The following is a 224,619-nucleotide window of genomic DNA, read 5'->3' on the forward strand; positions in this document are numbered from 1 at the left end:
AACATATACTATTTTACAGATTACATAATTGATAAATGATAATATGGAAAAGAGAAAGAGTAATTATATAAGTTTTTACATATTACAAATAGGATCAGATAGATGAACTAAAATAAAATAAAATAAGTTATAAACGAATAGTAAGTAGTTCCAACTTGTAACACCACGGAACAAAATGCAAAATCACCAAAATGGAAAAACATGCCACTTGAAATCATATAACTATTACGTAAGAAAATTATATGAGTGACGAAAATTATGTAAAAATTCCCACATTTTGTAGGGTTACCAAGAAATAATTGTGGACCATAACAGCCATATATGTTTTCATTATTTGATCCATACACAAGAAACGTTTACAAGAAATTTCACTCTTCCACACAATACATCAACATATCATCATTCTTACTTCCTTACAAAATCATGTACATTGACCACGTTCTTAATTCTCGTACTCCAACCCCCTCTGAAAACTTTTCGATTTTCCAATTCATTAATTAATTAAGAGATCCGCATATCGAATCTCTTGATTAACTAACTAGGGTTTTATCTTTCTTTTTTTAATCAATTTGGGGAAAACCAGAAAAAAAATTATATATAATGGACCTCCAACTCTCCCTAAGATTTAATTTCATTTTGAAAAGATCAATTTATTTATTTTATTGCTTAAGTAGCGGAGAGCTGTCTTCCCACTGGTCCAATCGTCTCGACGCCTTCTCCACCTGAATTAAAAACCAAAAAAATATAAATATCCTCAAATAAATAAACAAATGAACCCAAAGTCAAAACATACTTACTAAAATTGTTGTATTAGTGAAGATATAAGCTTGCACAAAAAAAAAAAATGAAGATATAAATGGTAATCAGTAAATTATACCTCTTTATCCCAATCAGTTCTGAAAGTGACAATGACTAAGATAATAGTTTGCATGAGTGTTCCCCCAATCATCCCTGTCCATATTCCCTGCACCAAATCATTAACAATTTAATTTAATTTCAAAATTTACACCACTTCAACTAATAATATAAGACCATGTAAAAATGAAATTTTACCCTAGCTCCCATATCATAGGTGAAACCAAGAACATAACCAATAGGAATCCCCACAATGTAATAACATCCAATGTTAACGTAAGCCACATATGCTTGCCACCCACATCCAACAGCCACACCTGTTTTTATCCAAAAATAAACAAAATTCAATTATTGAATCATTCATTCACAAATCACAACTAATCGACTAATTGAATTATATTTTTGCCGTATTTATACCAGATAAAACAGGTTGTACTCCGTTGAGAACAATGGTGATGGCTAAGAAAGGAGAGAGCTCGGCGACGGCTTCAGCAACGGCTTCACTATCCGTGAAAATGTAACTGATGACGTGACGCCATGAGAGGATCACGACGGCTTCAAACAATGACAGTAAAAATGATACCACCGTAGTTACCGCGGTTGAAAATGCTGCTGATCTTGGATTTCCAGCTCCTAATTCGTTACTAACTCTCACACTGTAGTAACAAATAAATTTAAAATATTAGTAGTTATTATCCATTTGTAATTAACTTGTGTTATTTATTTATTACCACATGTGTGAATAATAATAGAAAACGTTTTTTTAACCAACCTGGCAGCTGCGTTGAATCCAACGGACACCATGAACGACATTGCCGAAATAGACATGCTGCAGATAAAAACAAAAATTAAGTAAGATAAGTTAGAGTAATAAGAACTTGTAGTATATTATTATTATGACCAAGTCATAAGAAAGAGTCGGTAATAAACTTTTTGTTTCTTGTTCAGAAGGAGTCAGTAATATACTACACTTTAATAATCAAATCCTTAAAATAAGTCGCTGTAATAAACTAGTACTCCAAGTTGGGTCTTGAAGTTATCGATACTTTATGAGTTTTCCAAGGCACAAGAAGTGCATGCCGTTGTTTATCAAGGAAAACAACACGAAGTTTACGCTCTCAAGAGAGCTAGTAAGAAACGTCCAAAATAAAACACTGATTTTGGCTTTAACGCAAACATACATTGAGACTAACGTGACTTTTTTTGTTTCTCAAAAAGGAGATTCCCAAAAACTAGCCAAAAGTTGAAGAGTTTGATCGGACAAATGATAAACAGCACAATACCATTATGGACACAGTGTTCTGATTATTGTTCTTAAATCTATACTAAACAAAATCATCCACGTTTTTTTAAAAAAAATTGTAACAATTACGGCTACATTTCATGGAAGGAACTAAAATTTTGGAAGTATTCTAAAATTTTAATAGTACCCAAAAATAAAGGTTTTTATCTATTTTCGGCTGTATGTACGTATTTCTATATTTTATGTTTGGCACATTATGTATTCTACTTGATATGTTAAAATACTGGAAATAAAAACTAAAATGTAAAACATGGAAAAAAACTTACCAGATTGCTAAAGAATCTAAAGCAAGTTCAGGGTCTTTAAGAAGTCCGGCTAGGAGAACAAGAATCTGAGAGTACCAAGATTCAAGGCAGAGCATGACGGCGGAAGCCGCAGATAACTGGAAAAAGTCCCAAAGACCATCAAAAGCTTTCCAGCTAAAACCAACCCAAGTCCGGCGACATCTTGGACTGATCTTAATGTAAACAATCTGAGCCAAAACAATGATCCACCACGAGAGACTGTGAACTACGGAGAGACCAAGTAAGCCCCAGCCAAACTTGAAAACTGAGAGCCAAGTAAGGACTAAGTGGAGGACGAGTGTAGCGGCTGAGATGTACGCACTTGGCGTCACGATGCTCTGCGACTGGAGGAACTTTTGGATCGGGAAGTTGACTGCGTAAGCGAAGATCATTGGAACCATACCGTATACGAAGACTGAGGCCATTGATGCAACGTCAGCTGGCTCTCCTAAAGAAATGAGGAGAGGTTTGGAGAAGATGAAGAGTACGGTCATTGGAAGTCCGGTGAGGACAAGAACAATCGTGGATCTTTGTAAGTAGACTCCAAGCATGTCGTATCTGTGAGCTCCATGCGCTTGCCCACATAGTGTCTCTACTGCACTTCCCATTCCAAGCTATGTCACCGGAAAACAAATATGGTCAGATACTTGATTTTTAAGAACAAAGAAGACCTTTTTCATTTTTTTCATTTATTTATTTATTTTTCATATCATAATATTCAACTTTAAAAGAACTGGTTTAATATGCGGTAAAATAAAATATTTGATTCAATCTTTCATCAGATCTGTTGTTTATGTATATTTTTGTATATGTGAAACTTATTTAAAGAGAAATGAAAAAGAAAATGAAAAATGTAAATAGTAGTAGTAGTAGTACCATGAGACCAATGGCGAACATATTGAAACCGCTGTTTCCGAGAGAAGCAGCTGCGAGTTGCATACTTCCTAACCGACCGGCGAAAATACGAGTGACCATAGACATGCCATTGTTGATAACGTAAACAAAGATCGCAGGAGCCGCCAAGTGGAAAAGATACTTCATCTCGATCAACGCCGCCAAGTAGATCCGCCGGAAATATGACAAATGTGTATCCGTTAATACACTCTCCATCCTGAAGTCAACTTCCGATTTCGTTGACTCCAGCAACGGTTGCTGAAGGTTGTCCACGGCGGTGGTAGCTTCCGTACCCATTTTTTTGTTCTACTCAAGAAAGAGAAAGAGAAAAAAAAGAAAAAGTTATGAATCTACGAACACTTTTCTCTCTATATCTTTGTTTGGTCTGTATCTTTCTGCGTCTTGGCTCAGAGAGGTGCTGTAATATAAAGGCGATTTTGCCGTGTCTACATTTTTTTAATTAACAGAAGAAATAAAGAAAGCTGAAAAAAGAAGAAAACAACCCTTTTTCCTTTATTTTAATAATCATATCTGTTTCATGAAAAAATATATATATAGTATTTAATGTTTACACAAAATAAGGCTATGCATTATCACATCGTGTCAACCAATCCTAATCGTATCTGACTCTTTAGGTGAAAATGTAATTATAATTAAATATTTGGATCATTTTATAGTATATTCTTTCGTGTAAGAATATGAGTCAGATATGACCTAGTACATGGAAACAAGTTAGTCTACACAAGCCTGACTGATTATAGTGGGATAAGCCTGATTAGTGTAGCAAATTGACATATATAGATTTGCAAATCCATGAAGTTCAAGAAATAAATAAACAATTAAATTTGCTGTCAAAAAGAAAAGAGAAGACAATTAAATCACATGTATTATTCATTAAGCTTAGCTAAAAACGTATGTGGTGTAGCATATACTTTAATGCAAATATAAACTAGTTAAAAATTTCATATATATAAATAAACAAAGATATTACAACTCTGCTGACATGACCATGCATGTTATTTATTTTCATATTAAAAATGACGTCATTGATCGAATTTTATCATACAAACTATATTCACAGCATTTAACTCTTCGTCGATGGTCACCGTTTACCAGTGAGGTTCTCTCAAAAAAAAATTGTCGTATCAACTACGAAGTACATTTGGTTTGAATGGTAATTGCGGTCAGGGCGGCCAAATCCATCTACGGTCTAGACCACTTTATTTTTGGGATGATCTACAGACCGCTGCGGACCAACTCTATTTGTAAGCAAAACCGGTTCGCAGTTGGTCTGCAGCAGTCTTATCTCTGTTTTATTTGGACCGCACCACCACGGACTATATTTGCTGAATGGTAAATAAAAAACGGTCCAGTCCGCAGATGGATTTGTCCGTCCTAACCACTGTAACCATTCACACTCATTATTAAAAAGTATTCATTACTGTTAATGATAACAATAATGATTAACTGATAATGATGATTGATGAAAATTAACTTGTGGTTTTTATTGTTAGTTTTTGTGAACAACAACACTAGTGGTCTTTTTCTATGGAATGAATGAAACGTCGGATGCGGAAAACAAAGCAGAACACGTGAATTGTTGTACCTCCCTCCCGGAAATAAAGTCCACACACACCAGTACTCCGCAATCAAGAAAGCAATGAAATAACCTTTCCCAAAATCAAAAAGGAACCTTTCTAGTTTTATTTAATTTTTACAGTTGCGTCGTACGTACGTATCGTATCTTACGTGACCGTGGGCCAGAAAAGCTTAAATTTTTTTAAAATTGTCAACGTGGTTAATTCTGTATTCTTAACTAAAGCAACTCCAGTCCAGTTATTACGTGACTTTTAAAATTTATTATGAGCATCCCCGATTGTTTATATCTTAATTAGTTAATTTTGACATAATCTTGCTTTTCTCGTCCACGACTTTTATGTGAATGTCTGCAATATGATAGCAAGGAAACCACCTTCGTGCCTTTAATTTCTTTATGTAAATGAAAAATCTTTGGAACTTGTTGATGTAGATTTGATCTTCATTTTCGTCCTAAACTTCAGTTTACAACTTTCATTCTTATAAGTCACGATCTCATAATCCAACTAGCTAATCGAAGACGGCGAATACTATATTCTTTATTTTTTTTTACAGATTTTAAAGACAACATCACATTAAACATAGATATAATAAAGTCTTGCAAATGCTTACAGTTAAGATACGTTGGAAAATATGGCAGTTGCATCGTGCCAATTATGAAAACCAACGAGTATTTCGTCTGATATTTCTGCGATGATCACATGGCTATCTATGTATATATTTAATATATTGACGAAAAAAAATAACGTATTCCAACTAATTCTCGTACACGATAGGCCGACTAGGTAAAAAATATTCAGCCTCTAATGCTAATTTCTGTTAATTTATAATATAAAGCTTAAAAGATATATAGTTTCAAAAGGGTATTTTATATATATGTAGAATATATAATTGTTTTTCTGAGTGTCGTTGGACACTTTATCAAATTGTCAATTTCCTTGTGAAAAAAGAACCCCATTATATTTGAAAATTTGATTAAAGGCAATATATATGGATGAGATCGAAGAGAAAATAAAATATAGGCTACCAACATAAGAGTCAGTACATTACAAAGATTAGTATGTATGGATATGGTTTCCACAACACGTAACTTGCAAATTATTATTTATATCCCATTCTTACTGAATATCTAACTAAAAGAAATAACAACTCCAACAACAAGAACGAAACTGAAACATGTCAAAAGAGGAAATTGACAATTAACTCTTTGGTAGGATTATACTTATACAAACGAACCAATAATGATGGGTGCATGCATGCATGCTCATGATTTTATATAAATTCGATCCGTCATCATCAGTTAAAGTTGTAAAGCAAAAATAATGTTAGCTAGCCAAAAAGCATTTACTTTTAGTATGAAACGAATGAATTTTGAATCAATTCGCAAATTAATGTTTTAAGAACTTGTATATAATTAAACCAAAAAATGTCCGTACATAACGAGATCTACAATGTAACAATCCGATCTGCAAAAACATAGTGTGAGTATGATTTATGGGTTGCCGACAAAGAAAATGTTCTAGCTGCAACCCGTCTGCGATCGAACTTCCAACAGAAACCATTAATCTATTCTAGATTTCTGGCTCTTCTTTTCATACCAGTACATTTCTACATGTGATTCTAAAAACTAAATCAGTATAACTAATTTAGATTATACCGGTTTACTCTTAAGCAAATTCTATAAGTAATGATAACTCAATTTACAAATTATAGTATTTCGATAACTTGTGTGACAGCCCTTCCAAAAGTAAAAAAGGGTTAAAAAAAAAAAACATTAAAAAGTATAAAATACATAAATTAGCGAGAGCCGAAAATGGATTTTTTGTTTTCTTTTCTTTTTTTTAGCAATTTAAAGTAGCTGAGAAATAGAAAAATCATGGCGTCGTTGGGCATGCCAAACTCGTGCTTTAAAAATTCACAGAGACAAACTTTGATCGACGTCAAATTACGTTGACTATTGACTACAGAGTCACAAACTTCCACAGGTAAAGCCGTAAGCACACGGAGGGTCTACATGAAGCTCGTCATACGCGTACGTAGTGTTAGGTGTGATTAATGTTTTCATAACTTTGTTTAGTGATAATTAAGTGTCATATGTTTTAGTTATATTATTATTTGGAGGATTTGACAAGTACTTCTCAGAAAAAAACAAAAAAAAATCGTCAAGGTATTCAGAATATATTAGTGGTAATTACAATTGACCAAGTTTAAATCGACCAATATATATCCTCCTCGTGATAGAATGTCATTTTAATATATATTTCCATTATACGTTAAAAGAAGTTCTAATTTCTAGCAATGTCACTTCTCTAAGAACTTTTTATTTATTTTAAATTATGTACTATAAGAGATATTCTTGCACATAGAAATTTAAATGACATAAATGATAGTATATGTTACTTTTGTATAATTATTATTTTTTTACTTAAGAACATCATTTAATATATATATGACAAAAATAATTCAAGTAATAATAAAACATAAATGTTAAAAATCATCAAATAAATTTTTATTTTTGCATAAAAAAATTTAATCATATGAAATGAAATTAACAACTTTGAAAACATTTTATAAAATGAAATGGACGAAAACTAAATAATAGTTTAAAAACAAATGAGTCGTATAGTTACAAGTAATAATAAACTCCGTTTAGAAAATAAACAGATATGAATCATATGATGCATGTAATGACACAAGTGTGTAGCCCTAAATCTTATATATGTATAAAATATATATTGAGACGACTGGTGCTATGACTCTTTAATATGAACACATATCCCTTGTCCCTTGCTTATTCGGAAAATCTTAAATGAAAGTGACATTTACATACTTATGTGTGAGTAAGCAAGAGCGCGAAGCAGAGAAGTGTTAAATAGTAGTCTTTGTTTAATTATATTTATACTATAGTAGTAATATACTAACAATGACCATATCGTTGTAGACCAATTTTTTATGAGTGTTTAGCAAATACCTTTTGTATGGAAAAAAAATTAGTTAAAATTTTCATCGGAGACGTGGAACAAAACTAATTACGTTACCTCTTTGTAGGATCAAACTAGGGAGCCTAAATGTGCATTCAAACATTTGTGTGTGGTGGGATACATTTGATGCAGCAAGATCCATTTGAGAGTTCTTGTACATAGAATCTTAGAGCATCATTAGTGGGGATTGCTTTTGCAATTGCTTTTATTAAAAATTTAATAAAAGAAAGAGAGAGTAAAAAATAAGAGAAATTATTGCTTGGTGGAGTATCTGAAGAAACGTTTCTCAGAGTAAAAAGACATGTGTCAGTTACTCAGTGATACATATATTAATAAATAAATAAAAAAGAAATATGTATAATAAAAAAGAAATATTTTTTTTTGTTCTCGACTAAAGATGGTCTTAAATCCCAAAATAACATCTTTTGACTCTGCTAAGATCGGGGTTCATAGTTGACTTTCTTTTTTTCCCCTTATAAAACATACATTTTGTTGAAAAGGTTTCAAAATAATTGAAGGTTTATTTCATAACGTCAAAATAAAGCTGAAGTTACAACTGGATTTGATTTATCACTTATTTGGCTAATTTGCACATCAGTTTCAGTAGGTCTAATTAGTTTGGTAATTAAGAATCGGTTTTGCCGAAATAAAAAACCCTAAAACTATAATTAAATATCAACACGTGTAAGTCCGTACCATATTTTGTTTGTAAACGATTTCCCATCAAATTGGCTCGTTTGAACTAATTTTTTTGTTGACAAAAAAAATATATATATATATATAATTAAATATCAACATCTCATTAATCTAATATATATAAGTGTTACACAAGGATTGTATTTTATAGTCACTGCTAGATATTTTATTGGATTGCATAGTATCTATAAATACTAATTAGATTTATGCATATTAATTACACATATTTTGAGGAATATATATATATAGCGATATCTTGAGATTTGCGATGTATTTTTAGTTATTTCATACGCTACTCTACAAAAAGAAGCAGCTTACCTTTTTTTTTAGTAGCTTAACTAGTAGTATTATTCTAGTTATACTCACAAATTTAATGTTCGAGGGCCATTTTCATACCCTTTTTTTGTTTTGTTTATTCTTCTAATCTACTGAATCTCGAAAATGCATATGAATAAAAAAGTTCGTGTTTGGAGGAACTATTACGCTAAATAGATTCATCGACGATCTCTGATACAAGATAATCTTGTTTAGTGTTTAATTAATAAGAGCTAAACCATGACAGCTATTTATTCGTCTAATTATTTTCCAGTACTTTTCTTAATTCTCTGCTATATACAATCTGAGTGTTGGGCCGTTAGGATACATTATTCGCATGTACATGATGATTGTTGTCATTAAGTTAATCATCCACTGAAATGAATCGATTTTAAAAAGATGGTCCATGTGATCTCCTCATAGAAGAATCAAACTATCTTATTAGCTTGCATATTACCATATTCCTTTTTACTTTTGGTGATCCTAAAAGTTTGTTTTGATAGGTATTAAAGATAAGCATGTATGGAGCAAGCTTAGAGTATGAGTGTATGACCTCCTTAACAACAAAGAAAGCTTAGAGTATGACGCATTGACGCTTTAGATTTACCAAACTATAATAAAAAACTATTTGGCCGTGCATACAAAAATGAAATATTTAAATTTGAAAACATACATCGTTGATAAACAAAATCTGGTATGCGCCTCACTATGAACATATATGTATAATAAAAGTTTTTCAAGAATCATGAACTAATAAGATAAACCTATCGTTATGGTACCGGTGCGATCTAAAAAACACCAATCGACTAAATAATTTAGAGTGGTTGTGTCCGGTTCTAATCAGGTAGGAGTACAATAGAATAAACCGAGCTGTCTTTTCTTCTCGTGGTTTGTTATGTTAACCGTTAAGCCATAAAAATGTAAGAAACTGGACTGATCAGTGCCGAGTGGCCCGAGTCTAAGAACCGTTGGAAATCCGACTGATTCGATGGGAAATTAGGTGGAGAAAAAGAGAGTCTCTACATTGTTGAATTTTTCTGGATATGAGAATCCAAAACGGAACCAGGCCCAACATAATAACTGGGCCTTAATATTAAACAAGCCCAAGAGACAAAATCGGGAAATATTGGCCGTGAAATGAGAGGATTGCAGAGCAGAAACAAAGCGCAAAGAGTTGTTGTAGTACTAACTACAGTGCTAAACACATTTCCATAAAGGATATATAAACAAAAACGTTTTTAAAGTTGAACTATAATTGATAGCAAATTGCTGCCACACAAAAATTGACAGCATATTTATCACATACAATATTGTTTATATAACGATATATTCCGAGATGGTTCCCATCAGGAATGATTTAGTCATCGATTGAATTTCACTATATTAGAGTACCTTAGCTTAGCCATCTTTGATAATCAATAGTTTAATACAAATACTTCGCTCTTTTCAGTGACAGCTAAGAAACTAGAAAGTATCAAAATCTAAGTTGTGTGACTTGTGAGACACTAACTGAGGAAAAAGAGATGAGAAATACCATTCATTTTTTTAATATATGAAATAACAGAAAAAGAATATCCTAATTGAATACCATTTTAAATTGATAAAATGGAACATTGAAACGTACTTCAGTAGATGATTAGAACATGTAAGTATTTAACTAGTAAGTAACTAAAGTGTTTATAATTTTAGCAAATTTGCATTACTATAGTCAATTAATTTCAAGAACGTAAAAGTATTGATTATTGTGATTTGACTGGTGGGTTTTTTAAAAAGTAGGATGATAGAACATTGTACAAACAATCGTCCATGAATTTATTGATTTTAAATTTAGTTTTTGCTTTATTAAATCCTTTCTGTTATAGTGTTATGATCTAATGAAGCCTAGAAAAAAGCTAAACCGGATTACTCATGGTATTGGGTGTAGTTAAATTTTTGTAAGAATCCCGTGTGCGTAAAACATATAGATGTTATCTAAAAGGATTGCTAGTGGTGGTTCCTCGACACACACACTTAATTGTAATTTAACCCAACTCGGCACTAGTAACCTACAAAGGAGTTATAATATAAAGTTGTGGTCAGAGATAAATCTCAGGAAATATTCCACGAGCTCACTACGACTCGGTCACTTTGTTGTTGTTCTTCTTTTATAATACTAATATAGTTAAAAAAAAATATTTTGAGTTACTTTGTTTTCTCCGTCTAAGTCATTACACAAAAATTTATCCGATGTATTATTTTTTTTATAATAGTATCGTTGTCCACATGCACAATGTTGTTGTTGTTGTTGTTGTCCACCTGCACATTAGTGTTGTTTGAAGTGGATCGAATCCGAAACTAATGAAGCCATGAGACTCCAATTGTCATCAACTACGTAACGTACCCCCCATTATCTACCAACTCACTCAGTTCTGTCAAGTGTCAACATGCATATCTTAGACATATAAGCTTTGATTGGTGACACTGACACAACAATATGCCACAATTTAATGTGTTGTGCAGTAATTAATAATCATTAATGTGAATAAGTAATACTAATAAGAGTTAAGTTTTTTTTCTTAGTTTCTAAAGTAACTATATATCAACTTTTTTTTTTTTTTTTTACCAATTTGATTTTATCGCCGTTGGTTTTACTTTTAATCGAAAATACCATCCAATCACATTATTGTAAAAAAAAAAAAAAAAGAATCGAAAATAAATAAATAGAAAAAAAAAAGAAAAAAAAAAACAGAATCAGAGAGTAAAAAGAGTGAATCAGGTAAAGAGGAAAGGTTCAGCCTTTGAGATTTTGAAAGCGACACTTTCTTCTCTCTCCACATCTGTGAGAGCAGAGCACAAATCTACACACACAGACCCGTTTTGTGTTTTTCTTCGCTCGCTCGTCGCCACGCGCCATCTCTCATCTCATCATCGTATCACATCCTCCATCAAAGTAAGCTTCTTTCTTCGCTCTCCCTCTTAAAACCAATCATACTCTGCTTTTTTTTGTTCTTACTGTGGTTTCTCTCTAAGCTTTTTTCTATGTTTTGATCTGTTTCTCGTCCTACTGTACAAACCCTTTTACCTAGATTAGATCACTCACGCTTCTATCGGAACCAATCTGGATCTGAATCCTGTGACACTCCCTCTCTCTGTGATTTTGATCTTTTTTGATTGATTGATTTTCACAGTTAAAACATGGAATCGGATCCAGAGAACAAATTGTTGAAGACGGGTTTGGTTATAGTGGCGACACTTGTCATAGCCAAACTCATCTTCTCTTTCTTCACTTCTGATTCCAAGAAGAAGCGTCTTCCTCCTACTCTTAAAGCTTGGCCTCCTTTGATCGGAAGTCTTATCAAATTCTTGAAAGGACCTATTGTTATGCTTAGAGAGGAATACCCTAAGCTTGGTAGTGTCTTCACTGTCAATCTTGTTCATAAAAAGATCACCTTTCTCATTGGTCCTGAAGTCTCTGCTCATTTTTTCAAAGCTTCTGAATCTGATCTTAGCCAGCAGGAAGTTTATCAATTCAATGTGCCTACTTTTGGTCCTGGTGTTGTCTTCGATGTTGACTATTCCGTTCGTCAGGAGCAGTTTAGGTTCTTCACTGAGGCACTTCGAGTCAACAAGTTGAAGGGTTATGTGGATATGATGGTTACTGAAGCTGAGGTATATCAAAGTTTGTCCCTTTTGTTTTTTTTTTACTTGCACTTATGAGATATGAGTGAGTTTATGAATTAGGTTCACCTTTCTTGCTTCTGCTTCCTTAATACCTTACTAAAGCCATATACTTGGGATTCATTTTGTAAAACTTGGATCTGATTCTCTGCTATAATCTTCAACTGAAGAGGTGTTGTTGTGTGCTTTTTTGTTTTTGGTAGTTTTATATATAAAATACTTGTCGTTGTTCGTGGCAGGATTACTTCTCGAAATGGGGAGAGAGTGGTGAAGTTGATCTGAAGGTTGAGCTAGAGCGTCTTATCATCTTGACTGCAAGTAGATGTTTATTGGGTAGAGAAGTTCGTGACCAGCTTTTTGATGATGTATCTGCTTTGTTCCATGATCTTGACAATGGAATGCTTCCAATCAGTGTTCTCTTCCCATACCTTCCACTTCCAGCTCACAGACGTCGTGACCGTGCACGAGAAAAGCTTGCTGATATTTTCTCAAAGATCATAGGGTCGAGAAAAAGCTCTGGCAAATCAGAGAACGACATGTTGCAGTGTTTCATCGAGTCAAAGTACAAAGACGGTAGACAGACAACGGAATCTGAAGTCACTGGTTTGCTCATTGCTGCTCTGTTTGCAGGACAACACACTAGCTCTATCACTTCCACGTGGACTGGTGCTTATCTGATGCGATACAAAGAGTACTTCTCAGCTGCTTTTGATGAGCAGAAGAACCTGATTGCCAAACATGGAGACAAGATCGATCACGATATCTTATCCGAGATGGATGTTCTCTACCGCTGCATTAAGGAAGCCTTGAGGCTTCACCCTCCATTGATCATGCTCATGAGAGCTTCACACAGTGATTTTAGCGTGACAGCTCGGGATGGGAAAACATATGATATCCCAAAGGGTCACATTGTTGCAACCTCGCCTGCATTTGCCAACCGGTTACCGCATATCTTCAAAGATCCGGACACCTATGACCCAGAAAGATACTCCCCGGGAAGAGAAGAGGACAAAGCTGCAGGAGCATTCTCATACATTTCATTCGGTGGAGGTAGGCACGGGTGTCTTGGAGAGCCGTTTGCTTACCTACAGATCAAAGCCATATGGAGTCATTTGTTGAGGAACTTTGAGCTTGAGTTGGTTTCACCGTTCCCGGAGATAGACTGGAACGCTATGGTTGTTGGTGTTAAAGGCAGTGTGATGGTGCGTTACAAGCGGCGCCAGCTTTCTTGAAGACAGGTTTAAGGTTATTACAACTTTGGTTTTTCCTCTGCCTTAAGCTTTTGCTTTTGTCTCTCTTTGGTTTTAGTTTTGTTGTTTGGATGATTCTTCTGCTTTGCCAACTGTTCCTGTTCTTTAATTGACTTTATTTTCAAGCTCTCTAAGTTTGTTGGAACTGGGGAATGTGCTAATTCAAATGGAGAATTTATGCGTAATTTATATTTTGGTTTGGGCTTAATCACTACTCGGATAGTCTCATTAGTGAACTATACAAAGGTCATCAAACTCAAATCTGTTAAAATTGCAGAACACCAAAAAGATTAGGTGAGTCAAGTCTAATTGCATGCCTTAAAAAACGTAACAGATAACTTTTTTACAAATCCTGTTAGAAAGAATCTTTCAAAAATGAAAAGTAACCAAAACATTAGTTTGTTTAATTGGTAAAATTCTATTTTAGGAAGAAAATATTTGATTGTAGTGAATATCTTGGACTAATAATTTAGTAGAGGTAATGAGACCAAATCTGGTGCCAAATCATTGTTTTAAATGGTTTCATATTCTTTCTTAATACTCTGCATTACAATGTAAACGCAGGTGTATATGAATGCATGTATAAATTTTATATCTAGATCCATAAAATGGTTAAATATCAGAATTGTCATCGTGTCCCTTATGAACGTCTTCTGACTCTCTCTTCATCGCCGGGAAAAAACACCTTTCATCCGTCGACGCATATTCAAGTCACTGGAGACAACAACGCCCACTTTTGTTCCGTGTAATCTCTTTCGACAACCTCGATTAAAAGGATCCAAGTCTCGGCGTGGAAGCTTGCGTCTAAGCTTCAAAAGCCTCCTTCTCAACGCTCATAACGCTTTATATATCTATTAGGTTTGTGTTCATTTGGTTTGGTTTCTGAAATTTTCCTAGGTTAACTCGCGTACGTAATCACGATACTGTAGATGGAGAGCATAACGAAGTGGGACTTGGGATCACTCCGAACTTATTACTCCATTGAACCTTGGGAGAAGTTTCAAGAAGAGGAGGTTCTAGACATTAGCCTTGTTCCTCAACTTCAAGGGGAGTTATGGAAGGCTCAATCGAGAATCAAAGAGCTCGAGGCCGAAAAGTATGGATCGTGTTTCATAAGAAACCAAAGATTTGAGAGAGAAAAAACTACTGATCCAGCTGTTGACTACTTGAAGGAGAAGTTAAGCAAAGAGAGGGAAGAAATGAAAAGAGCTAAAGCTGAGAATTCTAGGTTAAAGAAGAAGATTTTGAATATGGAATCATCAGTGAATCGGTTGAGAAGAGAAAGAGATACAATGGAGAAAGTGTGCGAGGAACTGGTTACAAGGATAGATGAATTGAAGGCGAATGCAAGGAGGATGTGGAACGAGACTGAGGAGGAGAGGCAAATGTTGCAGATGGCTGAGATGTGGAGGGAGGACAGGGTTAGGGTTAAGTTCACGGATGCCAAACTTGCCTTGCAAGAAAAATACGAGGAGATGGACTTGTATGTAAATGAGTTAGAGAAGTGTTTGGAGATGGCGAAAGAAGTAGGAGGAATTGATGAGATGAGGCTGAGGAGAGGTGAAGGTTTAATAAAGATTGCGAGATCTTTGGAACCTATAGATGATAAGATTAGATTCTGAGAGATTTGAGTTTGTGTCTGATGGAGATATTGTTCATCAACACTAATGCAATGTGTTGCAAGAAAAGTATGAGGTGATGAATTTGTTTAATGTCCGGTTTTTTTCTTATGAATGTTAGGTTTTATATTATTTATAATTTTTGACATAAGATTACAAAAATACATAAGTAACGGATAAAAAGACCAAAAACTACGAAAATGAAACAAAGTAAAAATAGTAATCGCAAAGCCGAAACCACGAACAGAAACTACGATAGAGCAAAATTAACACTAAGATGAAAACACCTTAATTATTTTTATGACAGAATATTAAGTTTTTAACACTAATATCTCCTCTTTTTTTTACAACAACGCGTTTTTTTATAAGTTATTTTAAAATACTATCAATAAAACAAATAATCAACATAGCTACATCAAATCCGTTAGATTCTAAACATTGTAAGTTGTAACAAAAAAGATAATTTATCAATAAAAAAAAAGGTAATAATTAATCCATTCGCAACGACTATATATAATCCGTACTCCATTCATGATAGAAGTATTAACGGGCAACATATGCAATTTGATAGTACGATTTTGGTCTAGTGTGGGGAACCTACGAAGACGACCATTTGCAACAACTTTGTCACAGTTTGGAATTTGAACCTCCAATGTAAAGTAAAAAAACAATAATATCTTTTAACCAATCATTAGATCAAAGTGTTCCCATGATTTTTGGGACATGGTTACATGTATAAATGGTTTGCCAAAAAAAAAAAAAAGGTTACATGTATAAATAAATTTACCTTACGCCTTTAATCATTGAATCGTCCAATTTTTTTTATTCAATCATTTCATCTTTAATTTTAGAAAAGGAGTATATGCACTACATACCATAAAAATGAAAAGTATTTAACAAACTATCATGGGACCCACAATCTATTCTCTCTCTTCATATACAATTACTTTTATATCCATTACATATATTACATGTTATTTGTTTAAATATCATGTTATTTTTGTTTTTTGAACGAAATTATATATCAGGTTGGGTTCACAAATGAAATAGTTAGGGTTTAAAGTTTACAATTAAAACGAAATTATATGTCGGTTTGGGTTCACAAATGAGATTGTTAAGGTTTAGATTTTACAATTAGAACGAAATTATATGTCGGTTTGGATTCACAAATAAGATGGTTAGGGTTTAGATTTTACAATTAGAACGAAATTATATGTCGGTTTGGGTTCACAAATAAGATGGTTAGAGTTTAAATTTTACAATTAGAACGAAATTATATATCGGTTTGGGTTCACAAATGAGATGGTTAGGGTTTAGATTTTACAATTAGAACGAAATTATATGTCAGTTTGGGTTCATAAATGAGATGTAAAATATAAATATTACATGCTATTTTAAAAAATTTCACGTAATCTTTCATTTCTACATTACAATAAAATAAGAAAAGGGTGATTTTGTCTTTTTACTCCCAAAAAACGTGGGTCCCATGGTATTCTCCTAGTAAAAAAAAATTGTTGTGCTATTCTCTTAAATAACTTTTAGAATTGTGGTATTTATTTAATTAACCCTTTAGAAAACTAGTGCAACATGAATCAAACATTGTGATCAAAATTTGCCATTTTGATTTAGAATAAGCATTTTGTTAGTTAGAGACCAAGGAAATTATCAATGCAACCTCTCTTGGATGTCTTTTTAGTTGTTGTCGTCATATATATACTAGTATTTATAAATTGTTGAATTCTACATGGCATATATATTTTTTTTAGAAACCCCATTTTTAGGTTTCTTTTTCGTTTGTCACTTGTTTTTGTTTGTTTCTTTATAAAATGTATGTTATAAAATATCATACAATTTATCTTTTTTTTTTTGGTTGCTAATGAATGATCCATGGAATCTAGAGATCCAATCTTTGGCCAGCGTTACGGCTCTGCACTTGGCCAATCAAAGTTATTCTCTTTATATTTTCCAACTCCAAAAATTCCATTTCACAATTGAATACTTCATTTAAAACTAGAAGAAATCTAGCTTGTCCCGCTTCTGCCGGTTTAGAAGTTTTGTTACGCAGTCTCTCTACTTGTCTAAGAATTGAACTTACAAAGTAGATATCCCACATAAGAAAATTTCCATTGCCATTTTCATAAAAGCTGAAAAATTATAACTGTAGACCTGATCAGAAGACTACGATGGATTCAATTGCTTGGTGCATTTCACACAGAAATAGATGTAAATATTTTATTGCATAGGATTGGGTCATTTGTATCATATCACAACAAAAATGATAAATAGCGTATTTAAATGATTATTGTAATTTCCCTAGCTAGAGGTGGTAGGGGTCTATGGTGGGGTAAACATAGCGACTAGTTCGTCTCTTAAAAAGACAACTACATGACTTATAAAACCAATAATCTCGTCATATTATTGGGCAAAAGAAAGTTCGTCAAATTAAAACTGTATCCCTACATTGATTTAGACGTGTAATATAGTTATATCGATATTTTCATGGTTTTTTGTTTTTAATATGTTGTTATATCATCTTTTTCAGTATTTTTTGTGATCTTTACTTATATGTTATATTTTAGGTATTTTTAACTTTTTTTTCCTCGTAATTAAGCATTATTGAGTGGAATATTTTTGTGGAACCACTCATGACTCATCTATAATTATATCATATATGTGACTGTGATGGATTCACAAACGTTGGAATATTCTTTCAGTGTGTAACATAATATTTGAATATCATGAAGACATTCAACTCTTTTCTCATATGTTGATCTTCTTACTAAACGTGGATAAACCAAACACTAGAAATATTTTCTCATCTATTATGCCTATGATCTAAATTAAGAGAAGTAGACAAAAGTTTTGTGTAACTATCAATTTGATTCATAATTGAAAGAGTGTTCGTTTACGGAAAACATGGCATAAAGAGAATTTTGATACTTTTGTCTCGTCATTATATTGAACTGACGAAAAAATACATGAAGAAAATTAGTTGAGTCTACATACGTACGTGATAGAACAAGCATTAAAACGGGATTCAATCATTCAAGTCATTTTTTCGTGATGAACTGTTTTGCTCCTTTTTCAAAAAAAAATATATATATATATATATATATTTTTTTATATTAGAAATAATTGGTTGAAAAGAGGGAAATTAAAAATGAAAAATAAAGATGTGTAAAATTTTAGAGACAACGTGAACGTACGTACGTACGTAGCTGATATGTTTACGAAGTATGTATGATACTCTTTGTGTCTCTCATTCTCAGCCGTTCAATGTGGACACAGTGGGGCTTCTTTGTACTATATAAGACCGTCACAAAGTGGGAGACCTGCTTTTAATTATAGTACTACTACAAGTTTTTAGTATTGAATTAAATTGCGACACCATTTGATCAACAATCAAAACAGATTATATATTAATTAATGGTTTTAGTGTGATATATACTTGAGTTATATTATATATGGATTCCACTTGGGATTTAAACACTGAGTTCTCAATCAAAATTTACAGATGTATGATCCTCTTCAACTTGGCCAAAGTTCATTATACTCTTTACAACAACAACAACAACAACACCAAAATTTAAAAATTGTTATCTTTCTTAATCAATCAATTTTGGTCACCTAAGAACATCTTAGTTGCACAGAGACATTTAGGCTAACTTTTTGATCTTGCTACAAATTATCGTGAACAAAGAAAAACTTCTCGTGAACAATTTTTTTTTTCTTGCCAAAAACTAGCGATCTAAAATTGCAACTTTTTCATCTCCCCCCAATTTGGCAAGTTGACAAAAATGAAAGAGAGAGAGACTATCGAGTGATTTACACGCGCCTCCGGAAAGCGCGTCACGTGGCATGTCTCGGCTTATTACAGCGTATCCAAATTGTTTATCTGTGAACTGTTACGTGTGGGAAATGTAGGGAAGGGCTTACTTATCCACATTATTTAATCAAATTAAACATTTCTCAATATTTAGATCTTACTCCTTCTTATTTTTATTTCTATAAAAAGACCCCTTTATTTCTTCAGAAGTCCCAGATATGAGATCACAAAGATTCTTTATTTGATAATTGATATGACCAAAAGACACAAAAGAGATGGTCTAAATTAAAAATTCGTTTGCACTTATTAGATGGCAGAATATTAAACACATTCACGAAATTGCATACCACCTTTCGTGCAAACTTTTTCCATCCAAAAAATAAAAGTTGGTTCATAAATTTATTAAATCCAACGGTGGAAAAGAAGAAGGACCACTAAATTATAGAAATTGTAACCAGGGTTTATCAGATGTAAATATAATTTTATGGGGTGCTTCTGTAATAAAGTTTATAATATAGTGGTATATTTGAGAATTATATACATTCTTTTGGACTCTTCTGCTTACCCTAAAATGCTATATATACTCGTTCATTTCGCTTCGTTTAAAACTTATAGCAAAATCTCTAATTACTTAATCTATACTGAATGTTTTAAGACAATACTAATAATAATAATCTAAAAGGTAATTTAAGTATAACAATTACTAGTGATTATTTTGTTGGAGATTTAAAGAAAGCTTTAACAATGGCAAGAGGTCGAAAGCTGACGATGAGCCAGAGCGAGAGGTATCTTGGAAGCGGCTACAGCTGCGGTGACGGTAACGTAAACGACGAACCAGAGCTCACGGAGGAGGACATCTGGTCACACGCCGTCGATCATAGCCCGGAGATGCTGGAGTCTCATGGAGCGTGGAACACACGCGATGCTGTTGTGAGGAATGGGCGCGTCGGTGGTGGTTTGTCGTTGGCGTTTGAGGACGCGTCGTCGTCGCCGAGGATCGTGCATCAGATACGTTGCGGAGGAGAAGGAGGAGGAGGGGGAGGAGGAGGAGAAAGAGTTCAGCGACAGTTGGCGTCTTCGGCGCCGGTGAACGTGCCTGACTGGAGTAAGATATATAGGGTCAACTCGGTTGAGTCGATACACGAGTCGGATGAAGAGGACGAGGAAGATTCAGGGATGATGATGCCGCCGCATGAGTACCTAGCGAAGAGTCAAAAGCGGCGGAGCAGGAAATCTGGCGGCGGACTAGGCGGAGGCGCGTCGGTGTTTGAAGGTGTTGGGAGGACTCTCAAAGGACGAGAATTAAGGCGCGTTCGTGACGCGATTTGGAGTCAAACAGGGTTCTACGGCTAATAAATAAGTTAGTAATAATATATAATTTGAAAAAAAAAACATTTTAAAACTTCCAACTAAAAGAACTTTGAAAAATATTTGCTTATTTTGTCAGTTTAGAGTTAATTTTTGCAGCTTTCTTGAATCCCAAGCTTGAGATGTATAAGATTTATATATATTGGCTTCCCATGCAAATGCTCTTTTTTTTTTTTTACAGATTGATAAATTAAATTGTGGGAAAAATTTCAATAACGAACCTCATCTGCTTTGTGTATAAATTTCTTTGCTTGTTTTGTATCGAGTAATTTCAAGATTGTTCAATGTTTTAATGTCTTCATTATAACATTACAAAAAGGTATAGAAAAATGGAGGTTTATAATTATATAAGTATCATAAAACGCTTTTGACAAAAAATAAAATAAAAGTAAAAAGCAGATAGCTTACGATGCTAAGCAATAATTCTTGAGAGGGAACTTGACTGAATTCTTGCTTTCGAGTTTGAATATATTATATCAAGTACTATGACAAAACATAAGTGATTAGAATTAACAAGAAATTTCCGAAACTTTGAATTAGCATACAAAAACAAAAATTAAGCTATAAATATAATTAGTTATGTGATCTTCTTCCTCGTAGTGTTCATTTTTAGTTGTACATGATGAATCATCATATGTCATGTACTACGTAACAAGGGGATATTAATGATTGAGCACCGATATTGATTTACAATAGTAAACGATTAGATTATGAATAATATATTAGGTCTAGTTATTAATTAAGTGATAATTTGATATGATATGAAAGGGAAGTTTTGTTATAATTAAATGAGAACAGATGTGTCCTTGCAACATTATTGTGTCCACAGGTAAACTGTCCAAAGAATCCACTTCAAAGTGGGGGCACTCACGAGCAAGAAAAAGACATTGTATTATCAATTCATTTTTCCCAAATAAAATCATGATTGCTCATGAAATGGCATCTTCTTATTTATATTATACACAGACGTCACTGAAAGTTATAACATCTTGAAAAGATTAATGATATAACTAATTCTCTCTGTAATCATAGAACTCTGGAATAAAACTAACTAAAAGGATGTATATCTAGTGCTAGAAACACGTATTACTTCAGTCGAAAGACTTATTATATGTCAAATATAAAAGTGTATATACATATGCTTGGGATCTCATCAGTTCAGGCCAAATCAGCTATAAGTTTTTTTTGGATATGTGTATGTATCAACACTAGAGACATATTATATGGACATGAGGTTATGGAGGGGGGTAGGGTATGGTTGGGGTCAAAAGAAAGTGACACGAGTTAGAGAGTGTTTTGTGTTAAAGCATAAGAGAGGGAAGTTTTGTCAAAAAAAATGTATGTTGATCACTTTGTGAATTATATGCCTTTGCCTTTTTCAAGAAAGGACCTTTGAAAGTGAATTTGATCGATCGAGAAGTCTATAATAATATCATGGCCTAAATTCATATATGTGGGCTCAACCACATCTCTTTCCACTCTTATCTCAAAGTCCCTCTTCCACCATTCACCACATTCTCTCTCTCAATAATTTGATTCCTTTAAATTTATTCCTATCATTTATAGACACAAATCCAAAATCATTGTTTGATGTAGAAAGACTATAAGAATGCTCTAATTTTGATTTGTTAGCCAAAAATTACATATTGGTAATTGCCTTCTTATGGAGTAAAGGACAAACGAAATTAAGCATGCAAGTCTAAAGTACCCAAATTGTGGTAGTTTAATATGGTACGTGATGAGGCTAGTGAACATTATTCATAAAATGAGGGTTAAAGTCTGGCTTAATCTAATACTGCTGATACGTAACGTAATGGCTCGTGATAGTGAATTAAGAGATACTAGGTTTGGACCCGCACGTACATGCGGGGTTAATTTCAAAAGCTAAATTAGTAATCAGATTTACAATATATAATGTATATATAGATTATTTTTGCAAACATATTTTTAGTAGGGTTGGATCTTCGGGTAACCCGTTCAGGTGGGATATTACATGATCAAGTTTGGTTAAACGGGTTTAGAAAAGTAGAACCTATTAAGTATTTTCGATATATGGGTTCGGTTTAAGTTCGAGTACTATCGGCTTCGGGTCGGTGTGAGTTACAAATTTGAGAACCGATTAGTACACCGAGTATCCAAAAATAATGACTTGATATAGCATTTATATTATAACTTTTGTTTTTTTTAAAAAAGACATAAGAGTATATGTAAAAAAATATAAAAATAATTAAAATATGTTTGATATAAATATTTCGGAGTGGATGTAATTCATGTTTCGTCTTGTACCTGAATTCTAGTTGTATAGAAAATACATTCCCAATAGTGAAGATTCTTGATATATGACATTTCCGATATTAGACAAAAAAAATTATTCCCGACTGGAAACGGGATGGACCGAATACAAAAATTACCAAAATACTATTTGGGAGAAAATTACGAAATTGGTTGATTTTTTTATTCTTATTATTTTATGTCTGGTTCATCTATATTGCATTACGTTTCTTTGTTTTAAAAATTTAATATTGTAAAACACACTTTAATGCCTTTTAAAAAACATGTTACATATAAGATTGTAAGCGTCGATATAATTGAAAAATAAAATAATATTTTCGAGGAAAATTAATAGATAAATTAGCTCAAAATAAAATAATATGGTTAGATATAATAATTATTTATAATACGTCCTAAAGTTATATCATTATATATATAGGTGAGAGTTTATGTTGCTTTTAATTATAAATAGTAAGGATCACAAAGTTTCTTTTGGTTGCTTTGTGGTTATTTTCAGTTTTGGAAATTCTTGATCACAAATATTTCGGAGTGGATGTAATTATTTACAAACACAGTAAAATAATTAATAAAAGAACACAGTAAAAGATCGGTTTATTAAAAGATAATTAATAAAATAATTTATAAACACAGTAACCACCATCAACATTACTCTTCAAAAAAGGGTAGATTGTTTTTCTTATGAGAATTCTGTGTTTTTGTAAATATTATTTGTAGACAAAAAATCTTAAATAATTTCAATAATGTTTTTAAGAAACAGTTGAGAACTTTATAATAGTATAAATATATTTAGCCAATGTGAGACTCTACATACACTTTTCTATATCTTTTAATATATAATCAAATTAATTTTTTTTACATGTATAAATTTTTGATTTTTAATTTTTTCTATCTATACTAATCATGCTTAATTACTTAAATTTCCTTTAGGAAATATTGCAAAATCGGAACTAAATAATTATTTGTTTTTATCTAATTATATTAAATTGATTTGTTATTTCCGTAAATATCTCACAATATAAAACCAAATCAAATATGTTTACATATATATATATATATATTTATAATTTCGATTTTAATTCTTGATTATTGTGGAACCAAACATTAAATAGCTTTCAAAGATATTGAGTAATTATCGGTTCTATTTATATGGATGTATAATTAAATTGTGATTTTCTTATATATCAAACAAATTGATTAAATTCATTTTTTGAAAAAATCTGTTTGTATACGCATTTATACTAAGGTTTCATATTTTAAATAGTATAGATATATAGTAAATATATACTAAGGTTTTCATATTTTTCTGTTTTTTCCATATGTATTAAGATGAATTATTTAACATAGTTTTTTGGTTAAGAAAATTTAAAAATATAAAATAAAAGTTAATATTCAAATATTAAGTTAGATTTCTATAAATATCTCAAAATCTAGAACCATTTACGTTATATATATAATTTCAAATTTAATAATTTGCTTTTATGGTAACAAATTTAAACCATTTCAAAAAATATCGGCTAATTTTAATTTTATAATTAATTTCGTAATTATTGTTTACTATATATTGTTTATTTTTTATTTTTTTTTAATTATATAATCAATTGGACCTGTTTGGCAACATGGATATATGATATATTTTTTTTTCTTTCGAAAATCTTGTTTTGTACTCCCCAATTAATAGTATAGATATAAATAAATTAAAAATACTGTGCTTAAAAGGCCTCAATATTCCAAGTTTTTGCTAAATTGGGCCTGTATGGCAATAGATTGTGTTGCCTGTAGCCCATTAGGCCCGATGCCTCTCTAGACATTTAAATCAAGATATTTTATTCTCTTTAAAAATCTATACTAGTATTTTTGCAGCAATTTTTGTTCAAAAATACTTTTTGGAAAGTTTTTACACTAAATGCTATTTAATGTTTATATTCATATCCAAACAAGTTTAGTTAACTTTCTTTACTATCATTATAACCAAACAAAATTAAAATATTTTAAATATCTATATATATAAATAAAAAAGGATGAATCCTATTTAGTTCAAGCTGAAATTAGTGCTGACTCTATTAGACTAATAGGTCGAGCAAATCACCTTGAATCTTAGCAAACTCGAATATATCCAACTGGTAAAATTCAGCGAGTGAGCATATCCACTTTGAGATTGACAAGCACCTACGGATCTGTAAGATGTATAAAGCATCTGTTAGAAATATTTTCACATAAAGCATCTGCAGCCGAGGAAGTCGAGGCTGGGGAAATGCATGTATAGAAGTCACCTCCTTGATGTATAGAAGATATTAATCAAACATTTTTTTATAGTAAAAATATTAAAAATAAACTCTAAGAAAAGTTAATGTGTATATATATGTATATATATTTAGATAATTTTTTGTATAATTATTAATTTATATTATTGATGAGACCATATATTTACAAAGGATTTTTTAAAAAATTATTATCTTATTATATTATCGAATATTGTCCAAAATTACACTAGTCCCAACTTGGGACGGAGAAATTTATTAATTTATAGAGATTATTAATTTAACGAGTATTAATTTATAGAGGTTCTACTGTACATTTAGATAATTTTTGTATAATTATTAATTTATATTATTGATGGAACTATATATTTAAAAAAGATTTTCAAAAAATTTATTATCATATTATATTATCGAATAGTATCTAAAATTACACTAGTTCCAACTTGGGACCGGAGAAATTTATTAATTTATAGAGAATATTAATTTAACGAGTATTAATTTATAGATGTTCTACTGTATTTGATTTTTTTTTTGTGAACCACCAAACCATTTCGGTTAATTATAAACCGGTCATATTGGTAATTGCCTTCTTGGCTTCTTATGGAGTAAAGGACAAATGGAAGCATGCAAGTCTAAGTACCCAAGCTGTGGTAGTTTTTAATATGGTACGTGATGAGGCTAGCGAACATTGTTCATAAAATATATTTGACGTCCGGCTTAATCTAATACTGCTGATACGTAATGGCTCATGATAGTCAATTGATAAGATAGCTTTGTAGGGGTGAGTGGGGTTTTAATATAAATTGATGTCATGGAGGCCCAAATTGAACTTAGACCCAACTTCCTAATCACATACAGTTGCGTATATTTGATTTTTTTTAATGAACCACCAAACCATTTCGGTTAATTCTAAACCGGTCATCTGGTTAAGTATTTAACCTCTTTGTCATTTTATTTGTACCGTTTCTCATCTTTCTCTCTGCCGTCGCCGGAGTTATTCATCGCGAAGTTTCAAGCGCCCTGTATCGAGGGCTCATCTATCGGAAGATCATGCCTTCGAATTCTACGTTTATAGAACTCTACCTAGAATTAGGGTTTTTGGTAACAGGGTTTAGTAGCGTGATTATCGTAATCTGATTACTTTGTTTCTGGTAACGTATGTTAGCTCACGTTTTCTCCAGACGAACGAGCTTCCTTGTACGTTTCTTCCACGTCGCTAAGAAGTTATCGAATCCTGAGCCTGAAGACATTCTCTTTAGTGCTCTCTGTTTGAATTTAAAACAGAGAAGATGGAACACTCTTCATCAGTTCTCTTCAAATCTCACAAATCCGTTGATAAGTCGAGTTCTTCGCGAGTTTCGAAGCTCACCTAAGCTAGCTCTAGAGTTCTACAACTGGGTTTTAGGTAATAATAATGTTGCTAAGTCTGAGAATCGTTTCGAAGCTTCTTGTGTGATGATTCATTTGCTGGTGGAATCGAGAAGATTTGATGAGGCTTTATCAATAATGGTGAATTTGATGTCTGTCGAAGGTGGAAAGCTGAGTCCTTTACATGTTTTGTCGGGTTTGATTCGAAGTTACAAAGCCTGTGGTTCGAGTCTTGATGTGTTTGATTCATTGGTTAGAGCTTGTACACAGAATAGTGATGCTGAAGGAGCTTATGAAGTGATTGGGAACACGAGAGCAGAGGGTTTTTGGGTTTCTGTTCATGCCTTGAATAATTTTATGGGTTGTTTATTGAATTTGAATGACATTGATTGGTTTTGGAAGGTTTACAAGGAGATGGGTTCTTTAGGGTATGTTGAGAATGTGAATACTTTTAATCTTGTCATTTATTCGTTTTGTAAGGAGAATAAGTTGCTTGAAGCGTTATCAGTGTTTTACCGGATGCTGAAATGTGGGGTTTGGCCTAATGTTGTTAGTTTTAATATGATGATTGATGGAGCTTGTAAAGCTGGGGATATGGGATTTGCTTTGCAGCTCTTAGGGAAGATGGGAGTGATGTCTGGATTCTTTGTCTCACCTAATGCTGTGACGTACAATTCTGTTATCAATGGGTTTTGCAAGGTGGGGAGATTGGATTTGGCGGAAAGAATCCGTGGTGACATGGTTGATTCAGGTGTTGGTTGCAATGAAAGAACCTATGGAGCTTTAGTTGATGCGTATGGTAGAGCTGGAAGTTCAGATGAAGCTTTAAGGTTGTGTGATGAGATGACAAGTAAGGGACTTGTGGCGAATACTGTTGTCTGTAACTCTATTGTTTATTGGCTGTTTATGGAAGGTGACACTCAAGGAGCTATGACGGTGTTGCGTGATATGATCAGTAAAAAAGTGCAAATTGATAAGTTTACTCATGCCATTGTTGTAAGAGGTTTATGCAAAAACGGATATGTTGAGGAAGCTGTTGAGTTTCAGAGACAGATTTCAGAGAAGAAACTTGTGGAAGATGTAGTTTGTCACAATACGCTTATACACCATTTCGTAAGGGGTAAAAAGCTGGCATGTGCTGATCAGATTCTGGGACATATGTTGGTTCGTGGTATGGTTCTTGATGTGATTACGTTTGGTACTTTGATTAATGGTTACCTAAAGGAAGGGAAGTTGGAAAGAGCTATCGATATATATGATGGTATGATCAAAATGAAGAAAGCGCCGAATCTTGTGATTTACAATTCAATTGTGAATGGTTTAAGCAAAAGAGGATTAGCTGGTGCAGCAGAAGCGGTTGTGAACGCTATGGCAAGCAAAAACGCTGTAACTTACAACACGCTGTTGAACGAGTCTCTCAAAACCGGGAATGTGGAAGAAGCTGTCAACATCATATCTAAAATGCAGACACAGGATGGTGAGAAGTTGGTCAGTTTGGTGACTTACAACATCTTGATCAATCACTTATGCAAGTTTGGTTGTTACGAGAAAGCGAAAGAGGTCTTGAAGATTATGGTTGAAATAGGTGTTGCTCCGGATCCTATAACATATGCAACTTTGATCACATCGTTTAGTAAGAATCTCGGGCAAGAAGAAGTCATTGAGCTTCATGATTACATGATTCTTCTAGGAGTTACACCTCATGAACATATATACCGATCTATCGTTCATCCACTACTTGATGGAGTTAATTCAAGTCCGTAGCACACTAAACTACTGAATCATTCGGAGGGTTTTCTTGTGGAGGCTGTATTCTTGTTCGTACACGTGGGGAGCCTTGGAGGATTCTTGTAATCAACGGTCAGTGTTGGAAATAGGATCGTGCCTAGTCCTGACGTGGACTTGTAAATAGAAGATTGTCTGACACGTGACGGTTACGCACCGGCCAAAGCGATTTCGTTGTCACGAGCTATTTAGAACGAAGACCACATTTACGTTACTAACCACGTTTGATTGCTTATGGAATTAACCGTCCAGATTGATGCTATGTTGCTTAGACACCGTAAGGAGTATTACCTGAGAAGCAGACGAATAATATATATATCTCCCATGAATTGCTACAAGTTAAAAAAATGAATGGCTGCGTATGAGAGACTGCGATTTGTATAAAATCTTCTGTTGTAACTTTGCTAGATGTCAAGTTGTCAACATATCAGAGCACACCTTAGCTTTTTTAATTGATTTTATAATATTATTAATCAACGCATGGATTCCCATGACTATTTAATTTAGTGAATTTTTGTAAATTAAGAATAAAATAATGAAGGAGATCAGTTTCAGAGTTGAGTGATTAAGAAGAGTGGTGAAGCAGTGGAGAGGGGGGGCTGGGGCTGCTTCAACAACAAACATTCTCTCTCTCTAGTCTAAGCAAGCATATACCTGAAGGGAAGTACACGGCCACTTTCTTTAGTCTATCTCTCTCTCTTCGTCTTCTTCTTCGGCAGCTATGGAAGTTTGCTGGCAGATACAGAGACCGGCGAGTCTCAGAACGGTTTTGAAGGAGAAGGGTCGGCTCAAGATCACTACTTCTTCTGTTGGGTTTTTTCTTCGCTCTAATTCTAGTGTAAAGCTCTTTGCTTTTTCTCCTTTTTCTTCTTCTCGACTCCATCTTTTTCGCTGATATGACTTTGGATTCTACTTTATCGGAAATTGAAGTGCACACTGTTCTCTACTACTTTTTCTCTGTGGGATCGTCTTTTAGAATAGGATATTCTTAATTGAATCAATGTGCTATGTTTTTAGAGGATTCAACTCTCTGGTAGGGTCTCTGGATTGGAATTTTCATGTTAGAAACCTCGTTTCGAATTGGTGTATTGTAGGACCAGAGCTTAATCTATTAGAAATTCTCAATTTTTCTTGGTACCATTCTCAGCTCATTGAAAGCCTTAACTTTTGAAACCAAGTTAAAGGGGATAAAGACAAGATTTTTGGGGACTAATGAGTTTTTTTATGTTAAAGAGTCCGATCTGAAGATTCACGCTTTAGAGTTAGAGGAATGCAAATGTCTCATCTTTTATATCTAGCTTGTTTACCTCTGGTGTGAGTATATGTATTCTTGGTTGTGAATTTATTTTGTGGCTTAGAGCTTGTGAGAAGGTGATTGAATTAGTTTGTCTTACTATCGACGTGTTTGGTTTTGCAGCTTGCTTCATTGGAAAGTCAATACAAATCAAATGGGTTCCTGCATCAGATCACGGCAAGTGCAGGTTAAGAATCAAGAATTGGTTCATAGAGTTTATAACTTTTCATTGTGATTACTGATTCAGTCCTTTTGATGCGTTTCTTATTTCTTGAACCAAGATTTTTCAAGGAAGAAGCAAGGAAGAATGGCAGCTTCAGGACCAAAAAGCTCTGGTCCCAGAGGTTTTGGGCGGCCAACAACAGCAGGAAGTGCTCAGAAAAGAACTCAGAAGAAGAATGGTGAAAAAGATAGTAATGCCACTTCCACAGTAACAAATGAGGTTTTAGGGGTTAGTAAGTTGCCCGGAACTAAAGCGGATGTACAGAAACAAGGCTCTGTTGTTTTTGATGAGAAGAATGTGTCAGATAGCTTGGATATTAAAGAGGGAAGTGGCAGTTTGGATAAGAAAACAACCGAGGATGATGATTTGTTAGAACAAAAGTTAAAAATTGAAAGAGAGAATCTTCGTAGGAAGGAAATAGAAGCCGTTGCAAATGAAAATTTGGCGAGGGGTAATAGAATGTTTGTGTATCCCGTTGTTGTGAAACCTGATGAAGACATAGAAGTGTTTCTCAACAGGAATCTATCGACTCTGAAGAACGAACCCGATGTTTTGATCATGGGGGCGTTCAACGATTGGAGATGGAAGTCTTTTACGAGGAGATTGGAAAAGACATGGATTCATGGTGATTGGTGGTCATGTCTCCTTCATGTCCCCAAAGAAGCTTATAAGGTGGATTTTGTGTTTTTCAATGGGCAAAGTGTATATGACAACAATGACTCAAAAGATTTCTGTGTAGAGATAAAAGGTGGGATGGATAAAGTTGACTTTGAGAATTTTCTTCTGGAAGAGAAATTGCGAGAGCAAGAGATGTTAGCCAAGGAAGAAGCTGAGAGGGAGAGACAAAAAGAAGAGAAGAGAATAATTGAAGCTCGAAAGGCTGCAATTGAAGCTGATAGGTCACAAGCAAAGGCTGAGACTCAGAAGAGACGTGAACTGCTTCAACCGGCTATTAAGAAAGCTGTAATCTCGGCTGAGGATGTTTGGTACATTGAGCCTAGTGATTTCAAGGCTGAAGATAAAGTCAAATTATACTACAATAAAAGCTCAGGTTCTCTGGCTAATTCCAAGGAACTCTGGTTACATGGAGGGTTTAATAATTGGGTTGAGGGATTATCTATTGTTGAAAAGCTTGTTGATGCTGAGTTGAAGGCTGATCCAAAGAGCAGAGATTGGTGGTTCGCTGAAGGTATATATGTAATTTTCATATCTTGTTGAAAAAACTTTGCATTTTGATATTGATTTTGTAGTCACATATCTTCTTGCTGCCATTTGCTTTATTGATCTTTTTCATTTCAATAAGCAGTCGTAGTGCCCAGTGGTGCTCTAGTCATTGATTGGGTCTTTGCTGATGGACCGCCTAAAGGAGCGTTTCTGTATGACAATAATAGTCGCCAAGATTTCCACGCACTTGTTCCTCGAAGAACTCCAGAAGAGATGTACTGGTTAGAGGAAGAAAATCTGATGTTTAGGAAACTTCAGGAGGAAAGGCGGTTAAAAGAGGAAGCTATGCGTGCCAAGGTCAGTGATAAGCACATTTTAAAGAAAGAACAGCATATCCTCTTTACGATATATTGGCATACTTGTCAAATCGTCTTGACTACATTGGAAACATTTCTTCATCCTTCTTTTCTTATTTGCAGATGGAAAAAACAGCTCGCTTGAAAGCCGAAACAAAGGAAAGAACACTTAAAAAGTTTCTTCTATCCCAGAAAGACGTGGTTTACACCGAGCCTCTAGAGATTCAAGCGGGAAACCCTGTTACTGTTTTCTACAATCCTACAAACACGGTTTTGAATGGAAAGCCTGAAATTTGGTTTAGAGGCTCTTTTAATCGTTGGACTCATCGCTTGGGTCCTTTGCCACCTCATAAAATGGAAGCAGCGGATGATGGAAGCTCACACGTGAAGACTACAGGTACGATGACAGTTGTAACATGTTTCCATTCTAGAGGCTGTTACACATAATACGCGACTAATTTTTCTCTTTCTCCAGCTAAGGTCCCATTGGATGCTAACATGATGGACTTTGTGTTCTCTGATAAAGAGAATGGCGGAATATTTGATAACAAAGATGGTCTGGATTACCATTTACCAGTCCTGGGAGGTATTTCAAAGGAACCACCATTGCACATTGTTCATATTGCTGTTGAAATGGCACCCATCGCAAAGGTAACCGTAAGATGTGGGGTTTATAGCCTTCAAAACATTGTATATGTATTCAGGTTTATGTGTATTTACCTGCAGGTTGGAGGCCTAGGTGATGTCGTCACTAGTTTATCTCGCGCTGTTCAAGAATTAAACCATAATGTGGATATCATTTTTCCGAAGTATGATTGCTTAAAGCACAACTTTGTAAGATCCATGTCTTCTCATATTCTCCGTTTTCACTTCCCTTTTTTGTCTGCATCTCTCTCTACGTCCTGAATGTTTTTGAAAATAGGTGAAGGACTTGCAATTCAATAGAAGTTATCACTGGGGAGGAACCGAGATAAAAGTTTGGCATGGAAAAGTAGAAGGCCTTTCGGTTTATTTTTTAGATCCACAAACTGGGTTAGCTTTATGCATATTTCTCTTTAAGCTCTTTTCACATTTCATTCATCATCTCTTGAGGGCATGAAGAAGTTGTTGTTGTTGTTTCTTGACTATTGCAGATTGTTTCAGCGAGGATGTGTTTACGGTTGTAAAGATGATGCAGGAAGATTTGGTTTTTTCTGTCACGCAGCTCTTGAATTTCTTCTACAAGGAGGTTTTCATCCAGTGAGTCTACACGTTCTCTTGGAGAATTCTTATTAGAAAGCATTACTACTTTGTTCTAACTAGCTGCTCTTACCCGTGGTCGCACCATCTACAGGACATTCTTCACTGCCACGACTGGTCCAGTGCTCCGGTTTCATGGTTATTTAAGGATCATTACACGCATTACGGTTTAATTAAAACCCGTGTTGTCTTCACAATTCATAATTTGGAATTTGGAGCAAATGAGATTGGTAAAGCAATGACTTTTGCAGACAAAGCTACAACGGTAAATCCTGAAAGCCTTCTCCTTTCAAGAGATCTGTTATCACAGAAATATCCTTTGTGCATTTTCTCCGAAGAAGCTGAGAACAGGCATGACTCGGTTCACTCTTAACATTATACTAGGTTTCACCAACGTATGCCAAAGAAGTTGCTGGAAACTCTGTAATCTCTCCACATTTATACAAGTTTCACGGAATAATAAACGGGATCGATCAAGAAATATGGGATCCATATAACGATAACTTCCTTCCCGTAAGCTTCATTACATCCTCTCCTTTCCCGTCTTTAAACTTTCTTGTTATATCTTGTGATGCTTGAACACTTTGTGTGGGTCTTACTTCTTAGGTACCTTATACTCCAGAGAACGTAGTAGAAGGCAAAAAAGCAGCGAAGGAAGAATTGCAAAACAAGCTTGGACTGAAGAATAGCGATCTTCCGGTAGTAGGGATTATTACACGCTTAACTCACCAGAAAGGAATACATTTGATCAAGCACGCTATTTGGCGTACCTTGGAACGGAATGGACAGGTCCTTTTCTAGCCTTATTAAATTCCTGCGTCATGAACTTATTCACAATCCTTACCGGTTTTCTTAAAAGCAGGTTGTGTTGTTAGGTTCAGCTCCAGATCCTCGGATCCAGAATGATTTCGTAAACTTGGCAAACCAATTGCATTCTTCTCATGGGGACCGAGCTCGGCTTGTTCTAACCTATGATGAACCTCTCTCCCATTTGGTAGAACAAAATAACAAACCTTTATTCGTTTTTATGTTCCTTAATTTGCTTTTGGTATTGGTCTAAGTCTGTGATGTACTCTCCAGATTTACGCAGGGGCTGACTTTATTCTTGTACCGTCGATATTTGAGCCGTGTGGCCTGACGCAGCTCATAGCCATGAGATACGGTGCTGTTCCTGTCGTTCGAAAAACTGGAGGTAACTGTTTTTGGCTATGATTAGAGATATCTTAAAGCTTTATTTACCTGTTTCACTCAAGAGCAAGCTGACTTCAGGGTAATGGTTTATCTTTCTCCGATAGGACTTTACGACACAGTTTTTGATGTTGACCATGATAAAGAAAGGGCACAAGCTCAAGTTCTTGAGCCTAATGGCTTCAGCTTCGACGGGGCTGATGCTCCTGGTGTAGATTATGCTCTCAATAGGTAAACTACCAAAGTCTAAACTAACACTCTCTTTAATTCGAGCATTATCAACAGGTGTTTCTTGTGTGTTTGTAGAGCGATATCTGCGTGGTACGATGGTAGAGAATGGTTCAACTCGTTGTGCAAGACGGTGATGGAACAAGACTGGTCATGGAACCGTCCTGCACTTGAGTATCTTGAGCTCTATCACTCCGCACGCAAGTGAGACAAAAAACAAAAAGGAAAATTTATGATCAAATACTCTTTGTATGTACATATATTAGCTAATAAGATCTGAGTTTGATCCTTTCTTCTTCTTTTACATTCCCAATGCCATTAAAAGAACGTTTAGGACTATGGATGGATTCTTGCATCCTGCTTTGTAATTTTATTATACACACACACTGATTATATTTCTCAAAATTTACATAATCCTAAACCCGAACCGGTTCAAAGTGCAATACAACCCGGTACTTGATCTGCAGCTGCAGTTGTCATTATTAGTAAGTAGTTAAAGAAATCATCAGTTTTGGTATTTTGATATATAACTCCAAAATCTATAATTAGAAACGTCATTATTGTTTTTCCAAACGTTACCCATTTCTTAAGTTATAAAATAAAGTGATACCACAAGTGTCTTTGTTCTTTCTTCATGCGGAGAGAGAGAGAGTGAGAGAGTGAGAGAGTGAGAGTGCATAAAAGAACTGTAAAAAGACCCACCAAGAAAAGAAAAGAAAACAAAAAAAGCTTGAATCCAAATTAAACAAATCTTTGATTTTGCATTGACCCTTTCTTTTTCTTTTTTTGGCTTTCACGGATTTTGAATCCACAAGAAGCCAAATCCTAATGTCTTTCAAGAACAGAGGAGATTACTATTTTACTCCAAGAAATGTAATTTATAGAAACTCTGTATTTTTCTTGTGCCTCGCAAGTTTTTGCCTTGGAATGTTCTTCACTAACAGGTAAATCTATTACATGATTGTGTTCGAGGTTTCGATATCTCACTGTTCATGTCTGATTCTAGCTTTTTTTCTTCTTCGTCTTCCTCTTCTGGAATTTTAATCATTTGGGTGTTTTCTAATTTGTTACTACTAATTTCATCTTCTTGGGACTAAAATCTGCGTTGTGTTTCTCTAAGTTTAAGTAGATTTACTTAAGCTTAGAGTTTTGTCGGTCTATTTGTTTCTTTTGTAGCTTTTGTGAAGAATTAAGAGACGCACAGAAAAAAACTATATCTTATAGTATTGATTAACGGTGGCACGTTGTAATTGTATCTGTTTGTTGCAAAACTATGTATCACTGCGAAATATGACTTAATCTGCATTTTAGTTCGGTTTTTTGTTGCAAAAAGTTTTGTGCTTGAATATGGAATAATTATTACTGATCATCATTATATCAGGATGTGGAATGTACCTGGAGCTAGAGGCATATCAAGACTATCCAAACTAAGCTTAAGTTCCAGTGATTGCTATAAAAAGAATGTAAGATTTCTGCGGTTTTGCATCACTAATTCACCTGGCAATTTCGATGATACATTGTTTGATCTTGTGTTCTTAGCAGGTTTTGGACTATGATAACAACACTATCGGGTAAAACATTTGGAAACTTTACCAGATGTATTAATGAACAGTTGTTTTAGTATATGATTAGATGTTGATGAATGTAAAAATGCAGGATCTTAGATAAATCCATATCAAATTTAGAGATGAAGTTAGTAGCTGCTAGAGCAGAACGCGAGTCATTGTATGGGAAATTTAACATTTCCAATGAAGCCAAGAAAAGAAAGTACTTCATGGTTATCGGTATTAACACGGCCTTTAGTAGTCGTAAGAGACGTGACTCGGTCCGGTCAACATGGATGCCACAAGGTAAGGAGGCTGTTTCAGAATTCTTGATTTCTTGTGTAAATTAACCAGAAACTGTAACTTTTTTTCGGTTTATAAACTATCATTCAGGAGAGAAGCTTAAGAAACTTGAAGAAGAGAAAGGCATCATTGTTCGCTTTGTTATAGGACACAGGTACAACAAAGAAGTCATGTTCTGTAGTGAAAACACTAAGCATTTATATACCGCTAGCTACTTTAACTTTGTGAATACCGACATTTTTATATGTTATTGGAAATGTTCTGATTGCAGTGTGTTGTCTCGTGGAATTCTTGATAAAGCTATTGAAGCAGAAGAGAAAACACATGGAGATTTCTTGAGACTGGTATATAACTTGTGCGAGATGATGACAAACTTTTGTGTGTTTGGTATCTTTAGGCTACTATTATTCACATCTTTAGATAACAAAACAGGAACATATTGAGGGTTACATGGAGTTATCCGCCAAGACAAAGACTTTTTTCGCTACCGCTGTTTCCTTATGGGATGCGGAATTCTACATCAAAGTTGATGATGACGTTCATGTGAATCTTGGTAAAAAAATCAAAATTGTTTCACTTATTTACCATCAATCATCCATTTTGTATTGAAGCCTTGATCTGTTTTTATTGCAGCCACTCTCAAGACGACTTTATCCACACAGAGAAACAAGCCTCGGGTTTATGTTGGTTGCATGAAGTCCGGCCCCGTCCTAGCCAGAAAGTAAGTTAAAAAAAAAACTACCTATACCTTCTAAGGTGAGCATTTGTATAGGTACTTAAGCAGCAGTAAAAACAGCAAATCTTTCCGGAATTTTTTATATTTGTGGCTAAAAAAACAGGAGTGTGAAGTACCATGAACCGGAGTATTGGAAGTTTGGAGAGGTAGGGAACAAGTATTTTCGCCACGCCACGGGACAGTTTTACGCCATATCTAAAGATCTAGCTACTTACATATTGATAAACCAGTAAGTTTTTTTTTTCCTAACATGGTATTAGCGCATTTTAATGCAAACCAAATCTAAAGATCTCATTTGTTTGGTTGGAAAAAGGGATTTACTGTACAAGTATGCGAATGAGGATGTTTCGTTGGGATCTTGGTTCATCGGACTGAATGTAGAACATGTTGATGAGAAAAAACTCTGTTGCAGTACATCTCCTCATGGTAAATTAAAAAGCTTAACTATCAGGGTTTGGTTTGGTTTGGTTTGGTTTAATCCATAGATGTTACCGGTTTAACATTAAGTTGATTTACAATTTATATTAATCAAAACTTACATGTTTTTTGAAAATGCAGATTGTGAACTAAAAGCAGTGATGGGCAGTGTTTGTGCTGCGTCGTTTGACTGGAAATGCAGCGGAATCTGTCGGTCAGCCGAGAGGATGGCAGACGTTCACGAACGTTGTGGGGAACCTCAAAATGCGTTATGGACGTTAACTTCCTGAAAACAAAATTTCTTAATGGGTAAACTTACTAATATTAATTAAGTTGGAGTTTATAATTTCAGTAAGCTAATTTTTCAAAGGAAAAAAAAGAGCGAAAATAATTCAAGACTATACTATTTTTTTATTTTTGGGTGGGGGTGGGGTTATATAGTTAGTAGGGTTTTGGTCAGAAAATAAATAAATGGTATGCAAAAAATAGTTAGTGAAGTAGTTTAATGAGAGACAAAGAAATAATGTGTTGGTCACATTTGGTTTGTCCTATGACAGACAGAGAGTCCTTATTGTTGTGCTTTTCTATTAAATTCCACATGTCCTTTTTTTTTTTTTTTTTGCATCCTCATTGAATCTTTTATTGGACTCCTTTTGTGCTTTTCTATAATACTATTTTGTGTTGATAATGGCTTCGTATATACTCCTAAGTAGGCTCAACAAAACTCCTAAGTTTCTATACGATTCGACTTTCTTTGGATTAATTTCGATCAGATTTCTGGCTTAATTTCAGTCAAGTAATAAGATTTTTCAATTCTCAATACGACTCTATAGTATGTTGGACAACGTCTTGGAAACAAGAAAGGACATATTTAGTTTTTCACTAAACTAGAAATAATATAATAAGGTGTGTGTTGTTTGCCTCACAAACATACTTCCGGAAATGTGGAACGATTTTATGGAAATTCTTGGATTTTAACATTATTGAGAGACCAAGTCCAGAAAACAGACTTCCTAGTTTTCGTGAGGTTAACAACAAGAAGCATACGCTGCATACACATTTATTTAAAAATACCAAATAAGATTAATCATTCTACAGTTAAATTATAGACAAAAGGTACGAATAATTTACAAATCAATACTTATTATATTTTGTAATATCATCATGATACTATAAAAACAAATATTTTTTTACATTCTAGCTAGTACTTTTACTCTCTTATATTAGCATATAATTCAAATATATTTTGTTATATATTTTTTTTACATATAATTCCTTAAATACTTCCTAAAAATAGAAGTGCAAATTGCAGTTGTACTTGGATTTTGGGTTGTGTGTTGCTTGTTCCTTCGAAGCCTGTAGAGTAAAAAACATAATTTTTTAAAAAAAATTATTCAAAGGAATATTATTCAGAAATGAGACCAATAAAAAAATAATGATACATACCTTTAAGGTTAGGGTTAGGGATATGATAAACCATCTTTGCCATTTTGGTTAACCGCGTGATATTGGCACGGCTCAATCGAACAACACCGATCTCCATAAGTTAAAGAGGACGACTATTTGATTGAACCGCACTAATATCTCGCTGTTACCTCTCATAAACCCACTCTCGTTCGATTGTTAGCTCCAGAAAACCAAAAAACAAAACAAAAAAAAAGTAACAATAGCTAGTTATGAGTATGGACACTAAAAAGTGTTAACTTACCGGAGAGAACCATTGGATCCTTGAGTAACTCTTACCTTATGATAATCTAACTATTAAAGAAACCAAAGTAATAGTTAGAAGAAGAATCGAAGGAAAGAAATAGAATTGCGGCTATTAGCAAAGTTCATGGGTGTGCATAGTGAAGAAGAAGATATAAATACGAAGATGGTTGAAAAGAGAGGCAAGGCAAGCGACAAGCATTAAATTAGACCAACAACCCCATACCAAAAAGGAGGTTGGTTTATTAAATTTGAATTTGTTTTCTATGAAAAAAAAAAAAAACTCTTTTTCAAAAAGATAATACTGATATTTGTTTATATATAATCGATGATATCAATGATTATCATATATAATCTCAAATCATTTTTGAAGACCAAGTTTTTGCTTTTGTTATTCTTCGGATAGTCATTTATTTGTTTCCGATATTTACACTTTCTTTGTTTTTTTTTTTAGGGTTTTGTATATTGGTAACTTGGTGTGTGTGTGTGTGTGTGTGTGTGTTATATGGTAGATAACGACGATTAATCAAAGGAACAAGCGAACAAGGTTCCCACGAGCTTTCAATTTAGTATTTATGAGGTTTGTAAGAGAGAGCAAGGCATGTTGGTGGGGTTGTGCCACTCCCAATATACATTTGAATTTCGAAATTAATATGGCTCAACTTTCCAAATATTCTCCCTCCCTATTTATTTCTTTTCTTGTTAAGTTACTATCATTTATTTAATATATCCTTAAAAAAATGTAAAGATATGTTTTATGTACCTATTGGAAAACATATCACATATGAATCGTCGTCTTTCAAAAACAAAAAAAAAATCATGAAAGTGATCTTATAACGGAGTCTGTTTCTCATGTCTCAAAACTTATTTCTAAATATTCGTTTTGCCAAATTATACATCTCCAAATTAAAGTTTTAAAAATATTACAAAGTAAAATGCATACATAGGATTGTCCTAATTTTCGATGATTTCATATCAATAATAGAGTGATCAACTTTATATTTAGGAGTTGTTATAAATTTTCATTGCAAGATCTTGCAACAACATATATTCGAAAACTATGCTTAAGAAATAATTGACTTTGCTGAAAATATATCATCTGATACAACTACTCTTTCAACCATCTGAACTACTTTCAATTTTGAAAAATGTGGCTCCCAAACAAATTTAAAGCCTGAAAGAAGCCCTAAAGAGCGTATTTTTTGCCTTTTGACAACCAGGAGAATGTGTGGAATCCCGTAAGGAATTTTAACTTTGTTATGTCCATGATACGTGTCTCATTTGTAACACTTAATAATTTACTAATAACAATAATTCGAACCAAGAAATAATAGCCAGTAGGGATTATAAAGTGACTTTGCGATCCATCAGACACATTAATTTGTGAACGTTGATTAAATGTCAAATTCTCCATTCATTCGTGGGATGCACCATTGAAGCTCCAAAATACCATCTTAAAGAATTAAAAAAAAAAAACTAGTATAGAAGATTGAGAGATAAAATGAAAAAGAAAAAAGAAGAATCAGAAGCACGTTTTATAGTTATGAAGAAATAGAGTCTTTCTTCTTCCTATGCACAAGATTCTTCATCCAGTTGACACCAATAAATACAACAATCTTGGCTTTATTAAACCCTGCTTTGGTCTTACCGGACTTTTTTCCCGCGACGTCTTTCTTGCTGTTGGCTGTCTCCTCCGTCGCCATAACCCCAATTCCTCCGGTCCCCCATTGATCAGCCCAACTCGGTGCTTCACTCGCCATTTTGTAGTTATCCCAATATCTTATGTGCCCTATATATATCAAAACATATGAATGGTGATCAAACCATATATGAATATATAACCATAAGTTAGATGCATAACCTAACATATACCTCTGACTCTGATTCTTGGAGCTCTTCTTGGTAAAGAGAGAAGAAACAATCTTGGATGAGCAAAATAAGTGGAAATATGGAGAATGACGACTATTAGTGAGTGGATGGGTTGTCAAATTTTTTTTTTTCTTTCTAATGTAAATGTAACTATACTATATATTTTGGTTGTCGTCTTATCTAAAGTTTTGATTACTTTTGATATAAAATGTTTAAATATGATTATTTGGGTTGTCCTGGAATGGACTTGCCAACTCAAGTTAGTTCGTTTCCAACTTGTAAAGCAAACGTTGTTTTGGAATCTTTCAACTTCAGTTTTTAAAGACTACATATAAACCAATGGTAATATCACAATTTTTTATAAGAAAAAAAAAATCGTTTGAATATATGGTTAGATATGTTTTTTTTTACACTCTAGTCTTAAAATGATTGAAATTATAAGAAAACAAATTGGTGTGAAGGAGCTATTATTCAACAAATCTGTCTTGTCAATATATATAGATGGAACAACTGAACGTTCATCCCAAGTAATTAATTTAGAATCATTGATCAGCGGATAATCTATTATCTATCGAACTACTTCCACCGTCTAAACCATCACGAATGAAAGACTTTGTATCCCCTAAATTGCGTAAATGTCACCAAAATCATCTTTCTTGAATGTCTAGATTGATTATTCATGAGTGATTTTTACAACAACAACAAAAATACATATGATTGTAAATGATCTAGCGCCTAAACTATATTAGCTCATTCAAAATATTTTGCCCAATACTCTTTTCTTCAAAACTTATGTATTATGCCAATACTAAACCCCAATAATAGCATAAATGATAATATTATTACAAACCACTAGGTACACACATGGTCCCAAGATATTTATTTCTTTGGGATACTTACTTTAGCAAATCCACATGATAGTGTCATTTTTTTACCTACAAAATGAAAAATTGCATGAGACATATTACTATATTAGCCCATTGTTATGAAATGGGATTAAAACAGTAATTAAAAAATGTAGTAAAGGTACATAATAGATCACTTTAAATTTAGAATTACCTGATTCATCTGAGTTGCTAGTCCACTTATATCCTGTTGGTATTGTGAATGGATCCACCATTTGCTCCTCTTCCTCCAAACGCCGCCGTGAGCTCTTGCCGATGGCATTGATGTTAAGTCTCAACCAAGAAGGCGCTGAAAACGATGGACGTGAAGCTGAGATTCTTCTGTCGTCGGATTTTTCGTCATCATCCACGTCGTGTTGGTCTTCCATTGCAGCTGAAAGATGTTTTGGACTTGAGAGCGGTGTGTAGAACTCATCCAACGGCTGAAGAGGCACGAACTTGGTGAATGTCATGACTACCTTCACTGTTGGTATCACCGGTATGGACAACTAAAAACCAAGAGATGAAAATACAAAATATTAATATCTAAACCGGTTTTGGATTTATTTTGTTGGTTTATTGATAAACCATAATCTAAACCAAACTCTGTTGATCTGATAACAAAAAAAACGATTTTAGGACTTTTAGTTGTATATTCAGAGTGTACCGAAACTCAAAACCGAACCAAACTAAACCAAATAAATTGGGTCTCTATTATTAATTAACCAAATAAAAAATCTGAAAGCATTAACCAAACCGAAACCGGTACAGTCTATTCCTCCGAATTTGTGATGTTGTCACACCACTCTAAACATCTAACCAATGACATTACGACACGTCAGATAGAAGGTTCATGATACTTTAATTTCTCATGCAAAACGCTTTAAAATAATTTTGTGTTACGACGATAGAAAAAAAAAGACGAAACTAAAATTTCATGCCCACGATTAATGCCCATATTTTTACCTTGACCGGAAAAGTTCCCGGCGGGAACTTGGTGGTAAGCAGCTCACGCATTCTCCGAACAGCCTTGACATGGTTGGCTAAAACATCAAGCAACGGAAGCAGCTCCTCTGTTTTCAAAGGAAACTGATCCGTCAACCAAACCGAAGGACTCAAACTCTTCACAAACTCTTTTTCTTTGATCCGTTCCGCAGAAGAAGAAGCCACCGGAATCTCCGCTTCCGGTAAAGAAACCGACCTCCTCCCCCGTGACGACCGAGACTCCTCAACGTTAAAACGCCGGCTCTGCTGCCGTAAAGGCTCTGTAACACTCCTCCGATGATTCTCATCCAACTCTGTTTCCACTTTCCTCGATTTGAAACTGAAACTAACGTTTTCGATATCGTAAGCTTTAGCTTTCCATTCTCCAACTGTTTCAATCTTCTCTTGCCTTCGCCAATTCGTAACCTCAACGAGCTTAGCTTTAGTAACATCCATCCCTGGACGGTACACGCTAGACTGACCGCAAATGTCAACGATATCGCTATCGCTAATCGGATCTTTAGCGTTTTCGAAAGCGTTCAAGATCGTCTTATTGTCTCTGTTCAACACAAGCAACGTACCAGGAGACACATCAAGAAACTCGTCTCCATCGCTAAGAAAGAGAAAGCTCTGGTTCGCGCGGAGGATCTTGAAACCGTCGAATCCTGCTAAAGAAGTATCGGCGCGTAAGTCTCCGCCGCGTTTCCAGATCTTGTATGTGTCGGAAGGAGCGATTTTTCCGATGAACGGTATCACGGAGCTCTCGAAGTGAAACGATATCTCCATGTAGAAGTCTCTCATGCGGCTGAGCACGGAGATCAGATGAGGAAGCCTCCGTCTCCATTTGCACCACGCCGAACGGTGGTGGATCCGGAGAACAGCCTCCGTGATCTCTGAGTTCCGACGACACAAAGCCTCGTGCACAGAATTCCAACCGGAGGCGCTCTGGAGCGTGACATCAGCTCCAGCGGAAGCGATCGTCTTCGCGGCGAAAACGTCGCCGATACGCACCGCTAGATGGAGAGGCGTCTCTCGGAAAGGAACGTCACGGCGGTCTAGGACGGCGGAGATTTGCTCCGCGACTCGCTCTTGGTTTACTGAGTCGGACTCGGTGTGGATTTGTTCCGGTTCGGTTAGTTTAGGCAATGACGAAACTAGACGAGTCAAACCGGCGTGATCCCCTAAAACGACGGCGTAGTGGACGGGACTATGAGCATAATCCTCTATCGTAGTGGCCGGAATATTTGTCGGCGATGACTTTGCCATGATTTTCCCGGCGACCGTTATAATGACACTAATGAAGAAGTAAGTTTCGAAATTATCTTGGACAAGAGTCAAAGGCATGTACAAATGCATTCATAATTTTTTTTGGGCAGGTGAGTACTTAATAGAGTTAATTACTCCATACATTCAAGGCCATATGGTTTAAATGCTTATTTAGATTGAATATCCTAAATCTTTGTTTGACAACAAATGACTAAATCTTGATTTTTTTTTTCTTTTTTTCAAAATCTGATCTTTACACAATTCAACAAGAAAGATAAGGTGCATGAATTTATATTTAAAATAATAAGATTCTTATGAGAATATAAATATACTTTTATACTAAAAATATCAGTCAATGCAAAACAGGGTAATTAATTTTGAGTGTTGTATTATAGAGGGAAATAAATGTTGTGGACTTGTGGTCAAGCTGGATCATAATCTTATTATATAAAGGGGTTTCATAGTTACGCATTAACAAGATTATGTGTCAATTGTATCGATAAGATATTGACATGTGTTAATTATAATTTTACTAAACTATTTAGTAATAAAATATAAAATTTTAAATCTATAATAAAAAGGAAATTTATACATAAATAACAGCAGATAATTATTTATATGATAAAAAATATTAAATCTAAATTCTAATTATTAATCTAATTCTACTAGATTTTTTTGTATTTATATAATAAAATATACATAAAACTTGGTTTTAAAGTTGGTCATTAACATGATCTTCGCGACATTTGTCGAGTCTATCAAAATCCTAAATCTTTGTTTGTCAACAAATAACTAAATCTTGATTTTTTTTCATTCAAAATCTGATCTTTACACAATTTCAACAGTACAAACTACAAAGGTAAGGTGCATGAATTTAATATATAAAATAATGGGATTCATATGAGAACAGAAATATACTTGTATAAGAAAAAATCAGTCAATGTAAAACAAACTAATTAATTTTGAGTGATGTATTATGTGGGGAAATAAGTGTTGTGGTCAAGCAGTTAATAACTAATGAATCATAATGGTGCCATAAAAGTTCATTTTCTCACAAAGTACTCTTTATCATATTTTTATCGAATTGGTGTTGTTTTCTGAAATTAATTAAGTTATTATATATATAATACTCCATAAGATACACATGTCAAGATTGTATCGATAAGATATTGACATGTGTTAATTTTAATTTTACTAAACCAATTAATAATTAAAATAGAAAAATTCTAAATCTATAATAAAAAGAAATTTATATATAACTAACATCAGGTAATTATTTATATATTTTAAAAATATTAAATCTAAATCCTAGTTATTAATCTAATTCTACTAGATCTTTTTTTTTGTATTTATATAATAAGATGGTTTTAAAGTTGGTCATTAACATGATCACGACATTTGTAGAGTCTATCAAAATTCTAAATCTTGGTTTGTCAACAATTGACTAAATCTTGAATTTTTCATTCAAAATCTGATTTTTACACAATTCAACATGACAAAGTTAAGGTGAAAGAATTTATATTTAAAATAATGAGATTCATATGAGAATAGAAATATATTTGTATAAGAAAAAATCAGTCAATGTAAAACAAGCTAATTAATTTTGAGTGTTGTATTATGTGGGGAAATAAAGGTTGTGGTCAAGCAGTTAATAACTAATGAATCATAATGGTGCCATAAAAGTTCATATTTTCACAAAGTACTATTTTCCATATTTTTATCGAATTGGTGTTGTTTTCAGAAATTAATTAAATTATTATTATATATAATACACATGTCAAGATTGTATCGATAAGATATTAACATGTGTTAATTTTAATTTACTAAACTAATTAATAATTAAAATAGAAAAATTCTAAATCTATAATAAAAAGAAAATTTATATATAACTAACAGCAGGTAATTATTTATATATTTAAAAAAATATTAAATCTAAATCTTAATTATTAATCTAATTTTACTAGATGTTTTTTTGTATTTATATAATAAGATGGTTTTAAAGTTGGTCATTAACATGATCACGACATTTGTAGAGTCTATCAAAATTCTAAATCTTGGTTTGTCAACAATTGACTAAATCTTGAATTTTTCATTCAAAATCTGATTTTTACACAAGTCAACATGACAAAGTTAAGGTGAATGAATTTATATTTAAAATAATGAGATTCATATGAGAATAGAAATATACTTGTATAAGAAAAAATCAGTCAATGTAAAACAAGCTAATTAATTTTGAGAGTTGTATTATGTGGGGAAATAAGTGTTGTGGTCAAGCAGTTAATAACTAATAAATCATAATGGTGCCATAAAAGTTCATTTTTTCAGAAAGTACTATTTTCCATATTTTTATCGAATTGGTGTTGTTTTCTGAAATTAATTAAATTATTATTATATATAATACACATGTCAAGATTGTATCGATAAGATATTAACATGTGTAAATTTTAATTTACTAAACTAATTAATAATTAAAATAGAAAAATTCTAAATCTATAATAAAAAGAAAATTTATATATAACTAACAGCAGGTAATTATTTAGAGAATATATTTAAAAAATATTAAATCTAAATCTTAATTATTAATCTAATTTTACTAGATGTTTTTTTTGTATTTATATAATAAGATGGTTTTAAAGTTGGTCATTAACATGATAACGACATTTGTAGAGTCTATCAAAATCCTAAATCTTGGTTTGTCAACAATTGACTAAATCTTGAATTTTTCATTCAAAATCTGATTTTTACACAATTCAACATGACAAAGCTAAGGTGAATGAATTTATATTTAAAATAATGAGATTCATATGAGAATAGAAATATACTTGTATAAGAAAAAATCAGTCAATGTAAAACAAGCTAATTAATTTTGAATGCTGTATTATATGGGGAAATAAGTGTTGTGGTCAAGCAGTTAATAACTAATAAATCATAATGGTGCCATAAAAGTTCATTTTTTCAGAAAGTACTATTTTCCATATTTTTATCGAATTGGTGTTGTTTTCTGAAATTAATTAAATTATTATTATATATAATACACATGTCAAGATTGTATCGATAAGATATTAACATGTGTAAATTTTAATTTACTAAACTAATTAATAATTAAAATAGAAAAATTCTAAATCTATAATAAAAAGAAAATTTATATATAACTAACAGCAGGTAATTATTTAGAGAATATATTTAAAAAATATTAAATCTAAATCTTAATTATTAATCTAATTTTACTAGATGTTTTTTTTGTATTTATATAATAAGATGGTTTTAAAGTTGGTCATTAACATGATAACGACATTTGTAGAGTCTATCAAAATCCTAAATCTTGGTTTGTCAACAATTGACTAAATCTTGAATTTTTCATTCAAAATCTGATTTTTACACAATTCAACATGACAAAGCTAAGGTGAATGAATTTATATTTAAAATAATGAGATTCATATGAGAATAGAAATATACTTGTATAAGAAAAAATCAGTCAATGTAAAACAAGCTAATTAATTTTGAATGCTGTATTATATGGGAAATAAGTGTTGTGGTCAAGTAGTTAATAACTAATAAATCATAATGGTGCCATAAAAGTTCATTTTTTCACAAAGTACTATTTTCCATAATTTTATCGAATTGGTGTTGTTTTCTGAAATTAATTAAATTATTATTATATATAATACACATGTCAAGATTGTATCGATAAGATATTAACATGTGTTAATTTTAATTTACTAAACTAATTAATAATTAAAATAGAAAAATTCTAAATCTATAATAAAAAGAAAATTTATATATAACTAACAGCAGGTAATTATTTATATATTAAAAAAAATATTAAATCTAAATTCTAATTATTAATCTAATTTTACTAGATCTTTTTTTTTTTGTATTTATATAATAAGATGGTTTTAAAGTTGGTCATTAACATGATCACAACATTTGTAGAGTCTATCAAAATTCTAAATCTTTGTTTGTCAACAAATGACTAAATCTTGAATTTTTCATTCAAAATCTAATTTTTACACAATTCAACAGGACAAAGTTAAGGTGAATGAATTTATATTTAAAATAATGAGATTCATATAAGAATAGAAATATACTTGTATAAGAAAAAATTAATCAATGTAAAACAAGCTAATTAATTTTGAATGTTGTATTATATGGGGAAATAAGTATTGTGGTCAAACAGTTAATAACTAATAAATCATAATGGTGCCATAAAAGTTCATTTTTTCAGAAAGTACTATTTTCCATATTTTTATCGAATTGGTGTTGTTTTCTGAAATTAATTAAGTTATTATATATATAATACTCCATAAGATACACATGTCAAGATTGTATCGATAAGATATTGACATGTGTTAATTTTAATTTACTAAACTAATTAATAATTAAAATAGAAAAATTCTAAATCTATAATAAAAAGAAAATTTATATATAACTAACAGCAGGTAATTATTTAGAGAATATATTTAAAAAATATTAAATCTAAATCTTAATTATTAATCTAATTTTACTAGATGTTTTTTTTGTATTTATATAATAAGATGGTTTTAAAGTTGGTCATTAACATGATAACGACATTTGTAGAGTCTATCAAAATCCTAAATCTTGGTTTGTCAACAATTGACTAAATCTTGAATTTTTCATTCAAAATCTGATTTTTACACAATTCAACATGACAAAGTTAAGGTGAATGAATTTATATTTAAAATAATGAGATTCATATGAGAATAGAAATATATTTGTATAAGAAAAAATCAGTCAATGTAAAACAAGCTAATTAATTTTGAGTGTTGTATTATGTGGGGAAATAAGTGTTGTGGTCAAGCAGTTAATAACTAATGAATCATAATGGTGCCATAAAAGTTCATTTTTTCACAAAGTACTATTTTCCATATTTTTATCGAATTGGTGTTGTTTTCTGAAATTAATTAAATTATTATTATATATAATACACATGTCAAGATTGTATCGATAAGATATTAACCTGTGTTAATTTTAATTTACTAAACTAATTAATAATTAAAATAGAAAAATTCTAAATCTATAATAAAAAGAAAATTTATATATAACTAACAGCAGGTAATTATTTATATATTTAAAAAAATATTAAATCTAAATCTTAATTATTAATCTAATTTTACTAGATGTTTTTTTTGTATTTATATAATAAGATAGTTTTAAAGTTGGTCATTAACATGATCACGATATTTGTAGAGTCTATCAAAATTCTAAATCTTGGTTTGTCAACAATTGACTAATTCTTGAATTTTTCATTCAAAATCTGATTTTTACACAAGTCAACATGACAAAGTTAAGGTGAATGAATTTATATTTAAAATAATGAGATTCATATGAGAATAGAAATATACTTGTATAAGAAAAAATCAGTCAATGTAAAACAAGCTAATTAATTTTGAGTGTTGTATTATGTGGGGAAATAAGTGTTGTGGTCAAGCAGTTAATAACTAATAAATCATAATGGTGCCATAAAAGTTTATTTTCTCACAAAGTACTCTTTATCATATTTTTATCGAATTGGTGTTGTTTTCTGAAATTAATTAAGTTATTATATATATAATACTCCATAAGATACACATGTCAAGATTGTATCGATAAGATATTGACATGTGTTAATTTTAATTTACTAAACTAATTAATAATTAAAATAGAAAAATTCTAAATCTATAATAAAAAGAAAATTTATATATAACTAACAGCAGGTAATTATTTAGAGAATATATTTAAAAAAATATTAAATCTAAATCTTAATTATTAATCTTATTTTACTAGATGTTTTTTTTGTATTTATATAATAAGATGGTTTTAAAGTTGGTCATTAACATGATAACGAAATTTGTAGAGTCTATCAAAATCCTAAATCTTGGTTTGTCAACAATTGACTAAATCTTGAATTTTTCATTCAAAATCTGATTTTTACACAATTCAACATGACAAAGTTAAGGTGAATGAATTTATATTTAAAATAATGAGATTCATATGAGAATAGAAATATATTTGTATAAGAAAAAATCAGTCAATGTAAAACAAGCTAATTAATTTTGAGTGTTGTATTATGTGAGGAAATAAGTGTTGTGGTCAAGCAGTTAATAACTAATGAATCATAATGGTGCCATAAAAGTTCATTTTTTCACAAAGTACTATTTTCCATATTTTTATCGAATTGGTGTTGTTTTCTGAAATTAATTAAATTATTATTATATATAATACACATGTCAAGATTGTATCGATAAGATATTAACATGTGTTAATTTTAATTTATTAAACTAATTAATAATTAAAATAGAAAAATTCTAAATCTATAATAAAAAGAAAATTTATATATAACTAACAGCAGGTAATTATTTATATATTTAAAAAAATATTAAATCTAAATCTTAATTATTAATCTAATTTTACTAGATGTTTTTTTTGTATTTATATAATAAGATGGTTTTAAAGTTGGTCATTAACATGATCACGACATTTGTAGAGTCTATCAAAATTCTAAATCTTGGTTTGTCAACAATTGACTAAATCTTGAATTTTTCATTCAAAATCTGATTTTTACACAAGTCAACATGACAAAGTTAAGGTGAATGAATTTATATTTAAAATAATGAGATTCATATGAGAATAGAAATATACTTGTATAAGAAAAAATCAGTCAATGTAAAACAAGCTAATTAATTTTGAGTGTTGTATTATGTGGGGAAATAAGTGTTGTGGTCAAGCAGTTAATAACTAATAAATCATAATGGTGCCATAAAAGTTCATTTTTTCAGAAAGTACTATTTTCCATATTTTTATCGAATTGGTGTTGTTTTCTGAAATTAATTAAATTATTATTATATATAATACACATGTCAAGATTGTATCGATAAGATATTAACATGTGTTAATTTTAATTTACTAAACTAATTAATAATTAAAATAGAAAAATTCTAAATCTATAGTAAAAAGAAAATTTATATATAACTAACAGCAGGTAATTATTTAGAGAATATATTTAAAAAAATATTAAATCTAAATCTTAATTATTAATCTAATTTTACTAGATTTTTTTTTGTATTTATATAATAAGATGGTTTTAAAGTTGGTCATTAACATGATAACGACATTTGTAGAGTCTATCAAAATCCTAAACCTTGGTTTGTCAACAATTGACTAAATCTTGAATTTTTCATTCAAAATCTGATTTTTACACAATTCAACATGACAAAGCTAAGGTGAATGAATTTATATTTAAAATAATGAGATTCATATGAGAATAGAAATATACTTGTATAAGAAAAAATCAGTCAATGTAAAACAAGCTAATTAATTTTGAATGCTGTATTATATGGGGAAATAAGTGTTGTGGTCAAGTAGTTAATAACTAATAAATCATAATGGTGCCATAAAAGTTCATTTTTTCACAAAGTACTATTTTCCATAATTTTATCGAATTGGTGTTGTTTTCTGAAATTAATTAAATTATTATTATATATAATACACATGTCAAGATTGTATCGATAAGATATTAACATGTGTTAATTTTAATTTACTAAACTAATTAATAATTAAAATAGAAAAATTCTAAATCTATAATAAAAAGAAAATTTATATATAACTAACAGCAGGTAATTATTTATATATTTTAAAAAATATTAAATCTAAATTCTAATTATTAATCTAATTTTACTAGATCTTTTTTTTTTGTATTTATATAATAAGATGGTTTTAAAGTTGGTCATTAACATGATCACAACATTTGTAGAGTCTATCAAAATTCTAAATCTTTGTTTGTCAACAAATGACTAAATCTTGAATTTTTCATTCAAAATCTAATTTTTACACAATTCAACAGGACAAAGTTAAGGTGAATGAATTTATATTTAAAATAATGAGATTCATATAAGAATAGAAATATACTTGTATAAGAAAAAATTAATCAATGTAAAACAAGCTAATTAATTTTGAATGCTGTATTATATGGGGAAATAAGTATTGTGGTCAAACAGTTAATAACTAATGAATCATGCTAAAAAAAAGTTCATTTTCTCAAAAAGTATTGTTTTCTGAAATTATTAAATGATTATATATATAATACTTATTTATTTTGGGCGTTTAAAACCTTATGACTCAGGCAGAGCCTCTTGGACCTGTTGCTCTGTTTGTACCTTGGTTGGGCTCAGTTAAAGTTTGTGTCCAAACAGTAACCTTTGAGTCTTGCCGTCCTCTGTCATCTATCCACGCCTGAAACCCGGAAAACCAAAAAAAATCGTCTTTTTGATGCTTTGAACAAAGAAAAAAACTCAAGAAAGCTGAGCTCTGGTAATGGCGGGTTTGGCAATCTCACCTCCTCTCGGTCTTTCCTTCTCTTCTCGAACTCGGAACCCTAATCTGACTTCGTATCTATCTCACAATCAAAGGTACTACCTTTATGTAAACCCAATCACACTCTTTCACATGATTATGGTTCAGCTTCAATTAAGAATTTGATTCCATGACCCAATGTTTAGGAATCCTATTAGACGGATAGTTTCAGCTCTGCCGAGTCCGTATGGAGATTCATTGAAAGCTGGTAACTTTAAAAGCATTTGGGAGTGTTTAGGTTCTTCTAAAATGTTGGCACTGAGTTGTTTGCTGCTACTAGTGATTTGTGTCTTAAGATTGGGTTGTGTTTGATTCAGGACTTTCGAGTAATGTTACTGGGTCACCAATAAAGCTTGACAACAAGGATCCAAGGTCATCTCTATCTCTTTCATCCCTCTAGTTATGAATTCACCATTCTCTCAAAGTTTATGTTTTCACCATTGAAATTACAATAGCTCACTCTGCCATTCGTGTTTCTACGGCACTCTTTAAAGTCTTTTAGCTCTTTTACTATCTAGTTCTATGTGTTTCTCTAAGGTAGATTGATTGTTAGAGTTCTTGGTTTTAGTATTGATAATACATGCCACCATAGATTATATGGTTGTATATTGGTTGATAGAGATAGCTCAACCTTTCTCTTTTTAGTGTGTTCAACTGATTTTGTTTATGTGTTGCAATCTTTAGATTTGGAGTGATTGAGGCGAAAAAAGGAAACCCGCCTGTGATGCCTTCAGTGATGACCCCTGGAGGACCTTTAGACCTTTCTTCTGTGTTATTCCGCAACCGCATCATCTTCATCGGACAACCTATTAACGCACAGGTGGCTCAGCGAGTCATATCTCAGCTTGTAACTCTCGCTTCTATTGATGATAAATCCGACATCCTGGTTAGTCGATAGCTCTTTTTCCCCAGTCACTTTTTCAATAAAGTAAAATCTTATATTTACTTAGAAGTAATCTTTTGTTACAGATTTACTTGAATTGTCCTGGTGGCAGCACCTACTCCGTCTTAGCAATTTATGACTGTATGTCTTGGGTAAGTTTTGTTCCTGTTATAACGTTTTCACCACCCAGAAACTTTGGTATATTAACCTTTTGAATATTGCTCCAAAATGATTTTTAGATAAAGCCTAAAGTTGGAACTGTGGCGTTTGGAGTAGCTGCAAGCCAAGGAGCACTTCTTCTTGCTGGAGGTGAAAAAGGAATGCGCTATGCAATGCCAAATACTCGTGTCATGATACATCAGCCGCAAACTGGATGTGGAGTATGGCTCTTCAATCTTCTTGTTAATACCATTTAAGTTGGAGTCATATATGACTATGAACTTAGTTGATTTCTTGCTAACATAATTTTGCAGGGACATGTGGAGGACGTGAGGAGACAAGTGAATGAAGCCATCGAAGCACGTCAAGTAAGTCTCTCTCTTCTATCCTCATGCTTCCTTCTGTAAGAATATATGACAGATCGAGCGAGTCTCTGGAGCTAAAATTTGAATGGTTGATCTGATTGATCTCTTTGGTTGTCTCTACTTGCAGAAAATTGACTTGATGTATGCAGCTTTCACTGGACAACCTCTTGAAAAAGTGCAGCAATACACTGAAAGAGATCGTTTCTTATCCGCATCTGAGGTAATTTGCCGCTGATCTCTCGGTTAAGTTAATATTACAAATCAAGTATAATATATTAACTCGAATTCCTTCTGTCGAGCTATGACTCATGGACTTTGTCTTTTTGTTATGTTCCTCATGATCTTTCGCATATGATTTATCTCGGTTATTTTCTTATGCAGGCTCTTGAGTTTGGGCTTATTGATGGTCTATTGGAAACAGAGTACTGAAGCAGCATGACAATTCACAGAGATAGCTCATTGCAATGTTTAAAGCTTCCAGTTTCATTTGAATATGAACACTTGTAACTGACATTTGTGTATAAACCAGTTTGTTTTATTTGGTTTTACAGTCTAGTAAACAAAAAACTATGTTCTATTTTTGTTACACGATAACCAAGCATACCGGAACTTTAAGAAAGACCAGATTGGTTTGGTCGGTCTGTTACTATTCATTCAGTTGAAAACTTAAAAATCCTATACAATGCCAAGGCATATATTGTTTGGGTACTACTGAGTGTATGTAACATAGAACTGTAAAAACACAATGTGAACAAATTGGCAACAACTGTGGCAGCACCGAATCAAATAGCTCTCCAATAATGTCTCCTTTAGAATTCACTAACGATAACTGTGGAAATCACAAACCAAAAATTGATCTCTGAAACTCTGCTCTCTCATCACCGTTAAGTTCCTGTCAAGAAAAACCGAAAACTTCCCAGTTAAACAACAGAATAAAATTGTTGGAAAAAAAAAAAAACAGAATAAAATTAGTGGGCGACTCAATCCGAGTGGAAGGTAGAAACTTTAGTGTCTAAAGAACTATGAACTGATCTTCTGTTGCTAGTCTCTCTCTCAATCTATAAGTACTTGTGTGCGCTCACACATGCAAAAATAATAGGAGATGAAAGACTTACCATAGTTTTGGTGTACACCTGTGAACTTGTGAATTGCCTTCAAAAGGGAACCATATCTCATGTAATTCAAAGATCCCATATGTCTGTCAACAAACATTTACCAAGAAAGACAACCTCTATGAGACAGCTCTAAAGATAATAAGAGAAAAGAGTAAAACGCACATACACTATCTCAGTGTATCGAAGTCTCCAAGCAGGAAAACCGAGGTGGCTCCTTATAGGTCCATAAACCAGCAACAGATCGGGTGCATGTACATTCTCACCTGCCATATTTTAAATCATTAGATTCTTTGAAAGAAACCTAAAAAAAAAAAAAAGACTTGAATCCCATTTGAGATAAACAACACAAACCAACAACTCTTAATGCTTCGTTCAAATGAGTCTCTGTAAAAAAGTTTTCCCCTTTATCGTTCTCGGGACGACTAGATTTCAAGTAGTCCTGAAGAAGTATGTTGGCTGCTTTCATAACAGCTTCTTTATTGTCAGAAGATGAAATGAATTCTAATGCCAGGGGGTTTTGTTCAGGCGAAGAATCCTTTTCACCAATCTCCTGAGAAAGAAGAACAAAAATACATTGAGAAGGTAAAGTTAAAATCTAAAGCTCATGGAACAAAATCAAAGCGACATCATTTGCAGATACTTTCATGCTATAGTAATATCAATATATACAAAGTCCTTCATATCTCGAGAAGCTAAAGATGTGATTCATGAGCAAAGAAACAGACTACGTGAAGCTATGAGATTATTATACCTCTGACAACACTGAACCTGGGACAGTTCCAAGGATCAAATCCTTGGATTTCTTCAATAAACCTAAAGAAGCAAACTTTAGCAAATCATATTTGTATTAATAAACAAAAAACAATTGAGACAAATAGCTAAAGCATCTACCTTGGGAGTCAAATAGACCAACTTGTTTAACCCCAATGGTTCTTAGCCACTGCAAAAGCTCAATAACCTTGGAAACATCTCTAGCTTCTTCAATGTCCACCACAACAGCTAGACACCGGAGTTTCTCAATATTGATGGAACTGTACTTTTTATTCAATCCTAACGATATGGCATAGCTTTCAACTGCCTCAATGATGCCAGAGACAATGTACCACAAGCTCACAACAAGGTGTATAAAACGCCATAGCAAATCAAGACCTAAACCACCAATCTGTGGGAAAAAAATTGGACACCCAAATCCTCAATCACTAATTTCATATAGATAATGATATAAAGACTAGGGCAGTAGGCATCAACTGAATTTGATAAGCGTTAAAGCACTAATGAACTAAAGCCTCGTAATTAAGGAACTAAAAAAAACTTACTTGAGCAATCCAAGAACTCAGGAGCCGCATAGATTGATTCAAATCCATAATATCTGAAAAATTCAGGAATTCGAAACGAAATTACAGAAGATCGCCGACATGAGAAAAAAAGGACACCCTTTTTTTAAGAGTCTAGAGACCCAGATGCCAGAATCCGTTTTTCTTTTAGCACCTAGTATGCTGCAAACTAAACAAAAACGATGTATCGTGAGAGTCTGAGACGTCGAGAGTTCAAACTCTCTATCAAGTTAAGTGTTTTCTAACCTTTTCTCTCGTCACGGTTTTGTTGTGATTGAGACAAATTTTTTTTCTTTTTGTTGCGTTTAATTATCATGGTTTTGCTGTGAATTATATAGGGGTTAGCTATCATAATCTCGTTGGGGGTTTCTTAAACTCTTGATAATCATGGTTTAGTACAAACCCTAAAAGCTGATTAGATTAACCCAATTAAGAAAAACAACATTAATGTATGTGTATGTACGTACAAGACAACAAAATTAGGCCTTTTTTTGTTTGTTTGAAACAACTAAAAAACATAACATATGAGGAATCAGAACAACTAAAATCAAAACCCAACTGTTGTTTCTTGCTTGGTTTAATCACATTATGTAACAGAAGATATATATGGCCACTCTTCTTCTCCAGGAGTTATGAAGCTGAGGTTGTAAGCGTTGTTTCGAAGTTATAAAGGTGTGTGTGTGTAGGCAGAGAGACACACTATTATTGAGTCGAGTCTTCAGCGAATCTAGTATCAAACCCAGTAGAGGAGGAATGCACAGAGCCAGGAGCTACACCAGAGCCACGTTGTAGTTCAAGAACAAGCCATCGAACAGCTCTACTCATCTGTTCAAGCCTTACTGCACTAATGGGTGGGAGACTAGTCGCAGCACCAGTAGCCGCTGTTTGGCCTCCTCCTGATGCAGTAGTAGTTAAACCAGTAGCTTCATCAACTAAACACTCAGATCCAATCCTCTGCTTCACTGACTCCACAAACTCCTCTGCTTGATCACAAGCCACACGGAACAGTTCCCATTTCTCCTTGAAATTCTCCAAGGCAGCATCAGTGAGAGATGCTTTTTGCCCTCCAGCACTCTCTTTAGACTCCATAACACTAGCCGAGGCAAGAACAAACTTCTCGTAAGCTTTGTTCAATGAGTCCACAATGTTATCCATGTTAAAACTGCTCACAACCAAGAATATAACATCAAATCAACATGAGATTTCAAGTTCAATAGGAATCAAGTAAAGAGCCCAGCAAAAGTACAGATCTTTAGAAAATAAGAAACCCTAAAACCTCTAAATTCTGAATTCCTCATGGCTAAAAGCTAAGCAAATCAAAATCTAAGGAACACAAAAGATGCAAACGGAAGCTAAATCATTGAAAAGATTACATCTTTGAGATAGACATATAACGAAAACTGCAAATGTACAATTTTTTTTTTTTCGCAAACCACAAGTCGGAAGTAAACAATGAATAGATCATTCAATTCACGGCATCATCCAATTGGAAAAATTTGAAATCTTTAGACATAATCCAAACGAAACCAGCCCAAAACCGCCGGAGAGGAAGATGAGAAACTTACCACCGGAGATGAACAGAGTCTCTCGATTTGTGCCACTCTTCTTCTTCTTCTTCATCTTTGTCCCTTGTATTATTTGTCTGGTTTAGGTTAAAGACTGGTTTAGAAAAATTAAAATTACGCCTGGTTTTAATACAAACCGGACCGGCCTAGACCGGATTAAATTTTTTTAAAATTCTAAAGCACAAATAATAGACCGGACCATCCATCTATTGTTTGGTGTTAATTGGAGAAACCACAAATCATAAAATAGAAAATTCTGATAATAGAGAGCACAAGACAATTATAGATATGTATATATATAGTAGTACTGTAAAATACGCAAGAAATAACAAACAAGTGTTAATCCGAAAAAAATGAAAAATATATCAATTTTTCTAGTTGTTTTGGGTTTTTGCATGATACAGAATATGGAGCATGTCAACTCCAAGCCCAACTCATTTTAAGGGAGACAGACGAAGTTGACATTCAGAAACAGCCTTTCACACAACAAATGGCTCAAGGTTCGCTGCAACTCTGCAACAAGCTTCGATGATCATGAAAAATACATGCCACCTAAAGGCCAAGATTATAGCTTTAATGTCAGCGATGATTTTGTCGGAAACAAACATGTCTGGTGCACGTTGTCCAAAGGAGCTGATTATAAGGTACATAAGAAGTTCGATGCCTACGTTCAAGACAATAGAAAGCCTCACGGATCCATCTATAATTACGTTGCTCAAGAGGATGGGATCTATCACAGTACTCTGATAACACGTATACATAAGATGTACAATTGGAACTAATTATGGATCGATGCTATATTAAAAATAGGAGATTTTTTATCCAATCTTTCAAAAAGCTTATTCTTCAAATGTTAATATTTTACGATCACTATAGCTGAGATTTTGTTGTAAATAAAACATCTAGAGAGAAAATATTAATCTTTTACGATCACTATATATAGCTAAGAATAAGATTTTGTTGTAAAGTTAAACCTAAATAAAATATGTCATGGCTAACAGAGTCGGCCATTCCTTAAAACACTCTCTGCTTGGCTTGCCACTATTGACTATATATCTACAACCTCTAGACGAAACCAAATCATCGTCTCCATCGCAACTGCTATAAGTATATGCAAACCCATGTCTCTCTCAGCTTACTTGTGGCAAACATAAGAACCCGCAGGACATAATTGTAAAGAGTTGGTTGGTCACTTGGTTGGTTCTAGTTCTAGTTAAGGGCCAACACTGGTTCATATCATTTCCTTCACTTCCAATTATAAATCTAATGTATTCTTTAAAAAAACAATTGGACTTGGCTCTGTAACTATTTTTAATTCTTAACCTTTCAATAGACAAATGAACTTATCATTTTTTTTTATAAAAAAGGGTGAAAGTAAAACATGTCTATTTTCTTCCCAAAGCTAACCTCATTCTACAATACCTCTTAAAAAACAATTTCTCTTTCTCCCAATGCCTTCTAAAAGTTGTGCTCTTTCTATGTTAACTTGATTATATTACAATCTAAACCCAAAAAAAAAAAAACAAAGAAACAAGAATATCTTTGACCAAATATAACAAATCCTAGAAATGGCCAAAGATTAGAATCACAACAGAAAATAAGAGAAGCCTCCCATGCACTATTTTATACTACAGAAAAATTCAATTAGCAAAGCAAAAAACAAAACAAAAATGAAGATCTTTTGTTTAATTCTCTTCTTATTCTCATTATCTGTCTCCACTTCTCTTCTTATTCTCATTATCTGTCTCCACTTCTCATTAGCTTGTGTTTGGTTTCTCCAATGTTTCACAAACCAAACACAAGCTCCTCCTAACTCATTATCTGATTAAAATTTTAAAAAAATTTAAACCACAAACCACAAATTAAGCCTGGTTCTCCACCATTCATCATCTATTGTTGGTCTTAATTGGAAACGATTTGATACCACAAATCATAAAATAGAAAATTCTTTTTGACCAAAAAAAAAAAGAAATTTCTGAAATAGAGCCACAAGACAATTATATATATAGTACTGTAAAACACACAAGAAAACAAACAAGTTAATCCGACAAAAATAAAATAAAATAAATAAATAAAAACATCTAGAGAGATAAAAAAAATTTTTAAGAAAATGAAAAATATTTCAATCTTTCTAGTTGTTTTGGCTTTTTGCATGATTGTGAATATGGAGCATGTCAACTCCGCCAACCCATTTAAAGGGAAAAAGACGACGTTGACATTCAGAAACAGTCTTTCACACAACAAATGGCTCAAGGTTCGCTGCAAATCTGGAGACGGCGATGTTCGTGAAAAATACATGCCACCTAACGGCCAAGATTATAGCTTTAGTTTCAACGATAGAGTTTTCGGACACACACTTTTCTGGTGTACGTTGTCAAAAGGAGCTGATTATAAGGTACATAAGAAGTTCGATGCCTATATCCAAGACAGTAGAATGCCTCACGGAACCTTCTATAATTACGTTGCTCAAGACGATGGGATCTATCACAGTACTCTGCTAACACGTATCCATAAGATGTACAATTGGAACTAATTATGGACCTATTTTATCCAATCTTTCAAAAAGCTTATTCTTCAAATCACTGATTTGATCATACTTGTATAATAATCTATATTATAATTTTGTTTCATGTAAAAAGTCACTCTTTTCTTTTCTTATGATAAAAGCAAAGAGAGATCAATTTCATAATGATTCAAAGAAAAACAAATTTATTTTTTTGTTTCTCTTTAACCTTTACTCCATCGCTATAATATTAAAAATGATGTTTTAAGGATCTTTTTCTGTTTTCGTTTTGATTTTTTTTTTTTCTTCTATTGTATGTTTTCTTGTTGGTAGAATTTATTTAACTTAGTGGTGGTGATTTCCTACAAAACAAAAATAAAAATTGAGTGTATTATATTTTAATTTGTGGGTAGAAGAAACCTTGAACATTACAAAATGATTTATGGAGAGAATTATGTTTGTGCTATTCTGGCGCTCGATTCCCTTAATTTAATAGCATCCCGAGAATACATGTCGTTTCATATTGAGAAGTTTATAACCTTAATTAATAGTCGTTTCATCACAAGAAAATGTCACTAATTAGTAAGTAACCGTCACAAATATTTGCTACATATTATTTGCGTAACAAATTTTGAAGCTATATCATCCCAATCTTGTAAATTTACGATCACTATACTAGTTGAGATTTTGTTGTAAAGTTTAACCTTAATATGTCATGGCTAACAAAGTCGGCATTCCTTAAAACACTCTTGGCATGCCACTTTTGATCTCTAGACGTCTAGACGGAACTAAAAATCATCGCAACTGATACAAGTATATGCAAACCCACGTCTCTCTCTCAGCTCATTTGTGGCAAACATATCTAAGAACCGGGACATATAATTGTAAGAGTTGGTTGGTTCTAGTTTTAGTTAAGGACCAACTCTGGTTCATATAATCTCCTTCACTTCCAATTATAAATCTAATGTATTCTTAAAAAAACCAATTGGACTTGGCTCTGTAACTATTTTCAATTCTCAACCTTTCAAAAGACAAATGAACTTTTGTTTTGTTTTAAAAAAGGGTGAAAGTAAAACATGTCTATTCTCTTCCCAAAGCTAACCTCATTCTACATTACCTCTTAAAAACAATTATCTTTCTCACGATGCCTTCTAAAAGTTGTGCTCTTTCTATAGTTGACTTGATTTCATTACAATCTAAACCCAAAAAAAAAACAAAGAAACAAGAATATCTTTGACCAAATATAACAAATCCTAAAAATGGCCAAAGATTAGGATCACAACAGAAAATTAAAGACGACTACCATGCACTATTTATACTACAGAAAAATTCAACAGGCAAATAAAAAAAAAACAAAAATATGAAGATCTTTTGTTTAATTCTCTTGTTGTTCTCATTCTTTGTCTCCACTTCTCTTGCCGTCGAACCTCCTCCCGACACAATCTACCAAAACTTTCTCCAATGTTTCACAAACCAAACGAAAGCTCCTCCTAACTCATTATCCGACGTTGTTTTACCAAAAACCGCTGCAGCTTTCACCCCTGTCCTACGTGCTTACATCCGAAACGCGCGTTTCAACACCACCACGTCTCCCAAACCCGCGATCGTTATCGCTGCGCGTTCTGAGAGCCACGTCCAAGCTGCCGTCGTCTGCACGAAATCGCTAAACATCCAGCTGAAAACTCGAAGCGGTGGCCATGACTACGAAGGCATTTCCTACGTCTCTAACAATCCTTTCTTCGTCCTCGACATGTCGAACCTCCGTAACGTCACTGTCGACCCTGCAACCGAATCTGCATGGGTCGGAGCTGGTGCTACACTAGGTGAGGTTTACTACAGGATTTGGGAAAAAACCAAAACTCACGGCTTTCCTGCCGGAGTTTGTCCCACGGTTGGAGCAGGAGGTCACATTAGCGGCGGTGGTTATGGAAACATGATCAGAAAGTACGGCCTGTCCGTTGACTACGTCACCGACGCTAAAATCGTAGACGTTAATGGACAGATTCTTGATCGCAAGGCAATGGGAGAAGATCTGTTTTGGGCTATTAACGGCGGAGGCGGTGCGAGCTTCGGTGTGATCTTAGCTTTCAGGATCAAGCTTGTCCCCGTCCCACCTACCGTTACCGTTTTTAGAGTAGAGAAAAACTTGGACGAAAACGCTCTTGACATGGTCCATAAATGGCAGTTCGTTGCTCCCAAGACTGATCCAGGTCTATTCATGAGGCTCTTGTTACAGCCTGTGACTCGAAACAAAATCCAAACGGTTCGAGCATCGGTTGTGGCTATGTTCTTGGGGAACTCAAACGATGTTTTCTCTCTGCTAACCAAAGATTTCCCAGAGCTTGGTTTGAAGAAGGAGAATTGCACAGAGATGACTTGGATACAGTCGGTGATGTGGTGGGCGAACAACGATAACGCCACAGCGATTAAACCCGAGATTCTACTGGACCGTGACCCTGATTCTGCATATTTCCTTAAAAGGAAATCCGATTTCGTCGATAAAGAGATCACCAAAGAGGGTTTAGATTTCTTGTTCAAGAAGATGATTGAAGTTGGGAAGATAGGTTTAGTGTTTAATCCATACGGAGGGATAATGACCGAGGTGCCTACGACGAAGACTCCATTCCCGCACAGAACTAAGCTTTACAAAGTCCAGCATTCGATGAACTGGAAAGATCCGGGAACAGAAGCGGAAAGCAGTTTCTTGCAGAAGGCAAGAACTTTCTATAGCTACATGGCTCCTTATGTGACCAAGAACCCTAGACACACGTATATCAATTACAGGGATTTGGATATTGGAGTTAATAGCCATGGCCCAAACAGTTTCAGAGAAGCAGAGGTTTACGGGAGGATGTATTTCGGAGAGAATTTTGATCGGTTGGTGAAAGTGAAAACTGCCGTGGATCCGCAAAACTTCTTCAGAGACGAACAGAGTATACCTACCTTGCCTAACAAACCACCTAGGCGTTAGTTTCTAGGCATCTAACTGAGTTTCTTTTGATATCCAAAACTACAATATACGAATCTGTATGTACAATATATGCCATCTGAAAAATGATGTTTGCTTTTTGTAATTATAAAAATGTTATCAATAACGGTCTAAAGCCTCAAAATTTCAGCAAAATCAAATCTGCTTTTGTATGAACTACCCCAGTTCCACTCATATCTTACACAATCAAGAGATTCTATGATCCTAAGGACATAAGAAACCAAAATAGCGCAACATAACAAAGGGATGCTTCTCAAATCTTCTGGCTCGATGCTAATACAGATGCTTTTATAGACACCAGGAGCCTTCAGACAACTCAGAAAACTTGCCTGATGTTTATGTTGATCCTCGAAGTTTTGATGTACTCTGCGAAATAACTTCCACCTTCACGGGATAATTCTGATTCAAGAGCGCCAATTTCCGCATTTTCTTCGTCCGTAAAGATACGGGGTACGCCTGCATAGTCAACAGATATTATCTCAAATCAGAGACAGAACAATATGAGCAACTCGGGCTTCTTTTTGCAATAGAGTGTCAAAGGACTGTGTAAAGTGAAGCATGTTACCGTGATAGCACTCCCTGGCATCTCCAGCCATTAGTACAATATCTCCACTTCTGAGATACATAGCATGAGGAGGATCCTCTTTTGATTTCCCGCCTAAGAGGAAAATAGCTTTACATCCAAGGCTGCGTAAGGAAAATGCAAGGGAGATAACTCACTATTGCGCTTCAAAATAGGTATGATACTACGTATTGCTAAGATAGAAGGCAAAGAGATACCTCATGCTTACAATGGGTTTACTCCAGTCAGCTTCCATGTCATCAAGGTGACCTCCAAGGGTATCACCTAAAGAGCGAGTTAAAAAGGTATTCAAACTTCTACATCTTTGAAAGATTAACCTTTTCCAAAGCAAGAAAGTACAAAATCTAAGGTAACTCTACCTAAGCCAAAATAGTTTACAATGGCACCCTCTGGACGAAATTCCTCCCCGGCAGGCATTGCAATGGCGGCGTGTGTCTTAGCTAGTTGACAGAGTGCATCAGGGATGTCATTATGAGGGAGAGAAACATCATAGTTACGCTGGAAAAAAGAAGACAAACGTTTCAGCATTCAGTTTAGGCTACACAATAGGTTGCTGAAACTCATCAAAACAAGTTCAAGATCTGAACCTTGGACCAATCAAACTGTAGACCAAGAGTGCTCCAACGAAGCTTCCTCAAAAGAACTGAAGCTGAAACTGTTTTGCAACTTCTCTCTTTTTCCTTTGCAATACCTTCTTCTTCTTCATAAAACTTCCATATGTTGTTGGTAAGATCCTCTTGGACCAACACCTTGTCTTCTTTAGCTGAATCAAACAAATCAGCAATAGGACCATAAATCGCATTGTGGTTTGTTCTATTAGGAGGCTGTGGAAAAGTCGTCAAGCTCTCTTTGATCCATTTGCATTGCTCCTCCAAACTCAATGCACCAGGGATAAAGTAAAAACCTTTATAAATCATTACAAACCCACTTCCATAAGTACAAATCTGTTCAAAAAAACTGAGTCTTTAGGATTCTAATTTGGAAAATTGGAGATTTTTTAACTTACCGGGTCGATCCTCGATGCAGAACACTGGGGAAGAATCAACAGCTTCGATAACCCTAATCCCGTCAGGCAAAACACCAGTTTTGTTGAAATCTTGAAGAATCAAATCGAAATCGAGCAATTCAGATAAATCAATTGGCTTAGGGAGCTTCTTCCTGCGAATTCAAGTGGAGGAAATATATAAGTAGTGGGGAGAAGGGATACAAAAACAAACGCAAAAGTGAGAGAAATTGGATTTTTACTTACTTTCTAGTGAATTTAGAAAGCTGTTCATAGTAAAGTTTGTATTTTTTCTCAGCTCGCCGGAAAGCCGTAGCGTCGTCAGAGACGTTCGCCGGTTCGTACATCTTCCAACTTCACCGGTCGATGTCTAATCTCTCTCTCTCTGTCTTGTGCGAATTAACGAGTTTTAAATTAGAGTTATTATTTTTTTTTTTTTAATAGGTGAACTATTCATTTTTTTTTTTTCTGTGTGTTATTTTAGGATATTTTTCTTTTTTATTTGCTGTTTCTAAAATCGTTTTATGATATTAACAATTCAAAAAGAAAAAAAAAAAGTAAATTAGTTTAGAACGTTTCAAGTATAGTTTTGTTTTATATACCCTATCACATAAATAAAAAAGGAGTAAATTAGATCGTCTTAGATGGTTTGTATAGTTTAGTTTTCGTGAAAATAATATTAGAGCGATTTACTTTTTTTGACGTTTTCTTTTTTTATAAAATTCACCATATATCAAACAACTTTCTTATATTGTAAATGCTAGCCATTTTTAAATGAATGTAATTGGATGAAAAATAGATTATCTCGAATGGTACTAAAATGTAAAATTATTAATTTATCTAATATTAGAGCTAATTACTTTTTTTTAATAAATATTTTATAAAATTCACCATATATCAAACAGTTTTCTTAGATTGTGGCCCTGTTCGTTTATGAGTCGCTACAGTAGCGACAGTGACCATGAAAAATACCTTCGCTCCTTCTTTCTCTCTCTTCATCTTGCCTTCAATTTCGATCGCTGCGACTAGAATATCAAGAATTTGGAGTCGCCGGAAAAATCAGCGATGAGACCCAAGCCATGATCTGAATCAGCGACTGTTGCTACTTTTTTTATAATCAAATCACCATTTTTGAAATCAGATAAAAGAAGCTCGAAACACAAAAGTTGCAGAACCTTTCATCTTCTTCTATGACTTAATTAATTGGGATTTTACAGTATTTATAATTATACCCTTTACAATATTCAGAATTACAAAAAGGAATATTTTTAAACCAGTCGCTACAGTAGCGACTCAAAAACGAACAGAGCCAGTAAATGCTAGTCACTTTTAAATAAAAAAATTTGGATGAAAAAAAGATTATCTCAAATGGTATTAATATGTAAAATTGATAATTCATCTAATATTATAGCTAATTACTTTTTTTAAAAATAAATATTTTATAAAATTCACCATATATCAAACAGTTTTCTTAGATTGTAAATGCTAGCCACTTTTAATAAAAAAAAATTGGATGAAAAATAGATTATCTCAAATGGTAATATGTAAAATTGATAATTCATCTAATATTATAGCTAATTACTTCTTTAAAAAGAAAAATATTTTATAAAATTCATTATATATCAAACAGTTTTTTTAGATTGTAAATGACAACCACTTTTAAATGAAAAAAAAAATTGGATGAAAAATAGATGATCTCAAATGGTACTAAAATGTAAAATTGATAATTCATCTAATATTAGAGCTAATTACTTATTTTATAAAAATATATATTATAAAATTCACCATGTATCAAACAGTTTTCTTAGATTGTAAATGCTAGCCACTTTTAAATAAAAAAATTGGATGAAAAGTAGATTATCTCAAATGGTACTAAAATGTAAAATTGATAATTCATCTAATATTAGAGCTAATTACTTTTTTTTAATAAATATTTTATAAAATTCACCATATATCAAACAGTTTTCTTAGATTATAAATGCTAGCCACTTTTAAATAAAAAGAAATTGGATGAAAAATAGATTATCTCAAAGGTACTAATATGTAAAATTGATAATTCATCTAATATTAGAGCTAATTACTTCTTTTATAAAAATATATATTATAAAATTCACCATGTATCAAACAGTTTTCTTAGATTGTAAATGCTAACCACTTTTAAATAAAAAAATTGGATGAAAAGTAGATTATCTCAAATGGTACTAAAATGTAAAATTGATAATTCATCTAATATTAGAGCTAATTACTTTTTTAATAAATATTTTATAAAATTCACCATATATCAAACAGTTTTCTTAGATTGTAAATGCTAGCCACTTTTAAATGAAAAAATTTTGATGAAAAAATAGATTATCTCAAATGGTACTAAAATGCAAAATTGATCATTCATCTAATATTAGAGCTAATTACTTCTTTTATAAAAACATATATTATAATATTCGCCATGTATCAAACAGTTTTCTTAGATTGTAAATGCTAGCCACTTTTAAATAATAAAAATTGAATGAAAAATAGATTATCTCAAATGGTATTAAAATGTAAAATTGATAATTCATCTAATATTAGAGCTAATTACTTATTTTTTAAAAAATATATATTATGAAAAAAAATTGTAAATGCTAGCCACTTAAAGATGAAAAAAAAATGGATGAAAATAGATTATCTCAAAAAAAAATTTACGCAAATAGTACTAAAATGTAAAACTGACAATCCATCTAATATTAGAGCTACTTACTTCTTTTTTTTAAAAATAGTTTATAAAATTCACCATATATCAAACAGTTTTCTAAGATTGTAAATGCTAGCCACTTTTAGACGAAAAAATTGGAACAAAAAAAGATTATCTCAAATAGTACTAAAATGTAAAATTGATAATTCATCTAATATTAGAACTAATTACTTCTTTTTAAAAAAATATATTATCAAATTCACCATATATCAAACAGTTTCCTTAGATTGTGCTAGCCACTTTTAGATGAAAAAATTGGATGAAAAATAGATTATCTCAAACGGTACTAAAATGTAAAATTAATAATTCATCTAATATTAGAGCTAATTAGTTATTTTTACAAAAAAAAATTTTTATAAAATTCACCATATTTCAAACAGTTTTCTTAAATTTTAAATGCCAGCCACTTTTAAATGAAAAAAAATATATGAAAAATAGATTATTCAAATGGTATTAAAATGTAAAATTGATAATTCATCTAATATTAGAGCTACTTACTTCTTTTTAAAAAAAATAGTTTATAAAATTCACCATATATCAAACAGTTTTCTAAGATTGTAAATGTTAGCCACTTTTAGACGAAAAAATTGGAAGAAAACAAAATTATCTCAACTGGTACTAAAATGTAAAATTGATAATTCATCTAATATTAGAACTAATTACTTCTTTTAAAAAAATATATTATCAAATTCACCATATATCAAACAGTTTACTTAGATTGTAAATGCTAGCCACTTTTAGATAAAAAAATTGGATGAAAAATAGATTATCTCAAACGGTACTAAAATGTAAAATTGATAATTCATCTAATACTAGAGCTAATTAGTTATTTTTACAAAAAAAAAAATATTTTATAAAATTCACCATATATCAAACAGTTTTCTTAAATTTTAAATGCCAGCCACTTTTAAATGAAAAAAAAAATGGATGAAAAATAGATTATTCAAATGGTATTAAAATGTAAAATTGATAATTTATCTAATATTAGAGCTAATTACTTCTTTTATCAAAAAATATATTATAAAATTCACCATGTATCAAACAGTTTTCTTAGATTGTAAATGCTAGCCACTTTTAAATAAAAAAAAGATTGGATGAAAAATAGATTATCTCAAATGGTACTAAAATGTAAAATTGATAATTCATCTAATATTAGAGCTAATTACTTATTTTTACAAAAAAATATTTTATAAAATTCACCATATATCAAACAGTTTTCTTAAATTTAAAATGCCAGCCACTTTTAAATGAAAAAAAAAATGGATAAAAATAGATTATTCAAATGGTACTAAAATGTAAAATTGATGATTCATCTAATACTAGAGCTAATTACTTATTTTTACAAAAAAAAAATATATATTATAAAGTTCACCATATATCAAACAGTTTTCTTAGATTGCAAAAGCTAGTCACTTTTAAATGAAAAAATTGGATGAAAAATAGATTATCTTAAATGGTACTAAAATGTAAAATTTATAATTCATCTAATATTAGAGCTAATTACTTATTTTTACAAAAAAATATTTTATAAATTTACAATATATCAAACAATTTTCTTAGACAAACGTGAAAAGCGAGTTGGGGAAAAATGTTTATAAAGCAATTTTTATATATTATATAAAGTGTTTTTTTGTTCGCTTATTAGATAAAAATGTCAATTTGCCAACTAACCGAATTTAAACATATAATTAAGAATGTAACATGCTGTTTTTAAAAATTAAATGAATAACATGAAAGGGAAAATGACCAATTCATCTAATATTAGAACTAATTACTTCTTTTGTTTTATATAAATATTTTATTAAATTCACTATATATCAAATAGTTTTAATCCACTCAACAGAAAATATAAATAAGATGAAAACTATTCATTTATATTTTTTTCATCTAATTAATTTATAGAATAACCATTTCTTAATAATTTTGATAAAGTTTAGGAACTCTTTTAAACCCAAATTCTTTGAAATAAAGTCAAAATTAGAGTAGTCCACTTACTTTTCAACAAAATATCCATGCATCATCAAAACTATTTATTGTTCACAGAAACAAAAAAAAAAATATATTTCCTTTTTGTCGGCTAAACTATTTTTGTAATTCAATTATTAAAAAAATGATATATATATGGTGTGTGTAGTATATAGTATAAGTAAACGTCTGTGGACCTTTCCGTCTTAAGAGAGTATTCATACATTCATAGAGTTTGCTCTTTCCTTTGAAAGACCTTCCAGAAAAACCAAAAAAAAAATCCAGACTTTTTTTTTGTTTTTGTTGTGACTTTGACGTTATCTCCATGACTCTCCATTCTTTCTTACCAAATCCATTTGCCCCATTGAGACTTCTGTTGACCTAAATTCTTTCACATTGCCCCTTCTTTATTATTACTCCTCTGAACACAACAACAAACAAATCTCTTCACTTTTGGTTTTGTGGTATGGCTCTGAGGTGTTGTGGTTTTCCCATTTGGGTTTGTCCTCAAACGACTCATCATCATCGTTCTTCTCTGGTGGGTCATTCCGAATTCGAAGCTAAACGCCGTCGTTTCTGCCTCTGGGTTTGCTCTTCTTCCTCCTCAGCTTCTCAGAGAGCTCTAGTCACTGCCATTGAAGGCGAGATTCCTTATGGCCGTGAGCTGAAAAAGTCTTCCTCTGGTGAAATGGGTCTGACTCGGGAGACTGAATCTGTTACTTTTCATAGAGACTTGAGTATGCTTCCTAGTGAGTTCTCCTTCCCCTTTCTCTCAGTTTAATCGGAACATGTTGTTTTTTATGGAAATGCTGATTGGTTTGTTGTGTGTTATGCGTTCATCGAATTCAAAAATTGTATATTTAGGGGCTTCTTTTTAGCTGAATTTGATTTTGAAGGATCCTCTTTGTTTAAGTAGATGAGAAAGCAGTTACATGCTCAGAGATGTTGTCGATCATTCATCTTTGTTTCGCATTCTTTACCAATAGCCTTGACCACGTCTGAAGAGATAACAATGACCATGTCCTTTGCATCGTTGCTTGTTTCTGTTCATATGTGAATACAACTCTATGAAAGTCCTCTGAACTTTAGTTCTCTAGATTACTGAATTTAACAGTTGTTTTGGCTGTTATAGTGTATACACTGAAATGAGTACTAAATTATGCACTGACCTGACTAATGTTTCGGCACTTTCTTGATTCCAATAATGGCAAATGTCTTTTGACGTTAGATTCCTTCTGTTTACCATCTACATTTGATGTTAAGATTCGATCTTTCTTGTAGTGTAATGGATCAATATCATTATCATTTGCATTGCAACTTTAGGCTTTGTTATATGTGAACTGATCTAAGATGCTTTAATTCCTCCCAACATTGTTTATAGAAAATGGAGCACTAGATATGTTTTGTTGATGCTAGATTCTTTATTCCTTCAAGTGTATCAATCTGCATTGAGAGTGGAGTACGCGATATGTTTGTTATTACTGGTTTCTTTTTCCAGATTAGTAGCTGCATTTGATCTTTCTTGTCGTGTAGTCTCATAGATAGATCAATCAATGTCCTTTGTACTGCAGCATAGAATTTGCTACACGTATATCGATCTGTTTGAAAAGGAAAGTACTGGATATGTTTTGGTAATACTAAAATCTGTTTTCCATATTAGTAGCTGCATTGATGTTTCAGATTCGATCTTTCTTGTCGTGTAGTCTCTTCGGTAGATCAATCATTAGTAGCTACACGTATAGTGATCTGTTTTGGAAATGGACATACTCGATATGTTTTTGTTAATACTAAGTACTTTTTAACATATTAGTAGCTGCATTTGATGTTTCAGATTTGTCCATTCTTGTCATGTTATCTCATAAAAGGATCAATCATTGTCATTTACATCACAACATAGGGCTTACTGTCTGCACTGAAAATGGAGGGTACCACATGTTTTGTTAATACTGGTTTCCCTTTTCCATATTAGTAGCTGCACTTGATGTTTGAGATTCAGTCTTGCTTTTCATGTAGTCTCTCTCATAAAGGGATGAATCATTGTCATTTGTATCGTGCCATAGGGACATATGTTCTCAATCTATTTTGAGTGAGAAACTTACTTTCCAATCCCAGAAGTATTATGAAACTCCAGTGCATTGTCTGTCATATCTTCGTTATTATCGATCATATTACTTTTTAATCTCTCCCTGTTGCAAGCCCTAACATCTAAATTTGATTACAGAACCACTAACTGCAAACAGTCTTTACTCTTCTGCCAGTGATGATTCAAAAGTGCGAATTTCATTTCAGGTGAAATATTAAATTTCCTTACCTAACTGCAAATTTGTGTTCCTCGTTCTTTAAGTTGCTTGTGTTTACACACACTCTACAATTGCAGGGCATACCAGGTGCATATAGTGAGACAGCAGCACTAAAAGCATATCCAAATTGTGAAACCGTACCATGTGAACAGTTTGAAGCTGCGTTCCAGGTTTTGATTTATCTACCACTTCTAATATATTCATTCCCACACAAAAAAGGTTTGGTGCTTTACTATGTTTTCATATGACTGATTCTTAGGCTGTTGAGCTGTGGTTGGTGGATAAAGCAGTGTTACCGATCGAGAATTCGGTAGGTGGTAGTATCCACCGTAATTATGATTTGCTTCTTCGTCATAGGCTTCACATTGTCCAAGAAGTCCAATTGCCTGTGAATCATTGTCTCTTAGGAGTGCCTGGTGTTAAAATAGAAGAGATTAAATGTGTTCTAAGCCATCCTCAGGTTCTTTTGCACCCATTACCTTCAGACTCGCTTCAACTTCACTCATTTTGAATACTGTTTATTCATTTTTCTTTCTCTCCAGGCACTTGATCAGTGTGTGAATTCACTTAACAATTTAGGCATACAGAGAATTTCTGCAGAAGACACTGCCACTGCTGCTCAGGTGACAGCGATAACGACTTTATTCTTAGTTCAGTTCACATAAAAGATTTTACGTAATTAGTTTTTACCCCGGTGAAATAATTAAACATCAAGCGTTTCTTCAGACAGTTTCTTCAAGCGGCAAGAGCGATGTAGGAGCAATTGCGAGTGTACGGGCTGCAAATATATATGGCCTAGATATTCTTGCCGAGAATATACAAGTAACTAGTCTCCATCTTCTACTTAATTGATAGATTTGTTTCCTTTGAGAATGTATCAAATGGAATGATTTATGACAGAGAAGGAATGTGACATATCGACTATCCATTATCTCTACGTTAATATTTTTCGACGGTTTTCAGGATGATGCTAACAATGTGACCCGCTTTCTAATACTTGCGAGAGAGCCTATGATTCCAAGAACAGATCGACCATATAAGGTAATCACATATTCTTATATACTAACTAAATTGGCTTAAACTTATAGTTCCCAATAGTAATGCTCTTATGTTTATCTCAGACAAGTATCGTGTTCTCGTTAGAAGAAGGTCCTGGTGTGCTGTTCAAGGCCTTGGCTGTTTTTGCTTTAAGAAGCATTAGTTTATCTAAGGTAAGCTCCAAGGAAAAGTTGGACCCTGTTATCAGTAACTTCTTCAGCAAATAGGAACATATGACGTAGCTTTTGCTCTCTTTTAGATAGAAAGTCGTCCGCAGAGAAAAAGACCGTTAAGAGTAGTTGATGGTTCTAACAATGGAAGCGCTAAGTAAGTAGTTTTCTAACACACAAACATGCACACATCTTTTTTGAGAAGTAGTTGAGTGATTTTGTTTTGTGATGATGACAGGTACTTTGATTACTTATTCTACATTGATTTTGAAGCTTCCATGGCTGAAACACGTGCTCAGCATGCTCTTGGCCATCTACAGGTCCCAGTACTCGCGAACACCAGAGCTTTTATTTTATAGCAGGTCTTAAGGCTCACCAATTCTAAAGAACTTACCTTTTTGTTTTGCAGGAATTCGCAAGTTTCATCCGCATCCTGGGGTGTTATCCAATGGATCTAGTCAGATAATCGAGCAAATCTCCTATTGATTTCATGTTACCATACCGTGCAGAACCATGTGAATATATCCAAACAGAAGAACAAGGTTTGTGGCTTTGGTATACCGAAAGACTCTTTTTTCACCATTTCCTCATCTTAGAAGTTTAGCTCCAAACTCCTTATTGCTGAGACAGAAACAGTTGATCTAGCTTTTGTTAAGAACATGCTTTGTACATTAAACAGGTTTTCTCTGTTAATATCAGTGAATAATTTGTTGTATGAAAAAAAAATCTCCGATACCTGTTTCTTAATCCTCATTACAAAAGGTGGGGCATTGTTAATCAATCAAACTTGTGATTACCATATGATCATTACAAAAGGTGAGGATCATCTTGATTTGTGATTAGTTTCTTAATCCTCATTACAAAAGGTGGGGCATCGTTAATCAGTAAGACTGATCTGATCTTTCACTTCCAATCAGGAAATAAGGACTTTCCCATACCCCAAAAAAAAAAAAAAAAAAAAAAAAAAAAAAAAAAAAACCTAAAACCAAGATGCCGTTTAACATCAGTTCGAAATGGATAAACCCTACACACCAATCTTGGTGTTTCATACAGTTTTAACCATAGTCACAAAATTTCTACTAGAGAAAACCAAACTTCGAGCTCTGAGTAGTTTGACCTCATTTTGGCGAAAGGGTTAAAAGAAGACCGAAATGATCGCTAGGCAACACTGGAAGCTCTAACATCTTCATATCACCCCTCACTTTCTTCTCTTTCACATATGATATTTCAGGAATCGCCTCTTTCCCAACCATCTCAATTCCGCCAAGCTTGTAATCATCCAGACGACACAAAATCCGGTCTAACCGTTTCCGCAATGCTCGGTTGGCAGACAACATTGGGTTTGCTTTTGTGTCGTATGTAAAACCCAAATCACCTGGTTTCAAGACCTCCCAAGCATCGACCCATTTGTCTAGCAAAGGAAATTTACCATCTAGCTTGTCGTCCCAGTTCATGTCTCCCCCGAATATCACGTTGGTATGAGCTCCAAGAATCTCGATTGCCTCTTTGGCTTGTTCAACGCGTTCTCGACTGAACATTTGGTCCCACTTTGGAGGAGCTGGAGACGGACTCTCGAGATGGCTAGTTGCAAACACAAGTGGCTTTCTCCCTGGAACTTCAACTTCTGCAATAGATAGTTCTCTTCCCATCATCGAGTTCCCAAAGCTTTTGTTGCTGAATGATTTCACGCCTAGCTTGCTCAACTGCAAATTACCCATAAGCGTCAGTTACAAAATCACAGGAAATATCTAAGCTTAAACGCTAAGAGCCTCATAGAAGCGGGGCAGAGTCTTTTACCAGCATGCAGTAGTAGACTCTCGAATCAGCCACATCAACTGAGACAGAACAAGAATACGCTTTCCACCAGTTCGACTTGCGGAAAATATTATAGATCGCAGGAGTGACTTCCTATAAGACCTCACAAAAACCCGTTTGTCAGAAAGCTGAACTACTTTTAAACTTTGCAGATAGACATCACTCAGTGGTAAAATGTAAAATAATGACCTGAAAACATATGAGATGAGGAGAATGAAGCTGAATAATCTGACCGATAGCTCTCATCCTTAGATTCAACTCAAGGTCTTCACGGAACCAAACATTGTAGCTCAAGATCTTTAAACAAGATAAAGGTGTTCCTGATTCAGAAGCTTCCCCTACAAAAACAAAAGTGACAAACAAAGTACTTATGCATCAACGAACAATAGAAAGCAACCATTAAGCTGAACGAGTAGAAACCAAAACCTTACACAATTTTAGGAGCAATCAGAAACCAACCTCAACCCAATTTTGTATGAAACACAAACCACACAGTAACAAAGAGACTAGTCTATTAAACTAATAAACAAGGTATGAGCCATACATAATCACACAGAACTCTAAAACCCTAGGGAGTACAAAAAGAACTGACCTTTCGTTTCAATTTCTTTGTTCTTCTTCTTCACAATACCCTGCGATTCAGAACGAACAACAGAACCACCATCAACCTCTACGACGTCATCATCCATATCCTTACGTTTGTTGCTACACCGCCGAAGAGGAAAGAAAACAGAGCCGACGGAAGAATCAGGGTTACTACTACTATCGAGACCCGAATCAGTCAATTCGTCAAAGCCCAGTAGAGAAGACGTTGGCGATCGCGTTCCACATACGTCGCAGATTGAGTTCTTGTACGTGTTCAAGAAAGTACAAGCCTTGCAAGCCCACTTCGCTTCATCGTTCGTGGAAATAGCGAGTGAAGGAGACGAAGAAGAAGGGAGAGATACGGGAGTCAAACAGATCATGCAATTGAGTTTCTGAGAAGGAGAATTGAGGAAAGTACATTTGTTGCAGGACCAAGAGGTCGAAGAAGACGATGACGACATTGGTAGAGTTGTGAGAATTCTGAAAAATCGAGTTTTTGACATTTATTTAACCCTAATTCCCCTTTTCCGATTTTGGCTTTTGTCGCTTAGGTTTCCTCTTAACGGCTATCCGTGTAATACGGCGCCGTTTCGATTGGTTCTCAACTTTAAAGTTTAAATGGTGAACCGTAATCAAACCGAAACTAACCGAATCAAACCGTAATTGGAAAGAGGAATACAAACAACATACAGTAAAACAATGTCGATGACGACGTTCAAGGAAGACACGATTTTATACAAAATTTTATAGCCACAAACAAGAATACAAGAGACTAAAATGGTCTACGAATAAAATAAGAAACTACAATATAATAAAATGTTTTAAGACCTAAAACTGTAACTCTGCCGACACCTTCATAGGCCAGTGGTGTTGCCTCTTATGACCTGGTTGGTAGTAGTATGGCGTTGGAGTTCGAGTCTGTTTCGCGTCATGGGATCAAAATGGGCTTCAATGGAGTTAAAATACTTGTAACTCACCGTGGAAAAATGATAAATCACCAAAATGGTAGCAACATAGAAGATGTTACAAGAATCATGATACTGACGTAGAAGCCTCTTGAGAGACTCCTTGAGGTAGCTTCACCAGCAGCGACTTGAGTTGAATTCACCACTGTCTGTGTCCTATTTCCGACCTTCTTGCTGCACAAAAGCTCATTGATTAACGAAAGCTTTTAAATGTATCACCACCTCTAAAAGTAAAGATAATGAGTTTTCACAAGGAATTAGTTTGTTATACAGAAAAACTTTCATACCTTCCCGGGAAAATGCAGCTTCCATGACCTGAAAACATACGCATCTTCCTAGTTTAGAAACTTTTATAATGAAAGACACGAAAAAGGAGAAAGACTTTTAGATCTAGTTAACACCATTTACAGATTTACACAACAAGGCTATGATCTTGACAAAACTTTTATTGTTATTGCCTGCTTATGAACCAAAGTAATAAACATGAAGAAGAAAAGAGTTGAATATGGATGAGAAGGTACAAGCAAGGCTAGTACGTTTTCCAAGACCATATGATCGCTAGTTTATTCCTTCGGATTCCCAAAAACAAACAAGCTTTACTGAAGGTGATTTACAACCATAATTCGAGATTCATAAACACCAGAACCTTCTTTGAGAACTAGCTTCTATATATTGGCTACAAAATCTGGTTAACACTGGTCTAGGACGTGTTACTTGCTTACAGCGATTAGGAACCGAATTGAGAATGGAAAAGCTTCAATGTCACCCAAGTCACACAAAATTCAGCATATAAGTAATTACTAAGACTCTACATTTTGGCACAAGACCAGATCAGACTCTTCCAACTTAGGATCTAAACTCTTAACAAATTCAGATGGTGTTTCTTGATTGTCATAAGTCTTCTACTATAGATCTTCAAACTGTAAACCGTAACACGAAATGAAGAAAAGGAAGAAGAAGAAGAAAAAAGCTTACTTGGGTCTGTAGTAGTGATCATTGCCACACCTTTGAAGTCACATGAACCAGAAGCTCTTCCTTCCTTCTGATAATAACTATTAAAAGCAAACGAAGCATGTCCCTTCACGTTATTCGGCTGATAACAACTCTCCCCAGGTTGAATCTCACTACAATTAGCTCTCCCAGGTCCACAAGACCAATCCAATGCAGCTTGAAGAGTCTTTGCATCCACACCATCCATAGCAATGCAGTAAGTCTGGTTTGTTGTATCATTTGCTAAGAATGTTCCACTTCCAGATACATGAAGCAAATAAACAGGCGTAGAGTTCCCATAGAACAATCCCCAGCTAGCTTCACTAATAGGAGGAGACCTCAAATCCTCGTTAAACAGCTCATAAATGTAGACACTTGGGGTCATCTCAGGATGCAAAGGAGTACCAGATCTATCAAATATATGCTTGATCAAATTGGAGTTATACGTATCAGCATTATCGATAGTAGCATATGGCTCTTTCGAATCACCTCTCGAAGGCCAACCACTCTCGGTCACAAGCACAACCACATCAGTCACATTCAAGTTTTTCATCGAGACATAAGCAGAATCCACCATAGCATCAAGCACATTAGTGTAATGCAACAAAGTGTTTGGATCAACCATTTCTTTACTCGGCGTCAAGGGCTCGAACAAACAGTTATCAAGCGGAACCACGCCTTTGTTCTGCATATAGACATAGTAAGGATACAGATTCATCATCAAAGGAGAACCAGTTTTGGACAAGAACTGAAGCAACGGAAGCATAATGGAATGCCAAGTCTGGTTAAAGTAAGCTTGAGAAGGCGGAAAAGTGTCAAGCATGATGGAAGCTGCGTGAGGCGTAGAGACTTTGATTTGAGTGTGGAGATTAGAAGCAACGAGAGCATTGTACAAAGACTCAATCGCAGGTAAAAGCAAAGGAGCTGAAGAAGGCACGGTAGTTAAAACCTCATCTCCAACAGAGATAGCTGTGATAAACGTCTCAGGGTAATAAGCAACCACGTTTCGACCAATCCAAGACGCAGCTGTACTGTTGGAAGATCCAATTGCGAGAAGCTGGTTGTTTGGTACACTGATTATAACCCGTATCTTGGTTTTAGCCAATGCTTTGAGCAGTTCTGGATCAGCGTCGTATAATCTGACGTGGTTTACTTTCTGAGTTTGTAGGAATTTGACCAGTTCCGTCGGTGAGAGGAGATTAGTGACATCGGTGCCGATGTTGAAACCAACAAAGGGATCTTTGTCTTGTTCCTGAACCTTAACATTGTGAGATAAAGACGACGAACTCGCTGTACCTATAAAGCAAGACGAAGCTAGTTAAAAATCGAAACTTTGGCAATGATGTTTAACTATAAACTAAGAAATCAGTTAAAACAGTTTTGTCTAGATTTGGATTCGATATATATATAAAAATGCAATCTTTAGCCAAGTGTTAACTCTAATGAAAATATAAAATATATAAAATTCGTTAATTTGGGGGAATTTAGAACTGAAAAAATGTGATTTTTAGGAAACTTACCAGAAATCAAAAGAAGAGTGGAGAAGAAGAAGAAGAGAAGAGGAAAGGTGGAAGACATGTTAGAGACAGCCATTGAAGAGGAGCTTGAGCTTGAAGTGATTGTGCAAAAACTCTTCCCCTTCAGATTCAGAGTCGGCTGCTAGAGGTTCTTGCATTATCTTCTGGTAGATTTGTTGCTGTATGGTTGAGATAACCTAAAGAGGAACGGAGAAGAAGAAGAGAGATTAGACAACATTTTGGGGGGGGGGGGGGGGGGGGGGTTTAGGCTGATGAAGGAAAAAGATTTATGACTCTGAGCTTCCACGTGAACCGACTCTGCTCGCTCCTCCCCACACAAACTGGTTTCTTTTGCATCAGACCAAATGTGAATTTACTGTAATACCCTTGAGGTCTGATAAAGCGCCAGCTAGACATCACTATATGTAATCTTTAATAGATTTTGGTACATTTTAATTTGTTTATTATTATTTATTTATTTTTTTCTCTCAAAAATTTTGTAAGAAAACAAATTAAAATAAAGATGAATTGTTTGTACACACAGATTAAAAAAAAGTACTCGAAAATAATATTTTTGATTTTAATATTGGCTATGGAATGTTGGTGTTGACCACATCCACATGTTATAAAAGTGGACAAAATGTGAAGAAGATAACAATGCCCTTTTATGGAATCACTCTATTTGTTTTAGGAGTTTTCTATGTGTATTTTTTTTTTTTGGTCATTGAGATATTTCCATCAAAAACATTGAATTACAAGTTGAGAAAAAGAGAATACAATTACACAACCTATTATTTCGTTGAATAAACTTACAAGACGGTGGCCCATTTTATTTATTTGTTGATTAACACATTTTGATTTTATCATCTCAACCAATAGTTAGATAACTAAATAGTAGAAAAGGTTACCAAAAAAGGATGAAGTCCTCGGAATTGTGAAAAGAGATGAACCAATCGAGTTAGCTTAAATCTTTTAGCATCAACTAAAATATAGTAACTGTTTTAAACTGAAAGAGAAATCATGTTGTAGACAAAATGAATACATTTTTCTCTTTCTACATATATCACTTTTATAGAGTTTCTAGCTACTCTGTAAAGTTCTTGTCGAGCAAGGGTAACGAGAAAGCAAAAAAACAAAAGAAGCACCCGACAAAATAATTTTGGTTCATACAAACATATTAACATAGAGATCCATATGCAACTCTTATGATAAAAGTAGAAACAAACAAACAAAAACTCAGAAAAAGAGGAACGTTTTATGGAGTTTAAAAAGTTAAGGCATCTTAATCAGATTCCTTCGTTGTAGCTTTTAGGTATAAATTACATATTTCAAATAGTAATAAACATTTTCTTGAATCGTGAAATCATACTAAACTATATAATATACATATGCTCATCTCCTTAATAATAATATAAACAAGCAAATTTTCATTACAACAGAAAAAAATGGTAACTAAATCTTTAGATATAGAAAAATAGAAAGTAACTAATTCAATTTCTACAGCCACAAGCTTCTTTATTCTAAATCATTTACAAGATGTTGAATATCATCGTAATCGCGGGCCTTAAAACTTAATAATACGAAGAAAACAGTTATATTCTTATCTAACTAAACTAAACCAAAACAAACCTCAACTTGGAACAAATTTGAAAGTAACAACATGCTATATGGAATAATGTATTCACAGTTATAGTTGAACGTAATAATGTTCAATGATGTGGGTGGAGACGATATGAAAGAAAAGAAAACGGCTATATTATTTAACAGATTCTGAAAACTAAAGATAAAATAAAAAATCAGATAAAAATAGTAAAAATCAATGAACCATGACACTTTTTTGTCTGTGTCTAGCAATAATTAAATCTACAGTTACATATATATTTAAAAGAAAATACACAAAGAGTTTGTTTTGTAATATTTTGTGTTACCTTTGTGTAAAGAGAAATGTCGTTTGATGATTATCAATCATAAAAATGACGAAAAGTTTATGGTGTCAATCTATGTTTCTTATTTCTAACTATTTTGTGTTACTAATTGGATTAAAAAAATACACTTGTCATTCAATGTTGACTTTGGCCTAGAGAAAGAGACCACTACCTTAAAACACAAGTGTAAAAACAAAATAATGTAGTTAGGCAATGGTTCAGAATTGAGAATTCAATTTTGAAGACAACTTTCTAATTCACTTTTTATGCATAAAGAAGCCTTCTTCTTTCTTTATGATAGTGCCGAAAAGAACAATGAACAATGACTATATTTCAAAAATCAAAACTAAAAAAATATGAAGCTTATGATATTTCATAAATAAGAAATTGATCAAAACTTCAAATATTAATTTTCTATCGTATGTAAACTTTTGTATACAAAAAAAATCACTACAAATGTGTATTATACAAAGTAAAAAAAATACTTTCTAAATGGGCTAAGACCCATTTCACCGAATGATGGGGCCTCGGTATTCGGTAACAATAACAATCATAATAATGTCATGATGATTCATGAACGTCTCAGACAAAAAAGACCAAACACATTACCAAACTAAAATAAATACACCTAACTTAGATAAATAATGTGGCTTTCTTGTTTTCATTTTAAGTTAAATTATTTTTGTGCGTATGTGTGTTGCCTAGCTCTTGTAGCTCGAGTGGTCAGCGACGGTACTAACAGTGCAACGCATGACAAGTTCGATGCTCGGGCAAGGCACAGAGAGAGACCACACACACAAAGAATCACAAAAAAAAAAAACAAAAAAAAAAGCTTATTGATAATATATGAGGTATTCTAAAATATCTCTTTTTTTTGTGTGTCTTGTCTAATGTCTTGGTAGGACTTGGCGTTGGGCAAATGTACAAAGATCACATGAAACACGACTCTCTACTTGAATCATGATTCCATCTCTATGCTGAGTCTGTGTCGACTGTCGAAAACACACAACAAGTACAGAGCATGTTTTAAAACACACCTGTTTCACGCGGCCACGCGTCGTTCCATAACAGGGCTGTTAGATTATAACCGTAACCGTCGCTCACCATCTTATCACAATAATACACTCATCCCTCGGTTGTAATGCGTCTGTGATGTTCACGCTATATCACGGGCAGTACCAGAAACATTGTCGGCAATCTGTTGTGTCATCATCATCCATCACCTTCAAACTCTATTTAAAGTTACGATTTTGCCAACACACTTGAGTGAATCGAGTGGCTTAGTTTTTTCCGTTCCGTACATCTTCTTCCCAGGTGAGTTTTGTTTTGTTTTATTGTTGTTGCAGATGATGATCTCTAAACCCGTTCTAAAGTTTTGATTTTTAAAGTCTGTATCTTTTGATTCCACCGATCAGTTTCGTTCTATCAATCCGGTGTGTTTCCGGATCTGATTTCAAATATGATTCGTGAATCTATGTTTTGTTTTTTCTTAATTAATCTTTGTGTTATACAATGATCATTGATTTCCTCTTTTTTTTTTTTTGTTTATAGCGATTGATTCGTGTTAGTCGATTCATTGGGTATGTAAAGTTGAGATCTTTTAGGGTTGTAAATGCAATATGGTGTTGTTGAGATTAGTGATATGTTTTTATAGGATTTAACTGTGTTTTATATCAGGAGAGAGCAAGTTTTTAGGGGGGGTGGGAACATGAATGAGATTCCTTGCGCTTCCATGTTGAGGCTGTGTCACTATTTTGTGTCGATTTGTAGTGTACACTTTGTTTCAATGATAGCAGCTGAATCAAGTTTTGTTTTTAGAAATATGGCTGAGGCTTCTTCTGACGTGATGGATTGGCCTAAGAAGGATAACCGTCGTTTTCTCCATGTTGTTTACCGCGTTGGTGATCTTGATCGCACCATTCAGTATGTCATTTTATCTCTTTCCGCTGTGATACCATTATGATACTTCGTTTTTGATGTGACTGGAGTATCTGATGATGTTGTTTACTTCTCACCAGGTTTTACACTGACTGCTTTGGTATGAAGCTGTTGAGGAAAAGAGATATCCCTGATGAGAAGTATTCTAATGCTTTTATGGGTTTTGGACCTGAAACATCCAGCTTTGTTGTGGAGCTGACTTATAGTATGTCCCTCTTTCACTCTCTGTTCCCTGTTAGCATTCTTTCATATTCATATCTTTCAAAATTCATTGATTCATATTCATTTCTTTGTTTTGCAGATTATGGAGTTAGCTCATATGATATTGGAACTGGATTTGGGCATTTTGCTATTTCAACTCAAGATGTAAGTCTTCCTACTTCGTATTTGGATATCACGAATCAATCAGCACCTGAGTGTGAAGGGGAGAGATGGATTAACACTCTTTTTTTAGGTTTCCAAAATTGTTGAGAGCGTCCGTGCCAAGGGTGGAAATGTCACTAGGGAGCCTGGTCCGGTCAAAGGTGGAAACAGCATCATTGCGTTTGTGAAGGACCCTGATGGTTACACTTTTGAGCTCATCCAGAGAGGTCCAACTCCTGAACCACTTTGTCAAGTTATGCTTCGTGTTGGTGATCTCGACCGCGCCATCAAATTCTATGAAAAGGTAATGCAGTGAATAGGTTTGGTTTTATGTCTATATATTCATTAGTAGTGTTAACTTGACTTCTAATTCCCTGCAGGCCCTCGGGATGAGACTCTTGAGAAAGATTGAGAGACCTGAATACAAGGTGAAGTACTGTAATCAGTCATTGTAATGTAGACATAATTTACCTTTTTGAGCTACATTGTGACTTACTTAGTCTTGTTGTTGTTGGATGAACAGTACACCATTGGTATGATGGGATATGCTGAAGAATACGAATCCATTGTTTTGGAGCTGACCTACAACTACGATGTGACTGAGTACACAAAGGGCAATGCATATGCACAGGTCTTGACTCTAAACATGCCTTTGTTGCTACTGTTTCTGATGTCATTAAAACCGGTTCGTGTTCATTTCTTTGATAATTAAATGGTTAAATGTGATAAAACAGATTGCAATAGGCACCGATGATGTGTACAAGAGCGGTGAGGTTGTGAAGATAGTCAACCAAGAGCTAGGAGGAAAGATCACTAGAGAACCTGGACCCGTTCCTGGAATTGGCACCAAGATTGTCTCATTCCTCGATCCAGATGGCTGGAAAACGGTTAGTAATCCATTAAAAAATATAGTGATTTTGTACCGAAGATTCCATTTCTAAACGGTGGAACCTTGGAACTTAGATTTAGTGTTTAAAAGGTTTGGTTGTTTAAAATGACAGGTACTAGTAGACAACAAAGATTTTCTGAAGGAACTGGAATGAGGAGAGCGATGATGTTGGTCGAGATCACGAAACCATTATAATAAAATTGTGATCGTAAAATAAAAGTAAGACTTAGTGTTTGATCTAAAATAAGAGGAGTGTGGTTTAGTTTGTGTCGTGTTTATGTGTGCTCTGGTTCCTTTTTGTCTTTGAGCTTTACTCTACATATGGTCCCTGAATAAAAATGTTTCCACCACCTTGAGAGGTTTTGGTGGTTTTTTCGGTATGGACGGTTTAGTAGAATATGATTTTCCGTACCAAATCGGTTTTCTCTTCTATCAAATCCGGCTAACTATATGCAGCATTAGATAAAAATTTCAGTGAAATTAAACTCTGTACAAGAGTGTGTTTTATGCATCGACTGAACTAAACAACCTTCTTAGCCAACTACAACCTAACAAAACTGTTAGTTTGAATGTTGATAAGTAGTAACTATATTAGGATCGAGTAAAATAACAGTTTGGATACAATATGTGTTTGTATTCAATATGTAACAACATACGTTTTCAATATATGTAGTCACATGAAAACTCAGCCACTACCGCAAAAAGATAAGGAGATCAAATTAGTTGGCTATATTAATGGAGTATGGATCCACCCACTTTGTACTACAACTATCATTCGAATTTTGAAAGCCATTTATGATACACATTCCATATAGAGCCCTACCCACTACGTAACTAAAAATTTTAACCATATATCTTTATTTTTCACTTGCTACATTTACATGCTGATGAATACTGATGCTGCAGAAGTTCGATCAGTTTATATGAATCCAGTCGGTTAAAAGAGAACCAATTAAACTTAACGTCATTCGGTTTATAGTTTAGGTTTAGAGCGGATCTGATCTTCATAGGTCGCAAAAGTAGTATAGTGGTATTTCTTTTGGCCTCGCCCAATTAAATTATCAAATAAAAGAACGGTTGGGTTGTGGGTCTTTTTATGTTCTTATTTACCTAACCATCACGGCATCTCGATTCACACATTTTTAACATCCGGTAACATGTTTGCATCTTGCAACAATTAGATAACTGATTATGACAATAGGATGAAACTACTGGACAAGAATTGTTTAAGAATGTGTATTACCAAAAACAAATGTTTAAGAATGTATGTTATGTTTATATATGAGCTAGGGATGATGATCACATCCATATATTAGGAATTAAGGATTGTTAGGAATCTCACATGGACTGTGAAATGATACTATTACTAACACTAATATATGAGAGATATAAGTCAATCCATTGATTTCCCATTGATTCCCAAAACATATGATTATCGTATAAAGAGATCAATTGTACTGAAAGTTTGATAAAATATCTATATTGCTTAAGATAACGTTTCCATGCATTACGACGATTTTACTTTACAAGATTCTATAAAGTCGATTGATGCTACGTTAAATCTCGTTGTATACAAATACATTTGTTGGACATGTTCAGCAGACTAATTTATATACGCTACATTGTACTCATACATAGGTTGTCATAGATCCAAATTTATATGCATTTATTGCACACAAACATTACATATGTGTGTGTGTGTATTCATAACTGCCTATATATAGGCTTGTAACACAACTCTGTGATTCACCATAAACAAAAAGAATCTTGACCATAAAAGCAAAACATGAAAGGCACATTTACTCACTTTCTTGTGCTTCTCTTCATTGCACTTGTTTGTGCCAATGTCGGTGCTAGGAAACTTATGTCCGGTGATACCCAATTCAAGGATGATAAATCTTTCCTCGGAGGCGGCGATAGCGGTAGTGGCCTAGGGCTTGGCCTTGGTAGTGGAGCTGGTCTTGGTGGGCTTGGGATTGGTGCCGGAGCTGGACTAGGGTTAGGTGGAGGTGGAGGGGGCGGTGGTGGGTTTGGTGGTGGTGGTGACGGACTCCTCGGTGGAGGCGGTTTCGGCGGGGGAGCCGGTGGCGGACTCGGTAGTGGTGGTGGCCTTCCTTGAACGTGTAAACTGTCAAGTGTGTGTGAGGAGCTCATTAATTTCTCAGCTTATTATACTAATTAAGTCACTTTCATTGTCTTAATAAATTTAGAGCTTACCTTCAATCTTCGGATTTCAACTTTTATTTAAGCTTCAATATTTGAATCAAAAACGTCTTAGCTACTAGCTAGCTAGCGGTAATGCTATAGTAATCGTATTTTGTGTAACGTACGCCAGTTGATAATTATGATTAAATGGTGCAACTGTGCAACGTTTCTCTTACTGGCATTACTTGTTTTTTTCCTTATTTATTGAAGAAAGAAAAAAAATCCCATAAGTTCATCAGGAAATATATCGTCACACCATAGCTACAAGAACTAAAACATATGATTGGAATATTATTGGAAATAAAGGTTTGACAATATGGCCAACGAAGGGTTGCAAGGACCAAAAACTCAAACTAAAGAAAATTGCAAAATTTTCTTATTAGCTCCCAGTTCATATATTATTTAAGATATGAGATTCTTACCAAAAATCATGAAAACCAAAGAAAATAGATTGAAATGCCAATGATCACATGATTGCTGGTTGCAGGGAACACAAGATCGCAAATAAACATAATGCTAAGTCACATACGTATAAGCAATACAAAATTATAAAAAGCAGCTTGATATTGCATCATATTTCCATAGTAGTTGATTCTAAAATTTGGTTTAAATGTTTCTTGAAATACATGATAACTTAGTCAAACCATGACAAGAAGTGTTATTTAATTTGAGTCCATATTCATATTAAAATCCTGAATTCTTTTTGGAATAATAATATGATAAAAATGCTAACATAGAAAAACGTCTAAACAACTCCAAAATTTTGATCAGAAATATAATTTTTTGATATAAAATAAAAAAAAAAATAAAAAGAAGAAGATAAAGATAGAAGAATACTTACCACTCAATGGGGATGCGGTTGCTTTGGCCTTTTCTTCGTTTGGCTGATGATCAGATCACTCCACCACCACCAACCCCATCTTTTGTCCTCCCATTTTTTTCTATTCACAAATCTCTATTTTTATTTAAGTATTAAATATTTTTTAATTCGATTTTAAATATTTTTAATCCTAGAAAAAATATATATAAAGTCCCTTTTGCAATTGATACCAATATTTATTTCATTTATTTACTTCCAACAAAACCATCAGTTAACACTTACATAGTAGTATCAGGGAATCTGGAACTGGACGAAGCTCCTCCAGTGGCAAAGTCTCAATCTTTGTAAGATTTCTACACTACCCGTTTCATTTTTTTTGTGTTTCTATTCCTAGAATCGTTAACTATATTGATCGCAGACAACATTTGTTTATGATTTGTTCTTCTTCATCTTCTTTGTGAAGATAAGAGTTCGATCTAATTGCGATTATTGATTTCCCAGATTGTTTCAGATGTTATATAATGAATCTGAATCTTATTAGTTGATGATTTCTAGATTTTAAAAATGTTCTCTTTATGCCTGTGGTCTGTGTTACATGAATCTCATTCATTCATAGTTTAAGAGTTTGTCAATGTCAATTCACTGAATTTGAAAATGTAATTTTTATGGATTTTGAGTGTTCTTGGATCAATTTTTTTTATGTAGCTTGAGGAGAAGATGAGAGGTGGTAGTCTATGGCAGCTAGGGCAATCCATAACACGTCGTCTTGCTCAAACCGACAAGAAGGTTGTGTCACGCCGCTACTTTGCATCTGAAGCCGACCTGAAAAAGACTGCTCTTTATGACTTCCATGTCGCCCACGGCGGAAAGATGGTTCCTTTTGCTGGTTGGAGTATGCCAATTCAGTACAAAGATTCCATCATTGACTCAACGGTTAACTGCAGGCAAAATGGGAGTTTGTTTGATGTTGCACATATGTGTGGTTTGAGTCTTAAGGGTAAAGATTGCGTTCCTTTTCTTGAGACGCTTGTGGTTGCTGATGTGGCTGGTTTGGCTCCTGGAACTGGGAGCTTGACCGTGTTCACGAACGAGAAAGGAGGTGCCATTGATGACTCTGTGATTACCAAAGTGACAGATGACCATATCTATTTGGTAGTGAATGCTGGTTGTAGGGATAAGGATTTGGCTCACATTGAAGAACATATGAAAGCTTTCAAATCCAAAGGAGGTGATGTCTCGTGGCATATCCATGACGAGAGATCTCTTCTCGCCCTTCAGGTTTGGCTGTTACTTTTGAACTAAAAGATTGTTCCATTTGTTGTTCTGTTGTTGCTGTGTACTCGTAGTTACAGTACATTGCGATTGTGAACCTTGTGATGTAGGGTCCTTTGGCTGCTCCGGTGCTTCAACATCTGACTAAAGAAGACTTGAGCAAGCTTTACTTTGGGCAATTCCAGATTCTGGACATTAATGGTTCCACATGTTTCCTTACCAGGACCGGGTATAATCTCATGTCTCACTATCGCTTTGAGTCAGATGCTGTAACATATACTTGTTTCTTGGTTCAAGTAGACAATAGCTCATGAGTAAGAGTTCTGAAGCTCACATAGGTAATGATTGGGTCTGTTTTGGTTTCCAGGTATACAGGGGAAGATGGGTTTGAGATTTCGGTTCCATCTGAGCACGCAGTGGATCTAGCAAAAGCAATCTTGGAGAAATCCGAGGGTAAGATAAGGCTTACGGGTCTAGGAGCAAGAGACAGTCTCAGGTTAGAAGCAGGACTTTGTCTATATGGAAATGACATGGAGCAGCACATTTCTCCTGTTGAAGCTGGGCTCACATGGGCCATAGGGAAGCGTAGAAGAGCCGAAGGTGGATTTCTTGGCGCGGATGTGATTCTCCAACAGCTTAAAGACGGACCTACAATCAGAAGGGTCGGTTTTTTCTCCTCAGGACCACCAGCAAGGTCGCATAGCGAGGTTCATGATGAGAGTGGGAACAAGATTGGAGAGATCACAAGTGGAGGGTTTAGCCCGAACCTGAAGAAGAACATAGCCATGGGGTATGTGAAGTCAGGTCAGCACAAGACCGGGACTAAAGTCAAGATCTTGGTTCGTGGGAAACCATATGAAGGCAACATCACAAAGATGCCGTTTGTGGCCACCAAATACTACAAGCCAACATGATATGTGTCTTCTTCGTCCTTTTGCTAAATGACTTCTGTTTTTCTTTTATTCTGATTTGGCCTGAAAATGTATGATATCTTGCCAAGAGGGCATTGCTTATTTCATTTCTATTGAAATAAATTTAACACATGTAAAAGACCAAATTATGAATGTGTTTACAGATTTGAACATCTCTAAAATTATCTTAGTTGCTGTTGATGTTGTTCCTCGAGAGGGGGAGCTAATTAGTAAGTCTACAGTTGCATATTTATTTAAAAGAAAATAGACAAAGAGTTTGATTTATAACCCGTATTCCGAGTAAGTCTACAGGCGGCGGACCTACGTTGTGGTTTGTGGTGGCAGTTGCCACCAGTAATATTGAAATATCAAAAAAAATTACACTATGAAAAAAGGCTAAATAGCACAATGGCATGAGAACAAGGTGAAATATGCTCGAGGTTGGGGTTCGATTCAATAATTTTTGCTGGGTCCGCCCCATCATTCTATCGTTTGAGAGTGAGTAACTTTGATATTCGTATGTGATTTTTACCAAAAATGTGTTTGGTTTTGCATTTACTTTTACTCTTTTTTTTTTTTGAGTAAGTACTTATTGAGCAATTTATGTTCAAAAGTAATTAACACTATCATTAGTTTCAGTCAATTTAAAACTTTGTCACATTATCATTCAGCATTAAAACTAATATGAATCAAAAACTTAATTGTCAACATTTTAGACAATTAACAATAAAGTTGAATAACAATGTGACAGTTAAGTGTTTTAACTAATATTTGTAAACATTATTAGTTTTGACGTGTTTTGTATTCTTAAAATGATTTATGTATAGGTGATAACATTGTAGATCATGATCATCATTTCCATTTTAAAAAATTAATGAATAGAGAAGAAAAATGAAAGTACCTGTTTGTCTCGTAGGATCTCTTCTTCTTCGTATCTTCTATTCTGAAGCTAAACAGAGACAATATCTGTTTTAGAAATCTCTCAAAAGAACCATACCAAAGGTAACCAAATGTACAACCTTTATCAAAGATTAAATAAGAATCACAAGACTGTCTTTAAGAAAGTTACAACCTTGGAAATGTAAAAAAAAACCTCTAACTAATAATAAAAAAACACACCTCTAACTAATAATAAAAAAACACTAAATTAATCTCAATCTGAAAAATAAGTCTCCATCATATATATATATATATAAAAAGTTAACTTTGCTCACTTCTCCTTCCTCCACATCATCATCCACCTAATCAATTTTTATTTTTTTACATAAAAAATACTATTTTAATATTCATTCATTATATATTTATTATTTATAATTAATAATAGTAAAAAATAAATAAAAAATGAATTAATTAAAATTAATTAAATTTTAAAATAGTATAAACAATAATATATTTTTAGTAAATAATAAAATAATAACTATCTAAAAATGAATTAAGTAAAATAAAAACAAAAAATGATTATATTCCAAAATTAGAATGGATTAATGAGTTTTAGAATGTAAGCAAGATTTTAATGCATGGTGGAGTAAAAAACAAGTTATGTAATTGTATTTACAAAAATCTAAACATGAAAATAAAATTGAAGTGAAACATTAGTATCGAAGAATCATATACCATAAAGATTTATTATTAAATTTTACTTATAAGAAAGAAAATTAATTACTTAACTTAAAAGCTTTAATTTTAAAATAAAGACATTGTAAAGGGCACACTTTTTTTTTTGGAAAAATATGAAAAAAAATATAAAAAATAATCTATCGAAAAAAACAAAATCAATGGTCAGGAAATATGGAAAAAATAATATGTAAGCCGTTACAAAAAGTGGCATGTGATTTGTGTAGCATATCTCGTAAGATATATTATCAACTGAAGATACAATTTTATAACATGATATAAAACATATATATATATTATCAAATGCTTTTAACCAAAAAAATTGGCAAAAATAACATATTTAAAGTACACTATATTTTTTTTTGAAAAGACGAAGTTGGGGTTGCATCACAAAATTAACATCTGCAAATAACATATGAGATTTTAGAAAAATATGTAACTTGGATTAGTGAATAGATATTCATTATGGGGTTTAAACATTTCATCATTTAAGCTTTCTTGACTTACTCGGAAATTTTATGATGGCAGATGTTGCATTTGGACAACCTCATTGTAGCGGCATAGCATTAAAACTGTTTATAAAATTTTGTATATTCGCATTTAATATATGATATCGATATGTTTAAATGGTCTCCATAATTTAGTCAACGATATATTGACGTTAAAACTTTTAAAATTATGTTTTCATGGGATATGAATATGGAATGAACTCTTTTATAGATAAAAGGTTAGAAGATTGTCGACAATATTATTATGACACTAGACAATATATGTTATATATAGATTAGTAAAATAAATACGGCATTTATATAGATTTATCTTTTAATCTTCAAATTATATATTTATTCAATGATTCTTATTGATAAAAAATTTGAATAAAATCCCACGTAAAATCGCAAATAGGTATAACAAAGAAATATTATCTTCAAAAATATATATGTTGTATATCACTGAGTAAAATAAGTTTAGTATTTATATAGGTTTATACTCAAAAGTAGAATGATTATATTTGAGCTCAACAATTTCTATTGATAAGAAATATTTTAAATTAAAATCACGCGCGTGCGCGGGTACAAATTCTAGTATATATATAAAAAAACATGAATTACTTTTAAAAAAATTGTAATGTTAATTAAACAACATTGTTTTGATGTATATTGAAAATATGTTCTTTATTTACAAGAATAAAGATTGACTTTTTGACAAAAAAGTAACATACGTAACCGATTTTGCCATTATAATATATGTTGAATGATTCTATTTATGCATATTTTGATGCACAAGTTTAACCTTACTCTAAGCGATTGGTGATGCACAAGTCTTTGAAACCTAGCTGCATTGCATTTTTTCAAGTTGGGGTAAATTTTTAGAGGAATTTTTTTGCAAGAAAGACCGTAACTCTATAGAAAATGGTAATTATAGAATATTACTTTTCTTTTGTTAACATGTAAATTACATATGGTATTAAAGTTTCCATTTACGAGATAGTAATAACTAATATATAACACAATGAACTTGTATCAACCATAGTAGCATTCGTGAAGGACACGGATCACCTCGGTTTATGCCGTCACCTGTTAAGCATAACTCTCTCTGACTCTTTTTTTTTGTATCACATCTCTATCATTACTCTGAAGATTCTATCACATGAGTGTACATGCTTTTCCGACCTCTTCGATGAGAAAAACTAGATCCGCTTAAGTGTATAGAGAGATACTGTTTCTGTTTCCTTGAGGAAAAGGAAATTGTTGAGTTTGCCTTTTTCCTTGGAAGGTTTTCCTGTTTGTTTATTTGAGAGTTTAACTACTGTTTTGGTTTTTTTATAAACAGGACGTCATAACCCTCCCTATATTGTATATATCAATAATCTCTTTTTCATCAAGAATGTCAAGAAAAAAAGCAACGCTGCTCGAGTATATTGGAATCGCTGCACCACGATTGCGTAGAGCTTATCCTAGAGAGACTTGATGTGGATTCTCTGATGAGATTCAAGGCTGTATCGAAACAGTGGAAATCAACGATCGACTCTCCATTCTTCCAACGAAGACAGTTAACACATGGTCAGCAATCAAGAGGTAATCCAGATGTTCTCATGGTCTCTTTATATCCTGATGATGATGAAGGTATTGATCACCCGATTGTAGAATCTCTAAGAACACTGGTGTTGGGTTCATCATCATCGGTCAGTATCCCTACTCCTTGGGATGCCGATAACACCCGATTCTTTGTTCCCTATAATAGCTGTGACGGTCTCGTTTGTCTCTACCATCGCACAAAATCCGGTTTTGTGGTCAACCCAACCATTAGATGGTATCGCCCTCTCCCTCTCTGTAAGCTACAACAACTCATGTTCGACTTAGGATTTAGTTTCTACGACCTTGATTACGTGGTCCCTAGTCTTGGTTTCGGTAAAGACAAAATCACGGGCACATACAAGCCCGTTTGGCTGTACAACTCTTCAGACAAGGCTACTGCCTGCGAGGTTTTCGACTTTAGCACCAACTCTTGGAGGTATGTTTCTCCCGCTTCTCCTTATCGGATTTTTGGTTGCCCCGACCCTGTCTATGTAGATGGCTCGCTTCATTGGTTCACCGAGTGCGAGGCCGAGGAGGAACCCAAAATTCTATCCTTTGATCTTCACACCGAAGCCTTTCAAGTCGTCTGTAAAGCTCCCTTTGCCGATGTTGATGATTTAGATATCGCTATCTGCGACCTCGACAACCGCTTGTGCGTTTCGGAGAGGAAGTGGCCCAACCAAGTGATATGGTCTTTCAATTCAGCCAATAAGACATGGCACAAAATGTGTTCCATTGATCTGGCTACAACTTCTCAATGGTTTGGTAGATTCACACACGTGCTCTTGCCACTAGCACTTTTGGATGGGAAGAAGAAGTTGTTGTTTTACTGTCGTGAGCGAAGAGAAGCACTGGTGGAACTTGATCTCCAAACCAATACATATGATGTTGTTTTTCATGATTTCTCCATCGGTGATCCTGTTTGTTATTTCCAGAGTTTAATCTCTATTTCTTAAATCTTTCTTGTTTCCACCGTTTGATATCTTTTTTCATATAACACTCTGTGATAATATTAATGGTGTAATCTTTTTGCTTCTTTCATCAACCGTTTCTCTATCCAAGTTTGCTCTGCAAGTCTTACAAAAATATATGGATTTTATGATCCACAACCGTTTAGAATTCAAAATCCCATACGTAGGAGACAATTACAAAACCTAAGAGGCTTGTGAGAAGCATATCCTTCTCTATTCTCAAGGTACTCATTTCAAAGATCACTTGCCTCAAATATAGTTCATCATCAGTCTTGGGAAATTTCTTAATCAAGCAGCGCAAACTCATCATAATTCCATTAGGCACCCTTCTTTCCCTGTCCTTTTTGGAGGAATTTGAGGTCTCGGTGATGGTCCTGAAGCAGCCCTAGGCTTCTCTCTTTTGGAGGTGAAGTTTCCAGTCCACTTTCCCAATTTTGATGAAGCAGGAGAGGAGCCTCTGCTACAGGTTTTGCCTTGTCTTCTTTCTCCTCTGGTTTACTCTTCTCTGTTCATCAACCTGAGTTGCAGCTCCACTAGGTTTGAGAAGCCAATCATCTTTTATAAGCCTTTCCGGAATCCACCTCATAGCCTTTGAGCACAAATATTGGGAACCTACAAATCAAGGAAATATCAATAAGGGTGATGGAAACAAGTAATATGACATTCTTCCTACAAAATTCATATACTACGTACCTACCTACAAATCCATTAAGAGTGAAGACCAATTGTGAACCCCTCCCCCTTGCGACAAGTGAAGTCTGTAATCAGTGTTTTAAGTTGCTTTATAAGTGCAGACAAATGCAGTAAACACAATATTGTGATTTGAGCAAAAGAAGATCTAACCAAAAAACCATTGAAATAATTCAACAACTTTTTACTGCGTTAGTTTATTATTTGACCATCTCACAAAAGACAGGTTCATATAAGCTAATAAGAACACCAAAAGACTCATATACAAAAACCAAAATTGTGTTACAAGCACCAAAAACAAAAAAAGAAGAAGCCGATTCATATAAACTGCAGGCCCATGCTTAACCCTTATCTAACCGCCCCATCGATATATATATTCTATATTTATTCAAATCAGGAATTTTCGTTAGTTAGGTTTTTGAATGATGAAGAATGCTACAAGGAAGCAGGCTAGGGCTGTAACACGGGTGTTTTGGGACATCAATCTGTGTCCGGTTCCCTCTGGCTTTAGTCCTCGTCGGGTCCGTCCCTGTATCAAACGGTTTTTGGAGAAATATGGATACTATGGTCCTCTCACCATCATCGCTGCTGGCGTACTAACAGACGTCCCTGTTAACATCCTTAGAGAAGTCTTTTCCAGTGGAATCTCTCTTACTAACGTCCCCTATGGTTTAATTAACCTCCTCCCTTATGCCTCCCTTTCGATACAATAAATATGCATTATATACATATGAGAGAGTCTTAAGAATTTTTATTCTTTTCTCAGGTTCCTCAGACACGGCGGAGCTTGTTTTTGCGTTTACATATGAGGATCCAGCTCTAGCTAATATAATGGTCATATCCGATCCCAATTTCTTCCCTGATATTTCTGGCTACCTACAATTGATGGGACACAACCTTCTTCACCCGTGTCCCTATGATTCTCTTCAAAGCCTTCTTCAGAAAGGTGTGTATGTTTGTCCTCTCTCTCACAGTGTTGTCCAACTAACCAGTAAATTAATCTGTTGCTGAACTGGCTACTTTTATTCTTCTCCCCCCACCTATAGATTCGGGTAGACGTGAGGAGAAAACAGAAACAGGTGTATCTGCCTGCTGGAATTGCTGGTTATGCTGCCGTGATCCTCCTGGCCATGACTTTGAAAATTTCGCCACGCATCTCTATGATGAAGAACATCAGCAGCTGGTAATCAAGCATCCTAACCAAATCACTTTTTTTTTTTTCATTGTCCTCTTCAACTATATTTAGTTTCTTACGTTTCCCTTTCACACTCCTACCTAGTTTTGACCCCATGCATGGTGCATTTGTGTTTTTTTCAAGCAGATGTTGGACCTACCACCTAACGATAATGATGTTACGCGTCCCGTTTATTTTCATCGAACTCTCATGGTGAGGAAGCAACCAAAGTCATGTTATAATATCTTTTGAGATTTCTTAAATTTTGATTCGTTTACCTAAACTTATCTGCTTGCAAACCTCTTTCCCTTTCTCACTTGGATGTGCATTTTGTTATCAATCAGGCGTGGGACTGGTTGCCTCTTACAAGAGCTAAAAGATCAGAGGCTCTAACATTGGTCTTTTGGGACATCAATACGTGTCCGGTTCCCCCTTCCTGTGATGCTCGTCTGGTTGGTCCGCGCATTAAACGATTTCTGGAGAAGAAAGGCTGCTTTGGTCCTCTCACCATCATTGCAGTTGGCTTATTAACCGACCTCCCTATTGACATCCTGAGGAGAGTCTATTCCAGTGGAATCTTTCTTACCAACGTCCCTCACGGTATCTTCTCATCCTTGTGGCGCCTTTCTACACTAATTGATTTTTTTTTTCTCTTGATGAATAGAGAGAGTCTTAGTTCTTTAGTTTCTGAAACAGGTTCTCAAACAGATTCCACAGACACTGAGCGTCTCATTTCTGAGTTTATCGCTATGTATCCACATCCAGCTAACATAATGGTCATATCCGATTCAAAAATTCATTCTTCTTATAAATCCTATCTAGAAAAGATGGGATACAACCTTCTTCAATATGATTCTCTTGAAAGATTTCTTCCGGCAGGTGTGTGTGTGTGTTTTGTCCTCTCATAGTGTTGTTGAAAATAACCAACAGCTCTGTTTACTGAACTGCCTACTCCTTTTTTTTTTTCCTACAGATTCAGGGGGACTTAAGGAGTATAAGTGCTGTGAAACGGGTGAATCTGCCTACTGGTTTTGCTCATTATGCCAAAGCGGTGTTGCTAACAAAGGCTTTGATAATTTCACCATGCATCTCTCTAGTGGACAACACCAACAGGAGGTAATCAAGAATCCTAACCAAACCGGACAAACTTATTGTATCAATAATACACTTTGATCACTGTCAGTCTATACATGAGTCAGACAACCTCTTACCACAAGTAGTTTAGTTTCCCCTTTCTTAGTTCTAGTTTCGTTTGCCTATATTTTGACCATTGGATGTGCATTTTGGTTTTCAAGCAGTTGTTGGACCTGTTGCCTACTCCACCAAGTAAAGGTCCTGAGAAAAACCTTGAGGCTGTAACATCGGTCTTTTGGGACATCAATAGGTGTCCGGTTCCCACTGGCTATGATCCTCGTCTGGTCGGTCCGAGTATCAAACGGTTTTTGAAGAATAGTGGCTACTCTGGTCCTCTCACCATCACTGCTGCTGGCGTACTACAAGACGTCCCTAATGACATCCTGCGAGGAGTCTATGCCGGTGGAATCTCTCTAGATAACAGTAAAGTCATCTACAGTTAATATCTTCTCATCCTTGTGCATTTCTACTGTAATGGATATTTGACCTTGAATTGAGAGTAGAGAGAGAGTCTCAAGTCTTTTCTGTTTCTGAAACAGGACCCTCAAACATTGAAGATAGTGTTTTACGTTATACCTTTAGTAATCCACCTCCAGCTAATATAATGGTCATATCCGATCCGGAAGTCTTCCCGTGTATTGCTCACTACCTAGAATTCAAGGGATACAGCTTTCTTTCTGAGTCTTCTATTCATCATCTGGCAGGTGTGTATTTGTCCCCATCTCACAGTGTTGTTGACATATATAACCAGCAAATCTGATGTTGAACTGGTCTACCTTTTAATATTTTTTTTCCACAGATTCAGCAGGGGCACTTGAGGAGGATAATAAGTGCAGTGAAACGGGTACTGAATCTGCCAGCTGGATGTGCTCTGTTTGCTGCGAAGATGTTGAAGAGAAAGGCTTTGAAGAATTCATTACGCATCTCTCTAGTAGAGCACATCAACGGAAGGTAATGAAACATCTTACTAGCCAAACCGGAAGGACTTATTGTATCAATAGATTTTTGTCATTGTCTTAACTACTAGTATATTTTTCTTGAGTCAGAACAAAGCTCTAACCCATAAGTAGTTTCCCTTACTCACTTTGTAGTTTTGTTTGCTTGTAATTTTGACCCCCTTGTGCATTTTGTTTTTTCAAACAGATGTTGGACTTCTTGCCTATAAATGCTCGGTTTTCTCGTCAGGAGGATGCTTCCTACCATGGTGGCGAATCAAGCAAAGGCAAGTTTTAATATCTGATTAACGTACGTTTGGGGATATCTCTAGAATCTTGGGAGTTTTCTTATGAATATGAAAAATTAATAACACTGTAGGGAACGTGAACAAGAGGAAGAGGAAGAATTACAAGAATTACTGAATAAGAAGTCCCCCTTGGTGTTGTTCTTCTCTCTAAGGACGGTGTCGGTGAATGGTTTGTTCTACAAGTTAGTACGTAGCTGCAAATGTTTGGTTAACTTGTGAAGACCATCGGAAGTTACCAATCTCATGTAGTCTCAGTGTTTCTTTATAAAGTGAGAAAAGAAGTAGCCAGACAAAAATGCAGTTTTCCAAAGTTTAAACACAACATTGTGATTTGAGCAAAAGAAGACCAAACCAAAAAAAAACCATTGAAATAATTCAAAGAACTTTTCACTACGTTAAATCTTTTGAAAAATAACAAACATGCATTGTGTAATGCCCCCTCCTTGGGCTCTTTCAGCTCAACGTTGTATTGTGTCAACTTCGTCTTCTTCTTCCTTGGCAAAAAATTTCGACTTAAGACCATCAAAACGTCTACGTTTCGTTTTCATAGAGGAAACATCAACACAAATCAAAGAGAAGCACGTGGAAACTAAAAGTCAAACTTGACACGTCATCTCTCTCACTACTCATATATCCAAAACGACAACGTTTTAAATTAGAAATCCGTAAACTAAAAATCTCATCGTCGTCGTGGTCTTCTTTGTCAGCAGAGAGAAAGCTCTCCGGCGATGAGTTTACACAAACTGAGACTCGCCGCGGCGGTTCCCTTAACCATCTCCACATTCTCTTCTCGCCTCTTCCTCAAGCCATTTCCCAATACCTTAACCCTAGGTTTGTTTTCCCGCCGTCTTCAACAACATAAGCCTCTCTTAGTCAGAGCCTTCTCCGCTTCCGCCACCGTACAAGATATTCCGGCCACTCAGACCACCGTCTCCTCCGGTACTACAGTTTTCGCTCTCTTACCTTTTTTCAAAATTTTTACATTGGTTTTTGAATGTGTCTGAAAGCTCCTCGTTTTTGGTAGTAGCGAGGCCTCAGTGGAAGGCGTCGATTGATTTCAAATGGATAAGGGATAATAAGGAAGCAGTCGAAATCAACATCAAGAACAGGAACTCTAATGCTAATTTGGATGTTGTGCTTGAGCTTTACGAGAACATGGTCAATCTCCAAAAGGTTATATATCTTATCTTCTACTCTGCTCTCTCATTGAACCTGTTAGCAGTTAGCTCAATTCGGATTTTGGATTCTTAGTAATAGAAACATGTAAAGTCAGCTACTTTGAGGAAGAACTTATTTGTTATTACCTAGTAAACATGTAAAGTTAGCTACTTTGAGGATTGAACCTGTTTAGCAATCAGCTCAATTTCTAATTTGGGATTCTTAGTAATAGAAACATGTAAAGGCAGCTACTTTGAGGAAGAACTTATTTGTTAGTTTCTGGATGGGATAATCATGGAGTGTTGGTGACAAAGACTAGTTTTAGTCTCTGGCTAGATTTGAGAGATTTTTGAATTGAATTGTTTTTTTTCTTTTCTTTTTTTATCGTCTCGGTTCAGCTAATGAACGATTGCAGATAGCAGGAAGTTGAGAGGCTTCGTGAGGAAAGAAACAATGTTGCAAAGAAGATGAAAGGGAAGCTGGAGCCGTCTGAACGTGAGAGACTAGTAGAAGAAGGTAAATATGAGGAATCCATTTTGTTTGTCAGTCTTGTCTTTTTTGCTAAGAGATAATAAAGCAATTTCGTCTTCAGGTAAAAGTCTCAAGGAAAGTCTTGTGTCTATGGAAGAAGACCTCGTGAAGCTTAAAGATGAGCTGCAACATGTAGCACAGTCTATACCCAATATGACTCACCCTGATGTTCCTGTTGGAGGAGAGGATTCATCGGCAATTAGAAAGGAGGTAGTTAGTTTGTTCATAACTCCCTCACCTGTTGCATTGACTACGGCCATTTTGCTGTGACAGGTCTTTCTAAACACATTCATAATTTTTTTTGTAGGTTGGTTGTCCACGTGAGTTTCATTTTCAAATCAAGGACCATCTTCAGCTTGGGAAGGATCTTGATCTTATTGATTTTGACTCTGCTGCAGAGGTATACACTTTTTCTTATTCATAGATACCAAAGCATACTTATAGGTTGTTGGATCACCGTTGACATCAGCTATTGGGAAAAGATGTTTCGATCATATGAAAAATAAAGCATGAATTACTTTTAAAAAATTAGTAGAGTTCAGTTAAGTTGGTGAATGATTATCTCCTTCTATTACGCATTAGATTGATGACCAATTTTTTTGGTTTTCTGTTTTTTTTAACCAAGGAGATGAGCTGAAGTAACTTCCTTGTTATTTACACTCTTGCAGGTTAGTGGTTCAAAGTTTTTCTATTTGAAGAATGAAGCAGTTTTATTGGAGATGGCCCTTCTTAATTGGACATTATCACAAGTCATGAAGAAGGGTTATACGCCCCTAACGACCCCTGAAATCGTGAGATCTTCTATTGTTGAGAAATGCGGTTTTCAACCTCGTGGAGATAATACTCAGGTTTCGGCACTTGTTTGTTTACTCTGTTTGATAAGTAAACCTTTTTCTTTGTTGTTTTTTTGCCAATGATGTTTCTGTTCTTCTGGATAGGTTTATTCTATAGATGGAACTGACCAATGTCTCATTGGTACCGCTGAAATCCCCTTAGGAGGAATCCACATGGACTCTATTCTTCTTGAATCAGCATTACCTTTAAAATATATAGCATTCTCTCATTGCTTCCGTACTGAAGCGGGTGCAGCTGGTGCCGCCACCAAGTAAGTTAGACTAAAGTATTTCTTCCATGAAGCATGTGCATGTTCTTGGTTTTTTTCTATATACACAGAGGTACTTAAAACACCCGTACTTTCTCAATTCTTGCAGAGGTCTTTATCGCGTTCATCAGTTCAGCAAAGCAGAGATGTTCGTCATATGCCGACCTGAAGATAGTGAATTCTTTCACCACGAACTCATTCAGATTGAAGAGGATTTGTTCACCTCTCTAGGATTGCACTTCAAGTAAGAAACTACATTTTGAACCCGATCTTTTCTCACCACAGTTTTTGTCTTCCGGAAATCTAACTTTATTTTTGCAGAACACTGGATATGGCCACAGCGGATTTAGGCGCTCCTGCTTACCGTAAGTTTGATATTGAAGCATGGATGCCTGGTTTTGGACGTTTTGGCGAGGTAATTAAACAAACTCTTATGTCGGACCACTAGCTTCAAATCTTAGTTTCGCCTCTGAGTTTGCTGTTCTAACTTATGAACTAGATATCAAGCGCATCGAACTGCACAGATTACCAAAGCCGGAGACTGGGAATACGATACCGCCCATCTGAACCACTTCAGACGGGTCCTAAGAAAGGCAAAGCAAACCTTCCAGCTACTAAGTTTGTGCACACTCTAAACGCAACGGCGTGTGCGGTCCCGAGGATGATGGTGTGTTTGTTGGAGAATAACCAGCAAGAAGATGGATCCGTGGTGATCCCTGAGCCTCTTAGGCCTTTCATGGGAGGCATCGAACTCATCAAACCGAAGCTCAAGTAGTTTTGATGATTAGCTCTTCGCAATTTCTTACTGTTATTCCTCTTGTACTTGAGGTTTGTTCATCATACAGTTCACAGGCACTGAGTTTTGTTGTGTTCTTTTTCATTACATGTAACTCATAACACACCATTTATATCATTATTTAACCGATCTTAAAACTTCAAAATTCTGTGTTTTTTTGTTGACGAATTCGGAAAACAATCAGTAGTATTTACTATTTAGCCATGTGAATAAATTAATAGGGACAAAATTATTGGATTCTAGTGACGATGATTGAGTTAAAAAGTTAATTGATTGAAAAAAGTTGAACTAGAAAATTGTAGGGCTTTACCCCGAAGGGAGCCCTTCCAGAAATTCTCGAGGGACCAAGACAAGCTTGGAACCCAGGAGGGGGTTTGGAAATAGTTTTCAACCAGCAATAGACGCGCCTCAGTTAAGACTTCAGTGGCTGCGTCATTGCCCCAAGCGCAAAGATGCTTTTCATTCAACGAAACCCTCTTTCTTTTATACTCGAACGAACCCATCAAGTTGACTCCTCTTTCCGATGTGGGACACCGTACCTAGAGCAAAATAAACATAAGCTCTCGTAACATTAATATTATGCCGACATATTAGGTTAGTTTATTATTGTTTAGAATATATGAAGATTAAGACTTATAATGGTAGGGGCTGCGCGGACGCAAACCCCCCTGCCACAAATAATGACGTAGGCTCTTCCTCATGGGAAGACCTTAAGCTAAGCACCCCTCCTTAATGTGCAATGGAGGTCACTAGCCTAGGCCACTCGTCTTCTTGATCACGAGTTGACCCCGTCCAGGTAAGTAATTTGCTCGTTCCAGGTACGCCTCTATTTATACACCTGCAATCCCAGTCATTGTTTCTAAACCAAGCGATGTGGGATATTATTACTTAGACAGCGTGCCGTTTTATGCTCCTCATCTTTAACAACGTGCTGGTCTCTCACAAGCTTAAAACGGTATGAGTTTTCTTTTGTGTTATCCACTCTAGGACAGTAGAACTCTAGGCTGTTAGGAACAAAGTTGAAGCATTTTCGTTCAGAGATAAATGAAGAATCAAAACAAAGAGAATAACACCACACTTCCATGGATCAAACTCGATTTTATAATGAAACAGTCGCCTCAATGTCAAATCTTTCACAAAACATCCAATAAGAACATATCATTCTCTTGCCAATTGAGATCACAGTGAGCACTGAGCACAACAAAAAAACTTATACTAATTGGCTAAAATCCTGTAGAAACAACAAAACCGGTTGGTTCTCTGCATTTACATGACTGGACACCCGGTAACTTATGCCCGTGTGTCGGTACTCTAATAAAACAACCAACAGATGCGCTGACAAAACCATGAATTCAAGTGAAGGGATAAAAGTTTGAGAAGAGCAAGCTGCCAAGAAGTATATAGGCTGCACAATATGACCATATCAAGTATCCCCATTTACTATGTTTTGGAGATGCAATCAGATACGATGCAAACCAGTAAAGAGGTGGGCTTGCTGACAAGAACCGTGTTGCAACCTGTAATAACCACAAAACACACGTGAGGACAGTCTCAGTAAAACCTTCGTCTCATCTAAAATTCTGTCTATTATATTTCTGTTTATGCCATTGAGGATTTGTAACCTGAACGTGCATGATGAAGAACGCCGTGGTTGCCATTAAACCCAAGTGCACGATAAATGGGAAGACATCAGCTGAAAAGTATCCCGATTTTTCTGGAGAGCTGGATTCTGCAGCCACTCTGGTCACAGTCACATCCTTCTTACTGCTAGGTTTCCGCTGCCTAATGTCACGGTTTCCTACACAGGAAAATAGAGAGGATCCATCAACGTTTTAAGTTTGGAACTATTATATAACATAACGAAGAAAATGGTACCTTCATTTGTTGAAGTTTTAACACTTGGTTCAAGAGCATCCTTCAAAGAATAAAGCCTTGCAGCAGATCTCTTTTCTTTATCTGTAGCTTGAAACCCCAATGAAATGAAGAGCTCAGGTCGAGACTTCATGTAACTCATAATTGAACACACAGCTAAAGAGAGAATTGGGGTTGCGAGAAGAAAGTTTGGGAGCTGTTTAAACTGAAAGTATTTAAGGAAACCTACGCCCCTGTCAGAAAATAAAGGTTCAAAATATAAGAAAGAAAACTTGCAAGAACGAGAAATGGTTGTTGTTCAAAGTAGTTACCAATAATGACTCTGAATGAAGTTGTACAGCAAAGGTATCCTTCCTTTACACCAAGGCCTCATTTCATCAAGCGTGTGTCCATGACAAATGTTATAGTATCCATATGCTTGAAACGCGACAAAAGGAAGACAAATGCAAACGCATCTAAGAAGTCCAGCCACCAAAACCTGCATAGTCAACTGGGTAGCGAGACATATCATTATGGCTACCAATACCTTTAAAGAGTTGACAGCAAGTTAAACAGATGGGCTTTAAATCATTCAGAGATTACATGATTAACCAAGCAGCTTCAATTTGAGAGATACTAAATCAAGAAACTCATCCATTGCAACCTTAAACTTAGGAAATAGAATGATCCAGACTAAGCATGCTACAAACAAAGTCTCAATGTTTGAATTGCAGTGATAATTTCTCAAACTTTGAAATATGCATAACTTACATAAATGCGCCTTTTATGATATAAAGCTTCATATGCTCGATGCATAGTCTGGAAACAGATATAACCAGCATTAAGAACTCCATTGGACCTTGCACAGCCAGAAAGTGCAAACCAGAGAACGGCTACATTGCTGGCACCAGATAACAAGTGATACACACCTCCAATAGAAAAAAGAGCATACAGACTTTCTGAATATCTGCAAGTCACAAAGAAACAGTTTGGTCTTCAGCTACCAGTTACACCACTCTAATAAGATTGAACACTTTCACTTTCAGTGAATGAAACTTAAGAGAGATCATTACATTGACGAATAAAATATGGAGGCCGGATTGAAACAGAAGATAATTGAAGCTCTGAATGATGCCTCAGTGTCCTTCAAGATAATAACTGAAACCCTGTTAGCAACGACTGGTGTAAGACACTTCTAAATCGAGTTGATTGCCACTTATACACAAAATGTTAAGCTTGTAGAGCTCAAAAGACTCATGACTTAGACTTAATTACAGACATAAAGTTTATGTGTATGATGAAGGTCAAAGAAGTACCTGAATAAATAGATAGAAGCAAATACGAAGGCTAAGTTGCTGACAGTGTAACCAGACAACACCATCACAGCTCGAAGACCAATCAATGGAACTAAAGGAGCAAAAACTGAATCCATAAAAAAAAAAGAATCAGAAACTACGGAAGTGATACTCAACAGAGACAAGGAATCAAGTGGGTAGATCTAAATTCAAAAACCTGTACGAGAGAGAAGCGAGATGAAGAAAGGAAGAAGAGGCAAGAAGGCGTAAGTCTGCTCATACTCATACCCACCACACTCGGTGATTCTGAGAAAATACACACTGTCCCAAACGACGCTGTTTTCAAGTGATCTCGAAACTGCATTGGCTACTTGAAACGGAGAGGAATCTTCTTTGTGATTCAAGCAAGGAGGATTGAGTGCAGCGGATGTATCGTAAGGTTGGAGTAAGCTCCTCCACAGAAGAGTTAAGAACAGAACGAGAAGTCTTGAGAAGATGGCGTACTTGATCAAGATGCTTTCTTTCCTTGACTTTGATTCCATGGCTTTTGCCATCGATTCACGAGCTCGTATTCGAGATCAAAAAGACGAATCAAACTGAATAAACAAAGTTAACATTTTCGATTTCTCTATCTGAGGGAGATAGATTGGTTTACAGATGCTTCTCGATGGCAGAACAAAGAAAGCTGACGATTTGTGATTTTGAGCAGAGAAGAGAAGGGAACTGAAGAAGAAGAGAGGGGAAGGCTCGTCGTCGCCGTCGGAGAAGAAGGTCGGATTTGATCGAGTTTCGAAACCTTCTAACTCATTTAGAGTGTTTCGATTTAATTCATGAACCGGCCGGTTCAATTAGAAGGGCCAGTTTCAAAACGCCAAACGCGCCACGTCATCAAGACATGTCAAACAAAACGCGTCACGAAGCCAATCACGTGAGGCCAGGGTAACGCAGAACGTAGATCGTCATAAATTGTATTTTGAACGACAAAAACAAAATAAATAAATTATAAATAATTGATCCCAATTGATAAACCCTTTAATTAAAAAAAAAAGAACAAATTTAGTTCTCTCTTTCCTTGGATCATCGTCTTCCTCTCTTTGGTTCTCAGATCTTTGAAACGAGAAGAACCAATTTTGAATGCTCGTATAAGGTTTGTTTAAGTGTAATCTTCCGTTATATATGTACATAGCATGTAGAATTCGTTCAATTTTGCTTATTTTTATGAGATTTGCTTCCGTTTGGGATCGGAGCTATACAACGTTCTGAATATGTGTAGCTCTTGGATCAATTTTGTTCTAAGATCTTTGATGTCTCGTTCGAATTTGATCTTTCTCTTAATTTTCGATGTATAATTTGTCAAACATAGATTCGAATGCGGAAAAGTTTTGATGAAATTTTTGGATTTGAGTTTCACTGAAGCTTTTGATGTGTTTGTTTGGAATTGAGTAGATGATATAATATCTTTGGTGGTGAATTTTGTCACAATGTGTGGAATTTGGAATGTTGTATGTTCTCTGCTAGAACCTGAGTCTTAGACATATGTGGTTCAGTTACCTTGCCTTTACATCTTCTTCAGATAGGTTTTTGTTGAATTTAGTGAGTTACATGACTCATATTCTTGTTTTGAAAATTGCAGTGAATTTGTTATTATTGGAAAAGGAATAAGGCGAAGATGGTGAAAATGACTTTGATAGCTCGTGTTACTGACGGGTTGCCTCTAGCAGAGGGGCTCGATGATGGACGCGACTTACCTGATTCTGATATGTATAAGCAACAGGTCAAGGCTTTGTTTAAGAATCTTTCCAGAGGTCAAAATGACGCTTCCAGAATGTCTGTTGAAACTGGCCCCTATATTTTCCAGTATCCTTTTCATCTGCCTTTTTTTTTTCCCTCATTACTGATTAGTTCGTTTTCTGCTTGCAAAAGTTTGTTGATGTTGATTGATAGATATAGATATAAGTCCCGCTTTAAAGAATTTTTGTAGGTAACGTACCTCATTAGAACTATGTTTATAACAATAAGGATTGCAGATAGTTTACTTAGATTCACACTTTTGACAGCCTCATAGATTTGCATCAGTTTCTGGATTATGGCACGTTTCAATCCTCTTACATTATGTTTAAAATCTTCTTTTTCATATTTGTATGCTTTTAACTTGGAACTATGATGAAAGAAAGAACCAAATGTCTATGCTTCCTTGACCAGAAAATTTTAGTTACATCATAGAAGGACGTGTTTGCTACTTGACAATGTGTGACCGCTCTTACCCAAAGAAACTCGCTTTCCAATACCTGGAAGATCTCAAGAATGAATTTGAACGTGTCAATGGACCTAACATTGAAACAGCTGCTCGGCCTTATGCCTTTATTAAATTTGGTATGTGTAGTGTCGATTTTCTTCTGTATTCATTCAGTATCTTGAAAACTTACCTTCCTGGTTTCAGTCTTTTACCCCCTTTGCTTTTTTTTTGTAGATACATTCATACAGAAAACCAAGAAACTGTACCAAGACACTCGTACGCAACGAAATATTTCTAAGTTGAATGATGAACTCTATGAGGTTCATCAAATAATGACGCGGAATGTGCAAGAAGTCTTGGGTGTTGGTGAAAAGCTGGACCGTAAGTTCCATCAATTACTTGTCCTATGATCATGAAATTAAGCTTTTAGAATACGGAGAAATGGAACCACTAATTTATGATATTCAGCTGGACAATATGCTTACCATGTACCATTTCCTCTTCTTGTTTTTCTTAATGCAGAGGTGAGCGAGATGTCGAGCAGGTTAACATTAGAATCTCGTGAATATGCTGATAAGGCTAAAGATTTGAACCGTCAGGTAAGTTTGATTGTTTATACCTTTCAGTACACAATGCAATATTGATGACACGGTTATGAGATACTCTCATTCCTTGTGATCATGATTTCTTATAGATCAGATAGTTTGCATATGGTTCTGAAACATTTAATTTGGTTAACCAGGCTTTGATCCGGAAATGGGCACCAGTTGCAATTGTACTCGGTGTAGTTTTCCTCCTATTCTGGGTCAAGACCAAGCTATGGTAAAAAGGAGGGAACCTAAAGGCTATTTCTCGAAATTAGCAGACTTTCTCCAGACATATATCGACCTCCCGACCTTGGACTCAAATCTCAGATTGCGGCACCAAAATATCTTCTTTCTTTCAAAGAGAAACTTTGACACATTTTGTACTTCTGTAGTATGCAAATTTTATGAGACTGGGTCATATAATCATCCATTATACTCTTAAAAACCTTCATTGTCATTTTCTCAGGCTTCTTTAAAATTGAATTAGAACCATAATTAAACAAAAATAGATTGTGTTTGAATTTCATAAATCTATGTTTCTAACAGAATCTACAACAGTTTAAACAGGCTACTTTATCGTCTATGTGACCGCAAGTGTCTCTTGAAATCTTGCGGACCTGCCAAATCTAATGAAGAAGTGTTCTTCAACTCATCTGAAAGCTGCAATGCTCTCTGAAAATCTCCAGACTTCTTCAGGCAATCGATTAATGCTCGGTAGACATAAACTGATGGTCGAATCTGTCTCTGTTTCATCTCATCAAAAAGCCTCAATGATTCCTTTATGTTCCCTGACCGACCCAAACTGTCTATCACCGCAGTGTAACTAAGCAAATCCGGCTCTATACCTAACTGAACCATTTCGTTGTATATCACCAAACACATATCAAATCTACAAGCTTTCCTCATCCCGTTTAGCACCGTGTTGTATGTAATGATGTTTGCAGATACATTGAAATCTTCCTTCATCGTTGACAGTACACCCATCATCTCATTCACTAAGCCAGCTCGTCCCAAGATATCCAAAACCGAGTTGTATGTGATCACATCAGGCTTACATTCCCACTCTCTCATCTTCTCAAGTATCATAAGAACCTTATCGATCTGTCTAGTTTCAGCGAATGAAAGGACAGTTCTGTTCATTACTATCAACCTACATGGAAGAGAAGACTCTGATATCTCTTTGAGAAGACTCATCAAATGCGTGCAGTCATCCGTGTCAATGAATGCTCTAGCTAGGTTGAGATAACAATCTGAACTCAATGGTTCCTTACCAGGCGAAACCAAAAGCTCCCTGAAGATTCTACAAGAAAGCTTGATATCGTTCAGCTCAACCGCTGCTTCAAGAAGGTTCTTGAAAACTGAAAATGGCAAGCTTATGTTCTTGTCTTGTAAAGACTGCAACAAGTCATATGCTGCAGTGACATTCCCATCTCTTGTATACTTCTCAACAAGATTCATGTAGTCGATTTTGCTTATGATCTTCGAACCACTTTCACTGTGGTTAACCATCTTCTTCACGAGTTCTTCTTCTTCTCCTGTGTTTATGGAGGAGTGCATACCTGAGAACGAGCAGCTCCTGCTTAAGTCAACTGGAGCTAACACCATATGCTTCTGCAAAATACACAAAGTAATCATAATTTGCAATAACAGAAGAAGAAGCTAAACAATGTGAATCGAATTCGTCAATTTATCAATCAGACTCGGAAGAACAACAATGTTTTGCAATTTCATATCTTTATCGAATCAAAACGTTTGTAGAAGCAGTAACAATCAAAAGAGTGAATCATCGAAATATCAAATCGAACAAAAACATAAATCACGAAAATGATTGGGGCATTTTTGTAGTATCCATACCATAGAAGTAAATGAACCTCCTCCATAGACAGAGATTCTCTTAACGATCGACCACTTCATCATCTTCCTCTCTCTGTAGCTTTCTCCAGAGAGCTTGTTAAACAATTTCAGGTTTTGATTTTTTTTTATTAATCGAATTGTTTTTCGGGTTAACATTGCGCATTAATAAATATTAAGCTACATTGTAAATAATCTTAAACTAAAGGGACTGATTAGAGAAATCATGAAAATATCGAAAGCGAAAATGTAATTGACAGCTTAATTAATTTCCTCGCGACTTCAACTTCGCTTCTTCGTATTTTCCGACGAGAAAAGTTTCTCAAATTGAATTGTTTTGATTTATCTCCTCCGAGAGATTTTCAAAACCCTAGACGATCACATTCCTTACGACGATGGAGCAATTACTCTTTGCGGTTGTACTCTTCGAGGTTGTTGTGATTGTGGCGCTTTCGTTCAAGACTCCGATTCGAAAGCTGTTGATCATGAGCTTGGATCGTGCGAAGCGTGGACGTGGACCTGTGGTGATTCAGACTGTTTCGGTGACGGTTATTGTGCTTTTTGTGGCGAGTGTGTACAATATGATGGCGATCCAGAAGCGTTGGATCGAGGATGGTGCTGTGAACCCTACAGATGAGGTTATAATGGCTAAGCATCTCCTTGAATCGACTCTTATGGGTAAGCTCGTCGCTTCTCTTCTTAGATCCGGTTTTCTCTAACTAGTCTGAACCAAGATTACTGTATTTGTCTAGTACTGAATTGGAGATCCATATGTTGTTTTAGAAACTCTTAATGTTTGTGATCATTGTGCTGGATCTTACTCGTGTCTAACATAGGTTGATGCTTGTCTCTGGAGTTTGCTTAAAGTGTTTGTTTAGCTCTTTAATGTTCGATTAGATTGATGATACTCGTATCTGGAGTTGCTAGAGTATCGGTTGGTTTATCAAATTGGCTTCTCTTGTTTCAGTTCAAGCCTTGGCTGCTTTGGTAAATTTTGGTTGCTAGTGTGATTGTTTAGCTCGAACTACTGCTTTGATTAAACCTTGTTCATTCAAATTTGCTCTGGAGGGATCCATATAGTCCATATATCATTAATGTTATATGAACTTAGCTTTTCCAGTTTCAGTTTGGTTTCTTATGTGCGTTGGTGTTTTCTTCCAGGTGGTTTTCTATTCCTTGGACTAATGATAGACAGGCTACATCATTACATGAGGGAACTACGCATAAGAAGGAAGACTATGGAAGTTATAAAGAAGGAAGGAGCATTACTAGAAGGTGTAAAGGCCAGAGGTTTAGATGAAATTAAGAACTTGAAAGAAGAGATAATGTCGCTTCGGAAAAGGCAAGAGCAGCTGAACTCTGAGCTTGAAGCAAGGTCTAAAGAAATCCGTACCCAGAAAACCAGTGCTGTTGCTCTGCAAAAGCAATCTGAAGGGTTCCTTATCGAGTTTAACCGGTTGCTTGAGGAAAACCAGGGTCTTCGAGACCAATTGCACACTGTGGATTCGAAACTTTCGCGTTCAAGCAGCAAAAAGAATACTTGAGAGACTCTACTCCAGGATTTTAGATCTCTGTGTGATGCTGCCATTTGAATATATTTGTTTGCATCTTGCTAACGGGGAAGATGATGGGGAAAGATCAGAGAATACAAAACAAAGATAGGTTTGCTTTATTATTTGAGTGTTAGCTAATGTAGAAATGCTCAATTCTTCTACTAGGAAAATGTAACTTGGTTTGTAACTGGTTCATTTTGCAACAAAAACTATTCGAATTGGTTCTTCTTTCCTACCATGTAGATAGATATACAGTTCGCCGCAAAGTTCATTAAGACTGAGCAATTCTCATTTCAACACTAACCCGCTGACAATTCTAGAATGTTCATGCTATAACGTTGTGTTTTTTTCGAATCATCTGATACGTATGAAAATATTACTAAGCATAAACAAAGGAGGCAGGCTTTTTATTAAAGTTTTCACCATCGAACTTACTTAGCAGAAGGTATTTACAAAGCCAATGCCTTCAAAACTACAAAGGCCTTTTTTTTCGTTAGGAAACCATTAAAGATAAAGGACCTGCGCCACCATTTCTACCACGACTCAAAGTCTTCAACTCCAGGAAACATACAAACAACACTTTAAGACACAGATTGTTCATACTAAAACCATACCCGAAACCAACCCAACCCGTGTTTACGCTGCCTCTGCAAACCCGACCTGTTCGTTACCAAAGTCAAACACGGTGTGGTATTTGCCCATGAACACATCTCCCAAGATCCTGTCACATTATTACCACCGTACTTGAGGTTAGAAAACGGAAGCAATGAATAAGAAGTTGTACAGTGTAATAAAGTCAAGGGTTTACCAGAGAGGTCCACGAGGTGGAGCAACATCGAGTGCAATAAACCCACTGATGCATTGTGCCGCAGGTCCCTCGCCAACTTTCAGAACATACTGCTCGCACAATACAAGTAACAACAGATTAGTATATGGAGATGATGTTCACTAAATAATATGAACCTTTTCCTAAACTGTTCAACACCCTACCTCCTCTGGAGCAAGATCAAAGACTTTGCCTCCTATGGTGAGTGAAACAGTGGGCAGTGTTGAGAGTTGTGTACAGTCCACTGCAGACTCTCCCATTGGGCTTGGAAGGCGTTCACAAAGCTGTTAAGATAACCCACAGAAGTCATTCACTAATCAGGACAACAACAATAACTATTGTTTGCCAGAAGTGTTAAAATGGACACTCATTGGTTACCTCGTTAATGTAGTTCAATATGCGCTCTTGAGTCATGTTCTGCCTCAACTGGCTCTGTATCCACACAACTGCCATCTCACATGCGGAACATGCAGCATCTCCAACACCATTGGACAATTTGGCGTTTTCTTTGTCCACCACCGACTCAATGCCCATACTAAAGGATTGAAATAAACATTACCAAATATCAGTAGATCAGAAGGAAAAAAAAAGTCTTCCAAGATGAAGATCTTGATTAATTGCAATGTCTAAAGATTAGAACTTCTCTATAACATTAATGAGACGAGTGGAACATTACCTGACACCACGGGTGCCATCGAAAGTACACAGACCAATCTGCGAGCAGATTTTCTTCGGTTGGGTCTGCAACGCGCAAGGGAGATGGATGGTAAGTAAAAATAATTTTCACAATATTTGATTTGTCAAACAGATTTTATTAGCTAGTCAAGCACACTAACCTCAGACAAAAGTAAATCCAAAATGGTCTGCCCATATTGATCCACAACAGTCTTGCACTGCTGGCTTACAACTCCAGCCGCACCAATAGCATGGTTTATCATGGTGATAACAGTCTACACAGAGAAAAACAAAAATAAGTATCACTACAAATACTATTTAACTAACCATAATTCTATAAAGCTAAAGCCACTTCGTTCTTGCTTACCGTTGGACCTGCAAGCAAAGATGTACCAGAATCTGCTATCGCAGAACAGCCACTTTCACAGAACCCTGTATAACAGCAACTCAAACTTTAGAACCAGCTGTCACCAGCAAACATAAATAGCTAAACCTTTTTGAATTTGTTAAGAAAAACAATATATGTTATTAAGAACGAAGAATTCAAAATTACACATACCAGTGGGAGCGCCGCCAATGAGAACATCACCCATGTCAAACTATAACAAAATACATGTATAGCTTGAGTTAGACAATCACTGGAAAACATAATGAAAAACCCACACAAGAAAGTGATGTATAACAAACCTGCCAGTAACCCTTTTGTGTCACAGGAACATATGTATGTTGCCCCTTGAAATGATTTGGATCAACACCTCCAAATACAAGTTCACCACCTTCTTCCTCCTCTGCGTTACGGTTTAGCCAAAATGAAAAAACTGGTTCCTTGATAAGGCCTTGTTTAAGCATGTTGTACCTGTATAAAAAATAGACATTTTGGCATTAGATTAACACTAAAGGAATGTAGTAAATTCAAACCAACCAAAAGAAGAAAGTGCAAGCATACCAAACAGGAGCAGCATTTCCAACAGAGATCTCTTTGAATCCAAGACCAAGGATTCCATCAAATTTAGCTACAACAAATGTAATACCAGGCTCCTTGGTTGCCTCGATAAACTCCTGATGAGATAGAAAAAATGTTAAGAAGGAAGGTCAACGATGAAGGACAAATGCAAAGTAAGAGTGCTGAGTAGGGTATAGGATAGATAGTTTACCTGATCCTTGACAACTAAATCGCCAACGGTGACAGCATCATTACTAAAGAAACCAGAAATAGCACCAGTGCCATAATGTATTGCGGCAGATTTTCCTGCATCAAAAACCAGCGAGTTAGTTATAACTTCACAGCTCATATTATTAACAATGGTGACAAAGATCCTCTGCACATTAACATGAATTCTAGAGGCTACATTGACTGAAATGTAAATTATCTACCAACTGGGAAATCCAAGTGCAGAAAGTTTCAAATGAAGAAAGAACCAACCATTTTTCTCATATGTGCTTGAGCGTGAAGACTTGTATTTGGGATGCAAGAGACATGCAATCTATACAAGGGACAGAGCACAGTTAGTTTTCTCCTAAAAAGTAACATAATCACAGGTAACAATTATAGACCAAATGTTTGCTTACTGAGAAATAACATTTTGACGATGGCACCCAGAGGTTAGAGCTTCCAGTGTCGAAAACCACAGTGAACTTCTGAGGTGGAGTACCAATAGCGATCTCACCGTAGTACTGAGCATCTAAGTAGTTTTTCAGCACGACAACATCAGCATCTCCAGAATCTCCAAGATTGTAACCTCTCAGGAGCTTTCCTTGCTTGGAACCAGCATGTGCTGCAAGACGATTCTTGGGATCCAGCTTAAGCTTCTTCAGACCAACTCTGAAGGTCCCGTCATTGCGCTCAGAAAAGGCAGTGAAAAACAGCAGGAAGGACACAACGAGTGAAAGAGCAAGCGTTGTAGAGTATATTTTCATTTTACCTATTCATTGAACAACATAAAACAAAGAAAGTTAGAATAAAAGCAGAGGACATACAATACTTACACAAGTCAACTACAACTTCCCATATTTGAATGTTGGAAATATCCTAAAAATTGTAAAAGGTCTAAAGACTAAAAATAGACTTACTCGATCCTTCTCAAACAGATAAGGAAGGAGAATATTACACGCAACAAATTGTAAAAAAAAATACTAGTATTAGATTACTTGGTCTCCCTCAATCAGCCACGAAGCACTAGCGTGGAAGATATAAATATAGCAAAATCACAAATACCCTGATTACAACAAAAACCCTAGAAACATCATCCATCCCCAAAAAAAAGCTTAAACCATTTCAACCAGCATCAACACTCACATGCAGAAGAATAGCATAAAAGAAACTGAAGTATCGTAACAACAATCGATCAGGCCACAATAATAGCATACATATCCTTAATTTAATGGAAACACAAATCAATTACACAGTCCGATTACATAATCAACACCAACCTAATACATAACCACCGATGAAATGACAAGTGAAACCAAAATTAGCCACAAACAATACAAGAATCACGGAGAAAAGGAAAAATCTAAGCGAATCTACTAATCTGATGTTACAAAAATAGAACTATTCAGGAAAAAATCGGAAACAAAACCCTTACCTAACTGCTCAAAAGAAAAAAGAAAATGATCTATGAACAACAAAATTCACATAAGAGAATCGACGATAAAGAAATTGAAGAATCGATGAGGTTTTTTTAACATAAGAAGAGAGAGAGCTCACCAAAGCTAAGCACCAGATTCTTCAGAGAGATTGAGAGGATTGTTGAAGAAAACTAGAAAGAGGAGAAATGGTTTAACATTTATGGGGGTGACTGTGACGAAGAGGAAAAGAGGGATATGCTAAATTAACAGCGCTGTCTCCCCTAAATGACAATTACAGGTGGGACCCACTGTATAATCCCGTCAAAAGAAACAAAGTGAGATATTTCGTGTTGGCTAATCTTTCGTTTCAAACCGTTGGATTTGTTACGATGAACGGTTAGATTTTGTCGTTGACGAATGGATAGGAAGGCCGAACGTATCACGATGTTTTTTTATATTTAGCGAACAAATCAATCAGGTGTTTACGAAGTTAGAGTGGATTACGTGCTCTTTTGGTATCTCAACCGTCGGATTGAGATGATTTATATTGAACGGTTTCGATTTGAAGAGTACATGGTGGACCAATGTAATGTGATGTTTATATTGGGCCTATTGGAAGCCCAATAAGGTTTTGAAAAGATATAGAATCTATTTTCATGTGGGATATTCGGAACTGAAGATCCCATAAAATACGTATTAATGCGTGGCGCACCCATTCTCTCAAAATCATTCGATTTACCTATATACTCGCCTGCTCTTTCGCTAGTGTTTTTCACTTTGTTACAACAAAGTTATATCACGTACGTATTTATATGTACATGAGTACATCATTACTCTCACGTACGTATTTCACAAAAAAAAAAAAGATTTGACTATATGGACTTGTTGTGCCTATCAAAAATACTTTAAATTCACTAATGTTCAACTTCGACTACAAGATTATACAAAAAAAACAAAAAGAGGTCTAACTATTAAGTCATTAACTAGTTGGCGTAGCTATCTCTAGTTCCTGCGCAATAAGATAACCTTTTTATATAAATCGGATTGCATCTCAAGTAAAATGTTATTCTTCTTCGTCAGTGTAAGAACTGCTTCGCTAAGCTTCTCATTCTCCGCTTGTAATTTCGCCAACTGCAAACAAAAAAAAATTCAAATAGTTTACGTCAGATCAGGAAACCTATTCATATATACAAATTTTGAACTATATAGTCTTATATAGTAAATTAGTAATAAGAAAGTATATATTGGTTAGCCTATTGATCTACTTTGGATGTAAGTACTGATTACTGTTACCTGTAATTCTGCGTTAACCTCAAGTGAAGTTTGATTCTTCCGGGTTAGTGTAAGCGTTTCTTTAATAAGTTTTTCATTCTCCAATGTTAATTTCTTTAAATCCGTCATCTGAAGACCAAAAAAAAAAACATTAAATACTATTGAAAAAAGCAATCAATATTTTATGATCAAAGAAATTTTTGTTCTTACGTACTGAAATTACCTTATTGGTACGATCTTCCATCTTGGAGTTGCCGATATCACGGCCTAATCACGAATCCCTGCAGTGTGTTTATTTAAATCGATCTTCATATTATAAAAAAAAAATAAAAAAAATCCCTGATAATATACATGTAGAAATCTAGGAAAATCTATATAAAATAAATGAATTGGATAATTCTCTTCGATTGACTTCTATATCACTATGAATCTATTATAGTTTCATTTTGCATAGAATTTGGTCTCTAGTTTTATTTTTATTTAAAAAAAAAAACAATTGAAATTACTCTATTATACATGGTGGATCAATGTAGTGGTGTTTAACTGTTTATATTGGGCGTAGCCCAATAAGGTTTTAAAAATAGTATTCCATTTAATATATAGTTTTAAAAGAAAATATTTTGGATACTCGGAACTGAAGATCCCAAAAACACGATATTAAAATTTGTATGGCGCACCCATTTTGTCAAAATCATTTGATGTACAGGGTACATCATGTACCTACCTATATACTCGCGAGTGTTTTTCACTTAGTTACAACTTACAACAACATTATACCACCTACTGACGTACGTATTTATAATGTACGTCATTACTCTCACCGATCCTCAAAGAAACAATCTTCTTTGCGATTTCACTTTCTGAAACTTTTTCGACTCTATTTCGTGGAAAAAACGTCACATAAAAATCTAAATCCGTAGTAGTATGATTTATGAATATACAACCGATGATAAGAATGTGGAAATAAACACATGACGAAAGCCAACAACTCTGACTTTTTTTATCCACTTCAATTACAAAGTTCACAACTCAGGAGACAAATGCTTTTAAATCAAGAAACAAAATCGAAAGTAAAGACAAGTGTCACAAATCCTAATCGGACTGAACCGGTTTAGGTTCTTTGGGGGCGTTATTCTCGAACCTCCATGTCCATATATCGTGACGCTCAACTTCACGTCCCATTGAACCGGCAAAACCGGTGAACATTTTATCGAAAAGAACCGTAGAGAGATCGATTTGGGTTTCAATCAACGGCTTCTTCGGTTTGCTAAGATTCGCCGGTACAATCGTCACGGATATCGATTTTGTGACGTTGTTAAACTCGATCCAAGCCTTGTATTTATCTCCACTACTCAATTTGATCTCATTAAATTCCCAACCTTTCTTACCACTCCCGGTTCTAGTCTGAACCCAATAACCGGCTTTCTCAGAAACCGTCGATTTAACCGAGTTAATGTCTATACCAACATGGTTATCGTTAATGTCTCCAAGGTCTTTGTCTTGGAAAACGTCGAACTCGACAGCGAAAACGTGGTTACTGGGACTTCCGTTGTTGGTTCGGTTTAGAAAACCGAGGAAGCCTTTTCCGGCGACGACGTCGCTGTCTACGGCGGGGACGATGACGAAGGCTAGGCCGTGACCAGGGTTAGGGTTTGTATTGCGGCGAGGAGAGATAGAGAAGGTGAAAGAGGTTTGGAAAGAGTAAAGAGAAGAAGAAGCATTAGAAGGCTTGAAAGGGATATGATCTGTGTAAAGGGCTTGTCCGTAAGAGAAAGGGATGTCGTCGCGGGTCATTGAGAGAGCTCCGGAGAGGCTCGTGCCGTCGACTGTGGGGCCGAGCTCTGCGTCTCGGAGGAAGACTAGTTTCGAGCCATCGAAGTTGTTGAAGTTGAATCTAGCGGCGGATGTGTAGTGAGAGGTGCATATAGCTACGAACAGAGAAAGAAGACAGAGATTTTGAATCTTCATATTGTGTTTTTGTTTTTGTGGTATTGGATAATTTGATGGAAGTGAGTGTCTATATTTATAGTATATAGTGTGTGACTAATGGTAATACCATGTTCATTCGGTGTAAGCTTGTTTAAAGTATTTATTATTTAGTTAGAAAGGTGTACGATGTTTATAAAGTTTAAAAAATTTTTAAGTACGTCAACTTGGTTTAGTATACATGTCAATTTGCTAATAGCCATCGCTATATTTAACTTTTAGCTATGGACTACTACATTCTGATGCCTAACACAGTGATAGATTAACATATGTGATCCTTAATTTGCTAACTTATCTACAAGTATATGCTTTTAGTTCGATTTATCGAATGTACATATTCTTAAGATGATCCAGCCTTATTTTATTTGTTTAACAACGTGCGCGGTTGATTTTAACAATTAACTAGATTTAGTTTGGGACGCCTTCGAGTAAAATGAATGAAAATTCAACATTAGATTCGGTTAACTTTTATTACTATCGTATAAAAGTCGATAACTTGAAAACTCATTCTTTGAGCAATATATATAACCCACCCACACTACCAAGATTTTGTAATTTTTACTTTACTCATGTAGTCAGTGGCCGTGCACTATATATGTTTATATAATTAAAATTTTAAAGGACTCATAATTTAATTGCCACATTATTCCGTTTTAATTGCTAAATGCAATTGTCATATATATGGTACTCTTTTGAGCTGCGTACTATTTTATATAGCCGCCCAACATAATCATACAAATTAACGTGATTCTTATATTTATTAATTTATACTCTTATTCATCCATGTGATGTTTCTTTAATGATTGTGTACTAGTTATTATAATAGAGTCGTAGTTTTTGTTCCAAGATAAAATTCGTTCTTTATGTTGTAGGCTAGTCGCAAAATCAATATCAATACTTTATACTATAAAGAAAGAAGACATAATAATCTTTTTTTAGAGAAACAGAATTCTAAAGTAACTATTACCAAGCACATGACAAGATTGATTCTTAAACTCCTTAACAAGACATTCTATACTTACTGAACACTTCACACCACCAAACTATAATCTCATAACTAAGACATGCCCAATAATCAAATCAAAACCCCTGATTTTTAGCAATGTCTCCACTTCACTCTTACTTAGTCTTCTTCTTCCTTCTCATGGCCATCATCCTTCTTCAATCATCAACAACATCATCTCAATCAAATCTCTGCAGATCTTCGTGCGGCAACATTCCAATAAATTACCCTTTTTCCATCGACGACGGTTGTGGTAGCCCTTATTACAGACACATGCTCATTTGCTCCGACAACAACACCAAGCTCGAACTTAGAACACCTTCTGGTAAATACCCTGTTAAATCCATAAGCTACTCTGATCCTCACCTTCTTGTCTCCGATCCATTCATGTGGAACTGTCAAGATCGAGACAATTTTCGACCCACTAGATCTTTCAGTATTGATTCAAGCACACACTTCACTGTCTCCCCTCAAAACGACTACTTGTTCTTCAACTGCAACCCCGAGAAAGTGATCGTCGAGCCAAAACCGCTCTTCTGCGAAAGGTTTCCAGATAGATGCGACTCGTCCTGCGATAGCTCAAGCTACCTATGCAGGCATTTGCCTGAATGCGGCTCTGCTTTGGGGTCTAGGGTTTCTTGTTGTTCGTATTACCCGAAAGCAACTCAGTCTCTTAGGCTCATGCTGCAGAACTGTGCGACGTATACAAGCGTGTATTGGAGGAGTACGGGTGTGGAGAATGCACCGTATGATCAGTTTCCAGAGTACGGTATTAGGGTAGATTACGAATTTCCAGTGACTATGAAGTGCCTTCTTTGCCAAGAAACTACTAAAGGTGGTGGAGTTTGTGGGTTTAATACGAGGACTCGAGATTTCCTGTGTCTTTGCAAACAAGGCAACGCCACTACTTATTGCAAAGGTAAAATGTTTCTTTCACTATTTTTTCGTTCTAACTACAATTAATCTTATGTTAAAAAATACGTAACTACTATTAGACATTATTTTGAGTTCTTATATAGATAATAAAACTAAAAAGTCTGTGATTCTGATTTATACAGTACTAATACCGTAATACGTACGATTCAATAATTTTTGATAAATTTGCAGATCCAAGCTTCCTAAAGCATAAACACGTTGGAGCAATCGCAGGTAACTAACCAAGTTTACAGTAATTACTATTTGAACTTTTAGGTCATCTTATTACTTTATGACTACACTTGTAAGTTGTGACCTGATTTGAACCGGAATATTTTGTCGCTAACAGGAACGGTGACGGCAGTTTCGGCGGCCGGAGCGATCGGCGTTGTGGGTGGAGTGTATTGGTACTTGAGGAAAGTGAGAGCCAAGGCTCCGGTCACTTGTGGTGTTCAAAGCAATGAGAACAGAATTTTCTAAAAGCTTCTAATGAAATCATAGTTATACTAAAGACCAAAGCATAGTTATACAAAGACAAAATTAAAGCATGGTCAGACTCTTCTTTTCTTCTGTTTCGTTCTTTTTTTGTCTTTTTTTTTTTTCCTTTTTCTTTTTCTTTTTCTTGTCTTTTTTATCTTTGATTTTGTGTATATTACAAGTTTCGGGATAAACATTTTTGTATATCATATACTAGTTAATTATTTTTGGTCGAATAGTATATCTGTGGAATACCAAGCAAGAAAACTTTTGCAAGCATATGGACATCAAATCAAAATACTATGTACTCTTTTACATAGTCAACTTCAAATATTTTTGATTATACAAATCTTGAAAGAAAACAAAAATATTTAAATCCTCCAAGATAATACGAATTCCTTCCCGGGTACTGAAGAATTCACAAAACGCACCTCAGATACAGGAACTCCGCCTCGTTGTTTCAAAGGAAAGGAAATAAAAATTAACAAAACAAAACGTTACATACATTTATGAAACATTATATATAATCACATATGTATATAGCCATATAGTTGAATATAATTAGTTAGCAAATCCTGCCGGAGTAGCAACGGAGAGGACCGGAGGAAGAAGTAAGAGAAGGGGCCAGAGATCCGTGGGACACAGGAAACCACTCTGCTCTTCTGTACAATGGTGTGACGGTTCCGTAGCCAGAAGGCACGAAGTAAGCTCCGTTCTTGAAAACGTCTTTGGACGTTCTCCATTTCCATCTCGTCCAATCATATCCACTATCTATTCTCTTTGTCACCTATATATTGATATACAAAATAATATAATCATATATATACTGTTGTAATTCAAAATCATTGGCAATAAATACATTAGCATGCCTTAAAAATGAAGATACCTGTTTTTTGCTTAAGTCATCAGAAGCAACGAAGTAGTTGCCTTCACTAAAAATGGTTGGATCAGCACTTCCTCCGATCGCATACATTTGCCATTTCTCGTACCTATTGTTTGCTACGTGCGCATACCCTCTCCTCACCCTGGCACATCATCAAGACATCAATCACATATCCATGTCAACATTTTTCTAATCTGCTTCAATTAAACTAAGTAACAAAATATTTATACTACTCACCTTGGCATCCTCTCAATGAGACCCGGTCCAAAATGGTTGAATGCAATTGTAACTCTCATGATTTTATCCTCCACATTATTGTCATTATGTCCGAGTAACATCACCTTCATAATTATAACATAGAAAATTAATTATCATCAAACATTCAAAATACATAATAAAAAAAGTTACAGTTATGTAAGATATAACTTACTTTATCATGCTGCGTGAAGTAGTTATTAGAAATAGTGACGGCCGTAGAAGCATGAAGCACATCGATCAAACCATCTTGACACCGAGAAAAGTAACAATGATCAATCCAAATATGTGAAGAATCAAAAATAGCGATTGCATCACCATCTGATCCTTTCCGGTTGCCAATATGAGTGGGGCTGCTCCGCACACGACCTGACTTGCCCGGTTTACAATCATGGATACTTATTCCATGTATAATGACGTGGCTCACATGTTGGATCGTTATGCATGGACCATATGCAATTTCTACTTTTGCACCTCTTCCGTCGATCGTCTTGTAGCTGTTCATGATGAGTTCGTTTCGCAACACTATGACCATGTCACGTGCGAATGTGATCCATAGTGGTTTAGATTGGATCACGGCGTGTCTAAGAGTTCCAGGTCTAGGGTTTTCGGGGTCGTCTGATGGGTTTGTAACCACGTAGATCGACCCGTATTTCCCCCCAACCGCAGCTTTTCCAAACCCTACCGCGCAATCCGCGAGGGCACGACGGTTATACGCCCAACTAGGATTTCTACGCCAGCAAGAATCGATCGGATTTAGTAATAGTTTGGGAACGGTAGTGTAACCATTACTGTAATAAACAGCTTCTACAAGAGAAGAAGAGAAAGTTGCAAAGAGAAGTGAAACTGTTAAGAAAAGAGAAGCCATTTGCTTGAAGATGTGAGGCTTGAATTGAACTATGTGTGTGCAAACTTATATACACGAATGTACATAGCAGTAGCTATTATAAATTTAAGTATCAAATTTGAAAGATGAGAAGGTGGGACACACGGATGGTGTTGACTAATGATTAGAAACAATATTATCATTTGAACTAAAACTTCTTTCGCAAGACTTCTTTGATCAATGCTCTTTGTTATAGATAGACGTGGTTGCACGAGCTTGAGATGACGATGGATTGGTTTGACTTTGGTTACATATCAAATTAATTATCATCTATATAATAAGTTTATTTATGAGTTAAGCATTAAGTTTATAGAAGAATTAGTTCACTAGTCCTAGTTACATATAAATATAGTCAGTAGTCTATGATTCGTCAGTTTGGTAAACAAAGACACTGCCTTTTGACATGCATGGTATCGGCCGAGGCATACAACATGGTGCCAATGATCAGATTTAATATAGTGGTAAATACTTCAACTTGTTTAATATAATGGCGCTTTATTTTTATACGACTGAAAACGAGTAATATTTTTTGAGAAAAGTATATAGAATACTATTTGAGACGGCAATTAGAATTTGGAACTTGGCATCATCATCACTTTTCGTATATGCACTAAAGTCAACTTCTGTCAAATCCGTACACTTCCTCGATCATTTTCACTTTTATATTGGTATTTACAAGTAGAGATTGAGATTAGGATAATTTGGATTTGAAGTGGAAAATAAAGTAAAAACTTTATCTTAAATAGTCCTTTTAATTAGGTAAAAATAAGATAGTTAATAAATTCAAACTTTATTAATAATAATACATTGGATTGTTAACATGCATGAGACATGTGCGTATAAATAAAATTAACAATATAATAATGATGACAAACTTTTACAAGACTTTTATACCAAAAAAAAAAAAAACTTTTACAAGACTTTCTATCTTTTATAGTAAGTACTCGACCTTTATTTAAGCTAGCTATATAATCTTTGAATTTCGATCTGTATGTATAATATGAATTTAATCCAATTTAAACCAACAAATTAAAATTCTCTTTCTTTTTTTAAATGACCTTTATACCGCATTATTTCTTTATGCATAGTTGCACATACCATAGGCACACGATCTCCCTTTCTTACACTTCTTAAAGCAACCTCCGCAGTGTCTCTTGTCAAACATTGGGTTTACACAATATCCGTTGCAACAAACCTCCGAGTATTGACAGCTTTTTCCACATCTTCCACAGTTCAATTTGTTGGTTCTTAGGTCGACGCACCTCTTACGACAACAATCACGACCTGGACTGCCTTTGAGACGACATACTTTGGAGCTTTTGTCACATGTCATTGCTGCACCTATACGTTTCCTACCTTTGTTCCTTGCAGTAGCGGCTATCTCTTGATGACCGTTCTTGTCTTGATGCTTCGCCTCGACCCTTAGCGGTTCGCTAAGTGTTATAGCAATGGCTAGGACCATTATGAGTACCATAATGAAATAGGATATCTTGAATGTATTCATTCTTCTACTTGTGGATAAAAAATCAAAGGAGAGAAATTGCAAACAAAATCTTTGGTAGTTGTATGTTTGTATGTGTATGAATGTTTTTAGGTGAAGAGTAAGCAACAACGTGAATGGGTATTTATGGACGAGAGAATGATGCATAGGTCAAAAGAAAAGTTTGTTAGACAATTAGGTCGTCTAAGAAAACTATTTGACTTTTTAAGACTCTTTTAGTGGAGTGGTCAATTTAGTTCGAAGAGTTTAGATTTCAGAAATCAGAAGTATAAACGAGTTAGGCTCGCGTAGAAGAAAAAAAGATTGAATAAATTTCTACAATTAGGCAGAACCAAAGTTGAATACATGACATTCATTTTCTCATTTGGCAGTTGTATAGTTTAGCTATAGTATCTCAGTTACATATATCTCCAAATATATGTTATCGTAATTTCAATATCAACGATATTTTGGAAATATCTAGATATTTTGCAAAGGAGCGGACAATGAGATATATATATATATATATATATATATATATATATACAAGTGTTTATTAGTATCTAGAAAAAAATAAAGAAATAATAATTCGGCAAAAAGGTTATTCCAACTATTATTGTAACGTCTCGATCCCCTCCGTAAGTGAATTTTATCACTTCCTCATCCTGACAAACCAGATCAGTTAGTTTAAAAAGCTCAAAGGACTTCCGTACTAAAAAAAATTTCTAGAAAACCGGCCAATGTATTTTGTTAATTCGATTACAAATTATAATGTTTCGATTTTCATATAGAAAAATATTTATATAAATATTAAAGATAATATTAAAGATATGCTTTCTAAAATATTTGTTCAAAAAAAAATAATATTAAAGATAATATAGGAAACTAGGAAAGTATATGTAGATATTTTAGTAAGATAAGTTTTCTAAAGTGCATATGGAACTCCACTATCCCAACCAAACCAAGTCTTTCGTCTTTTTGTTGTACACACTTTAAGCCGGTGTCCATTTTTTTCTTTTTTTGTAGTCAAAAGGTTGAACATTACTCATTTACTCCACATTATTACTATTATTTATTAACTACATCAATCATAATATAATATGAAGCAAATATATCATAAAAAGAAGTACGAAAAAAAAAATATATACGGTGAGATAAAGATACAAGTACAATACAAGATTTCCGTAATACACGCTACATGAATCTTTGTTCAAACTTGAACAAAATCGGTTATGAGAGCACTCGAGTAGGCATTGGCACTTTGACACTTAAGACACTTGGACACTTGGTAATGGTGGTGGTATATAGCATATAAATTCGATGAAATATTGGGACCCTAATATATTTTCGTATCCATTCAAGGACATTACTATTTACTGCAATGAAAAAAGTTGGGACTGTGACATTGTAGCACAACTAAGTTAATCATGCTCTCTCTCAGAGACTTGGAAATATATATATGAAAGACAATGCATGGTTGAATGACTGAATCTAGTGGTAAACAATCAGGATATTATATGAAGACAAAAATGAACATCAAACATATGTGTGTTCAGTTTCCAACAATTTACCCTTTTTCGTTCTCACGAACAACTTGTTTCATCGGTCTAAGTAATTGTAGTTTCTATAGCAAAATATCTCATGACAGTTATCTAAAATAGATATCTCCACAATAGCTGTAATACACGGAACGTGAATCCCTTTATTCAAATTAAAGCCGTTATCAGAGCACCAAGGGGTTTGACTCTTCTATAGATAAATTGATTTCGGTTTGGTTTTACTGGTTTTGAAATTACAAATTGATTTTGGTTCGGTTTACATTGGTTTTGAAAAGTAAAAGCAATTTTAGAAACAAGTGCGTTAACTTAACTAAAGGTGACGAGTTCGATCCTCGAAAGTAACATCTTTTAAGGTTTTTTCCTTTTTTTTTTTTTTTTTTTTCTCTTGTCTCTCAGTGGCGTCTCCTCCTAATCTCTTCCACAAAACTGTGACAAAGAAGAGATCAGTGATTGATTTGATTACTCGATGAACGATCTAGAAAACAAAGAGAAGCCCGAGAACGAACACGTGGTTGAATCGGCTATGTCGTCGTCGGCGGCGGCGATTGATGGAGTGGCGGCTTTGAGATCGGTGTTTCAGCGAGTAAACCAAGCGGCGGAGAAAGCGGGTCGTGCGTCGGATCGAATACGGGTCGTAGCGGTGAGCAAGACGAAACCAGTTTCTCTGATTCGACAAGTCTACGACGCTGGTCATAGGTCTTTTGGAGAGAACTATGTGCAAGAGGTCATCGAGAAGGCGCCTCAGGTTCTCATTTCTTCTTTTTTGTTGAATCCTTTGGATAATTGAAAACTGAGTAGAGAGAAAGAGTATTGAATTTGATTTTTTTTTTTGGAAATTGCAGCTTCCAGAAGATATAGAGTGGCATTTCATTGGGAATTTGCAGAGCAACAAAGTGAAACCTTTACTAGGTAAATTTGATTTTGCCCATTTGGTTATTACTTAGTTCTTCTTCATGCAATCAGTTTTTAGATGTTAAAAACTCCACACTTGAGTTCTTCAATTCGTTGGCACTAAATTTGGTTTGAATATGAGCCACTTTAAGTTCTGAATCTCTTTAGTCTTTGGTATGTTCTGTTCTGAATTCTTTGATTTGGTTTGCATGATTGATCAGCTGGAGTGCCTAACCTTGTGATGGTGGAAAGTGTTGATGATGAAAAGGTAAAAAAGTTCTCTTTTTGTATATTGTAAGAGAAAGGTTTTGTTATTTGGTTTGTAACTGTTCTATAGCTCCTTCGAGGTGTTAGATAACCAAAAACATTAGGATATTTGGGTAAGAAGAATACTGCAGATTGTGAAATCTACCAATTTTTTGTTGAAATCTCGTGGGTTTGTTTTGATGTGATGACAAGCAAAGATACATTGGGAGTTCAATTAGATCAAACCGTACTAACTTATGAATATACATGGTGCCAAATCACTGATTTTGTTTAATTAAATTTGCTTCCTAGATTGCAAATACGCTTGATCGTGTGGTTGGAAACATCGGAAGAAAACCCTTGAAGGTCTTGGTCCAAGTGAATACCAGTGGCGAAGAATGTAAGAGTCTGAGAAATTCTTCTTCAACTTCCATCTTAAATGTTTTCCAGCTTTCACCTTTCTTAATACAATCTGAGGTGATCAAGTTAACTGAAACTTTCAGCTAAATTCGGGGTGGAACCCTCAGGATGCGTAGGACTGGCGAAACACGTGAAGGAAGCTTGCTCCAATCTCGAGTTTTCTGGGTTGATGACTATAGGGATGGCTGATTACACTTCAACCCCAGAGAATTTCAAGGTTATATAATCTGTTTTGAACCTAAAATGTTTGGTAATATTTTTAGAACACTAAAGAGGAGCTCACTTTCGTTTCTTATTATATATATGTGTAGTTGCTTGCGAAATGCAGAAGTGAAGTGTGTAAGGAGCTTGGAATACCGGAGGAGCAGTGTGAGCTATCTATGGGGATGTCTGGTGACTTTGAGTTAGCCGTAAGTTGTTGTGACTTGTTGATTCAAGTAAAAAAGTTCTGAGATCTGTTCAAAATGTTAAGAGTTTTCTTTATGGTTTTGGGAGTGTTACAGATTGAACTGGGAAGCACAAATGTGAGAATAGGGTCTACAATTTTTGGGGCGAGAGAGTATCCTAAGAAGATATGAAGTAAACTGAACCAGGTGATGAGATTGATTTTTAAGTCTGAACAAGAGACTGAGGTTTTTAAGTGTCTTTTTAATTTGTACTAGGATCGGACTCGCGTGCTGGGAATTTTTACAGATACATAAGACTCGTAACATCCCGATAAACAACCTGCAAAGACTTGTAAAACCCAACACATCACAAGAATAGATCGTAAGATGATAAGTTTAGTGTTTGATGAGAGAAAGAGGAAGAGAGTACGTTTACCATCATGAGAGTTAAAATATTGACAATATATTTGCCTTTATTTATAAAGAAAGAAAATAAGTGTGTCCAACCAAATCAAAACAAAATATTTGATATCACCATCTAGTATCTTAAAAAGTTTATTATTTGTTTTGTATCTAAACAATTTCGGTATCATACAATAAAGTATATACTCATATATAGTTGTAAAAATCTATTTATTGTTTGTTTCCAACTTCAACAGTAATTATTTCCATATATACATGATAGAATTTTGCATTAATTACGCTAATATTATAAGACTTCTCCACTTTTTTAGATAATTCAAATTGATAAAGATATGAAAAAATTCTAAAAACATCTTTCTATTAGTCGATTTTTATTGATTCTTATAATTACTATTAATTCACATATTAGGAAAATAAAAAAATTGATAGTAAAAGATTTCAATACACTTATAAACATATCATCAATTATGATTAGTATTTTTTATTATTAAACTAATTTGGATTTGTATAGCTAATTAGCTATATATATTTAAAATTTATTTCTAAGATTTTAAAATTTTGGATTAATTCCAACTAATCAAAAATCTCTTATAAATTGAATTTATCATATAAAAATAGACTTAAATCATGATATTCATTTGATAGTGTACATAAATTATATTATTACTATTGATGTATTTTATTTATAATTACAAAGATAATTGTTTTAAAAAAGAAATCTTATTTTATAATTTCGTAAAATTTGTTTTAAAAAAATTCTCGAGTCACAAAATAACATATTTTTACTAAAGATTTTGTAGTTAAATTTTTGTTTTTCTAATTAATTAAAAATTTCCGACTTAATAATCATAATATTGTTGAGGAAATTTCTTCTTTGCTACCAAGCGTATTCGACACAACTGGAAGCCGTATCCCACTTCTCCATAGTGTGACTTTTTCTACATCTTCACAATTTGTTAGACATAGATGTAGATCAATGAGAAAACCAAAAGTCACAAACCAAAAAAAAAAACAGAGGAAAAAGCACCGACCTTTCTTCTGATTCAGAAAACCCTTGGAATCAGAATAAACAACATTGCCGCGTCTTGAACAGAAGAATCTCCATAATAAACCTGAACATAAAAACTCAAGATTTAGTAGAACAAAAAAAAGAAAGAAATAAAAAACTCTATTAGAGATTGGTATATTTTTTTACAAGTATTGATTATATGTGGATGTGTATGGATGACATTGATTTACAACATATTATCCCAATCAATTTTGGTACAAAACTATATCTAATTTATATAGATTGGTTGTTACTAATTACAGTAAAACCTCTATAAATTAATAACGTTGGGATCATGACATTTTATTAATTTATAGTGATATTAATTTATAAATTAATATCTATTAATTTCTACTACGAAATAATAATTATTAATTTATAAATATATATTTTAATTGTTAAAAAATTTTAAAATTATGAATTGAGACAATTTTAGCAAAATAAGATTATATTTTCGGATGTTATCAATTTAGAATTGAATTTGTAACATTTAGAAAACATTATAGACAATGAACTACAAATACTCTATAAAAATATCAAAATCAAAATGGTACATATGTAGAATTGAAAACATAAAAAAACTTAGCTATTTTTATGACATGTTATAGAGTATTTTCTATCATTATAGTTTGAAAATACAACATAACAATTATTTTATAGATATGAGTTCTATGAGAAAATTCTAAAGTTTAAAACATACACATATCAACAGATATATATATATATATATATATGTATAAATTTACATGATTATTAATTATTGATATTATTGGGACAATATTTTACATGGAAAATTTTAAAAAAGTATTATCTGATTATCTTTATCAAATTTTGTTATTTTTTACACTGGCCAGACTTGGTATTTGAGACCAACCAAATTTATTAATTTATAGTGTATTAATTCATAAAGTATTAATTTATAGAGGTTTTACTGTTTGTGCTTAGAATGTTAACCGATGAAGAAAACGTTTTCGATGATGGTTGTTAAGAATAATGGGCTCAAATTTTGGGTGTTCAAATCTCACTAACTCATATTGACAAAGCCGAAAAAAATTATCTCCGATTAATTGATCTAAAGCCAAATTTTTTTTGGGTACTAGTAATTTTTTTTTGTTCTTGGAATACGTTAGAAAAACATGAAAATTTGTATGCGAAAATCTTGTTTCTAATTCATTAGGTTCATCATTGCCAATTTGACATTTTTTGCTCTAATAATAAATAACAAACAATTTGTTCATTTGGGCTTTATACACCCAAATCTTAAATGGTGATCATGTAGACTTTCGGAAACTTCGAGTGTGGATCCATGCTTCTTCCTAGCTTGTCATAAACAGGTAGTTATTTTCTTTTATTAATTGGAGGTTGTTTTCAGGTGTCTCCAGCTTACATTTTTCCTAGATGCTTTACATATATTCTTGTGGAGATATTTACGCCTAAGAATCCCTTCATTCAGATGAATTCTATGTTGTGCCTTGAGAGTGTCTCAGGGATTGATCACCTGTCGAATCTGAAGACGTTGAGGCTACTGAATTTAAGAATATATATGGCTAACTATAAGCTTACTGGAGGAGCTAAAACGCTTGGAGAATTTAGAAGTTCTAACCATAGAGATCACGTCAAGTTCAGCATTGGAACAAATGTTATACTCTCACAGGTTACAGAGGTTGGTGAGATGTCTTCAGAAGGTATTTATTAAATTTCTCGACGAAAGATCAGTCAGAATATTGACCTTGCCGTCTATAAGCGATCTCCGGGAAGTCTTCATAGGGGAGATATCGATAGAAAAGGAACACAAGTCTGACAAGCCCAAGCTTTCCAATGGTCTTAAGGATTTGACGTGGTTGTTGTTTGCTCCAAACCTCACTCATCTCAATGTTCGGAACTCACACCAAGCAGAAGAATTAATAAGCCAAGAGAAAGCAGGCAGGGCTGATGATATTGTTCCTTTCCGGAAACTAGAATACTTGCAGTTGTGGGATCTACCTGAACTGAAGAGTATATATTGGAGTCCTTTTGCCTTTTCCATGTCTGAATAGGACCGATCAATGTACAAAACAAGTGTCGAAAGCTGAGAAAGCTTCCATTGGATTCTCAAAGTTGCATTGCATTGTAGCGGGTGAAGAACTACTTGTCATACAAGAGTGGAAAGAAAGACTCGAGTGGGAGGACGAAGCGACAAGACTCCGTTTTTTACCGTCATGCAAGTTGGTTATAGTACTAGCTCTACACCACTGTCTTTGTTTTGTTACGTTTTGGGAGTGTTCTTTGGATTTTGTATTATATATGAATTTCATCACCCTTTGTTTAGTGTAAATTAGAGAATATTATAGAGTTCTAATCTAAAATGGTGTATTCATATACTAAAATGGTGAAGGAGAAACAAAAAAAAATACTTCCTCTGTTTCAAGTTAAATGCTTAACATGCAGTTCAATACCTCCTAATGTATGTATTAAACAGAGTCCGGTTTAATGTCAAAATTCAGAAGGAAAAAAAAAAAAAAGTCCGGTTCATACCGGTTGAAATAAGAAATTGGGTCGAAGTTAATTTCATATCATCAAATAGAAGAAACACATGACGATGACGATGTCATCTCGTTCTCGGCACCGCCTCCACCTCCGGCGGGAGCATCACCGTTTCAATCAACGGAATGGAGAACGCTTGTGAATGGGGGGTAAAATCGTCTTGATTTGGTTTCAATTACTACTTGGTTTTCTAAAATAATTAGTTTGATGTTGTTTCCCTAAACTCTTCTTCTCTCTTTAAATTCCAAGGAAGGAGAGGTTGAGGTTCGTGTGCATCTGATGATAGGTTCTCCAGAAAGAAAAGGGTCAGTTTTGTTTGATGGATTATAAAGAAAATGTCGAAATGATAGGTTCTCTCGAGTTAGTTTAGTAGTGTTAGTCATGGGTCAAGTAGCTCCCACAATTTTGTTCTTTGGCTTTTCGTATGGTTGAAATCAGTTTTTTTTTTTTTTTTCTGAGCTTGTGTGATGGGAGGTTGTGTATCTGTCTCGTTGCCATGTGATCAAGTGGTGGATCAGTTCACTCAGTGGTTATGTGTCAGGGGTTGTACTTATATTGGCAGTCTCTCTGAGAATCTGGCTTCTCTGCAGAAAGCCATGGGAGTGCTCAAGGCAAAGAGAGATGATGTGCAAGGAAGGGTAGACAGAGAAGAGTTTACTGCGCGTCGTAGAAGGCTTTCCCAAATCCAGTTATGGCTTATGAGTGTCCGAGCCATCGAATACCAATTCAATGATATCCTTATTACTAGTGACGTTGAGCTTCAAAGTTTGTTTCTTTGTGGTGTTTGCTCTAAGGATTTGAAACGGAGTTATCGTTTTGGGAAAAAGGTTAGTGTAATGTTGAGGGAGGTTGAGAGTCTTACTTCTCAAGGAGTATTTGATGTAGTGACTGACTGAGGCAGCTCCAGTAGCTGAGGTTGAAGAGATACCACCTATCCAACTTACTGTCGTTGGTCAGGAAACATTGCTTGAAAAGTTTTGGAACCGTCTAATGGAAGATAGAGTTGGGATATTGGGTCTGTATGGTATGGGTGGAGTAGGCAAAACCACTCTTCTCACGCAGATCAACAATAAGTTTTCTGAAATAGCTGGGTTTGATGTTGTAATATGGGTTCTCGTGTCTAGAGTTTCAGAGATCCGTAAGGTTCAAGGAGGCATTGCAAAGAAGTTAGGCCTTGTGGACGACGAATGGGACCAGCAAAACGAATACCAGAGAGCTCTTGACATACACAATGTTCTCAAGAGACGAAAATTTGTGTTGTTGTTGGATGATATATGGGAGAAAGTGAACTTGCAAGCTGTTGGAGTCCCCTATCCAAGCAAAGAAAATGGAAGTGTAGTAGCTTTTACCACTCGTTCTCGGGATGTGTGTTGATGATCCGATCGAAAAGGCACAACGACGTCCTCCTGCCATAAGACGTTTCAAACTTCCTATTATTCCACCTCCATGGAATAGTATCCATGTCACGCTTTCTTTTGGAGAGAGTTCCAGTCTAAAGCTTACAAGCAATGAGATGAACGGAATTGAGATTTCCAGCTCTGGTGAAACTATTTTATGGAATTGTGGCAAGAACATCAGATTCGCTTGACTACTTTGCTCCAAACTTCCACCAGTGACAACTTGCTTTTGTATCCTCACAATGCTTCAAAACCAAGCACAGCCGCCGCCGTTAAGAAGACACTTCAAGAAGATAAAACAAAAGTAAGAGCTGAGATCCATCAGAACAGTAAAAAACTGTGCCTCGTCAGAGTTCTTCTACATGCTTTGCTTTCAAGGAAGGGTCTTTTGAAGAAGGCGCGGTTGTATGTGCACCATTTGTTTTGCAGACATATCATTGCTGAAATCCAGGTAACATCTTCAAGAAATCATGTTCAACAACAAGCTGTGATCAGATGAAACTATTTTCACTTTGGGATCACATTTAGAGTATATTGCATTATGTTTTGCAGCTGCAGTGAAGGAGAGGAAGGGCGTGTTACAATCCCTCAACCTTCTGCAAGTTCTTACTTCCAAGAACAACCTTCTGGAACCTGGGAACTAAAGTGTCCCTGAAGACACTCTTACAAAGCAGATGGCCAATCGGGTTTGTAACAAACAGGATTTGTCCGTGGGAGGTAATAAAAAAGAACCCCTTTCAGAAATATTGATTACAATTCAGCAGAGGATGATTCTTCTGGTTTCCGAGCTCTTAAAAACTTGTCTTAACATGCAGTAAAAAGCAGAAGGCGGAAGCTTTCTGTGATGCAGTATGGTGTTAGAAAGATGTAAAACGGAGGAAGAAGGAGATTTTATGTTTTGGTTAGAAACCTAAGATCTTGTGCTTTTTTAGAATCGCACTTGCTACCATTGTTTTGTTAGAGCAACAAGAGTCTAGTAGTGATGTCTACTGCTTTTGTGAAAACGCATTCACCAGCAAGCACTTTTATTTTTGTGAATTTGGATGTAATGTGTCAATGGTTTCAATAAAGTCAATCACATGATCCAAAAAGAGCTTTGAGATCTTTTACTCATAATTGTTCGTATAAAATTGCTAGCACCAACAAGTAATAGATGGAAAAATCCTATAATGGTTTCAGTGAATCTAGATATTAACAGCAAAGTAATGAGAAGCCGTTTCCCAACTGTTCTATTCCTTCCAAGAAACTACAAAAAGAAATCTTTCTTCATCTGTTGTGACAAAAAAAAAAAAAAAAAAAAAAAAAAAAAAGAAATCTTTCTTCATCTCAGTCCAGCACTGATTCAATGCATTTGTCACCTCTTCAAGTTCTCCTGAGATCTAAGAAGGCAAAAGAAAAAGAAAACTTCATTAGGCCAAAAAGAAACAAAAATAACAACCAAAAAAATAAGAAACTTATTAGAAAACAAACTAACCTGTAGAAATCTTCTGTCTTTGTCATAGTGAATTGTGATTTTTGCACGTGGAGGAGCCAATCTTGCGAGATAAGCATCTTGTTCAATTAAAATACTCACAACATAGATACCCGCAACCAGTCTCATGAGTTGAGTTTTTATTTTCAGGTTTATCATGGTGATTCTTGTGTCCAAGAGGCTGCAAATCAATTACCTCCAAGGCTTCAAAAAGGATTTGATCACTTGATATTCCGATGGATACCCCAACTTTGATTTTTACACCCAAAGTTGGTGGAGCCAATCTTTCTAGAAAACCATCTTTTTCAATTAAAATTATCACCACGTAGTTATCACCCACCAATCTATGGATGACAAGTATTGATTATATGTGGATACTTTTTACAAGTATTGATTATATATGGATGTGTATGGATAACATTGATTTACAACGTATTATCCCAATCAATTTTGGTACAAAATTATATTTTATTATATAAAGCGTAATATTTAAAGTTAGTAATTCATATAATCGCGACATGTATCAAATATATTAACAATATTTTGACATGTGTGAAAAGCAATTTAATTTAATAATTTAAGAAAAATAAAAAATCCTGAAAATAAAAAGATTACAACTAATATTTTTGAAAAGTATATAAAACCAAAAGTAATTTATTATATCACTAATTCTAATAGGAAATATATCTATTAAATTAGTAATTTCAATAGGAAAATATATGCAATTAATAAGGAAAATATTTGCAATTTTATTGCAATTATTATTTATTATAATCATATAATAAAAATAAATTTATACCGAAAACTGATTAAAGCATGCAAAGGTTTAATTTGTTAAAATTAGTGATTAACATAATATAGGAAAAATAAGATATTTAAAATAAGAAATTGATGTAATTTTCTTAAGTTTTTCAATCGGTGAATGATTTGATAGCGTATTCAATATTATGTTATTATATAAACTTTGGTTTTCAAAGTTAGTAACTCATGTGATCGCGACACATGTCAATTTTAACAATTAAAGATTTTGTCATTTGTTATAAAAAAACTTTTTTTAACAAAATTTTTAAATTATAAGAAATTAAATTTTTTAACAATTTAATAAAAAAAAATAATAATCCATATATGTATATAAAATAATACTAATTCTAATTTTAAATACTAATTCTATAAGAACAATAATTAAGAAAATTATTCAATTAATTACTATAATACCATAATTAAATAAATTATACTGTCAATTATTAATCCTAAAAGAAAAATTATTGTAGATATTCACCTTTACATAAACAAATAAATTTTCTCATTATAATATCTTTGAATTTTTGATTAATTTAGGATAATGTCAGTATAGTTTTATTTAAAATTAGTTGGACAAGTAGTAAAACTATTACGTATGAGATTACAAAATATGAAACAAATATATTTGAGATATTTTTATTTTCTCAAATATGAGATCAAATTAGTTTTAAAAGTTAAAACCAAGACAGCTACCGCTTTCCATGATTCGATGATTGATGAACAAAATGAATTAAAAGTTAACTTTTATCAGATGATCCAAATCGGAAAAGATCTAATATAATAAAGTAGGGTTACACCCTCTAAGAAGCTCTATCTATCTGCCACGTGGCACCTCTGAATCATTTGTTTTACTAGGTTTTGAACCCATGCTATGCGTGGGTTTATTTGATTTATTTTTGTAAAAATTATATATGATTGATGACAGTTATAAAATATTAGCTTATATAAAATTTTAAATTACAATTGATTGGTAAAAATTTTACTTTTTAAAAATATAAAAGTCACTTGTATTAAAAATTTTACCTAACATATCCTAAACCGTTTCTTTGACTATCAGACAAAAAAAATATTTTTATAATCATGAATTAATTTTTCTCATATTTAATTGACCACCACCATCTATATCATTTTCATTGTCAAATTTTCATGATAAATGTCAATGTTACTTTTACCATCCGGTTCTTCATTATACTCTTCATCTTCCTCTTCCTCATCAGCTTCCTCACATTCTTCCATTGAATAATCATTTAAAACATTTTTTTTAGACTACCACACAACTTGTTAACCCATCAAACTCTAATACCAAAATCATTGTCTCTTGTCTCATAAAATTTGTGCAATTTTACGGACCAGCTTAGTCACTATATGCACCCAATTATTGATACTTTCACCTGTATACTTTCACCTGTATACTTACTCGGTTTTAGATCCAGCTTAGTCTTATTTATAATGGTTCTCAGCTATTGTCTAAACTTTTCTAGCCGATTTGGAACGTTGTAAATACACTTATTTAGAAGTATTTTAATATAGAAATTTAACATAATTACAAAAATGTTAAATATTCAGTTGTACGATCGCGATTTGTCGTTTAAAAAATATTTAAATATAGAAAATTCTAAAAAATTTTAAAAATGTTAATTAGTGGCATGTCGAATTCCAATTGGATGTTTTAAATCATAGGTGGACAGCCTTAGGAGCTTATAGCTTCTACTTTTATTTAGTATAGATGTTATTAGAGAAATATCTAATTCTTATTGGTTTTTTAAAATCCTATATGGACACCTTTAGGAGTTTATAGCTTCAACTTTTTATTAGTATAGATATAATATTTTAAAATTTCTATGGAGGTTAAGTAATTGTAATATTTTTAAAAATTCTATGAAGTTTAAATATTTTTAATATTTGAACCTTTTAAAAGTTTCAATATTTATAATATTTTAAACTTTTAAAATTTATAAATTATAATTTTTTTAAAAACCTTTTAAATGATAAGAAATTTTTAAAATTCAAAAACTATAATATTTTGAAACCTTTTAAAAGCTAAGACTTTTAGAAGTTTCAATATTTATAATATTTTAAACTTTTAAAACTCAAAAATTATAATATTTAAAAACTTTTTAAAAGCTAAGAACTTTTAAAAGTTTCAATATTTATAATATTCAAACTTTTAAAATTTTTAAATATTATAATATTGTTTTGAAACTTTTTAAAGTTTTAATTTGATCAAACTGAATAAAACTTTTAAACTTGGATGCCTGATAAATCAAGTTTTCCTACTCATTCGTTGTTGGAAGCATATCAATCTTATTTATATTGGTTCTGAACCATTGTCTAAAAATTTTCTACCCAATGTGGGATAGTGTACATAGTTCTTTTATTTCTATAAATTTAAAATTTTCCTTTTTCTAAAAAATTCTGGAAAATTAAAAAATGTTAATGAATGACATGTCAATTATGATAGATTGTTTAAAATAATTCTTAATATAGAAAATTCTGGAAATTGTATAAAATGTTAATGAGTGACGTGTCGAATCATGATAGCTTGTTTTAAATCTTATGTGGACAGCCTTAGGAGCTTATAGCTTCTACTTTTATTTAGTATAATTTTTATAACATTTTATCTCATGTTTAATCCAATTAGTAATGGGCTGTAAATGGTTAATGAGCCACATAATTTTGTCGACTTCTCAAAGAAAAACCGACAGAATCTCTGAGTTCCGACTTCTTCTCCTCCTCGTCGTTCACTCTTCCCCACCCTTCCCCTTTATCTGTTCAATTCTGCGAAAATTCGAATCAGCAAAATATATTATTGGTTTAATATTTACCATAATATGGTTTTTTTTTCACTTGAAATAATGAAGTAAAAAACAAAGAAAATCTAGAAAAATATGTTTCTAAGGAAAATTATTACTATTTTAATATCTATAAATTATGTTAGCGCTATCTAATTTGATATTTATTTTTAACTTTAAATAGCAAAGAAATAACCAAAACTTTTGTATCTTAAAGCTTTTTTAACTTATGCAATTTCATATTTATTTTTTTTAAGTATGATTATATAAAGAAATTCAGTTTACAAAAAGTAACAATATATTTACTTTTTAGAAGACACCCGTAAAAAGAAGATATGCTACATGGAAGTTTATAAGAGCAAATTTTTGAATTAATAACTATAATAAATACATTTAATTCTAAAAATTCAAAATCTTAAATGTATGAAAGCAATTAATCTTAAAGAAATTAAAGAGTAAGCAGTTACTATTGTAACGTATGAAGTTTTTAAAAAACATTAATACTCCACAAAATATATTTGTTATAAATAATAGTTTTTCTGTTTTCTAGAACTAACCTTTAAAAAAAACTTTGCTACTCTTTCCAACTTGCATAATAAATAACAACATTTTCAGTATTTTCATCATCCTAATGACTCACTACAACCAAATTAACACAAATTTCTTTAATAAATATAATAAATATAATCATGTTATCAACAGTGGACCTCTCCATCATAGGAACACAAACATAACAGAAACATTGTTTTTTGTTTTTAACAAAATTAAGTTTTACTCTACTATATATCTCAACATTTATCATTAAGATTCCTTTATAGTTTTTTGGTATTTTTGGTAAAAAAAATTCTTACTTAACTATTGCCAATAAACAAAAGAAAAATTTGATATTCCAAAACAAAAAAAAACTTTACTTTACATAACTTAATTATACATTCAAATTTTTTGTAGTCCCATTTGTTAGATATATTATTTCCTACATTTTGGTATTGCACATATCTAATATTTTGCTACAAGTATTTTGTTAAAAAGTTATAATATAATTTTTACTCTAACGGATATGAAATACAAAATAATCAATTTGAGAAAAAATCTAAATAAATCTCAATATATTAAGCTCCATAGTATATTTTCTATATTATTCAACCCACGCAACGCGTGGGACTCATTCTAATGATATGATATGATATATGTTCTCCAGATAGATTAAACTTTAAACTTAAAATCAATCCACCAGATTCAAACAAAAACCCAAACCTCATAAAAAGTAAAGTAGAGAAATTCTTTTAAATACCATTAAAAATGTTTTTTTTCCAACAATACCACATTGAAGTCTTTTTCCTCAAAAATACCACAAAAGTTTTTTTTTCCAAAATTACCATAAACACAAAAATAGATTTCTAAGGATGTAGAATTTTTTTTTTTTAGGTTTGGGTTGACACATTTAGTTTTAGGATATAGTTGTATTTAAAATTTAGAAATTAGTTTTTAGTATTAGAACTTTAGTTCAGTTATGTGGTATTTTTGAAAAAAAAATATATTTTAGTGGTATTTTTAGGGAAAAAAAACTAAATTGTGGTATTTTTGTGGTATTTATGATAATTGGCCAAAATTTATTGTGTTATGTCGGTTACTTCTTTTCTGAACATTACTTGTACCGTATAACACTTGCTAAACGTAACGTATTATATATTAATTGAAGCCAGTTTCTTCGGGAAAAAATTAACACCCAAACAAGATTCCAAAGTAAAAGAAAATTCTTTGAGTTGGTTTCTTCTAAGCGTCATATATAAAATCAATCAAGTAAGACTCATGAGGGATTTCTATAAATCAATGCTATGCCCTACTCTATGTATACTCTCTGTTGCTTGACCTAACATGATAGGTTATTACAACTTGCTTACACTGTTAAAGAGTTATAATAAGGTTATGTTTGTTGATGTTCCTATTAGCCCTTCCCTCATAATGCGCATAGCAGCTTCATTCGTGAACTTCCTTGCAAAAAGAAAGCACGGGACTGGTCTTGAATCCGCCTTACACCATTCAGTTCGAGATTCAGACTCATAATAGACATGGTCTATTTTCTGCCCCCAAGAAAAGAACGAGAACGACAAAATTACTCAAAGATCTATTTGGTTGTGATTTTGATCACTAGTAGAGAAAGATTTATGTACCTTTATTTCTTTAATTTCCTCAGGGCCAGAGTTTTCAAATGTGAAAGTGACGGGATGCCAAGATTTGGCTTCATATTTTGTAGCCGAAACGTTCCATACAGTATATGTCACCGTTCGTCGTTCCATTTCACTCTCTAGTCCTTGCATCTGAAAATATCAGTTTGGAATACATAACCAATATGGGATTTATATAAGATTGAAACAAAAATGGGAGAGATTATTATCAGAGAGGATTACCGTAAGCAATGTTTGCACATAGTGTTCATCGGGGATGCAGTTGCGCCGTTTCTGTTTCTGAGTTCACATCAATCGTAAAGAAATCCAGACCATTAGATTATGAAAAGAAAGAGGTAAATCAATGGAGAGAAGTGTTCATATATACACTCTTGAGATTGTTACAAAAAATCAACGTAATCGATTCAGGCTGCTAATAAATGAAAAATACCAACTTCGAAGTATCACTTACAAGAAACAACAATGCCTCATTGGTACCTAATGGTGGACATCTCTGCAAATCGAAAGAGAAATCAACAAACATTCTATTGTTTCTTCAGCAAAAAAGAATATATTCTGACATTAGGATTGACATTAGGACGATAAAATATATTCTGAGGTTTCACTTAGAACTAGTTGAACATAATGAAACTAAATAGTTACCTTGCAGAATTTCTTAAAAACCGGGAATACAATACCATCATTTACAATGACCTCTGCATGACTTCTGATCAAAGCTATCCACTGCAATAGATAAAACTAGGATGAGATTATAAACTTCATGAACTGCAAAAGGAACCTCTTGTCCCTCACAACCTGATGCTTCAAAAATCTTGGTAAGCAATCAAAGTCAGTAATGTTGGTTTCATAAGCATGACAATGAAGATAGTACCTGGGATCCTTTTCGCCATTTCTCTTCAGGTATGACAGGAGACATTTTCACACTGTACCGTGTCTCTTTAGTATGAAGAAAACTGCAAATAGAAAGCAATAAACATAGTTATCACTCAGGCCATATATGTCAAGTCTGAAGTACTAAAGAAACCTCATAAAAATTCAGAGTTGCATATATACCTATCCACAAAACTCCTCGGCGAAGAGATAAGATATCTATATATATAGCCAAAGTCATATAACGGAGCACATCTGCAAAACAGTCGGAAGCAAAGTGAAATTAATGTGCAGTTCAGCAAGCAAAAGGGAACTCAATGGAGTAATGCTGAAAGAACCGTCACACCGCACCTGTCAGAGAGAAGAACAAATCTTTGATTTGACTGATCCTCTAAAGCAGAAGCAAACAACAATCTTTCAGCTGCAATCATGCTTGATTCTCCCCATACTACCTATATAATAAACACACTCATCCTAAGTTTTTCAATTCAATCCACTCTTAATCCTTAAGAACAGTTCTAAAAAATGAAGACTCACCTTAATGCTATTGTTCAATTGGCGATTATAGAAATACTTAGATCGCGTAGTGTCTTCATTAAACACGAAACCAGGTAACGAATGTACATAGATTGAGAAATTAGCATGATCCACACCCTACACAAATTCACCAGAATCAGCAATTTTGAATTTATAAGAGTTCAATTAAAAGACTTGGTCTCATACTACGAGTTGGACCTTGAAGAAACTATCCCACATAAAATCAAGAGGGAGATCACGGCGAGCTAAGAAAAGGAAAGCGAGCTTGGGACGAAGATCGCCGGAGTATTCACGGAGCGGGGTGGTGATGGTGGTGGTACGAGATCTCGCGACGGAGAGCGGCAATGTCGAGACGGAATGTATTTGGATCCTTAAGAGAGCGAAAAGGCAAAGCGCGGCGGAGAAAACGATAACGAGCTTCCATCCAAGCCAAACGACGCCGCCGCGACGTGACGACGGAGGCTGAATCTGCGGCTGTGGTTTCCTCGTCATTGTCGTAGTAGTACCTCGATCATTCGAGTCTCTCACTGTCTTCTCTCTCTCTTTAAGGGTTTTGTGAAGTCAAATTAAAAAAGTTCAGAAGAAACTGAAACTGAATCATTTGGAATTAAAACATTTTTTTCTTTTGATTTGAGAGAAGAAGAAAGAAAGGTAGACGAAGATGGTTAGTTAGAGACGGTATAAACCTTCTGTAAACGACGTCGTAAGGCGCGTACACGTTTGAGTTTAGTGGGGTCTACGTTAATATGAAAACACTACTTTATAATATGTTAGTATGTTATTTACAATTTGACTAAGAATATTAATTATTCAATACATTAAATGTATCTATTTTCTTTCTAAACAAATAGAAAATATTCAACGTTGAGGATTAATGTACATTTTAGTATAAGGTAACATTAATTTAAAATTGAAAATAACCAAAAAAAAAAGTCAAAACAGAGTGTCTACGGCTACACATTTTATGATGTTACAATATCTCAACCTTTTCATTTTCTCTTCAAAAGAAGATTACATCAAATATTCATCTGCCAAAAAAACCTAATGGCCTCCTCCAATTCAAAAAGTTACATCAAAATACCCATTTGAAAAAAGGAATCATTGGTTTCAAGAGACGCATGTTACATATATGCATCACAACAGCAAAAGCCAACTACAAATAGCCATGGCTTTACAATCATCCTACAAAAAAAATCTGCTGTCAATCCTACAACAACAACAAAGCCATAGAGAAGCTTTTTTAGTTGAGATCTGCCAATAATGTCTCCACTTCTTTCAAAGCTTGTTCCACTGCGTAGATCACCATTTTCTTTATCTGTTTTTCACATGGCAAAGATTCAAAGAAGATTAAAACAATTAAAGAAAATCCAAAGTTAGAAATCACCGCAAAAGACTCACCTCAAGCTTGTCTTCTCTAGCTTTGTGGTTCTTAGGGAGTTGTCGAAACTCATCAGTCAAACGGAGACACTCATCTATGTTCTCTGGGGAAACAAAGTCAACAGCTACCTTTGTGCACGACTGTTCCAAATCAACATTAAAATATTGTTATATAAGTTACAATGATAGTTTACAAGACAAGAATCATTCAAACAATAACCTTGAGATTCCGAACTTGATGAGGACAACCAGCGGGAATAAACACTGCTTCTCCTAACTTTTGCACAAATGTCCATGGCTCAATCCCTTATATTCAAAGAACACCAATCAAAACAAACATATGAATATAACGTTGGGAAGTCACAGTTATTACAGTTACAAGTAAACCATACCAAATTCCGCCTTGAGTTTTCTTTTGTGCTCCACGGTCAAGAAACAATATTGGTCATGTATAGGATGATACACCTAACAAAAAGAATCCTATCAGCCAAAATAACCTACTAGAGAGACTCAGAAATGAAACGTTTCGCAGATTATTTAATATATTTGCTAACCTTTTTCACACGAGAGCAAAAAGTATGTCTGAATTCTTTGCAATGCTTCCTTAGATACTCTTCAAGCTTAGGAACATCTTCTCTTCTAAATATGTCCCAAAGTGCACCTCCAGTTTCATCATGATACCCATTCTCATAACTCACAATCTCTTTTCCCTCTGAACCATTTTGCTCCTGAAGCTCTTTCTCATTCTGTTGCTTGTGTTTCTGTTTCAGAGCTTCGATTGCAGCTCGTTGCTCCTCAGTTATTGTTACTTCAGCCGTATGCATCAGAATATTAACCTACAAACCATAAAAAACCGTTATATACTTTCTAAACACCACAAGCTTCTATTAAACATTGTGTAACAATTCTGAAATCTTACTGCATCTGACATATCACAGTGAAGCTTAGTGACTGAATCGCCTCTACCAAGCTCATCTGAAGTCCCATATGCAATGTAGGTTTTTGGACCAAGATCTGGTTTAAGGATTCCTTCGGGAAGTTTTGTAGCAATGTTGAGGATTCCGGATCTAGGATCGCTATATTCTTGGAACGGTAATGCTGAAATGAACTCATCGCAGTGACGAGGTAAAAGGTTTTCAAACTTGTCTGAAGGAGGCCAATCCTTAAGCTTCAGCATCTCAGGCCAGAAGTTAGCATATGTTCTTCCTTTGCTGTATCCTTCAAAGAAACATCGAGTATCGATCTTCACCTGAAATAATACGAAACAAGATGAGCTACGGAACCTCTAAAACCACCTTTAAAAAACGTTATAAGAAATGAGTTTTTACCTCACAGTTAGCTAAACAATCGATAGCTTTGACATCAGACATGTTAGTGCTAGTTGGTGAATCAACATTCTCACATAAAGCCCGCCACATCACCATTGGCTCCCAGCTTAAACCAGCTGTGATGTCAAGAGCGTTTCGAACGATCACTGGTTCACCTTTGGACCAATGCTCTTGGAAATGTAGAAGCTCTTCTTGCATCAGGACATCAAAAGAATCAGGAGAGTAAAGGTAATTGTCATTGGATCCGTCCCTCGAAGCTGCCTTCCTCTTCATACTCTCCTCCAAATCTGAAGAACATCTACAATATGACTTTGTCGGATCCATAATATAAGAGGCTAAGAATGTTTCTGCCTTATGCTCCAAATTTGACATCCAAGTCACTGGTAGGATTCTCTTAAGCTCCAACACAGATTCACTGCAACCGCCTAGCTCTTTTGGCGCACAGGGTATGCTTCCATTTTCATCAGCATTCCACTTAATGGATGTAATATTATTAGTTTCATCCTCAGAAAAAGAAGAAGAGCTTGGTTCTGCATCTTCGCCATGCATATATCTGCTCCCTTTATTCTCGAATTGTAGCTTGACTTCCGGGCGTTGTGAAAGCCCTCCTCCACGGATCTCTTCGCAACAATTCAGACAAAGCTCATAAGAGCACTTTGTACAGCTTCTATGCAAGTCGACAATTGAAGTTGCACAGTGATTACTACAGCAAAAAATAACAAGTGAGTAATATATGAAATAGATAACAATGTCATGTAACTATTCAAACACATGCAAAAAGGATGATACTTACCAGAAGACGCGCTCTTCATTTGAGCATAGAGACTCGGATATATCAACTTGTGAAGCCACTACTCCTATATAGAACAAATCAATTACGTTATCCTGTAGCAAGAAAAAATCTTGTGTTAGTAGTAGAGGAAGATAACTATATACCTTGAACCTTTGCCTCGGTTTGGATTTCTTGATCTTGTGCTTTGCAAAACCTTTTCAGGAAAGGAAGCATTGATACAATCAAGTATTGAAGATGATAAAATCTTTCGTCGTTGTTGAGCTTTCTCTTTGATGTCTGTAAGACAAACAGATCATATGGGGATACACTCATGAAAAACCAATCATATTGAGAATTCTCAATTATGAATCCTTTGGTAAGAATACAATCATACCTCGATTAATCCACTCGAATGCAAACATGAGGAGCAATTGCAAGTTCTGCGGCAAAAGGGACATTTGTCTATGACATCATCCTTGGTCATATGGGGATACCTGTGACAAACCGCAAGATTTGTATAAACGATACTGAAGCACACAGACAGAAGAAAGAATGTAACAAAACTTTAGGACATAAAAACTAACCACTTCTTTATACATGGAAGACAGTACAACCTCTCTTCACAAAAAGTGCAAACGAAGAGATATCTTTTTTCCCCTTGAGAGCATTGATGGCAAATTGCAAGATCTCCCAAATCTGCCTGTGGAGGAGAAGGAAAAAAAGAAACATGATTTTCAGACAAAAAGTAGTTGAGTAAAGTTTCCATCACACACATCATGTGTTCTGGTTGTGTATAGAAGAACAAATATGTTTACCTTAAGATTCCTTGTCATGCTTCTGCAGTCATTCCAATACTCAATTTTCAGATGAGAATCCAAGAGTTCAGAGTCAGAACGCGAACTGGAAGCGCTAACAACATCTATCTCGTTACCAAGAAACCAAACATCTGCAATATCCGAATTCTTGCTCCTGCTACGAGATGTTGCCTTGGTGAAAGGAACAACTTGGAGTTTTTGTTCAAGATTCTTCTTTTCATCATCAACAACTTCTTCTACTACTACTTCTTCTTTAGCTTTCCTTTTGACAGAGCTCCTCTGCTTCTTCTCTTTCTCCTCACATTCATCATCACCACCACCACTGCCTACTCGTCTCTTCTTTCTTGAAGATTTCGCTTTGAACTCATCAGCTTTAGAGCGTTTCCGTGTTTTGTTAGACACTCGCTTCACACATTCCACACTACTCTCTTCTTCTAAATCTGATGAGCCACTGCTGAGACTCGTCGCCTTTGAAATCTCCTTCACACCATTGTTCACTCCATTAGCAGTTACTACACTCTTCATAATTCTCAATTTCACCTGCAAAAACCAATGTCAATAACAGAAAAAAAAATAGACTCAGATTATAGGATTAGCCTTAAAAAAAACCGGAAAAAGGATTCTACACCGAAGTCTCCAAGATTATATAGGTTTCTCCCACACATTACGAAATGGATAATATCAAATTAGTATACAGTTCTAAAACCCTAACAATCACAAAAACAAAACCAGATAGAGAGATTAAGTCGAGTGAAGGGAACAAAGGGTATTGGGGTAATATTAAAAGAAAACACAGAACTTTTTTTTTTTTTGAAGAACTCGAAACATAAATATCGGATTCAAGATAACAAGAAATGAGAATTTTAAACGACAGAAACCAAAAAAAAAAAAAGGAGGAGTCTTGGGAACAGAGTCAGAGAGTATAGAGAGAGTAGCATCACCTTTTCCGAATACTGATAAAAGCTTTTCAAACAAGAGATTTATTCATCTACTCAAATTCAGTCGACATCACATAACGAAGCGAAACGCATTCAGAATTTTCTGATTCATCAGTGAAACGTAAAGGATATGTTCGAAAACGTTCTTTAAAAAGAGTTTCTCTGAGGAATAGAAGAAAAAAAAAAGAAGTTTAATTAGTCAAAGAAGAAGAAGGAAGGAAGGAAGAAGAAGAAGAAGAAGAAGAAGAAGCGATTCTAAAAAGTAGCTAAAGCGACTGATTCGTATTACCGTACGTTCTCGGATTATGAGTGGAACCACGCGCGCGCGTGTCGATTTTTTAGAACCCCACGAAGCCACTGATTCGTTCTCCGTCACATCCACCCAAAGCTTTTTTTTACTGAAACTTAATTACTCATCGAAATACACACAATATGGATAAAATCTTATGCATAATTGCAGTTTTTTTATAAGTAAAGATTTTTTCTAAAGCTGCTTTTAATATGATATCAATCATAGGTGTAATTTTAGGCTGTCTAATCCTGTAAATAATACACAGATATATGTTAATAATGTTGAATATAAAGAAATATATTTTTCTTTGATAATTTTTTTTCAACCAAATTTTTTTTTTTCTTTATATGTGTGTGTATAAATAAGAAAAGATGGAAATAAACTACTCCACCAGTCACTTTCCTATATTTATGAGAGTAATTTACTCAATTTTGCATTTATTATTATGGTGGTCAGATTTTTTTTTTAAAATTGTTAGCATTTAAAGAGAAATAAATACTAGTATAACCATTTTTGCTAAAAAAAAAATATTATACTCTACAATACAGTGTTGACTCTTATCTTCTTCATCTTTTTTTTTTGTTAGTGTTGACTTATCAAAAGAAACTAAAATGTTGTGTTTTTTTTTTTTGTATAAAAAAACAACGCATAGATTCGGAACTTTGTGAGTAGTTTATCTACTAAAAATAGAAACTAAATTCCGAACCTGTTCGGTATTGACAGATGTGTGATACACTTCTATGGTTGAGGCGTTGGGCTAATAAGGATATAGATTCCTTTTAGCACTGATTTGTTTTTCCTCAACAAGACAACAATTGTCACAAACATATCTAGTTCCAATGGGATTTCGAGAAAAACTATATATTTTAAAAAATATTTAATTTTAAACATACTCAAAAGTCAGAACCAAAAATACTCTCATAATATACAAAATCTGACTAAATAAAACAAAAAATATTCCCAACATGTTACTTCCAATCTCTTTATATACTGTATAAAGGTATAAAACCCAAGCCCGGTTTAAGTGAATCAGTGGGGGTCTCTCTTTAACACTTTGAAGGTGGTGAACGCGAGGAACCGCGGCTAACATGGCTAGCCGCCGGAGTATTTAGCCGTGACTGACGTTTCGTTGGCACAGTAACACACTCATCATCCGAATCCTCCACGCAATAACTGGATATATCATCAAACCGACTGTCTTCATAGTGGTCGTCTCTGAAAACCGGATGAATATATGCTTTCTGAAGATACGGTTTCAGATTAAAGTTTGGTTCTCTAGCTTTTTCCAATGTATCTTTGACCATTGCGTCCTGTAAACCACACCATATGATATACAGATATAGTTAACCAAAATCAGCCACATAGAACCAAATAGAGTTTACTTAACGGATGACAAGACCTTGGTTTGAGTAAAATTGTCTACTAACCTTCAAAGGGTGACGCAGGAATGCTGGTTCGTACCGGCCTTTGCAGAACCGGTGAAAGAAAAATGTGAGGATCGGTAAGACGAGGAGGAAAGGCGTGGACTGAGCGGCTCCTTTAGTGCTCAGTAGTCCCATCAAAAGGACTTGCGAGATGATCAATGCTGCTATTATACGTCCATGAACATCTGGCCAGAACCTAGCCCCGCTTTCATATTCCTGATTGTACACATTTATGATCTGCAATAAGCCATAATCAGCAAAACAAGAAAGTTCAAGAAGTAGAGAAGAAGTATTTTGTGTGATTCTGTTATAGCTCTCTTGACAGCTAAAAAGATCAAGAAGACAAAACTTAACACTTTATCCGTTTAGTTGAAAACAATCTTGAAGATGTTAACAGAAGAAGCAGTGTTTATTAACTAACCTGATGACGAAATACGAGGTAGGCCAATGCGAAGAAGACTATAATAAACGGGAGTAGAACCGGAGTCACAGGGGCATAGACAAGACCGAGGAGGAAGTAGAGTTGAATCCGAGGCTCTGTCGCATGATAATTGATCTGTCCAGGGTTCATTGCTTCTTCTCTATCCTTTTCGGTTTTCACCAAGAAGAAGTTCTTTATATGGAAAAAGATGAGAGGTTTCAGCCTCAGAATCTCCCCTGCAACACCCGCCCAACCGTCCACCATTATATATGTGATAAAAAACGTTGCTTTAATCGGTATGGCGACTCCAACCGTCCTAGGAATCCTGACAAGTGCAACAAAAATACATAAGCTCAACAATCTATATAACATTCCCCCAAGAGGCATAGAGAAAAGGGAGAGTGCTTACTGATTTGCGGATTGTTTGAGGAAGGAATCGAGCTGTTCAAATGCAGAGCCAGCGATTATGCTTCCAAAGAAGACATTGACGAGATTAAACATGTAATATCGAGAAGCCGCTCTTCTCTCTAACGATGATAGCGATACAAACCCTTCGAACTTGGACATTACCATCAAAATGCTTGGCAGAAATATTAGAAAGAGCTTTAACACAATACCCGGTACAAAACCTTGGATAAACGATTTAACAAGGTCACTGCAAAAAACATTGCATATTTAAACATCTAAGTAGACAAGGAGTGGTGAGACAGAGACAGACAGAGACAGAGAGGGAAACATTACTTCTCGACGAGGGTTTTGAGGAATGGAGCATGTTTCTCGATGCCTTCGATGCTTGCTAAGGATTGAACAAAGGCTATAGGAATCATGAAGAAGAAAGTGAGGAAGAAGAATGCAATGTGCATTATAAGTCTTCTTACTGTCAAAGAGACATAAGGTATTGCGAGGTTCGACCAAAACACTTCTCTTGCCTCGGGAGCCCATTCAGTTAACCATTCGGTCGGATCACTCGACTGTTGAGTCTGTGCACAAACCGCAGCACCCCACCGTGTTTTAAAAGAAACAAAAGCTGCTGGCATTATGCTCGAGTCATCTTTCTTTACTTTCTTCCTTTCCTCCAATATCTAATCAAGAGAAGCTAGGTCAGGTTTGATTATTTTCAACTGAGAGAGAGGTGTTGTAGCAAGAAATGAGAAGACAAATGATACTCACTTGCTCGTTTAATTTCTCGATTTCAGCTATATAATGATCGATTGCGTCAACACTTTTGCCCCATAGCCCGAGAAAACCCGTCTGGTTCCCCAAATAAGACAGCATAAGACAGTTTAGAGACAAAGAGACAAGCTTATTTTAAGTTTGTGTCTAAGACCACTCAGTTACCTTTATCTTTGGTCTTTGTTCCTGGTTCCTTAGATACTTCAATTGGTAATAGTCAAGCCAGTTCTGCGTGCTCTTCTTCTGCTCTACTAATGCTGCCAAATCGTTTGCATTATACACAACCTGGAAAAATCAAGTTGTAAGATTTAAACACAACATGGGAAAAAAAGACTGATTCTTTATAAGTAATGAATGTGCTTATAACCTGATGTGTAAGATAATGGTCTGGATGGTTAACTAGAAAGAAATGTTCCACACACTCACTAATGGACTCGTCTGGGTCTGCTGGTACGTTCCTAACCAAAACCTGGGAAAGCAAACTGGATCGATCAGTCCAAGGTTATAACATCAGGAAACAAAACTGATTCGTGATCATATATAATAGCTTTACCGTGAACTGATCAGGTCGCCGTTGCTCGTTCTGGAGAAATGCCAAACGCATAGCGGCTACTTTCTCATACTCTTTCATTAGAACATAGCAAGTCCAGAATGTAAAGGCGTAAGCCATCACCAGGTGAGCCCAAAACCTTCAAAAAAAACACAAACTTTTAAAGACATAGAAAGAAGAATCAGAATGAGATTTTTTAGGATAATTTTGCAGACCTGTCTGAACCACGTTCGATGTTCGAGATGGATAACTTATCAATATCACTAGATGTTACATTACGAAGCTTCGCTAGTTGCAGACCTTCACTAGTCCAATTAACAGGTACAAGAATCGACCACGCAAGTAAAGCAATGGGGACAAAGATCTTAAGCCTGAAAAAAAAAACAGAGAAAACAACAATAAGTCTTAAAGCAACAACCTTTCAGAATCAAATTAACAAAAAAGATGAGTACCCAATCAAGTAAATCCTCAAGTAGACAGCAGAATCCAAACCAGCATGATCAATAAGCTCAGGCTCAGGCATCTTAAGAGCAGCGGGCATCCAGTTCAAGAACCGTAGGTAAGAGCCTAAGTTGACATTGACAAACTTGCTGACAAGAGCACCAGAATGCAAAGGGCTGCTTCTAATACCTTTGAGATACCATTTAGGGAAATAAACCCTGTCGTTGAAAGGTTGAATCCTCAAGATTGCAAATGCTAAAAGGAAGATGATGGCTGTGAGTATGTTGATCGCTGCTGCTAATCCAATATCACCTAGAGTTGCCATCTCTTATCTTTCTTTAACTCTTTAGCTCACAAATCTAATAATCACCGTTTGGAATTCAAACGCTTCTTTACCTGCAAAATCGATTCAAAATGTAAACCCTTTGAAATCACAAAAGCTTTTCACCTACAAAAAAAATCACTGAAAAGGCGTGTTTGTGTATTTATTAAAGCAGGAAAATGTAATTAATATGGAAATTTATATTTATAAAGATTTTTTAAGAAAATGGTAAACCAATGAAATCTTTTTGAGAAAGGAAGAGGATAAGGAGGAATTGGTGAAGAGAACATATGCATAGAGCATTTGTAAAAAGATAGAACTTTTATCTCTACATTCTTGGAATAACATCACTCATTAATAATTATATTAAAAAAATGAGAAAATAGAATCAAAATCTCTAAGAGAGACCCAAAACCCAGAAAAAAAAAATTGTATTTTTAATTTTTGTTGTTGGAGTAACGTCTCTTTCTGACAAGAAAATACACTTTTTCCTAAAATTTCTGTATAAGCAATCTAACTAATAGTATTAGTTTACTTAAAATACCAAATTGAAGAAGGAGAAGAAAAAAAATGTAAAAGGACAAAACTAGAAAACCAAATTAAAGAAGCAAGGGGATACCTTGGATTTGTCACTGTTTTATTCAGAAGCTTGAGAAAAGCATTCACCAAACTCTTCAGAGAACAGAGAGAGAGATCGGTTTGGTTCTTTACACATAAACCAAAAAAAAAAAAAGAGTAAAAGAACAAATAGAGACGCTGTGTAAAAAACGCTGAAAGAACACGGATCAGGAATAATAATAAAGTGAGGACGAGGAAGAAGAAGATGAAGACACTTTAAAAACAAAAATAATGTAACTCCAAAAAGCTCTCTTTTTAATTTATTTATTTTTGGTTGTTGTTGATTAGCGCATTTGGGTGAATTTAATTAAATATATAATTAGGTGATGTTGGTCCGCGTATAGTCAGAGTTTTTCTATCTGGCTCTTTTTTCAACGTTAATTCCGTCATTAGCAGTAATAGCGTTTAATTAATTTAAGTGCATTGTTATTAGATTTGATCACGAATTCAGCTATCTGCCACGTGGGGGCGGCAACGGTTGTATTTCCTGTACGTGCCACGTGTATTTTCTGTCGAATGAGCTTGTTGATAATGTCACGCGCCAAACTCTGACCGTGACTTGCACGTGCCAATAAAAATATGATCCACTAGCAACGTTCATATTTTGAGTGGAAAAGCGGGGAATCAAGAACGACAGCGTTTTAGCACTAAGTGGGGTGTTGGTTGTGTTAACTGTTAAGTAAGCTAAACAAAACTTAACCAAGAAAACCAATAAGATTCAATCAATCAAACAACATTTTTTGTAATTAAAAATAAATGATTAAAGGGAAAAAGGTATATTTCAAGTCAATCACATTATCTTAGTGAGAAAGAGATTTCCTTTTGTCCAGATTTTATCGTTTGTATGGTTTTTAGTATATATATACTTTGAATATTCCTATTCATAAAAGGATATTATTCCAAATCCTTCCTTGGCTAGAAAACTTTTAACTCCCAAAAAGGAAAATTTCCAAATCATTCGAGGGTTGTATAAAACTATATATCTGTGGATATCAGAGCGATAGATTAAAAAAAAAAACAAATTGAGAAAACATGGAGATGATGATGATCAAAGTGAGAGATCTAACAGGTACAGAAATCGATATCGAGATTAATGTAAAGGACTCGATTGCTTGGATCAAGGAACGGATCGAAGAGAAACAAGGCATTCATCCTTCTCAGCAGAAGCTCGTCTTCGCCGGGACACAACTTGCTGATGACGACCAAACCGCCAAACATTACGACCTCCAACCTGGTAGTCTAGTTCATCTCGCTCTTGCTGTTACAGGTGGTTAGGTTTTTTTGGTTGAACATGTCTCGGTTTATTATGTCTATTGTCTTTGGTTCTCTTTCTTTTTTTCTTTCTTATTTTTGGATTCCCCCATGTTAATTGGTTGTTGTGGTTCTACTAAATTCTGATTTTTGCCTACTTTTAGAGGAATTCGTTAGTTTTTTTCGTACTTTTGATTGAATTTTATGTAAGATTTTGAAATCTTTGTGAAACTCACTAAAAAAAACAGATGGCAAACCCCAATAGAAAAAAAAAAAAAAAATCCAAAATTCTTGGCATTCTTTACAATTGATATTAAATAGGTCGGTTGTGATTTTATGAAATTCTGAACTTTGCCTACTTTGATTACTACTAGAACAATAAACATGCAAATAATCCGGTCTGGTATATCTGAATGTTACACCAAAATCTTTATCATATAAGGAAAAAACTCAACTCGAACGTTTTGATTCGAAACAGGATAACACAAAAATAGGATCAATGGGTTAAACCGTTACAAAAAGAAGAACAACCCATTGTTAATCGGTTTCTTTTAACCATCTCAATAAACCGAATCAAAACCGGACGGCAAAAAAAGAGTAGAAAGTAAAAAAATCATGAAATTTTATTATTATTGATCTTAATTATCATGCATGACACATACATTCTTTACATCTTGGGTAACGGTAAACGCTGCGTCCAGTAGGTCTAGCGGATACATGTTTTGTTTGTCTATTCGCTTTCCTTACTCTTTTCTCAAACACGTTCCACTCTATCGTACTGTTCTTCATCAATATGTCCGAAAGTCTCCGTTTGTTTGGTCTTATCGTCGGCATTTTCCCGCCTCCGTAATATATCCGATACCCCGATACTAGAGACGATAACTGACTCCCTGGATCCGTCATCGCAAACGCATCTGCCGCAGCACAAGCGATGAAATCTAAAGCCGCTAGCTACACCAAAAGGAACAACACATTGCAACGTTTTGAGGTCTTAAACGGATCAAATTAAGCGACATGGAAACGTTTTGCTTTTGTCTTATTACCTGAGATGAAAAGTTCTTGAATGGTTGTAGCTCGGATTGTGTTAGTAACTTCTCTTTGGTGACTAGGTTTGGGTATAAGCTTGTTAACACGGCTAACCGTCTTGATCCTCCATATATATTTGCGCCAGCTACAAAAACTCGGGTTTCACGGTTGAAGCCGAGACCCGCGAGCATAAGCACGGCTTCTTCTGGTGTTAACGGACAAAGTCCTTCCGTCCTCAACACATCAGCAGATGGGAACCTTAAATTACAACAGAAACCGAAACAGAGTAATTTAGGTTTAGGTTTGAAAACAAGGAAGAGGAAGCTTGAGTCTGAAGTAAAATTAGGAACTAACTTTTTTGTTTTAGTTAAAGTTGAAAGAGATGGAAAGTGTTTTTGGCGATAAGAATCCAACTCGTTCTGTTCTGTTTTGCCTCCTCCAAAGTAACATAGAGAGTGAGCCACCATGTCGATTTCAAACCGTAGATGGAGAGCAAGGTACTTAGAAGAAGAAGCACCCTCCTGCTGCAAAGGAGGATCAGACGACTTATTATTGTCCAAGACTGAGGAAGCGAATTTAGGACCAAGAAGATGTTGATCAAGAGGTGCAACGTAAGATCCGCTTCCCCGTAATCTCCTCACAAGCAAAGCCGCAGTTTCTTGTATTCTCGGGATGAAGTTTAGCGCGTGAAAGTTACATCTGCACCGAAGCCTCTACTTCCAAAAAAGTTTAGCACAAAGAAGCTAATTATAACTAGAGATAGCAATGGAGAGGACTGAAAGAATTATCTACCTGTAACTCAAACGGCATTGGATCAAAGGCTAAGCGGTTTCCGAATCCGACAAAATGGACTACTCCGTTCTTGAGTAGTATAGGGAGAATATGTTGCATATAGAAGTCTGGTTTGGCTTCTTTCATCATTTCTATATCTGTCACCTTAAGAGAGATAAAAGTAACAACAACGTGAACAAAAAGAAAAAACAAAGATGAGACTTGAACGCATCAAGGTTAGGGAGAGAATATATGTAAAACTCACGACACTGCCGATTGGTTCAAGATCCAAAGACTGAAGTTTTGTTGGTAGTTCCTTTACTATCCGAATATCGGGAGACAAATACTTCATAAAATGTTCCTCTTGGTAGATATCTCCAAACTGACTATATGAAGTATCAAAGTTCAATACATTCCGTTACAAATGTTATAAAAGCCAAGGTCTTCTGTCGTAAGTATGATTTGAAATGTTTTAGATAGTTTGAGATAGAGGACGGAGAGCTTACAATAGTTACCTTGCATCTGTCCAAACGTCACTTAACATGAACTTGGGAATGACGAGAGTCGCATTGAGCAGTCGAGCTACAACAACAATGTTACATACCTGTGAAGAAATGAAATAGTTATAGTCCACTAGAGAAATTTTAAATATATATTGTAGGACGAGGAGAAGAAAACTTACAGCAACTCTTTGTTGATTAATCCCTCCGTTTGCAGTTACCATTATATATCCATTTTTGCCATCTAAATTTCACGAAACATAAAACTCCATATGAAACAAGCTTTAATCCAAGTTTAAAGAGAGAGAGGGAGAGAAAAATTAAAGAAACCATTAGGAGTCCAAGAACGTTGCTCAGCGCAAGGCTTCCATGCCGAAGCTTGTTCCCTTGGCTCCTGCCATAAGTCTTTTGGCTCAAGTTTGTTCTGCCCAAAATCAAACACCATTACAATTAATAATCGTTACCATGCGAAATAGGACTAAGAGTAACAAAACAGTGTTATGGCGAAAGGAAATATAAGATTGGTTTTTGAAGAATACATTTACCTCTCCCAAAGCATGAGAAGCCAAACTCAACATCCGACCATATGTTCCATTATATTTCCTCTTTGATTTTTCAAACCTTTTACGCTCTTCCTTCTGATTCACACAACAACAGATCGAATAAAACTTTAAGATTAGACAAAGAAAAAAAAACACAAATATTTTTGTATGTGAAAAGAGTGTAACACAAGAAACATAAGTAATTATAGAAGAAACAGGTCATTGACCTGTGAAAGAATCAGTTTTGGGTTCCGGTTAGGGTTCTTAGAGAGTCCTCTTCGAAGCCAGACACGACCTTCGTGAAGGCGAGAGAGCATGAACCAATTAACAAGGCAAAATAAACCCAAAATTGCGATAACGCCAATGGCTGCTTTAGCCGTTTGTCTCTCGGAACAAGCTCGTATTGATCTCTTCTTGTTCCCTCGCTTTATCGTTTGTTTTGGATTGATCAGGTCTCCGGCGAATGCAGAACACCGGATCGGGCCTAGACGCGGCGAATGAGAGGGTGTACCACCGTAGACGTGAAGATCAGGTGACTCGGGTCTCTCTTCGTCGTCAAGTCTCTCTTGTCCCATGATCAACAAAAGTCTCATTTTGTTTGTCTCTCTCTCTCCTCTCTGTGTCTGAATCGACAAAGGGGGAGAGAGAGACTAAACTAAAGGATCGATGTAAGAAATTGCCATAAATAAGAAAACGAAAGCTTTGCCGAATTTAACGATGACAGTGAGAGAGAGAAAGAGATTATTTGAATTTCAGTGAGTCTATATGTTATTTTCTTCGTTCGAAACTTCGAATATCATTAACGTTTAATCTTAGTTTAATTTTAGACCCATATGCATGCATGCTGAAATTTATATCCTCGTTGTCTCTCCATACAGTTTAGCTATGGACAGAAAACTACACGTTCTGTAATAAACCATAAACAGATTTGCAAATATCAAAACAAAAAATAACTAAATTCTACTAACAATGCTACTTGACAGAATATATGGACTAACTATAGGTTTTAGGATCTATCTATCTATAAACGTTTTTACTATACATATAAAGTTAAGTCATAAGGGCATCTTTAAAGGTAGATCAGTTGTGATGATCTTAGAAACACTAAAATAATTAAATAATAGTCTATATTTAAGAACACACATTCAACAGTTCTTATATAAGAACAATTTTCAATTACTTAAGAACAGTTATACCCACTATTCAACATTTTTATTACTTTAAAATCCTTAAGAACACAATATGTGTTGTAGCAATAAAGATGACCTAAGTGTTATATCGCTTTCAATTTAGCAGATCTAGTAGAATACCCATTAACAAAACCAATCTACCAGTAGATGATTTATTTTAAAATTGATGAATTAGTGCATGCATGGGACCTTGATGTATCTTTAGAGCCTAACTTTTAATTGGCTTAAAAGAAAAGTTGGCCATAAATTACATCTAAATTCTACAAAGTAGAAAGATTTTTGATTTTAAAGTTACAACTACCATTTGATGATTTTTGACTTTAGAACTTGGTATTAAATTTAGAACCCTGACCTTGATGTATCTCTAAAGCTTATCATCATTTTAGCTATTTCTTTTAAGGTGCGTAAAGAATTATTGTAACCTTCAAAGCAACCATTTGTCGATTCTAATAGCTTAAAATTTTCTAGGTTTTGGGAGTCTTAAATATTTGGGTTTGTTACTCTAAATGAAGACGTAACATGACGACTAGGGTTTTGCTAAGATGCTCTGGCGGCGATCTCATCCTCTTACAATAGCAACCTTAGATCTCTTTCAGCAATTGGTCTTTGCCTTTCTTGCTGTTCATTAGGCCTTTGTGGCTTCGTTTTCTTCGTTGTAAAATACAGATATGGTCAGTGAACTTTTCCTAGTTTCCAGATCTATTTTGTGGTTACGAGTTGAGTTGGGTCCTAAGAGCTGCAGTCATGAATCGACCAAGGAAAAAGAAGGAGCTGTCTCTTATGGAAGAACTAAGGGAACGAAACCTGCTCAACGAAGGTGAAGAGGTAGAAATCCCAGATCTACAGAATAATGATTTGATAGAGGAGAACTCGATGAGTGTGGTTGTTCGCTGTCTGAATCCTACAGCTCATAAGGTTGGGGGATTAGTTAAAGCTCTGCCTGCTATTTGGGGTCTTGATGATAGAGTTCGTGGAAGAGGAGTGGGAGATAACCGTGTCCAGTTTATCTTTGAAACGGAAGGCGACCTTTATCATGTCTTGTATAGAGGCCCGTGGTTTGTTAATGGGTGGATAGTCTCGCTGGATCAATGGAAACCCAATCCTGGACCAGATTTTCTCAATAAAATCCTTTTCTGGGTCCGAATAAGAAACATACCTATCCATCTGTTAAAGAAGCAGGCAGTGGAGAGTATTATTGAACCTCGGGGCAAAGTGGAAGCGATTGAGTTACATGCAAAAAACTCAAATTCGTTGGAGTATGTGAGGGCTAGAGCTTGGTATAAGGCGGATGAACCGCTTGAGTTTGTCAAGAATGCAAGATTCTCTACGGGAGAAGTGGTCAAAGTGGAGTTAGAATACGAAAAGCTCCTGAAAGTATGCTTCTTGTGTATGAGGCTCACGCATGATCAATCCAACTGTCCTATGTTGGTACAGAAGTCAGCTTCAAAAAGAGGAAATAGGAAGGATTTCCCCAATGACGCGAGAAATATCAAAGGTAAAGGGAAGGATGTCCAGCTGATGGATAATGTGGTCGCACCTGTGAATTCTGAACCCCCTATCCCTAGTAAGAAAGCAAAGGATAGGCTGCAATGGCCCGGAGGTAGTGAGCAAAGGAAACAGTCTAGAGCTGTCCAGGAGTGGAGACCAAAAAGGCTTGTAATTCAACAAGACATGACAGAGGAAGGTATAGCGGAAGGTTTATCAAAGGGGGATGGACCGAAGAGTTCAGGTGAATCCATTTGCTCTCCTTCAAAGAAGAGACGTCTCAGTAATAGTGGGGAAAGAAAGTCGAAGAAAGCAAAAACTGGGGACATATCTTCGGTCTTTGAAAGATTGGGAAGCAGTGGAGATTCTGGAGGAAAGAAGAAGAATTCCCCTACTGTCTTTGATAGATTGGGTTCACACGCGGCTAGTTCGAGTCCTAAGTCAGGGGCGTCTGTTTCGATATCTTCTCATTCTGCTCATGTAGCTGATTATCTGTCGAATCATTCTGCTCAAGTAGCAGCTAAGTCTTCAGTTCTCTTCAAGGAATCTGGAGCAAAATTGAAAGAAGGGTTGATGTTTAATTCTAACCCTTCAAAATCAATATGAGAATATTGAGCTGGAACTGTCAGGGGGTGGGGAATACCCCTACAGTTCGACACCTGAGGGAAGTACGCGGTCGGTACTTTCCGGAGGTCACATTCCTTTGTGAGACCAAGAATAAAAGAAATTATTTGGAGAATGTCTTAAACCATTTGGGTTATTTTGATTTACACACGGTGGAGCCAGTTGGTAAGAGTGGGGGTTTGGCCTTGATGTGGAGAGAGTCAGTTTCGATAAAGGTCCTGCAGGCAGACAAACGAATGATAGATACATCGGTCAACTGGCAGGGTAAGGAATTTTACTTAACCTGTATCTATGGTGAGCCAGTTCAAAGTGAGAGAGGCAGATTATGGGAAAGACTCTCTCGCATTGGAGTGAATAGAAGAGGCCCTTGGCTGCTAACGGGAGACTTCAATGAATTGGTCGATCCTTCAGAGAAGATTGGTGGTCCAATAAGAAGGGATGCGACTTGTGCTGAATTTAGACAGATGCTCTCTGTGTGTGGCTTATGGGAGATAAAACACACGGGCTATCAATTTTCCTGGTATGGAAACAGAAATGATGAGTTGGTACAATGTCGGTTGGATAGGACAGTGGCTAATCAGATTTGGATGGAGTTATTTCCTCAAGCTTAGGCTGAGTACCTCCAAAAAGTGAGTTCGGATCATAGTCCACTTATTACGAGTTTGATGGGTGAACATAGAAAGCAGTGGGCTGGCTTTAAGTATGATCAAAGATGGATAAGTAGGGAAGGGTTTAAAGAGGTCATTTCTGCTTTCTGGAATAAAAGAGGCTCGGCTTCTCATGAATCAATGATGCACAGAATTGCTGAATGCCGCAAGGTAATATCCAAATGGAAGAGAGAGAATACGCCTAGCTCTGCAAGAAGGATACATGATCTTCACCATCAAATAGACTTGACTACTCGACAGCATCCCTTGAACAATCAGGAGTTAATCCGACTCAAGAAAGATCTAAATGCTGAGTATCATCATGAGGAGACGTATTGGAAGGACAAAAGTCGAATCACTTGGCTCAACAATGGAGACAAGAACACTAAGTTCTTTCATGCTACAACAAAGAACAAAAGGGCTCAAAATAGGATTCAGAGGCTTGTAGATGATGATGGCAAGGCGTGGTATGCAGATATGGATTTGGGTCGGTTGGCAGAGAGATATTTTAGACTCCTATTTACCTCCGAGGACATAGGGCACAAAGTTACAGATCAACTGGGAGAGGGGAATAAGGTATCACAGGTTGAGAATGATCAGTTACTAAAGGAGGTAACCTTGGCAGAGGTCAAACGTGCTGTCTTTGGTATTAATCCGAGTAAATGTCCTGGGCCTGATGGCATGACAGGACACTTTTATCAACAGCACTGGGATGTATTGGGAGAACATTTGTTAAAGATGGTTCAAGGCTTTTTCAGCTCTGGTAGTATGGATAGAGAGATGAATAAGACTAACATATGTCTAATCCCAAAGAAGATGAAAGCAGAGAGACTGTCTGAGTTCAGGCTAATTAGTCTTGGTAATGTAGTCTACAAGATCATTGCGAAAGTCTTAGCTAATCGGCTTAAGAAGGTGTTGCCAGGAGTAGTGTCAGAAACTCAAGCTGCCTTTATTAAAGGGAGACTAATCACGGACAACATTCTTGTTGCACACGAGCTCCTCCATGCGCTGGATTCACCAAACAAATGTTCAGAGGAGTTCATAGCCATAAAAACTGACATATCCAAAGCGTTTGATAGAGTAGAATGGTCATTTCTACAGGATGTTTTAAAGCTGCTGGGCTTTTCAGAGAAATGGATTGAACTAATCATGGCTTGTGTGGGAACAGTTAATTATCAGGTTTTAATCAATGGAGCACCTCATGGAGAAATCAATCCGACCAGAGGCTTGCGCCAAGGAGACCCTTTGTCTCCTTACTTATTCGTCTTGTGCTCTGAAATACTGGTACGTATGTTGCAAGAGGCGGAGAGTGAAAGCAGGATCACAGGGCTGAAAGTTGCTAGGGGTGCCCCTCCAGTCTCTCATCTCCTATTTGCGGACGATAGTATCTTTTATTGCAAGGAGAAAGATGAAGAACTCCAACATTTGATCAGCATTTTGGATGAATATAGCCTCGCATCAGGTCAGCGCATTAACTACCAAAAGTCCAGTATTTACTTTGGGAAGAATATTCCTCAAGAGAGGCGTGACCATATAAAGACCTTAACAAGCATCATTGAGGAAGGGGGTGAAGGCTTCTATTTGGGTTTACCAGAGACTTTTGGTGGTTCCAAGATTACCAATCTAAGATTTCTTAAGGAGAGACTGCAACAAAAAGTCTCGGGTTGGCAGATAAACTTTCTTTCTTTTGGTGGTAAAGAGATTCTCCTGAAGGCGGTAGCAATGGCGTTGCCTACTCACACAATGTCATGTTTTAAGTTGCCAAAGAAAGTCTATCAGCAATTAGTATCAGTTATGGCTGACTTTTGGTGGAGGAATAATAAGGAATCAAGAGGCATGCATTGGAAAGCCTGGGAAGATCTTAGCAAGCCAAAAAAAGAAGGAGGCCTGGGATTTAAGGATGTTGAAGCTTATAATGTTGCTCTCCTGGGTAAACAACTTTGGCGAATGTTGACTTGCCCTGACACGCTTTTGGCTAAGGTATTTAAGAGTCGCTATTTCCGTCACTCAAACCCTCTTTTGGCAAAGCTTGGCTCCCGACCTTCTTTTGCATGGAGAAGTATCCACGCATCACAAGAACTGCTGCGGCAGGGTGCAAGAGCCATAATTGGTAATGGAGAATCTGTCGACCTATGGCATGATCAATGGCTTCACTCCAAACCTGCCCGGAGTATCCAGCAGGTTAACAATGTACACCCAAATTTGCACTCTACAGTCTCAAAACTGGTGAAGGTTAAAGATATAATGGAGGAAGATAGATGGACTTGGAGAAGGGATCTTTTGGACATGCTATTTGATGAGGAAGACAGGAACTTAATTGAAAATATACGGCCTGTTGGAGGTAATAAGGCGGATGGGTATACTTAGGATTATGCAAGAACAGGACAATACTCGGTAAAGTCTGGATATTGGGTTCTCACTCAGATCATTAAAATCCAGAAAAGCCCTCAGGAAGTGACCCAACCTAGTCTGAATCCTCTCATCAGTCAGGTATGGAAAACAAAAGCAAGTCCAAAGGTACAACATTTCCTCTGGAGATGTCTCTCAAATTGTCTCTCTGTGGCAAAGAATCTGTCTTACTGTCACCTTTCTCGTGATGCATACTGTGTACGGTGCCCTCATGAAGAAGAAACGACGAATCACCTTTTGTTTCAATGCACTTATGCCAGACAGTTTTGGGCGTTATCTCCTGTTCCTGCACCTCCAGGAGGGAGTTGGTCTAACTCCCTTTATGCCAATATGCCTATGTCCTGAATGTTGCCTCGCTCTATCCGCAAAGAGATGATCTGGATAAGAATGTACCTTGGATGCTCTGGAGACTCTGGAAATCTCGCAATGAGCTAATATTTAAAGGTAAAGATTTTAATACTCAGGATACAATGGTGAAGGCGTTAGAGGATGCAGATGAATGGGAGCAGCGAAATGGGAATGATTTAGTACCTAATGGCCACCCTGCACCGAGAAGGAATGAAGATGTTAAGTGGGAACCTCCCCCGAGAGAGTGGGTTAAATGTAATACAGATGGAGCCTGGAGTGGAGAAGATACAACGGGTGGAACAGGGTGGGTCCTTCGTAGTGAACGTGGAGATGTACTGTGGATGGGAGCACAGGCCATTAGATGTGCAAGATCAGCAATGGAGGTAGAGATGGAAGCAATGCGAGGGGCAATAAGCTCAATGAACCATTTGGGTTATACAAGGATCATCTTTGAATCGGATTCTCTGGGCTTGGTTAATTTGTTAAACAGTGAGGAAATTTGGCCAGCATATGCTCCCCTTCTCTACGATATAAAAGGTCTGCTCTCGTCTCTGCAAGAATTCAAAATTGTGTATGCTTCAAGAGTCTGTAATTGTGTGGCTGACCGAGTAGCAAGGGAATCTCTCTCCTTTGGGAGTTATGATCCTAAGTTATACTCGACAATGCCTTTATGGGTTAAGCAATTTGTAATGGTGGATAAACAGAGTGTAATCTGTTAGGTGAATGAAAGTTGTTGTTGAGAAAAAAAAAAAAAAAATAGCTTAAAATTTTCTAAAATAGAACCACAAAGAACTTTGTATTGGTCACTCCGACTTGAGAACTGTGTATTAAATTTAGGCTCTGTCGTCCATATTAAAAATTATCTTATATGTTGGAAGAAATCACAACCGAAAAGGTACGGGGACGTAGGATTCAAGATAGAAAGAGACTAAATGCGACATTTATAAAGAAAACAGAAAGCAAGGGAATGGTGGTTGGTCGAGAGCCTATTGAGCCCCGGTGGTTGGTCGAGAGCCTATTGAGCCCCGAGTTCGAGAAGTAGTGTGTGGCTGAGAGCTTCTGAACCAGGCCCTGTGAATTGGATCGGACCTGCAATAATATTTCCACAAATAGTACATTAAGAATCCAAGACAACAAGGTGTTTTGCTTTAAAACAAAAAAAGTTTGCAACGAACCTGGGCTGATGTATCGGTTCTTCAATGCCCATTCCTCACGCAGCGATGCAAATTTCTTAAAAGGTGCACCTGCAGATTCCAAGAAATCAATTAGCAAAGACCATTAAACCGCCATATCAACAACTATGAGAAGAGAAAGGAATCAAAGGGTCACCTTCAAGTTCCACCATTGCTTTCTTGATCACAGGCTTGAACTTACCTGCAAGTTGATATCAACTCGATTTTTTAATACCTATACATTTCAAATGTGTCTTTAGTAAACTCTATTGATTTATATTCTTACCGTGTCTCCTCTCGACATCCATCAAGGCAGTCAAAGCAGTCCCACCTACGGTCCAGTCCTCCACAGGAGCAGCCAAGTTCCCGACCTGCACCAATAAGTTACTAATCTCAATCTAAGCACAAACTAGTTTACCAAAGGCTGTTTCAATCAACATATACATGAGAAACAGAGGGAAAACTGATTTGACTGAAAATGGTGGAGTACAAACCGAAGAAATAAGTCCGGTTTTCCCACTGTTGAGGAGTGCTCCAGCGCCATAACCGAGTGCATAACAGTATGTAGCATCAAAGTTTGTAGGCAAGCCGCATCTTCCTTCATACCTGGTTCAAAACAATAAATTGAGCTTCTTTTCTTCGCAAGATGCAGCGATATATAGGGACTTGGTTCATTGAAATAACAAAATGAGAGAAAGTACCCGAAGAAATGAGACTGTCCCATGAATTGTCCCTTGTATGCACCAACTTGCTTTCTTTTCTCCAATTCAGTTTCAACCATTTGAATAAGCATCTTCTCAGTCTCAATCTTGGCCACCTATCAAGATGTAGGAACAATATATATATCAATAATCCATGAGAGATGAAACTCATTGCGTCTTAGTGGAACGACAATAAGAGGCAACAGGACAATAATCAATTACCTGGACATTTCCATGTGGGTCTCTCTCGAGCATCAGCTGCTCCTGAATTGCTTCAGGCAGAAGATCAAACAGCTTCAAGGATTGCTCGGTGAGCTTCTTCTTCCAAAGCCCATTTTCATCTACAACCTCATTTGCCAAAATCTCATTCAGTTCGGCGATCAGCTCTTGGACCTAAGAAGTCATAAATTATAGTAATCATCAGTTGAGAAAAGCAATCATATTAATTGGCTTGAAAGTGGTATATTCTATTATCTGACGCAAAAAAACGCACCTCGGGGATAAAATCGATCAGACCTTCTGGAATCAGTATGACACCATAGTTGTAACCAAGTTCAGCACGTTTGCAGATAACATCTACCATGTAGTCCGTGACATTCTTCAAAGTCTGCTTCTGGGCGGACACCTGCAATAGAGTATTTCCAGATCAAAGCTAAGTAAATATAGACTGATTTCTACTGAGACTTGTCACCAAAATGAATCTGATATGCAGTCTAATTCTAACATCAGTAAGACTCAAATAACTTTAAGGTGATTTGAAGTCAAACAAGGGCGTACCTCTTCTCCAATAATTGTTATGTTAGGGTGAGTTTGTAATGCACACTCAAGTGTAATGTGGGAAGCAGCTCGGCCCATAAGTCGTACAACTGCAATGAAAATGTGTACAACATTGCAAGCCATCAGTAATCAAATAGGGCACGACAGAAATAATGCAACTTCAAGAATTTCTGTTAACCAATTACTTACAATGATAATACTTTCCAGTTGACCTTGCATCAATCATGACATTTCCAATCATTTCAGAGTAAATCTGCATAAGCAATAAAACGTTTCAATAAGCTTCTTTCAAACTATTTTTTCTGGTGGAATAAGCAATTAGATTCTTGTCAAGGAATAAAATCAATATCATACAATTACTTATGTAACAATTAGCGTAGGGAAAGCAAGGAAAGTCCAGAATAAATTTGATCAAAACGGAATCTCACCTTGCAAGCTGTATCAAACCCAAAACTAGTAGGAACCTCTTTGCATTTCAAATCACCATCAATGGTCTTGGGGCACCCAATGACTCGGGTTTTCAAGTTCTTACTCCTAATAATACAAGTAAAAAGTAAGTCAAATGCTGAATCAATAGAGCATTAAAGATTCCGTTCACATGAATCTTCAAAAACAACAACTTTACACTAGGATAAATAAGTTACAACAACAGACATGAAACAAATTTGACTGCCAGTTTTACCTGAAGTTTTCAGCAAGGAGGCAAGCATTGGTGTTGGAGTCATCTCCACCGATAACCACCAAACCATCCAAATCGAGCTTCTTTGCTGTTTCTTCAGCTTGTTTAAACTGCACATGTAAGCCATTTATAATTACTCACTGCGTGGAATAGAGGCTTTGGCAGCAGTAACAAACTAACAATTCTTTTAAAAGCAGCAAAAAAAATACTCAACCTGGTCAGGTGTTTCAATCTTGTCTCTTCCACTGCAGATCATGTCAAAACCACCCTGTTGAAACCGAAAGAATTATAACCACATTGACATAAAAAGACAAGCACAAGGACTTATTATGCTCTACTATATGTGAATCATTATAGTGTAAATGTTAATCGCTTTCATTTAAACTGAGTTGAAAAAAAATGATGAAAATTCTAACACCCCAAATCAATCACAAAGCCCGTGAGAAGGATCCATAAACTAAAAACAGACCCAAGTACCTGGTTTCTGTAAGGCTGAATGTATTCAGCATTCAACTCAACATATTTGCACTTCATGATACCAGCTGGACCACCCTTGAACCCGTAAAATGTGCTACCTTTGGCACGCTCTTGCAGGTAATCTAATTCAAGAGTGAGCAATGTCAGCTAAAAAATTCCATGAAAATCATAATTTAACACACACATAAATAAGTCTTTGAAACCCTTACCAAACAGTCCAGATATAACATTGTGCCCACCAGGTGCTTGACCACCGGACAAAACAACCCCAATCTTCAACTTCTGTGCAGAAGTAGGTGCATTCTGATCTGGAACCACTGCTACAGATGGCTGGCCATATAGACCCGGAAACAACTTCGCTATCTCATCTGCAATCATATCAAAAACAACACTAAATCCTCCACAACACTCTTATATAATAACTCTATAAACCACAGATCTGTAACAAAGTTCTCAAAACTCCTCAAGAGCCATTACATAAATTACAGTTCAATCAATTTTTTCTCACCAAACTAAACAAGATCTAGATCAAGCAACTCGATACACAAATCCAAAATCATCAGATCAGAAGCCCTAACCTGGATTCCCGGCGGCGGTACTAGCGGGACCTTCGACGATTTTGAAAGCTCCTTTAAGAACAGAAGGCAAAGGAAGAGCGTTGTTAATACGGCTTGATTGAACTTCGCTGTAAACCGAGGCACGTCCTTTCGCCGGAGCGTTCTCCGAAGATACGGCGGCGGCGGCGAGATCTCGGGTAACGGCAAGAGCAGGGGCCATTGCTATGGGTTTCACCTAACTCGCTTGTTTCGTTTCGAACAAAGCTTTTATAACTTCCCTCTCCTTTGCTTTCACAGCGTCAATGGAGTTCACTTCGAGGTCTCCGCATTGGGGTTGGTGTAAATTTATACTCTTGACCCAAAGGGTATATTCCGCAATTAAATTGCCTCATCCTACAAGGCAAAGGGTATTTTAGGGTATCATTAGTCGCAATTTCTCTTAGGGGTATTTTTAATAAAAAATTAAAAAATAATAATAAAGAGAAACAACAGTTGAGGAACATTAATAACTCGTTTCTTATTTTTCAGATTTTTTATTAAATATATAATAATATTAAAACAAAACTAATTAAAATACATCATCATTTTTTAATAAAAGAGAAGTACACAACATAGTTTTTGTAGACTTTATAATTTTAATAAATAGTTACCAATGGTTACAAATAGGTTATCGATAGGTTATAAATTAATCTATATATTAATATTAATTAATGGTTACACCTAAATATTAGGGATATTCCAAATTGATAATTGATATATTAATAGTAACAAATAAAGTCATAGATATTCCAAACTGTATTTTTGGAAGATTTTAGTTTTATATCACGTTGTTCCCAAAGATCTTTAAAACAATATTACAAATTTATTTTCCACATATTTTATCGATAGACCACAACATTAACCAAAGATATTTTAAACACAATATTACAAATTTATTTTCCGCATATTTTATCGATAGACCACAACATTAACCAAAGATATATTAAGAAATTGATAGATTGATTGGTTACAAGTTAATTACAGTAAAACCTCTATAAATTAATAATGTTGGGACCAAGACATTTTATTAATTTATAGTGATATTAATTTATCTATAAATTAATAATTATTATTTTATAATGTAAATTAATAATTATTAATTTATAGGTATATTTTTAATTGTTTAATTTTTAAAAAATTAAATTGAGACAATTGTTGCATAATAAGATTAGAATTTTGGATGTTGTAAATTTTATGGTATTAGAATTGAATTTGAAATAATTAAAAAATATTATTGACAATGAATTACAAATATTATAGACATATTCACTTATACAAACGACATAAATATTCAAATATATGAATAAGAATATCAATAATCATATTTTAATAGTCTATCAAACTATCAAAATGTAATGATGCATATTTAGAAAGTGAAAACTTTAAAAAGTTTTAGCTGTTTTATGAAATGTTATAGAATATTTTATATCATTATAGTTTGAAGATACAACAAAACAATTATTTTATAGATATGAGGTTTAAGAGAAACATAATTTACTATATCAGCATATATATATATATTTACATGATTATTAATTTATGATATTATTGGGACCATATTTTACATGAGTATTTCAAAAAAATATTATTTTATTATCTTATCGAATTTTATTATTTTTTACACTGTCCCGACTTGGGACTAGCAAAATTTATTAATTTATAGTGTTTATTAATTTATAAAGTATTAATTTATAGAGGTTTTACTGTAGTAGGTTACAAGATAGAATACGAAATAAAATTTAACCAGTGTTATAGCACGAATACTTATCTAAAATCATTAACAATATAAAACTTACAAAATATGTGTTTTTTTCGAGCATTCATATTTAACATATGATTTCATTGCATAATTTTTATCCAAAATTTTTTTAAAAAATAATAACATAAATTATATTTTATGTAAAAAGTACAATATAAATAAAATGAATTTCAACTCATACTCTAGCACGAATTATATTTAATACGTTTCTTGTGTCCACGGCATGCTCTATGACGTTCGTCACTTAAGGCCCAATTATTCGAATATAGGCTTTTGAGCCTTATGATTTTAGCTCCTATTTGTAGCTTCCTTCTAAAAATATTTGTATCTATATCATATGTGAAAACATTAAAGTACCTATCTGGTACAATTATATTATGAAGATGTAAGATATATATACTATGTCTTATCTTGGTGAAGTTAATCTAAGTTTTAAGCTCATAATATTGTCTTTTTTTTTTTTGTCAACCTCATATTATGGTTGTGTAAGGTAAATACAAGAAAAAATAGTTTCCTTTATTCATAAATTAAAGCCATTAAACTTATTGCTTACTCCTTCTAGAAATAGATATATCTTCAAAAAACTCAATTATTCCAATGTAATAATCTCTTTAATTAGTTATTTTATTCATTCAAACATCTAATTTAACTCTTCAAATTTTCATATTTTTGTAAAAGAACAACAACCTACTGTATCTTTTTTTCTTTCGTCATTAGCACTAATTATAAGTTTGAACGCGATTTTGGTTATCAATTATTTTCTAACTACTGTTTTTCAAATGTTAAAGATTCTTTCTGTACAACTACAAATGGTTAAGCTTTAGAAATTTCTCTCACTTATTTTACTCATCCCTTCCAGAAATAGAACTATTACATACTTCGAAACGCAGCGTACGTACGCAAGTTTTTTTTTTTTTCTTTTTACAAAAGTCATACTCAACACAACTAATCATTTTTAGAGACGAAGATGAGAGAAACTAGCATTGAGTTGACGGTAGATGAAATTCTTAGTCTTCTTTACGATTAATATAAATTTTATAATGATTATATATAATAAAACAAACAGAAGAGTTTAACACAACCATGAAAGATAAACAAGCTTGCTGGGTTAAACAGATAGCGAGACACACCATATATATGAAACCCTAACAATAGACTAGACACACCGATTATTTAAGAGAAATTAATTAACCCTGACAACACGGGACGGTACCGACCACATGCATATCTGTATTATTCTAGTTTTAATACGACGTAATGAAGCAGCAAACGTTCACTCTTCTTCTTGATTAATTAACCTTGGTGGTACTTAGGAGCGGTGACCCATAATACACCATTGCGAAACTTAATCTTAGCGTTCACCACATCGTAAATCGCTGGGTCAAATTTTACAAAGCCGAAGTATTTACGTCCGGAGTGGTCGTTCTGGTCCATGGCTTCTTCTGGTATGGAAAATCTAACGTGGGTTTGTTGGTAGTCGTAGACGCTGTCTGGAGGAAATACTTTACAACCCGGAATATCTACTCTCGCAATGCACGAATCCTCCTTAAAAGTCCACCGGACTGGTCCCTTGCCGCCACCGTATTCTTCTATCTCCAGTTTGTAGTTTCCTGTTGTTATTAGATATAACGAACAAGATAATTTAATGAAACAAACAAAGATTGGTTATACTGTTTAGAAGCGAAAACAAATTATAAAGAAAAGGTACCATCACTGGCGGCGGAGTTGGATGCTCTTGAGGAACATCCACTCATTCTCGAATCAAGATATCTTTGGAATCTGTTGATGAGTTTAAGAGTGAGTTGATTGATCTGATGCTAATGGCGATGATCATCTAGTTGCTATTTATAGACTGAAGAAGATATTGTGATTGATCTGATGCTGTGGGTTTCACCTAACTCGTTTCACCTAACTCACTTGTTTCGTTTGAACCTAACTTTATAACTTCCCTTCTTTGCTTCACTTAAGTGTCAATGGAGTTCACTTCCAGGTCTCCGCATTGGGGTTAGTGTGAATTTATACTCATCAAAGGGTTAAAAAATCTCATCTATCTTATGTTATGTTTGATGGAAATTTCAAACGTATATTCAAAAAAAGAAGTGGTCCAGGAAATTTCAGTTCCATATGGATCATAGAAAGATTTAATGTTGATATACGACTAAATGACTTATACAAGGTATAATTGTAGTATGATGGTGTGAGCATGTTGTAAACATTTGTTCATAATGGCTAGTTTAATCTGGATTTGGATAGTTGGCTACTTAATTTAAATTACTAGTAGGATTAATTATAAAACAAAGAATTCGCTTGCTAAAGGGCAAAAGGGGCTAAGATCATGATAGGAAAAGTAGGTAGCAAATATCCACCGACCGAAGTTCAGAAGATATACGAGAAAGATAAAGACTGAATGACTGATCTATTCTCTTGTTACTTAGCACGATTACTATAACCTCAACTATTACAACTTGGAAATCAATGATCACATCTTGTGCTATTTTTATTACATAAAGAGAAAAGTACTATCATTTCAACCTTACTTTTATTTTATTTTCACTTCTTAGTGAGTTTGGGAATATTAATATGTACTATACTTTTCTTACCAAGCAATTGATTAGAGTTTTTTTATTACTTTATTGAAAGTATGAGCAATCTTTTCCATTTATGGACGAATCCAAAGATAAATTATTGTGATTAGCGGTGGTGGCTAGGCCAATCCGATATTATCGAAGAATTAACCTCATAGATGATAAAGTTTGACAAAAATAATGATCAAGTTAATTTGGCAGAAACATTATCACGTTTATCTACTTTCTTCCCAAAATAAACAAAGTTACTTATGATTCAAATGAACCAAAATTATAAAACGTTAGAATTGAGTATGGTTGGCAACCCATAATTTAGAATGATAAACTGATTTGACGTTTCTGCGAAAGTTCTTGCTTACTTTAGAAACTTATATTTGTTTGTACGCAACTACGCATAGTACAAATAATTGTACAAGGACAGTTTACTAGTGTGTTCAAATAAGATTATACATCAACATATTGGTATTTGTCGAGATCAATCGTATACTACACACAATCCCTAGCCTTTCTTGAGTTCTTTTACACATATAATGTATCCACAGCGCACCAGCAAATAGAAAGTCTTCGAGTCTTTCTTTTTACTTGTACTAACTTTATAAACAATTATTCACGTTAAATAGAAAAGAAATAACCAATGGATGCACAATAAGAGATACAAATGGAAAACATCAAATTCTATCCTATCTTAAAAGCAGGAGAGTAGGGACCTACCAATTATGTTGCACACAATCATATACAACTTCCACAAACTCCTTTTTTTTTCTTTTATAATAAGAAAAACAAATTTAATATTTACCAACTTTATTCTTAATGACACAATTATATGATCTTGTGACTCTATGATACTTATCTATCTTTTTATTAATTAAAATGTGATAGAGACCATCTATCATTCATTACGCCTATATAAAGAGACCCTCTATCAACCCCTCAACTCACACATTTAGCATCATCAAGGATCAAAAAAATTAAGTTGTCAGTAAAAACAGAGAGTTTACACAGAGAGAGATGGAGAAGAACATTAAGTTTCCAGTTGTAGACTTGTCTAAGCTCAATGGTGAAGAGAGAGACCAAACCATGGCTTTGATCGACGATGCTTGTCAAAATTGGGGATTCTTTGAGGTTCTTTACTCTCTTCTATTATCTTTCTTTGTTGGAAATCATTTGGTGTCATAAATATAAAACTTATCATTATGTTTTATATCGTTAGGAAACATTATATCAATTCATTTTTCCCCTTCTTTTTTTTTAAAGTGGAACGTTAGAATTTTTTAAGTCTTTGTAATTATTTTCAGCTGGTGAACCATGGACTACCATATGATCTAATGGACAACGTTGAGAGGATGACAAAGGAAAACTACAAGAAACATATGGAACAAAAGTTCAAAGAAATGCTTCGATCCAAAGGATTAGATACTCTTGAGACTGAAGTCGAAGATGTCGATTGGGAAAGCACTTTCTACCTCCGTCATCTCCCCCAATCTAATCTCTACGACATCCCTGATATGTCAAACGAATACCGGTACACTCACAAGTCACAAAATATCTATTTAGCCTTAACTCACACCTCACGCTCTTAAAAAACTAAACCATTGCTTTGTTTTTTCCATGTTTCTTTAATAGTACGGCGATGAAGGACTTTGGGAAGAGGGTGGAGAATCTAGCAGAAGATTTGTTGGATATGTTGTGTGAGAATCTTGGATTAGAGAAAGGGTACTTGAAGAAAGTGTTTCAGGGGACAAAGAGCCCAACGTTTGGGACAAAGGTTAGCAACTATCCACCATGTCCTAAACCGGAGATGATCAAAGGGCTTAGGGCTCACACGGATGCAGGAGGACTCATTTTACTATTTCAAGACGATAAGGTCAGTGGTCTTCAGCTTCTCAAAGATGGTGTTTGGCTTGATGTTCCTCCTCTCAAGCATTCCATTGTTATCAACCTTGGTGACTAACTTGAGGTACAACAATTATCATCCGGTTATTGTTTTTAATTTACGGTTTAATCCCGGTTAATTTATAACTAAACCAGTTAGTATAATATTTCCTCATAAAAATGTGTTGCGTAGGTGATAACAAACGGGAAGTACAAGAGTGTAATGCACCGAGTGATGACACAAAAAGAAGGAAACAGGATGTCTATCGCGTCGTTCTACAACCCGGGAAGCGATGTCGAGATCTCTCCGGCACCATCTATTGTTGATGAAAAAGACCCCAAGTACCCTAGCTTTGTGTTTGACGACTACATGAAACTCTACGCCGGACTCAAGTTTCAGCCCAAAGAACCACGGTTCGAGGCGATGAAGAATGCTGAAGCAGCCGCGGTGTTGATCAATCCCGTGGCAGCCGTGGAGACATTCTAAACGGGATGTGGGATTTTCTAATGAAGGCTACAAAGATCATCATGTTAAAGATTTGGGGGCTAATGTTAGTAAAATCAAGAACTAAAATGATGAATAATGGTGTGTTTAATTTAAAGAAAGCGTGAGAGTGAGTGATATGTATGCAATAATTTATAATTGTGTGGGTTTCTAAGAACAATAAAATTTTATCCAAAATCTTAATAGGCCTATTAATAAATTAGGCCCATAGGCCCAAACAAAAAATTGTCATTAAGAGTTTCTAGGGCAACATCATTACTCTGCATACTATAAATACCTCTCTGCAGACCTAAAAGCCTAACTCATCTCGATTTCGTAGGGTTGTTTTTTGAATGTTGTTAATTAGTTTTCTCTTTATTGGATCTGGTTTTGTCAATCTTATTATGGTTTGATTTTGTGAAAAGAAAAAATCCTCGGGGTTATTAAAATCGGGCAAGAGAGAGTAACGGTATCTCTGAGTCCTTAATGAACCGGCGAGGGAAACTAATCTGGCCGAGATATATCGTTTCAGTCGTTCTTTTTTTGGTTAACGATCTGATTGTTGCTTGTCCACATCTGGGTTTTTTTTTGTTGATCTAATTGGTTTTGGAAAGTTTAATGCGGATGAAGAATTTTATTATTTCTTCACTTTGATCCGACTGGGTAATTTTATTATCCCTGTGGACAAATAATTCAGTTGACTGACGCATTTATATATAGTTTTTTTTTTTTTGGATTAAAATTTTTTAATGTCAACTCGAGATTTTTTGGATATTCGCCGAATTGTATATGTGAGTTGTCTTTAAATCGATAAAATTAAAACAGTTAACATTTCAAATATAATCTATTGGACAAGGATGATGAGAAAAAAGTATTAAGAAAATCATTAATTGGTAAATTCAAAACTATATCCTAAGATGAGTTCCGAATGTAGAAATTGATGGAAACAATGTTTACTAATGGCACGCACTAATCGATCGGTTTCTAGATTTTGATCTTTCAAAAAACTAATTTGAGTTCGAAGATTGAAATAAGAGGTATTTGGACAGATTAGTTTTAACTTTAACTTGCATAAACATAAAACAATGGCTAGGGTGAATCATATCCATATATAAGTAGATCGGTATTAAGGTGAAGAAGTAAAATACGAAAGATGAAATCGTTGTGCACTGTAGAAGAATCTAATTAAAAAAGATGAAAAATATAGAGCCTATCTGCAATAGAAATGTGAATCTTGATGGGCCTATGCTGTGTATGTCATATTAAATTAGTCAATTCTAATGTCAGTTTGTTCTGTTGAAATATGGAAGGCCCAATAAAAATCAGAGGTATCCTTTTTCTTCAGAACGGCCCAAATAGAGGTCCTTGGGTTAGAAAAAGTCGTACTACGAGTAGAGAGAGTGAAACAGAATCTCATAATTCTCTAATTCCTATACTTAAATGTTTCATTCATTCAACAGTGTACTTACGTTAGTATATTTTTCACTTTTCTAGAAGTCATAATAATGTGTCAACAGTGACAAGCCTAAAAAAAAGAGGATGCTATATTGCGTTGAGATTTTAACTACCAAAGTCTTACTGATAACAGAACCTCTCGAACACGCCTCAGTTGCAATGACATCTTTCCTCTGACACTTTTTATTTTTATTAATATGACGATGACAACTCTGACATCACCACATAGTGATTTTAATGAAAAGTAAAAATTAAATAAATAAAAAAAACATCAATAATTCTTGAATAATATCGCAAATGCGAAATTGTTAAATTTTCAACTATTAAGATGTACCTTAAATTTTCAGGATATGGATTTTTTTGGTCACTGTTTTAATCATTCATACAATTGAGATACTCTTTAGTTTTTTTTCTTAAATTAGTAGACTAGAAAACGTAGTTTAGTTTTGAACCCAACCATATCAGAACAGAAGTACTTATATACTTAACTTATTTCGTTTAGTTCACTTCAAACAAATATACTTGCCATTGAGAACTCTGTTTAAAGTGTTACACCGAGACCAGAGCCATTATGTCTCCTCTTTCTATTTTCTTTTGTCAAACCCAATGCTAAAAAATCCGCATTTCTAGGATTTAGTTCCCTCGTTTTGTCTTAAAAGTTGAATTATTATTTATTTAATTTTTTTTATCGTGGTTACAAACCATTACCCAAGAGACAAGAAAGATGATCACATCACCTTTTTGCATCGAATTTTCAAACTGTATAGTGTCAATTTAAATACGTACCTTGTAAAAATGCTGCAAATGATAAAATTATCCCTCCTACGATCCAGCAGCAACAACGCCAATACACGATTTAAAGCCTCGCATTGTTCAAAAGTTTATTTTTTTTTCCTTAGAATTGGATTCGACAAATTAAAATGAGGATAGAACAAAAAATTGTACGTAGAATGATAAGGCAAAGGGGGTCCAGTATTATTCTCCAAGTTGCATGAAATCCCAAACAACCAAAAAACACCATATATATATAAAATCAGAACCATGATTACCTAAACAAATAGATGTTTAACTGAAATTTAGAATCATAATTTAAAAAATTGGATACTAAATAATATCCAGCTGAAAGAATTGATAAAAGTTTGGAGAAGTTCACAAATACTTTATACCAGCCCCTTCTGCTTTGAGAATTTATACATACGATCTGATAAGAACGGAAGTCTAACCAAACTCGATCGACACGTCTAACGAAATGTTCTAAAAGTGATTATCTTTTTTTATAATATTCGATTTCAACATAGCATCAGTATTCCGAGGAATGGTTAGTGTTTTAGACTTTAACGCTTTGGTGAAAGAGATCAGTTTGAGTGATCCGTAAAGGGCAAAATTGTACAGACAAATAATGTGACAACAACAATTCATGGGGTAGCATATAAATATGGCTGTGGTGGTGGCCAGCACAAAATATGGTCTTTGGACCGGAAATAATATTAATTTAGTATTTACACATACTGTATTATATTTTTTTTGGTAGGAAACATACTGTATTATATTGTAAAAGCCTCTATCAAAATTCAAAAGTAATCCTATTAAAGATTATTTAATTACACATGTCTAGCTAATAGCTGGTATCGAGGAAGTAACAATTCTACTTTGTAGTGTTCTCCATAAAATACGTAATTTTAAGTGATGCAAAGTTTGATTATTTTAATTTGGTGGTCACACCTCACACGACTCACACCTTAATAGTTAATGGGACTGCATAAGCGTAATAAATACGTACGATTTTACTAATCAAAATGTTATAATACAATGACACTGTTGTCGCATTATGAACACAAAATTAAATGATTCCACTGGAAAACTTTGGGGTAATCTAACAACATGTTGCCCTAGAGATATCATATCATCCAAGTGAATAAATTCACAACAACGAAAAGAAGAAAAAAATATTTTTAGCTTTTTATTTCATTAAATATTGTAAGCCATTTTATCGGCAAAAATTTTCTTATCCCCAAACACCAAAAACTTTCTCACCAATGAAACTCACAAATCTCCTTACGGTCCCCTTCTCCTCCTCCTCCTCCGCTTCTTGACGAGCATCTCCGCCACAAAACTCCTCCGTTGGTTCCATACCGCCGTTGCAACCACCACCATCACCCAACTCACTTGAACACGGACATGAATTCACAACTGACTCACCGAGTCGACTCGGAATCTCTGAATCATCCGTACCAAAGCTAGAGCTAGCAAGAAGTGGAGAAGAAGACTTCCCTGAACGTTTTCTCCGATCTTTCTTACCACTCACGTTTTTCTTTTTGTTGTTGTTCTTCTTCTTCTCCAAGCTATCTTCGAAAGCGTCGATGATTTCGTGAATAAGCTGACGACTCGGTGACATGTCCCATCTGACCCAATAACTTGTATAGCAGCTGAAACAGTCACAGTTAAAGAGAGGCGAGTGATTGTCGAAATGGGCTTTCTTGTGGACTTTGGTCTTATTCAGACGAGAGGTAGGGTTTCGGTCACCGGAGTAAGAAGCGGTTGATATGAGGTAGGACAAAACTTCACGGTCTTCCGGAGAGAGAACAGCTGCTAGTGAGAAGATAGCGACCGGAAGAAGAGAATAAAGGTGGTCATCGGATTTTATCTGCGGCGGCGGCGATGGGTGTACGGTTCCTTTTCTGTAGAGCTTCTTCATATTGTAGTTTTCTATGGAAGAGAGAGAGAAAATGAAAGAAAGAGAGAGAAACTTGTGTAAGAAAATGTTATCGAGACTTTAAATACCGAAAGGTTTTATTAGGTTTTGTCTGTTTCGGTATTGTTTTATACTCTCTTGTCTTAAAAATCCACCGCCTAAACGTTTGTTTAATTGGTAAAACTAGGTTTAAGGCTAAACCACTCGACCATTTGGATTTTTATCAAATTGGTTCAAAGAATTAGACAGTAAAATGTCATTAATATTTTATATGTATTTTCAATTATCTTTAGACCAATTAATCAACTCAGACGGCTGGCTTAAAGACATTTTATAAAAGTAAGTCATCCATCTTTAGATTCTTTTTACTCGTTTCGATTAACGCTTATCAAAATTTTGAACATTGATTATTTTATATGTGAAATGAACCTATAAACTATATACAATCGATAAACAAAACAAAAAAATCGATCTACTTCCATGTGGGAAATTCACATCAAATGTTTGAAAAGTCGAAACAAACAAACAAAATTACTTAAATAAAAATTAAATGTTTGTATGTTGTAAACTGTGTGTTTTTAATTTTACAATTTGATGTATTTCACGTCATTATACTAGTATACATTTGTTTTTGGAAACATATACAGTACATTAGTTTCACGAAATTTGTTTGTTTCAAACTTTTAAAATGCTTATTACTTTGTTGACAGGAAAATGTTTGCTCTAGTTACAACACTATATCGTCCAACACTTGTTTAGTATGTCATTTGCATATTAGCATATACCAATGATATTCAAATAAATGTAATAGTTTTTTAGGTTCCAATGTTGATGTGTAGTGGTGCATGGTGCTTGCTTGCACTCCGTCACTACAGTTAGTGGAGTGTGGTAAAAATGAAAAATATTAATATGATTGCAATTTGCAACAGGGTTATTTACGGTTTGATTGGTAAGACACTTTTAAGTGTGTACTTAACCTTTTCATCCAGCTTTGCAACAGGGTTATTTACGGTTTTATACTCTATTAGCTTTTATAAATAAAGTTCGGAGGAAAGAGTTGCAAATGCTTCTCCAGCTTTTCAGTTTTCATCATCCAATTAACTTTTATAACTAAGAAACTCACCACACTGCAATAATTTGTCAAAAGGAAACAAACATCGAAGACAGATTGAGTGAGATGTTAATGAAATAAGTTGGTCTCTTCCACTCACGATATTTGTTAAAGTTAAGAACTTAAACATACTGATTTTGTAGTTTTTATTAGTAGTTTAGTACCAAAAGGAAACAAATATTTCAGTTTTTTTTCACGCAATAAATCGCAAGTAGTCTTCTACTCTTTTAATTTCGGGAATCTGATAGAGCCGGGCCAATAACGGGCCGAAAGTGAAAAGCCCCATTAATAAAGGTTGCCTAAACAAAATAATATAGACCACTACAACTTAAAATAAGTTGGTAGCCAAACAAAAACTTTATAGATAATTGCTGCTCTAAACCCCCTCAAAACTTATCTATATTTACAAAAAATAATATAAGAACACTTAAACATTAACTCATATAGCCTATACTTTATTTTAGAATAATTACAACCCCAATCCACTGTCGTTGAAAGCCACCGTAAGCTGGCCAACCTTCAAACCACTCCTCTTACTCTCCCACTCCTTAAAACCAGTAAACGCTGTCGTCTTAACCAATTCCTCAAACCCTACGCGCAGTCCACAGTCACAGCTCTTAACCTTACTCACCACTTCGTTAGAGGTTCGTTTATAGTGACCGAACCACTTGGCTTGCATATAACCGTTCCTTCTCCATGGCGGCACGTAAATCTCTGCTCGCTTCATTGATCGTCTGATCTCAAAGCTCATGATCCTCACAAGCTGTTTTAGCTCCTCAGGTGTTCCCACAAAGACACGTGGTATTTGAGCTAAGAGGGAGAGGTATCTTGTCGTTGGCCGAGCAATCTCAAACTCTCCGGCCAGATTTGTCTCGACGATGTAACGGTTCTCATCTCCTCCCTTAACGTCGACGTATTCGTACTTCCCGGCTGTGTTCTTACCAAATTTCACCCACCGGGACTTGCAGAGACCTGTTCACATAGAGTCATCATTTCAATTCAGTATATTTGCATATCTTTAATCCAAAACATGTACATATAAAAGAAATGTGAATATTACAACATCATATAAGATTAAAGTTCACATACGATTACATATTGTTCTCAAACCAATCTTATAATGATATTTTTTTGGATAAAAATCCCATTTTCATATGCTAATTAAAGTGTTAAGATACGACATTTACATCTATATCCTAATGTATCGTGGTTTGTTCTACATGTCACCGTATGCTATGGTGTGTATATTACTAGCCTGGAAACTCGTCATAAGAATAAAATGACTAATCAACCTCAAAGCTACTCTATTGACAAAAGCAGTGAACAATCTCAAGACCAAATTTAGTTCTTAATCATGTTTTGTAATCACGCCTCTAAACCAAACGTTCCTTTCGAAAAGCTTAATTTTGTTTTCGATAGTTCAACCTTTAACAAAAATTAAAATATAATAAAATCAAGTGACCAAAACTTCAAGAGCTTAGCTAGGTCTAGAACTCTAGAAGAGTCAACAACTATATCTCAAACTGATTTGAGATATCAACAAAATTAACCAATCCCTCAGAATCATATATATACATATGTAAATTCATATAGAGATCATTGTTATTACCTGCATCAAACCCTTTGCCACGTAGATAAGCCATAAAGTGACGTTTCTCTCCGACAACGAACCGACTAGCATTCACCGCCACACCCATAATTCTCTGCCGTTCTTCGCCTCCGTGATTTTCAAGAATCTCCCGAAGCCTCTCCTTCACATCTTCGTAATCCTCATCTGACTTATCATCTTCTTCCTCAGGAACCTTCTTAGATGAAGCTTCTTCTACTTCTCTGTCGATAAAAGATTCGACCATATCCCAAAGATCCGCTGTGTCATCCGGAGAGTGATCGCTTCCGCTGCTGCTACCACACGGAGGACGTGCACGCGCCGCCGCCACGTCAAAAGCCGCCGCTGTTCTCATAAACCTTCCCCCAATCTCTACCATCTTATGCCCTTTTCCTGATTTCTCCTCTTCTTCGGCGAATTGTAGAGATATATATACACGAATATTTAATTTTTTTAGTGATGTTTTCAGAGACTTTGACTTTTTGACGGAGTAAGGCAAATAGTAAAAATATGACAACAGGATGGTGAAATGATGGTGCAACAAAAGGGATTTAACGGCGTTTTGTGTAACGGAGAAACCCCTAATAACCCCGTTAAAAAGGTAATTACAGTATTGACAGATGTGCTGGCTGATTAATTTTTAGATTCTCAATTGTTATCACCAAATCGTCCACATACATTTCACTTTAAAACGAATAATATCAAAAATATATACTTTAAGCATTAATGTTAGTCAATAATAGTAAAGTGAATTTTTCTAGTTTGGGAAAAAGAGATGCATGGTTAAGTGCTATTCTAATTAACTAAACTCCACTTTCAGAAAAATTAAAAGATTTTCTTCTTTTTTTCACTTAATTTATTTACATTTTCAGATTCAGACCTATCACTAAATTCTTTTGCTAAAATTTTATCTAATGACTATAATTATTTCTACTCTTTGTCTATTTAACTTACTAGAAAAAGGCATTAATAAAACAGACGCCAATATTTATTTACCAACGTCCGTGACAAAGCATGCGCGTGGACACACGTAAACGATGCAAGTTAAACTGAGGTCGCCACGTGGCGAGTTATGGATAGCTCTTAAGTCTTGTACTTTTTTTTTTTTTTACTTCTGTAGATTTGATGATATCTTTACATCAAACGCGGAGACCAGAAGAAGTGGAGTGAACTCAAAACCCGTCCAAGTTCAATGAATTTGACAAAGCTGTCTAGATTCAACGTATCTAAGGTTTCCCTTCGTTCATTTGTTTTTCCTGTGTTCATGCAATTAATAGTTTAATAGTTTTGAACAAAAAAAAAAAAAAAAAAAAAAGTTAAATTGTCACCGGTGATGCTTGATTCAGATAGAAACTTATCCATTACACGTGATGGCACTAGTTTTTTTTTGGGTTTTGATTTTATTCTTAGAGATATCTCAAATTATTTATCCACGTTTCATGATCGAAGAAAACGATTTTGTGGGCTTATATTGTAAGATACACAATCTGGGCCGAACTTTGATTCGCGGTTATAATCCTGATAGGTTTTGTCCCTAGGAGTATCAACGAGATCATACAGTTTATGGGATTGGGGATTAGTTCTGAATTTAGTGGCACAAGTCCACTATATTCCTTATCGAATTAGTTCTAGTGTCTTAGTCTAATTTGTGTGTGCCTTTTTTTTTTTTTTTTTCCTATCTAGTTTTAGTAACCATGTCCAGATCACCTTAATCTTATATTTTACAGTAATCTTGCATAAATTTAAAACTTTTACACACACTGTATAAGAACAAGGCCTCTGTTGACAAAAGTCCAACCTGAGGTCTGAGAATCTTTAGGCAAAGTCATTGAACCAGCAGAACAGAGAGTTGATGACGAATAAAAGGACAAAATATTGGCAAATTTTGGTGAGTGAAGCTAGTCCATGGTTCCTGCCGGTTTCTTATCAAATTCACAAATTCATGAGGGAAATAGTTTTTGATACGAGAGAGACACAGTAGGACCAGCACTAATGTACACTATTCACTAAACAAAGAAATATACATTTGCACTAAAATGGCCATTTTGGGTTTCATCTTTACCTTGATCAATCTAGCTTGAGTGTATAAAATATTGTTTGTTAGCTATTGAGATTCAAGGATGAAGGACCATAATAGTATCCGCAGATTTTGTAGTTTCCTAACTTGTTTTCAACCCTATAAATTATCTTCTCGAGAGTATTTGAGATACTCGTTCAATTCCACATGTTTTACATGTGAGCTTTGCTTATTTAATTACCCGGCACATTGCTTAAATATGAGGTATTTTATGTCTAATATAAACACATCTTTTGATTTTCTTTAAATTTTGTTTGATCAGACGAATGCACAACTTTTTTTTTTTTTTGTGATTTATCTTCTACGATCTCGTACCAGGGGGTCACTTATTTCTGAGTGCCTCTGTAAGATTTCTTAATTGTACCTATGTTCTACGTGGCTTTCAAGACACTACAAAAAATAAGATCAGAGCGTTTATGATCACGCTATATCAAACTATGCTATACACACCAAAAAGAAAGATATGGATCTTGCGGTTTTATGTTAGTACTCACCTTTAGGAAGACTTGACAGCTGATGAACTACTCTTGTTCATAGGATTGAAAGATCTAAGGAATGATGATATATACACGTTTTGTGAACAGACATGCGTCCAAGTTTTGTTCTTACTCGGTCGTGCGTGCAGGATTGTCTTCCTTTGACCGCTTCTAATTCCATAGATCGTGCAGTACTGTCATTTTGAGTTATCATCATATTTAACTTTCTATTATTTTATATGATTTAACGTTGACGCTGATTATTATATTCTACAACAGCAGGAGAATCTTTAGGAACGTGCATCCAAGTTTGAGAAAATCAGTGACGATGGTTTCATCTCCGCGCAAAGGTCAACTCTTTTGGTCTTCTCTACGTTTTCCTCAACGTGTAAACATGTCACTAATTGACAAATTCAGATTAAAAAACAAAAAAGGTAGAGTAAAATTGGAGAGAGAGAGAGATACGACTTTGGAGTTTCTAAACCGTTTTATAAAGATGAAGCACAAAGAGATATTAGATGTTCATAATTAGTAAAAGTGGGTTTCTTGACCCATAAGCAATGTTGTTCCCACCTCTTCGTTCGTTCTTCTTCCTCTTTCTTTTGTTCTCCGTCCTTTGTTTATCACAGATCAAAGCAGACCAAGACGATGAAAGCGGCTTGGGCAGTCATATCAAAGTAGACAAGCGACTCAAGTTCGAGAACCCGAGCCTACGTCAAGCCTACATTGCTCTTCAGTCATGGAAAAAAGCAATCTTCTCTGATCCTTTCAACTTCACAGCTAACTGGAATGGCTCGGACGTTTGCTCCTACAATGGAATCTACTGTGCTCCTTCTCCTTCATACCCTAAAACCAGAGTCGTTGCAGGCATTGACCTCAACCACGCAGACATGGCTGGTTACTTGGCTTCCGAGCTTGGTCTCCTTTCTGATCTCGCTCTATTCCATCTTAACTCAAACCGTTTTTGCGGTGAAGTACCTCTCACGTTTGATCGCATGAAGCTTCTCCACGAGCTTGATCTTAGCAACAACCGATTCGTCGGTAAGTTCCCTAAGGTTGTCCTCTCTTTGCCTTCCCTTAAGTTCTTGGATCTCCGCTACAACGAGTTCGAAGGCAAGATCCCGTCAAAGCTCTTCGACAGAGAGCTCGACGCTATATTCTTGAACCATAACCGGTTTCGGTTTGGAATTCCCACGAACATGGGGAATTCCCCTGTTTCCGCTTTGGTTCTTGCGGACAACAATCTCGGAGGGTGCATACCGGGAAGTATTGGTCAAATGGGGAAGACACTCAACGAGCTTATCCTCTCCAACGACAACTTAACCGGTTGTTTACCTCCTCAAATCGGAAACCTCAAGAAAGTGACAGTTTTCGACATCAGTTCAAACAGTCTACAAGGTCCGTTACCATCTAGCATCGGAAACATGAAGAGCTTAGAAGAGCTTCACGTGGCTAACAATGGCTTCGCAGGAATCATTCCTCCAAGTATCTGCCAGCTTTCTAACCTTGAGAACTTTACTTACTCTTCCAACTTCTTCACCGGTCGTCCCCCTGTATGCGCAGCTGGTTCGTTAGTAGACGCTGTTGTGAACGGCTCCATGAACTGTATCATAGGTTTGGCTAGTCAAAGATCGGCTAAGCAGTGCTCATCTCTTCTTGCTCGTCCTGTTGATTGCAGTAAGTTTGGATGCTTCAACATCTTCTCTCCACCACCACCCACGTTCAAGATGGCACCCCAGTTCCGGACACTTCCTCCACCGGTTTACGTGTACTCATCGCCCCCACCACCGTCATCCAAAATGTCGCCTACTTTCAGAGCATACTCTCCCCCACCACCACCGTCGTCCAAGATGTCGCCAACCGTCAGAGCATACTCTCCACCACCGCCTCCTTATTCCAAAATGTCCCCAACCGTTCGAGCTTACTCTCCGCCACCGCCTTACGTATACTCATCTCCTCCACCGCCTTACGTATACTCATCTCCTCCACCGCCTTACGTATACTCATCTCCGCCTCCACCGTACGTATACTCATCACCGCCACCGCCTTACGTATACTCATCTCCACCCCCGCCTCCACCAAGTCCACCCCCACCGTGTCCTGAATCGTCTCCGCCACCGCCTGTTGTATACTACGCACCCGTGACACAAAGCCCGCCACCACCATCACCGGTATACTACGCACCCGTGACACAAAGCCCGCCACCACCATCACCGGTATACTACGCACCCGTGACACAAAGCCCGCCACCACCGTCGCCTGTATACTACCCACCGGTAACACAAAGCCCGCAACCACCGTCGCCTGTATACTACCCACCAGTAACACAAAGCCCGCCACCGCCATCGCCTGTATACTACCCACCAGTAACACCAAGCCCGCCTCCACCATCGCCTGTATACTATCCGTCAGAAACACCAAGTCCTCCACCCCCATCACCAGTATACTATCCATCGGAAACACTAAGTCCTCCACCACCAACTGAGTACTACTATTCACCAAGCCAGTCTCCGCCACCAGCAAAGGGATGTAACGAAGGGCATCCACCACAAGCATCACCGAGTACTTACGAACCAACTCCTGACTATTCATACACATCATCACCACCACCGACTCCTATTTCCTACCCCGAGACGTCTCTTCCACCGATTCCAAGTGTCTCGTATGATGCGTCTCCTCCTTCTCCTCCGTCTTACTACTAGTTTTGCATTGCCTTATGATTAACGACTACTCACAATTACATTCTTTTGGCTGCGAGACTTTAATTTGTGTGTTTTGTTGATTTTAAAGAGAAAAAAAAAGACATTTCAGTTATTTTTCTTTCCATATATATTTTTTTCTCTTCTTTTGGATATTTTGTTATCTTTTTTCCCCCTAACACAGCTGCATTAGCAGCATTGGAGAGTATATAGGTTTCACTTCACAGTTCATCTGTCAATTATTATCTTTGTATCTGTTATTAAAATGTTCTGTATAAACAATAATGATAAATATTAAAATTCTCTCCTCAAAATTAAAAATTGAATTATTTAGGTGAAAACTGTCATCTTTGTATTTTTATATATGACGTCAACGTCACAGTCATCATCTTCAGAACGGCAGCTTCAGAAAAAAAAAATCTAAACGCTACCTACCAATTCGAAATAACTGTCCTCTCTTTTATCTCTTCGCTACTGAGAGATTTGGGAATTAGCTTGGGAAACTTCGCCGGAGAATATCATATCGTCGTTTTTAGTGTTTTTTTTTTTTATCGTCCGTCCATGGCGTTGTTGAAGTCCTTTATCGATGTTAGTCCAGACTCACACTTCCCTATCCAGAATCTCCCTTATGGTGTATTCAAGCCGGAATCGAACTCCACTCCTCGTCCTGCCGTCGCTATCGGCGATTTGGTTCTCGACCTCTCCGCGATTGCTGAAGCTGGGCTTTTCGATGGTCCGATCCTTAAAGACGCTGATTGCTTCCTTCAGGTTCGTTTTCTCGATTCCTGTTAACTCGGATTACTAATTTACTATGACTCCTGGGATCTGATAGTTATAGATTATTGCTCATACTAAGCTACATGAGTGATGTAGGGTTATGTTATTTATAAGGATCAGGTTGGTCTAGTCTATTTCTGTTGTTGTTAATGTTTTAAGTTTGTGTGCTCTGTTTACAGCCTAATTTGAATAAGTTCTTGGCCATGGGACGGCCTGCGTGGAAGGAAGCGCGCTCTACGCTTCAAAAAATCTTGTCATGTAAGCTCTGTTTGATCTTATTGGTTTATGTAAAAAATTATGCAGAGTTTGTTATGTGGCTTTTAAGGTTTTGGTATGTTTTGGTGTAGCTAATGAACCCATCTTACGAGATAATGATGTTTTGAGGTCAAAGTCATTCTATGAGATGGTTAGTACTGAAACAAAATTGTTCCTGAAACAGGCGGAGATGAGATTGTTTGAAGCTATTTTACTAATGTTGTCTTTGTTTGGTGCGGATTTTGTAGAGTAAAGTAGAAATGATTGTTCCTATGGTGATTGGGGACTATACAGACTTCTTTGCATCTATGCATCACGCAAAGAACTGTGGACTTATGTTTCGTGGACCTGAAAATGCGATAAACCCAAATTGGTGCGTTTATATTACTTTTGAGCTGAGAGTTTCTTCGTGTAATGGTCGAGTCACTCTGCAAATTTTACATGACATTACTATGTTTTTTTCAGGTTTCGTCTTCCCATTGCATATCATGGAAGGGCATCATCTATTGTCATCTCTGGGACCGACATTATTCGACCAAGGTTAGGAAATTTTGTGTTTATTAGATGTTTTTTGGTTTTCTTATACTGAGAATGGTTGTTAAGGATTCACACGTCATATTAAAAGTCATGCATCATGCAAGACTTGATGCTTTGACAAGAAAAATAGTTGTTCTTAATTTGTTAAAGGCTTTATAAGATATTCTTACACTGAAACTGATATGAAAAAATTGATGATGAAGTGCTAATTCCAGTTGTTTTACCCCTTCTCTTTTTTGTATTCTTCCAGAGGTCAGGGCCATCCACAAGGAAACTCTGTCCCATATTTTGGACCATCTAAGAAACTTGATTTTGAGCTTGAAATGGTAAGCATCCGATGCATCAGTTATGTGGATTTGCTTTAGAATGATTCAGTTGATGCTATTTGGTGTTAGTTAAGCATTACACCATTGACAAATCTCTTTTATCACATGATATTCAGGCTGCTGTGGTTGGTCCAGGAAATGAATTGGGAAAGCCCATTGACGTGAATAATGCAGCGGATCATATATTTGGTCTAGTACTGATGAATGACTGGAGTGGTACTTACTTCATTGTAGTATTCTTTGAGTTATCTTTAACTTGACCGTGCATGACCTGTTTTATGAAATGTTTGTTGTTATAGCTAGGGATATTCAGGCGTGGGAGTATGTGCCTCTTGGGCCTTTCCTAGGGAAGAGTTTTGGTAAACAATTAGTAATCAAGATTGATAATTGGCTTCAAAACGTCGGTTTCATTTATACCAGTTGGAGTATTTGAGCAAGGAACTTCAGCCAATGTTGATTTGTTCTGTTGTAGGGACTACTGTATCCCCTTGGATTGTTACCTTAGATGCGCTTGAGCCTTTCGGTGTTCAAGCTCCCAAGCAGGTTGGTACTCGGTATCACATTCTTTTTGTGTCATGCAATCATTGATTCTCTAATATAAGATAATTGTTGCAGGATCCACCTCCATTGCCATATTTGGATGAGAAAGATTCTATAAATTATGACATCTCTTTGGAGGTAGCATCGTGGATTTTAATATTTTTCATTTTCACTATCAACTACTAATTATGGTCATATGGTGGATTAAATAAAAAGTAAATATCATGCTTCTCCGCTTGTAGGTTCAACTGAAACCTTCTGGCAAAGATGATTCTTGTGTAGTAACAAAGAGCAACTTCCAAAACTTGTGAGTTCCTCTATAGTCTCTTACCTAGTTCTCCATATAATTAACGCAGTAAAATTCAAACTCTTTTAAACTTTTTCTTGACAGATACTGGACCATAACGCAGCAGCTAGCACACCATACCGTTAATGGTTGCAATTTAAGGCCTGGTGATCTCCTTGGAACCGGAACTATAAGCGGACCGGTAAACTCTTTCAAACTGGTTATCTCCTCTACGTTATCATGTGACGACTAAAAACATAACAAGGACATTTGTTTCTTGATTCTTAACGCAGGAGCCAGATTCATATGGGTGCCTACTTGAGTTAACCTGGAACGGACAGAAACCTTTATCACTCAACGGAACAACTCAGACATTTCTCCAAGACGGTGACGAGGTGACTTTCTCAGGTTTATGCAAGGTAAAAGACTATAAAGCTAATTAACACAAGTTTCGTTTTGTTTATGTCCCAAAAATTCCAAATAACTGTGAACTTGTTGTATGACATTTTGGTTGACACTTGTTAATCAAACTACGGCGATGATTAAACTGGTGCAGGGAGATGGCTATAATGTCGGATTTGGAACCTGCACTGGGAAAATTGTACCTTCACTCCCTTGATCTACTCTCGCCGGTAACTATTTTCCTTATAACCCTTGAACTATTATTATTTGGACCACAATAATAATTAATTAGTTCATTTTTTTTTTCACTTTATTTGCAGGAAATATGGTGAAAAGAAAGATTTTCATACTCACGAATACGCACTTGGGTTATGAATATGATGATTAAGTAGATAACCCCATCCGATTAATAATAAAATCATCTCGATATTGGTGTAATATGTTATTGAATGTTTTCTTTTATAAAGAAAGACAACGGAATATCAATAACTTTCTATATAAAAGCGATTATCATCGAGTGGTAAGTAATGTGTCCTTTACTAACGGTCGGTCACAAAAACTTTGAATAATTTGGTCTTCTTACTCTTACAACTTAATAGTGTGTGAGTTATATAGTATGAGTCAATAACGACCACCGTCAGAAAAATTCTCATCCATATCAAAAACAGGAAAAAAAAAAAAATGAAAAGTTCAAAAAAATTCTCATCGTCGGCAACAACCACCACCGTTATCCACACTTTTTATAATGACCATAATACCCCTCCAGCTCCATCAACCAAACAAATCCCGATAGAAACCCCATCACCGGCGGCGAAATCCACCGTCCGGACTAACTCCTCCTCCGCCGCAGCAGCAGCGAGGATCCAGTCTGGCTACCGTTCTCACAGGATCCGAAACCTATACAATAAAATCTCATCCGTCAATCGAGAAGCGAATCGTGTACAGAGCATGATCCAACGGCAAGACACGGTAGACGCCATTAGAACCGATGAGAAGGAACGTCTTCGGATGAACGAGATTCTGATGTCTCTGCTTCTGAGACTCGACTCCGTACCTGGTTTAGATCCGTCGATCAGAGAAGCTCGGAGGAAAGTGAGCCGCAAGATCGTAGGGATGCAGGAAATACTCGATTCGATCTCGGAGACCAAAGACGAAATTCAGTGGTGGAATTACAACGATATCGGAGGAGTTGACGGCAGACAAGGCGGCGGCGGCGCGTGGCCTTTGTATTGGGAAGAAGCGGTGGAGGAGGAGATGTGTAGAGAGAAAGGCGGTGAGGAAATGGAGAGGTTCTGTGCTCAGTATTTGGGTTTCAGATGTTTCCAGAGATTTCTCAGAGAATGACCACCGCGGTAAAAAAAAAAACTAATCCGGTGTGTCGCGGTGTACGATTAGAGGACCTTTCTCTTTTTGTTTTTACTACGTTTATGTTAAAACCACGAACGAATTATATCTTTTTGTATGTATCTAAACTGGAATACGCGCCGTCTTGCATCCATGAAAACGTCGCGTAGTTTCTAAATATAGTCATGGATCATAGGAGAATTTGGGCCCATAATCCATATTCAATAGACTCACGTAAGTATGTTGATTAGTGAATACTGAATACTGATTATATATGAATTTGTACGGAGAAATTAATCAACATGTATATAAACATATATAAAGGTTAAACTACAAAAGATCCAGCAGTTGATACATTATTATTACTTCTAAACATCAAAGAGGGGATTAATTAAAGTCGATTGTTACGTTTTCCTTAAGCCGCGCAACTACACTTACACCTGGAAACGCAGCGTTTACACTCGAACAGCGACGGCTTGGCCGTGGTGTCGCAACCACACGTGGTGGTGCATTTCCTCTGATTCACACCTCCCCAAAGGCAACGAGCCATGCATCGGAGAACCGGCACGCACTTAGGACAAACGTAATTCATTTGCTCCGCCATGCATGTCTTGCAGCTGTTTCGTGACGGCGGATACCGGCAGACACTACCGGAGCCGGTGGCGGCGGTGTCTCTCGAAATCGATAGAAGGATTATGAGTAAGATGAGAGAAGAGAAGAGGCTTTGAAACTTGTAGGTCTTCTTCATGTTGGAATTTGGTTTCGGTTTGTGAGAGAGTTGAAATTATAGTATCTTCTTCGAGAATAATATTGGCTTTATTTATATAGAGGTTTTATACGAAAATAGTTATATAATCAGTCTATTACTTGGTTAGGTTAGGTTATCTAGTGACTTCCACAAGAGTTAAATACGAGATTGATAGTGCTGTGCACCAAGGATGCATTCAAGTAAGGCATTCATTAATTGTTCTTGAAGTGTACAATTTCCTTAAATGCGTTCTCGATCAATCTTTTTTTTTGTTTTTAGTTTTTCAACCATTTTTTGATTTTAATTATTTTCTGTAACACACAAATATAGTAGAAAATGTGTTTGATATAAATCTATAATCCATAACGATGACGTAGTCAATTTATTTTACAGCAAATAAAATCATGTTAATTATATTCTTGCTTCTCGAAACAAAGTTACAATTATATTCATTGACTATATATTCATTGTACAATTATATTCATTGTAATCAATCAACTGTTGTAATTAAACCACTAATATTTAGGTCTTAATCAGACGTATCTTTAGACTAGATTCTTGTATAGTCAAATACAGAATTAGGGTTTTAATAGTATAAGCAATGGTTTACAGATTTTGTATAGTCAAATAAAAAAATTACATATTTTTTGCGATCGTACAAACCTGGATTAAAGAACGTGATCTCTTGAATGTTAGTCATGGTCTACCGGAAACGTGGAAAAATAGAGGATGGTCTCCAGAAACGTGGAAAGATAGAGGATGAGGGTAATATTTTTTTTACGGATTATTATTTGGGATCTCTTATTATTTTCTTTAGTTGTATATTCATGTAACTACAATGAATATGTACAATGAACTGTATATGTACAATTTTGTGTTACTCTATCAAAACATATACATGTATCTACAATTTCTTTAGTTGTATATTCATGTAACTACAATGAACTATATATTCATTAATTGTTCTTGAAGTGTACAATTTCCTTAAATGCGTTCTCGATCAATCTTTTTTTTTTTTTTTTTTAGTTTTTCAACCATTTTTTTGATTTTAAATATTTTCTGTAACACAGAAATATAGTAGAAAAATGTGTTTGATATAAATCTATAATCCATAACGATGACGTAGTCAATTTATTTTACAGCAAATAAAATCATGTTAATTACATTCTTGCTTCTCGAAACAAAGTATAATTCAATCGATCTATAACTAGTTTGCAAAATAAAATATAACCCGAAAAAAGTAATTTACAGAAAACCAAACAAACAAATTGTCTATATCAAGTGAGATGACGAATCATCAAAAAAAAAAAAAAGTGAAGAACTCTATGAACAAATATTAAATTATGAAAAAATTTGAATAAAGAGGAAATAATATGTTAAAAATGATATATATATTATTTTTCTCTCTTCTTCCAGTAATTAAATTATGTGATGGATCACACCCAATTCTTCCGAATGTCGAAGTTGTAGTTATTCTCCAAGTAGCACTTATTATCGTCATCGACGAACTGAAATTTGTTAGAAAGACAATAATAAATCCCTTTATAAACCAGCAATTTAACAAATTACGGTAAACTAATGTTTTTCTTAAACTCTTTTTTTTTTTTTTTTTTCATTACTATCTCTTATAAGTTGTAACTATTAAAAGCACGAAAATGCAATAAATCCTCAGCCTAGTATATTCAAAACTGTCAGTTATTAGAGAGTTTCGGTACCTTGGATTTAACGGAATAGGAGCCTCTAACAAGCAAACCAGAGGGGGCAGTTTCCTCAAACATGACATGATTGTAAGGTTCCGCCTGTGGACTAAACGTCCCTAGCATCTCCTTTCTACTATACACTGTTCTCCACAAAGAGTTAAAAAGAGAAATTATTAGACAAAGGCTTCTAAATAATGGTTTGTGTAATTGTGGAAAAAGAATGTGTAAAAGATAAAATACCCTTAATTCCGGTCTTCCAGATTGTGTTGCTGTACCGTAGGCCGGACACAATGTTATTGGTGACACGGAAACTAAATACAAGACTGTACTTAGCGCCTTCTTTGAGAGTGAACCATGGTCCTTTCGAAGTCGGTTTTCCGTTTTCCGGGATCGTTAGTACCATGTCCTCTCTTTCCGGTGACCTAAGTGTTAAGGTCAATATCTTTACCACCGGATCCGGAGTTTCTGCATTTACATTTTGTGTTACTCTATCAAAACATATACATGTATCTACAAATTCTTTGAAAAACAACATTCATTGTGGGCTATAGTGAACTCTAGAAAAACAATAACTCTTATCTATATATCTAAGTATAAAAAAGTGACACATTATTTTCTTGTAATTTTTCGCGACGATAATATTCTTATATGGTTATTTGACGTCAAAAAAATATGGTTACTTGGTCTAGTCTTATCTTACGTTAATTCACTTGATGACAATTAAAAGAGGCAAGACTATATGACATTTGCCATTTGGGATGGATTAAAGTTTGTACTCATTGGAAATTCTTTAACCGGATTCATCTGCTATGATATAAACCGGGTATTTACCTCCGACCTCCTCAAGATCCACGCTACCTAGGAGTTGCTCCTTCCATCTCCTCAAGCTTTCATCATCCTAAACATTTTTTTTTTAATTGTAGAAAAGTGATTAGATTGTCGTAGAGATATGAAAACCAAAATCACCCATTATTACATAGCCAAAATGCAATCGAGGTTTATGAAACCATGATAACATGGCACTATGAGAGATCAAAACCTTGTCTTTCTCGAGCTGTTCTTTGAGAGCGATCATGGGACCAATATCAAGTTTCTTGTCTTCCTCTTCCTCTTCGTCATCATCATCAGTCGGACATATAGAGCTATGGCTGTTTTTCCTGCTTAGCCCTTGTCCCTTTGGTTCTTCTGAAGACCCTTCAGCTTGATTCTCTTCATCTTTCAAACCCATGTTTGCTTTCCTGATCTCTATTCGGTCTCTGATATAATTTGGACCCTATAAAGTCTCTATACGGTTGGATATGATTTCCTGGAGATGGTTATGCAACGTAAATGACGAGGATGCAACAAAAAACAATTCAAGAAAGGGATACAACTAAAAGACTTCAAAAAAGAGGATAAAGAGTCTAATTATAGGATTTGTTTTTCGTCAAAAAGAATGAGAAGAAGGTAACAAGAAGAGAAATATAGAGAAATTATAAGACAACGAGAGAGGGAGAAAGATTTGGTGCATTTGTTTGAGGAATGTTTAAATATGGATTTGGAAGAAAAAGTCATGTGGTGATCCTTATAACTAAGACTTGTAGTCTTCCCGTTCACAGGATTTCATTTTTCCTAAATAGTATAATTTGTACAATATAATTAACTAAATGTACATGCATGCATGCACGTAGCTCGATATACGTATTCACGTCTCATATACATGTATTTTCATCGAGACTAAATACAATAAAATTATAACTCAAATCGTTTAGAAAAAGTATTTTAACACTATTTTGTCAATAAGAAAAAGTTTTGTGTAATTCTGTTATAATTTTTTTAATACATGTACGAGACAAAAGATCTTTATAATATATAACTGCACCATATTATTGAAATATGTTGTGTTTTGAGTCTAAGACACAGCGGCAGGAAACATTGGTCTAAACCATCATGAGACAACCAGCGAACCTCGTAAGTCGTAGACGACTAGTAGCGATGGAGAGGTATTAGTCTAAAAATCAGGGGTATTAAAGAGAGAGGGAGAATTTATCGGGCCATTTAGTTAGGCCTCAAGCCCCAAGTCTAATGGTATGTGAACTTTACATCCATGATCCACCACTTCGTTTTTACGATATTGTATATAGCATAGAAATGACATCAGGTATAAACTTGTAGTCTAAAAATATACTATAAGTTTTGTTTTTTTTGGCTATATATTGGTCGAGCAAAATCGGACCTTTTCAGATTGACACTTGTAAATACCCTATTATTAAAAAAAAAATGGAATTTCGTAAAGGTTCATCACTGTCAAGTCGCAAGTGCCAACTAATTTGGCGACGAAGAGATTCCTTTTCTCTAAGATAAACCTTACAATATGAATCTTCTACCATCAGATTAAATCTTCTTTTTAAAATAAACGGTGTAAAACCAAACGTTAGAGAAAATATATTCTACAGACACATATCCTTCACTTTGTCCAGCTTTAACGTTACACATGTTCAAGATATGGGACGTTTATCATAATTGGGACACCAAAAGTGAATTATTTGCAACTTTCGTTTCAGATCTACATCATAGCTATTTATCAATTGCGTCAATAAAAGTACTGTATCTATTAATTAAACTTTATACCCGAGAAGGAATGGGATATATATGTGTATTTCCTTATTTTTTCATACCTCTGAATTTTGGTGATGTCAGTGCAATAGAGGTGATAGATGCATTATTTATGTTAAGATTGTACTGTAGATTTCTATAACTGATCGATATGTCCCTCGGTGTTGACTTATACCTAAGATATCTAACTCTTTTTCTCCCTATTTCTACCTAAAATTTCCAAATTTGCAACATCATCCTTTATGCATTATTGGTGTTTAGTTAATTTTCGGAGTAATATACACAATCAATGGGACCAATGGCATGGGGGTCATCTTAGCCGTCCAACCCTTTTTACCAGCTTTTCTGCTGGCCATTCTTTACAGATTGTGATGACTGATGAGTACGTGGCCTGTGGCCTTTTGCCTGTATCTTAGCTTTTTCTTCGAAAAAACAAAAAAAAAAATCATAATCACAATTTGCTCTTCTTATATATTTCCACAACTAAAAGTAAAACCCAAATTAATATTGACGACAAAAAAAGAAAGAAAAGTAAACCTTAAATATAGATTGTTTTAAGGTTTGTAAGACCTAAACATTATCTATTGGCTTAGAACTAATTAATTTACTGCTTGTTGATGCCAGCAACAACGAACATATATAAAACCTAATTAGAGAAAAAAAATAATGGTAGGAATGTGAATATCATATATAATGAACTTCGGGGTTCTACAAAAAGAGTTTTTAACCTAGGACTTGTAGTCTTGCCAATAAAAGAAAAAAGTATAAAATTATTAGAGAATACATCAATCATACAATTTGTTTTTACCAGCATCAATATGCTTTACATAACTAATCAATCTTTCCAACCGAATGAAGAAAAATTGTTTGTAACGTTATATTTCAAACAATATCTAAAATCATTATATTAATCAATCTTTATTTAGTTAAAGTAAACTGATGTACAAGGGTCCACATTCATGACGAATCCTTCCTGGCTCACACTCACACGGGCCCGCTTTAACTTGTAGCCACGTCATCCTAGTCAAATATAGTACCAAGTTTAAAATAGAACACTAGTACTAAGTAATAACTATGTGAAAATTTAAATACGCAAATTTCGGATTCAATTTATTCATAAAAAAACAAAATTACTTTTGATTTATCAAATTTTGTTTGACTCTAATAGTAGAGATTGCATTCACTTTGGCAGACAATATAATCAATCTAAATTCGTTAAACCTGATCAAAATGTTGAAATTTGAAAAGATAATCATTTATATACACACAGTTTTTAGCAAGTTCTTTAAACCTGTTTCTTTCGTGGCATGTGATGTAATGTGAAAAATCAAACAAATTAATGGTAGGGAAAATCAAAAATTTTAAAATAAGTCGAAATCCCAAAATGAGTAGAGCTTGGTTGAATACGCAGAGAGGTGAATGTGACCTCTAAATCTTATGCTGTAGAATTCAAACGTTCCAGTACCTAGTCTAAAGAACATTTAATGGTAGAATTAAGCTTTAACTGATGGGATTTCTAAAAGTGGTCAACGTTCACATGAGATGTTGTAACGTTCAGTTTAATTGAGAGATCAAACGTTAATAGCATGAAAGGTTTGTTGTAACGTTCACTGAGATCGCGCAGAAGAAGAAAACAATAAACTTCTCAAGAAAATCTATTGCTCTTTTTTTTTTTTTTTTGTAAATTAAAGTTGAATTTCTTAATTGAAAACTGATTAAAGAATATTTTTTTTCTAATTACAACTTGATAAGTAATGGTTAAGTGATGATGTTCTATACCTATGTGGCATGAGGTGTATAATGGTACAATTTTTTTTTTATATAAGCAAAAAATGATTCTTTCATGTGCAATACTCATTATCACGATTCTTTATTGACATTAATTGTAGACAATCAAACAAAAAAAAACTAATAATTAATATTTATTTTGCTAACAAACATTATTGTAAATGATTTGCTTCTACTATAAATACCTCTCCTCTTCATCAAATCTCTTCACTCACCAAAGCATCACAAACACTTTCTTCTCCCCCTTCTTATAATTGTCTATATATTTGTCCTCTTTAGCTTCTTCATTTCGAGATGGCCACCGTTGAGGTATTGTCTTTATATATTGTTTCTTAAGTCAGATTATAAATCTCTATCTGTACGTCATTATCTTTGTTACTCTAATTATGTCCAGATTTGAATGATCAATTTGTTTTAAGCTAATGAAAAACGGCATACAGTTTTTTCGTTTAATAAGGTGTGTTTTGCGCTTACAGGTTGAACAAGTGACTCCAGCAGCAGTAGAGAACGTTGAGGTACCAACAAAGACAGTGGAGGAGCCAGTGGTGACCCAACAGCCTGAAGAATCCGTCACCGCCGTGACTGAAGAAGAAACCGAAGCACCAGTCGTAGAAACGAGCAAAGAAGTCGTTGTGGAAGAGGCAGAGAAGAAAGATGATGAAACAGAGAAGAAAACAGAGGAGGAAGAAGTGAAGACAGAGGTGATCACGGAAGCCCCGGCAGTTGTAGAGGAGGAGAAGAAAGCAGAGGAGGTGACGGAGACTCCGGCGGTTGTGGAGGAGGTGACGGAGACTCCAGCGGTTGTGGAGGAGGAGAAATCTACTGAAGTTGCGGCTGCTGAGGAAGTCGTCGTCGTCGAGAAGGCCGAGGAGTGAAGATGAAGGAAAAAGCTATATGACCTATTTTGGGTATCATCTCGTTTTCTATTTTAATTTATTTAATCAAAATCTCATAACTATGTATTTTCTTTTGTTTGTTATTATAATGAAATCAGATGTTTGGGTCTCTTACATATATTACAACCTTAAACCTTAAAACATGGAAGATAGAAAACCGTTTGCGGTTGCGTTTACATGCAAAAAATACATTTACATAATACAAGTGCCTTTAGCGTTTACGTTTGCAATTAGCAGTGGAAATTTCTTAAGATGTACTATTAGTATGAGTTTGTGATCTTATTTGGAATTTTTCACATTAATTATAAACGTTACCAACTAGGAATCTAATAAATAAAATTTATTGTTTCTATTTAATTTCATCAAGATGAGTAAGATATATAATTTCAAAAAGGTCAATGATGGAATCTTCAATCTTGAATGCAAACGACCTGACGTTTTTGGTTTTAGTAGGAATCTTCTATCTTTTGATATAGTAGTAGTATAATCTTTTGGTTACCCCAATAATAATTTTGTGGATTTACCAAAAGATTCTTGGTTTTTAATCTATATATAATCTCCGTGGTGCGAGCATGTAAATAAATTGATATTTTTTCTAACATGGAAATTCGAATTCGTGAAAATTTAATACACATTACTCCCTTTCGAAAGTTACAGAGTACATCAACGAAACTCGAGAAGTGCATGACGATTTGTTCTTATTATGCTTTTGAGAGTATTCGAATATATATATGTATCTGACAATTCTGGAAAAGAACACAAAAGTTTGTAACCGTAGCGAGTATTTTCACGCAACCATTCGCCACTACAAACGTCGACAAAGCTACTCTTTTACTTGAAGCTTTTCAAAGCGGAGGCATACATACAAAATGTAGCAGTAGAATCAGTGAAAGTCTATACATAATACGTAATTGTAGATGCCAGATAGACAAAAGATGAAAGCGTTTATATAGTTCACATGGTAGTGTTGGTTTTATATATTTGGGCCTATTTTAGTCGGTCTGCGAGATCTGTAGGAAAACAATGTTATATGAGCCAAGCCCACCTTGCATTTTCATGGATTTTTTTCTATCAAAAAGAAAACGAAATTTGTCATAGATTTAAGTAAAAATAATAATTTAATTATAAATCATATGCAGTCTAGTTATTTTATAATTATAAATAAAATCTATTGTAAATTAGTACAAACCGGTTGCAATTAGGCTATGAAAATCTTAATATATGTTGCAATATATGATGTACAAATCTTACATTAATTTTAGTATGATCTTATTCATTTGAGTAATACTTAAAACACAAATCGTTTATTACAGATCTTAGACCATTACGTTTGTACTGTGAGAAAATTATCTGTAGACACAAAATACACACATTTTAGTAGTTCATCAAATCCAATACATGTCAACAAAGTTTCTCATTTCACAACTCAATACTTAAAGATTCAAATCTGTAAACAATAATGAAATCATTGCAAAATTTTGATAAAAATGTACGTTTCAAACACTTTACTCCAATACATCGCCGATAGGAAACTGCAATTCATCTTTGGAATTCTGAGATCTGCTTTGGTGCTTGGAGTCATCTTTGGATTGAACAAATTTACCATCCATCTCGAAAAGAGTGATGACTGGAGTCGAGCCGCCGTTGCATTTTATCTGTTTGTATCCGTCTACTTTTTCGCTCTGAAGCTTGTGAGACGCCGAGATCTGCTAGATATCGGTTCCGGACTCATTGTGATAAGTTGTCTCCTCTTTATCAAGATCAAAGACCTCAATAAAGGTGATAAAGTTAGTTTTGCCTTTGGTACTTTTTTCGTTTTTTTATACCGTCATTTAAAATCTGGGGTGTTGCCTCATTAAAATCTTACCAGAAAAATCCAGTTGGACAAAATCATGGTGAAGGAAAAAGAGTACAGCACGCATTGCTCCCCCTGTTCCAAACATCACTAGAAGTCCTTAAGTCTATGCATTCCAGTCTGGTGTATGAGGTTCTTGAATGTTGATGTCGGTAATGATTTGGTGAAGAGATCGGCTGAGTTTTGGATTTTAGCCCATGCATGATACAAAATGATGTTCATGATTTAAAATCAAAAGATGGAGATTGCTTCTACTGTTTCATGCATATAATTAATCGATATCCTCATTATAAATAATTTTGGCGATATTCGTTGAACTAAGATATTCGTTGAACTAAGAGTAAGAAGAAAACAAAGAGAGTTCACGGGCTCATTGTGCATCCACCGAATTTACAATCGCTCCTTAGGGACCATCCAACTCTGAAATGACACGCAATACACCGTGACAGCAAACTGTGATGACACAAACTCACAAAGTGTTATTAAGTTCCTCTGTTTTATATAAATTTCTATATGTTTAATTTATTTATTAGTTATTGGAGTGATCGTGAAAAGGAATCTCTGTTCCTTAGCATTTTTGGACTCTACGAACTAGCATCGTATGTTGCTTACCTCAGATAACGTAGAGATTATTAGTACGTATGCATATAGTATTTATTTGTATCAACGATAACAAATGATAACTGACTAACTGTTCCATTTTTTCCTTTGAGTTTTTTAATGTTAAGATGATAACTGTTCGTTCTTACAAAGAATGGACTAATATGCATAAATGTCCCAATCATATATATACACAATGGTTTTCTCTTTCGAAATGCATGTGGTTTGAGACCATACGTGATCTGGTATCTTTCAACTTTTCAATTGAAGTGGTTTCTACTTTCTACTTGCTACTTGCTACTATCCCGAAAAGACGAAACAAAACAAAAACACACCTTTATGTTCGTTCCTTCCTTCCATGTGACGACCAAAAGAGATCTTATAACTTACTCTTCAATATATCCCTTACTAGATTCTTTATTCACGGAAAAGAATTTTTTGGTAATAGTTAGATCTTATATATGATCAAGATTTGGGAAATCTCTTGAATATGTTTTTTTTTTTTTTTTTTAATAAAAATCTTGAATATGTTATAACTTATAACTGAAGTCATCCCCTTTTAACTTCAAAATACTATACACGATTAAACACGATATATACTCCTTTAGTGTATCATTACGTCTGATTTTGCCATTTTGTTCACATTTGTAGCCCTATTTCATCCGATAAACGATCACTATCCTAAAGTCAAGATTTATCGAAATAATCCCAAAAATGTTATCATGTTTTTTTTTATCATCATTAATTGCATGTATGCTGAAAACTATCTTATATTATATATATGCACAATAAACTCAAGAATTATACTAAATTAGGTTTTGGAATAAAAAGAGAGAAGGTGAAATTTTTTGTACATTGATAATATATACACGTATTTTAAACATTTCATCTTGATTTTTCGAACGCTAGATAAAAAGTGGGACTTGCTGAAATGCCTAGCTAATAAATAATGATCTAAATATATTATGATCGATCCTATGACTTTTCTTATTATCCCCTTTGTTTACACTACATTTTTGTTTTCGTACCAAAGACAAAGAAAATATTTGAAAAAGAAGAAAATACTCATTAATCCTAATTCCTAGGTGTTTGAACTTAAACCATCTACGTCTTTCCTAGAAATATTATTGATTAAGCAACCTATCTATGGACACCAGATAACTTATGTTTTTTCTTTTTCTTTTGTTCAGCTAAAGATAAGAACCAGTGAATTACTCCCTTTCCCCGCTGTCAAAACACATTAATTTGTTTTATACACACTAAATTTTCTCTCCTCCTCACATGTCAATACACATTTGGTTATATATAGGAGTATATATTGGCGGTATTTGTTTGTATATGTTTGGGCATCTATATTATTATTGGTAGCCAAAAAATGTGTAATGCGGTTAATGCCTCCACATGAAGACAATAGTAATAAGGACGCAATGTTTTTTTTTTTTTTGGCTAAGAGACGCAACATTTTAAAGACTGATCAAGACGTCAGGCCCGAGAGCACAGTGTGAGACAAAGATCTTTCCTTGTACCTGTGGCTCAAAATAAGTCGCCGTTTTCTATTCAGAAATTATTAAATTTTCAAGTGAATTGCATTGCAATTTTTTGTAGGGAATAGATACTATACATACCAGCAAACTGATAACTATAATTTTTTTTGCTACCATTGATACTTAAAAAATAGTTATAATTTTGATTGTAGAGTTGACACATATGTACTGTACGTAACGTAGGTCTGTGTACGTAGCGTGATATTCTAATTGAAAAAACATATTTTAGACAAGTTTTGATAGTTTTCTTGTAATTATCTTTCTGTATGGTGTTTTGTGAAGGATTCATTCGCTATACCTATCAGTAAAACTTATTCTATTGCATGCTTATATAAAAGGATCCGACATGATATATCTATACCAAAAAAGATAAAATTTAATGTATAAATTCTTATTAATCTTATCTTTGATGTGTATATTTTAGATTTCAAATTAAAAAATTTTCGTGACTCACCCTTTCTTACAGTAGCTAGATAACTACCCAACTTTTGGAATTCTAATGCTTAGCCTTTTATTTTTTATTGACTTGATACATAACAATGTTTAATTTTTTTATATTTCTAGAAGTCTTATATATGTAGTTGCCACAGTTTTCAGAAATTTATTCTACCAGAAATAAACTGGTTAGAAATATACTCTCATATACTGAGATTAACTTTATTTTAAACGATTTTCAGAAAAAATTAATGTTTTATTAATTCATAGAATCGCAATAGGAACCAATACATCAATATCCCCAATAAGAGTAATAGGAAACAATGAAATTGTAAATCTTAAGTCTTACGGATCACACAGACAGAGACATAAAAGACTCCAGTGAACACCATAACAAGAAGAATAGAAGAAACCACATAATTAAGATATATAAAGACACAATAATAAGAGTACATTGATTCACCTTGTCTCTTTAAAAACAAGAAGATAAAATATACACATAAGTGCGTTTAAATTATATATCCATATGGTTATTCGCATTGGAAGCCAGGAGGAAGCTCTTTGCTGCAAACATTAAGGAGCAGACTGAGAGTGATTGGGAGGTCCAAGTTGATTCCAAGAACGTTAGCCTTAAGGGCGGTGCAGAGGCAAACGGCTGCTTCAAGATTGGCGAGTCCTTGGATGAGGCTGCAGCATGGCTCGACTGGTGGCTTGCCAAGGGTGTAGTGGAAGACGGTTTTGAGCACATTATCGCAGACAGCGAACTTGAGGGTGTCTTTAGGGCACTTCTTCGAGCCAGAGCTAGGGCTTGGGGTTGGTTTAGGTTCAGGGGTTGGCTTTGGCTTGGGAGAGGGGCAGCCTCCACCGCACGGAGAGCAGCTACCGCAGGCGGAGATTGTTGTAAAAAGGAGGAGATTGAGAGCCAAGAAAAGGGATATGGAACTTGTGGTTCTTGAAGCCATTCTTTGTTTAGGAGATACTGTTCACTAACTATGTTGTGAGTGAATTGGGTGTGGAGAAAATGAAGGGAATTGAGATAGGTCTTATAGTGGTTTCATAAGATATTGTTGGATTTTTTTTTTTATAATAAAAATATGAATGATTGATTGTCCATAAGTTAATTGTGATGTCAATGTTTTTGTTTTTTTATATCCACAATCTAAAAATTTTGTAGGATGTATTAACCGATGTAGTCTTGGGATAAATACGTTGTCTTGTAATTGATACGAAACATGATCGATTCCAACTAAATATTATGTACGTACGTTTTGTTCCGAATTATGACTGCTGTATTATTAGTCTGACTTCATGTCATATCACATTTCTAAGTTCTATATATAATTTCTGATTTATACGTTTCTAGGCTTTTAAATTTGAAAAGAAAGTCTGTATGTGAATGTTCTTCAATGTACATTAAACTACACCAAAGTATGTAGATCGACTTTCTAATTTTTTTTTTCTTTTTCAATATGTCTTTCGTATGATGATAATTTATAAATGCATGGTAGCCATAGAAACCATGTGATAGTGACTGACAATATATGCTGGTTCCCTTGTGCCCTTCACAAACAAATGCAAAACAAGATAAGATGGATCATGATAGTAAAACGAAGCGCCACACTGCACACACATATACCGAAGACATCTTCATATCTACAAACATTCGTCTAGCTGTCGTTAATTGCATAAATATTCAAAATTTGTATATAGTAAGATTATTGTATATATCGATTACTTGATATCAAATTCGATCAGAATTACATATTCATTAAATTTAATATATTGGCTACGGGTTAAATGTATACAATTATGAACAAAAATATATGGGTAGCAGATATACTATATATAGACCATAAAACACAATATTCAAACAATAATGAATGCATAAAATAAAATTTAATGCTTTATTAATTCATAGAATCGTAATACAAACCAATACAGCAATATCCCCAATAAGAGTAATAGGAAATAATAAAACTGTAAAATTTCAAGAATCATACGGACCACACCGAAAGAGAAAAAAAGACTCCGTGAACACCATAACAAGAAGAATAGAAGAAATCACCCAAGTAAAATATATAAAGACACAATAATAAGAGTATAAAGATTCACCTTGTCTCTTTAAAACAAGAAGATAAATATACACATAAGTGTGTTTAAATTATATATCAATATGCATGGTTATTCGCATTGGAAGCCAGAAGGAAGTTGTTTGCTGCAAACATTGAGGAGCAGACTTAGAGAGATTGGGAGGTTCAGGTTAATTCCAAGAACGTTAGCCTTAAGGGCGGTGCAGAGGCAAACGGCTGCTTCAACATCGGCGAGTCCTTGGATGAGGCTGCAGCATGGCTCGACTGGTGGCTTGCCAAGGGTTAAGTCGAGGAGGCCGTTGAGCACATTAGCGCAGACACCGAGCTTGAGGGTGTCTTTAGGGCACTTCTTCGAGCCAGAGCTAGGGCTTGGGGTTGGTTTAGGTTTAGGGGTTGGCTTTGGCTTGGGAGAGGGGCAACCTCCACCGCACGGAGTGCAGCTACCGCAGGCGGAGATTGTTGTGAAAAGGAGGAGATTGAGAGCCAAGAAAAGGGCTATGGAGCTTGTGGTTCTTGAAGCCATTCTTTGTTTAGGAGATACTGTTCACTAGCTATGTTGTGAGTGAATTGGGTGTGGAGAAAAACGAAGGGAGTTGAGATAGGTTTTATAGTAGTTTTAAGGAAAGCCCAAGAGCGTCCATAAGATATTATTGGAAGTTTTTTTATGATAAAATTATGAATGATTGACTACCATTGTCATTATTTTATTGATTACAATTAATAAAAAGATTATATGATTGAAATGTACACGAAAGTTTAAATATTGTCCATAAGTATATGAATATACGAAATTATACTTGTGATGTCAGTTTTTGTTGGTCTACAATCTGAAAATTTTGTATGGGTGTATTAATTGATTAGTACTGATTAGTACAGATTAGTACAGTTTCTTTTAGTTTTGGGATTTAATACGTTGTCGTTGTAAACTTGTAATCGATGTGAAATATGATCGATCCTCAACTGGATGTTTTTATACGTTCTGTTACGAATTGTGACTGATATATTATTTGTCTGATTTTCATGTATCACATTTTAAGTTTTACATAAAATTTGCGATTTATACGTTTTTAGGCTTTCTAATTTTAATATTCTTCAATATACATTAAACTACACAAAACTTTTTTAGATAGACTTTCTAAGCTTTTTACTTTTTCAAATATATGTCTTTCAATTCGTATATATAATGATATTTTATAATGCATAGTAGCCATAGAAACCATGTGACAGTGAGTGACACTGCTGGTTCGCTTGTGCCTTCACAAAAAAATGTAAAACAAGATAAGATGAATCATGATAGTACAACGAAGCGCCTCACTGCACACACATATACCAAAGACATCTTGATATCTACTTACATTGATCTAGCTGTCGTCGGTGCATAATTCAAAATTTGTATATGGTATTTACATTCCATGACTTATACACGCATGATCTACCACATACCCAAGATGAGTGACTATTTACACATCAAAAGAATCAGAATAAAAACAACAAGAAATAAGTTAAGATGCTTGATGTGATATGAAGGATCAAAATTAGTGTTTTAAATGACTAACGATGAGTTTAAATGCAAAAGCTTATGACTAATATGGCAAACGTATTATTGATTTTTTAAATTTTTTTATTTTAATTCATAAAATTTTCGTCTAGTTTTGAGATCGCTTATCTATTAGTCATAGTGACTCGTCTTCGCCAAAATATATGAATTTTTTACTTTGATAGCATGATCGGCTTTAAACCATACGGTCCATACCAAATGAAAGCTAACTCAATTTCATATTCTTTTGACCAAATTTTAGCTTGATTCAAGGGTGTAAAATGACTTTGACTACATATATAGTTTCATATTCTTCTACGTGACCGAAATGTAACTAAAATAGCTGTTTTTCAAAAACAATTACGTAAATTAACTTCAATTATGATACTTTATATTTTTGAAACATTTAATATTATTATAAAAAAAAATCCCGCAAAAGATATATTGGAACATAACTCGATCTAGGTAAAGTAAACGTCCTTTGGTAGCATCCAATATAAGGTTCAAGTTTTTTTAAATAAACGTCCTTTTTATAGCATCCAATTTAAGCGTAATTTTATTTCCAGTTCAAAGTACCCACTTGCTCGTGAGTGCGGATGTAGCTATCTATCAAAATCTAATCCCATAGCAAAGAAAAATGTGAAACATTTTCACTATTATAAACATAATTAGTAGACTAGTTCTGTTATGTGGAAGCGAAATTAACTATATATAGTTCTTCTATCATTTCAAAATTAGAGGTAGTTTAGCCCTTAGTAGCATATATTTTTCTTTTGTGTGTGATAAATACAGTACTTTTTCTTTGGCTCATCAACTAAACAATTGCAACTTGGCCTTCTGCCCCCACACATGATTTTAATTATTGCACATAAGAAAACAAAGTGTTTTTAAAAAGGTAAATTTCTTATTATTGTTCTCTTCACGGGATTGCATAAGATTTCTCAATCGCCCATTGGTCTAAATCGCCCATTGGTTCGTCTGGTAATCCATTGGACAACAAAATGATATATATATATATATATATATATATTTGTAAACCAACAACAAAATGATATTTATTAAGTTTATGTTTATTCTGGTAATGAATCTATATATAAAACTATCGATTACTTTTCGTCCGCGGGTTATGAGTAAATACATGTTAAATAACTTAATAAGATTGTACTTGTATAATCATGTTCTAATTAATTCAGCAAAAAGTGCATAAAAATAGTCTTTATAAGAAGTATCAAGTTGGTAAATATAATAATAGCACTCATAACCCGCGGTGCGAGTCTGCCTGGTTCACTTCAGAGCCTTCACGCTTGCTCCTATATAAGCCCTAACTGTCGCTCACACTTAGTCCCAAAGCTAATCACATCATTTCCTCTAGTCACATTGTTGGTCAACATTGATTAGGGCTTAGCTTAGAGATCAATGGAATCCCACAGATCTTTTTCCGCAGCTCTCTTCTTATCTTTTAATCTCATGCTTTTCGCATATGTTAGTGGCTGTAACACTTGCTTGCCAACTAAGCCAATCCCAAACCCTAACCCAATCAGCAATCCAACAAAGCATAGCTGCCCAAAAGATGCCCTAAAACTTGGTGTTTGCGCTAAAATACTAGATGGTGCAGTCGGAACTGTAATCGGAAACCCACCTGACGCCCCTTGCTGCTCAGTACTTCAAGGGCTTGTCGATCTTGAAGCTGCCGTTTGTCTTTGTACCGCCATTAAAGCTAACATTCTCGGGATTAACATCGACATTCCCATCTCCTTGAGTTTGCTCATCAACACTTGCGGCAAAAAGCTTCCCTCTGATTTTATTTGCGCCTGATAAAGTTGTAAAAGGATGGATCGATCGAGTAATTTTATCTTTGTCATTTGTGTGTTGTTTGGCTTCTGTTTGTTTGGTTGGTTCGCGCCTAACCGAATCCGCATGTATTTTTCTGAAAATTTCTTAGTTCCTAGCTAGTTTGGTTGGTGTAATATTTTATCTGTTTGGGTTTACGACTAAAGACCGGTTCTATTTTGACAATTTAATGATCGGATAAATTAACAAAATATATGATATAATTAGAAATGCCCGTGCATATGTTAAACGCGTGCAACTATAGCTTTCTATCACAATCCAAGATAATTTGGATTTCTATTTATAAAATGAGATGAAAAATACTTCTTAATACATTTAGAAAATGTGCACATATTGGAAGATCTCATGTTGATATTTATCTGGCGTAAAGTATATACAAGAATTAAAAGATTTAATCATGTTGGTTTTGTCCCCAAAAAAGAAAAAAAAAAATCATGCTGGTCAAGAATCAAGATCCTGAACCGTTCTGATGAGCTTACATTTTTGGGCTGGTTATTACTGGTATTTGTAAAATTTAGAATTAGTTTGAATTTTAGGGTATGTATCTAATTATTATAGCACGAGAACCTTTTGGACAAGTGATTTAGGGCACTTATGCTGGTTTGTGTAGCCTGTAGGCCGGGGAGTTCCACTCCAAGTTCTTTTGATTTTGAGTGAGGTTAATGAATCAGTAGAGACCCTAACGATACGAAAAGAGAAAATTAACGTTAAACCAAATAAGGACCAGACAAACTTTTTCTTTAAACATTCTTAAAACTTCTATGGAGCTATAAAATTGTAATAACATACTAACATAGTAACATGGCAAGAAAATAGGAAAATGGAACCCGTGACACGGACCCATCTGCGCATGCCACCACCTAAAGAAGTAAAAAATAATTAAAGTGAACTGTACGTACGTGCATGGATATATAATAAGTCTAATTTTAAAAAGCTAAAATGATGACGACGATGATGCAAGTTGTAAAATCAGTTCAATTTTTTTCAATTATTAATTAAACAAAAAAAAAAGTTGTTGATTCAATTAATTTATATTTTGTATGTTCATATAAATCCAAGATCCAGAAAGTAGCTACATATCGATCCTGTAATAATTAGCCTAGTTGTGAATAGAACATTTTTTTTACTGTATCCAAGGCAAAATGAAATTTAAAAAAATCGCCTATATATCGGCCAAACATTAAGTGGATTGGATCAGTTTCCTTTGATCAATAAAGGAGTATATATTACGTGCTGTATATCACTTCACACATATTTTTTTTTCACAAACCAGAAACTAGCTAGTATGATCCTCCATATGTAGCAATTTTTGAAGGTAACACTTATAACAATCATCAGAAGACTCGAGTAGCATATATTTACGTACCTTCGGCAACGAAGCCAATTTGGACCACGTCACCGGTCCGGGAGGTGGCCGACCTAGGCAAGTATCCGCATCACTAACACGTGACAAAGAGACATGAAAATGTTTAAAACGTTAAAACCACTAAATCATGGTCACTTTATTCAATTGAGAATATTGTCTAGGGTTCAATCACCGTAAGAACTAGATAGATTTGGCCCATCAAATATTAAGCCCATTAATAATACAGCTAACTGGGCCCATTAGTAATAGTTTGGTCCGTTTTATTAAAATAAATTAAAACGTTCAGAAACTGCAAATCAAATCTAAGATGCGAAAACTCGATCGGTTTTTTACGTTGTAACATGATCAGATTAAGAAAATGCAGATCAAATCTAAGATGTGAAAACCCGATCGAGATGTTATGGTTTAAACATTAAAAGATTAAGAACCTGCAATTGAAAATCCTAAATATGAAATCCATCACTATTGTTTATAAAATTAACTAGAATATGTATTAATCAAGTTCATAATTCATTGACGACATTTATTTTCTTGAGCGTCATTGTGAAGCGGAAAATCCAATGTTTCAACGGCATTGAAATATTTATGTAGTTGTATATATAAACGTTATTAATAATGTAATAACGTTGAATATGTCGATGTAACGGGAGCTTCTAGCTAGTGTCTCTTGGGTAACTCCTCGAAGCAGCAATTGGAGATACGAGACGCGAAAACTTGGGTGTGACATTTTGACTCACAGTATTGTTCTATTTCAACGTTATAATATGAATGAGAAACAGTTGCTGAATGTTTAGTGTTGAATAATGTTTAAAGTTTGAATAATGTTTGAATAGTATTCTTATAGTATTATTTTTCTCGAGTTAAGAACTTATACCATTAGAGTGTCAGTTCCTAAATTGATCTAATTTAAGATCTAGTTAATACGATAATACCCATAAATGATTATATTTTATTAATTATTTACGTGCCTTTAATTAATTCAAGCAAAAATTATTTGATTAATTATGTTCAACTCCCAAGGTTATGTTTTTCAAATAATAAAAAATAAAAAATACGCCTACAGTTACAGGTGTGTGCGTGTGCGCGCAAATACTAGCTAGGAGATTAGGAGTCCTGTAATATGTTTTAATCTATCACAAGACAAAACAATATGATCGATCAAACCTTGTGATATAAAATTATTTTGACGTCATCCTGTAATATGTTACAGGTGTGTCCAAGACGTGCAAGCTTCACTGCAAGGCTAACCACATGAAATCCAGCTATATATGAACGCATGGGTTATAGGTTCTCTTAATTTTTTTACGTGGGCTCGGTTACATCAAACGCATAAAGTGTGAGTATCAAATACATCAATCTCAACATTCTCAAGTTACATACGAACAAGCAAATTTTGTTGCCCACCCATCAAACTAACATAAAAACAAAAAGAAAGTAGCTAAACATCTTGAAATTGATCGAACTAGTCAAAATTCTGTCTAAATTATAAACCTTTATGAATTTCAATTTTAAAAATAGTCAAAAATAAACTTCTGTTATTAGATATCATCTCTTTTTCAATACGTAATCATTAATGGTAATAGCGAAATTTATCTTTCTAGTGCAAATTTATGTATTCTTATGGAAAATCCTTGAAAATGATATAAGACAAATAGCTTTACTCTCAGCAAGAATGAAAAAAAGAAGGAAAGCTATGCATATCCACAATATAAGCAATAATAACTTAACAAGTGTAGAAGAGGGTAAGATCCAACCTTTTAGGATAAAATAAGAAAAAGTTCAAAGAATCTCATTTGACAGAATGTGTTGGCCACATAATAAGTTGTTTCCTGCCTGGTGATATCTGGACATTGATAGAGAATCTTCTATACCAGTTAAGGTGTTATTTGCTTACCATTTTTGTAAGCAACCCTTGAATTAAGCATTTAGTCTATAAATTAGATGATATAATTTATAAATATGCAACGTACATCATTAACATTAATAGGTCTTTTTCTACTACAATGTTTCAAATTCAAGACTACACATCTATCGTTTCAAAAAATAAAAACAATCATAATAATCATTAAGTAAAACATATTATCTTTTAAAAGAAAAGTATAACACATTTATCGTTTTTCTTTTGGTTTGATTAACAGATTTAGTATGTTCGCACATTAATATGGACGGCAATATTAAAGAAAATATATTGAATGTTTTTTTGACATCAATAAAAGATTGGGGCATTTTTTTACCGTCTTTTAACCTTAACAACTTACCTTAATTCCTTATTATATTAGCACACAACTAATAAAAATGGGGCGGCACTACGTTATCTTATTCTAAGATACCAGATTCAAAACTACGATTTGGTGTACAGAATAATTACATCAGCTTCATCATATAGAATGGAATAAAAAAATCAAAATATTTCATTATTTATTTATATGTTTTGGCAGCAATATTGTTATCTATTAGTAAGTCAACCATTCGGAGTAGCATTGCCCAAGTTTTTAATTAATGTATATCCTTTAATGTGACCTTATCGACACTAAAGTAATAACTAACAATCATAAATTTAACATGTTCTTAAGCTTCTTCACACAAAAACAAACTATTACGGTTACACTGCTCTCTTACATTTTTTATGCCGAACAGAAAAAGAAAGAAATTGCTCGTATACATCTAAGCTGCTTGGAATCGAATTAGATAAACTGAAATGTTAGCTCTATATATGTTTCATACACAAACGACGAACTTGTGTTTTCGTTTTTAGGAACTTGTGGACGTTTATACAAACGCCTCCTGTTAAGTTGTCTTTGCTTAATTAAAATTAGGTATAATTAAAAGATGTCTTTTGAGAACATCAAAAAGACCATATTTAGATGTCTGGTTCATTTCCAAAGATCACGACGTACTTAACAATATCAAATTTCTTTTGCAGTGATGTAAGGTATCTTTCACTTTCGATTCCCCTCTTCGCATTATCTATCCGTAAATCCTTAATCTAAAAAAAAATCTTTAATCGTTTTTTAAAGCATACACTAACAATTAAGTATATGCACATACATTTTTTTAAGTCTCGAGTTTTAATGATCATAATTTGTAACCTAATTGTTACAGTGTGTCATCACTTTAATTCAGTTCTGCATATTATACATGTAATTGATATTTTTTAAAATCGACTTCTGGTCAGCATTTTGATACCTACAAGCATAATAAACTTGTTTCCTTGCAGAGATAACTGCTTCCTTATTATTTAAATTTTTGCATATCTCTAGTTCCAAATCTCAGTTCAACATCTTTCATAAAACTCGAGACATGTCTTTTAGGTCACACATGTCTTTTAGCGTCAAATGAAAATTTTGCGTTTATACTGTAAATGTGTCATACAAAAACTGCATCAGACAGAAAAAAATATATATATTTAACATTTGATGACGAATTGTCGTTAAATAGCGGATTGTATATTTTTTTCTGGCGACAAAAAAAAAAAAAAAACCGATGAAAATAAGTTTAATTAGTTCTGGACATGTACCCAGGATCCAGTCATGATTCACTAAAAGCTTCCCGAGATATCACCTTTTTTTGATATATACATGTAGTTCTCATATATGTATGTATCTATACACGAATTATATGCCCCTCGTAATAAAGCGTGATTATTTGGTTCTGTCCCCTCTAAGTCAAAAACAATGATATCAATTATTTGTTTATTTAGGATTTGACTTTTTTTTTTATCAGGAGAGTTAGAGAGATAGGAAGCTTGTGCCGCCCATCGGTCATCTATTCAATAGTTATAACTTATAACTTATAACTTATAACTTGTAACATTTATTTTTTTAGCTTTAAATATTTAGTCCGACTTAGAGTTAGACACACCAAAGTTATTAAATAACTCAACTACGGTTAAATTAACCAAATGAGTTCCGTTTGAATATTGTTAAAACCGAAACTGAATCTCGTATTATCCTTACACCAACTTGGTTAAAATCACTTTCACAACTACCCCTTGAAATTATTATGAATTTCGTTTGTACATGCAAGTGTGTACAATGATTCAATTGGGGAGGTTGTTGGTTCAAACTTGTAAATCATACTGTTTGGTTCCTATTTACTTAGTGTTATTTTTTAATTTTCGCTCAAATTACATCTTCTTAAGGCTTGGTTAATTATGATATCTACATATGCGCGTATACGAGAGAGTGGGATGCATTAAACTAAAATCAAATTTGATGTCAGCAAATAAGAATTTGATAATCTGTTTCACCTTTTTGTGACAAGTGGACGTTTTCGTTACCATCCAAGTTAGCCATATATTTCTCCTAAACACATTGTTAATTAATTTCCTAATTAGTGACGAAATCAAGACGCCGTTACCGATAATCCTAACATAATCACTGTATAATAAGAAGAAGAATACAATTTCGTAAAACATACTATATTTACAATATTATTTAACATTGTATTATTGAACAAGTTGTCATTCCTATGTTTGGTCAACCGTGGCCTTTGGGATACTCAGAAGGATTCCATACCCAATTATTTAATTCGATACTCTTCTTCTCCATGATTCAATCAATCCTTATTAAAATGAATCTGTATTTTTTTTCTTCCTTCGTCACCTGCTGGAATATAAATAACATATAGTTAATAATAAATCATTAAGTTGTCAATAGACCCTACAGCTTAATTTAATTGTATTTATCAAGTTAACAAATTAGTGTCCTAACTCAAAACAAGTACCTTCGTCGATTTTAATTACCTCAATGTTGCAGGTTCGAATCTTTGTGCAATGGCAATATTATTATGATGTAAATCATTTGGATTCAGATAAACAAGGTTTTTGTTATTAAGATTGAAATACTGATTTAATCGATCTATGTATATGTGATCATTTTGATCCATGTTTAGTATAAACAATTGGTTAAATAAAAACCAGTCAAATGAAGATTAAAAAAATTTGGGCATATATATATAGTAACTCAATGTGTCATCCTATCTGAATTGAACATTTAAGGGTCTTTTTCTCTATTCTAATAACATTAAAAATGCTTTACATGCACTATCACCATTTTATCTCTAGAAAAATTAAGAATGTACTAAAGGATTCAACGCAAAAACGTACTCACCACTCATACGACTTATGTATACTGATTTACAAGGTGATCTGATCCTACAGTCAGCTATAAAATGTAAATCGTTATCTCTAAATACTATTTTTACAATGATGAGTTTTTTTTTAAGTTATGTTCGTGACAAGTCAATAAAAATTGAAGCAAAAGTAAAACTGTGGTTTCCTTTTCGTGCGAAGATCAATTGTAATAGATTCATCCTCTTGAAATGACCGAGTCAACGTTGAGGGGGAGAATCTCTCGCATGGTCCTACGAAATTGTCACGTGCCAAAAATCTGGGCCCTGAGATAATAAATACAACATCCATCCAGAACATTAGCAAAGCCAGCTCCGCCCAAAACATTTGATCCATCCATTTTCATCTTTGTTTTCCATTTTTGAATATATGGGGTTTATCTTATAAAATTAGTATTTCTTTTTTCTCTCCTTTTTTATTCTCCGGAGTCCAGACGATGCATTTATCAATTTTATTCAATATAGAAGATAACAAATGTGGGTTCACCACTCCTTCTCCTTTTCTTTTTGGATGGGACTCTCCTCATTGTCCCCTTTTTCACTCCTCCTCAATCTTTGGATATGCACAAAAATAATCGATTCTTGGGGATATTAGCGTAGATATATATCAGTATGACACTAACAACGAAAAAAAGTGTTCATTATGGGGTTGAAACTTCATTGATCTGACATGACACAGAGTGTATACATAGAGATGGATCATGACATTACACAGTGTATACATATATATTTATGAATTTTAAAAATTACATATTTCTTCCTGTTCATGGGAACTATTGACTTGCTTTTTTTTGTGTGTGAATATTTTACATAAAACTTGGGTCTTGGGACTTACTAACAAAACTATGATTGTTGGATGATTATTATTTTGTTGGTTCTACAAAATGAAAATGAGTTGTTCTCCGTTTTTTCATCTTCTTTATGATCCTATAGTCCTATTTGCTCAAGAGCAAAAGAGAACCATTGAATTTGCAAGGCTTCTAATTATATATATAGTTCATGAAACTCCTGTGACTATACCCTTTATTTTCTTTCATTTCATTATAACGTTAAATAAATGAAAAGAAGGTACTAATTATGTCCCAGCATGACTCATTTTTAGTGGCGTCTAAGAAGCATGCATTTTGAGCCATTAAATCTCAAGCAAGACTTTCCCATTAACACAGAAGAAGAAAGTTGGTACATTAATGTAATCATACCAAATCTATAAATCCTTAGTTTCAATTTTGTAACAAATACCTAAATTGTTGACATACAAAAGAAAAAAACAAATAGCTAGAATCACTTTTATTGACTTCTATTATACGTTTTGATTGAATTCCATAGATAATAATAGTTTTCTCTCCGATTAAAGTAGAACCTCTATAATTTAATACTCGGTAAATTAATAATTTCTATAAATTAATAAATTTATTCGGTCCCAAGTTGGGAGTAGTGTAATTTTAGACACAATTCGATAATATAATAAGATAATAATTTTTTTGAAAATCTTTTGTAAATATATGGTCTGATCAATAATATAGATTAATAATTATATAAAATTATCTGAAATATATGTATATATACACACATTTATTTTTATTAGACTTTATTTTTAATTTTTTTATCATATACAAATCTTTGAGTACTATCTTCAAAACATGATAATTGTTATTTTTCTTTTAATTGATTTTACGAAAATATTCGTTATAACGATTAAATCTTATTTTAAAACTTTTTTACCAAATTAAGAAAGTTTCTCTATAAATTAATAATTATTAATTTATCGAGAAATTAAAATCTCTATAAATTAATAGAATTTTATGGCTCCAACATTATTAATTTATAGAGGTTTTACTGTATATGCAATACAACTATAATTTGATAATTACATGTGAAAATACATGAGTCTCAGTTTAGAATTAGTTGATTACAAAAAAAATAGACTTTCTAGCATAGAAAAGGATCATTATAATGACGTTCTATAACAAGGAAATAACCGTGGGCCTACAAGCAAAGTTCGATAATGAACAAACGAAAAATGGAAGGATGAGAACGAAAACAAAAATTGATATGCGTTGACAATAATGCAAATGAAATGAACAATGATTAAAATGTGTCTCTAACACCGTAATCAAATATTTTTAATTATATTCCGTAGTTCAGACGTGAAAAAAAAAAAAAAAAACAAATGATCTTCCATGGAAGTAAAATCATAATCGAACTACAGTTATTTTTTACATATTTATTCCCCCTATTTTCAAGAAATTGAACAAAAGTAAAACAGGTGGTGGGTAAAATTGATGCACTTGATGCCATTGAGTCACTGACAAAATGACCTATGACTTTAACTTAAAGTTCAAACCCACAGTTCCAAAGGTAGAGGAAGTGGTAAGATTTAGCCTCTGGTCTCTCTCTCTCTCTCTCTCTCAATTTTCTCTTTCTACAAATATATTAATTATTTTTATTAAATATTCTCTCCCCAATCAAACAACACTCATCAGAGTCACACATGTGTCACTTTTTTCCTTCAATATTTTATTTTATGAATTAATATAAATAAAATTTTATCTTGGCAACTTTCCTAGTATAAATAGATGTATTAATGGACACATTTAATACCACAAAAGAAACCAAGACCAAGAGCTCCCAAACAAAACAGCCTTTTCCATAAGAACAAACCCCCCCCCCCCCCCCCCCCCCCCCAGTCACTGCAAAAAACTCCTAAACCATCTTCAAGATATGTCTCTTCCTGAAACTAAATCTGATATCCTTCTTGATGCTTGGGACTTCCAAGGCCGCCCCGCCGATCGCTCAAAAACTGGCGGATGGGCCAGCGCCGCCATGATTCTCTGTAAGTATATATAGAAAAATTAATACACCAACAATATATATGCTGAAGACAACACTTAGAAATTTCTAATGGCCCATTTACTATACGTTATACGTTTCTTGTGGACATCGTTTTATCTCCCATGTCTTCATCTAACTTAATAATAAATAAAATTTGTGTGAAGGTATTGAGGCCGTGGAGAGGCTGACGACGTTAGGTATCGGAGTTAATCTGGTGACGTATTTGACGGGAACTATGCATTTAGGCAATGCAACGGCGGCCAACACCGTTACCAATTTCCTTGGAACTTCTTTCATGCTCTGTCTCCTCGGTGGCTTCATCGCAGATACCTTTCTCGGCAGGTTTGTAACTTTGTATACAGATAAATATTTAACAAAATTGAAATCATTCAACTTATTTTTTTAAGTAACAATTAAAATTCATTATTTTGGTTTGTATAGGTACCTAACGATTGCTATATTCGCCGCAATCCAAGCCACGGTAAGGACCGTAGAAGTCCCTTTTCTCTTACCAAAACTTGTAGCCAAGAAAATGAAATAAATAAAATAAAATTTTTGACTAGTCTAATAAACAAATCGAAATAGGAAACAACATAAGTCGTTATTTTTGTTATTAAATTTCCGAAAAATTAATATTATGTTATGAACTATATGATTATTATCAGGGAGTTTCGATCTTAACTCTATCAACAATCATACCGGGACTTCGACCACCAAGATGCAACCCAACGACATCGTCTCATTGCGAACAAGCAACTGGAATACAACTGACGGTCCTATACTTAGCCTTATACCTCACCGCCCTCGGAACGGGAGGTGTGAAGGCAAGCGTCTCGGGTTTCGGGTCGGACCAATTCGATGAGACCGAACCAAAAGAACGGTCACAAATGACATATTTCTTCAACCGTTTCTTCTTTTGTATCAACGTCGGCTCTCTTTTAGCCGTGACGGTCCTTGTCTACATACAAGACGATGTTGGACGCAAATGGGGATATGGCATTTGCGCGTTTGCGATCGTGCTTGCACTGAGCGTTTTCTTGGCCGGCACAAACCGCTACCGTTTTAAGAAGTTGGTTGGTAGCCCGATGACGCAGGTTGCTGCTGTTATCGTGGCGGCGTGGAGGAATAGGAAGCTCGAGCTGCCGGCGGATCCGTCATATCTCTACGATGTTGACGATATTATTGCGGCGGAAGGTGCGATGAAGGGTAAACAAAAGCTGCCTCACACCAACCAATATCGGTACGATTTCTTTAATTAACTCATCATTTGTTTTCCTAATATATTTTAAAACATTTTAGTGAAAAAAAAAAAAAATCCCACGTACGTTTCTCTTGATTCAAGATTAAAATTTTTGAAAATATTTTGAAGACTTAAAATTGTCAAATTTTTATATTCCATTATAATGGTTTAATTCAAATAATTGAGGTGTAGTGTAGGTTCCCTTAATTGAATCTGATAGTAGTATCAATAGACTTGAAAAATGTGAAATTAAAAGTGGGGAAATAACTCGAAAAGCTCGTGTCCTTTAATTATAGTGGGACCACAAATATTTTTGATTATATGCCTACTTGGCATTAGAAATCGATTTTTAATTTTTTGACAGCCATAAAAAAAAAACTAATTAGAAAAGCTTGATTTTTTTTTTTGTTTGTTTTGTCTCTTGGGTATCATTTTCATAATATTATCACTCGACCATACAGCGAAACTGGTCCTGGATACGAATTTTTACAGCTAATTGCAACTTTTTAAGATATTTTTTTGGGGTTCAAAGGCCCTACTTTGTCATTTATATGTAGATTTTTTTTCCTTAGGAGTGTGTGTATATGCATGTGTATGTTCGTTAGATAACACGTCAAGTTCGGTTGATATCATAGGTAGGAAAAGAAAAGAAGTCTCTCAAAAGATATAATACAAATTCAGATAAACAAATGAATATATGCAAGTGGTTTAAAAAAATAAAATAGCAAGTGGAGTATAATTCTCCAGCTTTACTTTTCACCTATACAATTACGTTAGAAAATTTCACACCCTCTCGTGATTATTTTTGGTTTTCACACAAAGCGTAGCTCCATAATCGTGACAAATTATATTTTTTCATAATATTATAATTAACTGATTATGTTGCCTTAAAACTTATACTAGTATATCATTACACACTGACACAAAAATATATATTCATTCACCTGACTCGTAAGTACAGTATCTTTTAGTATCCATCAATCCCTATGCATGCCTACAAAGAAACAGAAGAATCCAAAGGAATCAAATTGTTTTTCTATTCCAGACAGTTTATTAAAAATCTCTTTGGCATCTCTACATATTTGAATTTCTTCCTTTTTTTTTTTGGAAAACAAAATGAATAAAGAAGAAGAGACGAGAAGTTAGGGGAGACAGTTGTTTTGTCTTGTAGTGAAAACGTTCACGTTTAGTGTTGTAAGACCTCCACTACTTTACACCTTCACCGGGACAGACCCAATTAGTTAGGCATATAACATCAACATTAACCCTAGCGTCACGTGCTTTGCGTGCTAAGTGCTTAATTTATCTTTTGTTTGAGTCTTTCTAAGGTAATATATAGCTGAAAAACATTAGAGAAAACTTTTACCTTTTTCCTTATTTTTCAATTTTTAACATTTTTTTCTGGACTATTCTAAAAACCAATTACGTATGTGCATATTTATATTTCTTGCTATGGGTGTGTGAAGGGTGTACGTCATCTTGAAAAGATTCCACGTAACTATCTCTGACTCCACAACATGTTGTTGATTCAATGCTTAGGCTATATTCCAAAAAGGTGTATTATTGGTAAATAATAATCTATGAAATTTCAATAATTAGGGGCATTTCACATACGTAACTATTGCACAATAACAAGCCAACGCTTACTACTACGAACACATAAAAGATCTTTTGATGCAAATTTAAGGATACATAATCCAACAATAATTATGTTCTAATTATTCCTTATATCATTTTTTGATTCCACAGTGCATTGGACAAGGCAGCAATAAGGGACCAGGAAGCGGCAGTGACCTCGAACGTATTCAACAAATGGACACTCTCAACACTAACAGATGTTGAGGAAGTGAAACAAATCGTGCGGATGTTACCAATTTGGCTAACATGTATCCTCTTCTGGACCGTTCACGCACAGTTGACGACATTATCAGTCGCACAAGCTGAGACGATGGACCGTCACATGGGGAGCTTCGAGATCCCTCCAGCCGCGATGGCAGCCTTCTACGTCGGAGGCCTCCTTCTAACCACCGCCCTCTATGACCGTGTCGCCATTCGCCTTTGCAAAAAGCTATTCAACTACCCCCACGGTCTGAGACCACTTCAACGGATCGGTTTGGGGCTTTTACTCGCATCTTTGGCTATGGCTGTGGCTGCTTTGATAGAGATCAAACGTCTTAGAACCGCACATGCCCATGGTCCAACGGTCAAAACGCTTCCTCTAGGGTTTTATCTACTCATCCCACAATATCTTATTGTCGGTATCGGAGAGGCGTTAATCTACACGGGACAATTAGATTTCTTCTTGAGAGAGTGCCCTAAAGGCATGAAAGGGATGAGCACTGGTCTGTTGTTGAGCACATTGGCATTAGGGTTTTTCTTCAGCTCGGTTCTCGTGACCATCGTTGAGAAATTCACCGGGACAGCTCATCCCTGGATTGCTGATGATCTCAACAAGGGTCGTCTTTACAATTTCTACTGGCTTGTGGCCGTACTTGTTGCCATAAACTTCCTAATTTTCCTCGTTTTCTCAAAGTGGTACGTTTACAAGGAAAAACGACTAGCTGAGGCCGGGATTGAGATGGATGATGAGCCGAGTATTCCCATGGGTCATTGATGATGATGAACATTGTGCATGTCTATGTTGATATGTTTAAATTTGATTTTGAATTTTGTGGTATATTTTATGATAATTTTTCTTTATTACCTCTTGTGTTCGAGTCGACAAATAATGGACCGACCGATAAGGGATAAAAGTTAAAGTTTTCCCAGGGATCAAAGCAGAAATTGTAAAATTTCCCAAGATTTGACGCAATTAACGTCTTTTGTTTAGATTTTCCATTTTCATTTTCATTTCAGTGTGTCAAAAAAAAAAACTTGAAAACTTCACTTTGTTTTTAGTTATTATTTGAGGTTTGATGCAATTAATGTATTTCACATATTTTTTTTTTTTTTTTTTTTGTTAAAGGGTATGCAATTTTATAAATTAGTGTCCAAATGGACTATTTCCGGATTTAAGCCCATACAGAATCCCGAAGGCCCAATCCACAAACATCAAATCGAACTAAACCATCTAATACAAAACCGACCCGGATTCACAAAACCAAAATAAACCGGACGACATGAAACCCTAATCTACAACTGTAAAACACAGTGCAGCCGCCGACCATGGACTGCAGATACTCGCCGGAGTGGGACTTTCCGGTGAGCCTGGACGGCGCGGGTCGAACGGAGATGGTGATCCAGGATCCGTTGCCATCCCGCCACCGTAGAGCCGTTTTGAGAAGGAGGAAGAAAGCCGATCTTGTCTTTGTCGAGGAGTTCCTTGCGCAGCCGTGAGATGGCAAAGCAGTAGGGAGTAGATCGGGGGACCTTTGACGGTGGTTTAGCCTCACCAGATCGCAGACTACCTCCCCCATCGTACAACAGTCCGACGAAGCCTCCAGAATCTCCAGTCGCCCGACCTAACCGCCTTCCTCTCTCGTTCCTTGCCGGGAAACCTCCTTCTTCCATTCCGCGTAGCTACACCACCGGTAGAGCTCTTACCGTCGGTGTCTCGCAGATGCTTCTCCTCGCCGCAGCTCCCTTGATTTTGATCGGATAGTTTCGCCGAGATGATGCCGCAGACTACGGATGAAGAACCATGAGCTTTGGAGTCCTCATCGTCGCCGGAATCGACGGAGAACTCCACCGTCGGTGCACGAGATCGTGCTCAAAAGAAGAGGAGATTTGAGAGAGAAATCGCCGCGAGTAAGATGCACGCGCGACGACTCTCTCTAAATGGATTTCACATATTTTAAAAAGTAATTTATACCACCACTAATTAACTAGTGAACTATTACACCTTTCTTTTAATATTCTTTAACCAAAAACAAAAAAAAAGTTGTCACTGAATTCATGACCGAGATGTCTGTCCATGATTACTGGTCAAGTGATTAATTCGATTTATCAGGGAGCTGCATGATTAAGTCCAATATGACAATGATCAATCCTATGATCTCTTTATCTTACACAGTTACACTAGTTGCTAAAATATTATGTATCAACAAGACAACAATGCAATTTATTGGATAAAGAATCAATTTATGGGTGTGTGTATGTGTTTAAAACTTGACAAATAATTATCCGATATAATTGATAAATTATTATCGAAAGAGTTTGATTTCCGGCCGGATAAAGATAAACCCCTCATGCATTGTTCCAAAATTATGGTGGATGTGCTGAATTTAAGGGAGCTTAATTTGGTTTGCACTTCTTTATTATGCTTACGATATTAAATAGTAAGGAATGTTCTGTGCACGTTTCTTTGTCTAACTAGTGTCTCCTGATGCTTATCTAGTTTTCAGATACAAACCAATTATGTAGAATTAAAATCTGAGTTTGGACACGTATATATATACGATCACTTCTGGCATGGATACTACAGAGCGATTAAATCCATGTCTGCATATGGGCGTTATTCAGAATCATTGAATTATGGACTAATTAAAATTCATACTGGCTAGTCTAAGGGTCGGGGTGGCCAAATTCGTTAGCGGTTTAGTCTGCCCCAAAAATAGGACAGACAGCAAAACGTTGCAGGTTAATTTTATTTGTACATAAAAATAGTCCGCAGTTGGTCCACAGCGGTTTTTTTCATATATCTTTTAAACCGCACTACTGCAAATTATATTTGATGAATGGTAAATAAAAACGGTTTAGTCTGCAGAGGGATTTGTCCGTCCTGGCCGCTGCAACCATTCAACACCTAAGTGTCTAACAATATGCTTCTGAACTTTCTTTCAACAATTCGCTACATCTTATAGCAGCTGGACGCATATTTGAATTTGTAATCTACCTGTATCCTTTCCTCTAGCATAATTAATTCATTAATTTCCCATTTTATAATTAATATTTAGGTTAACATTTGTAGGAAATTGTCACTCTGAATATATGTAGTTTTTAAGAGGAGAACTTTTTTTTGGTAGTCATACGACTCATACATATTTTAGTAATATTGGGTGGCCCTAATACGTTAATTGCCAGAAATATAAGATATATAAATTTGCATAAATTCCACTATGTTTCACAAAAATAACAAAATTAGAAAATATCTTGAGAAAGTGGTAACATATGAATATGATTTACTGTAATGATTGGTGGAACAACAATAATGATGAAGTGAGACTTTTTTGGATCTGGAAACTACATAAGCCAATCACAACGAGTGATTATGAAATCTTGGTTTAAAGAATACCATAGTTTAGTAACTTTAGTTTAATGTGTCTTTATTTGACTTATAAAAGACAGGAAAGGGGAAAGGCGGAGAATTACTTTTTTTTCTTTCTAACAGGCTATCTTTTCATTGGTTTGTCTTTTCTCTTTTTGTCTACTTGTCACAAAAAGACCACAACTTCTTTCAACTTTACAATCGGATCGAACATTCATAGATTCATAGGGTCACTGGTGACATTGACGATTCAGCAACCCCTAAAATCCGTGGGTAAAATTTATAAGCGTTTGCTCACTGAATATATACATATGTCTGTATTTGACTATATGGTATTCTATTATCAATGTTAAATAAATGTGATAAAAAATTAATATGCAATTTTAAGATTATCACAGTTTAATATGACAGGAAATAAAAATTTATTTGATATATTAGTCTTTTTAGATGTTCACATTAAAAATAATACAATACAAAACAAAATCACGCATCTTGTTACTTTTGTAACAGCTCAATGACAGTCCACAGGTAAAAAAATTCGTATTCGAATGTTCAGGTTTCTCCAATATCCTAAATGGGGGTTGTTAGTTTAAGATTTGAATAGAGTTTTAAAGATTTTAAATGTTA

The 224,619-nt window shown here is 34.7% G+C and overlaps 49 protein-coding genes, 3 long non-coding RNA genes, 3 other non-coding genes and 7 pseudogenes across 85 annotated transcripts; 32 read left to right on the top strand and 30 right to left on the bottom strand.

Annotated features, from left to right (window-relative positions):
* Nucleotides 1-302: 302 nt before the first annotated feature.
* LOC104755420 (protein DETOXIFICATION 36) lies at nt 303-3,928 on the bottom strand. Its single transcript, XM_010477799.2, has 7 exons — nt 3,319-3,928; nt 2,425-3,056; nt 1,628-1,684; nt 1,273-1,511; nt 1,054-1,172; nt 878-964; nt 303-722 (listed from the first exon to the last, which is right to left on the bottom strand). The coding sequence occupies exons 1-7, from the start codon at nt 3,631-3,633 to the stop codon at nt 660-662; spliced, it is 1,512 nt and encodes a 503-aa protein (XP_010476101.1). The 5' UTR covers nt 3,634-3,928; the 3' UTR covers nt 303-659.
* Nucleotides 3,929-11,394: 7,466 nt separating this feature from the next.
* On the top strand, nt 11,395-14,016 carry LOC104755421 (sterol 14-demethylase). Its single transcript, XM_010477800.3, has 3 exons — nt 11,395-11,853; nt 12,092-12,572; nt 12,821-14,016. Exons 2-3 carry the CDS (start codon nt 12,099-12,101, stop codon nt 13,811-13,813), a joined length of 1,467 nt encoding a protein of 488 aa, XP_010476102.1. The 5' UTR covers nt 11,395-11,853; nt 12,092-12,098; the 3' UTR covers nt 13,814-14,016.
* A 630-nt stretch (nt 14,017-14,646) lies between these two features.
* LOC104755422 (uncharacterized) lies at nt 14,647-15,513 on the top strand (annotated as a pseudogene).
* A 4,213-nt stretch (nt 15,514-19,726) lies between these two features.
* Nucleotides 19,727-20,803, top strand: LOC104755423 (protein S40-5). The gene has a single exon (XM_010477802.2). The coding sequence runs from the start codon at nt 20,021-20,023 to the stop codon at nt 20,627-20,629; it is 609 nt and encodes a 202-aa protein (XP_010476104.1). The 5' UTR covers nt 19,727-20,020; the 3' UTR covers nt 20,630-20,803.
* Nucleotides 20,804-26,346: 5,543 nt separating this feature from the next.
* Nucleotides 26,347-34,460, top strand: LOC104755424 (starch synthase 3, chloroplastic/amyloplastic). The gene is made up of 16 exons (XM_010477803.3): nt 26,347-29,185; nt 29,765-29,828; nt 29,923-31,053; nt 31,171-31,385; nt 31,508-31,781; nt 31,860-32,035; nt 32,111-32,218; nt 32,307-32,416; nt 32,518-32,623; nt 32,718-32,888; nt 33,008-33,136; nt 33,230-33,412; nt 33,486-33,617; nt 33,704-33,815; nt 33,919-34,042; nt 34,118-34,460. The coding sequence occupies exons 1-16, from the start codon at nt 29,069-29,071 to the stop codon at nt 34,245-34,247; spliced, it is 3,282 nt and encodes a 1,093-aa protein (XP_010476105.2). The 5' UTR covers nt 26,347-29,068; the 3' UTR covers nt 34,248-34,460.
* On the top strand, nt 26,353-28,853 carry LOC104759178 (uncharacterized). Its single transcript, XM_010482135.3, has one exon. It carries the CDS (start codon nt 26,353-26,355, stop codon nt 28,324-28,326), a length of 1,974 nt encoding a protein of 657 aa, XP_010480437.2. The 3' UTR covers nt 28,327-28,853.
* Nucleotides 34,461-34,639: 179 nt separating the features above from the next.
* LOC104755425 (putative beta-1,3-galactosyltransferase 1) lies at nt 34,640-37,727 on the top strand. Of its 4 annotated transcripts, none has more exons than XR_015586037.1 (11): nt 34,640-34,983; nt 35,421-35,502; nt 35,582-35,610; nt 35,696-35,889; nt 35,977-36,040; nt 36,158-36,230; nt 36,319-36,439; nt 36,520-36,642; nt 36,726-36,851; nt 36,936-37,048; nt 37,181-37,727. XR_015586037.1 is itself a non-coding variant. In XM_010477805.3 (11 exons), exons 1-11 carry the CDS (start codon nt 34,868-34,870, stop codon nt 37,327-37,329), a joined length of 1,155 nt encoding a protein of 384 aa, XP_010476107.1. In that variant the 5' UTR covers nt 34,653-34,867; the 3' UTR covers nt 37,330-37,727. The 4 variants fall into 4 exon arrangements, 2 of the variants coding, with proteins under 2 accessions (XP_010476107.1, XP_010476106.1); XM_010477805.3 differs by having other exon boundaries at nt 34,653-34,983; nt 36,520-36,607; XR_015586036.1 differs by having other exon boundaries at nt 34,674-34,983; nt 35,579-35,610.
* A 435-nt stretch (nt 37,728-38,162) lies between these two features.
* Nucleotides 38,163-38,918, bottom strand: LOC104755426 (uncharacterized). Its single transcript, XR_762215.3, has 2 exons — nt 38,486-38,918; nt 38,163-38,395 (listed from the first exon to the last, which is right to left on the bottom strand). It is a non-coding gene; the product is annotated as an uncharacterized LOC104755426 (long non-coding RNA).
* Nucleotides 38,919-40,126: 1,208 nt separating this feature from the next.
* Nucleotides 40,127-44,167, bottom strand: LOC104755427 (uncharacterized). 3 transcript variants are annotated; one of them, XM_087494608.1, is made up of 4 exons: nt 42,466-43,926; nt 41,675-42,008; nt 40,626-40,655; nt 40,267-40,535 (listed from the first exon to the last, which is right to left on the bottom strand). In XM_087494608.1, the coding sequence occupies exons 1-4, from the start codon at nt 43,837-43,839 to the stop codon at nt 40,288-40,290; spliced, it is 1,986 nt and encodes a 661-aa protein (XP_087350734.1). In that variant the 5' UTR covers nt 43,840-43,926; the 3' UTR covers nt 40,267-40,287. The 3 variants fall into 3 exon arrangements, with proteins under 3 accessions (XP_087350733.1, XP_087350734.1, XP_087350732.1); XM_087494606.1 differs by lacking the exons at nt 40,267-40,535; nt 40,626-40,655 and adding an exon at nt 41,068-41,550 and having other exon boundaries at nt 42,466-44,167; XM_087494607.1 differs by lacking the exons at nt 41,675-42,008; nt 42,466-43,926 and having other exon boundaries at nt 40,127-40,535; nt 40,619-40,759.
* Nucleotides 44,168-51,840: 7,673 nt separating this feature from the next.
* On the top strand, nt 51,841-54,124 carry LOC104755429 (ATP-dependent Clp protease proteolytic subunit 6, chloroplastic). Its single transcript, XM_010477809.3, has 9 exons — nt 51,841-52,154; nt 52,245-52,306; nt 52,416-52,470; nt 52,783-52,984; nt 53,068-53,133; nt 53,221-53,361; nt 53,455-53,508; nt 53,633-53,725; nt 53,887-54,124. Exons 1-9 carry the CDS (start codon nt 52,060-52,062, stop codon nt 53,932-53,934), a joined length of 816 nt encoding a protein of 271 aa, XP_010476111.1. The 5' UTR covers nt 51,841-52,059; the 3' UTR covers nt 53,935-54,124.
* LOC104755428 (uncharacterized) lies at nt 54,116-56,297 on the bottom strand. The gene is made up of 8 exons (XM_010477807.2): nt 56,201-56,297; nt 55,937-56,123; nt 55,512-55,782; nt 55,372-55,433; nt 54,972-55,170; nt 54,787-54,883; nt 54,621-54,703; nt 54,116-54,397 (listed from the first exon to the last, which is right to left on the bottom strand). Exons 2-8 carry the CDS (start codon nt 55,982-55,984, stop codon nt 54,390-54,392), a joined length of 768 nt encoding a protein of 255 aa, XP_010476109.1. The 5' UTR covers nt 55,985-56,123; nt 56,201-56,297; the 3' UTR covers nt 54,116-54,389.
* Nucleotides 56,298-56,345: 48 nt separating this feature from the next.
* Nucleotides 56,346-57,695, bottom strand: LOC104755430 (mediator of RNA polymerase II transcription subunit 32). Its single transcript, XM_010477810.3, has 2 exons — nt 57,520-57,695; nt 56,346-57,116 (listed from the first exon to the last, which is right to left on the bottom strand). Exon 2 carries the CDS (start codon nt 57,107-57,109, stop codon nt 56,657-56,659), a length of 453 nt encoding a protein of 150 aa, XP_010476112.1. The 5' UTR covers nt 57,110-57,116; nt 57,520-57,695; the 3' UTR covers nt 56,346-56,656.
* A 177-nt stretch (nt 57,696-57,872) lies between these two features.
* Nucleotides 57,873-58,539, top strand: LOC147923330 (S-protein homolog 21-like; annotated as a pseudogene).
* A 1,009-nt stretch (nt 58,540-59,548) lies between these two features.
* On the top strand, nt 59,549-60,235 carry LOC104755432 (S-protein homolog 21 pseudogene; annotated as a pseudogene).
* Nucleotides 60,236-61,382: 1,147 nt separating this feature from the next.
* LOC104755433 (berberine bridge enzyme-like 2 pseudogene) lies at nt 61,383-63,146 on the top strand (annotated as a pseudogene). The gene has a single exon (XR_015586517.1). The product of XR_015586517.1 is annotated as a berberine bridge enzyme-like 2 pseudogene (transcript).
* On the bottom strand, nt 63,071-65,110 carry LOC104755434 (DNA N(6)-methyladenine demethylase ALKBH1A). The gene is made up of 7 exons (XM_010477814.3): nt 64,844-65,110; nt 64,601-64,752; nt 64,182-64,498; nt 63,954-64,092; nt 63,792-63,858; nt 63,577-63,698; nt 63,071-63,467 (listed from the first exon to the last, which is right to left on the bottom strand). The coding sequence occupies exons 1-7, from the start codon at nt 64,942-64,944 to the stop codon at nt 63,328-63,330; spliced, it is 1,038 nt and encodes a 345-aa protein (XP_010476116.1). The 5' UTR covers nt 64,945-65,110; the 3' UTR covers nt 63,071-63,327.
* Nucleotides 65,111-69,467: 4,357 nt separating this feature from the next.
* On the top strand, nt 69,468-73,597 carry LOC104755435 (arogenate dehydratase/prephenate dehydratase 1, chloroplastic). Of its 2 annotated transcripts, none has more exons than XM_010477815.3 (11): nt 69,468-70,039; nt 71,512-71,579; nt 71,668-71,760; nt 71,850-72,050; nt 72,133-72,213; nt 72,317-72,412; nt 72,554-72,631; nt 72,712-72,801; nt 72,888-72,955; nt 73,037-73,118; nt 73,208-73,597. In XM_010477815.3, exons 1-11 carry the CDS (start codon nt 69,757-69,759, stop codon nt 73,262-73,264), a joined length of 1,197 nt encoding a protein of 398 aa, XP_010476117.1. In that variant the 5' UTR covers nt 69,468-69,756; the 3' UTR covers nt 73,265-73,597. The 2 variants fall into 2 exon arrangements, 1 of the variants encoding a protein (XP_010476117.1); XR_015586518.1 differs by having other exon boundaries at nt 69,492-70,039; nt 72,321-72,412.
* On the bottom strand, nt 73,569-75,727 carry LOC104755437 (uncharacterized). Its single transcript, XM_010477816.3, has 4 exons — nt 75,206-75,727; nt 74,803-74,951; nt 74,596-74,706; nt 73,569-74,501 (listed from the first exon to the last, which is right to left on the bottom strand). Exons 1-4 carry the CDS (start codon nt 75,699-75,701, stop codon nt 73,917-73,919), a joined length of 1,341 nt encoding a protein of 446 aa, XP_010476118.1. The 5' UTR covers nt 75,702-75,727; the 3' UTR covers nt 73,569-73,916.
* Nucleotides 75,728-75,861: 134 nt separating this feature from the next.
* LOC104755438 (glucan endo-1,3-beta-glucosidase 1) lies at nt 75,862-79,066 on the bottom strand. Its single transcript, XM_019239651.2, has 4 exons — nt 78,674-79,066; nt 77,139-78,449; nt 76,451-76,478; nt 75,862-76,337 (listed from the first exon to the last, which is right to left on the bottom strand). The coding sequence occupies exons 1-4, from the start codon at nt 78,744-78,746 to the stop codon at nt 76,193-76,195; spliced, it is 1,557 nt and encodes a 518-aa protein (XP_019095196.1). The 5' UTR covers nt 78,747-79,066; the 3' UTR covers nt 75,862-76,192.
* A 2,215-nt stretch (nt 79,067-81,281) lies between these two features.
* LOC104755439 (lactoylglutathione lyase GLX1) lies at nt 81,282-84,165 on the top strand. Of its 4 annotated transcripts, none has more exons than XM_010477820.3 (9): nt 81,282-81,909; nt 82,414-82,518; nt 82,614-82,738; nt 82,835-82,899; nt 82,988-83,200; nt 83,277-83,324; nt 83,420-83,527; nt 83,631-83,783; nt 83,898-84,165. In XM_010477820.3, exons 2-9 carry the CDS (start codon nt 82,418-82,420, stop codon nt 83,937-83,939), a joined length of 855 nt encoding a protein of 284 aa, XP_010476122.1. In that variant the 5' UTR covers nt 81,282-81,909; nt 82,414-82,417; the 3' UTR covers nt 83,940-84,165. The 4 variants fall into 4 exon arrangements, with proteins under 4 accessions (XP_010476122.1, XP_010476121.1, XP_019095326.1 ...); XM_010477819.3 differs by having other exon boundaries at nt 81,581-81,909; nt 82,273-82,518; XM_019239781.2 differs by having other exon boundaries at nt 81,864-82,028.
* A 1,354-nt stretch (nt 84,166-85,519) lies between these two features.
* Nucleotides 85,520-86,048, top strand: LOC104755440 (uncharacterized). Its single transcript, XM_010477821.2, has one exon. The coding sequence runs from the start codon at nt 85,572-85,574 to the stop codon at nt 85,902-85,904; it is 333 nt and encodes a 110-aa protein (XP_010476123.1). The 5' UTR covers nt 85,520-85,571; the 3' UTR covers nt 85,905-86,048.
* A 701-nt stretch (nt 86,049-86,749) lies between these two features.
* On the top strand, nt 86,750-89,175 carry LOC104755441 (aminomethyltransferase, mitochondrial). The gene is made up of 4 exons (XM_010477822.3): nt 86,750-87,154; nt 87,516-88,088; nt 88,193-88,311; nt 88,450-89,175. Exons 2-4 carry the CDS (start codon nt 87,528-87,530, stop codon nt 88,994-88,996), a joined length of 1,227 nt encoding a protein of 408 aa, XP_010476124.1. The 5' UTR covers nt 86,750-87,154; nt 87,516-87,527; the 3' UTR covers nt 88,997-89,175.
* A 3,306-nt stretch (nt 89,176-92,481) lies between these two features.
* Nucleotides 92,482-93,723, top strand: LOC104759179 (F-box/LRR-repeat/kelch-repeat protein At1g09650 pseudogene; annotated as a pseudogene). The gene has a single exon (XR_015586520.1). The product of XR_015586520.1 is annotated as an F-box/LRR-repeat/kelch-repeat protein At1g09650 pseudogene (transcript).
* A 1,379-nt stretch (nt 93,724-95,102) lies between these two features.
* LOC104755442 (uncharacterized) lies at nt 95,103-98,204 on the top strand. The gene is made up of 11 exons (XM_087494610.1): nt 95,103-95,289; nt 95,390-95,526; nt 95,665-95,730; nt 95,862-96,117; nt 96,214-96,396; nt 96,491-96,633; nt 96,816-97,089; nt 97,191-97,355; nt 97,451-97,602; nt 97,795-97,873; nt 97,966-98,204. Exons 1-11 carry the CDS (start codon nt 95,175-95,177, stop codon nt 98,007-98,009), a joined length of 1,614 nt encoding a protein of 537 aa, XP_087350736.1. The 5' UTR covers nt 95,103-95,174; the 3' UTR covers nt 98,010-98,204.
* Nucleotides 98,205-98,551: 347 nt separating this feature from the next.
* Nucleotides 98,552-101,626, top strand: LOC104755443 (serine--tRNA ligase, chloroplastic/mitochondrial). Of its 5 annotated transcripts, none has more exons than XM_087494611.1 (10): nt 98,552-98,833; nt 98,919-99,067; nt 99,468-99,568; nt 99,645-99,793; nt 99,891-99,983; nt 100,252-100,431; nt 100,522-100,688; nt 100,795-100,929; nt 101,007-101,100; nt 101,185-101,626. In XM_087494611.1, exons 3-10 carry the CDS (start codon nt 99,520-99,522, stop codon nt 101,458-101,460), a joined length of 1,143 nt encoding a protein of 380 aa, XP_087350737.1. In that variant the 5' UTR covers nt 98,552-98,833; nt 98,919-99,067; nt 99,468-99,519; the 3' UTR covers nt 101,461-101,626. The 5 variants fall into 5 exon arrangements, with proteins under 5 accessions (XP_087350737.1, XP_010476128.1, XP_019095357.1 ...); XM_010477826.3 differs by having other exon boundaries at nt 99,475-99,568; XM_019239812.2 differs by having other exon boundaries at nt 98,922-99,067.
* A 157-nt stretch (nt 101,627-101,783) lies between these two features.
* LOC147923331 (U4 spliceosomal RNA) lies at nt 101,784-101,935 on the bottom strand. Its single transcript, XR_015588034.1, has one exon. It is a non-coding gene; the product is annotated as a U4 spliceosomal RNA (small nuclear RNA).
* Nucleotides 101,936-102,123: 188 nt separating this feature from the next.
* On the bottom strand, nt 102,124-102,285 carry LOC147923332 (U1 spliceosomal RNA). Its single transcript, XR_015587863.1, has one exon. It is a non-coding gene; the product is annotated as a U1 spliceosomal RNA (small nuclear RNA).
* Nucleotides 102,286-102,564: 279 nt separating this feature from the next.
* On the bottom strand, nt 102,565-105,464 carry LOC104755445 (uncharacterized). 4 transcript variants are annotated; one of them, XM_010477828.3, is made up of 8 exons: nt 104,845-105,464; nt 104,649-104,754; nt 104,406-104,498; nt 104,104-104,299; nt 103,665-103,843; nt 103,357-103,586; nt 103,104-103,279; nt 102,565-102,998 (listed from the first exon to the last, which is right to left on the bottom strand). In XM_010477828.3, exons 1-8 carry the CDS (start codon nt 105,179-105,181, stop codon nt 102,834-102,836), a joined length of 1,482 nt encoding a protein of 493 aa, XP_010476130.1. In that variant the 5' UTR covers nt 105,182-105,464; the 3' UTR covers nt 102,565-102,833. The 4 variants fall into 4 exon arrangements, with proteins under 4 accessions (XP_010476130.1, XP_087350739.1, XP_087350738.1 ...); XM_087494613.1 differs by having other exon boundaries at nt 104,406-104,476; nt 104,845-105,447; XM_087494612.1 differs by having other exon boundaries at nt 103,665-103,831; nt 104,845-105,447.
* Nucleotides 105,465-105,574: 110 nt separating this feature from the next.
* LOC104755446 (25.3 kDa vesicle transport protein SEC22-1) lies at nt 105,575-107,956 on the top strand. Its single transcript, XM_010477829.3, has 6 exons — nt 105,575-105,774; nt 106,261-106,484; nt 106,840-107,000; nt 107,098-107,244; nt 107,386-107,462; nt 107,606-107,956. The coding sequence occupies exons 2-6, from the start codon at nt 106,297-106,299 to the stop codon at nt 107,687-107,689; spliced, it is 657 nt and encodes a 218-aa protein (XP_010476131.1). The 5' UTR covers nt 105,575-105,774; nt 106,261-106,296; the 3' UTR covers nt 107,690-107,956.
* LOC104755447 (pentatricopeptide repeat-containing protein At1g11900-like) lies at nt 107,946-109,460 on the bottom strand. Its single transcript, XM_010477831.3, has 2 exons — nt 109,305-109,460; nt 107,946-109,061 (listed from the first exon to the last, which is right to left on the bottom strand). The coding sequence occupies exons 1-2, from the start codon at nt 109,458-109,460 to the stop codon at nt 108,024-108,026; spliced, it is 1,194 nt and encodes a 397-aa protein (XP_010476133.2). The 3' UTR covers nt 107,946-108,023.
* A 236-nt stretch (nt 109,461-109,696) lies between these two features.
* LOC104755448 (uncharacterized) lies at nt 109,697-111,129 on the top strand. Its single transcript, XM_010477832.3, has 2 exons — nt 109,697-109,979; nt 110,463-111,129. The coding sequence occupies exons 1-2, from the start codon at nt 109,697-109,699 to the stop codon at nt 110,843-110,845; spliced, it is 666 nt and encodes a 221-aa protein (XP_010476134.1). The 3' UTR covers nt 110,846-111,129.
* Nucleotides 111,130-111,234: 105 nt separating this feature from the next.
* On the bottom strand, nt 111,235-115,338 carry LOC104755449 (aspartic proteinase A1). The gene is made up of 14 exons (XM_010477833.3): nt 115,063-115,338; nt 113,925-114,277; nt 113,779-113,839; nt 113,510-113,604; nt 113,302-113,414; nt 113,043-113,211; nt 112,915-112,954; nt 112,723-112,787; nt 112,517-112,630; nt 112,357-112,421; nt 112,059-112,215; nt 111,845-111,964; nt 111,663-111,751; nt 111,235-111,575 (listed from the first exon to the last, which is right to left on the bottom strand). Exons 2-14 carry the CDS (start codon nt 114,270-114,272, stop codon nt 111,491-111,493), a joined length of 1,521 nt encoding a protein of 506 aa, XP_010476135.1. The 5' UTR covers nt 114,273-114,277; nt 115,063-115,338; the 3' UTR covers nt 111,235-111,490.
* A 537-nt stretch (nt 115,339-115,875) lies between these two features.
* LOC147923333 (uncharacterized) lies at nt 115,876-116,439 on the bottom strand. Its single transcript, XM_087494602.1, has 3 exons — nt 116,419-116,439; nt 116,217-116,324; nt 115,876-116,054 (listed from the first exon to the last, which is right to left on the bottom strand). The coding sequence occupies exons 1-3, from the start codon at nt 116,437-116,439 to the stop codon at nt 115,926-115,928; spliced, it is 258 nt and encodes an 85-aa protein (XP_087350728.1). The 3' UTR covers nt 115,876-115,925.
* Nucleotides 116,440-117,166: 727 nt separating this feature from the next.
* On the bottom strand, nt 117,167-118,186 carry LOC104755450 (lectin-like protein At1g53080 pseudogene; annotated as a pseudogene). Its single transcript, XR_015587666.1, has one exon. The product of XR_015587666.1 is annotated as a lectin-like protein At1g53080 pseudogene (transcript).
* Nucleotides 118,187-119,191: 1,005 nt separating this feature from the next.
* On the top strand, nt 119,192-120,817 carry LOC104755451 (wall-associated receptor kinase 5). The gene is made up of 3 exons (XM_010477835.3): nt 119,192-120,103; nt 120,292-120,333; nt 120,449-120,817. Exons 1-3 carry the CDS (start codon nt 119,284-119,286, stop codon nt 120,577-120,579), a joined length of 993 nt encoding a protein of 330 aa, XP_010476137.1. The 5' UTR covers nt 119,192-119,283; the 3' UTR covers nt 120,580-120,817.
* A 42-nt stretch (nt 120,818-120,859) lies between these two features.
* On the bottom strand, nt 120,860-122,621 carry LOC104755452 (putative pectate lyase 2). The gene is made up of 4 exons (XM_087494614.1): nt 121,890-122,621; nt 121,697-121,800; nt 121,463-121,601; nt 120,860-121,363 (listed from the first exon to the last, which is right to left on the bottom strand). Exons 1-4 carry the CDS (start codon nt 122,580-122,582, stop codon nt 121,142-121,144), a joined length of 1,158 nt encoding a protein of 385 aa, XP_087350740.1. The 5' UTR covers nt 122,583-122,621; the 3' UTR covers nt 120,860-121,141.
* A 753-nt stretch (nt 122,622-123,374) lies between these two features.
* LOC104755453 (uncharacterized) lies at nt 123,375-124,470 on the bottom strand. Its single transcript, XM_010477838.3, has one exon. The coding sequence runs from the start codon at nt 124,246-124,248 to the stop codon at nt 123,679-123,681; it is 570 nt and encodes a 189-aa protein (XP_010476140.1). The 5' UTR covers nt 124,249-124,470; the 3' UTR covers nt 123,375-123,678.
* A 1,477-nt stretch (nt 124,471-125,947) lies between these two features.
* LOC104755455 (uncharacterized) lies at nt 125,948-128,075 on the top strand. 2 transcript variants are annotated; one of them, XM_010477840.3, is made up of 8 exons: nt 125,958-126,384; nt 126,482-126,548; nt 126,752-126,798; nt 127,089-127,176; nt 127,280-127,413; nt 127,508-127,606; nt 127,700-127,789; nt 127,859-128,075. In XM_010477840.3, exons 1-7 carry the CDS (start codon nt 126,106-126,108, stop codon nt 127,772-127,774), a joined length of 789 nt encoding a protein of 262 aa, XP_010476142.1. In that variant the 5' UTR covers nt 125,958-126,105; the 3' UTR covers nt 127,775-127,789; nt 127,859-128,075. The 2 variants fall into 2 exon arrangements, with proteins under 2 accessions (XP_010476141.1, XP_010476142.1); XM_010477839.3 differs by having other exon boundaries at nt 125,948-126,384; nt 127,700-128,075.
* Nucleotides 128,076-131,583: 3,508 nt separating this feature from the next.
* LOC104755456 (uncharacterized) lies at nt 131,584-134,064 on the top strand. 2 transcript variants are annotated; one of them, XR_015586522.1, is made up of 5 exons: nt 131,584-131,725; nt 131,826-131,881; nt 132,167-133,424; nt 133,526-133,690; nt 133,789-134,064. It is a non-coding gene; the product is annotated as an uncharacterized LOC104755456 (long non-coding RNA). The 2 variants fall into 2 exon arrangements; XR_015586521.1 differs by having other exon boundaries at nt 131,603-131,725; nt 132,036-133,424.
* Nucleotides 134,065-134,135: 71 nt separating this feature from the next.
* On the bottom strand, nt 134,136-134,724 carry LOC147923334 (uncharacterized). Its single transcript, XR_015586523.1, has 2 exons — nt 134,448-134,724; nt 134,136-134,352 (listed from the first exon to the last, which is right to left on the bottom strand). It is a non-coding gene; the product is annotated as an uncharacterized LOC147923334 (long non-coding RNA).
* A 5,049-nt stretch (nt 134,725-139,773) lies between these two features.
* Nucleotides 139,774-142,423, bottom strand: LOC104755457 (glycosyltransferase BC10). Of its 2 annotated transcripts, none has more exons than XR_015586524.1 (10): nt 141,829-142,423; nt 141,631-141,747; nt 141,445-141,545; nt 141,277-141,348; nt 141,095-141,176; nt 140,866-140,946; nt 140,675-140,716; nt 140,446-140,502; nt 140,209-140,348; nt 139,774-140,118 (listed from the first exon to the last, which is right to left on the bottom strand). XR_015586524.1 is itself a non-coding variant. In XM_010477841.2 (10 exons), the coding sequence occupies exons 1-10, from the start codon at nt 142,120-142,122 to the stop codon at nt 139,951-139,953; spliced, it is 1,161 nt and encodes a 386-aa protein (XP_010476143.1). In that variant the 5' UTR covers nt 142,123-142,423; the 3' UTR covers nt 139,774-139,950. The 2 variants fall into 2 exon arrangements, 1 of the variants encoding a protein (XP_010476143.1); XM_010477841.2 differs by having other exon boundaries at nt 140,209-140,355.
* A 167-nt stretch (nt 142,424-142,590) lies between these two features.
* Nucleotides 142,591-147,329, bottom strand: LOC104755458 (lysine-specific demethylase JMJ26). Of its 2 annotated transcripts, none has more exons than XM_010477843.3 (14): nt 147,150-147,329; nt 146,864-147,022; nt 145,923-146,462; nt 145,692-145,807; nt 145,502-145,601; nt 145,272-145,404; nt 145,129-145,192; nt 144,336-145,038; nt 143,927-144,256; nt 143,562-143,843; nt 143,400-143,472; nt 143,228-143,313; nt 143,029-143,148; nt 142,591-142,945 (listed from the first exon to the last, which is right to left on the bottom strand). In XM_010477843.3, the coding sequence occupies exons 3-14, from the start codon at nt 146,445-146,447 to the stop codon at nt 142,871-142,873; spliced, it is 2,607 nt and encodes an 868-aa protein (XP_010476145.2). In that variant the 5' UTR covers nt 146,448-146,462; nt 146,864-147,022; nt 147,150-147,329; the 3' UTR covers nt 142,591-142,870. The 2 variants fall into 2 exon arrangements, with proteins under 2 accessions (XP_010476145.2, XP_087350741.1); XM_087494615.1 differs by having other exon boundaries at nt 147,155-147,298.
* Nucleotides 147,330-147,997: 668 nt separating this feature from the next.
* LOC104755459 (hyperosmolality-gated Ca2+ permeable channel 1.3) lies at nt 147,998-152,468 on the bottom strand. 4 transcript variants are annotated; one of them, XM_087494616.1, is made up of 13 exons: nt 152,103-152,293; nt 151,351-151,557; nt 151,173-151,243; nt 150,936-151,091; nt 150,724-150,859; nt 150,538-150,639; nt 150,336-150,455; nt 150,168-150,248; nt 149,739-150,079; nt 149,407-149,652; nt 148,998-149,322; nt 148,580-148,813; nt 147,998-148,462 (listed from the first exon to the last, which is right to left on the bottom strand). In XM_087494616.1, exons 3-13 carry the CDS (start codon nt 151,241-151,243, stop codon nt 148,199-148,201), a joined length of 2,076 nt encoding a protein of 691 aa, XP_087350742.1. In that variant the 5' UTR covers nt 151,351-151,557; nt 152,103-152,293; the 3' UTR covers nt 147,998-148,198. The 4 variants fall into 4 exon arrangements, with proteins under 4 accessions (XP_087350742.1, XP_010476146.1, XP_087350743.1 ...); XM_010477844.3 differs by having other exon boundaries at nt 151,173-151,557; nt 152,103-152,468; XM_087494617.1 differs by lacking the exon at nt 152,103-152,293 and having other exon boundaries at nt 151,351-152,088.
* A 664-nt stretch (nt 152,469-153,132) lies between these two features.
* On the top strand, nt 153,133-153,540 carry LOC109130188 (ubiquitin-like protein 1). Its single transcript, XM_019239388.2, has one exon. The coding sequence runs from the start codon at nt 153,134-153,136 to the stop codon at nt 153,374-153,376; it is 243 nt and encodes an 80-aa protein (XP_019094933.2). The 5' UTR covers nt 153,133; the 3' UTR covers nt 153,377-153,540.
* A 417-nt stretch (nt 153,541-153,957) lies between these two features.
* Nucleotides 153,958-156,874, bottom strand: LOC104755460 (O-fucosyltransferase 2-like). 4 transcript variants are annotated; one of them, XM_010477848.2, is made up of 10 exons: nt 156,419-156,874; nt 156,195-156,287; nt 155,980-156,073; nt 155,832-155,893; nt 155,656-155,753; nt 155,415-155,535; nt 155,171-155,314; nt 154,733-155,091; nt 154,396-154,636; nt 153,958-154,303 (listed from the first exon to the last, which is right to left on the bottom strand). In XM_010477848.2, exons 6-10 carry the CDS (start codon nt 155,499-155,501, stop codon nt 153,998-154,000), a joined length of 1,137 nt encoding a protein of 378 aa, XP_010476150.1. In that variant the 5' UTR covers nt 155,502-155,535; nt 155,656-155,753; nt 155,832-155,893; nt 155,980-156,073; nt 156,195-156,287; nt 156,419-156,874; the 3' UTR covers nt 153,958-153,997. The 4 variants fall into 4 exon arrangements, with proteins under 4 accessions (XP_010476150.1, XP_010476148.1, XP_010476151.1 ...); XM_010477846.3 differs by having other exon boundaries at nt 155,665-155,753; nt 156,419-156,851; XM_010477849.2 differs by having other exon boundaries at nt 155,415-155,531; nt 155,665-155,753; nt 156,419-156,816.
* Nucleotides 156,875-163,707: 6,833 nt separating this feature from the next.
* LOC104755462 (pyrophosphate--fructose 6-phosphate 1-phosphotransferase subunit beta 1) lies at nt 163,708-167,650 on the bottom strand. Its single transcript, XM_010477851.3, has 16 exons — nt 167,279-167,650; nt 166,910-167,068; nt 166,701-166,822; nt 166,438-166,491; nt 166,227-166,333; nt 165,973-166,078; nt 165,734-165,797; nt 165,545-165,633; nt 165,261-165,392; nt 164,990-165,160; nt 164,768-164,883; nt 164,561-164,672; nt 164,353-164,437; nt 164,224-164,268; nt 164,070-164,138; nt 163,708-163,983 (listed from the first exon to the last, which is right to left on the bottom strand). The coding sequence occupies exons 1-16, from the start codon at nt 167,475-167,477 to the stop codon at nt 163,910-163,912; spliced, it is 1,704 nt and encodes a 567-aa protein (XP_010476153.1). The 5' UTR covers nt 167,478-167,650; the 3' UTR covers nt 163,708-163,909.
* Nucleotides 167,651-170,071: 2,421 nt separating this feature from the next.
* Nucleotides 170,072-170,920, bottom strand: LOC104755463 (14.7 kDa heat shock protein). Its single transcript, XM_010477852.3, has 2 exons — nt 170,764-170,920; nt 170,072-170,665 (listed from the first exon to the last, which is right to left on the bottom strand). The coding sequence occupies exons 1-2, from the start codon at nt 170,807-170,809 to the stop codon at nt 170,349-170,351; spliced, it is 363 nt and encodes a 120-aa protein (XP_010476154.1). The 5' UTR covers nt 170,810-170,920; the 3' UTR covers nt 170,072-170,348.
* Nucleotides 170,921-172,488: 1,568 nt separating this feature from the next.
* On the top strand, nt 172,489-174,194 carry LOC104755464 (1-aminocyclopropane-1-carboxylate oxidase 3). The gene is made up of 4 exons (XM_019238766.2): nt 172,489-172,762; nt 172,936-173,162; nt 173,264-173,597; nt 173,706-174,194. The coding sequence occupies exons 1-3, from the start codon at nt 172,649-172,651 to the stop codon at nt 173,589-173,591; spliced, it is 669 nt and encodes a 222-aa protein (XP_019094311.2). The 5' UTR covers nt 172,489-172,648; the 3' UTR covers nt 173,592-173,597; nt 173,706-174,194.
* Nucleotides 173,736-174,194, top strand: LOC147923335 (1-aminocyclopropane-1-carboxylate oxidase 3 pseudogene; annotated as a pseudogene). Its single transcript, XR_015586525.1, has one exon. The product of XR_015586525.1 is annotated as a 1-aminocyclopropane-1-carboxylate oxidase 3 pseudogene (transcript).
* A 247-nt stretch (nt 174,195-174,441) lies between these two features.
* Nucleotides 174,442-174,572, top strand: LOC147923336 (small nucleolar RNA snoR111). Its single transcript, XR_015588045.1, has one exon. It is a non-coding gene; the product is annotated as a small nucleolar RNA snoR111 (small nucleolar RNA).
* Nucleotides 174,573-177,213: 2,641 nt separating this feature from the next.
* On the bottom strand, nt 177,214-178,343 carry LOC104755465 (uncharacterized). The gene has a single exon (XM_010477854.3). The coding sequence runs from the start codon at nt 178,144-178,146 to the stop codon at nt 177,457-177,459; it is 690 nt and encodes a 229-aa protein (XP_010476156.1). The 5' UTR covers nt 178,147-178,343; the 3' UTR covers nt 177,214-177,456.
* Nucleotides 178,344-179,513: 1,170 nt separating this feature from the next.
* Nucleotides 179,514-181,285, bottom strand: LOC104755466 (uncharacterized). Its single transcript, XM_010477855.3, has 2 exons — nt 180,864-181,285; nt 179,514-180,226 (listed from the first exon to the last, which is right to left on the bottom strand). Exons 1-2 carry the CDS (start codon nt 181,237-181,239, stop codon nt 179,724-179,726), a joined length of 879 nt encoding a protein of 292 aa, XP_010476157.1. The 5' UTR covers nt 181,240-181,285; the 3' UTR covers nt 179,514-179,723.
* A 2,580-nt stretch (nt 181,286-183,865) lies between these two features.
* On the top strand, nt 183,866-186,433 carry LOC104755467 (leucine-rich repeat extensin-like protein 1). Its single transcript, XM_019239675.2, has one exon. The coding sequence runs from the start codon at nt 183,974-183,976 to the stop codon at nt 186,113-186,115; it is 2,142 nt and encodes a 713-aa protein (XP_019095220.2). The 5' UTR covers nt 183,866-183,973; the 3' UTR covers nt 186,116-186,433.
* On the top strand, nt 186,350-189,759 carry LOC104770884 (fumarylacetoacetase). The gene is made up of 15 exons (XM_010477860.2): nt 186,350-186,880; nt 187,069-187,147; nt 187,237-187,295; nt 187,393-187,517; nt 187,610-187,684; nt 187,932-188,007; nt 188,124-188,223; nt 188,307-188,366; nt 188,480-188,550; nt 188,623-188,685; nt 188,790-188,854; nt 188,939-189,035; nt 189,127-189,252; nt 189,390-189,465; nt 189,556-189,759. The coding sequence occupies exons 1-14, from the start codon at nt 186,674-186,676 to the stop codon at nt 189,450-189,452; spliced, it is 1,266 nt and encodes a 421-aa protein (XP_010476162.1). The 5' UTR covers nt 186,350-186,673; the 3' UTR covers nt 189,453-189,465; nt 189,556-189,759.
* Nucleotides 189,760-189,916: 157 nt separating this feature from the next.
* On the top strand, nt 189,917-190,689 carry LOC104755469 (BAG family molecular chaperone regulator 5, mitochondrial). Its single transcript, XM_010477859.3, has one exon. The coding sequence runs from the start codon at nt 189,917-189,919 to the stop codon at nt 190,577-190,579; it is 663 nt and encodes a 220-aa protein (XP_010476161.2). The 3' UTR covers nt 190,580-190,689.
* Nucleotides 190,690-190,872: 183 nt separating this feature from the next.
* LOC104755468 (uncharacterized) lies at nt 190,873-191,453 on the bottom strand. The gene has a single exon (XM_010477858.3). It carries the CDS (start codon nt 191,325-191,327, stop codon nt 190,995-190,997), a length of 333 nt encoding a protein of 110 aa, XP_010476160.1. The 5' UTR covers nt 191,328-191,453; the 3' UTR covers nt 190,873-190,994.
* Nucleotides 191,454-192,517: 1,064 nt separating this feature from the next.
* Nucleotides 192,518-194,560, bottom strand: LOC104755471 (rho GDP-dissociation inhibitor 1-like). The gene is made up of 5 exons (XM_010477861.2): nt 194,067-194,560; nt 193,859-193,925; nt 193,268-193,492; nt 193,043-193,167; nt 192,518-192,835 (listed from the first exon to the last, which is right to left on the bottom strand). The coding sequence occupies exons 1-5, from the start codon at nt 194,253-194,255 to the stop codon at nt 192,764-192,766; spliced, it is 678 nt and encodes a 225-aa protein (XP_010476163.2). The 5' UTR covers nt 194,256-194,560; the 3' UTR covers nt 192,518-192,763.
* Nucleotides 194,561-197,619: 3,059 nt separating this feature from the next.
* LOC104755472 (cytosolic calcium-binding protein 2) lies at nt 197,620-198,416 on the top strand. The gene is made up of 2 exons (XM_010477862.2): nt 197,620-197,719; nt 197,887-198,416. Exons 1-2 carry the CDS (start codon nt 197,705-197,707, stop codon nt 198,283-198,285), a joined length of 414 nt encoding a protein of 137 aa, XP_010476164.1. The 5' UTR covers nt 197,620-197,704; the 3' UTR covers nt 198,286-198,416.
* A 4,559-nt stretch (nt 198,417-202,975) lies between these two features.
* Nucleotides 202,976-203,702, bottom strand: LOC104755473 (putative lipid-binding protein AIR1B). The gene has a single exon (XM_010477863.3). The coding sequence runs from the start codon at nt 203,700-203,702 to the stop codon at nt 203,271-203,273; it is 432 nt and encodes a 143-aa protein (XP_010476165.1). The 3' UTR covers nt 202,976-203,270.
* LOC104755474 (putative lipid-binding protein AIR1B) lies at nt 202,976-205,416 on the bottom strand. Its single transcript, XM_087494618.1, has one exon. It carries the CDS (start codon nt 205,351-205,353, stop codon nt 204,922-204,924), a length of 432 nt encoding a protein of 143 aa, XP_087350744.1. The 5' UTR covers nt 205,354-205,416; the 3' UTR covers nt 202,976-204,921.
* A 2,206-nt stretch (nt 205,417-207,622) lies between these two features.
* On the top strand, nt 207,623-208,383 carry LOC109130036 (14 kDa proline-rich protein DC2.15). Its single transcript, XM_019239226.2, has one exon. The coding sequence runs from the start codon at nt 207,784-207,786 to the stop codon at nt 208,180-208,182; it is 399 nt and encodes a 132-aa protein (XP_019094771.1). The 5' UTR covers nt 207,623-207,783; the 3' UTR covers nt 208,183-208,383.
* Nucleotides 208,384-217,074: 8,691 nt separating this feature from the next.
* Nucleotides 217,075-221,615, top strand: LOC104755475 (protein NRT1/ PTR FAMILY 6.3). The gene is made up of 5 exons (XM_010477865.3): nt 217,075-217,547; nt 217,711-217,888; nt 217,988-218,027; nt 218,212-218,786; nt 220,536-221,615. Exons 1-5 carry the CDS (start codon nt 217,436-217,438, stop codon nt 221,398-221,400), a joined length of 1,770 nt encoding a protein of 589 aa, XP_010476167.2. The 5' UTR covers nt 217,075-217,435; the 3' UTR covers nt 221,401-221,615.
* The last annotated feature ends 3,004 nt before the right edge of the window (nt 221,616-224,619 follow it).

The sequence above is a fragment of the Camelina sativa genome, chromosome 17 (genome assembly GCF_030686135.1).
Source record: "Camelina sativa cultivar CO46 ecotype springtype chromosome 17, ASM3068613v1".
NCBI lineage: Eukaryota > Viridiplantae > Streptophyta > Magnoliopsida > Brassicales > Brassicaceae > Camelina > Camelina sativa.

Coding starts and splice junctions, on each gene's coding strand:
- LOC104755452 (XM_087494614.1), bottom strand. CDS start 122,582: ATGGCTTCTCTTTTCTTAACAGTTTCACTTCTCTTTGCAACTTTCTCT. Junction 121,801..121,889: donor ACTTCACGCAGCATGATAAA/GTAAGTTATATC, acceptor ATAATTATGAAG/GTGATGTTACTCGGACATAA. Junction 121,602..121,696: donor CTCATTGAGAGGATGCCAAG/GTGAGTAGTATA, acceptor ATGATGTGCCAG/GGTGAGGAGAGGGTATGCGC.
- LOC104755448 (XM_010477832.3), top strand. CDS start 109,697: ATGGAGCAATTACTCTTTGCGGTTGTACTCTTCGAGGTTGTTGTGATT. Junction 109,980..110,462: donor CCTTGAATCGACTCTTATGG/GTAAGCTCGTCG, acceptor GTTTTCTTCCAG/GTGGTTTTCTATTCCTTGGA.
- LOC104755421 (XM_010477800.3), top strand. CDS start 12,099: ATGGAATCGGATCCAGAGAACAAATTGTTGAAGACGGGTTTGGTTATA. Junction 12,573..12,820: donor TGATGGTTACTGAAGCTGAG/GTATATCAAAGT, acceptor TGTTCGTGGCAG/GATTACTTCTCGAAATGGGG.
- LOC104755427 (XM_087494608.1), bottom strand. CDS start 43,839: ATGCATTTGTACATGCCTTTGACTCTTGTCCAAGATAATTTCGAAACT. Junction 40,656..41,674: donor TAGCAACTCAGATGAATCAG/GTAATTCTAAAT, acceptor TTGTTTCTTCTC/TCTTTACCAAGAAGAGCTCC. Junction 40,536..40,625: donor GAAGAGCTCCAAGAATCAGA/GTCAGAGGTATA, acceptor TGATATATATAG/GGCACATAAGATATTGGGAT.
- LOC104755455 (XM_010477839.3), top strand. CDS start 126,106: ATGAACGATCTAGAAAACAAAGAGAAGCCCGAGAACGAACACGTGGTT. Junction 126,549..126,751: donor CAAAGTGAAACCTTTACTAG/GTAAATTTGATT, acceptor ATGATTGATCAG/CTGGAGTGCCTAACCTTGTG. Junction 126,799..127,088: donor AAAGTGTTGATGATGAAAAG/GTAAAAAAGTTC, acceptor TTTGCTTCCTAG/ATTGCAAATACGCTTGATCG.
- LOC104755460 (XM_010477846.3), bottom strand. CDS start 156,784: ATGAGACTTTTGTTGATCATGGGACAAGAGAGACTTGACGACGAAGAG. Junction 155,754..155,831: donor TTAATCAACAAAGAGTTGCT/GTAAGTTTTCTT, acceptor ATTTCTTCACAG/GTATGTAACATTGTTGTTGT. Junction 155,315..155,414: donor TTGAACCAATCGGCAGTGTC/GTGAGTTTTACA, acceptor ATCTCTCTTAAG/GTGACAGATATAGAAATGAT.
- LOC104755439 (XM_010477819.3), top strand. CDS start 82,304: ATGAATGAGATTCCTTGCGCTTCCATGTTGAGGCTGTGTCACTATTTT. Junction 83,528..83,630: donor AGGGCAATGCATATGCACAG/GTCTTGACTCTA, acceptor GTGATAAAACAG/ATTGCAATAGGCACCGATGA. Junction 83,784..83,897: donor ATCCAGATGGCTGGAAAACG/GTTAGTAATCCA, acceptor TTAAAATGACAG/GTACTAGTAGACAACAAAGA.
- LOC104759178 (XM_010482135.3), top strand. CDS start 26,353: ATGTTAGCTCACGTTTTCTCCAGACGAACGAGCTTCCTTGTACGTTTC.
- LOC104755459 (XM_010477844.3), bottom strand. CDS start 151,486: ATGGCAACTCTAGGTGATATTGGATTAGCAGCAGCGATCAACATACTC. Junction 151,092..151,172: donor TTGAGGATTTACTTGATTGG/GTACTCATCTTT, acceptor TTTTTTTTTCAG/GCTTAAGATCTTTGTCCCCA. Junction 149,653..149,738: donor CTCAAAACCCTCGTCGAGAA/GTAATGTTTCCC, acceptor TGTTTTTTGCAG/TGACCTTGTTAAATCGTTTA.
- LOC104755420 (XM_010477799.2), bottom strand. CDS start 3,633: ATGGGTACGGAAGCTACCACCGCCGTGGACAACCTTCAGCAACCGTTG. Junction 1,512..1,627: donor GGATTCAACGCAGCTGCCAG/GTTGGTTAAAAA, acceptor TTGTTACTACAG/TGTGAGAGTTAGTAACGAAT. Junction 965..1,053: donor CCTATGATATGGGAGCTAGG/GTAAAATTTCAT, acceptor GATTTGGTGCAG/GGAATATGGACAGGGATGAT.
- LOC109130036 (XM_019239226.2), top strand. CDS start 207,784: ATGGAATCCCACAGATCTTTTTCCGCAGCTCTCTTCTTATCTTTTAAT.
- LOC104755462 (XM_010477851.3), bottom strand. CDS start 167,477: ATGGCCCCTGCTCTTGCCGTTACCCGAGATCTCGCCGCCGCCGCCGTA. Junction 166,823..166,909: donor TGTTATATCTGGACTGTTTG/GTAAGGGTTTCA, acceptor CTCTTGAATTAG/ATTACCTGCAAGAGCGTGCC. Junction 164,438..164,560: donor AAACCGGACTTATTTCTTCG/GTTTGTACTCCA, acceptor TTATTGGTGCAG/GTCGGGAACTTGGCTGCTCC.
- LOC104755437 (XM_010477816.3), bottom strand. CDS start 75,701: ATGTCAAAAACTCGATTTTTCAGAATTCTCACAACTCTACCAATGTCG. Junction 74,952..75,205: donor CAAAGAAATTGAAACGAAAG/GTCAGTTCTTTT, acceptor TTGTTTTTGTAG/GGGAAGCTTCTGAATCAGGA. Junction 74,502..74,595: donor GAGTCTACTACTGCATGCTG/GTAAAAGACTCT, acceptor GGTAATTTGCAG/TTGAGCAAGCTAGGCGTGAA.
- LOC104755468 (XM_010477858.3), bottom strand. CDS start 191,327: ATGAAGAAGACCTACAAGTTTCAAAGCCTCTTCTCTTCTCTCATCTTA.
- LOC104755440 (XM_010477821.2), top strand. CDS start 85,572: ATGAAAGGCACATTTACTCACTTTCTTGTGCTTCTCTTCATTGCACTT.
- LOC104755434 (XM_010477814.3), bottom strand. CDS start 64,944: ATGTACGAACCGGCGAACGTCTCTGACGACGCTACGGCTTTCCGGCGA. Junction 64,499..64,600: donor CTGCATCGAGGATCGACCCG/GTAAGTTAAAAA, acceptor TGATTTATAAAG/GTTTTTACTTTATCCCTGGT. Junction 63,468..63,576: donor TGCCAGGGAGTGCTATCACG/GTAACATGCTTC, acceptor TTGACTATGCAG/GCGTACCCCGTATCTTTACG.
- LOC104755430 (XM_010477810.3), bottom strand. CDS start 57,109: ATGGATAACATTGTGGACTCATTGAACAAAGCTTACGAGAAGTTTGTT.
- LOC104755453 (XM_010477838.3), bottom strand. CDS start 124,248: ATGCATCATTCTCTCGTCCATAAATACCCATTCACGTTGTTGCTTACT.
- LOC104755423 (XM_010477802.2), top strand. CDS start 20,021: ATGGCAAGAGGTCGAAAGCTGACGATGAGCCAGAGCGAGAGGTATCTT.
- LOC104755458 (XM_010477843.3), bottom strand. CDS start 146,447: ATGAAGAGTGTAGTAACTGCTAATGGAGTGAACAATGGTGTGAAGGAG. Junction 145,808..145,922: donor GCATGACAAGGAATCTTAAG/GTAAACATATTT, acceptor TCTCCTCCACAG/GCAGATTTGGGAGATCTTGC. Junction 143,473..143,561: donor TTTGCTCTCGTGTGAAAAAG/GTTAGCAAATAT, acceptor TCTTTTTGTTAG/GTGTATCATCCTATACATGA.
- LOC104755466 (XM_010477855.3), bottom strand. CDS start 181,239: ATGGTAGAGATTGGGGGAAGGTTTATGAGAACAGCGGCGGCTTTTGAC. Junction 180,227..180,863: donor TGGCAAAGGGTTTGATGCAG/GTAATAACAATG, acceptor CTATGTGAACAG/GTCTCTGCAAGTCCCGGTGG.
- LOC104755471 (XM_010477861.2), bottom strand. CDS start 194,255: ATGGGTTTGAAAGATGAAGAGAATCAAGCTGAAGGGTCTTCAGAAGAA. Junction 193,926..194,066: donor AACAGCTCGAGAAAGACAAG/GTTTTGATCTCT, acceptor AAAAATGTTTAG/GATGATGAAAGCTTGAGGAG. Junction 193,493..193,858: donor GGATCTTGAGGAGGTCGGAG/GTAAATACCCGG, acceptor ATGTAAATGCAG/AAACTCCGGATCCGGTGGTA.
- LOC104755475 (XM_010477865.3), top strand. CDS start 217,436: ATGTCTCTTCCTGAAACTAAATCTGATATCCTTCTTGATGCTTGGGAC. Junction 218,028..218,211: donor TCGCCGCAATCCAAGCCACG/GTAAGGACCGTA, acceptor GATTATTATCAG/GGAGTTTCGATCTTAACTCT. Junction 218,787..220,535: donor CCTCACACCAACCAATATCG/GTACGATTTCTT, acceptor TTGATTCCACAG/TGCATTGGACAAGGCAGCAA.
- LOC147923333 (XM_087494602.1), bottom strand. CDS start 116,439: ATGGAAGATCGTACCAATAAG. Junction 116,325..116,418: donor TGGAAGATCGTACCAATAAG/GTAATTTCAGTA, acceptor TTTGGTCTTCAG/ATGACGGATTTAAAGAAATT. Junction 116,055..116,216: donor AGGTTAACGCAGAATTACAG/GTAACAGTAATC, acceptor TTTTGTTTGCAG/TTGGCGAAATTACAAGCGGA.
- LOC104755474 (XM_087494618.1), bottom strand. CDS start 205,353: ATGGCTTCAAGAACCACAAGCTCCATAGCCCTTTTCTTGGCTCTCAAT.
- LOC104755435 (XM_010477815.3), top strand. CDS start 69,757: ATGGCTCTGAGGTGTTGTGGTTTTCCCATTTGGGTTTGTCCTCAAACG. Junction 72,802..72,887: donor GAAGCATTAGTTTATCTAAG/GTAAGCTCCAAG, acceptor GCTCTCTTTTAG/ATAGAAAGTCGTCCGCAGAG. Junction 72,956..73,036: donor TCTAACAATGGAAGCGCTAA/GTAAGTAGTTTT, acceptor TGATGATGACAG/GTACTTTGATTACTTATTCT.
- LOC104755425 (XM_010477804.3), top strand. CDS start 34,868: ATGTCTTTCAAGAACAGAGGAGATTACTATTTTACTCCAAGAAATGTA. Junction 36,231..36,318: donor ATGGAGATTTCTTGAGACTG/GTATATAACTTG, acceptor ATAACAAAACAG/GAACATATTGAGGGTTACAT. Junction 36,608..36,725: donor GGCCCCGTCCTAGCCAGAAA/GTAAGTTAAAAA, acceptor CTAAAAAAACAG/GAGTGTGAAGTACCATGAAC.
- LOC104755446 (XM_010477829.3), top strand. CDS start 106,297: ATGGTGAAAATGACTTTGATAGCTCGTGTTACTGACGGGTTGCCTCTA. Junction 107,001..107,097: donor TTATGCCTTTATTAAATTTG/GTATGTGTAGTG, acceptor TTTTTTTTGTAG/ATACATTCATACAGAAAACC. Junction 107,245..107,385: donor TGTTGGTGAAAAGCTGGACC/GTAAGTTCCATC, acceptor TTCTTAATGCAG/AGGTGAGCGAGATGTCGAGC.
- LOC104755451 (XM_010477835.3), top strand. CDS start 119,284: ATGTCTCCACTTCACTCTTACTTAGTCTTCTTCTTCCTTCTCATGGCC. Junction 120,104..120,291: donor CGCCACTACTTATTGCAAAG/GTAAAATGTTTC, acceptor ATAAATTTGCAG/ATCCAAGCTTCCTAAAGCAT. Junction 120,334..120,448: donor ACACGTTGGAGCAATCGCAG/GTAACTAACCAA, acceptor TGTCGCTAACAG/GAACGGTGACGGCAGTTTCG.
- LOC104755473 (XM_010477863.3), bottom strand. CDS start 203,702: ATGGCTTCAAGAACCACAAGTTCCATATCCCTTTTCTTGGCTCTCAAT.
- LOC104755424 (XM_010477803.3), top strand. CDS start 29,069: ATGGAAGTTTGCTGGCAGATACAGAGACCGGCGAGTCTCAGAACGGTT. Junction 32,624..32,717: donor TACAAGGAGGTTTTCATCCA/GTGAGTCTACAC, acceptor CACCATCTACAG/GACATTCTTCACTGCCACGA. Junction 33,618..33,703: donor ATGAACCTCTCTCCCATTTG/GTAGAACAAAAT, acceptor TGTACTCTCCAG/ATTTACGCAGGGGCTGACTT.
- LOC104755438 (XM_019239651.2), bottom strand. CDS start 78,746: ATGGCTGTCTCTAACATGTCTTCCACCTTTCCTCTTCTCTTCTTCTTC. Junction 78,450..78,673: donor CACTCTTCTTTTGATTTCTG/GTAAGTTTCCTA, acceptor CTTGCTTTATAG/GTACAGCGAGTTCGTCGTCT. Junction 76,338..76,450: donor AGCTGCATTTTCCCGGGAAG/GTATGAAAGTTT, acceptor GCTTTTGTGCAG/CAAGAAGGTCGGAAATAGGA.
- LOC109130188 (XM_019239388.2), top strand. CDS start 153,134: ATGGAGATGATGATGATCAAAGTGAGAGATCTAACAGGTACAGAAATC.
- LOC104755465 (XM_010477854.3), bottom strand. CDS start 178,146: ATGAAGAAGCTCTACAGAAAAGGAACCGTACACCCATCGCCGCCGCCG.
- LOC104755464 (XM_019238766.2), top strand. CDS start 172,649: ATGGAGAAGAACATTAAGTTTCCAGTTGTAGACTTGTCTAAGCTCAAT. Junction 172,763..172,935: donor AAAATTGGGGATTCTTTGAG/GTTCTTTACTCT, acceptor AATTATTTTCAG/CTGGTGAACCATGGACTACC. Junction 173,163..173,263: donor GATATGTCAAACGAATACCG/GTACACTCACAA, acceptor TTTCTTTAATAG/TACGGCGATGAAGGACTTTG.
- LOC104770884 (XM_010477860.2), top strand. CDS start 186,674: ATGGCGTTGTTGAAGTCCTTTATCGATGTTAGTCCAGACTCACACTTC. Junction 187,148..187,236: donor GCTTCAAAAAATCTTGTCAT/GTAAGCTCTGTT, acceptor GTTTTGGTGTAG/CTAATGAACCCATCTTACGA. Junction 188,367..188,479: donor TTTCCTAGGGAAGAGTTTTG/GTAAACAATTAG, acceptor GTTCTGTTGTAG/GGACTACTGTATCCCCTTGG.
- LOC104755467 (XM_019239675.2), top strand. CDS start 183,974: ATGTTGTTCCCACCTCTTCGTTCGTTCTTCTTCCTCTTTCTTTTGTTC.
- LOC104755469 (XM_010477859.3), top strand. CDS start 189,917: ATGAAAAGTTCAAAAAAATTCTCATCGTCGGCAACAACCACCACCGTT.
- LOC104755429 (XM_010477809.3), top strand. CDS start 52,060: ATGGCGGGTTTGGCAATCTCACCTCCTCTCGGTCTTTCCTTCTCTTCT. Junction 52,985..53,067: donor ATGATAAATCCGACATCCTG/GTTAGTCGATAG, acceptor CTTTTGTTACAG/ATTTACTTGAATTGTCCTGG. Junction 53,362..53,454: donor AGCCGCAAACTGGATGTGGA/GTATGGCTCTTC, acceptor ATAATTTTGCAG/GGACATGTGGAGGACGTGAG.
- LOC104755447 (XM_010477831.3), bottom strand. CDS start 109,460: ATGTTAACCCGAAAAACAATTCGATTAATAAAAAAAAATCAAAACCTG. Junction 109,062..109,304: donor GAGGTTCATTTACTTCTATG/GTATGGATACTA, acceptor TGTATTTTGCAG/AAGCATATGGTGTTAGCTCC.
- LOC104755463 (XM_010477852.3), bottom strand. CDS start 170,809: ATGAGTGGATGTTCCTCAAGAGCATCCAACTCCGCCGCCAGTGATG. Junction 170,666..170,763: donor CAACTCCGCCGCCAGTGATG/GTACCTTTTCTT, acceptor TAATAACAACAG/GAAACTACAAACTGGAGATA.
- LOC104755457 (XM_010477841.2), bottom strand. CDS start 142,122: ATGACGAGGAAACCACAGCCGCAGATTCAGCCTCCGTCGTCACGTCGC. Junction 141,546..141,630: donor AATTGAACAATAGCATTAAG/GTGAGTCTTCAT, acceptor TTTATTATATAG/GTAGTATGGGGAGAATCAAG. Junction 140,119..140,208: donor AGGAAATTAAAGAAATAAAG/GTACATAAATCT, acceptor TCTTGGGGGCAG/AAAATAGACCATGTCTATTA.
- LOC104755428 (XM_010477807.2), bottom strand. CDS start 55,984: ATGGATTTGAATCAATCTATGCGGCTCCTGAGTTCTTGGATTGCTCAA. Junction 55,783..55,936: donor TGAGTTCTTGGATTGCTCAA/GTAAGTTTTTTT, acceptor TTTTTCCCACAG/ATTGGTGGTTTAGGTCTTGA. Junction 54,884..54,971: donor CGAAGCATTAAGAGTTGTTG/GTTTGTGTTGTT, acceptor AAAATATGGCAG/GTGAGAATGTACATGCACCC.
- LOC104755443 (XM_010477826.3), top strand. CDS start 98,623: ATGAGTTTACACAAACTGAGACTCGCCGCGGCGGTTCCCTTAACCATC. Junction 99,794..99,890: donor CATCGGCAATTAGAAAGGAG/GTAGTTAGTTTG, acceptor TTTTTTTTGTAG/GTTGGTTGTCCACGTGAGTT. Junction 101,101..101,184: donor GTTTTGGACGTTTTGGCGAG/GTAATTAAACAA, acceptor CTTATGAACTAG/ATATCAAGCGCATCGAACTG.
- LOC104755445 (XM_010477828.3), bottom strand. CDS start 105,181: ATGGCAAAAGCCATGGAATCAAAGTCAAGGAAAGAAAGCATCTTGATC. Junction 103,587..103,664: donor TTCATTCAGAGTCATTATTG/GTAACTACTTTG, acceptor ATTTTCTGACAG/GGGCGTAGGTTTCCTTAAAT. Junction 103,280..103,356: donor TAAAACTTCAACAAATGAAG/GTACCATTTTCT, acceptor TTTCCTGTGTAG/GAAACCGTGACATTAGGCAG.
- LOC104755449 (XM_010477833.3), bottom strand. CDS start 114,272: ATGAAAATATACTCTACAACGCTTGCTCTTTCACTCGTTGTGTCCTTC. Junction 113,212..113,301: donor GGAAATGCTGCTCCTGTTTG/GTATGCTTGCAC, acceptor TTTTTTATACAG/GTACAACATGCTTAAACAAG. Junction 112,216..112,356: donor GATGGCACCCGTGGTGTCAG/GTAATGTTCCAC, acceptor TCAATCCTTTAG/TATGGGCATTGAGTCGGTGG.
- LOC104755442 (XM_087494610.1), top strand. CDS start 95,175: ATGGTCATATCCGATCCCAATTTCTTCCCTGATATTTCTGGCTACCTA. Junction 96,118..96,213: donor TCTTACCAACGTCCCTCACG/GTATCTTCTCAT, acceptor TTTCTGAAACAG/GTTCTCAAACAGATTCCACA. Junction 96,397..96,490: donor TGAAAGATTTCTTCCGGCAG/GTGTGTGTGTGT, acceptor TTTTTCCTACAG/ATTCAGGGGGACTTAAGGAG.
- LOC104755441 (XM_010477822.3), top strand. CDS start 87,528: ATGAGAGGTGGTAGTCTATGGCAGCTAGGGCAATCCATAACACGTCGT. Junction 88,089..88,192: donor GATCTCTTCTCGCCCTTCAG/GTTTGGCTGTTA, acceptor CTTGTGATGTAG/GGTCCTTTGGCTGCTCCGGT. Junction 88,312..88,449: donor TGTTTCCTTACCAGGACCGG/GTATAATCTCAT, acceptor TTTGGTTTCCAG/GTATACAGGGGAAGATGGGT.